Raw genomic sequence first — 286,257 nt, 5'->3', positions numbered from 1 at the left:
CCCTGCACCCCTGAAGCCCCCTTCACCCCACCCCACCCTGCACCTCTTCCCTAGTGCTCTCCCTCTTTAGGGGCGTGGCCCTGGACATCCGCCCCCCCCCCCCTCCACTTTTCAGCCAGACACTCCTCCACAGCCCATTCCCAGCCTTGTCCTTCCCCCATGGGCCTGCAGCCCACAAGCAATCTGTGGACCAGGGCAAGCCCCAAGCTCCGTCCTGGGGGGGGTGGGGGCAGGGAGTCACAGTGGCCCCCAGCACGCCCCTAACACTCCCGTAGTGTGCCAGGTCATGGGGAAGTGACTCTGCTATCAGGATGGCCTGGGGCCAGGCCTGGCTAGGTTGGGCTCTGGTGTCGTCCTGACTGGGCTGGGAGAGGGCCTGGAGCTCGGCCCAGAGGGAGCCGCACTGACAGAGGCCACCGGGGTCGCCATGTCCCACCCCATGTCCACCCATGGCAGGTAAGGAACTGGGCAAGCCGCCCAGTCTCTGTGCAACCAGGCTGTGGGGTGTCATGAGGCCAAAAACAAGTGACACAGACAGAGCATGCCGTTGGCACCCTGCTCAGAACAGAGAGTGAGGAAATGGGGGTGGGACTGGGGCACCTCCTCCCTCATCAGGGAGGCCAGTCAGCGGACATCCAGCCACAGGTGCCCGCCATGCCGTTTGCCCTGGGCAGAGACACATACAGACAGACACATACGCACATCACTTAATCACTTAACTTCCCGTTAGTCGTCGATTTGCTCGAGCGGGCGCCAGTAACGTCTCCATTTGTCCCTGTCGCGTGCTAGTGTAGCCCAATGGCATCTCTTCGCTCCGGGAACATGGAGGGCCTCAAACCGATCGTTCATGACCTTGACAAAGAAGTCTGACCATCTGGTAGGTGGGCGGCCACGCGGTCTCTTGACATCCCGTGGAATCCAATCAGTAACAGCTCTAGTCCAACGGTCGTCTTTAAATCTCATTACGTGACCAGCCCATCTGATTTTCGACACCTTGGCAAATGAGACAGCGTCCCTGATCCTTGATCGTCGACGGATGTCAGAACTCCGGATTCGTTCTCTCATTTGAGTGAAACGTGATATTCCAAGCATAGCTCTTTCTATTCTTCTTTGGGAGACCTGAATGGCGTTCTCATCTTGTTTGCGTAGGGCCCAGGTCTCTGAGGCATATGTTAATGCAGGAAGAACAGTGGAATCAAAGAGATGTGCCCGGAGCTGGAGGTTCTTCGTCCTCTTAGCTATTTCTTTGACGTTCTTGAAGGCGTTCCAAGCCGCTCTCTTCCTCCTGCGCAGCTCGGGTGCCAGGTCATTTCTCATGTTGACCTCTCGACCTAGGTACACATAGCTGTTGCATTCGGAGATGGTCGTTCCATTGAGAGCGAATGGGGCGTCAGGAACAAGGCTGTTTCTCATAAACATTGTCTTCATAAGATTCAGCTGTAGTCCTACCTTTCCACACTCACGGTCAAAGTCGGCCAGCATTTGTGCCGCTTGGCTGATGTTTGGTGTTATTAAAACAATGTCATCAGCAAAGCGGAGGTGGTGTAGTTGCCGACCATCTATCTTCACTCCCATTCCTTCCCATTCCAGTCGTCGCATGATGTTCTCGAGGGTGGCACTGAAGAGTTTTGGTGAAATGGTATCACCCTGCCGCACCCCTCTCTTGACATCAACGATCACTTCTTTGTAGAATGGTGAGATCCTGGTAGTGAATCCGCAATACAGCTCACGGAGGATCCTGATGTATTGGGCTTGAATGCCCTGATTGGCTAGGGCTTCAATGACCGCTTCCGTCTCAACAGAATCAAAGGCCTTCTTTAAATCAATGTAACATTAAGCAGAGCGGCATCTTGAACTCCCGAGAAACCTCAATGAGTTTGGTTATCGTGTGGATATGGTCGATGGTGCTGAATCCTTTGTGGAACCCTGCTTGCTCACATGGTTGTCCTTCATCTAGTGTTCTGCCAATCCTATTCAGGATGACTCGAGTGAACAACTTGTAGATGACAGACAATAGGCAGATCGGGCAATAGTTGCCAATGTCATGGATGTCTCCCTTCTTGAACAGTAGTACGGTCCTGCTGGTTTTCCATTGAGATGGAACCTTGCATTCAGACAGGTAGCGAGTGAAGAGCCGAGCCAGTGTATTGATGAGTACTGACGGCAGGTTCTTCAGGTGTTCAGGTCTGACCTTGTCTGGGCCGGGTGCTGTTTGCTTCTTTACTGACGAAATGGCGTGTCGGATTTCGGAAGGGAGAACGTTGGGAACGACATACCCATCCTGTGGAATTTGGTATGTCGGCAAGTGGACATGGCTATCGAAGAGATTTGAGTAGAAGTCATGGATAATCTTCTCCATTGCCGTTCTGGAGGATGTGATGGATCCATCAGGACGTCGGAGGGCAGTCATCTTGGTCTTATAGTTGGCGAAGGACAGGCGGGCCTTACGAATACTTTTCCCGGCTTCTGCCGCATCTACCAGTACTTCTGCTCTTCTCTCTTTGAGGTCTTCCTTGATCGCATCTCTGCACTGCTTTGCAAGCTCGGACGTTAGCTTGCGGTTGCCTGAGGCATGCGCCAAACCACGCTGGCGAATTAGCTCAAGAGTTTTCGAAGATAGGCGACTTTTTGTGGCTATCTCTCTCTTGGCGTTCCTCGCACATTCATGGAGGTGCTGAACCAGTCGATCGTATTCCTCGTCAATGTTGTCAACAATGGCATCTTCCCATGTTGCCGCAATAGTACCAAAGAATTCCCAGTTGGTGGTCGTTCTGGGAGTATATGTGCGTATGGAAGTATGGACACTACTTCCATACGCACATATACACGCACAAACACACACAGGCACACATACACACATATACACATCACTGTCACTGTCCTCCCGTTATTCATCGACTTGCTCGAGCAGGCCCAGTAACATTGGGAGACTTGTTACTGTGTTTGGCATATCGAATACGTCTTGGGTAGCTTGTCAGGCTCTGCCGTGCAGGTGAGATACTCTCGGTAGTTTGCTAGGCTCTCCTAGAGGGGCAGAAGAATCAAACTCAGGTTGACATGTTGGCTGCGTACAAGGCAAATGCCCTACCCCGCTGTGCTATAGCTCCAGCCCAAACACTGTCCTCCTGTTGTTCGTCAATTTGCTTGAGCGGGCCCAGTAATGTCTCCATTTTGAGACTTCTTGTTACTGTGTTTGGCATATCGAATATGTCACAGATAGCTTGCCAGGCTTTGCCGTGCAGGCGAGATACTCTCAGTAGCTTGCCTGGCTCTCCGAGAGGGGCGGAGGAATCGAACCTGGCTCAGCTGGGCTGGCTGTGCACAAGGCAAATGCCCTACCACTGTGCTATCGCTCCAGCTCAACATATGTACACATATACAAACATATATACACATACAGACACATACACACATACACATGCACAAACACACACAGACACACATACAAATATACACACATACAGACACATGTACCCATATACATGCACAGACACACAGACAGACAGACACATACAAACATATACACACATAGAGACACAGACACACATTCACATGCACAGACACAGAAACAGACACACATACAAACATACACACATACAGACACAGAAACACATTTACACACACAAACAGACACAGACACATACAGACACAGGCAAACATTCAGACACATACACACAGGCACATGTACACCCACAAATACTCACACACATGCAAATACAACACATACGAAAACATGCACAGACACACATGCAAATACAACACATACGAAAACATGCACAGACACACATGCAAACATATACACACATAAAAGCATGCAAACACATTATATATATATACAAAATATCAAATATACACGCTCCCCGTGATGTATTCGATATGCCAAAAACAGTAACAGCAAGTCTCACTTTGGAGACGTTACCTGGTGTCCGCTCGAGCAAATCGATGAACAATGGGAGGACAGTGCTACAGTGCTACATATATGTACCATACTAAGAACATCCATGTGCAAATGCACGATGGACAAAGACATGCACGTAAATACATACATACATAGACACATTTACATACACCTCCATACTCTCTGTGTTAATTTGTTCTTCCTTCCCCTCTGAGATTGAAAGGAAGTTTCATGAAGGAAGTTTTCAGTGAAGCTACTGGCACTGGCAGCAAAGCGCCTGGCCCATCATCAGCACCATTAAGGACCAACGTGGCCTTCCCGCTTCGGGGCACAGAGAAGGCAAAGCAGTTCCCTCCAGAAACGCGAGAGCGCCTGGGCAGAGGTCTCACACGTGGACACCAGGGGGCAGCAGAGGATCAAGTCACTGCCAGGACGCAGAGGATCAAGTCACTGCCCGGACGCCTGGCCCGGGAGCTGCGAATCCTCTCTGCTCTCCTGGGGCACCGGGAACCCTTAATCCCCGCCCTCCACTCCCAGGCTGCCAGGGCGCCCCTCACAGACACGTTCACACACATTGTCACGGCTCCCTGGGCCTTGACCGGGTCACACGAGTGTGGACAGACTGTCATTTCCCCAGAGCTCAGTCTCTGGACAAATACAGTCCTGCCTCCAGCTCAAGTCATTCGGGCAAACAGGCGTTTGCTCTGCCTGCTGACAGCAGGAGGCCTGTACCAGGGGTTTCCGGCTGAGACAGGCTGGGTGGACAGGCCAGGAAGAGATGACCAGGTGAGCAGGCAGATTCGAGAGCTCTCTGGGGGCACAGGTACAAAGGTCCTGAGGCAGGAAAGCACCCGTGACGCCATCCTGGGGGAGAAAGGGACTCAAGTACTCAGAAAGATCCAAGCCCCCATCCCTGGCCTTCACTTTGCGTCCCCCTCCCCTGGTGTCCTGGCTGCCAAGCCTCATCTCAGTGTGGGCCCGGGTATGGCACCAGCCTGAGCCCAGAGGCCCCGCAGAGCCACTTGGTAGCAGAATGGGTGAGAGACTTGGGTTCAGGGGTCCAGGCGGAGACCATGACCGAGTGGCCCTGTGGATGAGGCTGACCAGCGCCCCTGTGTGGAGCAATGAGGCGGCCCTTCCTCCATCAAGACTCGGTGGGCCTCGGTCAAGGGGGCCACTGGGGCTTAGGGATAGCACATTGGCTGGGGGTCCGGGGAAGGGAGGGGATATCTGAGTCTTATCTGGGACGAGATCACCTGAATGGATAAGGCTGATTCTGAAACCCCAAATAGCTCCGAAACCCAGAGGCTTAAAGCCACAGGCAGCCAAGTCAAGGGCCTGCCCCAGCTCCAGGTGCCGGTGGAGCCCCCCAGCCTCCTGGGCTCTGGAAGAGGAAGCGATCCAACCGTGAGAGCAGCACTCATGTCCCACCCCCCATCCTGGTGCTTGGGAAGAAACACGGGGAGGAAGGAGCCCCTCCATGGATAGTTCCAGAAAGCTGCACCTGGGCTGGGACCCTCCTGTCAAGAACCACTAAGAGGAGAAAGGACGAGGAGGGATGGAGGTCAGCGCTGTCCAGCTCTGTCCTGACAGGTCAGGCCCCCTGGTGGTCCATGGACCAGCTGTGATGACTCCCCCTGGGAGGTTATTAGAAATACAGACCTGAGAACTGGCTTCCAGGAAAGTCTCGGGGCCCGGGGGCCTGCCAACACCTGGAAGGGGCTGGCCTGAGCTTCTGATTCTCTCCAGCATTAGACTTTCTAGGTGAGAATTTGGTTTAAATAGGTTTATTTCCCAGGTGTGACCTTTTTAGAAAAGTAGGTTCTTTTTAGTGTTGCTTTTGGTTATTTTGTTTTTGTTCTTGTTTTCTTTTTGGGTCACACCCGGCTTTGCACAGGGGTTACTCCTGGCTTATGCACTCAGGAGTTACTCCTGACGGTGCTCAGGGGACCATAAGGGATGCCGGGAATCGAACCGGGTCAGCTGCGTGCAAGGCAAATGCCCTACCCACTGTGCTTTCGCTCCAGCCCATTTTTGGTTTGGAGATTCACACCCAGTGATGCTCAGGGTTTTCTCCTGGCTCTGCACTCAAGAATCACTCTAGGTAGTGCTCGGGGAACTACATGGGATGCTGGCGATCAAACCCGGGTTGGCCACGTGCAGGGCAAGTGCCCTACTAGCTGTGCTAGGATTCTGGCCCCAGAATTCGGTTCTAACTCCTATATGAGGATGGGATGAAGGTGATGGTGATGAGAATGGTGATGATACTGACAGTAAGTACAGGGATGGTGGTGGTGGAGATAATGTGAGATGACAATATCAACATCCTGTTACTTACAACTGCCATTTCTAAGACAAAAAAGAGCTTAGACACGAACCCTGTTTCTAAATGGTGGCATATGACAGAGGAAAAGACCAGGGGCCAGTGGGATTGACCAGAAACTCCACCCTCGGCATTGCCCTGTGCTGGACCTTCTCCCCAAAGTTCCTCAACTGAGAGAGACTGGGACAGAGCCACAAGGGGTGGAGGCGGGAGGCAGGGGGGTGAGCCTTGAAATTTCCTCAGCCTTGGGCCTTATCTTCAGGGTGCATGCCAGATTCTCTGCATTTCACAACATGCCGGTGTTTTGTCTCAACACGTGAAACTTTTGAGTTGTCACGAGAATCTTCCTGCCGTATAAAGCCATGGCCTTGTGCCTCCCTGCCACAGACCCAGGAGACAGGGGTCTGTGGAATTTGCAAGGGGGCAGTTCAAGGTCACTGGAACAGCTGCCTGAGGCCCCTTCCACAATCCCTGAGCCCCGCCCACAATCCCTGAGCCCCGCCCATAATCCCTGAGGCCCCGCCCACCGTCCCATAGGCTCTGCCCACAATCCCGGAGGCCCCGCCCACAATTCCTGAGGCCCTTCCCACAGCCCATGAGGCTCCACCCACAGTCCATGAAGCTCCGCCCACATCCCCAGAATCCCCTCCCACATCCCCCGAAGGCCTGCCCGTAAGCTTTGAGGTCCCACCCATAACCCTGCAACCCCACCCACTGCAGCAGGATGTGCTAGGGAATCTCTGATAACTCCAAGACCACTGTGGGACCAGACGATTTCCGTCTGCACAGCCCTGTCTGAGTCCAGTGCTTTAGGTGTCCCTCCCAGTCAGTCCCAGCCGACAGGTGAAAAACCCTGGAGAAGGAGAAAAGTAAAGCCGCTCCCCGAGAAAGACACGTGGCATGGACCAAGAGTTCTGACTCGGAGAGCCTAGTCCTCTTCCGGTCCTGCCCTTCACATCCCTGCCCCTCCCCAGTCCAGGCGAAGGGACCGCAGGGCTGCCAGGGGAAGGCAGAAGCCCCTTCCTTCCTGACCGGCAGCCACAGAATCAGGAAGCAAAGGCAAGTTTCTGCAGGGTGGGGGGCAGCTGTTGGGAAGCAAGGAGGGTCTCAGCAGCCTGCAAGCTTCAGCACGGATCTTCCTAGGTCTGCAGGGCCTCCCGGGGCTGGGAGTGGCACATAGCTCCAAGCTAGGGGTTGGCACTCACACGGGTCAGGCCTTACCAGCAGGAAGGGTCCTTTTATTAATAGGGGTCACCCCCAGCAGAGAAGCTTGCACTGTTGGGGTTCTCACATACTGGATGCTGTACCACTCCAACCGTCTCCCTAACCCCAAAGGATGCTTGCTCACAGTTGAGCTGCCTGAGGGAGCAGGGGCCCGGTCAGGGGACTGTCCAGGCCAAGGCTAGATGGCCTCTGTCCTCTGCGGCCCCTTCCAACAGGCAGCTGCCGCCAGCTTCAGGCCTTTGACCTTCTTCTCGGGCTAGCTTCACGGTGAGGGATGGGGCAGAGTATCCAAGGCAGATGGACCTAGGGAGTATTTTGCCTAGTGGAAAGAGACGGAGCAAAAACACCATATGATTTCACTCACACGTAGAGTGAGAAAGCAAACAGACGAACAGAATCAGACTATCGGCCAAGGAGTGCTTACTGCCATCTTTCTCCGGATAATTGTTGCACCTGTTTTTGCTTTGCTTCGTTTTATTTATTTTTTTAGTAACATGAGCAGGAGTTTTGGGTTTTTTTTTTTTTAAGCCTCACATAATGATCACAAGATGCTCTCCTTGCACAATGAAGTTGTAGAATCTGTGACAATGATGCAGTGAACTCTGGCAGGAGGGAAGGGATTAGGGAGAGTTGGGAAGCAGGGACAGTCATGTGCTGAAGGAGGGAGCGAGTTGCTCCGTGGTGAGAGCAAGTAGACAAACGCTGATTCTTGGTGCACACGAAGGACTGTAATCATCCCAAAGTCACACAGTGTGACTTCAAGGAGAACAGAGAAGGGCACTGTGGGCCCCCCAGGGGGACAGAATGCCCACGCAAGACTGTGACCGCCATTAGGAAGCTCATTCTGTGGCAAAGGCTGCCCTGGTGCCCCTGCTGAGCGGGGGAGCTGTTTCACCCTAAGGCCCCACTTTTGCAAGAGGCGGCCTAGGACTGCCCACCGGCACAGCATGAACTTGGCCTGGAGGGGTCTTGCACTGATGCACCTCTCCGAGGTACCACTTCTGGGCAGCGTCCAGGGACATGGAGAGAACGCAGATGTAGTCCCTTCCCCAACCCCAGGGCCTGAGGAGCAAACTCGCAAATTGTGGGATGTGCTAAGAACTGTGAGGGAGAAAAAACTGCCTCCGGTGTGATGAATAAAGGTTTCTCAAAGGGGGTCAAGGTACAGGGGTGTGGGAGCAGGTTCTAGATAGAAAGAAGAAGAGGAAAGGCAAAGAGGAAGAGGCGCCCGTGTTCCTCCTTCCCCTATGAGTGACCACACCATGGCCCCTTGACCTTGGAGTCTTCATAGCAGAGCCAGACTCTTTCCCCTCCTTCACACATGGACATGATCAGGAGACTAGCTTGGGCTGGTAGAAGACCTGAGCCAGGCAGAAGCTTGAGAACATTGCAGGGGTCCACCTTTCCCCTGCGCTCCTGCTTTTATTCCAAGGCTGCCAGAGAGCTGGGAGAGCCAAGGCCAGCCCCCCCCCCAAAAAAAAAATCACCCTGAGAGGCCGCCAGTCAAGATCATTAGGACCACCTGCCCCACTCACACCTGTCCCAAGGTGTATGAATGGGCCCAACCAAGATCAAATGGGTTCCAGGGCCAGGGCAATAGCACAGTGGGTAGGGCATCACCCTTGCAAGTGGCCGACCCGGGTTCGATTCCCAGCATCCCATATGATCCCCTGAGCACTGCCAGGGGTAACCCTGTGCATTGCTGGGTGTGACTCAGAAAGCAAAAAATATATATATATATCAAATGGATTCCACCCGGGTCAGCAGAATTATAATCCACTGATGCCTAAGGAATCATAAAAGACTGTTTATGAGTTTGAATATGGCATGGTTTAGTAATCGGCAATATTTTTCTTTGATCCATTGATTTTGGAGCGATAGCACAGCGGGTACGGCATTTACCTTGCAAGCGGCCATTATGGCCGACCCAAGTTCGATTCGTCCGCCCCTCTCGGAGAGCCCAGAAAGCTACCAAGAGGATCTCACCCGCACGGCAGAGCCTGGCAAGCTACCTGTGAGGTACTCGATATGCCAAACACAGTAACAACAAGTCTCACGATGGAGATGTTACTGGGACCGCTGGAGCAAATAGATGAACAACGAACAACGGGAGGACCGTGATATTCCGTGATATTCCATTGATTTTGGGTTTGGGGCTATGCTTCGCTGTACTCAGGACTTTACTCCTGGCTCTGAGCTCAAGGATCACTCCTGATGGGGCACAGGGGGCCATATGGGGGCTCGGGGATCTAACTAGGGTCAGCTCAATGCACCTCACCCACCCACCGTCCTATCTCTTCAATTCCTTAACCAGTAGTACTTAACAAAAACAGAGAAGCATTCTGGTCCACAGAAATAGCACTTGCTAAGGCTGCACAGCAAGAATCAACCCCAATCAGGGCTGGAGCAATAGCACAGCGGGTAGGGCGTTTGCCTTGCACACGGCCAACCCAAGCTCAATTCGCAGCATCGCATATGGTCCCCCGAGCACCGCCAGGAGTAATTCCTGAGTGCATGAGCCAGGAGTAACCCCTGTACATCGCTGGGTGTGATAAATAAAAATCAACCTCAATCTTGTACAGATCCTTTTAAAGACTAAAGGAGGAGGAAGAAGCTCCTAACTAAATGTTCAAGGTCATGAATCTTATAATACCCAAACAAAGAGATAATACAAAAAAAAAAACACCCCACATGTTTAAAGGCCAGGAGGGAGGAATGTGCTGCAGAATAGGGCATTATCTCTCACGTCTATGAGCGTGCATCTGTTGGGGCTGGGAGAAGGCTCCAGAGACAGGGTCTCAGCAGGAGAGAGGTCGGGGGTCTGGGCCCCAGCAGTGCTCACTCACACCCAACACCGCTGGCTCCTACTTCTAAAAGCATCTATCCGCTGGTGGGAACTGACTCTGGTGAAGGCCAACTCCCAGCTCTGAAGTGCATGAGGCTGCCCCCGGCCCAGGAAACACAGCAGACCCCAGGGCAGCTCCTGGCTGAGGCTCACGGGCTGCCTAGCAGCCTGAGGATGCCGGGGAACCTTCCAGGCTGAGGATGTAAAGCCTCTGTCCTCTGCGGTTCCCCCAGGAAGGGAGGCGGCCAAACATGAACAGAGAAACGAGGGTCCTTTAAATGTTGACAAATTGATTCCAACACTGTCTAAAACTGACCCAGGACATCTATGCCCGGAATGCAAAATCTGTTTTACATTTGAGAGAAGCAAAGCGGCTGGAGTGATAGTACAGCGGGTAGAATGCTTGCCTTGCACGCAGCTGGCCTGGGTTCAATTCCCAGCACCCCCTCTGATTCCCCCAAGCCCTGCCAGGAGTGATCCCTGAGTGCAGAGCCAGGAGTCAGCCCCAAGAACCGTCAGATGTGCCCCTCCCCAAAATAAAAGCAACACATATATATTTTTTTGATACTGACAGAACAAAGGAGAAAAAGCCATAGGAGTGTCTGACTTGGTTCAGAAACTGACTAAGCCAACCTCAGCAAACTGGAAGTAGAAGGGAATTATTTCTTTCGATAAGGAAGATTTATGGAAAGCCTAGGACTAGCAGCAGGTTTCAGGGTAAAGATTAACGACATTCTCCCTGAAACTGCACCTGTCCGGATGCCCACTCTGATTTAGATGTCCCTTCTGATCCAGCATTGCCCGGGGATTATTAATCATTCAAGAAGCAAGAGAGAAAGAAAGTACAGGTGTCTGAGGGGTGGCATAGTGGTGAAAAGCACCTGCCTTGCAAGCGTGAGAGCCAGAGTTTGATCCCCAGGACTGAGCACAAGTACCAAGCAAGCTGGTGGCGACTCTGCTATCAGGACCCTTGGTGAGTCAGTTAGTGACTTCTGATACACAGACAGTGTATCTGGGGGTGGGGGTGTAGCCCAAGGGATGGAACTGGATCAGGCCCATGTTCCCCCAACTCCGTGTGCTCCCCACTAAGGACAGATTTAACAAAGTATGCAATACCTATATGTGCACCCCCATAAATCACTGATACAGAGGCTAAGGGAGCCCCAAAGAAATGGAGGGTTCCACCCTACACTTTAATAATCTCCATCAAATTAGACTTGCTTAGTGGGCACAGTGTGATTCCAATCAGAATCCCTACGGAGCTGGAGTGACATAGAGCGGTGAGGGCATTTGCCTTGCACGTGGCCATCCTGGGGTCAATCCCCAGCACCCCATACGAGCCCCACCTAGGAAAGAGCCCTGAAGTGCAGAGCCGGGGTGAGCCTTGGTGTAGCCCCCAAAAGAAAAAAATATTCCCACAGCTATGGTGTTTTTAAAATTGGCCAGATGATGATCAAAATGCATATGGAAAAGGAAAGGAAGAATCTAGAAGAACCAAAATCAAAATCACATTGAAGGATAATAGAGTTAGTTGAACGACTCAAGTGTCTCTCTGTGTCTTTATATGTCTCTCTGTGTCTCTGTGTCTCTCTCTCTGTCTCTGTCTCTGTCTCTGTCTCTCTCTCTCTCTCTCTCTCTCTCTCTCTCTCTCTCTCTCTCTCTGCTTTTGGGCCACACCCAGAGATGCTCAGGGATCCTGGCTCTACACTCAGAAATTACTCCTGGCGGTGCTTGGGGGACCCTATGGGATACCAGAGATCAAACCCAGGTCTGGCACATGCAAGTGTACTATGTCTTCCACCCCTCAAGTCTCTTTTTCTGTTTGTTTAGGAGCCGTACCAGTGGTATTCAGGGCTCTGTGCTCAGGAATCACTCCTGGTGGGCTCAGGGAACCATGCGGGGCGGGTATCAAACCCAAGTCAGCTGCATACAAGGCAAGCATCTTACCCATTACATTATCCCTCCGGCCCGGCCCCTCAAGGCTACTCTTAAAACCATGTCCCAGGGGCGGGGCGGGGGGGGGGGGGAATCACGCCCTGTGTGTGGAATTCTGCATCCACTGCCTCTGGCTGAGCACAGAGTGGTCACATGTGGGTTTCTCCTGGAAAGTGGCAAAAAGCAAAGAAGAGTGAAAGGTGAGAGGTGCATGCCCGGGGCCATGACCTTGGCCGCTGAGAGCTGGGGGCTGAGCAGGGAGTTTCCTCGCCTCCTGGACCGGCTCTCCACCAGACACCCACCGCAGGGATCCGGCAAGTGGCCCGTGGGGAGGAGGAAGCCGGAGAGGGAAACTCAAGAAACAAGCCATCTGCCGCTGGGAGCAGCTGACGCCCTAAATGCCGGCCTCCAGGAAACTGCCCCCCTCCTGCCGACACACACACACACACACACACACACACACACACACGCACACACACGCACGCACACGCACACATGCACGCACACACACACACACATGCACATGCACACACACATACATGCACATGCACACACACACACACACACACACACACACACACACACACACACCCTAGGGTCTCCAGGGGGACAGCAGCAAGGCGGGGCGGGGAGTGGGAGGGGGCCCCTGGAGCCAGAGGCAATCAGCGCAGCAGCCACGGCTGCGGTGGTTCCCAATCTGGTCATTAGTGGGCAGCTGAGGGAGCCGTGCTGTCTCCCCTCTGTTTACTTGGCTCCATGGAGGGCTGGAAATTTGATCCCCGTGGGGACCGGCCCCGGCACCTCTGCCCTGAGCCTGACAGCAGTGGAGGCCTGGAGGACATCCTGTGATCTAGGGAAACCGTGACCCAGGGAGCACCGAGAGAGGACGGAGGGGAAAGAGAGGGGCCCTCGCTGGAGCGGGGCTCAGGCTAGGGCAGGCCAGGGCGCAGTGCTCTCCAGGGGGACGTTCCTTCCAGCAAAGGATTCACTCGTAGTGGACACTTTGGGGGGAACCGAGGCTCCACGAGAGGGCGAGGAATCGAGGTCACATCCGGAGCCGGGCCCACGGCACTAACCACCCAACCATCTTGCCCCCAGACATCAGCCCCAGCTGGCAGGCGCTCCTTAGAGATCCTGGAGTTGGGGGACACATGTCCCCACCGGCCACATCCCCTTCCTGCAGAAAGCCCTCACCTCATGGAGGTTCTCACCCACACTGCCCTGCGCAGCTCTGACTGCAAACTGGTTTCCCAACCATAGGAATTCCTCCAGGAACCCATCGAAGAGAGGAGGTCATGGCTGCGGGGGTCCTGGCGGCTGTCCAATACCTCTGCCACCTTAGCACCTCCCCTGGTACCGGGGGGGGGGGGGGGGGAAGAATGCGACAAGACCCCGCTCAAGCCTCAGCACAGGTGGATGTGACCCCCGGGTGGGTGGTGCCTGCGGGGGCCCTGAGCCCGCCCCAGGCGGGAGCTGAGTTGGCTAATACTGTTTGTTTTTCACCCGCCAAGGGCCTGGCACCCAGGAAGGCTCGTGAGTGGTCCGTCGGGGATCTGAACTTTGACTTTTGTTTTCCTTCTGCTGTTTCTCTCTCTTGCAGCAATGTCCTACAAGTTTCTGGGGAATCAGAGCACGTGCCGAGATCTGGGGCCAGCACCAGGAGCGGGTCGGAGACTAACAACACGGCTGTTGATCTGAAACCCTCCCTCTGCCCCGCTTCCCGTTCCTGTCCCGTTGGGTGCCTTTCACTAGGCCCTGTTAAAGCTGTTTACAGCTCCGGCTGAGCCCTGGTGCTGGCCGCTGCTCTCCAATCCGGATAGTGTGGCGATCCGAGTCTGTCTGTCGGAGCAGCTGTTCTTTCTCTTGCTGGGGGGGCGGGAGGGGGGGGGACCCTGAGCCCAAAGCAGGAAGACAGCGCCCACCCCCCACCCCCTCCCCCTGGGCCGGGAATGTCCCTGCTACCTTCCCCACCGGAAACTGCTCCCAGTTGTTGCTTTCCTTTGCTTTGATGCAACACTGGCTTCTTGGGCCAGTCACTCAGTCACCAGCCCTTTTAGGGGAATATTCCTGAGTCTTCCCAGCTGGGCGAATTCCAAAGAGCTGGAGTCACTCACAGGACCCCGACTCCACTCCCCCACCATGACCGCCAGCCACCACCAGCCACCGCCGCCTGGCCAGGACCCCCTTGCCATATGGATGGAGGAGGATGGAGGATGGCATTAGTGGGTAGCATCACAGGTTCTTCACTTCGGGTCCCAGCCCCTGTGACTGGCCCTGTGGGGCTCCCCATGTACTCAGCTCCTGTGGCACTGCCCCCCACCCTGAACAACCCCAGAGAGGAGGAAAGTGGGGCCTACTACGGAAAGAACAGCCGGGACTCAGGGCTCACACAGCCCCCAAAGTCCCTGCCGATGTCTTTCTAAGGTTCTGGGTCATGAGCCCATAGGGGAGATAGTTCCTTGGTGGGATGTCTGGCAGGTGGTCAGCAACAGCACACTGTCGGGGAGGGGGGGGAGAGAAAGGGAGAGGAAGAGAGAGGAAGAGGGAGAGAGGGAGCGGGAGAGAGGAAGAGAGAGAGAAAGGGAGAGGGAAAGAGAGAAGGAGAGGGAGAGAAAGAGTGAGGGAGAGAGGGGGAAAGGGGGAGACAGAGAGGGAGGGGGTGAGGAGGGCGAGAGGGAGAGGGAGAGTGAAAGGGAGAGAGAGGGAGAGGAGAGGGAGAGGGGGAGAGAGAGGGAGAGGAGAGGGAGAGGGGGAGAGAGGGTGCACAGCAGAACCACAGGCCAATGGCGGGGCGGGGGCAGTCCTTTTCATCAAGCATCTGCTGAGATTGGATGCCTCATCATTCCTCTTCATTCAGCTTCTCCCCAAAAGGCAGGTGGGTGCAACTGTGAGCCAATCCCATCCGTGGTTTCCCGATCAGCAGCAGTAAAGGTAACTACCTAGGACCCCCCCCTTAGCCCCGAGGTCATCGATCCCGCCTCTCCTTAAGGAGCCTATCTCCCTGACTTCTGACTATTCAAACTTTCCTTTTCATAGAACTTTCTGCAGTGCCTTTTTAGTTCCTAGATTGGACGCTGCCTGGTGCTCGAGTTGCTCCCTAAAGCCTAAAGCGCTTTGCAGTGGACTTTGTTGGAGTGGGGGTATTTTGTATCACGTACACACAGAGAGGCACACACAGGCAGACATGCATACACACACACACACACACACACACACCTCTGTATGTGTTCAAGGTGGCGTGACTCTTGGATCTGGGCCTTCCAAGCCACCCCAGCCTGGAAACTCACCATCAGCTCCCACCGACCTAACGACAGAGCCCGGAGCTGGCACAGAGGCCGGGATGAACCTAGAGCGAGGAGCAGTCAGTGCTCCTAGCTCAGATACCGACAGTGAGTGGAGAGCGCTCGTCATTTGTCAAGACATCTCACCCCACCCTGGGACCACCACAGGGGCAGCCTAGAGGGGCAGAAGGAGCAGGGCCAGGGTTCCGGAAGATGCTCTGGAAACATCTTTAAGGGAAGCCCCATTGTTGCTCCCATTTCACAGATGGCAAAGCCAACACTTCAATGGATACTTGACAAGGCCCTCAGTAGAAAGGGCAGGGCTGGGGTTTGGGCTGGCGTGAGGCTGCTGGCCGCCCCCACTCGCTGGGCCCCCAATGGGAACCCTCAGGAAGGCTTGGCAGGGTGCATTCATTTTCCCCTGGTGCCCACTCTCCTCAGAGTGGATGCTGCAGAGGACAGGGGCTATCCAACTTCGGGCTCTTGGAAGGGCTGGTCATGGCCCCTGCGAAGGGCGCTGAGGAGCTGGGAGGCGTTCCCGGGGTCCTTAGGGTGCACCAAGCACTGTCCCGCCCCCCACGACCACCACTGAGCCCAGCAAGGAGTGATCCCTGAGCACAGAGCCAGGTGTCGCCCCCAAACAATAAATAAAGTCACATCAGCTGCTCTCCTCGGCCCTCCCACACAGAGAATCTGTGAAAATCCTGTCCTTTCCAGAGATTTCTCCTGGGCGGATATTGAAGAGCCTCAGGTCAGCTCTTCTGGCCCACGTCAGCTCAGGGAACCCCTTCTGTGACTTTCCTCCTGTCTTCCCTGGAGAGGTTTCTCCTGAAGCTTTTTCCAGGTCCCAGGGTCCCCTGCCCACCTCCCTCCTACAAAAAGTCTCTCCTAAGAATTTGTAGCTGAAGGAGGTCCACCGCTTGCATCCAAAAGTCAAACATGGTTGCAGCGGGTTTTGCAGGAAGGAAGAAGCAGGGGGTGGGTTTGGGGGTGGGTGTTGGGTCCAGCAGTGCTCAGGGCTTGTTCCTGGCTCTGCACTCAGGGATCACTCCTGGCAGACTCAGAGACCCCTGTGGAGAGGAGGATCAAACCCAAGTCAGCTGCATGTAAATGTCCTACCCATTGTACTATCTCTCTGGCCCCAAAAGGAAAGGCTTTATTGCAGCCCAATGTGTCAATCTGTCTTGTTCTTTTTTGGGGGGGGGGGGAAGAGGGGTCATACCCGGTGATGCTCAGGGGTTACTCCTGACTCTGCACTCAGGGATTATCCTGACGGTGCTCAGGGGACCATATGGGACGCTGAAAATCAAACCCAACTCAGCCGCATGCAAGGCAAACGCCCTACCCGCTGTGCTATCACTCCAGTCTGGCTTGTTCTTGAAAGACAGGCGGTGGGTTTCAGAACAAACAGGATTGGGGTACTGAGGAGAAACAGGCTCGGGATAAAGGGAATGAGGACATCTTCTCTGCATTTCCTCCTAAAACAACATAGTCCATAACAGACCTCAGGTTCTTGCTTTGAAGGAAAATCATGGCGAGCAAATCCATGGCAGGGGAGGAGAGGCAGGGCGGTGGGAGCCAGCTTCTGCCTCATTTTCCTTCCCGTGAAAAAAGTTGAAACATTTTTTCAAAACTTGCTCCTATAAAGCAGTTCCTGCAAGACTGAGCGTGAACGAGTTGACAATATGTTGATGCTTTGTCTCACCAACTTGCCAGTGCCAGGGAGCCCTGCTTCTTGGAGGCACAGTTCCAAAATCTCAAACAGAAATAAGAAATCTTCTTTCTCTGTTTTATTTGTTTGTTTGCCTGTTTTTGTTGTTGTTGTTGTTGTTTTTGCCTTTTGGGTCACACTTTGTGATGCTCAGGGATTATTCCTGGCGGTGCTTGGGAGACCATATGGGATGTTGGGGAGTGAACTTGGGTCAGCTGCATGCAAGAAAAATGCCCTACTCACTGTACTATTATTTCGGCCCCAAATTCCTGTGATTTTTTTTCTTTTCTTTTTGGGTCACACCCAGTGATGCTCAGGAGTTTTTCCTGGCTCTGCACTCAGGAATTACTCTTGGCAGTACTCAGGAAACCACATAGGATGAAACCTTCCTTCTCTGAAGTTTTGTATTACACTGTGTTGTACTCCCGTTGCTCATTGATTTGCTCGAGCAGGCCCAGTAAGATCTCTATTGTGAGACTTCTTGTTACTATGTTTGGCATATTGAATACTCTCAGTAGCTTGCCAGGCTCTCTGAGAGGGACGGAGGAATCGAACCAGGCTCAGCCGGGCTGGCTGTGTGCAAGGCAAACGCTCTACCGCTGTGCTACGTTTGCATTAAGTTTTGTATTAAGTTTTGTATTAAGTCTCCACTTAAGTCTTCCCTGCCATTTTCTGGCAAATCCCCTCCTCAATGACCCAGCTCAGCCCTCCAGACCACAGCTGCTGTCCAAATATGGAGCCTGAGACCTCAGCTTCTCCTGACCCCGGGCTGCAACCCATGGGGGAAGGACAGGACCTCCCACTGGACAGACCTGGCTCTGCCTCGCTCAGCACCAGCACCTACAACAGGGCAGCATGCGCTGTAGATAGTTGTTGTAACAAATCAATGTGGTTTAGAGGGAGATGACTGGTTAGAGTATCTCTGAGCATATTCAAAACAGAGTAACAACTCGAGTGGTCTCGAAGAGCCCATTAAAATTATATTACAGTCATCTACAATGGAATTTACAGGCCTCTAAAATCACAAATTAAAAGCATCTTCATGCCGTCCATCATTAGTCATTAGGGTAATGCAAATCCAAAAAACCACAGTGAGGGGCTGGAGCAATAGCACAGCGGGTAGAGTGTTTGCCTTGCACGCGGCCGACCCAGGTTCTATTCCCAGCATCCCATATGGTCCCCTGAGCACTGCCAGGAGTAATTCTTGAGTGCAGAACCAGGAGTAACCCCTGTGCATTGCCGGGTCTAACCCAAAAAAGCAAAAAAACACAGTGAGATACCACTTCACTTGCCTGAGGAAGGCCCCGATTTTTACAAAAGGAAGGAGGAAAACAGGCAGTGTGGGTGTGAAGCTGGAGAACTTGAATCCCACCCGCACTCCATTGCTGATGGGCACATAAAAGGGGGTGTCCTCGGAGGAAGTCTGGGACCCTGCAGTGCACTGCACCCCCTCCTGTAAGCAATTGTTTTCTCCTGAATGCAAAGAGAAGGTGATCTGGAAGGAGCAGAGAAGCCAGGATTCGGGGGAACAGATTCTTGCTATCTAAGCCCCATATGCAAGCAGCCCTTTCTCACACCTGCGCGTCTGCAGCTCCTACCTGGCCTGCCACACATGGCTCTGTGACCACCTTTGCCCTGGCCACATGCATGCTTGCCTCAAGAATAGACAGTCTTGGGGCTGGAGCGATAGCACAGCGGGTAGGGTGTTTGCCTTGCAAATGACCAATGCCGATTCGATTCCCAGCATCCCAAGCACCGCCAGGAGTAATTTCCAATGCAGAGCCAGGAGTAACCCCTGTGCATCGTCGGGTGTGACCCCCCACCCCAAAAAACAAAGAATAGCCAATCTTAAAGACGCCCACTGGCTGAAAATTGTTTGGCATAAAGAAATAAGGAGGCTCCTTATCCCTCACCTCTGGAGAAGGGAAAAAGGCTGGAGATTAGATTCAGTCAATGGTGGCCCCGGATTTAATCCCTCACTCCTCAGCAGCTGGTGGACGGAAGGGACAGCAGCTGGAAAGAAGGGTGCAGGGGTGAGGTGAGGGGGCCCAGGGGAGAGTGGGTGCAGCTCAGATCCTAGATCCAAGAAGCCCGGGTGAGAACCGAGTCGCTGTAGAAGCCTGAACAAGCCCTGGCCATCAGGGCCTCCACGTCCCCACCTGTAAACACAGATGATCACGGTGCTAACACTATGGGCTCCATGACCAGAAGCACAGAGAGCAGCATTCATTAAAAAAGAAATCTGGAATCTACTATAAAGTTTAACACTATCGAAATATAACTACCTGGGTGATAACCAACAAAAAATAAGGAAGAGAAATTTGGAATCCTCAAAAACCCATCTCGCCAACATTAACACATCGTCAAGACAATTTGATATTTGTCATCTGAAATGCCAACTACGTGTGATCTGAGTATTGGAAAGACCGGGCTGAGGGCCTGGGGGAGAACAGGCCAGTGTGGGGGTGAGAATTATCTCTGCTCCCAAGGGGCTTCTTCCGCTCCGTGTTCAAGGGAGCCCCACGTTTAAATCACTCAACATTCCAGGGACTGGAACATAATAGTTAGCAGGCATGGTCTTTACCTTGTATACGGCCAACCTGCTTTCGATCCCCAGCACTCCATCTGGTTACCCGAACTCCATCAGGAGTGACCCCTGAGTGCAGAGCCAGGATTAAGCCCTGGGCACCACCAGGCATGACCCCCAAAAAGAAAAAAAATCCAGAAGAGGGCCCAAGGAGTCCCCAGTTCTCTAGATCTTACAGACTTTGAAACATCTGCAAGTTTGAAGTTCTTCAGACTTCTAAAGACCCTAAAAGTGCTCACCTTGCTAAGATTCTCAAAGGCTTCAATGCTCCAAATTCTAAAAACAACCAACCTCTGCGTGAATGTGGGAGCCTGCCAGTAGAGCCCCAGGTACCAACATCTCCTCCTCCACCTCCATCAAAGCCGCATCCTCCCCGGGCCCGGCTGGGGTTCTCTGGGCTCAGATGAATTCCTTCCCTTGTCCCCCTGTTCCCTCCCTGTGGCACATAGAGCCCCCAAACCTTCTCTGGGGAACAAGCCCTGTCTGAAGCCTCGTACCCGAATCCCACCTCCTTCCTCACTCAAAGCTCCCCAGTGCAGTGCAGGGACAGAGGATGCAGTCGGGGTGTTGGCAGGGTCATTTTTTTTTTAAGTAAAACGGATTTTATTTGGAGGTTTTGAAGGGGAGGTGGGAGAGAGAGAGAGAGAGAGAGAGAGAGAGAATCAAGAGCAAGACTCAAGAGAGAGTGCAGGCTTCCCCAAAGGCAGAGAAAGCCCCTACACGCATCCCAGCACTAGACAGGAAAGCATGAAAGTCCACATCTCAAGAGGAGGAGAGATGCGGGCAATGCACGTGCTCAGGCACCGCATGCATGTGCTTGGCCATGCGAGGAGAAGCCTGGAGACTCCAGTTGGGTGCGGGTGGGGGCGGGGAGGGGCGCCTGCTTTGAGCCCACCGTGGGCTCTGTCTCAGCCTGTGCCCTGGCTGGCTGTCTCCCGCTTAGCGCCTGTTACACCCTGAGCGGGGCCCTCCTCTCCATCCTGCACCGCCCCCCAAGTGCCTGGTTCCGGAGTCCCGCCCCAGGGACAGTCCCCTCTGCACCTGTGGTGGAAGGGAAATGACTCTGGGAGGAGAATACGGATGGGATCCGGCGCTCCTGGCTACGCACTCGGGAGCTGTCCCCCAGCCCGGTCCCTCTCAGTCGTGGGAATGGGCCCTTCTCTCAGTCCTCCCACCCACACAATGGCCCCCACCCCAGGAACCCGAGTGACGCCCCGGCGACAGCAGCACAGGAGGGGCGGTGTTGAGGTTCAGGGTCTGCGAGCCAGAAACTGGGTTTTAACACAGACACCAATTGTGGGCCCGGGCTGCGCCCTCACTGGCTCCATTCACGAAAGTGGTATTTTTAGCCCGGAATCAGCCGCCTGCAGCTCCCCGGGGGGTGCTCAGCCTATGTGTCACGTCTGAGTGACGTTGGACACGAGCCTCTACGTTGGGAAGGCTCTGGACAGGGTGCAGCCACGCTCCCGGCCCCGGGGGCGGAGAGGGTGTAAGGAGCATATGCTGGTCCCAGGGCTCCTGTGGGGTGGGGGGGAGGGGGGCTACTTCCACTGCCCCCATTCTCCAGAGCAGGAGACCAAGGCCGATTTCAGCCTGCCCCCGCCAGGCTCCCGTTCCCAGCCCAGGGCTGACCTCTCTGAATGAGTCAGGGTGTGTTGGCTTCCCACCCACTTCCAGGCCTCCGAGTAAGCCACTCAGGCTCTGGACGTGACACTTGCTGTGGCACTGAGAGCTCTCCCCTCTACCCCGAGGAGCACCGGGCTCTGCTCGGTCCCCCGGCTGGGCAAGCCCATCTTGGAGCCCCTTCCCTTGGGGTTTTCAAACCAGGAATTTGTGAAGGCGCCTGGTGGCTCCCTGCAGGAAGGCTCCGGGGCTGAAGCTCTCACAGTGGGACTAATGAACAGCCCCCCAGCCCCGCCCAGCCCGAGCAGGCAGCGGGAAAGATGCCCTGGGCTTCACAGACAGGGAGACAGGACAGGCACCACCAACCTCGGGCCAGCTCGCCACATGCCCTCCAAGGACCTGAGATGGTCTCTGCCCTCACCGGGGGTCCTTCTGCCTTCATCCAGGTCCATCAGTCCTTACCCAGGACCCATCTCTGTCCTCACTCAGGGTGCATCTTGCCCTCACCCAGGGTCCGTCTCTGTCCTTACCCGGGGTCCATCTCTGTACTGACCCATCTGGTTTCTGTGTCCTCACCCACCTCAGGGTTTCAAATGTGCAGAGCAGTTGAGAGGTTTCCTCAGGAGTCTCCTACCTGATGTTCTACGACTTGATGGGGTCCAAACCCTTTCCCCAGGGAGTTGGGGTTCTTTGTTACACTCCTTCCACCACTACTGTGATCTGATCACCACCATCACCACTACCACCACCACTACCACCACCATCATCACCACCATCACCATCATCACCACCATCACCATCATCACAACCACCACCTTCACCACCACCATCACCACCACCACTATTACCACCATCACCACCACCACCTTCACCACCACCATCACCATCACCACCATTACCACCATCACCACCACCACCTTCACCACCACCATCACCACCACCACCATTACCACCATCACCACCACCACCTTCACCACCACCATCACCACCATCACCATTACCACCATCACCACCACTATCATCACCACCACCATCACCATCATCACCACCACCACCACCACCATCACCACCACCACCATCACCACCATCATCATCATCACCACCACCACCACCATCACCATCATCACCACCACCATCACCATCACCATCACCACCACCACCATCACCACCATCACCATCACCATCACCACCACCACCATCACCACCACCACCATCATCACCACCACCATCACCATCACCATCATCACCACCACCATCACCATCACCACCACCACCACCACCATCACCATCACCATCACCACCACCACCATCATCACCACCACCATCACCATCACCATCACCACCACCACCACCACCATCACCACCACCATCACCATCACCATCACCACCACCACCATCACCACCACCATCACCATCACCACCACCACCATCATCACCACCACCACCACCATCAGCATCATCATCACCACCATCACCATCATCACCACCACCATCACCACCACCATCACTACCACCACCACCACCACCATCACCACCACCACCATCACCACCACCATCACCATCACCACCACCACCACCACCATCATCACCACCACCACCATCACCATCATCATCACCACCATCACCACCACCGTCACCACCACCACCACCACCACCATCACCACCACCATCATCATCATCACCACCATCACCATCATCACCACCATCGCCACCACCGTCACCACCACCACCACCATCACCATCACTGTCAGCACCATCCCCACCTCCACCACCCCCCACCAGCCACCATCGACACACACAGTGGCTCCACAGGCCAGTGTCCGGGACTATGCTAGGCTTGCCCATCACCCCTGACAGTGACTCTCGAGAGTGGTCTCCCACGTGCCCTGTCAGCAGGGTATCTCCCACCATAGGTGACTTTTGCCAGTTCCACATCCCCTTCGCAAATTTACTGTCCTGAGCATCTAATTGACCCAAGTCAAATCAAGTGGCTGGTGAGCTGGCTCAGCCCCCTGGGCGTGGGAGGGGCCAGCAACTCCAAGATCAGGGTGTGGAGGAGGAGGAAGGTTGGGGGGTGGGGGGGTGGGCTTCTCTAAGTCAGAAACCAAACCACCGGCAACAGAAATGTGTATCTGCCTATTCCTCGTCTGTCCAGAAAGCTATTGGAGGCATGTAGAACTGAGCTTGCAATCAGAAAGAGAAAAAGCTTCCCAACTTCCAAATCAAAGTCAGAAGGCATGACCTTGAACTGACGGGAATCTTACTCATTCTTCCCAGCTGGCTCCCTGGGTTAGGCGCTCTTCACGAGCCCTCCCTGGTCTGCCACTAGAGGGCGTCGTGGTCACGGCGGGAAGAAGTCTTTGTTGACTGTGGCTTAGAAGAAATCTTTAAAAATCTAAAAATAAAAGCAAAGCAGCCCTTTAAAAAGCAAATGCAGGCTTTAGCATCTCAGGGAGCATCACTCGGGGCCGGCACAGCCACCACAGGGCTGCAATCATGGAGGCTCAGGAATGAGAGCCTCCCTCAGCCCTCAGAGACAGGTAACAGGTGGCGCATGCAGTCGGGTCATGAAAAACTCCCCGTGGGTGTTTTGGTGGTTTTTGCACAGAACTTTCTCCTGGCTCTGAGCTCAGGGATCACTACTGGCATGGCTTAGGGGACTGTATGGGATGTCAGATGAGCTGCATGGAAGACAAGTTGCCTTATCTGTTGTACTGCCTCTCTGTCCCTGAAAGGGAGAGAGAGAGAGAGAGAGAGAGAGAGAGAGAGAGAGAGAGAGAGAGAGAGAGAGAGAGAGAGAGAGAAGGAAAGGAAGGAAGGAAGGAAGGAAGGAAGGAAGGAAGGAAGAGAAAGAAGAGAGAAAGAAGAAAAGAAGGGAGGGAGAGAAGGAAGGAGAGGAAAAGAAACAGAAAGAAAGAAAGAAAGAGAGAGAGAAAGAAAGGGAGAAGGGAATAAGGGAGGGAGAGAGAGAAGGAAAGAAGAGGAAAGAAAAGCAAAGAAACAAACAAAGAGAAAGAAAGAAAGAAAGAAAGAAAGAAAGAAAGAAAGAGAACTGGGGTTTGCCGTTTTTAAGAGAAGCCAACCTCCTCTGGAAAATGCATTCTTGTGGAATAATGCAGTTATAAATGAGGTCTGCTCTACGAGCGTTTACAAGCCAAGCCAACAAAAATAACAAACTGCACAATGTTGAAACCGCACTCGGTAAGTAGCAGCTGGGGCTGCACCATTGCAAAAACTGAGTGTTTTCACAGTGACTTCAGCTGGATGGAGACCCGGCCCGGGGTCCCTGCCAGGAGCTGGAGAGCGAGTCATTTTCAAGAGTGGATTCCAGCCCTGCTGCCCCAAGTGGCTGTGTGCGCGTGGGGGACACCATCCGCCAGAGCCACGCTGTGTCCAGCCTTGAGGCCCGTAGGGGACATGCTGGGTCTGTGGGTCCGTGGATCCTAGTTTGAGTACTTCCAAATCATCTGGAAGTTTCTAAACACCTTAGGATACCGGGGATGGAGTGGGAGGCATCCGCCTTTGCAAGCTGTGGTAGATGAGAATCTGAAACCTATGGTCCATGAACCACACACTGAGCTACTCTGCCCTCTGCTGCCCCCTCCCCCCCGCCCAGACACAGGTAGGGAAACTGAGGCCTGGGGTGTAAAAGAGCCATGGTGAGCCGTCCCACAGCCAGCCAGAAGCTGAGCTGGCCCCTGGCCTGTCCAGGCTTCTCTCCTCCAAATTCCTCCTGCCCACAGACCGCCTCCCGGGGCCTCGAACATTCCAAGGAACCTTGTAACAGGAAAGGAAATGTCAGCCGTGACTGTTCCGATGTTCGAGCCCCAGTGGTGACGGCCGGGTGTGCCAGACACAGCCGTCAAGGCCAGACTCCGCGAGCCCGCTTCTTTCTCCAGATGGGGCCGGGGCTGGGATCCCAAAGGCTGGTCTTTATTTGTATTTCCCCCCAAATTACAGCAGAGGTTTGGCTCCCAAAAAAACAGTTTCATGAAGGAGTGTTCCCAGCCCGGAGGAGATCCCGGACCCTGGCCAGCTCCCCGCGCCAGCCCCCGCCACCCCCCTCCAGGCTGGCCTCACCAGTAAGGGGTGCCACGTGGCTCTGGGCCCTCGGGGTGCCATGGGGCTGGGCCTCCAGGACCCCGCTCTGTCACCAGGGGGCACTCAGGGGTGGCCAGGGGGTTAGAGAGGAGAAGCGTCGCTTTCTGCCAGGAGGATGAAACGAGTCTTCCCCAGTATCCTCTTGCCCCCCTGCCGAATCTGAGACGCAGGGTGACCGACTCTCCCTCTCCCAGGTCCCGCGACTATGGCCACCAGGGAAGTTTCACAATAGCTGGGTGCCTCTTGGGTTGTCATGACCCAGAGGGTGCCCCTGGGGACCCTCCTCTAGAGGGACAGAGGCCATGGGTGTGTCTAAGCACCCTCTGGGGCCTTGGACACCGCCACCCACCTCACCAAGCGTTTAGCAGATCTGAGGCTGAGTCTCTGAGACACGGACAAGTGGCCCCAGGGGCTGATGGTTTGGGGGTGAAGGCGGGTCTCTCCTCTGAATGCCGGGACCTCAGGCAAGGCTCTGGGGGTCTGGGAGCCCCATCCTTGGAGGCCTGAAGGCCCAAGATTATGATCCATGCCATGCACACAGCACTGTGACTGCCAGAGGGGAGGGCTCTGCCCAGCACTGGCCCCCACCCCGCACCCCAAGGCCTGACCTGGGCTGGGGGCCCTCAGCGGCTCTCTCGAGCCCCTCCCAGAAATGCAATATCTGCACCCCTTGCTCCACCCAGAACGGAAAAACCATTATCTGCACATGACCTCACCTTGCAAAACTGCAGGACGAGCTGCCAAGCCGAGCTCCAGGGCAAGGCGGGAGGGAAGGGCCCCAAGCGTGCCAACCCCTCCCCCCCATGGAGCTGTGCCAATTCCCTCAGGGCAACCCTGGGCAGGATGCTCCCCCCTTCAGCCCCGGTCCCTCCCCATGCCGGGAGAGGCGGAATGGGAGTTGGGGGAGCGCACCAGGAACTGTCCTCAGTGATGGCGTTGGGATCCCCAGGTCTCCCCCATGGGGCTGCAGGTGCACAAGGAAAACCCCACCCTCCCCACACCAGCCCCGGCCCTGGGAGGGAGGCGGATGCAAGGCAAGGCAAACTGCCCACCCGCTGGCCAGAGCCACACACGGGACTGGACCCCGGTGACATGGACGCCCTCACAAGCTGGTGCTCCTCCCGCAGGGCTGCCCACCAGCCCCGTCCGGCTCTGGACCTCGTGCTTGGGATCACCCGGAGGAGTAGATGTGCCAATGTGCCAAGGGGGGGGGGGGGCTAAGAATAATCCGGAATCTGGAGTCCGTGGGTCTCTGAAGACTGGAGGAGCTGGGCGGAGGCTCGGTCTCTCCTTCTGGGCACCAAGAAGCACAGCTGGCAGAGCTAGGACTCAACAGTCCTAGCTGGGGAGCAGGTGAGGACAAGTTGAGGGCGGGGCCTCCTGTGGGTGTGGGGGGGCGCTGGGTTTAGGGGACTGCACTCGCTCCCCCAGGCCCCCTGAAGGTCAGAGCTGCTGATGAACCAACCCTGTTGTTGTGTTCTTGGGGAAAGAGGGATGAGGGAGAAGGCAGCTCAGCCCGGGATTCTGAGGAAGTCCCCCGACTCTCCCAGGGTCTGGGCACTGCCTACCGCTGAGAGGCAGTGTGGGCCAATGGTGAGCGTTCGGCAGCCCCTAGTTCAGGATTCAGCTCTTGATCCAACCTTCTCCAAGCTGGGCTGAACTTGGACATCATTTTCCTCTAGGTAGGGGCTTGGGGGGCACAGGGGCTGCTCATTTGGGGAAGGGGGTTAGTCACTGCCTTCTTTCTGCCTTCCTGCCCTCCCAGGAGGTCAGCCAACCTCATCCAAGCTGGAAATCAAAGGGCTAGGAGGGGGAGGAGCAGAGAGAAGGCAGGGAGTGACTCTGTACCTGCAGCTTCCTGGGCGTCTGCATCCCCTCCTCCCTCGGGGCTCTACACCCCAACCACACTGCAGCCAAGAGACGCTTTACTCATAGCTGCCAAGACCGAGAGGCAAATCCAAGCTCCCTCCATGGTGAATGAGCCAATGAATGGCGGCGTAGTGCTGGGGCCAGAGAGGTGGTACAGTGGGCAGGGCGCTGGCCTTGCATGAGGCGGTCCTGGGCTTGATTCTCAGCACCCCATTTGGTACCCGAGCCCCTCCAAGAGTAATCCGTGACCACGGAACCAGGAGTAAGCCAGGAGCATCACCAGGTGTGACCCAAAAAAAAGAGAGAGAGAAAGAGAGAGAAAAGCAGGTTTAGCAGGATGGGGCCAGGGCCTGAACTGAGGCAGAGAAAAATGGGGATCAGTGCTGGCCTGGGGGGGCTGGGGTGGGGAATAAGGCCTTGAGGAGTCAAAGCCAGAGATGGCAGATCTGCCACGGGCCAGGGCACAGCTGCGTCTTAGGGATGCTGGGGTGGGGAGCAGGTGGGGGCGGGCAGGGGGAAGGGTCAGTGGAGTGTGGTTCCAGAAAGCTCCAAGCACACGTGCTGCATGGTCCCTGGGCGTGTCTGCTCCTGAGAGCCCCTTCTCATCTTCAGGGGTCCCCACCCACCTCTGCATTCCCACAGCTGCCTCCTCATATCCTTGGGGCCCCTGGGTCTGAGCACCCCCCCCAATCACCTGCTCTCCACGGGGTCTGTCCCGGGTCCCCCCCAGCAATCTCCGGCCTGCTGGGGGACAGTGGGCCGTCCTCCTCTTTCCTTGCATCCGTCTCCTTCCTCCCTGTCGATCAGAGCATCATCGAGGCCACTCGGCAGCCCTGTCGCAGAGAGAGCAGAGACCTGGGGGAGCTTCCTGCAGGCGGGAAGGTCAAGGGCCAGGCAGGAGCCAGCAGGGCAGAACGGGCAGCAGCCAGACCCGGCCCTGCCCATTCCCCTCCAAGACTTGGGCTGGAGAGAGGGGAGCCAGTATACCTGGGGGTCAGGTTAGAAGACTCACCTCCTCCCCCTGTGAGGGGCTCCCCACCAACCCTTAGCTTCAGCTGGGCCACTCTTCGGCCGGGCACCTTACCTGTTCCCCTGAGACCATCTGGACCAGCATCCGGATCCCTGTCTCCACTGCTCCCAGCATCCTCCAGGCCCCTCACAGAGTCCAGTGTCCTCCTCCAGGCCTTGCTGGGGAGGGTTCCTCCCACCTCTTTCCTTTTGTGGGGATGTGGATGGGTGGGAGGATTATTGGCAGGCAGTGCTCAGGGGGGCCTGAGACCACCCCCAGCCATCCTCAGCCAACTGGCCCCATAGTTTCTGACTCAGGTTCTGTGATAGGGTGCTCTTAGGCCTGGCGGTGTCGGGGACCACCAGAACCCCACCTTGGGGAGCAAACTCGGGCTCCTGCACCTGCGAAGCAAGCACCCTCGACGTTGAGCTTATTCCCTGCTCCATCCTCATCTCAATGCAGGCTCCTCCAGGAAGCCCTTCTACTCCCCAAATCAGGACCTGGCTCTCTCAGCTCTGGGCAACCAGGGGGTTCTTTCAGGGTGGATCTTGGTGCCTCAGGGCCCCCCAGAACTTGATTAGGAGCCAGAGAAGAGAGGTGCCCGGAAGAGAATCCAGACGCACCCACCACTTGCCATCTTGCCCTCCTTGGCCCAGGGTTTTGGGAGAGACCCAGAACCCGCAGCCCGGATGGCTGGGTGGGGTAGGGGGGCAGGGGGGCTGTTCCACGGAGGCCCTAGGGAGCAGTTCCAGGTTGGTGAGGCAGCTGCGGCTGGGACTGACCCCGGCCTTGACCCGCTTCCCAGATCTGTTTGTGTCCCTTCCCCGGGCAAAGGCTGTGGGGACCTCCAGAGCCACAGCTGCTTTTCATTGCCTCCAGGCGCAAAAAAAATGGCCCAGGCCTATTTTTAGAGAGACAGGGACAAGAAGAGTATTTTCTTCCTGACCCAAAAGGAGGGCTTGGCCTGGCTGCAGGGTCCCATCTGCTCTCCAGGGTGGAGCTGGCAGACGGTTCTCTGCAGGACGCTCCTCACCGTGTGCCCTCTGAGCTCAGGGACTCCACAGCGCCTGGGGCGGCCTGGCAGGAGGCCCGTCTCCCTCCTGACACACGCCAGCACACTCCACTGTAGCCCGCGTGTACACACACGATTGCACGCACACAGGCACACACGCATGCATGCACACTTGTGCGCACACACACGCACACACGCACTCACACACACGCATGCACACACACATGCAGTACATGGTTAAGTGCGAGGTTCAGGGGGGACTTGTTGCCCACCTAGAGGGAGGTGACTGAATGATAGCATGAAGCAGGACTCCACATCCTGGACCCCAACCCCCTGGGGATACAACGCACCCCTGAGCAGCCCAGACCCTTGGGACCGGCGCACTGTTGTGGGTATCAGGCTGCAGACACCAGGCAGATGCCGCTGTCTCTGATCTCAGAGATTTGGGTTGAACTGTGTATTCTCGGGTGAGAGCTGTGCAGTGCACCTGCATTTGCTGGCGAGTGTGCATGTTGGGTGTAGTCTCCCAGGGATATGAGTCAGGAGGTGTGTGCACTCGACGGTGTTTGTGTGGTGTATGGAGATGTAGGTGCATGTATGTGGTATGGTGTGGGTGCAGTATGTAATGTAGAGGGAGTGTGTGTGTGTTACCGTTGAAGTGGGTCTGTGCATAGCTGGTGGTGGTGTGTGTGTGGTGGTGTGTTACAACTGGAGTTGGATTGTGTGTGTGGTATGTGTGTTACATCTGGAATGTGTGTGTGGTGTGTGTGTTACAGCTGAAGTGTGTGTGTGTGTAGTGTGTGTTATAGCTGGAGTGTGTGTGTAGTGTGTGTTTTAGCTGAAGTGTGTATGTTATAGCTGGAGTGTGCGGTGTGTGTGTTATAGCTGGAGTGTGTGTGTGGTATAGGTGTATGTGTTATAGCTGGAGTGTGTTACAGTTGTAGTGTGTGTGTGTGTGTTGTGTGTTACAGCTTGAGTGTGTGTGTGGTAGTGTGTGTTACAGGTGGTGCGTGTGTGTGTGTGTGTGTGCATGTGTGTGTGCGTGCAGTGTTGTAGTTTGTGAGCATTGGCCACCCTGTGGGCACTGTCTTCAGGCAGAGACCTGTCTGGGCTCTGTGTCGGGGTCGGGTGTCGCTGCTTCCCTGGCACCTAGGTGGCACCTTTTGACACTTCCCAGGGCAACTGGTCAAAGAACTGACCTGCAGAGGAGATAAAGGCCACAGGGGGCCTTTCCTCAGACTCCCCACCCCTGCCACATGTCAGAGTTGGTGGCCCCCTGCCCTACGACCTCCAGCCCCAAGAGGCACTGGGTTCGGGGGTCACTGGCACACTTAGGGAGCCACCCCCCCCCCCCTGCAAGTTCTGAGTGTGAGGACATGACTACAGTGGAAATGGGACCAGTCCCAGTTTAGAGGCCTGTGCTCTCCAGAGCCTCACCCCTTCCCCCACCGCCCCTCAGGCTCAGTTGCCCGTAATCACGGGGAAAACAGGCTCTGAGGGAGTCAGAGGTGAGGGCAGGCTCCCTGCAGCCTCGGCGAGAGTCCCTAGAGTCAAAGTGTCCGGACTTTTCCGGCAGGTTGCTGGGGTGTAACTCAGTGGAAAAGTGCTGCACCCTCACTGCAGAGACCCAGCCCCTCCAGGATCAGAGGCCGAACAGGAGGACAGGGACAGGATGGGACAGGAGGGCCCAATTCCCTGCCTGTGCAAGCAGCTCAACCAGGCACCTTCTTACGAACCCCTCCATCCTCAGGCTAGAGCCCACCCCGATTTCTTGGACACAAACAGCCTGGCCTGGGCCTCGGGATGTGTGTTGAAAGAACATCTTCCCAGGTAGAAAGATCCAGATCCCAGACCTTCCTAGCCTGGGGGGGGGGGGGGGCGGGTCTCAGTCAAATCCTTCTCCTTCCCTGAGCCTCAGTTTCCTTTTCTGTAAAGTGAGGTTCGGGGCAGAGGCTTCCGGCTACGGCTGAGACCCCCGTGTGCAGGGCCATGAAGGGTCTAAAGCAGCCTGACCAGATGGACCACAGGGCAGAGGGAAGCGGGGGTCCAGTGAGCATCTCCTAGACAGGAGGGGCAGTGTCAACATGGCACCTGGTGGCCATGCCCATGGCCAGGCCTGGCATCCCCTCCCACAAGCCCTAAGGTCCTGTCCACCATGCGCTGGACACCAGGACTCCCTAGGCACCTACCTCCCCCTCTTAGGGACCTCTGGCTGCTCTAGCCCCTCCTGGCTCTGGCCTCCTCCATCTGATTATTCTAGCCCGTCCAGTCAGCACCCAGACTCTCTCCTGCACTCCTCACACCAGCTAGGGCAAGCTGGCCCACCCTGGGGGGTTGCTGGGTATAGCTATCTCCAGGGCCTGTATAGAAACTGCTCAGCAAGACATAGTCCAGAGACAAGGTTCCCCAAGGGCCCTTTGCTTTGCCCAGCTGAACGTCATTGCCCTTCTCTGGCTTCACCGCCTCCAGGGAGCCCTCTATGATGTCAACACCCCTTCAGATCTGTGGAGGTGATTTCTTCCCAATGGGTGGTCTGGTGTTCCCCAGTCCTCTGTCCATTGCTGCCCTATCTGGACAAGAGAACTGCAGCCCCCACCCACTGCCTGAAATAGCCTCTGTAGATTCAGGCTGGGCTTATGTCCTCCTGCCCATTCATCCTCTAACTCTCAGCTCCGATGAACTGCTGGTCTCTGCCCGGCCCATGCCCACCTTATCCCAGAAGCCATGCAGAGCGACTTCAGGGGACCCGAGCTCTGGCGCGGCACGGGGAGTCTGGTGCCAGGCGTGAGACTTGTCTGCAATCAAAGGCTGCCAACACCCAGACCCTCTCTCCTTTCGAGTGCCTGAGGAAAGGACTGACTTCTAGGAATGTTCTGGAAACTTCCCCCTAATTCCATGTTGTGATGAAAAAAAAAAACCTGGTGGGAGCTCCCGGAGTGCCCAGGGGAACCTCATCTTCGGCAAAAAGCGGCTGCTGTCATTCTAGCCATCTTTCCGAACTCAGCCATGTCCCCGAGGCGCCCTCACAGATAATCCGGGCTGGTCACTCCCACTCTGGAAATGCGTCAGGGCTTGGCCTGGCCTCACTCGGAGGTGCTCACGTACATGAGGAGACAGTTGGGCAAGATCGTCTAACCGCAGTCCAACTTAGAAAGAGGACTCGGGGCTTTGGAGATAGTACAATGGTGAGGGCACTGCCAAGTTCCATTCCCGGGAGCACGTAGTACTCCAAGCACTTCCAGGTGTGACCTGGGGTACCCCAGCCCTGTGGGGGCAGCGGGTGGATGTCCCTGGCATCACAGGACCTGAGCAGCATCACAGACTTCAACCACTGACCTGGTTGGCTCCAGGGTCTCCAGAGCACTGCTTGGAAGGACTCCCCCTTTTTCTTCCCCCCCAAAAGGTAAAAGCTGAAGAGCTCACACAGAGTCCGAGTTGTGAGTGGAGTGCAGTGTTCCGTGGGCCCTTGGCTTGCCCTGAGGATTGTGAGATGACTCAGCATCACGAGAGAATCTGGGGCCTGGGAGAGGAAAAAGTCAAAATCCTGGGGCTGGAGTAATAGCACAGCAGGTAGGGCATTTGCCTTGCACGCAGCTGTCCCTGTTAGATCCTCGGCATCCCGTAGGGTCTCCCGAGCCCATCAGGAGTGATCCCTGAACAAAGAGCCAAGAGTATGCCCCAGGCACCGCTGGTGTGACCCCAAGCCCAAAATAAATAAACAAAAAATTATTTTTTATTTTATTAATTACCATTATTATTTTTTTATTGAATCACCGTGAGATATAGTTATAAGCTTTCATGTTTGAGATTCAGTCATACAATGATCAAACACCCATCCTACCAGTGCACATTTCCACCACCAATCTCCCCTGTATATCCCCCCTTTTCCAACCCCCCCCTCCTCCATGGCAGACAATTTCCCCCATACTCTTTGGGGCTGTAGCACTGTAGCACTGTCCTCCCAGTGTTCATCGATTTGCTTGAGCGGGCCCAGTAACAGCTCCACTGTGAGAGTGAAGCTCCACTCCATTTTGTTTGGCATATCGAATACATCACGGTAGCTTGCCAGGCTTTGCCGTGCGGGTGAGATACTCTTGGTAGCTTGCCGGGCTCTCCGAGAGGGGTGGAGGAATTGAACTCGGGTCGGCCATGTTGGCTGCATGCAAGGCAAACGCCTTACCCGCTGTACTATGGAATGAACAAAATATTTAAAAAAATAAAAATCCAATTGGGGGTGGAGGGTGGGGATTAGAGAAACAGCCCAGAGAGCTGGGACGCATGTGAGGCCCTGAGTTTGATTCCCTGACACAGGGTATCTCACTCCCAGCACCACCAGGCATCAGTCACTGACCTCTGGGGCCTAAATGCCATGGGGTGTGGTCCTCGAGGTCCCCATACACTGCTGGGCGGCGCCTGTAAAAAGATTCATACCTTGAAGGTGCATTTGAGGCCGAATGCAGTCCATGCCACACCTCATGCCATACCTCAAGAAGTCAGAGCATCTTCAGACAAACCAGAGTGAGTGGGAGCCCTTAGCCCCACTGGCTGGCCAGGTAACTGCCCCCAAGGTCTTGCCTTTTCCATTTGTGTGATAGCTTCTGTGGCACAGGGACAGCAGGGTTGATGCTGATGCTTTGAGGTCCAGGGATATGTTCACTCCTCTGTGATGCTTGGCCCTAGCCTGTAGGGGGTGGCCTGGAGCGTGGCAGCAGTTGGGTAGTGGAGGTCGGCTGCTGGGGCTGGGTCCCTTGGGGTGGGGAAGGTCCTCACCAGCCCCCCCTCTCTAGGGAGCCCCGAGTGAAACAGCCTGGAGCGGAGTCCGGTGGGTGGCATGGTTATGGGGGTCTCATGTTATGCTCCCATCTGGGAGAAGCAACCGTGTGATCTGGATGGTGGCTGGTGTCGAGATTATCTGGCACCAGCAGGAGGTGGCTTATGCGTGTGACCCCGGAGACTGGGGGATACGGGCAGAGGATCTCCGTTCCTGGGTCCCCCGTGTTGAGCCCAGAGTCCAAGGTCACAGTCCAAGTCCAAGGTTACCAAAGCCTCACCGCCACCAAACTCTGAGCCCCTTCAGCACGGCCCTCGGTATTTCTAGGACCCCCTCTTCCCCACCCCTCTCTGCCCCCACTGCTGGGTAATCTCGGCCCTGTCACCCCAGGCCAGGGGGGTGTCACGGTCTGTTCCTTCGTTTCCTCCGCCATCCCTGGATTTGTGAGAGCGTTCAGCACTCATGCTCCCTCTGGCTCATCTCGCTCGCCCTCCGGCTCCATCCCCGACCCAGGGAACTGCACGTTCTCTTGTCTTCTCTTACAAGCTGCATCATCTCCTTCGGTCTTGGTGGCCCGAGCTGCCCCCAGGCTCCGTGGCTTGTTTGACGCAAGTAAGAAGGCAGTTATGGCACAGCGTGTGGGGGACGAGGCAAGGAGGGACTGGGGGCATCAGCTGGAACGGGCAGCCGCGCAGGAGGAGGAAATGCAGGTAGGGACAAGGACAGACAGGAGTGCGTGCGGCTCGAGAAGGCCACGTGTGCAAGCTGAGGAGACCGTCCTCTGGAAGACGGCCCCCTGAGCCTGAACTTCCGGCACTGTGCCCGAGGCCCCCTGATCCCTGAGTGTGGACCTGTCTCCGCTTTGGATGAGGGTCCCCTGCATCTCTGATTTGCTCAGCCCTTGGAGCCTTGAGCCCACCACACCCTCAGAGGATGGGAGAGCATTCCTGGGGAAATACCCTCTAGGGGACAATCGTGTCCCCATGCTCATCCTCACCAAGAGGTGCGTCCCCACCCCTTGGGTTCTCGGATTTGCCTCTTCATGGCCCCATTTAACAAATGGGTAAACCAGGGCGCAGGAGGCACATTTAAAACATCATCCTCAGCCCAAGCATGAGGATCTTCGGGAGGCTGGGCCAGAAGGTCCCACGCTCCTGAAAGGGACTCAGAGTCGCTGAGGGCGCACCCCACAACACCTCTGGCTTGTGGGTGAACAAGTCTCTGCGTCTCTACACTGGGGACTCCACTTTCCACCTGCTCAAGCGGGAGACAGAGTGGGCAGGGCCAGGCTCTGGGCCTCCGAAGGACGCTGAGAATTGGTGATGAGGACACTGGTCTGGAATCCCAGCCGCCTGCACCTGGCCCGCAGGAAGCCGGACAAAAGGCCCCACACAGAGGCTTTTCCTGCTGTGTGTGTGTGTGTGTGTGTGTGTGTGTGTGTGTGTGTGTGTGTGGTGGGGGGATGGGAACAGGCAAGTCTGCCTTGGAATGAGGAGGCCCAGTACCCCCTACACACACACACACACACACACACACACACACACACACACACACACTCACTCCTGGGGGCCTCAGGGTTCAATGGCCCATTGTTTTTCCTCCAGGCCCCAAACCCTTGCCAGGTCTGCCCGGAACCAGCTGCTAAAAATAGCCCCAGCAGAGTTGGGGTCCAGCTGCTTATCTCTCTCACTGCAGGGGTCAGGGGCTGCCCCCCTTCCCGTCCACTGCTCTGGATGAAGGCCAGTTGGGCCGCATCCCAGATTACCGAGTTCGGCCTCGAACCCGCACAAACATTTCATGGAAAGCGGGGGCCCGGCTGGCGCTCCCCAAGGGCAGACATTCAGAGCTCGAGGAGTGGAGGGTGCTGGGTAGACCGGGGAGGGGGTGAGGCTCAGAGACACAGGCCGCATGGGTCAGGGGCAAGGCCAGGGAAAGGCTCCCGGCATCCAGGCCAGCGGGAGTGAAGGCAAGAGGCAGAGAGGTTCAGTGGCCCCGGTGGTCACCCCGAGCCCGGGCACAGCCCACTTCTCCTCTAACTCTCCTCCTGAAGACTTTGGCCAGATGGGCTTCCGAGAAGCCGGTGTTCTCTGGGGCCCCTCGGAGGGTCTCCAGGGTCTGCCTGTGGGCTGGACCCGCCAGAGCCTCCCGCTGCTGGATCTGGGTTGCTGGGGCCTGAGCTGGATGCCAGGGGGCACCTGAGGCAGCTCTACTCCAGGGCGGCCGCTGACAGAGAAGGGGCCACTCCAGGGGAGAGTCTACTGAACACGGCACAGGGAGACTCAGAGGATGCCCAGATGCCTGGGGGATGCTGAGACCCCAGAAGGTGCTGGGATGTTCCAGAGAATGCTGGGACCCCCAGAGGATACTGGGACACTCCAGAGAAGGCTGGGACCCCCAAAGGAAACTGGATGCCCCAGAGAAGGCTGGGACCCCCAAAGGATACTGGATGCCCCAGGGAAGGCTGGGACCCCCAGAGGATTCTGGGACACCCACAGAGGACACTGGGACCCCCAGAGAATACTGGGGCCTGGGGAATTATGAGACCCCAGACGTTGCTGGAACACACAAGGAATGCAGGAGTGGGAGAAACCCCCAGAGGATGCTGGGACTCCCACAGGGGATGCTGGCACCCTCAGGGAGGGTGCTGGGACCTCTGGAGGATGCGGGGACATTTAGGGGTAACCAGCGGGTGCCCAGCACACCCAGAGGAGCACCCCTCCCCCGAGCTGGGATGTCAGACAGGGTTCCCAGAGGCTGCAGCTCCCCCATCTGAGGCTAAAAGGGAGGAAGGAGAGACCAGGGAAAAGGAGGCAGGAAGGTGTCCCCAGAAGGCAGCAGCTTGTGCAAAGGGTACAAGGGAGCCCAGCTGGGTGAGGCAAGGCCAGAGCAGAGGTGAGGGTGGGGGTGCATGAGGGTGGAGAGGTCTCTGGGGGCAAGATTCTATCCTTCTCTGACTGGCCCGTGGTCACTGAAGAGAGGCTGGGAACAGAACCGGGACCTGAGGTGTGCCTGTCTGGGGGAGAGTCACAGGGACATGCCAGCACTGCATCACAAACCACCATCCCCAGCAGGACCCCCGGCACAAGCATGCAGACAGCCAGGTGTGCAGCCCAGAATCTGAAACAGCACAGAGAGGGGAGGGGAGGGGAGGGGAGGAGAGGGGAGAGGGGAGGGGAGGGGAGGGGAGGGGAGGGGAGGGGAGATGATGGGGGGAGGGAAGTAGAGATGAGAGGAGGGGAGCGGAGGGGAATGGGAGGGGAGGGTGGAGGAGAGGAGGGGAGAGGGAAGGGGAGGGGAGGGAAAGGGCAGGGAGAGAGGTGAGGAGAGGGAAGGGGCAGGGGGAGGGGGAGAGAGAAGGGAGGGGAGGGGAGGGAGGGGAGGAGAGGGGAGGGGAGAGGATTGGGGTGGAAGGGAGGTGATGGGGAGGAGGGGGGATTGGCAGCTGCAAACTGCTGAGGGGCACGTCCAGTTACCCAGGGACTGTTCCCACTTCGAAGCTTGGTGTTCAGGGGCTGTACTGGGCTGTGCTGGCCTCTGCCCACAAAAGATGCACTCCAGCCATTGGCCTGGCTCTCTGGCCCTAAATCCTGTTTAGGTCCCCTGGGTAGGAATCAGAGAAGGACAGTGTTTTGTGTAAGGAAGACCCTGCGTGCTTCTCAGGTCCCACGAGAAGCTGTGCTTAAATGCAGGTGACTGTAGCTCTCGTGGGCGGGCAGCGAAGGCGCCCCATGGTGTCCAGAAGGCCCAGGCGGCAATGAGCCACAGGTGCCTGCAGCGGGGTTCCCAAGAAATCTGTCGGCGCTCCCTGTGCCCGTTCTCCACCGTCCCAGCCTTCACGGCATGCCTTGTGATGTTGCAGTACCACCGTTGAGGGTAGAAGGCGCCCCCACCCTTGGATGAGAGGCAATGCCATGGGAGTAACCCGTTGGGGCCAACAGGGTATTCACAGGTAAGTGTCAAGCAGGCTCAAGTGACACCTACCTGAAAGGAAAGTGGGCACCATTCTACACAGCTGAGCACCGTTCTTTCCACACGGTGTCTTTCGGAAAATAAATGAGGAGGGGACCCACGTCCCATTAATTTAGGAAGCCACCATCACTGTATACACAAAGACAGTACAAAGAGAGAGAAAGGAAAATGCGCGTATGATGTGAAAATTCTTAACAGAACATAATTTCAAAGAATGAAATATTTAACTGGTAGGAAAGACACCAAGAGATACCAAGTCTCTATAAATTGGAATATAGCGAACAGAATTCATCAAGTGGTCGGAAAGTTATACAGCATTACCAAATGCAGTTTATTCCAGGGACGCAAGGCACGTTCACTACTTGAAAATCAACCAATGCTCCAAGCCGCATGGCAGCAGCGGAGCCAGACAGTCCTTCCCGGGCTCCCTGTCCACTCCTGATGTTGGATGTCACACCCACAACCCACCCCTGGGCGCTGTCTTGATGTACCAACAGCCCGGGCCCAGAAATTCCCAGTTGAATTCCAAAATGGATTAGCTCCCTACAGAGATGTCTCTGGAGCCCAACCATTTGCAGTCTAGAATTTCAGAAGTCCATGGCCACGTAAGCAGCCATGCAACCTCTCATGATATGCAAAATGAGCAGTGGAAAATAAATGATCTGGCGTCTGCCCCTGGAAGGCAGGCTTGAATGTGGTGGGAAAATTCGAGCAAAATATACTGCCCCGAAGTAGAGAGAGAGTTTCTGAGAAATTGTCGGCCACAGAAGCAGGGTTAGGACTGGGATGGGGGTGGGGGTGGGGGATAATGGGGATATTGGTGGTGGAGTGTTTGCACTGGTAGAGAGATGGGGGTTCGATCATTGTATGGCTGAATCATAAACATGAAAGCTTCGTAACTGTATCTCATGGTGGTTCAATTAAAAAGAAGAAAAGGAAAATCAAGTGATGTATTCTCTGCCTCATCACGGTCTAAAGAAAAAAAAAGTCATATCACTCTGTCACTGTCACTGTCAGTGTTCTCCCATTGTTCATCGATTTGCTCAAGCGGGCCCATTAACGTCTCCACTTTTTTTTTTGACACTTGCTGTTACTGTGTTTGGCATATTGAATTCGTCACAGGTACATCATCACTCAAAAAAAAAAAACCCACACACAACAAAATTCAACACCCATGACTGATGAATGCTCAGAAAAATAAGAATATGGTAACTTCCTATAAAATACAAATGTGAATATAAATAAACATCCTATGGAAAGAGAATAACTCTCCAAGTGAAATGACTTGTACAGCTAAGCAAATAAATGGTGTCTGCAGAGTGAAGAGCTAACGTTCTTCCTGGCGAAGGATGGAAACTTAGTCAGGGAAGTAAGTAGCTGACAATCAAAAAGGAAAAAGCAGAACTATCCCCATTTGCCTATGAAGTTATTGTTTATGTAGAAATGTATAGGATAACATTGGTCTGTCCTTTCTACCTTGCCACAGGGAGTTTAGGCTTATTGGGTCGCACCCATTCACAGTGCTCCTGAGGCACTCCCATTTCTCTGTTTATCTGTAACCTCTTTCTTTGTGCTCTGCTTCCCCAATCAGTCAACTGCCTTTATCTCCTAATAAGACTCTGCTAACTTATAAATATTGCCTTTCTCTTCTCCTTATGTCCTTTGCATCGCTAATTCAAAACAATGTCCTTTTTGTATAGACACAGGAAGATAGTTGATGCTATGCTTTTGTAATTGACTCTGAATAATATTTACTCCGGGGCATCTGTTTTCTCAATTTAAGCCTCAGTTGCCCTTATTTCCTAGAATCCCAAAATCAGGGTCCCAACGAGGGGTTGGATGTACCCAGGGCAAACTGTGTGCCACCCTGGCATCAAAATGGGCCAGGCCAAAGCACCGTAATACTTAACTATAAGTTAAGAGCATGGTCATGGACAAATTCTGTCATGATCCAAAATGTAACAACTAGATTAGGACCCTGCTAGGGTTAGGAAAGACTAATCTGGCCTGAGCACTGTAGTCTGAGATCTATAGCGAGATGCCCCCAGGAGAGCCATCCTTTAAGCTTAATGTGTCTCTCACTGTGTCCATACAAAATGATTAAGATTAAGATTATTAAGAAGTAAAATTACGATGAATGTTTAAATGATTATTGGACTAAGGAAAGGAGAAAAGCCCTTAGGTGGTATTTCACCCTTGAGCCAATGGATCTCGGGATCTCTGGGCTGCAGATGGGCTGCAGGCAATCAGGAAGGGTTTTGATATGTTGATTGTGCTACGGAACCTAGGTGTGGTTGCTACCCACAATGCTAGGAGGTTGGGAGAGACTAGAGAGAGACCAAGGGGCAAGGGAGCCAGGAGGAGACAGGAATGAGGGGCTTAGTGAGACTGCCACAGCCGTGTGGGGATAATGAAATAAATGGCAACCGGTCACCAAACAGCCTGTCCTACGTTTCCTCCTTCATCGGCCCATGGCATCGACTGTTCTGGGTGGGGAAGCGGCCCGAGACCACCAAACACAGGTGGCTAAAGAGAGCCACGGGGATTCTCATTCGTTTAGTGATTACACAGAAATGAAATGCAAGATATCTTTAAAAGCAAAACAGAAAACTTCCGAGCTCCATTAGGTGACTTAAGAAGGCCCATAAGCTAAAAGATCAATAAATATACTATTATATTTCTGTGTGCTGGCAGTCAATAAATGCAAGTTGAAATTAAAAGGATATTATCACTTGTAATCGATGTTCTTTAAGAAAGAAAAACTGGGCTGAGGAAATAGCTCAAAGAATTGGGGTACATGAGAGAACCCCAGGTTTGAGCCCTTTGCACCACCTGGTCCTCTGAGTACTGAACCCCCACCACATCTAACAAAACCAATGCAAGACTTAGATGCTGAAAAATACGAAATGTTGATAAAAAGCAAATATCTAAGTATATAGGCAACACGGGGTTCAAAGAATGAATATTCAACTGGTATGAAAGATACCAGGTCTCCATCAATTGAAATACAGTTTTGATTTGTTTTGATTTTAGGGCCACACCCAGTGTGTTTAGGGCTCACTCCTAATGCTGCACTCAGGGATCACTCCTGGCAGGCTCAGGGGGACTGTATGGGATGCTGGGCATCAAACTTGAGTTGGCCACGTGCGACGCAAGCACCCTACCTACTGTACTATCACTCCAGCCTCCTAGAATGCAAAATAGCTACAAAGATCACAGAAACTGCTTTTTGTAGATAGTCAAGTTTATCCTAAATAACGTGAGATTCAAAGGAACTACAATAACTGAAACACTTGAGGACTGGAGAGAGAGCGCAGTGGGTAAGGTGCTTATCTTTCATGTAGCAAACCCTGATTTGGATCTTCAGCATCACCTATGGTCCCCTGAACATGACCAGGGGTCACTCCTGAGCAGAGAGCCAGGAATAGCCCTTGAGCACTGCAGGGTGTGTCCAAATAATCTACTATCATTATTAAGAATAATAAAAAAATCTGAAAAATACAATAAGTGAAACTATCTGACTTCAAGATTAATTATATTGATACGTGAATTATATTGTTATGTCAAGATCAGGTGACATTGGTGAAGGGACAGAAACATTGACTAGGAAAAAGAATCTGAGATCTTGGTCTGAAGAACTGACCTTACCAGGTCAGGGGCTTGGGTGGGGTGAGGGGGGACCCTGGGACAATGGTGGGGAAAGTGGGCAGTGTGGTAGAGGGTGTGGGGTTGGAGTGTGGTGTGCGTGAAACCCTGCCATTAAGGATGCTATGAACTGAGAAACTAAATATAAATCCTCGAAAGAGAGCATAAAACGATACGCCAAAGCCACGCCTCCAGACCCCAGGCTGCTTCATTCAGGGCAACCTGGAAGGGGGTGGGTGAATGCCCTCCAAGCCCCAAGGGACCCAGCTCTGGCAGCCGAAAACCTCCAGAACCCAAGCACCGCCATACTCACAGCCGCTCTCCATAGGCTTGGGCCGAGCCCCACCCATGAGAAAATCTATTCCTGGACATCTCATACTTTATACCACTAATAAACCAAGAGTAGGACACCACATTTGATGGGATTTGAAGTGGAAGGCAACCAATTTTAGGTAATGATCAAGATCACGATCATCCTATTGTTCGTGGATTGCCTTGAGCAGGCACCAGTAACATCTCCTTCGTCCTAGCCCTGAGATTTTAAAAAGTGCCATTTTCAAGGCTCTTTCAGAGTTAGGAGAATGAGACCCGTCATTGTCACTGGTATTTGGCATATTGGGTACGCCACATAGTCTCTGGGTCTTGGCCATTGATGGGATCACATGGAAGGGGGTGGGGGGTCAGTTGGTGGGTGTGACCCCTGCCTACTGGAAGATGGAGGATCTGGGTGGAAGATGCTCAGCCCCGATCTGAGCAGGCTTGGAAATCTCATCCCCAGGGACCCGCTTGCCTTTGTTCCTCTGCCAGTGCCTTCATGCGTGCGAAGAGTGGTCTCAGCATGGTTGTGGCTGGTTCTGGAGGTCTTCGGCTGCTGGGGCTCTGCTCGGGGCGGGAAGGGAAACTCAACCTGCCCCCACACCAAGGGACCCTGGTGAGGACAGCCAGGCATGGGGGCAGGGGACTCTTAGGTAGACATATATTTATACTGATAGAAATATAAGCACACAAGACTCAACCTTTAACAACATGTTACTAATCTCTTATAGAAGAGTTTAATGGTTCCTGGGTGAAAAACAACAATCTTCACACACTTTCCTCTAAGAAAACTTTTTTTGTCTTATTTTTAGTGGATTATTCATAACAAACAATACAAAATAGATTATTTCGTTTCTGCTTTGGGGGCAGGGTTTGGGGTTCGGGATGGAAATATGGTGGCGGGAAGGTGGAATGGTGGTGGGCTTGGTGTCTGAATAGTAAATGTAATCAAATATTGTGAACAACTTTATAAAAGTAAAATTAAAAAATTTAAAGAATATTGCTGAACCATCATCTTACTATCGAAAACATTAAAAATTAAAGAAAAAGAAACACGGACCAGAACAGAACAAAATAGAAAAGCTTTCAACACACCTGAATATGTATGACCAGTTGATTCTTGGCACAAATGCAAAAGCAATTCAATGATACCATTTTACACATACTACGATGAGATCAATAAAAAACGAAATTGTCCTGGAGAGATAGTAGGCCACTTGCCTGGCACACGACCAGCCAGGGCTGGCTCAATCTCCAGCATTCCGTATGGTTCCCTGAGCACCACCAGGGGTGTGAGAGTGATCCCTGAGCACAGAGTCAGGAGTAAGCCCTGGACACTGCCAGGTGTGGCTCAAAAACAAACACAAAAAAATGGAAACTATAAAAAGTGGAGGGAGGGGCTGGAGCAATAGCACAGCCGGTAGGGCATTTGCCTTGCACTCAGCCAACCCAGGTTCGATTCCCAGCACCCCATATGGTCCCCTGAGCACCGCCAGGGGTAATCCCTGAGCACAGAGCCAGGAGTAACCCCTGTGCATTGCCGGGTGTGACCCAAAAAGCAAGAACAAAAAAAAAGTGGTGGGAAAGCTATGGAGAATAGGAAAACCTCTCTCTGTGAAATGTGAAATTATGCAGTTTGGAAGCTTCTCAAGTGGTTCAGCACAGAGATTGTTTGTTTTTTTTTTTTTTTGTAATTCATGTAATTCATGTATTCTTTTTTTTTTTAATTTTTTCCCATTATTTTTTTTTTTACAGTTGTAGATTTATAATTGTTTGTGCTTGGGTTTCGATTATACAATGATCAGACACCCTTCCCTCCACCAGTGCCCATTTTCCACCACCATGGATAATATCCCCCACCCCCATCCCCCCATCCCCCCTGTCTCTGTGGCAGGGCAATCCCCTGTGTTCTCTCTCTCCTTTTGGGTGTTGTGGTCTGCAAAAGAGTCATTGAGTGGCAAACATGTTCAGTCCATAGTCTACTTTCGACATGCATCTCCCCTCCTGGGAGGATCCTCCAATCAGCACAGAGTTTTTTCATGACTCAGTCGTCCCACACAATATAGCCCAGAGAATTAAAAACATGTGTCTGTCCACAAAAAAAAATGTGTACCTAAATGTTCACAAGAAGTCAGAGAGTTGATGGGCGCCAATGTCCATCACCTGATGAAGGGTTAAATAAAAATGCGGTCTACTGTATTCTGTTTGAGAATGGAACTCTAGACGAGAACACATCGGTCAAGGAAAAGGAACCAAGCGCTGATTCATGAGTCCACATGACGGACCTTGAAACCACTGTGCTAAGTGAGGAAAGCCACAAAAAGCACCTAATACTTGAATCCATTTATCTGAAATTCCAGAAGAGACAGACCCATCAGGATAGAACACAGATTAGTGGTTCGAGGTCTAGGGTGGGGAGCTGAAAGGGAAGGACCCCTCAGAAGTATGAAGATTGTTTTTGTTTTTCCTCCCAAGGGATGATGAAAACTATCTAGTATTGATGATGGTGACTGTTTACAATGCTAAATAATCTACTGAAAAACCACTGAAGTTGTAGACTTGACACAGACGAGTTTAGGAGATGTGATTCCATCTCTGCAGTGTTATTAAATAAGCAGCAAAATGAAGAGGAGTCTTCTTAACAAAGGACGCCAAAGAAAATGGGTACGCTAAGGCAAAAACGAGCAAAAAGACTCAAACCACATTTCATATCTTTCAGAAGAATCAGTCGAATGGATCACTGGCTTGGTATAAAACTCTAAAGCCTTTAAATTTATTTATTTTTGCTTGGGAGGCCACACCTGGTGATGCTCGGGGCTTAATCCTGGCTCTGCACTCGGGAATTATTCCTGGTGGGCTGGAGTGGAGCATATGGGGTGCTGGGGATCAGACCCCGGTTGGCTGCGTGCCAGGCGAGTACCCTCTTCACTGTACTATCACTCCAGCCACTCTAAAACTCTTTGAAAAAATCTCCAGATATTTCCTTTGTAAAGGGTGATTCATCAAACATAAAAATGATAAAGTTTTGATCCAAGTTTATTTAGTTTTTTATTTTGTTTGGTGGCTACACCTTTGGTGCTGAAAGCTGATTTTTTATTTATTTATTTATTTATTTATTTATTTATTTATTGCTTTTTGGGTCACACCCGGCGATGCACAGGGGTTACTCCTGGTTCTGCACTCAGGAATTACCCCAACCAAGCAGTGCTCAGGAGACCATATGCGATGCTGGGAATAGAACCCAGGTCGGCTGCATGTAAGACAAACACCCTACCCGCTGTGCTATTGCTCCAGCCCCTGAAGGCTGATTTTTAGCTCTGTTCTCAGGGATACCTCCTGGTGGGGTCTGGGGGACCACATGTGGGTGCCAGGAATCAAATAAATCAAACTAGGTTCGAATGAGAGCAAGACAAGCACCATAATCCCTCTCCCTCTCCTCTGTCTCTCCCCTCTCTCCCTCTCCTCTCTCTCCCTCTTTCTCTCCTCTCTCTTCTCTCTCCTCTCTCTGTCTCCCTCTGTCCTCTCTTGTCTCTCTCCTCTCTTGTCTCTCATCTCTCCTCTCCTTTCTTCTCCTTCTCTCCTCTCTCCTCTCTTTCTGTCTCTCCTCTCTCCTTCTCTCTCCTTTCCTCTCTCCTTTTTCTCTCCTCTCTCTCTCTCTCTCTCCCTCTCTCTCTCCCCCCATGAAAAAATATTTTGCTCTGCAAAAGGCAAGTTAGGGAGAGAGAGAGAGAGAGAGAGAGAGAGAGAGAGAGAGAGAGAGAAGCAACCAACTGAGAAAAGTTGTCTAGAAATCTGGCAAAGGGTTCATACATAAAACATACATAGAAAGTGTTTCTAATTCCACAGTTGTGTCCTAATGTTATTGTTATTCTTAGCATCTCCGAGACAAACTCAGGGTTTCCTCCTGGCTCTGTGCACAAGGATCCCTCCTGGCCGTGGCTGGGGGACCCTTAGATGATGCCAGGAATTGAATCAAGTCCAGCCACGTGCAAACAGCCCTGCCTTGTGCCATCTTCCCACCCAGGACCTCACAGTCTAAAAGCAGACAGTGTCCTTAGAAAATGGGCAGAAGACGTGAAGAGACACTTAACAAAGAGGACACACAGATGGCAAATAAGTGCATGGCAAGATTTCCAATATTGCCAGCCATCAGGGAAAGCAAGCCGGGAGCTGGAGGAAACATTCCCACGTAGATTTAGAACAGCAAAAGTCCAGCTGGCGGACAGAGTCAAACGCTGGCGCTGGTGCTGGGAAACGCACTCACTCGCGGTCACGCTGCTCTGGAAGGTAGCTTGGTGGTTTCTTCCAAGTCAAACCTGTACTTACTCCACAATCCCAGCGACTGTTCTTCTGGCTGTTTCCTACCGGAGAAATGCAAACGTGTGTCCACACACCACACTCCCTGGCTCAGTGGTGCATGGAAGTGATTTTGCTGTCACACCGCAAGTCAGAACCGACCCAGACGTCCTGGATCAAGCCGACGTTTGTGGGGTCACCACTGACACCCTCCTCGGCAATAAACAGGGCTGAATTATCAGCGTGACCTATGCAAGCCTCCTGGGGGATTTGGCAGTGCAGGGAGGAGAGGTGGAGAAGGCGGGAGAGAGTCTCAGAGGCCACGGGCTGTGGGTTCCGTTGATAGAGCGTTTTTCGGAAGGACTGCGAAATGCGATGGGAGCAATCCGTGGCAGCTGGTGTTGGGGCCAGCGGGGCTGGGGCCGGATCTAAGGCTAATGGAGAGTCCATCGGGGAGCCCTGTGTTGGGGGAGATAGGTCCACATCTGCAGCCGCTACACCATGACAGAAGGATGCAGAGCTGTTGCCCGTGTGCTTCCCACGCCCCATGCTGGCTCTGACGGTGGTCCTGAGTTCCCTAAATGTCACTACTTGGGGGAAACTCAGGAAGGCTCGTGGGTCTTCCCTGAAACTTTCTGGAAATAGAGAAAATTGTTGTTTTATTTCGATTGTTTTGTTTTAAAATTTTACTCTTCGCATTTTTTTTTTCTGGCAGGGCTGGAGTGAATAGCACAGTAGGTAGGGCGTTTGCTTTGCACTCGGCCGACCCGATTCGATTTCCAGAATCCCATATGGTTCCCGGAGCACCGCCAGGAGTAATTCCTGAGTGCTGAGCCAGGATTAACCCCTGTGCACTGCCGGGCATGACCCAAAAAGTAAAAAAAAAAAAAAAATTTTTTTTTTTAATTTAATCACTGTGAGAAAGACCTTTACAAAGCTGGTCATGATTAGGTTTCAGTTCTACAGTGTTCCAACACCCATTCCTTCACCAGGGTACGTTTCCCAGCACCAGTGTCCTCAGGTTCCCTCCCACCCCCCATTCCCCAGCCTGTCTCTATGGAAGGTCTTTGCCTCTCTCTCTCTCTCTCTCTCTGTCTCTCTTCTCTCTCTCCTCTCTCTTTCTCTCTATTCTCTCTCCTCTCCTCTCTCTCCCCTGTCTCCTTCTCTCTCTCCCTCTCTCCCTCTCTTCTCTCCTCTCTCTCCCTCTCTCATCCTCTCTTCTGTCTCTCTCCTCTCTTGCTCTTCTTGGTCTTCTCTCCTCTCTCCCTGTCTCTCCTCCCTCTTCTCTCCTCTTTCTCCTCTCTCTCCTCTTCTCTCCTCTCTTTCTCTCTCTCTCTCCCAATTTTACATTTTTTAAAATAAAACAAAACACTCACCGAAATGCCTTCACTTAGTTTGGGAACCTCCCCAGGGTGAGCCCCCAGGGTGGATGGGGTGGGGGTCTCATGGAGCATATTTGAGCCCCTTCCAGGGTAGGAGCCAAATGCAGTGCACCTCCCCCAAGCCACCACTCAGCTCCCTGGCCCTGTAGGAGGGTCAGGAATCGACGTGGCATGGCTGTCTGAGCATGGAGCCCAGCATGACAACCACCAATGTGTATACGCATGCGCCTCATTCCCCTTCAAGGCCCTAAGAGAAGAGATGACCTTGGCAGACACTCGGATGCCCCCATCCCCTTCCCAGCAGGTGCCCTTTGCATCTGTTACTCACAGTGAAAGGGGCGCTCATTTTATCTGGCCGTATGACTCTCAATTAAGATGACACTTCTAGCCTCTCTTGTAATGAGGTGTGGACACGTGTCTAAGTGCTGACCCATGGGAGGTAAGGGAAAGTGTCAGAGGACACGAATCTTCTCTAATATGCACCTTTTGTCCCATGTTCATCCCCTTTGCCTTCCCACACATGAAATACAGAAGTGATGGTTGGAGCTCCAGCAGCCATCTTGGAAACAGGTGGATGCTACAATTTTTGGAGGTCCAGGGCACACCCAACTGTGCTTCGAGCTATACCTGACGCTGTGTTCCGGGATCACTCCTGGCAGTGCCGGGATTTGCACCAGGATTGTAGTGGCTATAGCTGCAAGTGCTTCACCGTTGTCCTCGTTCTCAGGTCAGAGAGGAAGTAACATTTTTGAGGATGACCAAGCAACCAAAAATAAGCTTCCTGGTGATCCCAGAGATGCCTGAATTACTCTGGGCTACTTACATCTGAGTTTCCTGTAAGTGGAAGAGATAAACATTTATAATCTTGCCTTTTTTTTTCATGACACAAACATGCATTCATTTTATTCACAAAACAACTTGGTTTCCTGAAACAATAAAAACAGTATGTTCATCAGCAGGAAGTTGGCCATGACCTGGCACCCACCCCCGCTGGCAGGGGACTTCACAGAGACTGCCTTTACTCTGTCACCATCAGCAAGGCCAGGGAAAAAGGGGCTTATTTTCTCTAAGGGAAGTAGCCAGGGTCAGAAATACTGAGACGAGAGCTTCCCGGATCTCGATGGAGAAATGAACAGAGTTTCCAGTTTTGTAAAATCTTCCCTATTGGGATGGGGCAGACCCATCCTGGGGGAGTGGGTACCTTATGAGCAACCTGGGTCTAGGGGTACGGAGGCACTGCTTCCTCCCCTCTGGCCCCCCTGGGCGGCTCAGAGGGGGTTCTCATACCTGTTCTCTGGACTTCACAGTAGAACTCAATCTTGGTACAGTCGCTCTTACCCAGACTACCATGAGCTAATGCAGTGCAACCAACTGCTCTGAGATCTTTAATAAGCAACTATTAAGCTCTTACTGTGTGCCAAGGAGATCAGTGCTGGGGGAACAGTGAGCAGTCTTCCGAGTTGAGAGGAAGAGACAGCGATGAATACACATGTTTCCGGAAGCTCCAGTCCCTAACAAGTGCCATAAAAGGAAAATACAAAGGCCTTTGCAAGCAGACGACAGGGACTTCCCTCTAGCCAGGGCTACCGGGAAGTCTTCCTGGAAGAACTGGCATCTCAACCCAGTTCCGACTGGAGGAGAGGGTTTGGGCAAGGGAATAAGTCTGATGCTTTACATAGGTCCCGGAGCGAGTCTGTGCTCACTGGATTCGAATCTCAATGGCTTCTTGTTGCTGTGTCACTTTGTACAATAGCTCAGTGACTCTTCTCTCATCTGAGAAATAGATTTAGTTGACACAACACTGACCTAGCACTTACGACGTGCCAGGCACAGTTCCTAGTACTTTCTTGAGCTCTTTTCGTTGTTGTTGTTGTTGGGTCACACCCGGTGTTGCACAGGGGTTACTCCTGCTTCTGCACTCAGGAATTACTCCTGGCAGTGCTCAGGGGACCGTATGGGATGCTGGGAATAGAACCCGGGTTGGCTGCATGCAAGGCAAACGCCCTACCCGCTGTGCTATGGCTCCAGCCCCTCTTTTCTTTCTTATAGCAACCTGTGGCACAGGAACTATGCCCCTCTCCATGCACGGGTGAGTAAACTGAGTCCCAGGAAGGAAGACAACTTGCCCCAGGTCACACAGCTACCTGCAGGCTGAGTGTTACTCCCCACCCCCCACCCCCACAACACCACCAAGCTTTGTCTTTATCCCTAACCCTCCCCCCACCCCCAGTGCCCTTCTAACCCTTAGCCCGGTGGGTTCCCAGGGAGTTGGGGGGAGGTCCCCCTACCCTCCTGCCCAGCACAGCCCTGCCAGATGTGCTGCAGCTGCTGCTGCTGCCTCCCAGTCCCACCACAACACAGGGGCCTGGGGCCCCTCTGAAGCTCAGTGTCCCTTAGTCAGGGGTGGGGTTGGGGAGGGGCCCGGACACGGGGGTGGATCAGACAGGCTATCAAGGACAGGGGGCTGGGGTGGGGAGCAGCTCAAAGGACCAGGTGGGGGGCTGGAGCGATAGCAAAGCGGGTAGGGCATTTGCCTTGCACGTAGCCAACCCGGGTTCGATTCCCAGCATCCCATATGGTCCCCTGAGCACTGCCAGGAGTAATTCCTGAGTGCATGAGCCAGGAGTAACCCCTGAGCATCGCTGGGTGTGACCCAAAAATCAAAAAAAAAAAAACAAACAAAACCAAAGAACCAGGTGGTCATGGGGAAGGGAGATGGGGGTGGGGAGTCTGGAGGGGAGCAATGAAACTGGACTGCAGGGGGCTGACTTGGTAAGAGACCCAGGGCGGGGCGCTCCCCATCACCCCACCCCCCCACCCCACCCCAAGAACATTAGAAAGGGCCAGGAGAGAGAGTGCAGCGGGTAGGGCCTTTGTGGCCTCTCTGGGTTCAATCCCTGACATTCCCTAGGGTCCCCAGAGCCCATCAGAAATGATCCCTGAGCACAGAGCCAGGAGTAAGTGCTGAGCACCGCCAGGTGTGGCCCCAAAATTAAAAAAATTAAGAACTTTATTTTTTTTAACTTTAATTTTATTTTTTTTTTTTTGCTTTCTGGGTCTCACCCGACAATGCACAGGGGTTACTCCTGGCTCTGCACTCAGGAATCACTCCTGGCGGTGCTCAGAGCTGGGATGCTAGGAATCAAACCCGGGTTGGCCGCGTGCAAGGCGAATACCCTACCTGCTGTGCTGTTGCTCCAGCCCCTCCCCCCCACAATTAAGAACTTTAATCTGCAGGCAACCTCAGGAGATGCCAAGCCCCCTATGGCGGACGCAAGCCCAAAGAGAGATTCTAGCCCTGGACAGCGAGGCCCTCCCTGTCCATGGCCAGGCCACGGGGCCCAGAGGGAGTGGCATGGAAGGGGACTGACCCGTCCCTAGGCTCGCTGAGGTCAGCATGACAGGCACGTGCCAAACCCCCTCCCACTGGCACCTGACAGCAGGGCACTGCCCTGCCCTCTCCTGTCCCTCTTCGCGTGTTATCTGCCCACTGGCCAGGCCAGGCTATTTCTGACTCACTCCCAGGGACAGGCTGGCTCTGTCCCCCAGCAAGGCTGATCGTGGACAGACAAGGCTCTGGGGCCTGAGCCTCCAGGCTGTGGTTGGGTGCAGCTGGGGTCTGGCTCCAGAGAACAGCCACCGTCCCTGCCCCGAGGGGGACAGACACATCCAGACTCAGCCTTTCCCAGACACTACCTGGCTGGGACATCACCACTCAGCATGGGCGTCTGTCTTAGATTTGTCAAGTCTCTTGAAAGCTGAAACCAAAGGCGATTGTGTGGTTCCCTGAGCCTGAGAGCCTGAGAGCCCGATGCCAGGATCTGGCGCCCTTCCTTCCCACCTCAGTCTTCCCATCTGTGGAATGGGCCTGCTTGTATCAGGTAGAGCCTCCCCCCACCCCCGGGGTCTATGCCATGAGAGCCACCACAAACACTGGCCAGGTGGGAATTGCAGCTGAGGAGCGGGCGAGACGCTGACGGACGGGCCAGGTGCCGCCCCAGCCCCTGCTCCAGCTGCTCCTCATTGCCAAGGCCGGCCGCTCGGAAGTCAGAGGCCCGGGGCATGAGTCATGGAAAGCAGACGGAGCGGGAATGGGGATTCCAGCTGCCTGACTGGATGCTTCTGGAGTTTGGTTTCCATGGCAACTTAGGAGCGGGCCGGTGCCTCGCCCAAGGGAAGCTGAATCCCAAAACCTCAAGGAGAGGGGAGGGCATGGCCGTGAACCACGGCCCTGGGGAAGCCAGGGTAGCTGCTACTCGGAAGCCCACTCGGGCAGAGCCCCATGCGTGATGTCCTCAGGTGCCCCAGCGGTCAGGCCCCCAACTTCCCAGGCCTGGCTGGTATCTGAAGGCCCCAAATTGGGGGCACCATCCTAGTCCCCCTGCTTTGCAGTGTCCCGAGAGTGGGAAGGACGATCCAATGGAAAGCCACCCAGGCCCACGGGCAGTGCCAAGGTCCTGGGGCTCGGCGGGAGAGCCAGGCCCAGAAGGGGTAAGGGACTGGCTGCCAGATCTGGTCCTAGGCATTGTAGGTGATGGGGAGAAGAGCGGAGACAGGCCACTGTCCTTGAGGATCACCTCTCAGGTACATGGACCTGGAGCTCCGCACGTATCCCTCCCACCCTCCACAGCCCAGAGCAGCCGGCACCCGTGTGCGTGCGGGTGGGAGGGTCAGCCATGGCCCTGGCTTGGCCAGGGTCCACTCCCTGGGAAGTACGGCTCAGACCAGGATTCCTCTAAACCACAGATCTCACCCCGTCCTGCCCCTTCCTTCTCTCCTGAGCCCCCTGGCTCCCCCGAACCAACCATCGCTGTGGCATCTGATAGGAACCTGGGCGGGTCAGGAAGCAGACTCAGAGGGCGGGAGTGCACTCTCCAACTCTGCACGGCCCCCCGAGCACCCCCAGGAGTGGCCACCCCAAATCCAACAACCAGAAAGGAGTCACCTAGAAATCTCGGGATGAGGTGGGACAGAGAAATGGGGGGAACTGGCTGAAGGTGACGCGGCTAGTCCAGCCGGAGTCAGTGACCCCTGGCCCCAGCTGCCCTGCCTCGCAGTTTAGTTTCTCCCTGACCTCCCACTGCTCAGGAGGCTGGGGGCAGGTGATGGAGAGAAGAGGACCCGCTGACCCACGTCTGGCCACGCCAACCACCCACACCACCCCCAGGCCTGAGTCAGGGCGCACACACTGGATCGAGAACAAGTAACACAGGACTTTTATTTGCCCCAGAACTGGGCTTCTGTGTGGTCAGAGAGGGGGGTCACGCTTTCCCAGAGCGACTCCCCCCTGGAGGGACCCCCTCCCCCAGGGAGGCTGGATTTCTGGGTGAGGTCAGTCCCGAAGGCCCCGCACCCGCAGCGCCGAAACCCACCGGTGAGGCACCCCCGTCCCTTTGGGGGGGGGGCTGCCCCGGCTGGGTCGGCTGGTGCTCACGAGGCGGCCGTTAAAATATTGCACTTGGAGATTCGGAGAGTTGATGAGGCAAAGGTTTTCCTAGGCCAGGCCGCTGTGCCAAGCATCCCACTACTATTTAAATAAATAAAAACCCGGGCGGGGGGACGGGGGAAGGGGGAAGGGGGGCCCAGGCTGTGAGCCCCCGGCAGCGAGGCAGCGACTTCCTGGGAGAACCCCCGAGTCCCGTCCCCCGGCTTGCTCCCCTGCCGCGGCTGTCTTAGTCGTCCTGGTCCTCCTGGTCGCTGTCACCAGTTCTAGAAGGAACCTGGTCAATGCAGAGTGGGTCTCGGGATCCTGCTGGGCTGGGAGCCCTGGGGTCCCCTCGTACCGGGGCAGCGGGGACCCAGCCAGCGCCCGTGCCTTGACTCCTCCAGCGGGCGGCCGCCCGAGCCTCTCTTGGGTCCAGGCCTGGAATCCAGAGATCTGTCCGTCTGTCTGTCTGCAGCCTCTGAGGAGGAAGAGGCTGGCCGGTCCCCACTCCGTCCCTCCATCCTTGGTCAGGGCAGGGGGCCCGGGTCGCCTGGTGTGCACACTGAGCTGCGCTGGGCCGGGGCGCCCCCTAAAGCGGGGGGCTCAGCTTCTTCTGGTTAATGAGGTCCAGGTAGAGGTCGGAGCGGAGGAAGCGCGGGTACGAGTCCTTCTCCATGAGCCCGAAGATGCGCTTCTGCGCCAGGTCGAAGCAGTTGCGTGTGACACACTGCAGGTTGTCCTTGGTGTGCTCCCGGGTGTACGAGTCCAGGTTTACCTGCAGAGGGTAGCAGGGGAGCACACATCAGGGCCACATGCACGTGAGGGGGGGTGCAGGGGGAGGTCCCTGGGAGGGCTGTGAAGCCGGGCACCTGTATCACACCAGGAAGTGTGCATTAAATGCAGAGATCCCCCAGGGTGAAGCCAGGTGGGAACTGGCATCCACTCATTGCGGGGGAGGGTGCGAACTTTCCAGCGTGTTCCCTGGGGGTCTCAGCCAGGGGGCCGCTACATGTGGCCCTGCCCAGGTGGTCCTGTGGCACCATGGCGGGCCACAGATAAGGGCCTTAACCCCGGCACGCTCTCTCCTGCCCCTCATTCGATGGATAAAAGCAATCCCCACACCTCGCGGGCAGCCTTCCTGACAGGCCCTTTCACACAAAAGAGCTACAAAAAAAAAAAAAAAAGAGCTACCATGTGTCTGGCATAGAGCCTACATAAAAACCAACCAACTGCCCTTCCTTCCTTCGCTTCCTTCTTTCCTTTCCTTTTCCTTCCTTCCTCCTCCCTCCCTTCCCTCCTCCCTTTCTTTTTTCCCTCCTTTCCACCCTATCCACTTCCTTCCTTCCGTCCCTCCCTCCCTCCTTCTTAATTTCTAAACAATTTTTAAATTGATTTTATTTATTATTGACTCACCGTGAGATAGTTACAACGTTTTCAAGATTGAATTTCGTCATACAATGCTCGAACGAACACCCATCCCTCCACCCGTGAGCATTTTCCACCACCAATGTGCCCAGTATCCCTCCCGCCACCCCCATCCCATCCTGCCCCCTGCCTCCATGACAGGCACCTTCCTCCTTACTCTCTACTTTTGGGCATCATGGTTCAGAACACAGATACTGAGAGGCCTTTGTGCTGGGTCCTTTATCTACTTTCAGCATCCATCTCCCATCCTGAGCGATCCCTCCAACCATCACTGACTCAGTGGCCCCTTCTCCATCCCCTTTGCCTTCTCCCCAGCATATGAAGCCGGGTTCCCTTCCGTCCTTTTTTAGGAGGAGGGTTTTGGGGTCACAATGGGCAATGCTCAGGGTTTCTCCTGGCTCTGTGCTCAGGGACCAGGGACGGAGCCAGGGACGGAACCTGTCCCTGCTGCCATCCAAGGCTCTCTTCCAGCCCGTCAGACCTCTGGTTGTTTCCTCTCCACCCTGGGTGGCAGTTCAGGCTTCTGCCCTCCCCGAGCTCCTCTCAGAAGCACGAAGCATCTTGCATGGCCGCCTGGGGGTGGGGGTGGGTGGGGTGAGGGGACCCCCTACCTCCTTGCAGGCCTGGATGGCTATGTACTCCGCGAAGATCTTCTTGGCCTTGGCTGCCATCTTGGACTGCGACTTGACCTTCTTGAAGTCCTCGCAGGCCAGCCAGAACTCCAGGTTCTCCTCGCTAAACTCGGTGCGTAGGAAGGTCTGGAACACGGCTAAGCCGTCTGCAGGGAGAAGCCCCCACTGGGTGAGCAGCCGCTCCTCCTGCTGGTGGGGGACCCTCCCACCCCAAGCCTTGGACTTTTCCCACCAGCAGAGGCGGGGAGCTTCCTAGTTCCCTGAAACAGGGAACACAGGGACAGAATGCCAACCCTGCCCCAACGGCCTGTGTTTGTGTTTTTTGGGGGGGAGGGGGTGCGCCTGACCACATCTCCCTGCAGGAACCTCAGTTTTGTCCACCGGGAGCCCTTTGGGTACAGAGGGGCAGGTTTGAGGCCTGGGTACGTGGAAATGTTTGCTGTTATTCTGGGACTATGGGTCTGGGCAGGTCCCAGCGGCCTGCGCGGGCAGTGCCAGTTCCCGCGGGCAGGGAGGGGTTGGCAGCTCTCGGGCCCAGGAGAGCCGGGAGAGGCGGGCAGGCCAGAGCAGGAGCGGAGAGGGCAGGGCGGTCGGCAGACAGCGCGGTCCCGGGGCCCCACTTACACTTGTGAAGCAGGAGCTTCTCCAAGGACTCGCCCCACTTGAGGGCCTCCTCCGAGGTGGGCCTGGGGGATGGAGAAAGGGGCTCAGTGAGGACTCGCCAGGTTGCTGGGGGAGGGACGGCGGGGGGGGGGGGGTGTGGGGGGAGCGGGAAACGGACACAGGAGGTGGGCTGTTAGCTGGCCCAGGCAGCAGAGTCACCCTTTTCTCAGAACCCCAGTCCCCACCCTCTGTCCCGGCCCTGCAGCTGTGCCCAAGTCTCCCGACCCGATGAAACCCGCCCAACTCTGAGCGCTCCCCGGGGCGGGAGGGCCCGCGCTGTGAGTTTGGGGCGCGCGCCCCGGGCACTCAGCACCTACTTGAGCGACTTCATCACTTTGTCCGCCTTGGCGGCGGGCTGCGCCCCGGGAGACTCGTTGCGCCGCCGGAAGATGCCCAGTTTGTTCTTCATGTCCTTGGCCCTGCAGGGGCAGAAGCAGAGAAAGGGTCGGCGTGGGGGGGTGCCGGACCGGGCGCTCGCAGGCACGCGCGCGCGCGCTCCGGGCGCGGGCACCTACTCCTTCATCGTGTGCCGCCGCTGCAGGCTGCCGTGGCGGGGCAGGTACATGCCGCGGAGCATCTCCGGAGGGCCGGGGTGGGGGATGCAGGCGCGCCCGTGCCCGGCTCCGGCCCGAGCGCACGCACGCACGACTGCTCACTCGCGCGCTCGCAGGGCTCCCGGGGCTGCCGACCGACTGCGCTCGCCGCCCGGCTCGGACGGGAGGAGCCAGGAAGTGGGCGGGCCCGCGGGGCTGGGGCGAGAGGCGGGGGGCTCGGTCCCCGCCCACCCCGAGCGGCAGCCCGTGAAAGGGGCAAGTGTCTGCGGGCCGGCCCCGCGCCAGCGCCCGCGAGCCCCGCCCGGCCTCCCGGTTCCCATGGCAGCGCCCGGGAGGAGGAGAAACAAGGCAGCAAAACTGCCCGGCTCGGCCCGCCCGCCCGCCCTGAGGGCCGGCGGGACCCGCTATTTTTAGCCCAGAAACCCATTTTTAGCCCGGCCGCTCGGCCCGCCCCGCCGCGCACGGAGCTGCAGCGCCCAAGGGGTTAAACGCCCGCCCCTCTCTCCGGGCGACTCCCCCCAGCTTCCCGCGCCGGCTCCGGACGCACCCCCTGTGCCTTTGGCTGGGTGACCCTAAGCTTGAGTGCAGTTTCACCAACTGCCAAGCATCTCACTGGGGCGTCCCAAGGCCCTGAAATCATTGTTGCCTTGTTTAAAAAAGACATTATTATCACCATCACTTTATGGCTGGTGGGGCCATACCTAGGGGCGCGCAGGGGCTACATTCTTATTCCTAGTTGGGGGTGGGGGGTGGCCCTCTAGAATGCAAAATATGCACCCGTCCTTTGGAGCAATTTCCCCGCCTCAGCAGCACGGGATTTGTAAAGAAATCTTTTTTTTTTTTGTTCTTGTTTGGTTTTGTATTTAAAAGCTTTGGTTACCGGTGGCTGGAACGAAGCTGAAATTTTTTAACGTATCCATCGCCCCCCATCACAAACCAAAACAAACACCGCACTGAGAAATATGCGTGGCTCAACCTTCCCTTGTGTTTTTTTGAAGTCTGTACTTCCGGACTGATTTTTGAGTTTCCAGCTGTGCAGCGCTCTGAACTCCCTGCGGCCCCCCTCCCCCCCTCCATTCCCCACCTCCTGTAATTAAGGGCAGGGGAAGGCTGCAAATGAGGTTCTGGATTGGACCTCCTGGAGTTCGAATCCCACCTCCGGCACTAAGCAGCTCTGTGTTCTAGGCTGTCCCTGAGCCTCCCTAAAGCCAAACTTTCTCTCACCAACAGGGATAATCCAGTGTGCAGGGGGAGCTTCTGGGAAGCGTAGACAAAGGTGGGAAGGGAAACAAGTAGGGTGGGATTAGAAAGAGAATGCTCCCCCTGCCTCCTGCCCCACCCCACCCCCTGGAAAAATCCAGGTGTGTGGAGTATCGGGAGAACTCGCCAGGGACCCGCGCCCAGGATGTGTGGAAGATAATCCTTGCCCACACCCTGCTCTTCCCTGGCCCCGCGGGCTGTCTCACCCCCTGGCAGGCCTTCCATTCAGTGCAAAGTGCTCACTAGCCCCTACTGAAGAGGAAGCAGACTTTTCACCTTTCCGGATAGGCAGCATCCTTCTGAAGGAGACCCCAGCCCCCAGCCTCCCTGCCCTGCACTCCCTTTCCTTAGATCAAGTTGCCCCTGAGTCTGGTCTTTGCTTCTGAGTGTCCAAACAGAGCTGGGAGCCTGGGCTTCAAACACGGCTTTCTTTCTGGGGCACCTGCCATGCGGTGCCCCAGCTCTAGGGCCACTGTGCAGGGGATACTGAGGGACAGAGCAGGGTGGGCAGGGTGGGGGGTATTGGTGCAGGATTGAGGTCCAGCCTGTGCACGGCCTCTCTCCGCTAGGGCTCTGGGTGGACGCTGAGTCCAACCGTTCTCTACTGCCCACCTAGGCTCAAAGTGTGTGTGTGTGTGTGTGTGTGTGTGTTGTGTGTGTGTGTGTGTGTTAAAGAGAGCTCCTTCAGAAGACTTCATGCAAGCTTGAAAATGACAAGCTCTGGAGAGCAGAGAGATGGCTCAGAGCACATGTTTGTACACGGGATGCCTGAGTTCAATCCCCAGCACCACATCACATGGTCTCCTGACACCTGTGGGAGCAGCCCCCAGTCACTGCCAGGTGACCTCCCACCCCCGAAAAGATGGCAGCAGTCTCTGAAGAAAAAAGAGGGGAGAGAGACAGAGATAGACAGACTAGATACAGACAGCCTAGATATTAGAGAAACAAATGATGGATCTCTAGAGAGTCACATAGGAAACCACACGGAGGCAGACGATAAATACAGAGATGCAGACACAGAGAAACAGGCAGAAGGAGATGCAACACACAAATAACAGAAATCGGCAATCAGCCTGCCAGGTTTCAGATCCCAGCTCAACCATTTACTTGCTAGGTGATCTTCAATGAGTAAACTTTTTCTGCCTCAGCTTAATTCATTGTTGGGGGGGGAGAGAGGGTGTACAGATTTAAAAAGTAGAGGGTCTGGGTCTGGAGGAGATAGTGCAGTGGGTAGGGTGCTATCCTTGCATGTGGCTGACCCAGGTCTGATCCCCTTACCCCCATATGGTCCTCTGAGTACCACCAGGAGTGGTCCCCAAGTGCAGAGAAAGGAGTAAGCCCTGAGCACTGTCGGGTGTGGACCAGAAAAAAAAAAGAAAACAGAAAGAAAGAAAGAAAGAAAGAAAGAAAGAAAGAAAGAAAGGGACATATATGTATATATATGTGTGTGCACACATACACATAAAATGAACCTAGGACAGTGCCTACACAAGTATGAGTTGTATGTGTGGTGTGTGTGTGTGTGTGTGTGTGTGTGTGTGAGACTATCCAGGCGTGAAGGACCCTCAATAAAACTCGTAAGTCTGAACCTCAGGTGTTCAAAGGGCAGCACCTGCTTGGACAGGAGGCCAAGTTGGTGGGCCGGCTGCTCCAGCATGCCTTTCCCCACCCTGCCCCATCCCTGGGAGCTCCAAGGACTTCAGTCTAGACCCGGGGTCTGTGCAAAGGACTATTTCTGTCTGTTTCACCTTCCCTAGAAAGTGTGATTGCTCCTGGCCACAGAGTGAGAGAAACCAACCCGAGCTGCAAGAAACTGGAGAGAGCAGAGGAACTGGGACAAGAAAGAGTTTCTAGGATGGTGGAGCCCAGCCAAGGTCAGGGCCAACTAGTCTGCTAAGGCATCTGGAAGGACTTCCCCCCAGGAACTGGGCCAGGAAAAAACTGGACGTGTCAAGCGGACTCGCCGTGGGCCAGCAGCGCCCTCTCCTGGCAATGCCGGAGACGACAGGCGTTGCAAAGCTCACCTAGTGGGAAGGGGAAGGGTTGTGCCCTGTGGCTTACAGGTACCTGCTCTGTGCGGCTGCTGCGGAGGGCAGCAGTGCTGGCTGGCCCCAGGCCCCCCACCCCAGCCTGAGTGCACGGCTGAGTCCCACCCTCCTGTTGTTCACTGGTGTCTGCAGAGGGCAGGAAGGGGGTGCCCCTTCTCTCCACCCTCCCATGGGAGGCCAGGCAAGCCCAGGAGTGGAGCGGGAGGGCGGGGAACTTTCCCAACGTACAGGTTTTTGCTCTTTCTCTTCCGCGAGACTTCATCGTCGTCCCCAACCGTGTCAGGTCCGCTCATCTGTGGAGAAAAGACAGGGGCGCTGATGGGGGAGGTGTCCGGAGATGGCTACACGTGTCTGGGATCCGGGAGCCGTCCTGCACCCCTCTGCTGGGAATGCCTGTTGTGTTTGGTGCAGCTGGCCTGGGAGCAACCTACCCTGGGGCTGTTCTCTGGCATGTGGTGAGGAGCAGGGCTCAGTGCACCAGTTACATTGTAGCACCAGACACAGCTGCCACCTCCACCTGGCTCCTCCCTGAGCCTCAGTGTCTGGGCTTCAAACTCAAGGTCAGACAGCTGAGCTGGTTCTTTCCAGATTATGGGGTTCAACGTGTACCTGGGCCGGCCTACGGTGTGTAAAGTGCCTGGGAACACCCCCCCCCCCAAGCTCCCAGGGGCTCCAGGGAACCTCTGGGCAATGGTCAAAGCCCGCCCTCCAACATCAAGACCTACAGGGGTTACTGAGGGAGAAGGGTAGGTTCCCTCCTGCATGCCATGTGGTACTCCGAGCACTGAGCTAGGAGTAGTCCCCCATGCCACTGCCTCCAGGAGACACACGGGACCCAGCAGTGCTCCCCTCACGCACCCCCCCCCCCCCCGCCCCAGCAAACCAGGGGTCAGTGAGTCAGCAGAGCAGAGCAGCTGGCCATGGACACGGCTGCCAGAGAAAGGACAGAAGCCCACCAGGCATGGCTACACTCTGACTCCTCACGAGCCCTAGTCTAGGCAGCCTCTCTTTTGTACAGCAAAGAAAATGGGCTAAGCCTCAATGCTCAGGAGCTCAAAGCTCAATGCTCGGGAAGAGAAAGGCGGCCTTATTCCAGATGCAGCCAGCAGGGGGAGCTACTAGCTTCAGTGATGTACCCACGGGTGGGTCTGCGGATGCACAGATACATGGATGGATGCATGGAAGGATGCATGGATAGATGGAAGGATGGATGCATGGATGGATGGAAGAAAGGATGAGTGGAAGGATGGATGGAAGGAAGGAAGGATGGAAGGATGGAAGAAAGGAAAGAAGGAAGGAAGGAAGGAAGGAAGGAAGGAAGGAAGGAAGGAAGGAAGGATAAATGAATCCAGTCAGGCAGGTAAGTGGCAGGCAGGTGGATAGGTGGGTGGGTTAGTGGGAAGATGGATGGGTGGACAAGTGCACAGATGAATGGGTCAGTGGGTGGCTGGACAGATGGATGGATGGATGTGGGTTATTGGGTAACCCAGATAGCTTGTGGATAGGAGAATGGATGGAGGGAGGGAGGGATGGAGGGACAGAGAAAAGGACAGGAGATAAATAATACTGTATGAAACTTAAATTGCCAGGGAGACCCAATTGTTTAACCCTAACCACAAACTCCCTCATTAGTCATGGCAGTAAGCCAGGCCATGAGGGGAGCGGACGCTCAGAGACACTTCAGTGGCAGCTGGGGTGGGCCTGTCCGGGTTCCAGGCAGGGCTTCTGCAACAGAGGCTGCAGCTCTCCCAGGTGAGGCTGTTCTGGCCATTTCCTGACTGTGCTGCCCCCTCCCTAGGGCTTTGCAAACGTGACATACCACCAGGATGGGGGGGGGGGGGAGGGAGGGAGACCATCTAGTCCCTCAGCCTCTTTAAGTTGTGCCACAAGCTTGGACGGTGGATAGGGTATTCTCCAGGGTCAAGTCCTGGGGTGCTGGGGCCCAATTCTGACCCATTCAGTTTCCGGGGGGCTTCCCAAGCTCACCACGCAGCCAGCACTATCTCCCCCCTTGCCCCCGCATCACACACAGCCTGGGGTCACGGCAGCCTGTGCCCCCACCCGTGGGAAAGGGCCGAGCACACCCGGCTTCCTCCCATTCTGACCTCAGCTTCCGCGCTTTATCGGACCCACACAATGGGCCCGGGGACCACTCCTGCACCCGCCACCCAGCTCGCCACCCCGGCCTGTGTGCTGCTGAGAAACGATTTCTTCCTTCCACCAATGGGGGGTGGAGGGGGGAGTCCTCGTCGGCCTGACGGAGGGGGCTGGCAGATGGACTTGACCCCCTGAGGCTTCTCTCTGCCTTTCCTGCTGCAAGGCCCCTCCGCCCCCCTGGGGCGCCATCTCTGTACCCCAGTGACCCTCACTGCAGAAGGCAGGGGGGAAGGAACCACCCCCTTCCCTCATGCTCTGCGGGAATCCCAGGGGCCCACCCAGCCCCCACGAAGCTTCCTCCAGGGCCCGAGAGCTCACTGCCGCTGAAGTCATAATTATCCTTCTTAGTGTAATTATAACTGTAATCACAGCCATGGCTGAGCATGGGGCTGGGGCTGCTGGGATGTAGAGCCTGGCCGGGCCCTAGTGGTAGCTCTGAAGGTCTCGGTTCCTCTGCAAAATGAAGTGGATCTGGACATGGGTCTCCCGGGGTGGTGGGGAGGGGTCATGCGGTCCAGTGAGATCGGGTGGGGCGAGGGTCCTTCCCTGTCGGCTGGGAGCTACGCTCCATGGAACTTGCTCTTCCCAACACTGTGGACGGCTGTTGACTGTGACTTCTGCCGGCTGAGGACAGAGCCCCTGAGCAGGGTCGGTGACAAGCCTGGGCTGGAAGTGGGGAATCTGAGGCCCAGGGATGGACTGGGGGACCTCTCTACCCTGCTTCTCCCAGTTGGTTCTGATCACACGGCCAGGCCCCGCTGCCCGCTGAAGGCCCCGTGGGAAAAGTGCAAACACCGTATCTGCACTCAGCACAGCTGGGTTTGAGCAAGCCGAGATCAATCCTCTTTAGGGTTTTTTTTTTAGAGTGGGGGGTGGAGGGTGGGGGTTTTTATTGGGGGCAGCAGGAGTGGTTAGGGGGGTTTGGTGCATACTCAGGGATACTGAGGGCTCTTCCTGGCTCTGTGCTCAGCAGTGACCCCTGGTGGTGTTTGGGGGACCGTATGCAGAGCCGAGGGTTTGAGTGGGCACATGCTGGAGCGATAGCACAGCGGGTAGGGCGTTTGCCTTACAAGTGGCCAACATGGCCGACCCAAGTTCGATTCCTCCGCCCCTCTCGGAGAGCCCGGCAAGCTACCGAGAGTATTCGATATGCCAGACACAGTAACAACAAAGTCTCCAATGGAGACGTTACTGGGCCCGCTCGAGCAAATCGACAATCAACGGGAGGGCCTTTACCTTTATGCAAGGCAAGGTCCTTCCTTCCTGTCTTGGTTCTCTGACCCTCATCTTCAGGGTTTTGTTTGTTTGTTTGATTTTACAATAGGGAATGGGAAGGCGATGCCGCACCCTGAACTGGAAGGCATCCGGGGCACCCTCTGTCTAACCTGAGGGCCTGGGCCCACACCCTGCCAGAGGAGGGGGCCGGAAGTGTGGCCAGGAGCTCTAAGCAGGTGAGGAGGGAGTGCAGTCCCGGAGCATGTCCCATGTCCTGCATCATGTTCACTGACTTGCAGGGCAGGACAGACGTGGCCTGCCCTCCCCCTGTCCTGCCATGGTACCCAGGGACTGGCGCAGCAGAGGGCACTGAGGCAGCTCAGCTCTGGGGGGGGGAGGGAGCACGCAGGAACCCTGAGCGTCCTCTCTGGCCTGTGGAAGGGGACGTGGCCGGCAGTCGGCATCTCGGGGCGTGAGGCATGCCTGCTCTGTGTGGACCCGTATAGGGAGCGTCACCCCCTTGGCAGCCCTGGGTCTCCTTTGCCCGGCCCGAGACTCATATTCAGAGGCACAGGGGTTCTGGCTGCTGTCAGGTCTGGCCTCTGCACCACCCATGGAGACATGGCATTGTCTGGTCTACTCACACGGGCTCGACCCAGGCTGTGGGCGCAGCGGGCAGCAGATGCAAGACCTGAACCTGGTTCCACCCCCAGCACCACCCCTATGGCTGAGCACATGGGAGCCTGGCTGCCCTGAAACTACCAGGGGGCACCATGTGTGCATGTGTATGTTGTGCATGTGTGTGCGTGTGTGTGCATGTGTGTGCATGTGTATGTGTGCATGCATGCACGTGTACACATGTGCGCGCATGTGTATATGCATGTGTATGCGTACTTGTGTATGTGTGCATGTGCGTACATATATGCGTGCATGTATATATACATGTGTGTGCGCGCGCATGTGTGCGTGTGTACATATGTGCGTGCATGTGTGCGTGTGTATGTGGGCATGTGTGCGTGTGTGTACATATGTGCGTGCGTGTGTATATGCATGTGTGTGTGTGCGCGCGTGTGCGTGTATGTGCGTCAGAACACCCAGTCAAGGGTGCAAGTCCCGGGACACTGCAACCACAGCCACAAAAGGCGGGGAAGGTGCTGAGGGCACCTGTGAATGTTGGGGTGCCATTTTCTGCTCACGCTATTCTCTTCTCCCCTCCTCCCCCCACTTTCACTCCACAACACTTCCTCCACCTCCCTCTCCTCCTCCTCTACCTCTCTTCCTTCCCCATCTCCTCCCCCACTTCCTCCTTTTCCTGCCCCTCCCCCATCCCCTCCTTCCCCATCTATTTATACCTCCCCCTCCTCCAGTCCCCTCCCTCTTCTCCCCACCCCCCACCCTCCCCCAGCCCTGGGTCCCTGGTCTGGAGTCACCACCCATGGGGGCAGATGTGCCAGGCACTGCCCCAACACCTTCCCCTAGGGGGCGCTCTTCCCTTTACCCATAGATCCAGAGGGGGGGTCCTGCCCACTGTGGGAGAAGCTGGAGGCCCCCCCACCCCAGGAGGCAAGAACAAGCCCCTCTGGGGGCCCCGTGACAAAGGTGGGTCTCCCTGCTGCTGGATGGTGGGTGCAGGAAATGAATGAGCAGAGGCACGAAGAGCAGAAGGTGCATGGAGGGGGCCTCCGTGAGGGGACGACACTCAGGAGCCTGGGGCTCCCGGGGTGTGCTGGTGTCTGGGAGGAGGGTCCTGCACCCCACAGGAGCAGCGAGCGGGGCTCTGGGGACTGGGCTGGCAGCTGAGGGTCTCTGGGTACATACCATGGGGGTCAGAGAGGGGGCTCAGGGACAGGATGGAGCAGGGGGATCCCTGCTGAGGAACCGGGGTCAGAAAGGGCAAGGTCACAGGGGTCAGAGCGATAGTGCAGTGGGGAGGGCACTTGCCTTACACGTGGCTGACCCGGGTTCAGTTCCCAGATCCCTATCTGGTCCCCTGAGCACTGCCAAGAGTGACTCTTGAGCTCGTAGTCAGGAGTAAGCCCTGAGCACTGCTGAGTGTGCCCCCAACCCCTCCCCCCAAAAGAAGCCATTGGTCACGGCCCCAAAGCGTTCCGTACCCTCTGCAGGGCTGGCCTGGCCTGAGGGAGCCTCTGGGCCCTGTAAAAGCTGCCCCGCTCCTGACTGTGGGCAGGGGGAGCATCGCAGCCCTAGAGGGGGTCCTTTAAACAGAAGATCTGACGGTTCAGCTCACTCTGGGCCTTGAAATCTCTACAGCCATCACATGTTCCCAGGGGGCTCAGAACCAAGTGTGAACCAGACACTCACAGATGGAGTGGGGGGAGTGGGATGGCGGGGGTGGTGGGGTGGGGGCGGGGAAGGTCCGTTCCAATTCCTCTGAGGCTCTAGTCCTGCTTCCAGGGACTCCACTTACAGCCCTCTCTGGGGGCTTCTCAGCTTGCACTCTGCCGGGGGTCAGGTCTGCTTGATTGCCAATGGCTGAGAAGTTACAGAGGGGCCTGGGGTCCCCACCCTCGCCGGTTAAACATGCTGGGGCCCTGCTAGAGAGCCCTGCTGGGGGGAGGGGGTGCACAGAGGCAGGCAGTTCCTCTCTGCTCTGCAGACAGCTGGGTCCAGGCTCAGAGGAGCGGGACTCACCCAAGGCCATGAAACCAACAAGGAGCCCAGAGCCCCAGCCGGAGCCACTGATGGACTTCAAGCCCATTAAAGTCCAACCATGGTCCCCCCTCCCCCAATAATTAATCCCCTCCTCTGGCTCAAGCCAGCCTCCCTCATTGCTGGAGCTTTGGGGGGGGGGATTGCGGGGGACGAACACAGCACAGGTCTGGCATACGGCAGGGGCGCCATAAACTCGTCTTCGTCTATTTATAAACATCTGCGAGAGGCTAGTGGCCTGGTGGTTAAGCGCTCCAGGCCCCGGGCCAGGTTCTGGTTCAGATGTTTATAAACGACGCGGCCGGGTGCAAGTGACCTGACCTCTCGGGGCCTGGGCTGAAGGGCACCAGAGCCGCCTTCGCCTCCTGGGGCTGTTCTGGGAGCCGCCACTCGCGCCCACTGGTCAGAGTGGGGCGGGAAGATGCTTCGAGGGGCTGATGCAGGCTGAATCGGGGGAGGCCTGGACCCAGCTTTCACTGCAACTCGCTTTGGGGCTGTAATCTCAGATCTTTTCGGGGGGGCGGGGGGGAGGGTACAGAGTGTGTGTGTGGGGGAGCTCCCAATCAGTCCCTGGGAAGGGCGGGGGGGGGGGGGGGGTGAGGCAAAGGCCTCTCCCCCTGATGCTCAGCCAACCAGGTTAGATGGTTCAATGGTCAGTGGCGGTGCTGGGGGTCTCCAGAGCAACTCTGCATGGGGGGGGGAGGGGAAGGGGAATGCCAGGGAGAACAACTGGTACCCGGATATAATGTAGGTTCTGGCATGTGCCCCAATTCTCGAACTATCTCTGCCGCCCCGGAGCTGGCATCTGTATGTTGCAAGCACAAAGCCACACCCGCTCTACATTGCAGGTGTGACAGTCCCCGGGGCGCAGGAAGAGCACAAAGTCCAGGGCCTGTCACGGGCGGGTGTGAGTTGCGCGGTGGCCTTCCTGGTGTTTCCTGGCCTCGGTGTCAGCCTCTGGGCAGGGGCAGGAGGTGGCCTGGAAGCCTCGGAGAAGTGCGGGGGGTGGGGGGGGGCGGGACCGGGTACCCCTCCTTCCTCCTCCCGCCCCCCAGGCAGCCCCCTCCCTTACCTTCCGGTGCCCCGTGAAGAAGAGCGAGAGGTGGTGCATGGAGCCGCCGTTGCGGCCCAGCTCCTTCTTGAGCGTGCCGGGCGAGGGCATGGTCCAGGCGGGCGCGGCGCCCTCGCCGTCCGAGCAGTGCAGCGTGGTGTCCGAGGAGAAGCAGGGCCCGCGCGCGTCCTGCAGCAGGCTGCCCTCGCTGTGCGTGCGGCGCCGCAGCGAGCTCTGCACGCGCAGGCACAGGCCGTCCGCGGCGCCCGCGCCCGTCTCGATCATGCTGCTGCGCTTGGCCTCGGCGCGCTCCCCGTAGTTGTCGTCGCTCGTGTCCTCCTCGTCCTCCTCCTCCTCGTCGTCCTCCTGGCCCTCCTCGTCCCCTTCCTCCTCCTCCTCCTCCTCGGCGCCCGAGCTGCCGCCGCCCTCCGCCCCCGCCTGGCTGTAGGCGCAATCCAGCCGGACCTCCGGGATCACGAACTTGTGCTTGCAGACCCCGGGAGGGTCCCCCGACGACGACGACGACGGAGCGGCTGCTGCGGGGTCCCCGGGACTCGGGGGCTCCTTGGCCTGGCTGGGTGGGGACAGGTCCGGAGCGGGGGCATCCGCGGGAGCAGGGAGGGCTTGGCTGGGAGGAGGGGGCTCGGGACCCGTGGCAAGGTCCCGGGAGGAAGGGGTGTCGTCTGGGGCGGAAGGGGCCTCCTGGAGGCTGGGTGCGGGGTCAGGGGCCCCGGCGCCCTCCTCGGGGGCAGGCAGGTCTGTGCCAGCAGCCGGTGCATCTGGGCCTGGACGTTCCTGGCCTGAGGACTCCTTGTCAGGTGCGGGGGCTGGTTCTGGAGGAGGCACCGGAGCCGGTTCCTTGCTGGGTGGGGGCTCCTCGGCCACCTTCCCTTCTGCCAACGACATCTCCCTCTTCTCATTCGCCTCTGACTCAAACATCTGCGGAGCGAGAGAGAAAACGATCAATGTTCCAAAGAGCATGGAGTGAGAGGCCAGGCCCCCTGTATATGGGGGGGCACAAGACAGGGGGGCTGAACCCCCAGCTCCATCCCTGGCACCCAGGTGCCAGACGGAAGCAGGGGACCCCCTTGGGCTTCACTCTAGACCCATCCCCCCTTTTCCCCTCACACTTGAACCTTCTGTGGGTCCTTCGGGGAGGAGGGTAAGTGGGTCACTGCTGTGTGCTGGCTCTTAGGGTGCAGTGAGGCTGCATGGGGTGGGGTGGGGGGCGGGGAACACTGGCACTTCCCACCAGTTCTCCCGAATGGAAGGGTCTGGTCTCTGCAGTGCAGAGGGAAACCAGGAGGAAAGAGCGAGAAGCAGCTGCGCCCTTTTGCAAGCCCACACCAAACCCGATCCCTAGGGACAGCAGGGATCTGGTCCCGAGCAGAGACTTGACTGAAGGGTCTTCAACCAAAGTTCTCTCGAGTTCCTTCAAGTGCTTCCCACAAGAGCCCACTCCAGAGAGCGATAGCACAGCGGGGAGGGCGCTTGCCTTGCACGCAGCCAAGCCAGGTTGGATATCCAGCATCCCATATGGCCTCCCGAGCCTGCCAGGAGCCATTCCTGAGTGCAGAGCCAGGAGTAAGCCCAGAGCACAGCCAGGGTGTGGCCAGAACAGAGGATAAGAACCCGCTCCGAATGGTGTGGCATCTTTTTTGGAAATGGATGAACCAGAATGGAATGAGAACTTCAGCCTATAGACCCGCATCCGACTGACGGGGCTGCAGTCACAGATGCACGGGCTTCCCGGGGCTTGCTCCAGGCCCTGGGCTGGACCTACACCTCCCGACTCTGGCCAGCCATGAGCACCCAACGGCCAGCGCCTTCCCCAGATGTGAGCCCCGTGTGAACAAAAAACAAGTGAACCCTGTGGGTGGAGGAACCTCAGGAGTTCCACACAAAAGGAAAGAAATCCTGACATTTGCTGGCTGACACAACAGCACCCAGAGCCCCCTGGCTTCCTGCTGGGCAACCACTACAGGAGAAGCACCCCGGAGGATGTCAGTCATGCTTCGATCCCCTGGGACCCCCTCCAGGGCTGGAGAGACCATATACGGGTAGGCTGTTTGCCGTGCATGTGGCCAACCCAGGTTCAATCCCCAACACAACCAGGAGTGAGCCCTGAGCACTGAGCCAGGAGTGAGCCCTGAGCACAGAGCCAGGAGTGAGCCCTGAGCACCACAGGGAGTGACCCCAAATTACTCCCATCCTACACACACACACACACACACACACACACACACACACACACACTCAAAAGATTAGGAGCTGCCACTATGTGGAAAACAGGTCTAATGGCTAGGCTGGGCTGAGCCCATCTGACCGTCCAGGCCTTGAAACGCTGCCACTGAAACTATTCTGAGCCCAGCTTTCCTGCACGAAGGGCTGGAACCAGGACTCAGAATTAATGACAGAGACACCAAATGTGCCCAGGAACTTAGCCCTTGAAGAAGGAATCACACCTGGGCTGACACTTGCTCTCTCTGAGTTTTGGGGTCACTCACACTCGCAGAGCAGAGGTTAAGAGCTCCTGTTATCAGGGCTGGGGAGATGGCTCAGTGGGCTGAGACACGTGGTGGCTGCAAGCTCAAGGACTGGGATTTGAACTCTGCCATTGCAAGCCCCTTGGCCCCAATACTGTCAACCCCCAGTGGTGCCACGTCACTGGACCCTGAGCATTGGACCTCCCAGCCTGGCTGAATACTACCCGGGTAGTATTCCCTAAAGATCCCCATCCCAAATAATATAACATATTTCCCCAAATCACTTTTTCAAAGGGTTCCTGCTATAAGGCCCGTGGCAGTCTCTTGGAGGCAGAGTGCAGCCTCTGGGCGGGCGATGGAAGGACGTGTGCCCGGAGCCGGCATGACTGCTCAGTGTTGCATGTGGCCGACCCGGGTTCGATTCCTCCATCACTGTTGGAAAGCCTGGAAAGCTACTGAGAGTATCTCGCCCACACGGCAGAGCCTGGCAAGCTCCCCATGGCATATTCGATATGCCAAAAACAGTAACAACAAGTCTCACAATGGAGACGTTACTGGTGCCCACTCAAACAAATCGATGAACAATGGGAGGATAGTGCTACAGTGCTACAGTCTTGCACACACACACACACACATTTACGAACACAAATACACTGCCACACACATACACACATACTCTTGAATACACACACTCCTTTACAAACACACATACCCTCTCTTACACATATATATTCTTGCACACACACACACATACACTCATTCACACACCAGCCCTCTGGGCTCCTGGGGCCCACCTTCAAGTCCTCCCGCCCCACTAGGCCAGACTTCCACCTTCCTGAGTCCAGGAAAGACAGTGGGAGGCAGTGGCCCTGGTGCCCAGCAAACAGTGGCTCTGAGAGTAGGGGCCAGGCCTGGGTTCTCCTTTCCTGGGGGTGGAGGTAGGGGTGGGCTGGCCCCACCCACAGGAGTGGGGGCAGCTGCCTGAGCCCAGAACCCCCAGGAAAAGAGCCGCCATGGACCCAGAACCAGAAATGCAAGTCAGGCTGTCCAGATCTGTGCGGTTCCAAAGTAAACAGAGGTGGGGACAGAGTCGTCCAGAGAGTGCCCAGCTCACAAGGCCTCCAGGGCCCTGCGCCCACACTCCCCGTGGGCACTTTGGTGGCCATGCCACCATCCCTGTCACTTTCAGCTGGACACTCTGGGTGGCCTGCCAAGTCCTCCCCACCCAGAAGGGAGCCATAACCCCACCTCACTTTCCCAGGGCACGAGGACCACCCTTAGGGTCCCCCCATAGGCCAGGAGGAGCACTAGGGAAAATGGGACTATTACTGTCTAGTCTTGGGCAGGGCATCAGGTGTGGTGCTTCAGCAGGGCTTGGAGGGCTCCGGGGGTTACTCCTGGCAACGCTCACGGGGCTATTCAATGCTCAGGCCCGACCATGTGCTGCTGCCCAGTCCAGAGACCAGCAGGGCCTCTCCTGGCGGTGCTGGGGGCCCAGACGGGTTGGTACTCACGACTGCAGGGTGCCTACACCAGCCTGTGGAGCTCTCTCCTACCCACTAAGTCTAATTTTCTGTTGTTTTTGGTCTACTCTGTCCAGAGCTTACTCCCAATTCTGTGCTCAGGCATCACCCCTGGTGGTGATGGGGAACCTGATGGGAACCAGGATGGGAGAAAGAAGCAGCTGCCACAAGGCAAGTGCTTCTTGACCCTCCAGCCCCTCTGGTCTAAGATGAGTCCAGGGCAGCTTCCAGGACTGGCCACTGGCTCTGTCGGAACTCAATTTCTCTGGGCACAGGATCTCTCCCTGGGCAGGACGGGGGTGCTGACAGGGACCCTCTCCTGGGCCAGCACACGTAGCACACACATTTGCCAACAAGAGTAGAGGCTCGTGAGTTCACACTGGGCTCTTCCACGGATCCAGCCAGTGTCCTAAGAAAACTGGGTGTGGGGGCACCTTGGGGTGCTCAGGCCCTCCAGCAAATGCCGGGAACCAGGGCCAGTGAGAGGAAGGCAGCGAGGGAGAGGGTCCCGGTGCCGGGGAGGTCAAGGAGCACGCATGTCACGGAATAGAAGCCGGATTGGGGTGGCCCCATGAGCACGGCCAGGGTCTATGCCGAGAGCCGCCTGAGTGAAAACTTTCTGGAGTCGGGGGTGGGAAGGGGGTGGGGAGACAGTACAGAAGGCGAGGTTTTCACCTGGGCTGCGGCTGCTTCGGCCACATCCCTGGCTCGAAGGCCCAGTAGACGGTCCCCTGAGCAGCGCCAGGGGTCATTCCTGAGCAGAGTCAGGAGCAGCACCCTGAGCTCTGCCGGGTGTGGCCACAAACAGAAACAAACAAATAAAATAAAAATAATGCTCTGGGGAGGCTGGAGCCATAGCACAGCAGGGAGGGCGTTTGCCTTGCACGCGGCCGACCTGGGTTCGATTCCCAGCATCCCATATGGACACCCGAGCACCGCCAGGAGAAATTCCTGAGTATAGAGCCAGGAGTAACCCCTGTGCATTGCTGGGTGTGACCCAAAAAGAAAAAAAAAGGTTCTGGGTCATACAAGCAGGATGTGGGGGTATGCGCACATGTGGAGCTCCGGCCAGGCCCCTACAAGACAGCAGAGAATAAGGCAGATACAACTCCTGGCCCCCCACCCTCACCCCCACCCTGACATCCTCCTTGCCTGCTGCTGAGCAGAAACCAGAGTTTGGACTCGCTGTCCCGACTGAGTGCATCAGCGCAGGAAGAGCCGGAACCCTTGGCCACAGGCCTTTGCGATAGGCTGGGGCACCCCCATCCAGCCAGGGACACCCGTCCGCTCACCCGGGGCCCTTGCGGTGAGAGGCTGGCAGTTGCCACCCTGCTGCCCGCACCGCGCTGGCAAGACCCTTCCCATCCATCACTTCTCGGGCCCGGCTGAAGCAGGGTTAATTCTGCCTATGCCTGGCCTGCTGGAAACAGACAGGAAATGAACCAGGCCCTCTAAATGGAACCGCTGATCAGGAGCTAATCAAATCCTCTCCCTACTCCAATCCTTGGAGCTCGGAACAGGGCTGGGAGGTGGGGGGGGGGGGGGCAGCGGCAGGGAAGGGCCCTCCCTCTGGAGCAGACTTCTCCTCACGCTGCCTGTGTCTCCTGAGCCCCGGCTGGCCGCCCCCCTGCTGGGGAAACTGCGATGCCCGCGGGTGGTTTGGTGGCACGCAGCAGCGGGTGCAGGTCTATGATCCCACAGGCAACCTGCAGGCATTCCTCTCTGGGATGACTCATCACGTCCCCCCCCCCCCCCCGCACCCAAAAAAAACGCCAGTCTCCACATCTGCCCCTGAAAACCACTTCCTGCCCTGATGATGGGGGGGGCATTGGGGGGAGGTGGTCAGAGCTCATGTGAGCTGGGGGTTGGCCCCAGCCAGCAAGAGCCCGCCCCCTCCCCCAAGTCTAGCATCCAGCTACTGACCTGGGCTGATAGGAGCCCTCCTTCCCTCTCCTCTGCCAGGAAACAGGGTGAAGACATGCCCCAACCAACCGGCCCCCTTCCAGAGAACTAAGTAGGCTGAGTGTGTGGAAGCATGAGAGAGTGCGCCTTCAGGGAACTGGAGAAAGGGCGAGGCTGGTGATGGGGGGACACGGGGCGAGGGAGGGAGGGGGTCCTGAGCAGTGCTCAGGGATGGGGCAGGCACCCCAGCAATACCCAGCCCCCTGTGGCCTCTGCCACTGACACTCATTAAGACCACGAGGGAGGCCACGACCCCTTACAGCAGCGAGAGCTCTGAAGACTGACGCCCTCGTCACACATAGGCCCGGGGCCTGACCCTCTGTGCCTCAGTTTCCCTGCCATCTATGGGGTGTGTCACGCTTCCCAGTGTGGGGGTTTGGGTGCTCTGCCACATTAAACACCCTCGGGCCTTGGCCATCTCTTCAGGATCCACCCCCAGCCTCCAAGCTGATCAGATGACCCCTTGGTTCCATCCCGGGCCTGTTGGCCAGGGACCCTCAGGTCTCCCTCACATACCCCCATACTCCCCGGGTGAGCACTGGCCCCTGGCCGCCCTGCCAGCTGCTGTCTGGGGATCAAGTCTCCATTCCCTGGGGCCGGATTCACCCGGAGATCCCAGGATCCTCAGGCCCCCGAGGCTCGTTCCTGCCCTGTCCCTGTCCAGTGGCGCTGACCGGCTGGCCGGGAAACCTGACAACTGAGTCAACGGCCCAGGGAGGCTGTGATGAACCAAACTGGGGAGGGGGGCAGGAGGACATGTGAAGGCACGTTCACTCTCCGTGTGCAAGGGCCACACGGCAGGTTGCTGGGGGCCATGGAGGGGCTCTCCGGGAGAAAGAGGCACATAGTAAGGTCTGGAGGCAGGGAGGGCATGGGGAGCTCCGGGGGACAGAGGGCATCCACGAGGCTGCCACCCAGACATCGAGACAGTCTCCTTCCGGGACCCCCGCAAACCACGTATCCCAGCCCAACACGAGCCTCTCCCAGCCTTCTGCACCCAGGAGGCCTCTGCCCACGGCTCATACCAAGAATCTGGGTCTCCTTCTCACTTCCTCTTCCTGCCTCCCCCACTCCCCACCCCAGGCCAATCACGGAACCCTCCAGATCATAAAATCTCCTCCGGAATCTTTCCACTGGGGGAGGTGAGGCTGGGCGGGGATGGGGAGTATGTGGGAAGTCTCCGAACTTTCCTCTCTATTCCCCAAACTGCTCTAAAACGTGAATTTGTTGTTTTGTTTTGATTTAAAAAAAAAAAAAAGGAAAAATAAACTCTTCACATCTTCTCCATCTTCCCTCCATCGCCTCCCTCCTGCCTCCTGAGTCCCATGGGGACTCAGACTGGCCCCCTGGACCCCCAGCATCCTCCACGCTGGCCCTGTCAAGTTCTCCTAAAGCCCAAAGGACTCTCGTGCTCCTCTGCAGAAAACCTCAGGGGACGGCAAAGCCCACACTCCTTCACGCCTCAGCCCTCCGGTCCTTCAGAGAATGAACGAGCCTCGGGCGACCCGGACGGTGCCACCGGCTCAGAGACGCATTAGTTCCTGTGGCCCATTGCTTGGCAGTGCGCTGTGAAACCCCGGGGCTTACTGACACCTATACTCAAATCTCCCTCCTCTGCAGATCCAGGTCTGAAAAGCATCCCCCTCTGGATGGTTCTCAGCAAAGGTGCACTTAGGGTTGTGTGTTTTGTATGTGTGTGTGTGTGTGTGTGTGTGTGTGTGTGTGTGTGTTGAGGGCAGGAGTGGGTGGGGGTGGGGGGTTGCGGGCTGCACACCTGGCAGTGTTCAGGGATCACCTCTGGCTCTTGGGGATCATATGCAGTGCTATGTGGCGTCCGTCGGATTGAAACGGGGTTGGTCACCCGCAAGAAGAATGCTTCACCCTCTGTACTGTGTCTTTCGAGCCTAATTTTTGGTTTTCTGGAAGTTCTTTTGTTTGTTTCAAACCTTGGAACCATCTGTGCAACTCTTAAAAAAAAATAGAAATCTACTTCTAGACCCTGGGGCTGGAGCGATGATAGCACAGCGGGTAGGGTGTTTGCCATGCATGCTGCCGACCTGAGCTCAATTCCTCCGTCCCACTTGGAGAGCCCGGCAAGCTACCGAGAGTATCTCGCCCGCATGGCAGAGCCTGGCAAGCTACCCGTGGTGTATTCGATATGCTCAAAACAGTAACAACAAGTCTCACTTTGTGTTCCTGGAGCGAGCAGACGCCACTGGGCTACACTAGCATGCGACAGGGATGAATGGAGACATTACTGGTGCCCGCTCAAGCAAACTGATGAACAACTTAACGACAGTGCGACAACAGTGCTACAGTGCTACCTCTAGGCTCCAAGTCAGATGGAGGAGGCTTTCTGGGCGGAGGGCCCAGGTGTCTTGCCCGATCCCCCACAGGTTGGGAGTTCTGGGGAGCAGCTCCAGTTAGCAGACAAGAAGACTGAGGCCCAGCGGAGGGAGCTGAGAGAACCTACAGCCAGCCCGCAGAACCAGAACCGGGGCTTGAATCCAGAGCAGAGCCTGCAGGCACATGAACAGGTCCTGGAGAAGAGGTCAACTGGCCACCACCCAGGAAGGGCCGACCCCCACTGGCAGGGGAGAGCAGAAAATGTGCAGACTCGAGATTTACACTCCTGAAAGGGCCCCACGGTTTTGTAGAGGCACAGGAAACCCCACTGGGGGGCGCTGGGGTGAGGCAGAAGGAAGCAGCCCCTCAGGAAGGGGGGGGGTGTGTCAGCCACCTGGACATGACCCTGTGCGCAGCTGACTGGCCGGGCCCTGCTGGGCCCCCCTGGCCTGTCCTGCGTGTCCCCATCATTCCTTGTCCCCTTCCTTGGGCCTCATAGTCAACATTTTCATTTGGGCTCCGGGTGTCTCCCAAGCAGTGCTCAGCGGGTGTGGGGACCGCTCCCAGAGGCACCAGGGCCAGCAGAACTAGCGGCCACCTGGGCCATCCAGGGGGTGGCAGAAATTGACCACAGCCCTCCCTCCACCCCCACCCCCACCCCCTGCCTGCCAGGCCTGTGGCGGTGGCCCCTCGGAGCTGTCCCCTCGCCCAGACACTGCTTTACTGCAGGCAGGCGTTGCTTTTTCACCCGAGGGTAGAGGACCAGGTGACTAAAGGACGGTCACCTGTGGGCTCCCCACTCACCCTCTCCCCCCCACCCCACACCTTGTTCTCTGCCTGCCCCCAGTAAGCCCAGGGGCTCCTATTCCCCACTAGGGCCGCTAAGTACTGCCCGGGGCCCAGGCCTCAGCCCTCCTGCCAGTGTCCAGCAGGACTGCGTGTCTTGGACTTGCTGAGCCACCGGCCAGGGGCTGTGCAGGGCTGCCAGGACACAGACTCCGGCCTGTGTGAGGTGGGCAAGGTGGGCACCAGCCAGGATGACCCCCACCCCCAACCCAAAGGAGGAGGGAGACTCAAGGGGAGGTGGGGGCCAGCACTCTGGGAGAATGGCTGGAGCAGGGGAACTGGCCGGGCCTGGGGCGGCAGAGCAGGGAGAGGGGAAGAGAAGCTGCTAGTGGGTGACACCCAGTGCCCATGGGCACTCCCCTCTCACCTCCGGTGCCCGCTGAGGTCCGATTCACGGACCTGCATCTGCAAGCAAGCAAACCCACTGAGGTCCAAGCTCTAGAGTGCTCTGAAGCGCTTCTGCCTCTTCCCTCCCCTCAAAAGTCCCTTTCCCGAGCATCACCCATGGCTGGTCCTTCCTCACCTGGTCGGGGAGCAGCGGGGAACGGAAGTCCATGCACCCAGTGGCCCTGTCCCGTGCAGCCTTCCTCCAGGACCCCCGCAGGGCAGGAGCTCGTGACTGTAAGGGGGGACCTTGGCTCTACACTAGGTTGATCGGAGGATACAGCTTTGCCCAGCCAAGAAAAGCTCCTCCCCTCCTCCTTCCCCTCCTCCTCCATCTCTTCCTCCCCTACCTCCTCCTTCTCCTCCTCCCTTTTTCCTCCCCCTCCTCTCTTCCCCCTCCTCCTCTTCCCCATCTCTTCCCACTCCTCCTCCCCCACCTTCTCCCTCTCCCTCACCTCCTGACCCTCCTCTCCTCCCCCTCCCCTTTCCCCTTCCCGACCAGTAATTTCAGCCCTGGAGAGCAGAGAGCATGCTTAGAGCTGGGAGATGCAAGCACGGCAGCAGCAAGAACAACTTGGGTTCCAGGCATGGCTCTGCCTCACCCCATGTCTGTGGGAAGCCCTCAGGACCAGGACGCCATGCACTTACTTGGTCCATACGATGGCACAGAGGTGGTATGAAAACCCCAGCCCACCTGAGAGGGACGCCACATGGGCAGAGAAGATAGGAGCCCTGTCCTCTCAGAAACTGCGCCCACCCTTCCCGGGCATCACACTAGGATCCTTCCAGCTGCCCCAGAGGGGGGGCCTGGTCAGCTGTCCTTCTGGGGATGCTGGCAGTGAGTGAGAGGGACCCTGGAGACCAAGACCAAAGGCCCTGGACACAGGGGGAAGCCAAGACTATGCTGGCTTCCCTCGCTCCAACAGTCCAGCTCAGCCTGCAGCCTGGGCCACACACCAGCAGGGGCGTCCAGCCGGCGGAGCTGGGAGGGGTCAAAACTCAAGATCCAAGTCCTGATCAGGTATCCTTGGGGGCCAATCCAGGGCAAGAGAGGAAGGAAGCACCCCCTTTTCCAGAGAGCCCCTGGGATGAGCTGTCTGTCCCAGCTCAGGAAATGCTGAGCAGGGGAGGAAGACAGGAGAGGGAGGACATGTCTTTGTGTGTGTGTGTGGGGGGGGGGGGGGTGTGGCTTGCTGGGGTGCAAATCTGGCCAGTGCTCTTGGCAACCGGCCCAAGATCACCCAGGAAGGTCAGGGCCCATGGCTGCCTCCCCAAAGCTGACTTCTGAGTGTCCTCCCTGGAGTGGACATCACAACAGCATCTTTTCCAAACTCCTGTGTGTGTGTGTGTGTGTGTTGGGGCAGGGGGGCCGCTGTGTCTTATCTCCCTCTCACACTGGACCCCCTGGGCCCCTCTTCACCACCCCTTTCCTCCTCTCTCCCTCCCAGCCAGCCAGAGTTTTCTGCAGTTCCTCAAACACGCTGGACCACAGGACCACCAAAGGTTTGCTCCCTCCGCGTCCTGCCCAGAGCTCACCCTGTGCCTCCCGTGCACTCCTACTTCTCCTTCAAAACCCCACTCATCCATTGCCCTTGGTGTCTGGCAAAGCTGATACTTCATGGCCCTCCAGTGAGAGCCTGTGGTCTTTTAAGTAAGGAGGTTATTTACCTCGACCACAAAGGAGAACAGCCTTCCACAGACACTGTCCATTAAAGTCCACTCCAGGGGGTTTGACTGGATTTTGATATTTCAAATTTGGGAGCCGCATCTAGTGGTGTTTGGGATTTGCTCCTGGGCTCTGCACTCGGATCACTCCTGGCAGAGTTCCAGGAGAGAAACTGGGGTGGGGGAATCAAACCCGGGTCAACTGTGTGCAAGGCAACTGTACTATGGCTCCAGCCCTTCCAGAAGGGTTTTAGAGCAAGATAGGAAACCTGAAACAACAAAAACTTCCAGAATACGACATGAGCGATGAGCGCCACAGTCCTGTAATAGGCAAGAAACGGGTCTTATCTCTGGAAATCAGTACGGAGGTTTCTCAAGAGGCTAAAAATAGACTTGCCACAATCCAGCAATTCCACTCCCAGGTTTCTCTCCAAAGAACACAAAAACACGCATTGAAAAGGATGCAGGTACCCGTGTTCATCACAGCACTGTTTATAATAGCCAAGGTCTGGAAAAAAACCAAGTGGTCCATGATGAATGAGCCAAGAAAGAAGGCGAAGGCTCACACACCACCTCTGCGGGGATAACTCAGCCCTCAGAAAAGATGCAACCCGGGTATCTGCAATAAACATGGGTAGGGAGAACTGGAGGGGGTCAGGCAACATGAAAAGAAGTCAGAAGGAGGAGCAGAAAGACCGGAAGATCTCACTCAGACATGGGAAACAAAGATGCAAAAGCCAGAGATCGACCAGGCCCACGCACAGCTGACCCTCATGTTCTGACCATAGATTGCGAAGAGGAGTTGAAGGAGGGGGGAGAGGGCATGAAGGATGAAGGGGGTCCCCTAGAGGGGAGTGGCGGGAGGCAGCAGCGTTTGGGTGATGATGTGGGGGGAACTTACTCTCCAAGGGGTATGCAAAAGCGTTGGTGAAACACAGTTGCATGATGCTAACCAAGCTCCCCCCCACCAACCCTCCCTTCCATTAAGAGAAAGAAAAAGAGGATTCAGGAAGTGCTGATAGAGACAGACAGGGAGACAGAGGCAAAGAGACAGCAGCCTGCATTCAATTGCATGAAATTAAGAACTTCCCTTCTTCAAAAGATAACCCTGAAAAAGGCACCCTGCTGAGTGGGAGGAGAGAGGGTGATGTGTCTATTCAACAGAGAAAGAATATCCGGGAACTGTGGAAGCTGTGGAAGCGCCTCCAAATCAATAAGGAGAGACAGACATTCCACCAGGGATCCGGGCACGCCACCGCTGAGGTTATCAACTCCCAGGCAAGGTGCTGAAAGTCTTTAGTCATCAAGGAAATGCAAGTGGAAACCCTGGCCAGCTCCCCCAGCCCTGGGCACCCATCACGTTGGCGAGGCGTTCATGCAACAGGCCCCCTCTGGCATCGGGAGGGCGGGCTGGTGTTGCACTTTGCAAAATTATATGATGGCATCTCCTCCCGCTAATTATACCCAACTCTGTGACTCAGCACTTGCACGCTGGAGGTGTTGGCCCAACAGAAAAGTGGGGAGCATCCAAAGAAGAGAGCAGGATGCAGAGTTGGGGTGTCCACTCCCCACACGACACCCCACGGGCACGCATGCGGACCCATGGAAGGAAACTTCCCAGAGGCCTGGTGGGTCTCACCATGGAGATGGAAGATTGCAGAGACAAAAAGAGGGGCTGGAGGGTTGGATCCCCTCGGCAGAGTCGGGGAGGGAAGGCGTGCATCTGTGCCAGGTCTGACCCTAGGGGCACTGCATGCTCACGCCCCCGGCACCCACGCCACAAGGATGGCACCCCTCGAACCAGGCAATGCTCCTCGCTCATCTCCAAGGGAACTCAGGAGAGGCTAGGCTGGGTGGCAGTGGCAGAAAATGGGTGCTGAGAAGACGCCTGGGGGTTCTAGAAGATTCTGTTTCTTGCCCTGAAGGGTTCATTTGGTAAAGCAACATCCTTGGCCTCTGTGCTTTCCTGGGAGCACACAATGCTTCCATGGGGAAGGCTACTGAACCGACCAACCACAACCCGGATCGGGCCCTTCCCTGCGCCTCCCCTGTACTGGTGAAAGTGTGTCTTCCTGTGGCATCCTAGACAGTACCATGCCCCCCACCCCAGTCGTCCACACCACAGGAAGCTGTTGCACCCTCTCTGCCGTTGAGAGGGAGCAGGCGCGGGGCTGGCAGTGCTCAGGGCTCCTCAATGCCGAATGCCCACGCCTGGGGCCCGCGGAGGGGGAGTAAGTGTTGGGAGAGCAGGGGCACAAGGGCAGCTTCAATGTCTTGCCTCAGGCCCCCGACTACCAGTGAGAGAGCCTGCCCTCAGTCCAGAGCCCAGACAGACCCTCCCAGGTCCGACAGGGCCACACACAGAGCTCCACAAATACCACTGCCACGGCTAGATAGGCACGGTGGTTGCTCAGAGGCACCGAACCAAGGACTAAGCGACCAGACGCAGGTTGGACCTGGAGCCTCCCTAGGGCTGCCCCTGTCTGAGTCTTCCCATCCACGCTGTGCCATCCTCAGTTGGAAGGACCCAGCTGGGCACGGGGGCACTGAGGACATTTCTCAGACCTGTGACGGGGGCCAGGGAGTGGGGGTGGGGGCAGGAGAGCCTGGACCCCACTTTGGGGAGAGCATCTGAGCTGCTGTGGTTACAACCTAGACTTCGGGAGTAGACGGTCGCCTCCCCCTCCTTCCCACTCCCTCAACCTCCCCCGCTGGCCACAGCTTGTTTTCAAGTCCCCTCCCACCCCCCCACTTTCCCAAGTCGGGACTCACTGTCACAGTCTTTGTCATCAGCGGAAGCCTGAGCCACGGGCTTCCGGTGCCAGACACGGCCCGAGGCTGGCAGGCAGATGAGCGAAGCTTGGGCTAGCTCGGCAGAGAACACACCTGGCCACTCTCCACGCATCTGGGCTGAAGAACAGGGCCCGTGGGCAGGAGAAGAAGGAAAGCTAGGACACTAGCCGCCGGGCCAGGAAGGTCTCGTCATGCAAGCGTCTGGGGCCCCCTCGGCCCATCCCCACCTCCCACCCTGCCACACCCAGATCCGGATCCCGGCCTTGGCTGGGCAGGGCCAGGTGGCTGCTCCCCAAGGGCCGCGCCTGGCTGCAGCGGCTCAGAGCTTAGTGGGCTGAGCCAGAGCGCAGAGTGTTTATCCCTGGGAGGAAGGATGGTTTTCCCTGAGCACTGACATCTTGGAAACAGCCCGGCTCCACAAACAACAACAAACCTCCCAGCCGCGGCCTGGGCTCCAGCTTGCGGAAGGTTTCCAAACGGAAGTGCCCGAGAACCAGGCTGGGGGGCTGCAACCCATTCCACCAACTGCTGACCTTGACCAAAGCCTTCCCCCCCGCCCCACGCCACCCAGAGCCCAGCAAGAGGAGAGGTGGGTAGAGGCCAGAGGACCAAAAGGCTGGTGGCAGGGGCCTGGCGATGCCTCGGTTCCATTCCCGGCAGTTGCCAGTGGGGCAAGCGTCAGGCGGGGTACGAAAATGCAATTGCCCAAGACCACGTAGGGAGCCGCCACTCCTGGTGGCTCACCAGTTGGCCACACCAGAGCTTTTTCTGCAGACACTCAGCTTCTGCCAGACAGAGCGCCAGGCTGTAGCTGGGGAACTCGGGGTCTCGGGGATAGCAGTGCCTCCCTGGGGCTCCAGAACCCACAAGGACCACGCTGAAACAAAAAAAAACCCAGGAACTGAGTTATTTGGGTTGGTGCAACCAGGCAAGAGTTGAGCCCAGGAATCAGAGACCTGGATTCCTGAATCAGAGAGTCTCTGCACTGAAGCTGCGGCCAGGGACCCTCGGGCCAAGCCCTCCTTTCGTGCCTCAGAGCTGGACCTCCCCAGTAGACCTATGGACTTCGCCAGCTCTCACCAGGACCTGGAGAGATGCAACAGAAAATAACTCTAAGGGCTCCCAGGAAACTCACTGGACACAGGCAGCTTCTGGGGGATCCACAGATGGAGACTCACCTACCCCCCCCCCCCAACACCTCCAGACCAGCCCCCTCTGAGTCCTGCATTCAAACCCACCAGGCTGCCCCTTCCCTATTTCTCCTGGTCCAGGACAACTCCACAGATCTACCCAGCCCAGCCTGAGTCCCAGGGCGGTGCTCCCAAGCGATCCCACCAAAAGTCTCCAGCCTTCCTTGGCTCCTGCACATCCCAAACCACACGCCTCCTCTGCCCCTGGCAACCACCTGACGCGTGAAGACGAGGGTCCCTCACCAAAGGGACTTTGTGTTCCCCTGCTTTCAAAGGGGTGGTTCCTGCCTTCCACCCGGCAGAGCCCAGAGACGGCAGGAGAAACGCTCATGGGCAGGGATACTTGTTGTCAGGGAAATTCCATCCAGGACCTTTCTTGCCAAGCCCCCCAGGAACCAAGGATGAAGACACTCCCCTCACCCGACAGCATGGGACCTAGAGCCGCCTCACGGCGCCACCACTGACAGAACCCAAGTTAGCTCTGGCCCTTGGCAGGGGGAACGATAGTGGAGGGAAGAGGTGGGCCCGCTGAGGGCACCCCCTGGACCCGACGGAGCTGACATCAGCTCCTGACCGTCAGAAGCCCCTTTCAGCTATTCCTGGTTCAAAGCCCCCCAAGGTGCTGTGCCTCGGTGATCTCCTTCCTCACCCAGCCCGCTTCCCCCAGCTCCATCAGCTGCCAGGCTGGGACTGGAGCAAGCCAAGGTGGAACTTGGCTCCCTGAAGGGCCGGCCCGAGGCTAAGCGGTGCCACGCGCTAGGGCTGGGGCAGTGGGGAGGTGCCCTGGGCCGGGGCGGGGGCCTCCGGGGGCCCACGGTGGAAACTGTGACTCGAGCTACAGGGCCCTGGCTGAGATCCCGCGGGCATTGGTCGGGCCAACTCTGCCGCTCCTTCCTTGGCAGGACGGGGACCCACTCCGGCCACCTCCAGGGAAGCATAAGGAGGTGGAGGGCAGCCGTACCGCCCGGAGGAGGCCTGTGGCCCGGTGAGAGGAGGCCAGTTTGCAGGGCAGGGCCTGGTGGCATCTCAGACCGGGCGTGCCAGATGAGAGCTGAGTTTCCAAACTCAAAGGAGGGGGTGATGGCAGCCGGCTTCCTGGGCACCCCGCTTCATGCTGCTCCTGACCCAACCTGAGGCTGCTGGGGACAGAGAGAGCCATTTCCTCTTGGGGACCCAGCCTCTTCCACAAGGTACTGGAGGAAGGGATGAGGGGTCCCTGCCAATGCACAGGGGCCGGCTCTGGGGTGAAGGAGCCCCTGATAAGCCCCTCATGGTTTTGGCACAAGCAAAGTGTAGGAGCTTGCTCCAGGGACAATGAGTACCTCACCCCACCCCTGGCTAACTTTTGTTTGCAGTGGACATTTGTACAGAAACCCCAGAGACCAGAGACATCCCAGGAGACCAACCCTGCTGGGCCACTGCCTTCCCTGAGGAGGAAACTAGCCAAGAGCTAGCCTGCCTGTGGCGGGGTGTGCAGGCGGCATCCCTGGCCCAAGGGACCCAGCCCGCTGCTTGAGCACGCCCTCCTGAAGCACCCCAAGCAGCCTGAGGGGCGTCCTGACTTGGGGTCACCCAACATTCCATTCTCCCCAGAGAGAGAGAGAGAGAGAGCGCAAGAAACGTGCATCGGGGCCAGTTTAGAAGTGAAAGCAGCACCCAGTGGAGAGACACGTCCCCATGTCCCTGGTCCTAGGGCCACCACCCCTGACAGGGGTGCACGTGCGTGTACACACAACACACCCGCACGCACACTCCCCCAGACACACACACACACACACGCACTCACACTCACAAAGCCCTCTTGGGAAGCTGAACACAAATGGTTTGATCGCAACATGCCCATCAATGGCTGCCCTGGGGAAGAAACAATAGAAGCAGAGGGGCACGGGGCGTCCGGACGAGACCCCTGCCCACCACCCACCGCCTGCGCCCATGCCCAGTCACCCGGGAACCTACCCAGCTCTCTCCAGCAGGGACCCAGGCGACTCCCGCGGCCGCTCCTGCCCGCCTGCCCGCCGCCCGCCCGCCTGCCCGGGTCTCCGCCTGGCTCCTCCTGCAGGCGGGCGGGCAGGGCGGCGGGCAGGCGGCTGTGTCAAGCTCTGCCTTCCCCAGACAGAGCTCCTTTGTGTCAGCAGAGCTATTTATGGACTTACCCAAGTTCCCCAGGGCAGTGATACCTGCTGGGAAAGGCAGAGCCCCAGGACCAGCTCCCACCTCCCATATCTAGGTAGCAATTTTTCCCCCAAAGCCCTTGCATCACCTCCCCCTTCCTTGTCCCCCCACCCCTCCCCCCTCCCCCTCCCCCTCCTCCTCCTCCTCCTCCTCCTCCTCCTCCTCCTCCTCCTCCTCCAGCGCCCTTCCCAAGCACACACCCTGTCCAGCCGGCCGCCAGCACTCCCGAGAGAAGCTGGGTTTCTCGCTTCCATCCAGCAGAAAACTCTGATTTCGCCCACCGCTTTCATCCGAGGAGTCCGGGAAGAGAGAGGTACGGGCCAGCCGCTCCTTCAGCCGGAGAGGAGGCTCGGAGCCCGCCGTGGGGCCCCACACTTCCACTTGCCCGCCCAGGCTCCCTGACCGCCTGGTCCCTGGAGGGAGGGGCGTCCATGGCTCCCCGCGGCACCCCCCGGCGCTTGGATCAGGTGCCCGCTGCACCCCACATACATCGTCGGCATCCCCAGCCGGGGCAGTGCGAAGCCACTGGCCATCTCTCCCCCTGCCCCTCCCCCCCGCGGGCCCCAGCCAATCACCGCGGCTTCCCTGTCACACCCCCACCCCCTCAGGCTCTCAGCCCAGTGGGCGGCTGCAATTGAACCCAGGGTCCCCAGTCAGCAGGCTGGTTCCCCGCTAGGGGCCCCGCCCCACCCCTAGGAGCCTGAGCCGGAATAGCGGAATAGCGGCAGTAGAGCCCTCCCAGCAGACCCAGGCCAAACAGTGGGACATGGCTAGGGGGTGGGGGGAGGGGGGAGCGGGTGGTATTTAGCTCCTCAGTGTGCAAACTGAGGGGGCGGAGATGGCCAGGAGCTGGGGGCTTCCTTTCCACAATGCAATTGCTGTGGCGCACGCTACATTGCACTGAGACTTAGGCTCACAGGTGAAGGAGGGGACTCTGGGCACAGAGGGAGAGGCAAAAGGTAGGGGGACGAGTGGGAAGGTCCTAGTTGTTTTTGTTTGTCCCCCCCCCCCCCCCCCGTCTGTGTGTGTGTGTGTGTGTGTGTGTGTGTGTGTGTGTGTGTGTGTGTGGCCACACCCAGTGAGTGATGCTCAGGGCTTACTCCCGGCTCTGAACTCAGAGAATCGAACCTGGGTTGGCCATGGGTTAGGCTAGAGCCCCACCGGCTCTATTATCAATCACTCAGTCCCTGCCTGATTGTTTTTTGGGTTTTGTTTTGGCGGCTACTACCTGGCGAATCTTAGGGGCTACTCCCAGCTCTGTGCTCCAGGAGTTTCTCCTGGTGGCACCCAGAGGCTGTGCAGAGCTGGCAGTGGCTCCTACACTCCCCGCACGCACCCGGCCTGCTGACCCATCTCTCAGGGCCCAAAGCCCCCAAATCTAGTTCCAGCTCCCCACGGAGCAAGCCCTGGGTCTCCTCTGTGTCTCGGTCTCCTCCTCAGTGGGACAGGGCTGCCACCCGACAGCTTGCCCTCCGGGAGGAAGAATAAAGCAGCATGGATTCTGTGTGAGCACTGTTCTGGGAGCTTGGCCTGCCTTCTGGTAACTTTTTTTTTTCTTTTTGGGTCACACCCGGAGATAACAGGGGGGTTATTCCTGGCTTTGCACTCAGGAATTACTCCTGGCGGTGCTCCGGGGACCATATGGGATACTGGGAATTGAACCCCGGTCGGCTGTGTACAAGGCAAACACCTTACCTGCTGTGCTATCACTCTAGCCCCCTAGCATGTAACCCCTGACCTTTACCCTTGTGAGGGGAGGACGATGACCTCCACACACAAACTCCTCTGGATGAGAAGGCACAGAACGGCAGAGGAAGTGGCCATCGGTCATACCGGCGTAGGGTGGTGGGTCTCGGATGGAAGTACTGTCCTCCTACCCAGCCCGAGCCCTGCCTGCATCCCGTGTCCCACTTTCTGTCCCCAGATCATCCTCACAGAGGTGGAGTGTATGTGTGTGTGTGTGTGTGTGTGTGTGTGTGTGTGTGTGTGTGATCTCCACAAAGCACCCAGTCAGTGCCTAAGGTCCAGGGTGGTTGTCCGACCCACAGCCAGTTCCAATCTGAGCGCACTGCCCTTGGGGATGACCAGCACCTGACTGTGGGTGAGTGGAGTCCCCTCCCGTACTCCCGCTGCCCCTGCCTGGGCTGAGTGCACCCACGTACCCCAATCTCTCACTCGCCACTCCTGTTTGCCTCCGGCCTGTGAGCACCAAGTGGGTGCAGGTGCCAGGCCATACCTCACGCCAGGCCCAGGCAGAGGCCCGCATCAGAGCAGGGAGGGGACTCTGTCCTCGAAGCCAGGGCAGAGCCAGAGCTGGTCTAGCAGGAACCTTCCAGAAGGGAAGGCACTTGGGCTGGGAATGCTGGTGTGGGGAGTGAGATTTCTGAGGGGGGCCGGAGAGATGGCACAGTGAGTAAGGTACCTGCCTAGTACACGACCAGTCACTCGAGGTGACATCTCAGTAAGTGCAGGTTCCATCCCCGGAACTCCAGGTGGTCTCCGGGCCCTGCCAGGAGTGATCCTTGAGCACAGAGCCAGGAGAAAGCCCTGAGCACCACCAGGGGTGGCCCAAAAACAAACAAATGAAAAGACACATGAGGGGTCAAGCCCGAACCTGGGGCTCCCGCCAGGAGCAGAATTCTGGCTGGTGTCCAAAAGCAGCTACGGGGCATGGTCTGTGCTCAGCCCTCGGGCACGCAGTAAGGGACACACAGATGTGGGTCCTGCACTGCCCTAAAAGTGGACAGTCCAGGGAGAGGGATGGACACAGCCACACTAGTTAGCATAGGGCTGGGGTGTGGGGGTGGGATGGGAATCTCTGCAGAGGAGCCCTGAAGCCCTGCAGGAGGGAGGTGGGGTGGGGGCGTCATGGGAATTTCTACAGAGGTGCAGGGAGCTGCAGAAGCAGGTGGGACAGCCCAGCAGCCAGGCCCACAGCCAGGATTCTGGAATCTTCCCAGGTGGCTCTACGACACAGTCCTGTGTATACCCAGGCTGCTTCCAAGACCCCAGTACAAGCTCTGACCCCAGATGTAAGCCTATCTGCTGTCCCCCTTGGGGAGACCCCTTGGGGAGCTCAAGCCTCGATCCCTGCCAAGGGCCCTGAAATGAGCTTCCCCATCCGGACTTCTGAGCCAAAGTCTACTGGGAATTGCTTCTAGGGTGGGGGTCAAAGCCGGGTGCTGGCGGAGGCCGGGGAGAGGTGTGAGCCCATGGTTCCCAGCTCAGAACAAATGAAGGCCACCTCCTTGTCCCCACTGGTAGCTGCTGGGCGGCCACTACCCACACTGCCTCCCACCAAAAGACAAGGCAGTTCCAATCTTGAAGCTGGACACATGGGCCACAGGGTAGCCCCTGGTCTAAGAGATCCAGGACAGCACACGCCATCCCAGGATAGTATACATCACCCGGACTGTATACACACCCCAGGACTATATTCACTAACCCAGGATAGTATACACCACCCAGACTCTATACATCAACCCAGGACTGACTACACCACCCCAGGATAGTATATACCACCCAGACTGTATACATCACCCCAGGACTATATACACCAACCCAGGACTGTATACACCATCTGGACTGTACACACCACCCCAAGACTATATACACCACCTCAGATTGTATACATACCCCAGAACTGTATGCACCACTCCAGGACTGGATACACCACCCAGGACAGTATACACTGCCTCAGGACTGCACACACCAACCTAGGACTTCACACAGCACCCCAGGACTGTATACATCACCCCAGGGCTGTGTACACCACCCCAGGACTATGTACATCACCTCAGGACTGTATACACCACCCAGGACTACACACAGGCCCAGGACCATGTTCGCTGCCTGCTTGGTCAGGTGGGGGCCATGTTTCGTGCCTTCCGTCTCTGGGTCTCTCAATGCTGGTTTCGGATGCTCCATGGACTCAGAGTAGAAAGGGCCCTCTCTACTCACGAACACTGCCACAAATCTATATTCCTGACGTCTTAAAATTTCAGAGGATAGAAGGGGTATCTTTGAAGCTGTGCTCAGGAACAGGGTGGGGGAGAGTTTCTCCCATGCAGGAGGCTGGGGGCCATTTCTGGCCATACTCAGCCAAGTCAGTCAGCTGTTTCACTGCTTGGACCCTGGGGTATGGCACCACACCAGCACTGCAGTGCTGGGGAAGCCAGGCCACCCCGAGGGGTACTTGGGGTCCTCTAGGTCTACACCAGCAGCTCTGGAGGCTGGGACTGGGGGCAGGGGGTGGGGGGGGGATGTATGAGACACGGGGGCCTTGAACTGGGTCCTGCACTTGCTCTGATCCGGCCACTGTGCCCTGTCCCTGCCCATCTTCCAGAGCAGTAACCAACGTCTCCCTCCCCCGAGCTGGTGTCTGTGCCGACAACTAAGGGCAGGGAGCTGCCTGCTCCCAGGGCAAGGCTGCAAGCGGGGCCTGGCCCGCAGCTCGAGTCACCAAGCTGGGGACACGCTTTCTGTACTGCTGGCTCTGTGTGGGACCCAGCTCTTCCCAGTGGCACTGTCTTGCTCTCTCAGGTGGTGAATAGGGTGGAGCAGAGGAGGGATTCTCAGTCATACTCACAGGAAGCCCCACTGGGCCCCAGATCCAGCTCTGCAGAGGGGCTAGAGGGGCACCTGGAGCCCGGTCCGCTCTCCCCTTTAAGTCCGTCCTGGGCGCCTCCAAGTTCGCTCACTAGCGAAACAGGTTTGGAGGGAGCTGGAGATACAGGAAGAGGAGAAGGCACTGGCCTTGCATTCAATCGATCTGGATTTGATCCCTGGCACCCCATATGGTCCCCCAAGGAACCACCAGGAGTCATTCCTGAGCACAGAGCCAGGAGTAAGCCCCGAGCAGCACCACCATGAGGGGCCCAACCCACCCTCCCAAAAGAAGGGGTCTGGTCAATAGGATTTGGAAAGAGCACAGGCTTTGAGTCCAAAGATGCTGAGTTGAGTTGCTGGGCAAGTCATTTTGCTTTTTTGGAGAGGAAGGTCAAACCTAAAGGTGGGCGGGGGGTGGAGGGGGGATGCAGAGCACATAGTACTGGGGAGCAAACCTGGGGTCCCACATGCTAAGCATGGGCTCCAGCCCTTTCACTTTCAGCCATCTCCCAATCCCCTTTATTTAGAATTTTTTTTCTTTCTGGGTCACACCTAGCGATGCACAGGGGTTACTCCTGGCAGTGCTCAGGGGACCATATGGGATGCTGGGAATCGAACGCAGGTCAGCTACCTGCAAGGCAAATGTCCTACCCACTGTGCTATCACTCCAGCTGCCCTATTTAGTTTTTGTTTTCTTTTTGGGTCACACCCGGCCATGCACAGGGGTTACTCCTGGCAGTGCTCAGGGGACCATATGGGATACTGGGAATCGAACACAGGTCAGCTACCTGCCAGGCAAATGTCCTACCCACTGTGCTATCGCTCCAGCTGCCCTATTTAGTTTTTTTTTCTTTTTGGGTCACACCCGGCCATGCACAGGGGTTACTCCTGGTTCTGCACTCAGAAATTACTCCCGGTAGTTCTCAGGGGACCATATGGGATGCTGGGAATCGAACCCGAGTTGGCTGTGTTTAAGGCAAACATTCTACCCGATGTGCTATCACTCCAGCCCCGAGCCCTATTTAGTTTTTATTGAGGAGCTACTACTAGAAGTTCTCAGGGGCCCAGGGCCACTGTGGGGCTCCATCTGGTGGTGCTCAAGGAAACCACATGGTCCCAGGGTGGGCCTCAGGGTCTCACACATGCTGGTCGGCTGGTCAGCCCAGGACAAACCATTTGAATGTCTCTGAGTCTTGTTTCCTTGGCTATAAAACGCAGCTATCAGCCATCTGGCTCAGTGGGCACTGCAGGGTCTCCGGGAGAGGCTGGCCAATGACAAGGGCTCAAGGGGCCAGAATGTGCGGATGGTGTTGTGACTGTCGATCATGGTGCTGGCTGGGTGGTGGAGGTGTTTTATTGTTGGTGATTTGCTGTGTTGCTGGTGGTGGTGTTGATTGGGTGGTGGTCGTGGTGTTTAGTTGTTGGTAAGTGGCAGCTTGGTGGTGGTGGTAGCTTGGTGGTTGGTGGTGGTGTTTTGGTAGTGGTGGTGGTGGTAGTAGTTTGGTAGTTTTGATGTTGTTGTTGGTTGTAGTTTGGTGGTTTTGGTGTTGTTGGCAATGTTTTGTTGGTGGTGGTGGCGGCCGTTTGGTGGTTTGGGCGGTGGTGTTGTTTTGATGTTGCTGGAGGTGTTTTGTTGGTTGGTGGTCGTTTGATGGTAAAAACAGGCAGGCTGGTACCAAGACTTCCCTCCGCATGGACCCTGAATCTTTCCTGATGTCTTCTGCCTCTGCATCGGCAGTGTCGGGTAGCAAGAATGTTTCCTGGTCTTGGGGGGGGGGGGGAAGTTGTGGGGGGCTGGAGGCTGTGGTGACTCCTCTCAGTAAAAAGCTGTCCAGGGGAGAGGAAAGGGACTTAGAGGGCTGAAGCACATGCTTGGCATGAGGGAACCCCAGATTTGATCCCCAGCACCACAGGGTACCCTGAGCACCCAGCCCCTGAGCATGCAGAGTATGGCCTGAAAACAAACAAAAGCAAATGAAAAATCAGCTTGAGGGGGGATCAGGAGGTAGTAGGATGGTTAGGGCATGCACCTAGCATGCACCAGACCTGGGTTCGATTTCTGGCAGCACAGGGTCTTCCAGGCACCACTGGATATGTCTCTGGAGGCCCCAAGCACTGCTAGGATGGCCAGGCTGATCCCCGGCACCACGTGGCCCAAACAGCACCGACAGTCTCGGGCCCAAGTCTTGAACTCCTTGCCTGAGTTGACCAAGAATTGCCCAGTAGGGTCTCCCCCTAGTCCACCTGCAGCAAGAGGCAGGCGTCCCGGCGCCCACTGGCTGGCCCTGCCCGCTCTCAGCGACATCCATCCCTGTGACTTCAGTCGCCTCGACCTGACCTTGAGCAGATGCAGCAGTCCAGGTCAGCCAAGAGCCACGATCGCCTCCTTCCCCTGAGGTTCCAGGCTTCAGGAGCAATCCTCGACCCACTGGGTTTGGGCCAGCCCCGGGGTCAGGATGTGTCCTGACAGCCCAAATTCCTGGGAAGTGCTCGGCACAGTGACAGACTCAGCAATGTGCTGGCCAGCCCGTGACCCTGGTGGCGAGATGCAGCTCCTCCCCGTGCACTCCAGCCCCACCAACTTCACCCCCTGCTTGGGCTGTTGGGCCCGAGTCCAGGCCCTCCAAAGAGCAGGTCCACTGGGAAGGGCTAGACGGAAATGCTGGATGTACTGCATTTGTCTCTGAGACGCAGGCGCCAGGCCAAGCCTCTCCCGGGCCTCAGATTTCCTGTCTTTAAAATGGGTGTCCATGGAGATCAAGCAGTGCTCAAAGTGGGGTTGGCTGTGTGGACCTGATCCCCCCAGCTGCTTGTTACTGGTGTGTAAGGACCTAACTTTGGAGACTGAGGGCAGGAGAACTGGCACAGGGCTTCAGGGGCCTGCCTTGGCACGTGGCCATGCCCAGTTTGATTACGTGATTTCATGTTTTCCCGAGCACCATCAGGAGAGATCCCTGAGCGCAGAGTCAGGGATGATCCCTGAGTACTTCCAGGTGTGGACCAACACCCCCACCCCACCCCTCCACCCCTGGGGAGACTTGCCTAGCCCCTTGACATTGTCCTGACCTCCACGAGCAAGAGCAGAGGGGTCCCAGGGCAGGACACAGCCTGGCTCTGGATTGCCAGGCAAGCATGCGAGAGGACGTTTCACAAACAGAGAAGTCTTTTTCCAAGGTGGCTTAAGAAGCCCTGGCCTCACAGTGCCTGTTCTCTCACCCACCCCTAGAGCCGAGTACAGCCCCCTGAGCACTGCCCAGTGGCAATCCCTGAGAAAAGAGTCAGGAACAATCCTGGAGCACCTCTGGATGTGGCCCCAAGGTTAAAAAACAAGCAGTCTAGAGTATGGGTGGGCTGAAGTCAGTACAATGCATAAAGGTGCTTGTTTGCCTTGCACACCGCTGACCCAGGTTTTATCCCCGGTGTTTTATCCCCAGTCCCCTGAGCCCTGCCAAGAGTGACCACTAGCACAGACGCAGGAATAACCCCTGAGAACCATGGAGGTTTGTGCCCCAAAACAGAGGAAGAAAGAGGAGGAGGAGGAGGAGGAGGAGGAGGAGAAGGAAAAGAAGGAGGAGGAGGAGGAGAAAGAGAAGGAGAAAGAGGAGGAGGAGAAGGAGAAGAAAGAGGAGGAGAAGGAAGAAGAGGAGGAGGAGGAGGAGGAGGAGGAGGAGGAGGAGGAGGAGGAGGTTCAATTGCCAACACTGAAGCAAGGTGACAACGATCTCAGAGCTTGGCTCACTGGTCCTCTGCCAAACTACAGAATATTTACACCTGTAGAGGGACTTGTGGTCCTGTCACTAAACTGCGCCCTCCCCCCGCCACTGCTCCCCCCATCTGAACCACGCTCCTCAGTGGCCTTCTCTCTCACCTAGCTCACAGCCCCATCATAAAAATGTCCTGGTTCTCATCCTCCTCCCCATCTCCCGGGAGGGGTGGGCAGCTCACGGCTCCTCCAGGACACTGGAGGGAGTCTCCCCCACACCAACCACACCCCAAGCTCCGCCCTGGCGAGGGAAGGCTGGAGCTCTTGCACAGCCTAGGGGTCCTGGACACGGCCTCGACCTCCCCTTAGGTCAGGCCTCATCCCCTTCCTCAAGGCTCCCTCACTTCCGGCCTGGTCTTCTAGAATGAACCTTCCTGCATCTCCATCTCTGCCTCAGAAGATCTCCTGATGGCCCCGACCAGGTCCCCCAGAGAGGCACTTTTATGGGATCCTTTTCCCTTTAGATGTGGGGGGAGGTTGGATCACACCCTGTGGTGCTCAGGGGCTATTCCTGGTTCTGTGTCCGAGAGTGAGCCCTGGTGGGTATGCAGGGCCCGGGAGGAAACCAGAATGGCCTGAGCAAGTGCCTCACCTCCTGGACTGTCTCACCAGCCCTGGGCCTTAATGCTATCTATTCATTGTGTGTTGTTCCTACTTGGAAAGTGTCCCCCAGCTGTCCACCACTAGACCTTATTCACCAGACAATGAGCCCCGTGGGCTACAGCACGTTGGCTGATGAACGACCAGGTAGAAGACGGCTGGGGTTTTTCCCTTACCAGTGTCCATCTGCCCTTCTTGGCCAACTGAGGAACTGCCTGATCCTTTCCGCCCTCTCCAACCAGGTGATTCATATAGAACTGGCCCACCCCACAATCCTGGCAATCATTGTATTCCACCCAATTGTCCTCAAGGATGAGGATGGGCACCAGGGATCCAGGCCAGGCCTGTGGGTGAAATGGTTGAGAGCGTCAAACTATAAGACCCTAAGCCTGGGGCTTGGCGCAGGTGGCACTGCCAGCACTCAGGGAGAGGGTCCACATGTCTGCAGGTGGCTGCCGAGGAATTCTGCCTAAGCCAAGTCTTGCCTGCACAAAACGAATGTGAGTTGAGGTTTGTTCCTTGCAGCCGGGCAACTCTTGACTGTGTCACCAGGACTTAGCTCAGCCTTTGGCCTCCACTGGGTACTCGGAAACCACGTGTTAGTTCATGCTGTCATTCAAACCTGACTTCCAGCGGTGTCTGGGTTTGCTCTGTAGAGCCATCGTGATGCTTGTGTGAGCAGGGACTCCAGAAACAGAGGGACGAGCACAGGGAAGAGAAGCAATAGCTCCAGAGACAACTACAAGGCCCAAGGGGCTGTTGGAGAGGGACAGGACAGGAGGGGCTGGGGAGCCACTGTCACTCCCTCCTCTCTGGTCCTTACTCCCTCTGTTTCTCTCCCTTACTCTGTCCCCCCCCATAGCTGCTCCCTCCCTTGGGGTCAATGAGCCTCTTTTCACAGGGTCAGGGTAGGGTCATGGGTTGAATTGGACACACGGGAAGTAGCAGCCTGCAGAGACAGGCACCTGGGTTGAGACCCTGGCCCTTTGCCTGCTCCTGAGGGACCTTGAAGCATCTGCTCCCCCATCCTTTGTGTCTCCACCCACCCAGCACAGAAGGAGAGTGACAATAGCTCTGGGCAAAGAATGCAGCCAGAGGGAAGGCATGTCCAATTAAACACGCGCCATTACTCTCCACGGTGATATTATTTGGAATAGGAAAGGCAGGAAGGGAGAATGGGAGCGAGCAAAGAACCCATTTGAGAAAAATCAATGGACAATTGTCCTCCCCAACCCAAGGCAGACTTCTGAAGAAAAGGGCTCGCCTCCTCAGAGCCCTGGAAAACGGCCCACGGAGAACAGAGGGTGGGAACCATGAGTCACATCTTAAACCCCGAGCCAGCCCACTGCGCAGGGCACACAAGATGAGGCCCGGACGAGTGAGTACACGGAGCCCAGGTTCTCTGGGAAACGACTGTGAGCCTAGAAGTCTCCACTTGGGGGAAAAGGATGATTCACACCCAGGGCAAATATTGCCAGACTCACAAAGGCGCAGGACGCGTGCCACCCACAGACCCCATTCTGGAAAAAAATGACTCAAGACAGCTCTGCAGGAGGAAATGAAGCGAACTCATGCAATGGAGCAGGCTCGAGTACCACGAGTACAGCCCCTAAGAGATGGGCAACTAACTCCGAGAGACCCCAGGGCAAGAACAGCTGGAGAGGCTGGAGGTGATGGGAAGAAAGTGATTCTTCCAACACAACAGGGGCAAACCACAGCACCCAAAAGGAGAGAGAGAACAAAAGGGAATGCCTTGCCACAGAGGCAAGATGGGATGGGGGGGGGATGTTGGTGGGTGGGAGGGATACTGGGATCAGTGGTGGTGGAGAAGGGGCACACAATAGGGGCAAAGTTTAAAAATAGCACCCAGGGGGCCGGAGAGGGAGTAGGGAAGGGAAGGGACCGGCCTTGCACAACTGGACTGTGGCTGAGAAAAATGGTTTGAGCACCTTCTGCTGTGGCCCCTGATCACAGACCCAGGAGTGGCCCCTAAGCACCATTGTGTGGCCCAAAATAAATAAATAAATAAAAAGTTGTACCCATAGCAAGCAGCAGACCCCAACCCCACCCCCAGCACCGCCAGGAGTGACTGAGTGGTAAGCCAGGAGTACCCTCTGAGTAGGCCTGAGTGTAGCCCCAAAACGAAAGAAAGAAAGAAAGAAAGAAAGAAAGAAAGAAAGAAAGAAAGAAAGAAAGAAAGAAAGAAAGGGTACTAAAATCCTAGGTGATTTCAAGAAGCCCTGGGAAGCCTGGAAGAAAGCGAGGGGAAGCAAGGGGCAGGGTGCCCTGGTGAAGGGCGGTCGGAGGTGAGACCGATGATTACAGATCTGGTGGAATTCCTGACACTGAAATCCGTTTGTGAACAAGGTCACAATAAAATCACCAGCAGGCTAGAATTAGAGCGTCGCACTCGGCAGGAAATTTTCTCAGAAGAATAAGGGGGAGTCACCGTGGGATGGTGAATGCTACTAAAACATATTATCAAGCAATGGTAATTAAGCCCCAATCCGATGTAGGAAAAGATAGATTAATGAGGAAGACAGAAGTGCTCAAAAACCCGCCCACGTTATGTGTGACAATTTGGTTGAAGGGAGAAAAGGAAGGATGAATCAAAATAGAGGTTAGGAGAAACTGGTTCATGTACGGGGGTGGGGGGCGAGGGGGTGGGGAGAGGGATGGGATTAATCTGAGCTTCACAGGGAAAGTTCCAGTTGAAGAAGCTTACCATACCAGGCACACGCTTAATTGCAGGCGAGTTAAAAACAGGAATGCGTCAATAAAGAGATAAAGTTACTTGAGTAAAATATTAGAGAGATCTCCATTATAATCTTGAAGTGGAAAAGGTCTTAAGAACAATAGGCCTCTCCCCCACCCCCCAAGACAACTTAATTATGAAATCCTTTGATTACAAAAGAAAGGGAACTTACGAATAATAAAAATACTATAAATGCAGTTAAAAGACATACTGGGGAAAAAAATATCTCAGCCCACATAGTAAGCAAATGGTTAATAAAATAAGTATGTAAGGGATTCTTAGAAATAAATTAGCTCCAGGAGAAAACTGGGCAAATGATACAACTTGATGAGCCAAAGAAGAAATACAAACGACTGACTAATAAACATAAAACGAAGCCAAACTCACTAATAATTAAATAACTGCACGCTACAGTGAAATAGGATTTTTTTTTTTAATTTCTTGGGCCACAAGGTTTAAAAGAGCAGGAAAATGCTCTAGGAGGGAGAGGTCCTCTTTCTCTCACTGTACCTCGGGGCTGGAGAGTTGGATGGGGGTTAAGGGGCTTTTTCTGCATGAGGCCAGTCCCCTCCCTCCCCACCCCCCCCACACTGAAGATGCAGTGCACTGAGCCCCACCAGAATGAGCACATGGGCAGAAGAAATGAAACAAGAATGAATTTGTTCCCTCTGTTCCTTTGCTTTCTCGTCTCTAAAATGTGGGTAATAACAATAGTGTTGACTAGAACAAGTTTAAAGAGAGGAAAGCATTTGCAGAATACTTGGCAGTGAGTCTCTCTCTGTCTCTCTCTCTCTCTCACTCTCTCTCTCGCTCTCTCTCACCCTCTCTCACCTTCTTACAAAACAAACGCAGCAAGATGTAACAGAGGAACAGCTCAAAGGGCTGGAGTGCACGCACGGTTTCCACCCATCTCCTGCACGGTGCAGTCTCTTGAGCTCCACGGGGGAAGAGCCCTGAGCACCAAGCTGGGACTAGGCCCCAAGCACCACCTGGGGTGGCTTAAAATTTTTTTTTAAAAAGATGTAGGGGTCAGAGGAACAGTACAGTGGGTGGGGTGTTTGCCTCACATGTAGCCAAGTTGGGTTGGATCCTCAACACCCCAACTGCTCCACCAACCCCCACCAGGAGTGATCCCTGAGTACAGAGATGGGAGTGAACCCTGAGTACAGCTGGGTGGGGCCCCAAAACCAAAAAAAAAAAGATGTAATATACAGGATGTTCTTAGGATGTCTATTATGTCTATTGCAACATTACTCAAAATATCAAAACACTACAAACAACCTAGTCACATATCAGGAAGCAGTTAAGTAAACTACTGCCCCATTGGCTACTGATAGGAAGGAGAACATTAGGCCCTGAAAACATTTATATATTAAATTTTCAAAGATGAGTTATAAAAAACTTGTGTATGCTAGAATAGTAATAACATAAAACACCAAGAATGGTTTCAGATATGCTTGGAAATATATGCTTGGGAAAGATAATTTAGAGTTGTGGCTATTGAAGGAAAAAGGGCTTGTGAAAAGGGGCATTCTTTCATTTTATTCAGTTTGGTAGTGCTTAGGATTCTTTGTACAAGTTTTGCATAAGTGTATTATTAGAGAGCAGATATGTTAAATAAACTCCAACTAGCAATATGAATAAAAACTTTTGATTTCTTCAAACAAATTTAACAGAAAACGTCTAAGGCCTATAAGAAAATATTTTCAAAACTTTTTTTGGGGGGAGGGTCATACCCAGTGATGCTCAGGGGTTACTCCTGGCTCTGCACTAAGGAATTACTCCTGGTGGTGCTTGGGGCCATATGGGATGCCGGGGATTGACCACCAGTCAGCCGTATGCAAGGCAAACACCCTACCCGCTGTACTATTCCTCTGACCCCCCATATTTTCAAAACTTTAAGAGCTAACATTCTGTCTAGTTGGGAAGATGGTAATATATAGACTTCAATATTCCCTTTTGATATTTCTTAATATGATTCTAATCAAATCCCAATGATTCAGAAGTGAACAAGGAGGAAGTGTGGATTAAACAGAATTATGCTGATTTCATTTAAATGTATAAATATTATGGGGCTGGAGCGATAGCACAGCGGATAGGGTGTTTGCCTTGCACGCAGCCGACCCGGGTTCGATTCCCAGCATCCTATATGGTCCCCCGAGCACCGCCAGGAGTAATTCCTGAGTGCATGAGCCAGGAATAAGCCCGGTGCATCGCCGGGTGTGACCCCAAAAGCAAAAAAAAATGTATAAATATCATGAGACTAGATTCCCCCCCCCGCAAAAAAAAAGATAAGTACTTAAAAGTTTTGGAAGAAGAGGGTTCCTATGTTTCCTTAACCCAAGGCACACGCATTTGAGCAAATAACTAAGAACCTTGTATTCTTCCTCAGGGTCTCTATCAAGTAAATTTCAGAGTCTAAAATATTAAAAGTTCGGAAATAAAACCGTAAAGATCAGAAGAGGAAGTCTTATGTTATCCTGGGATGAATACAGAACAAAAAAAAGTTCAAAAAAAATCACTGTCACTGTCACTTTCCTCCTGTTGTTCATCAATTTGCTCGAGCGGGCCCAGTAACATTGTTTGGCATATCAAATATGTCACGGGTAGCTTGCCAGACTTTGCCGTGTGGGCGAGATACTCTTGGTAACTTGCTGGGCTCTCTGAGAGGGGCGGAGGAAATAAAATCACACGTGTGTATAAGTCATCCCAAAACATACGACTCAAAACCACCTCAAGATACTGTTTCATGTAGGAACAGGAGGGCTATAATTTTTTAAGTGGGGGGAAATAGCAAGCGTTGGAAAGGATGTGGAGAAATTGGAATCCTCTACTCTCCTGGTAGGAACGGAAAGAATGGCGTGGAAACTTGGGGGAATGGCTGAGCAGTTCCTCCAGAAATTAAACACAGAGTTACCATTTGGCCTAGTACTTCCACTACAGCTTCTACACCAAGAGAAATGAAAACATCTGCCCACACAGGGTTCAGTATGTGACTCCCATGGCGAGCACAAGGTGGGCCAGTCTGAAGCTTGGAGTCTCATCCTTAGCATCACATGCGCCCCCACCCCCAGACCACCACATCTCTGGGTGTGGCTCTTGGGACCCCTGAGTACTGCCAAGAAAGGCCTTATTTAAAAAATAAACAGAGGCCGGAGAGATAGTACTGTGGGTAGGGCTTTTGCTTTGCACATAGCCAAGCTGGGTTGATCCCCAACACTTCAGAGGGTCTCTACCAAATCCTGCCAGGAGTGATTCCTGAGAGCAGAGCCAGGAATAATACCTGAGTAACGCTGGGTATGGCCCCCAAACAAAAAAGCAAAAAACAAAAACCAAAAAACAAAAAAAAAAAAAAAAAAGAAAAAGAAAAACACAGGCCCACAAGAAAACTTGCCCAAAAAGCATTGCGGCAGCATTAGCCTACATGTGGGAATTAATCAAGTGTTAATCCATGCTTTGGGTCAACAAAGCATGGTTTATCCATACAATGGAATAGTCTTCAGTCACAGAGAGGACTCACATACTGGTTCAGGGGAAGCCCTGGCATGAACCCTGAAAACAATAGGCTAACTGGTATCAGATACCCCCAAAAGCCAGGTAGTACAGAATTCCAGTGACATAAAATTTCCTAAACGGGCACATCTACAGAGGCAGAGAGTAGATGAGTCGTAGATGAGTGGTTGCTTTGGTCTGACGGAGGTGGGAGAATTAGGTAATACCTAAAAGGTATGGTTTCAGGTCCTGGTGATTTGTGCAATCCAAGACTAGTATCTCAATAAAGCTGCTCCCCCGTTTAAAGACACAAATACATACAAATCAAAACAGCGGTCACTTACAGGAAACATTAATCCACCCTTATTATATAAAGAGCTCTTTTAAATTGATAGATAACCTAGAAACAGACCAACAGAAAAATGGACAAAGGAGTCGCAGGGTTTACTCACAATGGAGGCAGTGTGACTAAAAGGCATGGTGGTTAGTGTTCAGCTTCCAGGATATACAACGAAATGAACTATTGGAAAGCTTTTGCCACAAAGTCTTGGCAAGAGGGTGGGGCAAGAGGTGTTCTCACACCCAGACTGTTTCCGTGTACTCAGATCCTCGGGTTCCCCAGAAAAAAGGACTTTGAGTGTTATAAAGGAAAAGGCAGGGGCAAAGTCAGGCAGAATAGCCAGTGGAAAGTAGAAACGTTCAGGGCTGGAGATATGCTAGTACAGAGGGTAAGGTGCTCAGCGCCTGGCATGCAGCCAAGCCTGGTTTGATCATCAACACTGCATGTGCTGCCCCTGCCAGGGGTGACCCTTGAGCACAAGAGCCAGGAGTAAGCTCTGAGCACCACCAAGTACACTCAAAACTACACCCCTTCCCCACACCCAACACATAATCTTCATACTCTAGTGATAGTACGGGAGGCAAGGCACTTCCTTGCATGCAGCTGCAGGGACACAACCCTGGTTCAAATCCCTGGTCTCTGAGCACAGAGCCAGAAGTAAGCTTTGAGTATAGAGCCAGGAGTGGGATGGATGTGGTCCAAGAGGAAAGGAGGGAGGGAGGGAGGGAGGGAGGGAGTGAAGGAGGGAGGAAGGTAGGGAAGGAGGGAGAGAGGGAGGGAGAAGGAAGGGACCGAGGGAGGGAGGGAGGGAAAGAGGGAAGGAGGGAAGGAGGGAGGAAAGAAGAAAGGAAGAGAGGGAGGGAGGGAAAGAGGGAGGAAAGAAGAAAGGAAGAGAGGGAGGGAGGGAGGGAAAGAGGGAGGGAGGGAAGGATGGAGGAAGGGAGGAAGAAGTAAGAGAGGGAGGGAGGAAAGAAGGAAGGAAGGAAGGAAGGAAGGGAGGGAGGGAGGGAGGGAGGGAGGGAGGGAGGGAGAGAGGGAGGGAAGGAGGAGAGGGGAGGGAGAGATGAAGGGAGGGAGGGAGGAAGAGAGGGAAGGGAAGGGAAGGGAAGGGAAGGGAAGGAATGGAAAAGGGAAAGGGAAAGGGAAAGGGAAAGGGAAAGGGAAAGGGAAAGGAAGGCCCGGGAAGGCAAGGCAAGGGGTGGGACTTATGGCCTGTCTAACTGTTCTGGAGAATAAACTGACACTGAGTAGCCAGCACGTAGCTTGAGAGATGACCACCACGGGTCCGAGCATTCTGCTCCCAGGAATTTCCGCTCACATGGTACTCTCGTACTTGTTGAATGAGTCAAGCACAGACACTAGCTGAGGGGGACACCTGCAAGGATTTTGATCTCAGGTGTTTGTGACAATGAAATCCTGGAAGCAACTGAAACAGCGAACTACTGGAGAGGACACACACAGGCCTCTATGATCCACACTGTGAAATGCACCACAGGCGTGAACACGCTGCCACAGAAGCATGTTTGGGGCAGAGGGAACTCGGAGACACACCCTTGCCAAACAGAGAGGCAAACCAGAAAACCCTGCACAGCAGTAACCCCGAGCTGCAATGAAGACATACGTGTGCACAGACAAATGTCTAGCGGGACACACCCAAAAATGTTAACAAGAGACAAGCCTGGGTGTGAGGGCTGAAGGGGGAACTGAATTTCCTTCTGTATCTGCTTGTAGGCAAGATTCATAATGAACCCGAATGATGTTTGCAAAAATACCAACCAAAGTGAATCAAATCTTAAAAAGTTTCCGCTGCCGGGATGGCCCCACAAGCCCCAGGAATGGGGCTCAGAGCATCCCCCATCAGTGTCTGTCGAATCTGAGTTCCCACGGATTCCAGGCAGCCCAGAGGGGCTCTGGGCCCCGACTATCTGCTTCACTCCTCACAGGCATCCCGTCAGATGATCCTGTCTCACTCGTCAGATGCTGCAAGGAAGCCCCCAGACAGCGTGGAAGACCCACCACGGGGAGACCCCTCCACCACCCCCTGCCTCTACCCGGCTGCTCCTGCTTGTTCCGGGGGAAGGTGGGCCTTGGATCTGAGCCCCTGAGCCTGCTACCCTGCAGCCCGCCAGTGGGCTGGCCCTGGTCCACTGTCCCCGTGCGCCATCCAGGGAGCGACAGCAGGACAAGTCCGGCCAGGGCAGGGATGGCGGCCAGTGGAAGGCGTGGTGCGAGGAGGCCAGCTGGCCAAGGTCGGACTCCTGGCCTGCGAGGCGACACTCAGGAAGCCTGACCACATCCGGGCCCAGGAGTTCCCAGGCCCTGGGCCCGCTCCCGGGCTGAGACAGCAGCAGGAAAGAGAACAGCTGGGCCCTTCGGACCGGCCCTTCCTCTCCCCTCTCGGGTCTCCTCTGCCTGAGGAGGGGGTGTCGGCCGCAGGGCCCTCCCCCTTCTGGCTTCTCTGACTCCCTCACAGTGGGCCTGACAGGAAGAGGAAGGGGGTGAGGCGTCCAGAGCGGCTCCGGAAAGAGCCCCGTCCTCTTCCCCTCGTGCCCTGCCCACTGCTATTTTTGGAGCTGAGACCACAGGGCGCCGCGCCACCTTCCCGCCTCTCCCCGGAGCTCCAGGTAAAAGAGTGGCCCATTCACGGCGGCGCTCCGGCCAGCGCACCCCAGGAATTTGTAGACCAGCCAGCCAACCCGGCAAACCTCTCCCCACCCCATCCACAGGCCCCTTGCTTGCTCACTGCTCCCATTAATTGCCCCCCCCCCCCTCGCCAGGGGTGGCGATTAATTTTTTTGCTGGTGAGGGAAAGGACAAGAATGTCTCAAAGGCCCCCATCCCTATCCCCTCAGCCTCCCCCAAAGTCTCTCAAAAGAAGACTGGACTCAGGGTCCCAGCACCCAACGATGTCCACCTCCACATTCTGGCCCTGCGTTCCTGACCAATTGGCCCATTGTCGGTTGATCTCATGGCAGAGAGGGAGGCATTCTAGGTCCACTTCAGAGTCACAATCAAAATGCTTCTATGAGAGGGGCTGGAGCAATAGCACAGCAGGGAGGGTGTTTGCTTGCACGTGGTCAACCCGGGTTCGATTCCCAGCATCCCACATGGTCCCCTAAGCATTGCCACGGATAATTCCCGAGTGCAGAGCCAGGAGTTACCCTTGTGCATTTCCGGGTGTGACCCAAAAAGCAAAAAAAAAAAGAAGAAGAAGTTTCTATGAGAAGCTCAAAGGGACGCCAAGCCGCTGAATTGTCCCACGTGGACAGCTCTGGGGTGGTGGTGGTGTGCGGGGGGGAGAACTCTGGGCCTTCCCAGAATGGGGGTGGGCCCAGCAGCCCCACCCACACCAACATCCTCCAGCATATAAACAGCCCAGCTCCACCACGCCACAACTAATCTTGAAGCGATGCCAAGCTTCTGAATCATCCCAGCTCCATATGTGGCTGCGTGACACTTCCAAATTTCACAGTATTGACAGCTCAGTAGGAACACAGCAAATTTGATAAGAAGGTTGCATAGAAAGCCCACAAAGCTCCGTGAATGAAAATAATAACACAGGAGGCTTCGCTAGCACCAAGCCCCTCATTAAACCCGCAGACATCGTCTTTAATAGCACCACTGTGAGATATAACAAATTTCGCAAATTTTCTTCTATTTTTTTTTTGGATAATTTCATTTGCCATTTTGTGGTAACAAACAATATAAAGTAAATTATTTTGTGCCTGCTCAGGGGACAAGCTTAGGGGGTGGGTGGGAAATGCCAGCATGAGCAACCGAAATAATGAGCAGAACAACCACATGTCCTGACACCAGAGCTAACACGGGCAACCTCGGAGAGCCAGCACGCGTGTAGATCCTCAGAGAGCCAGCATGCGTGTGGAACCTCAGGGAGCCAGCACACGTGTGTAGCCCAGCGCTAACATGGGCAACTTCAGAGAGCCATCACGCGTGTGGAGCCTCAGAGAGCCAGCACGCGTGTGCAATCTCAGGGAGCAAGTTCCACATGTACCACCCTGTCCATCCCAACAACAACCCCCACACCAAGGGAACGATTAATGCAAGAGCAATTTTATGTTTTCGTGTGTGTTGTAACAAGCAATACCTTAAAAAAAAAGTCTGATCGAACTGGTGACTGAGTTAGCACCACATTTCCTGATTCTGAATATGTGTTGCTTCCAACTGAGAGGTGATTATAGATCTCAGGATGGATCTCCCCACCGGACGCCGGGCTATCAAGAGCGCTCAGCTCCTCCTACTGGACTAGCCTCCTTCACCCTTCACGTTTCCACAGTGAACTGAACCCAAATGAACCCCCACGGACACGGATAAGACTCTGTTTTAGAAAAGATACTTGGAAGTGGGCTGTTGCGGAAAACAACTTCCATGAAGATGGCCGAGAGGAGTGGGAGGGTCTCGGCAGAGTGTGAGAGTCCCCCTGACCCCCAAGGTTGCCACACACCCCAAGCTTGAAATCACCAGCGTGGGAGAGGCTAGGAACCGTTGGTGCCCACAGACATGGGAAGCTCAAACAGGGCCCTGGGAACAGGAAGGAAGGAGGACAGGGAGGGTGGGAGCTAGAGAACCCCTGGGGTGAGGGTCACCGTGGAGAGCTGGAAGGCAGCATGTTGGGTGGGAGGTGGGAGGATTATGCGTCTAACTGGGTGTCCATAATGATGACCGCTTCCTGCAGGCCAGGTCCTGAGTCTGTGAGGAACAGGATCCTGCACAAAACTACATGTAAGTACAAGTACGTGCAAGTACGTGCTCTCTCTCTCTCTCTCTCTCTCTCTCTCTCTCTCTCTCTCTCTCTCACACACACACACTCCTCTCCTCTCTTTCCTCTCTCTCTCTCTCTCTCTCTCTTGCTCTGTTTCTTTTTGATTTTAGTGAACTGTCTCTTCTCTCTCCCTTCACCCTGCTTTATCCTGTCATTAGAGTCCTGAGGCTTTGAAAACGACTGGAAAATCAGCTAAATTCAATTCAACCAATCTCCGTGTGGGGGGCACTCACATTGCAATGTAGCATATGTGCAATTCCTTTATTTTACTCTACAGAGTTAATGCACCCTCGCAGTCTGCCCTCTCTCCTCTCTCTTTCTCTCTCCTCTCTCTCCTCATATTCCTTAAATAAAACTATTTACTTCTCCCCCCGCCAAATCATCATAAATGCAACTCCTTCATGTCTCTTATAAAGCAGCAAATCATCAGAGATGAAATCATTTGACCCAAGTCACATAACAAGTTATCATATGACTGAAACCCAATCATGAACAACTTTGTAACTGTGTATTTCACTGGGATTCAGCAGAAAAACAAAACAAAACAGCAAAACCGCAACAAGCTACCAGCAAAAGTTACAAGTTGCACCAAGAGCTTCAGAATCCCTCCCTGACTTTCTGGAAGGGGGACTTGGTGGGAAAAGAGCCTCACCTCAGACTTACGGGAGGAAAGAATACCAGGAGGTCATGGTCCCACGGTGGTCTTGGGGGGAACGAGCCATGAGACTGGCCCAGGAGCCGCTTAGCAAACCAACTGCGGCTTCTGCTCCAGCCTCACCTCACTGCAGAAATAGCTGAGCTCAGGGGCGATAGTGCAAAGGGCCTGCCTTGCATGGGGTTCGATCCCTGGCACCACATATCTCTAAGCCCCACCTGGAGTGACCCCTGAGCACCGCACTGAGCCATGAGCACTGCTGGGTATAACCCCTTCCCAGCAAAAAAAAAAAAAAAAAAATGGCTGAGCCTAGAGAGTCAGGGGCTTGATTTCTAACCCTGCTTCCAAAACAGCCTCGTCCCACCATCCGGGGTTGTTTCCCCTCAACCTTCTGTTATTCTCGAGTCTCAGTCTCCTCATCTAGTTTCTTGATGACAGAAAGCTGAAGCATCTGAACCATGACCCAGCTCCGCTGCACAGCTCAGCGCCCACCAAGGGCAAGACAGCCACAGCACCAGAAATAAAGACCACGAGCCCGCCAGGGACTCCCCAGGAGGTGCTCCCCGGCCTGCAGGGGCGCTGGGCCAGCAGTATGGGTATGAAGAAACAGCACCGGCTCCAGAAGTAGGCCTGAGAGAGGGGCCTCCGAGAGGACCTGGAAAGAGGGGAGGGGGTCTGCCTTTGGTGGGGAGAGCAGAGAAGGGCAGGCTAGAGCAGGCAGGAGGAGCTGCCCAGCGTGGCAGGGCACAGGGGGTTGAGGAAAAGAAGTAACTGGGGGCACAGGGTTATAGGACCAAAGAGCAACCAGGGATCAGAAGGTCCGGCTGAGACCCGCCCCCATCACGTAAGTTCCCAGCGAAGGCGGGGTTGTAGGAGTCGCCCCACTCCTGAAATTTTCCTGAAACAGGAACACTTTCCACGCCTCTCCCTCGCCCCTAGGACACCCCCCCCCATTGCCGGAAAACAGCAGACAGTCATTCAGAGCAGGTGTCCTGCAGCACCCAGACACCATCGGCTGCGGGAGAGTCGCTAACTCCCTTGACTCGGGTCTTGGACCCTGAGTAGCATTGAAGGAGAACCGGTGTGTCACAGGGAGGGGGACGCTGGGGAGGCAGCGGTGAGGGCAGGAGACAATGTAGGTCAGGAGCTTGGCACGGTGTCAGGCTGGCTCGCAGCACAAGTGCTCACCAAATTACCCGGTAGGATGACGCCGTCTTTAAACGAAAGCCCTGGGAACAATGTGGAGGGCTGGAGGGTGATGGCCCTATTCGGAGAATGGCTGGATGGTGCATCCGGTCAAAACCAGGAGAGGGGGCAAGGTCAGGCTGTCCTCCTAGGAAGCTAAAAAAAGGAGCCGCAAGCCGGCTGGGAGCGAGAGCGAGAAGAAGAAGACCCAGGCGGTGGGCCTTCCGTGGCCCGCGAAGATGGAAGGATGGGGACAGGGTGGAAAGGGAGCACCTCGGACTTGTGGAATTTTTTTTTTTTCCAGGGAAGAGGCAGGTGAGAGCTGAAATCTAACGCAAGGCCTTTGGAGTTGCTGAGGTTTGAGACTTGAAAGCAGGCAAGAAGCCAAGTTGGGGGCCTAGACTGGAGTGGACGCTGCCCCAGCTGGGCCTGGGGGGCAAGGGCCTCCCGATGTGGCACTCAGATAGGTGCTAGCCCCATCCTGCAGTTCGGCCCATCTCTGCCACACTGACACTGCAGGGCCCTCGACACCGAGTCTACCAGTCCCTGTGAATACCCGGCTCCAAATTGGAAGGCGGAAACCACTGTCCCCCACATCGCTCTTCATACCACACTCTTCCCCATCCCACCCCCCACTCCCCCATGCGTGAAGTGACTGGTTCTTTTCAGGTGGTCAGGGCTCAGGAATAGGACTCCTGCAAGTTGATTCTCCCGTGTGCGGGTCATTTGGCATCTTGTCATATTTCTCCTGGAGGCATCTCCTCCAGAGCAGGGATTTGCAACCTGTCTACACCTGCGGCCCGGCACCTGTTATGAATGATGGTCCACAAACCAGCAATATCGCCAAGGCAGCAGACTTAGTGCTTTTACACGTGTCTACACCTGCGGCCCAGGACAGGTCCACACAGCTCAGACAAGGCCACCAGCAGTGTGAGACTGGCCTGCACCGTCAATTTATTTGCTCAAAGCTTAGTTCCTTGCATCTGGAAAGCAAAGCCTCTAGGAGGCCTCAGGGAGAAATGCCTGGGCACCCCAACTCTCCTCCCCTAAAGCCCAGGGCCTCACTGTGGGGAACCCCTCTGCATGTGAAACGCCCACCCCCTCACTTGGCAGAAGTCTCTCAGCAGGTTGTGGTGGGTGATAGACAAAGACCGAGGTGGCGGGAGGGGAGACTTGGAAACAAGGCAAGAAACAATGACCAGAGATACATAAATAAATGCCATCATTATTTCCAACAGGTCCCCAAGCTGCCAAGAGCCGGCTGAGACCCGGGCCACAGTGCTTCCAGAAGACAACCCCTCCCCCCAACCCCAGGCTTCCAAAGGCTCTGAGCGTGAGTCCTCAGAAAATGGGCAGAGGGGGTCAGAGGGCGCGGGGCGCGCAGAAGGCGTAGGGCTGAAGGGTCACTTTGTGCCCCATCGTGCACAGATGGCCTTTGCAACAATGCGTGGCTGTGCTCCCGTTCTCCTGGCTCCTCTCGGCCGAGACACCACGGCCGGACAATCGGCCCCCAGTCAGGAAAGAACCATTGTCTGAGCTTCTCCGCCTGATGTATGCGCTGGGAGGGGCTCTCCGCTTCCTGCGATTATGACTCTGCGGGGCAGTTTCAAGAGCGTGTCCATCATCCTGGACGGCGGGCCGGGCCGGGACACAGATGAGCAGCCCTCGGTCATCATCCATCTTCTCCAGACCGTGAATTCCACTGAATTGTTCCATCGGTTGGCGGGGCTGAGGCACAGGACCGGGGCACTGAGGTTCATCCCCATTCCCGACGGGTGGGGGCCGCTGAGCTGGTGGGAACGGTCTAGGAGGAAGGGACCCGCCCCACGGCGGCGGCGGCACGGGGATATGTTGGGAGTGGTCAGCAAAGTGCACAGAGGGGGGCTCAACAGCCAAGGAGACGGGTTCCGCCTTCCCACGTGTGTTCTCCAAAGCCTCGCCTTCTCCTGGAGTCCTCAGGCAGGGGGACGAAAGCCAAGTGTGGGGGCTGGTCTGAGTGACTGCACGTCTGAGTCCTGGCTGGCAGGTTCTGGGCTGGTGTGGACCTGGTGCCTATGGAGTTTGTTCCCTGCTGCGGGGAGGGGGGCCACACCCGTCCCATTGCCTGTGGCAGCCTCGTGTTAGAGCCTTCAGAAGCAGCGGGGGAAGCGGGAGGTGAGGACCAGGAGCCCGAACTCACCCGCTAACGCAGTGGGACACAGGACCCTTCTCTGGAGCCTGCAAGATCCCACTCAAGGGGATCCACATTCATCACTCCAGCCGCCTGGGGACTGTCTGGTCTAGGTTCCCCTCTTCCTCCAGGCATGGTTCCCAAAACCTAATGGCCCCCTTTGCAGGAAAAATAAATAAATCACTCAGCATCTGCCCAATCCCCACACCTGGAAATCTGGAAATCTACCTTCTTTAATGGAATGAATAGGAAGCATCCTACCTAATTGCTCCTAAGGCTACTTCCCTATCATTCCAGTGCTTCCACGGGACGTGGGGTAGCAGCACCCACTTTGGAGAAGATTGCTCTCAGTATGGCCACTTAGAAAAGGTGGGGAACCACCACACCTGGTTCCAGCTAGGGTGTGGCTGGCTGGGAGGAGGCTGCGATCTCCTCATGTCCCTGGGCTGGGGGTGGGCGGGGGGCTTGGAGGCGGGGAGGGACAGAGAGTTCCTGAACTATAGGTGATGGGCAGAAAACAAATAGGGCCCATATCCTGGGGGCTGCTGTGTTCTGGCCTCCCATGGGAGGGAGGGAGGGAGGGAGCGACGGAGGGAGGGAGAGAGGGAGGGACTGCATCTGGCATACCAGGGACACTGGGGGGGGGGGGGTGCTTGCTCACCACAGCCAGGCTAACCGGCTGTTTCCTCCAGCTCCCAGAGACGGCCCCACTGTCCAGCCCTGGGGATGCAGAGACCAGGAATGGTCTGAGGTGTATCCCGGGGTCTGGTGTTTACACACCTGGGTCCCTGAGACCTCTCCCCTGGAGAAGTGAAGGGACCCCCCTAATCAGCTCTTCACACACACAAGATCCCTTGCTTGGGCTCTCAGATGGACAATGACTCTGACACTCGGATTCCGTCCCCAAAGACCTGCCATGGCTGCCCACAGACTCAGAATAAAATCTGGAACTGTCCCCACATCCCCGCGGGGCTCCGGTTCCCCTGGCCTGCCCCCCCGCCCCCGTGGGCCTGGTCTGGGTTCCTCCACACACCTGCCTCTTCCCCCGGGCTGCCCATCTGCTGGGAGGGAAACTGCCAGAGCCCCATCTGGGCCCAAGGGCCTCGGTTTCCAAGTTATGCCTTCAGGCCCCACCACATGAGGCCACCTAAGTTAATATTCCTGGCCAGCGCTTGCTCTTCTCTCCCAGCACACGAATTTCTCCTGGGTGCTGGTGCGGGCACGAGTGTGCCCTTGTGTGTGAGCGGGTATGGATGCATGGAGGATTGTTGCTGGTTTCCATCCAAGGCCCACGTCTCTCCCAGGACTGGCATCTTGAGAGCAGTGACCGCATCTGTTGTGTTCCTCTGAGACCCCAGCCCCAGCTCCTAGCTCAGAGCTTGGCACAAATGTAGGTGCCCACACACACACACACACACACACCATGGCAGGTGTGAGGAATATCCATGGCAGGGGTGAGAAAATGAAGGACTGAGTATGGTGGGGGAAAAAGAGTGAGTGGGGAGACGTCTCTGGTGGTGAAGGTCCCTGGTCCAGTTCTCCACTGGGCCCACCTCTGCCCGCTGCACAGGCACCGCGATTGCCATGCGAAAGCCAGGGGTGCTTCTGTCTCCTTCCTCCTGGGGCGTGAGCTTCTGAGACTTGTCCATGTGGGACTCTCGGACACCAGCTGCTCTTGCCCTCGGGCCCCTCGGACCCTGGGGGCTCCGTCCAATGCCAGTCCTCTTGCAACTCCAGGTGGGGGGCCGTGCCCTTCAGAGGCCCCCCAGGCCCACCATCTTGGTCCTTAGTGGGGGGGTCCGGTTGAGGTGAGGTCACTGTGTGGTAGGGGATGCCCCACAAGGGTTAAGTTGCCAGAAGCAGAGTCCCGCCCTCGGGCTTGCTCAGCCAATCAGAGTCTGTCCTGATGAGGTAAAGCTTCTCTCCAGGGTGGCATTGGCGGAGGTGGACAGCCCCATCTCCTGCTGGAGAGAGCCGTAAGGGTGGAGTTTCTGTGGAACCAGACAGAACTGGAATTAGCTCGCTGTGCACTTGGGGCCCTGCCCCTGCTCCTTCCTTCATTTCCTAGTAGGGGGGCTCACGCAGGGTCTGGCCTCTCCGGGACCAGGTGGCCAGAGCCTCGGCATCGCGGGGCAGGCCTGGGGGGCCTGGGCAAGGGAGGTCCCTGCGTGGGTCCGGGGACGAGGCTGGTGGCTAGCAGGAAGTGACCGGAGAAGCCACTGCCATGTGTGGCCAGGGTGGCCGCCGGCAGCTGCGTGCCCAGGCGGGTGATTACGGGTGGATCTTCCTGCGGAGACTTTACGTGGCGCCAGCAAAAGCACCCTGTGGGCTCTTCTTCCAAGATCCGGCTCTGCAGGGTGCCTCAAGAGTTCAAGGCTCCCCGGGACCCTGGGTGCGAGGGCTAGCGAAGCAGAAGCCACTCCCCGAGCTGTGTGTTATTGTGGTTTTTCACCTGCCGGCCTCTGTCTCCGCCGGGGACAGCGTGGGTACAGTCCCCTCTGTGCGTCCCCAACGGAATCCCAGGGCGAGCCTGAGAATGGAGAGCACATGGTGGGCCGGCCCCCTGCAGAAGCCACCCATCCTCGTAGTCTGCCCTGCACTGGGTACTGGAAAGGGCTGTGGGGGGTGGCACTGAGCACTGGGACCCTGGAGCATGGCTCTTAGAAACTGCCTGCATGGCCCCTGCTGCCAAGCGGCCAAGGTCCCATCTGTTCCATTAACGGAGAATTCCACAGGGACCAGGGCTCCGCCTACCCCCCTTGCAGTGACCCCAAAGCACCTTGGCTGGTGTCAGATAAAGCAGACGAGTCCCACGTATCTTTGATCACGCAAACCCAACAGGACACCTGTCCCCTCAGCTTAGAACTCAAAGCCACAGGTAGGACCACCTGCAGGGCCTTCCAGCCGAGAAGCAGCAGTGCACGAAAGGGGTTGGTCAAAGTCGGGGGGGGGGGGGCAGAAGGAAGGTCGGGGTGCCCGAGAGACAGGGTTCAGGCGGGGAGAGGGGGAGGAAGCAGGGAGCTAGAGTGGGTCCTGATGTCCACAGAGAGGGGTCCGCACAGCCACAGCAGTGTAGGAACATGGCCAGAGGCTGGCCGGCCACAGAGCCCCAGACAGGGCACACAGCCTCCTGGGGTGTCCCCGGGCACAGCTGAGACACCCCCCTCCATGGTCACTTGTAGGCCACGGGCTCCTCAGAGGCAGCGTCTGAGCCTGGTTGGCCCTGCTCCATCCACACAAGGGGGACAGCCCAGCCCCCAGAGGAAGCCCATGTCACAGATCCTCGAGGGACATGGAACGCTCAGGGTGAGGACGGGCAGAACCAGGCGCTCTGCTTGTAGGGCTTCTGGTGTGTGGGGGGGTCACAAAGAGCCCCCCCCCCGAGCATTGTGCAGTGGGGTCGTTGAGGCGCTTCCCAAGGCCATGCCACATCAGGGGCCCCGTCTCTCCAGGGTTTGTTTTTGTGGGGGCCAGGATTGAATCACACCCAGAAGTGCTCAGGGTTGACTCCTGTTCTGTGCTCAGGAATGCAGCAGCGCTGAGGTGTGGACCATGTGCAAGGCAAGCACCTGACCACCTGTGCTATCTCTCTGGCCCATTCTCTGTCTCTTAAAACCTCTCGTCCTTCTCAGCAAGCTTCTCCTTTCAGGAACCCCCCAATGCGGGGGGCCCCGCCAGACCACTCTCTGGCCCGCGGAGATGGCCCTAGGATCCGTAGGTGCAGGGAAGGACTGACCGAATAAACACAAGACACAAGAGACATGATGTAGAGAAAACAGGACAGAGCAGACAGGACAGCAGACAGGGTAGGATAGGACAGAACAGAACAGAATTTTATTCAGGGCAGCAGGGGCTTAAATACCCATCAGTACAGGAAAAGCACAATGCAGTTACACAAAAAGGGTCGTGCCCATATGTGGTTAGGAAAGTTACAGAGTCTATAAGTTTGACATACCATGCATTACAAAGTTTATACCAAGTTAATCATTGTCAGTTACAGCCATGACAGATGTTTTCTCAGGATAACCATACAAAGCACAGGCTTTACCTGCTGAGGGTCACGTAGGTCAGGATAGCCATACCTAGCACAGGCACGTAGGCCCTTGGTCAGTTAAAGGGCCAGCTTCCCACACCCCAACACCCCTGTCCCCATACAGTCTTACAAAGCTAGGCCTCCTTCTTTTTTTTTTTCCTTTTTGGGTCACACCCGGAAATCAATGCACAGGGGTTACTCCTGGCTCATGCACTCAGGAATTACTCCTGGCGGTGCTCGGGGGACCTTATAGGATGCTGGGAATCGAACCCGGGTCAGCCGCATGCAAGGCAAATGTCCTACCCACTGTGTTATCACTCCAGTCCCCAGAGATGGGCCTCCCTGAAGAAACCTTATTCCAAGGAATCAGACTAGTGGGGGAAGGAATCCAGGAGAAGAACAGTGGGTCGAGGGGCCTGGCCATCAGAGTGGCCTGGGCAAGGGTCTCACAGAGCATCACAGAGAGGACAGTGAGAAGCCAAGAATAGAGGCAGCAGGCCATGCCAGCAAGCAGTACTAGAGGGGCTGAAAACACCAGAGGCCACATCTGCGCTCTGTCCCGGGGGAAACTGAGGCCCAGCTGGTGAGGGGAAGGAGGTGCATATGCCCCTCAGAGGCATATGCCATGCCTGGGGGGAAGCTGACCTGGAGGTTGCTAAAGCCTTCTTGGAAGGGGGGGGGGGGTCAGGGGGGGCAGAGGGGGCCACCACTATCTCACTGTCTCAGGGTGCATTCTGTAAGTGACTAGGACTAAGTGGCCAAGATCCTCTAGGTGTGTATATGAGGAGAGGGAATGGGGGGTGGGGGGATATGGTTAAGCCCTGAGACCCTACTCCAAGGATCCTGCACTTTGCCCCTCTAGGAGGGTGGAGCGTTCTCAGGAGAGGGGAGGGGGTTAAGTCAGAGCAGAAACCTCCCTTCTTCACTCGGTTTCTTTATTCAAGCCTGGCTTTGAGGGTTTGGGCTGTAAAAGGCTTGTATGGGCTCTGTCCAGGTGCCACACATCTGGGTGACCCCAAGCCCTGGCCCCACACCCTGAGACCCAGCTGGGTGGCCGCAGAGCCCCCCACCAAGGAAGGAGGAGACACTTATTCGCCAAGGCATGAGGAAGCTATTCCCACATGTAAAAGACTTCTCTCTCTCTCTCTCTCTCTCTCTCTCTCTCTCTCTCTCTCTCTCTCTCTCTTTCTCTCTCCATGATTCCCCCAATTCGACAAGGCTGAGAGACCCAAGTTCAGCCATGGGGACCACCCAGGACGGAGATGACCAGGTCTCAGAGTGGGGCCCAGTCGGGGCCTAAGGGGCAAGGGGCCGCCCTCCATCTTCTGGGGGTCTCGGCCTGGATGCCCACCCGTAAGTGGGGGCAGCACAGTCCCCTCACACGGCCAGCGGAAACTGAGCCCCTGCTCTATACCAGGCCCCACGTCAACTTCATTAGCGCCGTGGCAGCCTGGAAGGGAAGAAACTGTGCCCATAGGTGGGACAGCCCCAGCACCAACAAGTAGGGGCGCCCACTGCAGGTCCATGGCCCCCTTCCACAGCAGACAGGGATTTGGGGCCCCCTCCATCAGTGCTGCCCTGTCCCAGACTGGTATATAAAGACCCTTCGGTGTAAAAAGCCTCAGAACTGCCTGTCCCACTCCCAGCCCTCCGAGGACCTTTCCCCTGGCAGGAAGCTGAGCTTAGTGAGCTCTGACCTCTGACCTCTTGCTCCCTCTCATTCTCTCTCTCCACCACCTCCTGCCGCCGCCAACTGGACCAAACCCCCAGATGGCCAGGCCACACCACTGGCCAGAGCAAAAGGGGGACACATGGATGGGTGCCTGGGCACTGCCACTGTACTCCAGCTCCTGATACATCACCCCTGTACCACCCCTGGGCACTGGGTCAGCTGGTGGTGGTGAGGGGGGCAGTCCCCAATCAGTCACAGCCGGGAGACGCCTCCCAATTCTCCCAGTCACTGGACTCCAACATCCCAGCCAACTTGGCCCCATCTGGCTGTGAGATTTGCATCGACTCTAGCACCTTCTGCTAGGCCTGCCAAAGACGGAGGCCAGGACCGGAGGGGCCTGCACGATTTGGCCCTGCCAAGCCCCCGACCCCTGCGCCCACCAGCACCAATGAACCCGACTCAACAGACCCAGTGCCGCGCCAGACCAGCCAAAAGAGCTCAGCGGCCAGTTCCAAGTTCTCCGCACAGGTTGGTCCCGTGTTGCAGTCAGAGGCTGGGGAGGGGTGGGGGGAGCCAGGTCGCGAGGGCTGCGGCCGCTGGCCAGACCCTTACCTTGCTCTGCAGGGGCGCGGCCAGCTGTTGCTGCTTGGCGATGTTCTCTGCCAGGCACCAGCACACCCTCTTCTTCTGCTCCCGTGAGTGCGCCTCCAACGTGAATAAGCACTCCGCCTTCTGACGTCAGGGCAGAGGGAGAGAGGCCGGTCAGCGCTGTGCCCTGCTCTGGGGGCTCCCGGGTCCCAGCCCATCACGGCACTCTCGAGGGGGTGCACGAGGGTGAGGCTGTCACCCGCCACCGCTGCTGCTGCCACCGCCCCCGGGAGGGGAGGGTCCACTAAAAGCCACAAATGCATGCTAATCCCTGGTGGCATCGAGGCAGCTGGAGGGGCGGGAAAGCCGGCCCGGGGGACCAGATGGCCAGCCGAGCTCCGTGTCCAGGGCTGGCGGGGAGGTGAGCAGGGCAGAGAGCCCCGGGATAGGAAAGATGAGGTCACCTCCAAGAAGGCAGCACAGAGCTGCAGTTGGGGTGGGGTGGGGGGGTACGGGGAACCCGAGGGCCTGGGTCTCTGGCCGCCTCTGATGTTTTGCACAGCCAACCCCCCCCCCCCCCCCACCCCAGACACACACACACACACACCACTACCGTGCTGCATCTGACCACAAGGCCACGGTCAGATGCGGGGTTGGAGGGACCCTCCTATGGGAGGGACCTACAAGCAACTCAAGACCCTTTGCCAGGCCTTTGGTGGGAAGTCCTGCTGCTCTCGCCAGCCAGACTGACCAAGTCCCCTTTGCGTCTGCTCTCGTGCCAATCCTTTATTTGTGGCAGGAAGTGTGGTCTCTCAGAAGGTGCTGGGGAAGACTAGGCCCCCAGCCGGCGATTCTCAGCCAGCTAGGCAGGATGTTCAGTGCATGGGCCTGGGACACAATGTGAATCTCCAGCACCCCGCCACCCCCCCCACCCCACCAGCTGTGCTTGTGGCCACCCCTGGCAGCGCTGGGGCAGGGGTGGGGTGGGGTGGGGTGGGGAGGGTGGGCCTCCAGAGCCACAGCTGGTGGTGCTCAGGGAGACCACGTGGCACCAAGAACCAAACCCAGGTTTGGCACCAGCTAGGCATGCACCCTAACCACTGCACTACCTCCCGCCCCCTCTGGTTCAGTTTCAGTGACACGTCATCCTTGTTGGGGACTGCCGTCTCTCTGGACTCGCCACCTCAGCTAGAAACTTCTAGAAACGCCTTTCTCATTGGCACCCCAAGCTGAGCTCAGCCAGCAGTGGCCTGGCTAAGCCAGGGCTCCCTGGAGGGAATAGGGGGGCGGGGGAATGTGGTCAAATCCAAGCGCAGATCACCAGGAGCTGCAGGCACCCAAGGAGACACCCTAGAGCAACCAGAGGTACAGGCACAGTGGGGAAGGGGTGCCAAACAGATGCCCTATGCTGGCCAGCATCCACCTCCTGGACTCAGCCACTGGGGCCTGCGAGTGCCTCCCGATTCTGCTGGAATCTGATCCTGTCCCCCAGAGCTGCAACAGGATGAACTCAGCCCAGGGCGGTGGGGGCGGTGGGAGGGGGTGTCAGGAGCAGACGCCAGAGGGCTGGGACCTGGAGGAAGACCACGGATCCCGCCAGGCCGCCCTCATCCAGCGCTGGGGCAGGCCTGGTCAGCATCCCAGCTGTGAGCCTTCCCAGCCGCTGACCTTGGGAGATGGGTCAAACAGGAGGGCAGGCATAGCCGTGGCCCCTCGGGGCAAAGGAGGCCTAGCCGGGCTCCCCAGGAGGCTGCTGCCCTTACCAAGGGTTCCAGCTAGATGCCAGGGGCCCCGTGCTGGGTCCCAGGGGTGGGAGAAGTCAGAGAGACCCGAGCTCCTCCTTGGGGCAGGCTTCCCATTCTGTCTTTGTTTGGGGGGGGGGCTTCCCAGGGCTACAGACTTCTCAACGGTCTCCCCAGGCCAGCAAGGGCCTTCGAGCTGTGAAGGCTGAGCCACAGGCAGGCAGCAAGGAAAAGGCTCGGGAGAAATTGTTCCCTGGGGTGCCAGGGTGAAGGTGCCAGCTGTGCTCACCAACTGACGTGAGCCTAGAGACCCCCTGCCCATGGGCGGTGGGGACAGGTAATCCTGCCCAAGCAGGCACCCAAGCCCAGAGAGCTAAGAGCCACCAGGAGGGGATCCCAGCCCCCCGCCCCAAGCACTGCTTGAGTGGTCTGCCAGCCCACCCACCCCAAAGAAATTGCTCCCTGCAGAAGAGCAGATCAAAGGCTTTGGGCTGGGTGAGGGGTGGGTGGGGAGCTGACATCACTTGGGGATATTTTCCACCCCAGGGATCCTTGGGGTGCCACCCCTCTGGGCCCAGCCTACTCCCCTGTGGCATTCCCAGGGTGCCGGCCACTTCTGTTCTGCACGGAATCTTCCAGAAATCATCAGTACAAACATCAGCGGGAGACGGAAGAAGGCCATGCCCAGGCCTAATGGTGTGGGTGTGGGTAGGGGGGATCCTGCAACTCCCACTTAGTACAGGCTTGTCCCCTTCCCAGAACCCCAGCCACCGCGGGGATGGGGACGCCTAGCCGCAGACCTCAGAACTCCCCAGGGGGACCATGCAGGAGCAGGCCTGAGTGCCCTCTGCCCCTGGTCGCTGCCCCTGCCAGGACGGGCTGTGGCACTGATTCAGGCCATCCTTCCGGGGGTGTTGGGTGGGGGCCCCTCGCCCACCTCTACTACAAACCCCTCCTACCCTGGGCCCCCTTCCTGCTGTGAAGCGGTGGGGGGCGGGGAGGGAAGTCTTCCTTTTATGTCATTATCTACTTGGAAAAGCACTTCCCCAGCCACGTCCTGATCCCTCTTGGATCTGTTCATTCTCTCCCCTTCCAAGAAGAGGTGAGAGGGTGGAGGCCGCTTTGCCGTTTTTTATGGAAAAGAAAAGTCACCCTCAGTGAGCCACAGAGAGGGGACTCAAGGGGAGGGTGAGAAAAACCACCTGCACAGACTCCCCCCCCAGACCTGGGAGGTCCCCCCCAGACCTGGGAGGCCCCACCCCCAGACCCTGGGAGGCCCTACCCCCAGACCTGGGCATAGCCTTCCTTGTGGGGGCCATTGGCAGGCCAGCAAAGCCCTAGCACGTCAGAAAAGGAACTGCAGGGACAGCTCAGGGAACTGATGGGCACACCCAGAGTTCGATAGGGAGGGGGCGGGAACATTATGGACCTGGCCCCCAACCCCTACCCCCCACCCCCACCCCACACACACCAAGCAGCACCAGGTATGCTCCTACTGTCCCCGAGCCTTGTTGGCCTTGAGCTGAACTGCAGTGACCCATCTCAGTAAGACCCTCATCATCTGCCCCAAGTCCCCTGAGTGCTGGGCCAGCCTCCTGTCCCCCCCCCCAAAAAAAGGAAAACTCCCACACAGGCAAAACCAAACCAAACCCAGAGAGCCTCAGTGCTGGCTGGCGGGTTACAGGGTTCGGGGAAGCTTTCTGCCCAGCTCTGCCCAGCATGTGCCCCTCGGCCTCCTCAGAAAAGCAGCAGGGGCTCCCCATGCCACATGGGCGGCAGGATCCTGAGACCCCCCCCCCCCATCCCACGGTGTCCTGTGGCTGTTTCCCAGCCCTGGAAAGTTCTGTGTGCAGCTAAGAGGGTCTCTGTCCTCCTGACAGCCACAGGCCGAGCCCTGCCCGCCGTGGCTCACCCTGGGTCCTAGGCTCCGGGAAGTCCTGTTTCTGCATCGGCCTGGCCACAGCATCAGTAGCCCTCAGCAGTTGTGTATAGGGCTGGGGCGTGGCCTCCCGTGGTCGGGCGTGTGTAGGAGGGCACCGCAGGGCCCCAGGAGTTAAGCCCGGGCTGGGCCAGTGCACAGGGACTGCTGTCTGAGATGGGTCAACACCTGGGGAGATCTTTGCTCCCCAAACTCTCTCAAGAGGAGTTTCACAGGCTGGATCAGCAAGGGGGAGAGAGAGAGAAACAAGAGAGAGAGAGAGAGAGACAGAGAGAGACAGAGGATGAGAGAAAGAGGGAGAGGGAGGAGAGGAGAGAGAAGGAGATAAAGGGAGAGAGAGGGGGAGAGAGAAGAGAGAGTAGGGAGAAGGAGAGAAGGAGAGAGAGCCAGTGCCCACCTGGGCAGTGGACAGGCCATCTGCCTCCATCTGCCTGGATCAGTGCTTCCCCCTCGAGTCCCCCAGCACCCCCCACCCAACCCCACGCCTTCCCCTATTTCACTGGCCCTGCCTGTGAACCATCTCTCCTCATCCACTTGGGACCCAATGGAACCACTTTAGCGCTGGGCCCAGCGCTGGTGCCCTCCAGGCCGGATACCCAGACCGAGTGGGCCGGTCGCCCCACAGGGTGCCCTGCTGTGCTCTGGTCAGCTCCCTGGCTCGGCTTGGCCGGGCACACAGCACCCCCGCCCCCAGGTGCCCCAGCACAGACCTGTGAAACCTGAGCCTCCCGCTCCCCCTGGAAAACCCAGCTCCCCTCCCCGCCCATCCCATCAGGCCCTGCTCCTGAATTAACGTCATCTTTGGAAACACGGGGGTTGGGGATGGGGGGGGGGGCGGGGATAAATGAGACCCGTCTGTTGGGGCTTGGCAAAGGTTTTCCTTGTAACCCAGTTCTCCGGATGTGACTTTGGGGGGTGTAAGGGGGGGAGGAGGAGAGAAGCAGCCACTGCTGTCCCTCCAGATGAGTAAACTCAGACAGAGAGAGAGAGAGAGAGAGAGAGAGAGAGAGAGAGAGAGAGAGAGAGAGAGAGAGATGTAGGGTGGGCGGGCGCTGAGAGTCCAAGCAGGACTCCCCCCGGAACCCGGGTATCTGCTGACGCCCAAGAGCCCTCTTAGCTTTCCCTCCGGGGGATCGATCCCACCAGGGCGCAGTGTCTAATGGAGAGTAAATGACTCTGAAAGCTCTATCGTCTCCCCGCTCCGTCCCCTCCAAACGCCGCCATGAAGCCGGCTCCCAGCTCAGCTGCCCCCCTCAGAGCCCCTGCCAAGCACGAGCCCAGCACTAAGTGTCTGGGCACAGTTCTTGCCGACTTTCACCCATCTCCCCGTGACAACATCCCGGCCAGGGCACTCACAGAGACCAGCAGGGCTGGGCTGGCCACCAAGGGGCCTTGGGGGGTAATCAGACAGGTCAAAGCCAGCTCCGATGCATATCCAGGGCTGACTTTCTCCCCACACCCCCTCCAAAAACACCAAAGAGAAAAGGCAGCTGAGCTAGCTAGAGAAAGGACCACCAAGTAAAGGATGCTTGGAGGACTCGCTCAGGATGGGAGATGTGTGCTGAAAGCAGACTATGGATCGAGCATGATGGCCACTTAGTACCGGTATTGCAAACCATAACACCCAAAAGGAGAGAGAGAGAGAGAGAGAGAGAGAGAGAGAGAGAGAGAGAGAGAGAGAGAGAGAGAGAGAGAAAGAGAGAAAAAAGGAGAGAGAGAGAGAGAGAGAGAGAGAGAGAGAGAGAGAGAGAGAGAGAGAGAGAATGTGCCTGCCACAGAGATGGGGAGGAGGGGTGGCGGGGGGAGGGGGAGGATGGGGGCAGGGTGGTGGTGGTGGATACTGGGATCATTTGGTGGTGGAGAATGGGCACTGGTGGAGGGATGGGTGCTCGATCATTGTATGACTGAAATGTAATCATGAACATCTGTAAGTCTGTAACTGTATCTCACGATGGTTCATAAAAAAAATTAAACAACAACAACAACAACAAAAAGACCCCAAAGCCAGATTCTTAGATTAGTGGCGTTGGCTTCCAAGTCCGAGGAGTCCAGAGTTCCCTTTGCCTGTCTCTCCCTTCCCCCCTGACACCTCAGTTCCCCGAAGCAGCTTCCTTTGGGGTTATGGCTAGTCACCTGGAGGCACTCAGGGTGCTGCTACAGACCAGGCGTGACCCTTGGGCCTGTTCTGGGTCTCTGCCTCCTCGTGTTCCTGGAGGGGACAGCTCCCCAGCCCTTTCCTTGCTGCTGCCCTCATTGCTCAGCCTTCTCTACTGCCCCCTCCGAAGACCCTTCCCAGGCTGGGGTGATTGGCGGCTCTGAAGCCAGTCGTGAGCTGCAGCCTGTTCAGTGGCTTCGCAGGGACTGAGGGGCACCAGGCTGGAAGAACAAAGACTCCGAGGCGTCAAGGACAGTTTAAGACATGCCCATCAGGGCTTCCCTACTGGGGTACATCAGAGTTACTGCCTCCAGGCTGACTGTGTTTTCTGGGTGCTGTGGAACGCCTGCTCGATTCGCCTCTCTGGCCCTGCCCTCTTTTTTTTTTAGGGGGGGGGCACTTGCCTTTGAGGCAACACAGGAAAACTGCTGGCCATGGTCCTGGTGAAGTCATGAGCCTGGGGTCCACAGGGTCCCCTGGCCTCTGAGTTAGGCCTGCCTGAGGCTGGAAAGCCGGCAGGTCCCCGCTGCCCCTCCTCACAGATCCAAGAGACAGACCGTCCACAGGTGGAGCAGACAGCAGATTTTGCCTGTGGGGGGCCTGGGTGTAAGCCCCAGTGCCACATGGTCTCCCTGAACTCCATAAGGGGGAACCCCCAAGCACAGGGCTGGGAGCATGGGAGTAGCCTCTGTGCACCCCAAAACAAACACCAGCCCAAGAGAAAAGAGCAAACTGCGAGAGAAAGCATTGCCTGGCCGTGGGACCCTGCTGCCTCATGAAGCCCCTCGCCCGGCCCCAACAGGAAGAAAAGCCGCAGCCCCCCATTCACCCGCTGGATCAATGGTCCATCGCGCCTCGCAGGGCCAAGCACGTCCCTGCTCCCCGGAAGCCAGCAAGCAGAAGTGCCTGGCGCCAGGAAAAACAAACTCAGCTTGGCAGACAACTGGCCTGGCCTTCAAGGATCTGGAGCAAGATTCCAGACCTAGCTGGTGGGGGGTGGGGGGACACCCAAGGCAGAAGGGGGCCGTGCCCTCCGGCTCCTCCCCACCCGCCTCCCAGATTCTCCTGTGAAAGCCCCAAAGGGCTAGCTACATCCTGTGGCCAGAAGCCATGGACTGATATTAGAAAAGTGGGGAGCGACCCCCACCCCCCCGGGCCTCTGGGCCATTCTGGGCAGCCAGGGTCCCTAGTTCAGCTCTGACCGGGTCATGGCCCTTCAGAACCCTCGACCGTCCCCAGAAGTTCCGTCTCGCCAGCTGTCTTCTCCCTCACGGGGTCTGTCTACCCCAGGAGACTCGGGGGACCACCTGCCCCTCTTCTAGGCAGGAACGGAAGACCGCTTTTCAATTGCAAAGGATAACCCCGGTCCCCCAAGACAGGCCCCAGGATTTTGGGGCGAGAGCGCCTGAAGCAGAAGGCAGGAGTGGGTGTAATGAATGCCTGGGGCAGAGCGCACCCCCGCCCGTCTTAGCAGAGACCCCAGGCTGGGAGCAGTGCATGCACTGAACAAGGAGCAGAAATTAGATGGCTCCATGGAGCTCCACTTTTCATGCCCCAGGACCCCTCCCCCTCCTCCCCCTGCCTCCCCGTCCCCTTGGATGAAACCATTGATTTAATGGTGTTTTATCTACCCAATTGCATCCAGCAATAAGTGGTTTGCCTAATTGCTCAGCGAAGGCAAAGTGCTGTCCATCAGAGCCTCCACTTGAACCGGAACACACGGGGCTGCTCCCTGCTTCAGACACAGACGCCCAGGCTTCCTTGCTTCCTTGAGCACCACTTTCTGGGGCGGGCCCAGAGGACACTAGCACCAGGGGTTCTGGAACAGGGACTAGAATGCTTGAGGGGCTCAGGACTCGGGGGGCGGGGGGGGGGGGGGGGGGGAGGTGTGTTCCTAGAAGATGAGGAGCAAGGAGGCAGGAACCAGAAGCAGGACAGGGAGCCGGGAGCCGGCTTGGCAGATGAAACACATGTTTTGCAAGCGTGGGCTTGTGACTTTGTGATCCCCAATGCTGCCCACAGGAGCCAAGAGCCGTTCTCCATCGCTCTGCTGTTTGGGCCTGCCAGTGCCACTCTCTGAGCATCCCACAAGCAACCTCCAGCTGCAGCACACCCAGGTGTGTGTGGGGGTCCCTCTCCCCCGACAAGGGTGCAATCACACACACACAAAGCAAGCACTACTGCCAGAAAGGCAAGGTGCAAATATTGTAGCCAGGCATGCAACCCTGAGTGGGTGTGTGTATGTGTGTGCGAGTGTGTGTGTGTGTGTGTGTGTGTACGCACACGTCAATGACTTCTGGGAAGCTCGACAACCAGAATGTGCATTACCACTGCCACTCAGGGAGGGCAGACCCCAGCGAGCACCGCGGCTGAGTACATACTTTGCATGACCCTGTCATTGCAATAACCATACCAGCTATGGGAAGGCAGAGTGGGGGGAGGAGGGGTCTAAAAAAATAGGGGTGCACCCTATATGGTTCCCTGAGCCTTGCCAGGAGTCAGCCCCGAGCACAGAACCAGGAGTCAGCCCTGAGCACTGCCAGGTTCTGGCTCCAACATACAACAAACCAATAGATAGAACCTGGGAACTCTCTAGAAAAGAGCTGGCCAAAGAAGAGGGGTAATGTGGGGCTGACAGGCAATGCCCCCACCAGACACACAGCCCCCCTTAGCCCCTCAGGGTGTGTGCATGGCCCACTGTCCTTCTTTAAGAGGGAGAGTCAGGCCTGGCCCCCACCCAAACCCCAGTGAGCTGGTATGGCAGCAGAGCGCAGCCCCAGAGCCTTGTCTCCGCCTGGCCTCTGATGCCCGGCCTTAGGACTCACCTCCGCCAGGTACAGCACACAGAACTTCAGGTCCTCGGAGGAGCCTGGTGGGAACAGAGGGGAGTTAGGGTGAGTCCCCCCCGAGCTGCCTACTCCCGCAGTCCTCCAGCCCAGCCCACAGTACTGCCCCGAGGTGCCTGTGTGTGGGACTTCCTGGAAAAAGAGGAAGAGAAACGTAGGCGCCCAGGCAGGACCACTAATAACTAACCAGGTTGAGTCACTGCCAGCAGGAGATGCCGCCCCAAGGAGCACGGTGGCCTCCCTGTGGGAGGAGGGGGGGTCAGGAGCAGTCTCGAAGCCCCCAGCAGCCCTGTCAGCCTGCCGGGGGGTCTCCCCTTCCCGTGCTCCCTGAACACCTGTCCTCTGGGACCCCGAGGGGACACCCAGAAAACCAGGTTTCTCTTCCTTCCCTGCCCACCGGTTCCAGATTCAACAAGAAGCCACTTAATCCCTGGGTGGGTGGGTGAGAGGGGGCGCAGGGGTTCTGTTTCCCACCAGGGAATGAAGGTAGTGGGGGGTGGGGAGAATCCAAGACCACCTGGCCCAGGTCCACCCTTGGCTGAGTTTCCGCAGTGTCCACTCAGCTCTGGCCTGGAAGCCTCAACTCAGCCACTGCCGGTTTCTGTGCCCAGGATGAGCTATGGAAGCTCAGGGGGCAAAAGGTGACCCCCCCTCCCCCACACCCAGAATCAGAAGTTTGAACCCCCGATGGAGGAAGGGACTCAGGGGGTGGGAGGGGTGTTATTTAGGCAGTGCCCAGGGAGAAAGTCGGAAGCAGCCAGCCCCCTCTTCCAGGACACTCCCTGGACCCCAGAACCTGGCAGCACCTCCCCTCCCGACACCCCTCCCCCTTCCCCCTATCAGGCTGGATCTAACTTTGTGTATTTCCAACAAGCCCCCTGCCCAGGCTGGGGAGAGCAGACAGGCCCCAGGGGTCTGAGCAAATGCTTCAGGGCAGGTAGGAGTCAGAGAGAAAGCACAGTGGGAGGCCGCTTATCCTGCACTCAGCCATCCTGGTTAGATCCTCAGCATCCCATATGGTCCCCTGAGTGAGCCCTGCCAGGAGTAATCACTGAGCACAGAGCCAGGAGCAGGTCCTGAGCACCACTGAGTGTGACCAAACAAATACCCAGACAGGGACCGTGTATAGGAGGGTCAGCAGGACCAGGAGCCGGGCACTGTGCCGGGGAGTCCCAGCCCCTCAGAAGGGGCCACTGGGAAAAAGCAGAGACCCTGGGTGGTGGCTGGGCAGCTTGAGCCAGGGAGGAAGGGGACGCAGCCTGATTCTGTCCCCCAAAACAAGTTCACAGCCTCCGGGGGCTCCTAACCTTCACCCCCACCCCACGCCCACCCCATCAGCCCTCGGGCTCCTCGAGGAAGCCGGCCCCAGGGAGGTCCCCCAATACACCGCTGCCCCCAAGAAGGTGTCAGAGAATCCAGAACCGGTCTCAACGCCAAGCTGGGTGGAAACGGAGAAAGTGTGCTGAGTCAAGGGATCGTAAGAGGAGAGAGGAGCTGGAGCGATAGCACAGTTGGGTACAGTGCTTGCCTTGCACACGGCCGACCCAGGTTCAATCCCTGACATCCCATATGGTCATCCAAGTAGGGCCAGGAGTGAGTCCTGAGCACCACCACCTGTGCTCCCGTAAACTCCCCCCGCAAAGAAAGAAAGAAAAGAAAAAGGAGAGAGTGAAGACCTGGGGTGGGGGGCTGGAGCAATAGCACAGCGAGTAGGGTATTTGCCTTGCACATGGCTGACCCGGGTTCAATTCTGAGCATCCCATATGGTTCCCTGAGCACCACCAGGAGTACTCCCTGAGTGTAGAGCCAGGAGTAACCCCTGTGCATCACCAGGTGTGACCCCCCCTTCAAGAAAAGGAAAAAGAAAAATACCTAGGGTGGGCCAGGCCCCTTGGAGTAAATTCTGAGCCGCTCCCTAAAGCAAAAAAAAAAAAAAAAAAACCGTATTCCTGGGGCCAGTGCTGCCAGCCAGAGCCAGATAAAAATACCCTGATGGTGAGAGAGTACAGAGGTTAAGGTGCTTGTCCGAAATGCTGCTGAACCTGGTTTGATCCTCAACACCCCATGGGGCCCCTAGAGCACTACCTAGAGCGATCCCTGAGCACTGCCACAAATAAACCCCGAGTGGATGTGGCACCCAAGCAAATGTCCTCTGCTTCTCCCCATCCAGAAATGGGGGGCGGGGGTGGGGGTGTCCTCGCAGCCCAGCTCTGCCTACACGGAGGGTGAAGACTGGGGCTGGTTTTTGCTTGTTTGTTTGTTTGTTTGTTTGTTTTCATAACCAAGCAGGGCTGATCCTCGACTTCGCTGCAGCAGCCTGCCCTCGGGGTCTGGGAGAAAGGCTGGGGTCAGGGTCGATGAGGGGGCTTCGAGGACCCCAGTGGAGGGAGAGGAAGGACTGGGAGGAAGGGGGCGTGCCTGCCCGCGGGGGCCTTGTCCGATTTCCTGGTCTGTAAAGCCACCCCCCAACACCCCCCAACACTCCTTCTCCTCCCCTCCCCTCACCCCTGCCCCCTGCAAGCCCCTTCCTAAAAGCCTGGTGTGGTTGTCCCTCGAGGAAGGACAGAATGGGGGCAGAGCTCAGCAGGACCACCCGCCTTGGGAGCCAAGGGGGCTGGGCAGGAACAGCAGCTGCAGTGTCCCAGACAAGCCCCCGCCCCCCACCGCCTCCCAGAAGCCCTCGGGAGTGTTTTGCAAGAGCGGGAGGGAAAGGACAGTGAGACGTGCCCACGCAGGCCCCCCCGGCCCACAGCATTAGGACTTCCATGTTGAACCAGTCCCTGGTTCCTTCCTGTTGGACTCCCTGGCCCCACCCAGCAGGAATGTGTGGGCTGGGCAGGGGGATCCCCAGTCCGGGGCATTACCACCCCCGATAGCTGGGTGAGGCCCAGAGGGGATTTTCCATCCCAGGTGTGAGATCTCCCCCGCGACTTCCCCCCATTCTCCACCACAAGAGGTGGCCCTGAGAGCCCACACTGGGGCCCCAGGAAGGGACGCAGGCTCGCTCAAGGCTGGCACTGGGGACCTCCAGAGCCTGGGCTCAGCCCTCCCTGGCCTCCCCCCACCCTGTATATCTCTCCCCATCTTCCTCCACTACACGCCCCACCTCTTCTGACTCCTCCAACACCCCCCACCCACGTCCACCCCAGTAGCCTAGAGCCGGGCGAGCTCGGAGGGTGAGCCCCAACACATCCACGTCCCCGTCAAACTTGGGCACCCCGCTGCCCCTGGGGGAACTGAGAGCCCCAGCTGGACATTTCCAGGCCATCCCCCAGCAGGCCAGGAAGACACACAGAGGGCGGGAGCCGGCCAGGCAGAAACAAAGAGCCGTGGAGACCGTGGGCAGGAAGAGGCCACAATGGGGCCAGCAGGCAGGCCGAGCCGTCTTGAGGGTTGGTCAGTTGGCCAGCTCTCAGCGCGTTCCCATCACTCTGCCGTTCAGCACTGCTGGAGACTGGGGGTGCCGGGCAGTGGGAGGGCCTCAGCCGCCCCAGGAAGGAACCCCACCCCCACCCTCAGTCCCGGGGTCAGTCACCTCCGGTGGGGGCAGGGGAGGCTGTTCCCAGGGCCCCTGGGGTCCTACGGGTCTCTCAGCCACAACCCCAGGCCTCAGGCCACGCCCACAGATCTTCCAGAACCCAGGAGAGAATGGAGGTCACCTGCCTCCAACCTTAGGCCTGAGCCTGGGGCTCTGCACAGGGATACTGCAGCCGAGGCCAGGCGGGCACCCCGCAGGGTGGAGGCTGCACCCCAGGGCCCTGTTCAGCTTCTTAGGAAACAGCCCTGAGAGGGGGCTGAGGGGCTTGGGAGGGAACTCGGAAGGTTCCTCATCCTTGTTTCTCCATCAGCTCAGCAGCCAAGGGAAGCTCAAGTCCCCGCCCCACCAGGAGCCAAATGGAGCCCAGGCCTCAACCTCCCAGCTGCTACCCCTGGTTCTCCAGGTCCTCCTCCAACCCTCCTCTCTCCCACCCAGCCCGTCCCCCCATCTTTCTCTCTTAGCAGGCGGGTAAGCAAACTAGCGATCTGGGCTTGCAGCCCAAATGACAAGCGTGACAGACAGAGAAAGGGCCTTATAATCATGCAGCACACAGTAGCCCACACTGCCCCCCAGACTTCTCAAAGCTGCCCAGGTCCTAGATGGTCTCAACTGGCAGTGGGAGAGAGGGAGGGATTGCCCAGCGTGAGTGTACATATGTGTGACCATGTACATACATGTGTGTGAGTATATGTGTGCATGCATGTGTCTACATGTCCGTGAGTGTGTGCACACATGTATGTATGGCTGTGGGCATACACATGTCTGAGTGTGTGAGTTGTGTGCATGCATGTCTGTGAATGTATGAGTATATATGCATGTGTGCACATGTGTGTGAGTGTGTGCATACACTTGTGAGAGTGTGTGAATGAGTATGTACATGCATGACTGTGTATACACTTGTCTGAGTGTGTGTGAGTTGTGTAAGTTACATGTTTGGGTGTGCACATGTGGGTATGTGCATGTGTGCATGTGTGCACACATGCCTGAGTGTGTGGGTGTGTGCATATATGTCTGAGTATGTGTGCATGACTGTGTATACATATGTTTAAGTGTGTACACATGCGAGTTTTGTGCATACATGTGTGGGTGTGTACATACATGTATGTGCGTGTACATATGTGAGTATTGCATACATGTGTATGAATACGTATATGAGTGTGTGTATGACTGTGTACACACATGTCTAAGTGTGAATTATGTCCACACACATGTGTGTGAGTCTGCATGCATGTGTGTAAATGTGCATGTGTACATGAGCACATGTGTGTATATACTAGTATGTTCACATGTGAGTGTGCCTATGTATGAGTATGCTGTAAGCATGTGTGAGTGTGTCTGAGTGAGTGTGTCTGGGTGAGTGTGCTGTATGAATGAGTGTGAGTGTGCTTATGAGTGTGTGAATGAGTGTGCTGTGTGAGTATGCTGTGTGTGCCTGTGAGTGTGTGAATGAGTATGTATGAATGAGTGTGCGTGTGTGTGATTGAGTGTACTGAGTGTGAATGTCTGTGCTGTGGGCTGTATGTGCCTGTGAGTGTGTGTGAATGAGTGTCTGTGAGTGTGTATGAGTGTGTGAATGAGTGTTTGTGAATAAGTGTGCTGTGTGTGTCTGTGAGTGTGTGTGAATGAGTGTGCTGTGTGTGCCTGTGTGTGAATGAGTGTTTGTGAATGAGTGTGTGTGTGATTGAGTGTGCTCTGTGTGAATGACTGTGCTGTATGCTGTGTGTGCTGTGTGTATGAGTATGTCTGTTTGTGAGTGTGTGGATGAGTGTGCTGTGTGTGTCTGTGAGTGTGTGTGAATAACTGTGTGTGAATGAGTGTGTCTGTGAGTGTATGAATGAGTGTGCTGTGTGTGCCTGTGTTTGTGAATGAGTGTGCTGTGTGTGTGTCTGTGAGTGTGAATGAGTGTGTGTGAATGTGTGTGAATGAGTGTGTCTGTGAGTGTGTGTGAATGAGTGTGCTATGTGTTCCTGTGAGTGTGTGTGTAGGGGCGGGCATGCAGGGGTTGGCAGGGTTGGACTGGGCAGCAGGAAAGAGGAGGGAGGGCATGGTCCCAGAAGCTCTCACCTGGCCCCTCCCGTGGGTGTGTGTGTTGGGGCCGAGGGTCCCTGGGAGGTCAGGGTTGGCGCTGAACCCCTGAGGGGCCCACACCTCGCCCGTGACCGAGGCAGATGGCACGGGGAAACATGCCCTGGGCTGGTGAGGGCAGGAGAGGCAGCAACCGAGGAGTGTGCTGACTTTCTGCGGCGGCTCGCGTGGAGGTTCCCACACTGCCGGGGTTCTCAGGAGGAAGAACGGGGAGAGAGGGGGCCACTGGGCTCGAGGCTCGGCCTTGCCCACTGGCAGGAAGTTGCCCAGAGCAAATGCGTCAAAACAGAATTCTTAGGCTGGGCACTGCTTTCCTCCCGCCGGGCCCCCTTGCTCAAACAGGTCTGTTGTTGTTTTCGTTCATCTGGGAGAGGAAACCGGGCCCCTTGCAGCCGAAGCCGGAGACCGCAGGCGCCAAACCAAACCTCTGGGCAGCTTCCCAGCCCCCTGAGCTCCCCGGCTCAGTGGAAAGTTTGCCGGGTAGAGGCACAACTTCACACTCCCACATGCTCGGGGCGCCAGCCACGGGGGACCCCGGGCAGCCGCATCCCAGGCCCTAGCTGGGAGCTGCAGAGGGGCGCGCGCGAGAGGGAGATGGGCATCCCTGTGTCCTGGACGTGTGGGTGGAGGGTGGTCACCGACGACCTGGTGCAGGCCAGCACCCCTCCAGGGCACATAAGTCACCATGGCTGCCACAATTCTATTAGTCTCCCGGGTACCCCACAAACAGGTGGGCTCAGAACTGCAGAACGGCTTGCCCCGGACAGAGAGGGTGGGGCCAAGATTCTGACACAGGCCTCTCCCCACCCGAGCCCACCCCACTGCCCCCCCGAAAGAGGGCTGGAGAGAAGACTTGCAGCAGAATATGGGGGGTCTGGAGAGAGCCACAGAACATCAGGATGCCACAGAGCACTGGAGTGTCCAGCCTAGGGCAGCAGGCAGTGTCCAGGGTCCTCGCGGGGCTGGGCAAGCAGCCTATGTGAGGCCCTGGGTGGGATCACCAGCACCCTCCCCGCAACCCACTACACAAACACACACACACACACACACACACGCTCAATCAGCCTCTGGGCCCAGGGGCAACTGCACAGAGCTGGACCCCCCTGGGCACACAGCCACCCTGGGGGTGGCCCAGGTCCGATGCTCACTCACCTTCCTGCAGCTTCACGCTCTGCAGGTACAGGGGGTTTCTCAGCACGTTGCAGAGTCCTGGCTCGTCCTCCTTGGTGAAGAGCAGCAGGTCCGAGTAGGCAAACAGGGTTACCTGCAGTGTTGGAGAGCAAACACACATGCGTGGAGACTCACACACATGGAGGCATGCACACACACACACACACACACACAAACACACACACACACACACACATTCACACACTCAGGAACTGGCAGCTCTGGGTTCCCGGCTGCTCAGCCGGCATTGGATGCCCCTGGCCTGAGCCTTTCCCCAGGTCAGACAGGGATGTTGGTGGTCCCGGGGAAAAGCCTTCATCACATTCCCAAGGACACATCCAGGCCAGACTCCGGAGTCCTTCTCCAAGCTCCTGACTGCTGCCTTTGCACTCCTCAGAGCAGGAAAACATAAGCAGAACCTAAATGCCACTCAGATCCGCCCTCCTCCCCCACAGGGCCCCCCAGACTTGGACCTGGAGGTACAGGAAGAATCCCCTTTGCCAGAGTCCTGAAGCCCCATGCCCCAGCAGTCATGGTGGCTGGGTAAGTGGGTTCAGTTCCCTGCACACCGCTGGCACTGACCAGGGTCCTCACTCGCCTGGGCAAAGAGAAGCGAGTCCTATAGAAGCGGGTTTCCCTGTAGTCTCCTGGGACGTGCTACGGAGGCTGAGGAGAAAAACACTCTACCTGGCAGGTGTTATTACCAAATTCCTGACGGGTCCCCTTCCATCGCATTGAAATAAATGAACGTGCAACTTGGCTCCCTCCCCCCACAAAAGGAGCCAGTCACTTACGCTCCAACACAGACGTGCACATAACATTTATCGTTTTTATGCACTCGCTGCTCCAAAAATAAAGGGGAAATCTATTTTTAAACATTATAGGTAAACCAACAGTCATGCTCAGCATATTTCTAAATGTTCCGAAATCCACTTGATCCTCTTAATGCCACTGCAGATTATGCTGTCCTTTGTTGCATAAATCCTACCATGGCCTTCGGTCCAAAGCAATAAAATCCAATTTTAGATTCTCCCCCAAGAAAACAGATGATGCATTCTGTGAACTTCCCTTTGAGGCGTCAAAGCCTGGCACATGATCTCTTCCAAAGAAATCAGCCAGAGGAGATTGGCAGGTGCCAGCACTGGCCTTGTGTGCATTGGATGAAAGCTGAAGCCGATGCGGGAACGTGGGCCAGGTGGTGCTTGGACTGTGTCCACCCCCCAACTCCACCTCTGAGCTCTCTGACAGAATCTTAAAGCAAACGAAGCACAGGGACTCCCATCCAGAGAGGAACTAGAGACTAAAGCCCTCTGCATCCCGAAAGCCGGTTGCTGTGCCACTCTTCGAAAGATCGGACAAGGGAATGTGAGCCGAACTGAAAATCAATTATCCATCATGAGCCCAAATAGTGCCAAGTGCAAAGTACCTCAGATGTACTGCGGTTTTGTGAATCATGGCTGTGTTCTTCCCTGTAATTGCACCTGGTTTTCTTTTTTAATGTCTGAGACAGTACACTCTTCACTCTAAAGGGTGGGGTTTTTACTTCCTGCCTTCCTAAACATTCTTTATTTTGGGTTGGAAAATTTGTTGCTTTTGTAATTTCAAAATATGCGTTCTAGAGGCCAGAGGCAAAATAACTGGGGATAAGGCACTTGACTTGCCTAACATGAAACTGATCAAGGTTTTGATCCCTGGCATATGATTTTCAGAGCACCACCAGGAGTGATCCCTGAGCACAGAACCAGGAATGATCCTTGAGTATAGAGCCAGGAGTGATCCCTGAGCACCACCAGGAGTGATCCCTGAGCACAGAACCAGGAGTGATCCCTTAGTATAGAGCTAGGAGTGATCCCTTAGTTTAGAGCTAGGAGTGATCCCCGAGCACCACCAGGAGTGACCCCTGAGCACAGAACCAAGAATGATCCTTGATTATAGAGTCAAGACTGATCCCTGAGCACCACCAGGAGTGATCCATGAGCACAGAACCAGGAATGATCACTGAGTACAGAGCCAGGAATGATCCCTGAGCACAGCTGTGTCTGGCCCAAAAGACAGATAAAGACTTAAAAAGATGAGCAGAGGAGACAACCATCACAAAGTGAAGGGAGGCAGGGCAAAGGGTCCCTGAGTCTAGAAGATCTGGGTGGAGAGGAGGAACGACTCTCAAGTCTGTGCAGGGAAAGGAGAAGGCGAACCCCATGGGGCGCACACTTCGACTCGCCACTCGAGGCAAGAGTGTTGCCTACAGCCACCTCCAGACACCCTGACAGGTACAACCTGTGGCGGAAAGGCTGGGGGGGGGGGGCTGAAAAAGTCCCAACTGACCGGACCCCCAAGAGAACTAGGTAGACAGCAAGCAGGGCAGGGCCCTGGCAAGGTGAGCAAAGCTCCCGGCTCTGCTCTGGCCCTGGTCCCCAGAGCTGAGGACCTGGTCTAGACGGGAAGCGATTACGGCCTCAATAAAGAATTTCCCCCAAAGGTCAGGTCAGGGAAAAGGCAGATTGCCACAGAGCAGGAGGCTGGGCAGAAGGGCAAGCGTGCCAGGCGGGGGCCAGCTGGGTCCTCGCCTGCTCACCAGCAGAGCCCACATCTGCCCACAGAAGGGAAACGCCCAACCCCAGGGCCTGCCACCCGCCACAGCTGGTCCTGGGGAACACCTGCTGCTGGCCCACACTTGCTCCTGGGGCACATCTGTTTCCCCAGGGGTCAAGGCTAAGGGAGCACTTGTAACAGGAGGGCCACTCTCCCAAGGAGCCCAAGGCAAGCCTCCAGCTGGGAATCCTGCCCCAAGGCAGGGCCCTAGTTAATGGTCAGTTCTAAGAAACTGTGAGTGGAGTCCCAAGGCCCACACTGCCAGAGCTTTGAGCATGGGGCCTGGCACCACCTGGTACCACGTGTGGATGCTCAGGAGTGCAGGTGAAGACACGTGGGGGGCTGATCCAGCATGCAAATCTCCATATATATATGGGGCTGGAGCGATAGCACAGTGGTAGGACATTTGCCTTGCACGCAGTCAACATGGCCGACCCGAGTTTGATTCCTCCGCCCCTCTCGGAGAGCCCGGCAAGCTACCGAGAATATTTCGCCCGCATGGCAGAGCCTGGCAAGCCCCCCGTGACATATTCAATATGCCAAACACAGTAACAACAAAGTCTCCAATGGAGACGTTACTGGGCCCGCTCGAGCAAATACATATATATATAATTTTTTTTTTTGTATTATATACTTTGGTCACATCCAGCGGTGCTCAGGGATGACTCCTGGTTCTGTACTCGGGAAATCACTCCAGGCAGTGCTCAGGGGAGCATTTTGGATGCTGGGAATTGAACCCAAGACAAGCGTCCTACCCACTGTATGATGGCCCCAGCCTTCCTGGTGCATTCTGGAAGCTTGTGGCATCAGGGACAGCAAGTCCCCATGTGGGACTGGACCAGCCCGAGCATGCTCAGGCCAGGCACCAGCAGGGGAACGTTCCCAGCATCAGAAGTCCTGTTGAGGGGCTGAAGAGGGAATACAGTGGGCAGGGCATTGGCCTTGCATGCAGCCAGCCTGGGCATCCCATATGGTCCCCCAAGCACCACCAGGAGTAATGCCTGAGCTCAGAGCCAGAAGTAAACCCTGAGCACTGCTGGGGTGGCCCCCCCACACAAAAAAAAGATTCTTGTTGAGCTTCCGGGAGCACTTTTCTACCATTTCATACTCGCCAGCAGTGAAGCCATTGTCTGGAGGTGCCACCTCGACAGACATGAGAAGAAACTGGTCTCCCACCATGACCAGAGTCTCAGGGAAGCCAGAGACAGAGCGCTCTTAGGGTCCGACCAGACCCCCGGACTCTACCAGCTCTTGGGTCGGGGTTGTTCATTAGTTCTGGGACTGGTGTCTTTTGTTACTTGTTTGTTTTCATTTCTGAGCCACACCCAGTGGTGCTCGGGGTTCACTCCTGGCTGAGCTCAGGCTCGGGGGACCCTATGGGGTGCCAGAGATGGAACCTGGGTCAGCCATGTGCGAGGCAAGTGCCCTACACACTGTCTTGTCCCTCTGGCCTCAAACTGCTGTTTATTTTTTGCCCTGACAACTACAGCAGACGTACTTACTCCCTATTGCACATCCGGGGGTGGCGGGGGGACGGGGAACTGAATTTATTTGACTTTTTCCAGATCATTCTTTTGCTCTTCAAAAGCTGTAAGAATTCACCGGGTGAAGATTGTGGGGACAGACTATAACTTGCAAAGACTCTGGCACACGGTGGGTTGTGTGTTTGCAAACAGCCTGGAGCCTGGGAAGCCCCCCTGAGTCAGGGACCCTGGAGAACCCAGGGGTATGGGTCAACTCACGGGCGCCTCAGTTTCCTCATCTACAGGGGAGCTTCCGGAGCTCTCTGGAATCAGGTACGTGGAGCGCATGTGGGTGAGGTGATCCCCACTCAGCGGGGAGCAGGGAGTGGACAGGGAATGGGAATGGACAGGGGCAGCTGTGTGTATTTCTGGGGACTCCATTTCCAAATGCCTTCTGAATTCTGGGACCACACCTCACCTTCTGATCCAACACAGATTCACCAAGCACAGCACCCTGTGACATCTTGCCCCTAAAACTCAAATCCCGCTAAAACACACACACACACACACTTCAGTAGACAAGCTGAGGCTCCTAAGAAAGTTCCCAAAGAAGAGGTCCTGGGACGCACAGGTGATGCCACAAGACAGGGGAACACATGCTGGTCTCCCCAGAGTTGTCCAGAAAGGGGCGAACTTTTGGAAGACATGGCTTCTAGTTTCAGAAATAAATACGGGCAGTGCACTGCAGAATGTTCCAGAAAGGTGATTTTTAATGGGGCACTTGCGGCCTCTGATTACCCTGTCTTTGTTGCTTCCACCAGATGCATACACACACACACACGCACGGTCATACTCATGTGCACACACTCTCACAATCACATACTCTTACAGCCACACAATCATACAGCCATATACTCTCACACACATACATACACACTCTCTCAGACTCACACACTCACTCTCACATACACACACTCTCGCACACATACCCTCACACGCTCAGAGACAGACACGTTTATACAGTCTAACACACACAGTCTCTCACACATACACACACATACACTCACACACTCTCACACTCACACACACACATATACACAAACACACTCAAAGTTCAGAGGAGAACACTGAGGAAGCAGGAGTTTCCTCATCTTTCCACACCCCTGAGTTGCTCCCTCCAGCCATGTCCTGCTACCAGCTGCGAGTGGGGCACGACCTCCAGAAAGCCGCCTGCCCTCCGCCAAGACCCGGGCAGAGAGTCAGGGCCCAGGGCTCACCTTCCCCTTCCCACACGGATTCAGCTTGCTGGAAGCTGGCTGGCTCGGGGAAATATGTGGGTAAATGATTCTGCTTATCCCCCAGAGATAAGCAGAGTGAGTGCCCAGGGAAAATCACAGACTCAGTCCCCTGCCACAGACTGGCATCGTGTGGGGGTCCGCGGAGGGGGTTTTTCAGACATTCTAGACATCAAAGACTGAAAACGGGCTGGAGCAATAGTACAGCAGGCAGGGCGTTTGCCTTGCACGCGGAAGACCCAGGTTCGATTCCCAGCATCCCAGATGGTCCCCCGAGCACTGCCAGGGGTAATTCCTGAGTGCATGAGCCAAGAGTAACCCCTGGGCAGCGCCGGGTGTGACCCCAAAAGCATAAAAACAAAGACTGAAAACAGTTTAGGTGGGGGAGGGGTAGCTCCCCCTCTCCCCAGTGCTGAAAACGGACTAGCGAGGAATGCTGGCAGGGAGGGTGTGGGTTTGAGGGCTGGAAGGCTCTCGGGTCACTCGGTCCGGCCAGGAGCTGGAACAACTGTGAGGAGGAAATCGACCCCCTTGGGGGAGTCCCGGCCCCCCCGCTCACCTCAGCAGCCTTGTTCCTCCCCTCATACAGCAGCAGCTCTTCCGACAGCAACAGGGTCCGCGCCGGGTTGCAGAGGTCCAAGGGCTGGAACCACAGGGTCTGCTCAGGACCGACCGTCCTCCCCACCCCAAGCACCCGCTCAGCCCCTCACCCACTGAGGGAAACGGAAGGGGGACGCTCCGAGCCCGTGTGAGACGGCAGCTGCCACCTTCCGCTGCCCCGCCCCCTCATGCGGTGACACCCGGACAGGAAGTCCAACCACAGACTAGGCCTCTCCCCTTTCCCCTGTGCCCCCCACCCCCACCTCTGCAGGAGGGGGGGTCCTGGGTGCCCCAGACCCTAGCCCTCCCCCCACCCCCCGGTCTGTCCTGGGCCTGCCTCATGGGAAAGTCCCTGCAGTCAGACCTGGCCTGCCGAGGGGCCTTGGGAGGGAGGCTCGAGCCCCTTCAAGGCCGGGCCCAGCCCTGTCCACACTCGACACAGGTTTGGACCAACGGTGCCCAGAAGCCTCTGGGAGGTGCACCCAGCTCTCTCATGCCACCCCCATCACCCTGGCCCAGAGAAAGGCCCTGAGTGTTGACTCGCCCAGCAGAGCTGACCCAAGGTGGGTACGGGAGACTCGAAACCCCAGACCCCCCGAGGAGGGTCTCCCTTGAAGGGGGCTCAGAGATGGCGGAACTCAGAGGTATTTCTAGGGACCCGACACCAGCAAGGGGCTGGAGGGAAGGTAGCAAGATGAAGGTCAACTCCACGCAAGCACCAGATGGAGCTGACGAAGCACGGGAGGCTGGAACAGCGGTGGCCCCCAGGACAGGGGTGGGGTGAAGCCCCCCAACAGCGAACCCAAGGAGGCCAGGCAAAGCCAGTAGAAATTACAGAACAGGTTGATCCTCAAGCCCAGCTAGTGAGGCCACGGGGTGAGGAGGAGGAGGGTGTTACCGAGAGAAGAGAATATGCGAGGGGCCTTGCCGGGGGTGGGGACTGGCCAGTCTCGCCATCTCGGCGGGCATGCCCTGTTGAAAGGTTTGTTAAAGGGCACATGGCCGGCCAGAGAGACAGTACAGGAGGTAGGGTGCCCGCTTCCCATGTGGCCCACCCGGGTTTAATCCCCTGCACCCCATAAGGTCCCCCGAGCCCTGCCGAGAGAGATCCCTGAGCACAGAGCCAGGAGGAAGCCCTAAGCACTGCCAGGTATGGCCCCTCACTGTAGTACTGTCCTCTGTTGTTCATCGATTTGCTCAAGCGGGCCCAGTAATGTCTCCATTGTGAGACCTGTTGTTACTGTTTTTGGCATATCGAATATGCCACGGGTAGCTAGCTTGCCAGGCTTTGCCGTGCGGGCGAGATTCTCTCGGTAGCTTGCTGGGCTCTCTCTGAGAGGGGTGGAAGAATCGAACTTGGGTCGGCTGGGTTGGCTGCTTGCAAGGCAAATGCCCTACCCACTGTGTTATCACTCCAGCCCATGGCCTCTTAAACAAAAATAAAATGCCATGGAAGCTTTAGGCCCAGGTGGTGGGTGTGTTTGGCCACAGAAGGGCTTTGCGACTTCTTTCAGACCTTTTGGGTAAATATTTCTACAAATAAGAATTGATCCCCGGGCTGGAGTGATAGCACAACCGGTAGGGCGTTTGCCTTGCACAAGGCCGACCTGAGTTCGATTCCCATCATCCCATATGGTCCCCCAAGCACCACCAGGAGAAATTCCTGAGTGTATGAGCCAAGAGTAACCCCTGTGCATTGCCAGATGTAACCCAAAAAGAAAAAAAAAATTATCCCTGTGGAAGCCAAGACATTGGAAGGAAGGGGAAGGGCAGGCCAGGCTGAGGGGGGTTCCCTTGGGAAGCAGCTGCCATGCTCTGAGAGTGAGTTCTCAGATCCCCGGTGGGGGCCAGGGCTGGGGTGGGCTGGGTGTCCGGGTACACAGCACAAGGCAGGCAGGGGCTGCAGATTTGTGGCTGTGGGATCACCGTGCCGTGCAGGAGAGGCTGAGCCAGCTCTCAGGCAAAGACTTTTCCATTTGCCTAAGGAGCTTTCAGAATGTTTACGCTCCGGGAGTGGGTTCTTTCAGTTCGAGGAAGTCCTCCCAAGGAGAATGATCCTGAGACTCTATTCACACGTGGGGATTTTCATTACAGGCCTATTTTAGTGACAGCAGGCAGAGTCGACAGAACCTAAAGGTCTAAACAAAGACCTGGGCTGGAAAAAGAAAAAAAAAAAGAGGCCACGGCCACAGACTACGCAGCACGGAGCTCGTGACGCGGGGAGAGTGCGAGCTGCCATGTGTGTTTAGAGAGCCCTGGGGTGCTAAGTGGGCGGCAGAGCTAGTTGCTCAGATGTGCGCGGGCACAACGGAAAGAGACCTGAAGGGTCACGTCAGCCAGCCGTGTCAGAAGGGAGGAGGGAGAGAGAAGGGCGGGTGAGACGCACTCTGGGCTCCCGCAGGGGCACGCCTGCCCCTATTTGCTCAGGCCACAGCTCCCGTTGGCCATTTTCAAACACAAACCACCAGATGGGCCCCAGGAAGCTGAGGCTTGGCCAACAGCCCCGGGAGACTCCGGCGAGCAGTGCCAGTGTGTCCGGCCTGACCCCAGGAGAAAGGAGAAGTGAGGAGGGGGACTGAGGGGACCCCGCACCCACCCCCGCCTCACGCTGGCCTTTCCTGCTGCTCCTCCCGAAGCGTCTGTCCCCTCAGAACCAGACTCAGACTCCTGAGCACCTGGAGGGGCGTCTTTTCCCCCATGGGGCCTCCCTGCATCCCGCTGTGGACGGTTCTCTCCCTTCTCCCCCAAGGGTCCCCACGGCGCGCGTCTCACCTGGACGAAGATGGGGAACACCAGGACCTTGGGGGCCAGGGTGACGTAGGTGCCATAGCTGGAGTGTGGTGCATGCGGCCGCAGGGCTGAGCAGTTCTGGTAGTTGCCTTGGCCCTTCATGGTCTGCACCGTCTTCATCAGCCGGGACTTCTTGCCCAGGCCCGTGGAGGACTTGCCTTTGCTGGGACTCCCCGACTCTGCGCAGTGGAGATGGGGGTGCCGTGAGGTATTGCCTGACCTCAAGGGAGCCCTCCCATGAAGAAGGGGGGCTCTTGAGTGAGGTGCAGGGAAAACCCTCCCATTCACAGGAGGCCCCTGGGCCTGGAAGCCACTCCAGGCCTGAGACGCAGCCGGGGTACCCCCAAGGACCACGGAGCCCCTGTCTGGTGACCCAGCTAGACCTCTCAGCTTGGCCTCAAAGCAAAGAAATCAGAAAACGTGGCCCCTAAGACATCGTAAGGTCTGACCATCAGACCTGCCTGGACCATCGGTGGGAGCAGAGCGCAGGGCCCCCCACTGTCTCCCTCCGCACCTGCCCAGCCCAGGCTGCCCACCCAGACCTAGGACTGGGGCCAGGGGCAGCAGAGACGGACTTGTTCTCTTCACCCCACCAAAGCATACACCCCCATCTGGAAACAGCCACCACAGCTGCTCCTGTGTTGGGTCAAAGCCCCCCGCCCGCCTGGAATCAGGTGGCAGTGCCTGAGCCCAGCCATGTTCACCAGCCTGTGCCCCCCACTGTGGCTTCCTATCCCGAGGGTCTTGATTTCAACTGGCACCAAGCCATGCTATGTGTGTGTGTGTACGTGTGTGAGTGTGTGTGTAAATATGTGTATGTGTACGTGTGTTCATGTGTCTGTACACTCCTGTGCTTATTATGTATATGTGTGTCTGTGTGAGTATGCATGTGTGTATGTGTGTCTGTGTGCGTGTACATCTGTGTGCACACGTATGTATATGTGTATGTGTGTGCATGTGTCTATGCATACATGCATGTACTTTTTACATATATATGCATGTCTGTGTGAGTATGCATGTACATGTGTGTGTGTGTGTGTGTGTGTGTGTGTGTGTGTGTGTGTGTGTTGTAAGACCCCAAAGAATACCCCTCCCCAAAAAGTCCTGAGCACAAGGCCTGGAAGCTTCTGCTTTCTTGATTCCTGTGTTGTTCCACGTGTTGTAAAGCTAGTTCATCAGGTGCTCCCAGGGTCTCTGAGAGCCCAAGGTCTTATGGCAACCCCAGCAAGGCCACCACCTCCCGAATCCTGCTCCTCAGAAGCGAGAGGCGGAGAAAGAGAGGCGAGACCCCAAGGCTGCAAGAACAGGGCCCTTGGGTGCCGCATCGCTGTCCTACTGACCCCTTGGCAGAGAGCAAGAGAGTCAGGGAGCTGTGGGGCCAGTGAGACCCGCGGAGGTAAGGTGCCCACCAGACATGCAGCCCGACTGTGGCCAGCCCCAGCACTATGGATGCAAGCCCTGAGCATGCTGGGTGTGGCCCAAACAAAAGCAGAGACAAAGGCGGGGGTCTGGGGCCCCAGTAGGAAGGAGGCCAAGCTCAGAGCAGCTGGACTCTGCCATGCCCGGGCTCCCCTTCCATGTGGGGAATGTTCTAGCCCCTTGGCCAGCACAGCCCGGAACTTCTCTGCTGCTGCAGCCCCTGGGTCTCGGCAATGGGGGTGAGGGGGCGGGAGGTGGCTGGACCCCAGCGACATCTCGGGGAAGCTCCCCACCCACATGAGGGCCACAGCCCAGCCTGGGAGGAAGCCCCAAGCCAGCTCTGAAGGTCTCACACTTGCTTCCTCCGCCCACCTGCCCTTTGTCCTGTGCAGAGCAAGAGAAAAAGCTGACACCTGACCCCCAGCAAGTGGTCACTGACCCCGTGGCATCTTGGGGCCATACTCAGAGCATAAGGGTCATGATTGACTGCTTCCTGCCTCTCTGGGACTGCTGAGCGGGGAGTCAGCAGGGGTTGCAGGAAGTGGGTGAAGGGAGTGGATTCAAGGAAGAAGTTGCCAGGCGCTCATCTGCCCAGCCCATGCAGCAGCCCCAGCCTGGGGGATGCACAGTCTGGTTTGAGCGGGGCGGGGGGGTGTCACCCCCAAACTGCAGCCTTGGCTTCCTCCCACAACAGACCGCCACCCTGAGCAGGTCCCTCCCCATTGGAGCTGCGTTCTCAGCCCAGAGGGGCTACCACAAATGCTACCTCGCACCCCCTGGACGGAGGGAGGCACCTCGTGAGAGCCTGGGGGCTTATTAGACACCCCAAACCCACGACTCAGCTGCGCCTTACGTCTGTGGTGCCCTCTGACCTCACTGTGAATGGGGTCACCGGGGCACCCTGAAACTTACCTCACTACCCGCAGGGAGGTGAAACCACACAGGATGGTAAGTGGGCGACCGAGGCAAACTAGACCAAAAGTGGTGCCGCAGAGAGAGTGCAGCGGGCGGGTGCTTGCCTTGAGGCAACCCTCCTGGGTTCGAGCCCCAGTACCTCTCCGGGTCCCTCGAACCCCGCCAGGAGTGACCCCTGAGCACAGAGCCAGGAGTTAGCCCTGAGAACTGCGAGGTGTGGCCCCCAAACGAACAAAGAAACAGAAAAAAATAGACCAAAATCAGAGAAGTGCCCAGTTTGCTAGGTCCCATGCTGCCCAGCCTGGACCCTCCCGGGCACTGTTTCTGCCGGTCCTTGCCCAGCACCGGGGATGAGTGGGCTTGTCTCCTGCCACCACCCAGTGGTCCCAGGACCCCTCGCTTTCAGCAGGAAAGCTGGGCTTGGCCCTGGGCACACCAGGTCCCTGGGGCCCAGGGAGCTGGGGGTGACTCACCCAGGCAGTCACACCCTCATGCCCCCGCTCCACACACCCCTGGACGTGGGGTGACCAGTCCCTGGGGCTCTCTGAAGCCCATTTCTGAAAATTCTTTTTCCGAATGATCCAGAATTGCCACCCAGATACTGAGCTTCAGTGAAGGAACAAAACAAAAAAACCTACCTCAGTTACCCACCTGCTCCCTCCTTCTATCTCTGGCCCCAACCTCCTCCTCCCCGATCACCCCATTTTTTTTTTGCTCCAACACCTGCCCCACTGACCAAACACAGTAATTACTCAGCTTTGTCCAGCTTCCAGGGTGAACCCACGCCCGGGCAGCCACCCCGCCCCGGCAGTGGTGACTCAGAGCACCCCTCCAGCCGCAGACAATGCCCAGGGCACCAGTGCCCCCAGGGACTCTGCCAAACCCAGGTCAGCGGGCTCCACAGGCTCCATTGAAGTCAGGGTCACTCCACACTCCCTCCTGAGAGGAGGCGGGGCAGCCTGCCTGAGGCAGAGACGGGAGCTGGCACCTCGGGGTGTCAAATGGGTGCTCCGCCAGCCGCCATACCCTGAATCCCACCCCTTCCTTGGAACCCCAGGTCTGGATGCTCTAAAGGTTAGATGCTCGGTGTAGAGCTGATGCACCCTTGGACCCTGGCATAAAGGAAGCAAGGTCAAGTTCTCCAAAGGATGCCTTCCAAACGTTCCCGCTGTGACTCAGACTGCCACCCCCCTCCCTGTCCCCTCAAGTTCCCTGGCGACTGCGTTCTCAGAGGGGGTGCAGAAGGTGGGACAGGCTCAGAGGCCTTGCTGGGCCCCAGAGGGGACACACTACCCGCTGAGGCTAGCCTTGAGAGACACCCAAGCCATTCTCCTCCAGGTCGCCCGCTGCATCTCCTGCTGTTCCTCGCGCTGTCCCTGCCGTTCAGAAGCCACCACCTGGCAGACATGTGTCCACCCCACTGAGGTCTGAAGGCTTTTTAAAAATGGGGGAGGGAAGTATTCAACCAGGAAGAAGAGTCGGGGCTGAAAGGTCGTGAAACGTTCATATCAAACCCTAGTGGCCAGACTTCTGTTAACCTCAGTGTCAAAAGTTTTAATAATATATATTACATATAATACAATATGTAACGAAATATAGTGATAATATATGATATAGTATGTAATATATCATATATTATAGAGCCCGGCAAGCTACCGAGGATATCTCGCCCGCACAGCAAAAGCCTGGCAAGCTACCCTTGACGTATTCGATATACCAAACACAGTAACAAGTCTCACAATGGAGACATTACTGGGCCCGCTCGAGCAAATGGATGAACAACGGGAGGGAAGTGACAGTGATATTTTAATATATTTATATTATATATTATATATATATATAAATTGTAAAGTGTGTCTCATAAAGGCAGGCACATGGGTGGGCAGGAAGGAGGATATTTGTGGAGGGACTTGGACATTGGTGAGGGGACTGGTTTGAAAACATTGCATTCCTGCAACCCAATAATGAATCCTTTTAAATTCAAGGTGTTACCATCAATGTCCTCCCATTGTTCATCGATTTGCTTGAGCAGGCACCAGTAATGTCACACAACAAATCGTGAGATTTGTTGTTACTGTTTTTGGCATATCGAATACGTCACAGGGTACTTGCCAGGCTTTGCCGTGAAGGCGAGATACTCTCAGTAGCTTGCTGTGCTCTCCGAGAGGGGCGAAGGAATCAAACCTGGGTCAGCCACATGCAAGGCAAATACCCTACCCTCTGTGCTATGGCTCCAGCCCAAATTCAAGGTGACTGAAATGGCTTCCTCACTAGTGGGAAATAGTATTTTCCTGACAGGCCAAACCCAGTGACCACAAGGCCCAGCTCCCTGAGAGACAGAGGCACCCCCTCCCCCCAAGCACCCTGAGGCCTGTGCTAAGCACACTGGGCTTTCCTCAGGGGCACAGCGGGTCGCAGATGGGTGCGGGGCTGGGAAAAACCACTTCCAGGAAGAAAGTCAAAAGCTGCAGAAAGATAGGCAGGACTCATGCAGGCCCCAAGCAGCACCCCTAGACACCCACCGGACTGGCGTCTGAGTCAGACAGCTGCCGGGGCTACAGGGAATGCCCACAGCTCTCTGCCTCTGGAAAAAGAGTGTAAACTGAGCCCAGCCTCCACTCCCTGGGGTCCAAACCCAGGTCTGGGACTCAAGAACCCAGAGAGAAGTCTCTGTCCCAAGGCTCCGCACCCCAGGGGCCGCTCAGGGTTTGGGCACCTCCACAGCTGCACTCCAGGGTCTTCTGTCTGATATGCCCAGAAGTGGGAGCGATCTCCCCCTTTCTACAGAGGAAGAAACTGATGGGTACACCCTGTGCCAAGTCCCAGAGCTGGAATTCTGCCTGAGACCTGGCAGTGCCCATCCATGCCACCCCTCCCTGCCATGAGACCTGACCCCTAATGGCGGCTTGGTCACCGTGGACAAGTCCCCTTCAAAGGCCAAGGGGTGTGGGACAACCAGTCATCTATACGGCTCTGGAGAGATGCCCTAGCTGCCTTCAGACATCAGGCCCCAAGCAGGGAGTCCCCGGGTGGGTGTCAGGGTACTGGCATCTGAAGCGAGGCCTCTCCAACCTCACTGTCCCTCTGGGATGCCAGGGCACAGGGAGCCACAGACTCACCTTCGGGGATGGTGTCTTCCTGGTACACGGGCCTCAGCAACTGCAAGGGCAAGACAGGGCTCAGCTTCAGGTGCTCAGTGCTCAGGACCACCAGAGACGCTGCATCCCACCCCAAGGAAGGGCCCCTGAGAACATGAGCTGTCCTGCTGGGAGGGGCCTTGGAGGGAACACAGAGCTGAGAACCCTGCCGAGCTCCGGAGCAGAGAAAGGCTCCTGTGTGGTTAAATCTCACCCCGGGGCCGAGCCCGCACTTCTCGTAGGGTGGCTTGCTCCACAGCACCCCAAGCTAGTACCAGCCATAAAGGAGCAGTTAGGGAGCCAGGGAGACCCGGGCAGAGCCACTGCGGTGGGAACCTCCAGAGGAGGAAAGAGCACGGGACATTTCTCAGACTCTGCCTTCCCAAACCACCTCCTGGGACTGCTGTGCAGGGTCACACACGTGGCCATCCCTTGTGACACCACACACGCTGTCGTCCCCCAAGGGCACACACTCCATCATCCACATGCCATCATAGACTCCATCACCCATGCACAGCATCACATGTTCCATCATCCCTGTCCCATCACGCACACCATCATCCCCCAGGACTTCACACACTCATCACCTCCTAAGCCATTACACACTCCATCTTCCTCATGCTTCCTACATTCCACCATCTCTGCATGCCATCATACTCCGTCACCCCATATGCCATCATGCCCTCCACCCCCCCCACATGATATCATGGCCTCCATCACCCCACATGCCATCATGTACTTTATCACTCCACATGACATCATGGACTCCATCATCCCACATGCCGTCACACACTCCATCACTCCATAGGCCATCATACTCCATCATCCCATGTGGCATCACAGACTCCTCACCTTACATGCCAATCAATGACTTTATCACCCTACATGCCATCACGCACTCCATCACCCCACAGGACATCACGGACTCCATCACCCCACATGCCATTACGCACTCTGTCAACCCACATGCCATCCATGTCTGTGTTCACCTGTATATCAAGTGCTCCCTGCCTCCATGGCAGCCCATCCACTGTGGAAAACACAGACAGCAGAAAGCTCTTCCCCTCCTGGGCTGAACACTTACTCCTCATCCCTGAACCTCACCTGGTCCTGAGGCTATGAGGGCCCATCCTCTCTCTGCCCAGGGCAGTTGTGCAGAGGCTGACCCCAGCCCCATCTCCCTGCCCTTCCTTGCCCCAGACCAGTCATCCGTACCTGGCTCCCAGGGTTCAGCGGGGCCAGGATGATGTAGTTGGGGTCGGCAGGGGCGGTGGCCCGGGACAGTGCAGGCAGGGTGTGCTGGCCGCCACGCTTGGCCACCTCGGTGTAGCGCTCCCAGCCGCCCAGAAGCAGCCCGTCGGAGCTGTCGCACACCAGGTGGCAGCTGTGGCGCTGCTCGGGCCGGGCTGGGGGCCCGTGGGCACAGTTCTTCTCGCGCTTGTTGGGGGGTGACTGCAGGTCATGTGAGGACTTGCAGGAGGCCCGCCGCAGGACCCCGCCATCTGGCCCCGGCTTGACCTGGGGCACCATGCGCCACACCAGCAGGATGATCTCCCCGGGGCAGCTCCTGGAAGATGGGGGGGGGGTGTCACTTAGAGAAAGGTGAGTCTGGGGGAGCCCCAAACCAGCCAGGAATAGGGTCTACTGGAGCAGGGGGGAGAGAGGAGGAGGAGAATGTTCGGGAAAGGAGGGGCAGAGAGGCCAGGCCTAGAGAGGGGTCCCCAATCTCAACCCTAATGGTCAGCAGCGGCTGAGAAGGACACAGAGGCCAAGGTCAGATTAGAAGAATTGAGACCTAAACCTGACGTCTGTCACGAGCAACATACAAGGCAGAGTCAGAACCCACCCGCAGGCAGACCCTCATCTGTCATTCTAGAGCAGAGCTGATGGCTCTCCCCGGGGACCAAGATTTAGGGCACACATACACACACACACACATTTTAATTTTTTGTTTTTTCTTTTCCTGGGCCAAACCCAGCTGTGCTCAGGGATCCCTCCTGGGCGGTGCTGAGGGGACCATAGGTGCCAGGAATTGAACCTGGCAAATGCCTTAACTCCGGTCCTAGATCTGCAGGCCACACATGGGCATTTTAAAGCATCATCAGTTGTGTGGGTCAGAAAGCTGACTCCAGGGGGCTGGAGTGATAGGACAGTGGGCAGGGCGTTTGCCTTGCACGCGGCTGACCCAGGTTTGATTCCCAGCATCCCATATGGTTCCCTGAGCACCACCAGGAGGAATTTCTGAGTGCAGAGCCAGGAGTAACCCCTGTACATCACCGGGTGTGACCCCAAAAAAGAAAAGAGGAGGAGGAGGAGGAGGAGGAGGAGGAGGAGGAGGAGGAGGAGGAGGAGAGCTGACTTCGGGACCAGGGGCATGCCTAGAACCTGAGTCTGATCCCTGGCACTGCATAGGCCTTGGACTACCATCGGGGGTGGTCAGCATGGCCCCCAGCAGCACTGAGCCCGATGGTTTGAAGCACCGACCTGGTGGGTGAAGTGCCTTGGGGAGTGGCCCCTAATCTCCTCTGAGCACTGCTTGAGTGGCCGCCAAACAAACAGATTACAAGGAATCGGGTGATGGAGACGCTTGTGGCACCTTTGCCTCCTGTTTGAAACACCCACTTTGCCGAGGAGCTGGCGGGAATGACTCGCTCCAAGCCCCAGGCCTGCAGGAGAGCCACTCACAGTCCCCTCGGGTCCTCTCCCGGCTCTGCGCCACGACCTGCCATTTCCAGATGCTGAGAGAACCACTCACGGAGGAGCACAGGGAGAGACATGGGGGTGCCACCGTCTGGAGTCCCACCACAGAGCCCCTTACCGAATCTCGTGCGCCAGCTCCACACACTTCCAGTGTTCCACATGCCTCTCATTCAGCTGCAGCACGGTGTCCAGCTGCTGTAGGCCTGCCCGCTCGGCCGGGCCTCCTGGGGGGACCGAGAAAAAAGTCCCCAAAGGTCCGTGACCCTCTCAAGGGAGACCCCGGGTTCTCTGCTTCCTCAGTGACCTGCCTTCTCTGCTTCCTTATCCACAGAGCGGGAGGCCCAAGAGGTGACTGTGAGGGACTGTGAAGAGAGACCCCTCCTCGCCCAACCCTCCCCTCCCTCCCTCTGTGCCCCTTACCACCCCCAGGCCAGCCCGTCCTTGTGGCCCGGCTCACACACGTCCTACAGGCCTTCAACACCATTCCCAAGTGCCAGCCCCAAGCTGGCATGAGCACCCAGAGCCTGAGCCCGGGCATCTTCTGTTAGGGTGCACTAGACTTTGGGGGAAACAAAAAAGAAATGATTCTCTGCAAGTGTTCATCTGACACCCAGCTGTCTACCTGTTGGATCCCCAACATCACACAGGGTCCCCAAGTACCAATGGAATCCCCAGCACTGCCATGTGTGACCTAACCCTCCCCAGTATGCACACGCATGTGCGCACGTGCGCACACATACACACACACACACACACACGCATACACAGTCTGTGCTTATCAGGTTCAGAATCAAAGAAAATGCCACTTCAGGGCTCCTGGGCGGCCCTCATTTTCCCATGTTGCCATGACTGGAAATAGATATTTCACTCCTGGTTGAAGTCATTGGGAAACAAAATAATAAAACTCCATTTTTCTTCTGATAAAATTTTTTTGTTGTTGTTTAAAGGGTCTATTTTCATCAACCACTGTTTCATCTGTGGCTGTTCGAAAATATTATTCTGCTCACATTGAAAAGCCAGGAGTACTCATCTCCCATTTGGGGAGACAACTTTGCAGTTCCAAAGTCTTGTTTGCTGAGTCCAGGTGGGTGGGAAGAATGGGATGTCAGGGGTGGGGGAGTGCCCCTTGGGACACGCACTTACCAGAATCCACGGCCTGGACCCGGACAGGGGAGTCACAGCAGATGGTGAAGCCGAAGCCGTCCTTGCCTCTCGGGATGGCGATCTAGAAGAGGGTCCTGCCTAGTGAGGCCCAGCAGCAAGGCCTGGCTGCCCCCAGGCCCTGCCCAGGGCACCCATTCATCCCAGCCTCTGCCCAGGCTCCTTCAGCATCTTAGGCGTCTGAAGCCTGGCTCGGCCGCGGAAGAGCAGGGGAGCTTGGGTAAACCTTAGAGGGCTTGAGAGGGCAAGTAAGAGCTTCATCCCGGCAGACCTGGCCTTTTCCAAAGGGCCCCCGTTTCCCCATACAGGGTTCCCACCTTGCCTGTGTCCACTGCCCACTCTGGCCCTTCCTTCTTTCACCCGGGGGCTCACGGCTCATTGGTCAGGGCTGGGAAGGTGGCATACAGGAGGCCTAGAGGCCCTGCCCGGTGGTGACAGGAGAGAGCAGGGTCCATGCACACTCAGGCCAAGGGACACGTGCAGTGGACAGGCTCCCAGATTGGGGTGTGGGGGGCACGGAAGGGCTGACCATGAAGCAGCCCCTGGCCCTGCTGTGCCTACCCAGGCCCAGACCTCTCCTTTTAGAAGCCCCCACCAAGAACCTGCCTCCCGAGGCTCTTGGCAAGAAGCACCACGTGTGCCCAGAGGTGGACTGCTGGCTCTTACGTGCAGGAGGTCTGGGCTGGATCCAGGGAACCACACGGTCCTCCCCCCACCCCGGGCCCCCAAGGAACACTAGGAACAACCCCCAAGCCACAAGCTGGGAGTAGCCGCTGAGAATGACCAGACCTGGCCCACCTCCCATCTTTTCCCCAAAATAAAGCATGCAGCCGCAGAGCGTCTCCTTGCAGGCCCTGCTCTGACTCCGTGGAGGTGCTAAGGCTTGAGATCTAATCTCAGCCCTTAGAGCTGCACCAGGCTGCCCTGGGTTGATCCAGTGCAAAGCCGGACCCGGCGTGCACCAGGGAAAGAAACGTGAGACCAGAGAGGGGAAAGGCACCTCCAGGGTGGGTGCCGGAGGGCAGGGCAGGAACCTGGGAGTGTGGAGCCAATGAGGGTGACGGGCAGTGGGCAGGGGGCAGCAACCTCAGGCAGGGTCATAGCATGGTGCCCTCAGCTCAGTGAAGCCCTGAAGTCCTCGGGCGGGGAGCAGGGGACCCGCCTGACCCTTGCAAATGTACTGCCTAGAGCAGGTGGATGTGAGGCTTCGTTGTGTATGTGGGGGAGGGTGGGGAGTGTTAGGGAGACATGGCCCAGGATAGACTGGAAAGAAACTCACTGAGCCAGCCTGGAAGGCCAAGGGCAGCCACGGCTACCTGGTCTCCTCTTGTTAAAGGCCACCTCGCTTTACAGGGCCAGTACCTGGCTTGGAGTCCACCTGCTTGTGGTCCCAAAGGTCAGCAGGCCTGAGGAAGGCGGGGTGGGGAGGTGGGCAGGCAGGTGCCGGGGACAGCCCCCCGAGGCTCCCCTCGCCACCAGCCCTGGGCCTGAATTCAAAGCTGAGTTTGTCAAACAGGAAACCTGACAGACAAGGGGAAGGGGGAGGGGGCAGGAAAATGCCCCGTTCCCATAAGAATTCTGGGAAAACACACGGCTAAGACAGGAAGAGAGAAAAAAAAAGGAAAGAAAGAAAAACAAACCGGGAGTGAGTACGGGAAGGCCAGGGGAGACGGCGGGAGATGGATTCCCCACGTGCCACCTTGCAAACCCCCGCTCCAGCCCAGCAGAAGCTGAGATTCCCCTGTTTCACCCCCCGCCGCCCCCCCCACACACACCCCGGCGCCCAGGCCCTCACCGCCTCCGGCCCCCCAGGGGTGCCAGCTCTGGACACAGGTCTCCAGTACCACTAGGAGGACCAAGTGCTGAGAATCTGGGGTTTGACCCGCACCCCGAATCAAACTGGAGTTGAAGGTGCAGCTGCCCGTAGAATATTTGCTCCCCTCATCCAGGCTGGACTTCCATGGGTACACGCCCTCCCTTTCCGGGGCACCAATCTCAGAACCCAGCCTGAGAGCCAGGCACCCACTGGGGCCTGGCAGGAAGGCAGAGGAGGGGTGTCAGGAGACAGGGGGCTGCCAGGGGGTCGTGGGTGGGCTCTGTCCTGAGGACCCTAGGAGTGTCCTTCCCTGGGGTGCTTCTGGATCTTTCCCGTGCCAAGCCCCCTCCTGCTGCCCTGTCTTCGTCTGACCCCCCTCCCCCCATCGGGACTCAGTGTTTTTTTTTGTTTTGTTTTTTTTAATCCCCCATCCCCTTCGTTTACCAGAAACACCTCTTCTGCATGCGGACCTGGCCTGCTGGGCACTTGGTCTCACCCCAACTCACAACACAGACCAGGCTGGGTCAGGGGTACACAGAGGCTCTGGGAGGAAAAGCGTCACTTTCAAGAAAGGGCCTGGGCCGGGTTGGCTCCAGATCTATCGGGGCCAGAGCCCAGAGCCCCTGGCTCGCTGGGCCAGAGCCCGGGGGGAACTGAGGCTCCTCCCATGTGCCAGGAAGGGTTCTAGGGAGGACTGTGGGGATCTCCCTGTCCATTGGGGGCCCGGCAGCTGGTCACTGAAGCTCACGGAGGGCTTGTTCTCTGCTTGGCACATCCAGGGCTTGCTCCCAGCCTGGGCACGCCCACGGCACCCTCCTTGACCCTCTGCCTTTCTTAGGGGGCAGGAGGTGACCACTCAGGCAGTGCTCAGGAGGTCCTGGGAGGGCCCACTGGAGAGTCTCCGCCAAATGGGCCGCTGGTTCAGCAAAAGAACCCTACGGGGCAGTGCTGCTGGGTCTCTGCAGTGCGGGGAATGCCCCTGCCAGCCGGCGGCACTGCACCCAGCCATGCTCAGGAACCAGGTGTTGCCAGGAATCGAACCCAGGTCCTGCTAGGCATGTTCCTTAACCGCCATCTACTCTCCCACCTGCCCAGCCTCTACTTCTTTTTATTTTTTTTTTTAAACCAAGAAATACCCACCACAGAGTTTCAGGAGCTAACGGACCACCACCCAGTGTGTCCCACAAGCTGGAGATGAACACCACCGGGGAAAGTGGGGGAGACCCCGGGACTCTCTCAAGGCACCCAGGCGGCTGTGTGTGGGGGGAAGTGCCCCCTGCCTCTCTTGCACCTGCGTGCACAGCCAATCCACGCAAACACAACTGCACAAACCAACGTGCACACGCATCACCGGGAGGACTCTGGTGCCTTCTCACGAGTGGGGAAGGTCCAGGGAAATACCAAGTCAGCGGCAAATACAGAGACAAATAGCCTGGCGGCTGGAGCCACCACTGCCTCCGCCGCCAGATGCAGATCGCCGGTTCTGCTGTTGTTATTGTTTGGTTTGGGGTCACACCCCATCCTGCTCAGGGGCAACACCCAGCTGGTGGAGCTCGGGGGACCACGCAGTGTTGGGGTTCAAACCCAGGGCTCCGGCATGCAGAGCATATATATATATTCAGCCCTGTGGGCTAACACTCTAGCCACCCCCACCCCCATCCCCGCCACCCCAGCTCCACCAAGTATTTTTGTTTTCTCTCCTTACTCCACACTCCCCCGTAAAGAAAACTCAGAAAATGAATCAGATGGACCCTCACCGAGACGGCCACTACCCGGCCATGGAAGGCAGAACCAGCCAGCGTGGACCGACCGCTCAGCCCCCAGCCCTTGCCCTCTCTCCCACTCCATGGGGAGCAAGAGGAGGCAAGGGAGGAGAGCCCCCACCCAGTCCCCTCACCCCCAGGCCCCCCCACCTACCCACCTGGCGGTAGCGGCGCTCCGCACACACCTTGCAGAGCCCATTGAAGCTGTTCATGGCTGCGGGTGCTGCCTCGCTCGCTGCCCCATGAAAACCCAGCTCTCCCCCGAGCCGCGGGGGCCGCACTGCGCCCCGCCAGCCTGGCATGACGGCCCTGGGAAGCGGCCCGCAGAAGAATAGCAGGAAACCACCTCTCACCTCCCCAGGCCTGTCTGTGCCGCGTGCCTCTGCCCGATAAGCCGAAGGCTTCCTGAAACCTCCGAGTGACAAGGAAGGGGGAGAGTTTTATATTAAAATTCCTGTCAACTCGTTAGTATTCCCTGAGCCCTGAGGGGAGAGGGCGCCTTTGTCCACCCCCCATCCCCCCACCCCCCTGCATTCTCCCGCCAGGGTCCCCTTTGTCATTCCAGTGTTCTCACCAACACTCCAGATTGGAGGGAACCCAGGCAGAAAACACACACACACACACACACACACACACACACACACACACACACACGGCTGTTCTGGAACAACACAACAGTCAGGCCCCATGCCTTGGGCGCCCAGCGACACTCTGACCCAGCTGAGAGAACCCTGGGGTGACCTGGCGGGGGCCCATTCCTGAAACAGCAAACATTTGGAGGGGCCTGAAAGATAGCACAGTGGGGAAGGCACTTGCACTCAGCAAACCTGGGTTCAATCCCTGGCACCAAAAGGGTTCCCCTTGAGCACTGCTGGGAGTAAGCTCTAAGTACTATTGGGTGTTTCCCAAATCTCTCTCTCTCTCACATACACACACACACACACACACACACACACACACACCCATCTCCCTATTTTGGGGGGTTGGGGGGGAGTCTGCCTGCCGTAAGGAAGCTACTTTCAAGTCAGTTTTCTGGGGCTGCAGAGACGACTCAAAGGGCTGGGGGAGCACTTTGCGAGAGGACGCCTGGCACTGCCTGGCACCAAGTCTGGCTGAGAGAGACCCTGAGCCCAGACTGAGAGTAGCCCCTGTTGGGTGTGGCCAAAAGAACAAGGCCCCAAACCGGAAGCCAGTGTCCTCATGCATTCAGGACTAAAGGAAGGTAAGTAAGAAAGGCCCCCCAGGAGAAGGGGCGATTGGGAGGACTCTGCCTCCTGGCGTCGCCCCTGAAACTGCTGGACTAACCCAAAGAGAAGTGGAGTGGACGGGCTGGACCACAGCCCCCATTCTATTCCCTGTCTGGCAAGCCCAACTTGCTGCAGGACCTACTTACCCCCTCTCCGGGAAGCCCACCCACCTACTGCCTCTCTTCTTGTGTCTTAGGGGACTCCTCTGTGATGCTGAGGGGTCACGAGAGAACCAGGGGTCGGACTTGGAGCCCTCCCCCACACATGGGGCACAAGCTTGGCTCTCGAACCCAGCTCCCTGCCTCCCACTTACCTTCTTATACATATATTTTTTGGTTTGGGAACCACACCCAGTGGTGTTGTTCAGGGATCACTCCTATGGGTGCCCAGGAGAACTTAAGGCGTGGGTGCCTGGGATTAAGCCTGAGTCAGCCATGTGCCAGGCAAGCGCCCAACTGACTGTACTATTGGTCTGACCCATTTCTTGATGCCAGAGTGTCCCTTGGTCTAGCCAGGACAGAGAATGGGCAGCCCCAGTTTCTGACTCTCCCAGTAGGGCAGAGCTGAAATGGGGATTGCCCCCTCTGCCCCAGCTGAGCCCCAATGCTTGCTCCCCACTTCTCTGGGTCCTGGGGAGCCCAGGAAGGACAGAGTTCCCTCAGAACAGCACCCCCGGGCCTCAGGAACCTCGCACACACTGTCTCTGAAGGCCTCAAGCTCCCGTTCAAGCAAGGACAATTCTCCAAACAGCGACTTCGCGCCAGTGCCTCCCAACGCAGTAGCGGCCAGTTTGGGTCCCGGCTGAGTTCACCCAGTGAGGGGAATGAGGTGCCCGGCCTCGCTGGCCACAGCTCCAGGGCTGGCCAATATGGTGCCTCTAATAGCCGGAGGCTGGACCTCTGGAGGGCAGGGACTGGCGGGTTCTGGATTCGATGTCCGCCTAGGGAGATGCTCCATTGGCCATGAATGAGGGGGTCGGCGGGGGGGGGGGGGGCGTGGAAAGGAGCAGAGAAAAACAGACGGGACATGTCTGCTGGGTTCAGGGACACGTCCAGGAAAGCCACGACTGGGGAAACATCCACAGGCCCGCCGTGCTTGGCTGAGGCCTCCCTCCACCCTGTGTGTCCCTCATCTGTATGCTGGGGACTCAGGACCACCTCCGAGGGGGCAGGAGCAGGGGAACCCCTGGTCTAGCTCTCCCTGTCTCCGCTGCAGGAGACAAACCTGGGCCCTGTCTGGCCCCGCACAGACCCGAGGAAACTGGGGGGCAGGTGTCCATAGTGCAGGGGCGCAAGGGGGACATCACAGCTCAGGCTCCTCCTGATGTCAGGCCTGGCAGGTTCACAGCAGGGGGACACGTGGCCACAGTGGTCTGGGAATCTCCAGCAACCCACAGTTAGTGAGATTCGGATCATCCCGTTTCCAGGGCCCAGAGCCCAGCTCTCTCTCTGTTTGTTGTTGTTGTTGTTTTGATTTTTTGCTTTTAGGGTTACACCCGGCGATGCTCAGGGGTTACTCCTGGCTCTGCACTCAGAAATTCCTCCTGGCGGTGCTCAGGGGACCATGTGGGATGCTGGGAACCGAACCTGGGCCAGCCATGTGCAAGGCAAACGCCTTCCCCGCTGTGCTATCGGTCCAGCTCCACCCAGCTCTCTCTTACCCCTGCCCCCTAGCCTGAGTGTCCCTAGAAAATAGCAAAAACTCACCCCTGAGAAATGCACCATTGGGGCCAGAGAGGTAGGACAGGGGCGAGACCCTGGCTGCGCATGTTGCCAACCTGGGCCCCATCTCCCCCACCACAGGTGCATCCCTGAATCCCTTAAGGGTGACCTGAGCACCCACGAGGGACAGCCCAGGGCACTTCCGGCCTGGCCCTGGTGGCCCCCAGCACCGCTAGGCCTGAGCAGCTCCACCCCCCCCCCCCCCCGCCCCCGGTCCCCCCAAGCACTGAAGCGCCAGGTTCAGGCACCAGAAGATGACCCTGTATCAGCTCCCAAATGCTGCCCTGAGTAGGGGTCCCTGAGGCCAGGAGTGGGCAGGGGGCTGGAGCAATGCTGGGGCCCGCCTGGCTGTCCCCACCTACCTGGATTCGCTCCCCATTCTCCACATCCTCACCTCCAGGTATTTGCAGGGGGGGACCTGCGAAGGGACAGAGCAGAGGCAAGATGCTTTTGCAACATCCGAGGTGGCCCAGAGGACCACAGGCCGTGGAAGCCAGGTCACCCCCAACCTGCGATGCGGGTGCCCAGGGCTCAGGCCTGGAGAGGGGGTAGCTCCTGTGCAGGGACAGGACACGCAGAGGCAGCGAGCCCCAGTCCGGGGCCTCGGGACACACGTGTTCCGCCTGCAGAGCACAGCAGCCAGGGGTCACAGGCAGACTGCAGGGAAGGGGCTGGGGGGATCCCACCGGGCCCAGCAGGAAGGTGTGGGAGCCATGCCCACCGCCCCCTCCCGGGAAGAGCAACCAGGGACAGCCGGGCCCAAGGCATGGAGGTGGGACCCAACCCAAGGTGACCTGCAGCCCAGCAGGGCTCAGGCACCATCCCGGGGCTGTGGAACAGTGATCACAGGGGCGATGCTCAGAGCAGGGGCCACATAGCTGGCAGGGCCGAGGCAGGGGGCACACACCTCCCCCGGGGGGCCGCAGTCGCCGCCGGGCCACCTTCAGGTGCTTGGTCCGACCCAGGTGCTGGCCGAGCAGGTAGTACCAGCCATTGATCTCCTGTGCCGAGACAAGGTGGACACACTCAGACCAAAGGGCCGGCACCAGCACCCCTTCCCCACAAAGGACAGCAGCTGAATGGCCTCTGCTACAGGCACACAGCAGAGTGTGCGAGGCACGGGAGGATGCTTCCGATTCCAGGAAGGCCCCGCCCCGGGATGCTCCCGTCTGGGCAGGTTCTCTTCTTCCTAAAGAACTGCCATCTCCCTGCAGGCTGCTCCTCCAGTGGCCTGTGCACGGAGCCCAACAGAGGGTAACAGAACAGCGGGGAGGGACGGGGGAGAGGGACGAAGAGAGGGACGGAGAGGTCAGAAAGGTGGCATGGGGCCACCCCAAGGTGCCACGCGGTCCCCTCCTGGGAGCACTCTTCCAGGTTCGAGGAAGCCCAGGTGACATGGGAGCCTCATGCAGGCTTGGGGCTGCTCCACCCCTTACTGCCCCAGACTTCACTTCCGGGACCTGGAGCCTGGAGCCAGATGGGCAAGTCCTGGGAACAGACCTGGGGGATGTCCCAGAAAGGACACCCAAGGGGAGCTCACGGCCCCCTAGCCAAAAGCCTCTGAGGGCAGGTGAGGTGCTGAGTAGAGCAGGGCACCACTGGACCTTCGGACGCTGGACTCTCTGTATCCCCACGACCCTGCCCAGCCTGCAGGAGGACTTGGACAATCCCTGGGCACCTGCTGAGCCGGAAACTGGGGCTGGTACACAGCAGCCTGGGCTGCCTCCTCCAGGCAGCCCAGGAAAGCTTCAAGTCAGTGTCCCCCATGGCAGATACCTAGAGTCGGGAGGGCATGGAGACCCTGACACTGCGATAGGGTGTCATACCAGCGCAGATCCCAGAAGGTCACGCCACTGGGCATGCATAGAGCAGTGCCTCAGGAGGGGCATGGTTTTGGCGGGGGGGGGGGGGGGGGGGACACCATTTGAGGGCAACACCATTTCAGAGGAGCACTGTTTCAGGGGGACATCATTTCTGGGGAACACTGTTTCAGGGGGACATCATTTCTGGGGGACACTTTCAGGAAGACACTTTTTCAGGAGGACATCACTTCAGGGGGACATCATTTCTGGGGAACACTGTTTCAGGGGGACACCACTTCTGGGGAGCACCATGTCACAGACCAAAGCCCCACATGGGAGCTGTCAGGCGAAGGACACCCCCTACCCCAGCCCTGCCTGAAGCTTCCAGGGACCCTACCTACCTTGTGTGAGGTGAGGAGTGACTTCACCCCGAAGCTCATGCAGCCAACGAGTCCAGTCCGTCTGGGGAACAGGAGGCCAAGAACAAGAGTGAGAGCTGTACTGCGTGGGGGCTCCGGGGGTGGGGGTGGCCAAGCCCTGCCCTCCGCTGCCCTTCATGCTTTTGAGCACTGTGACCTGGAGCCTCTGATCTCACCCTCCCAGCCTCTGTCCCTCCACCGTCTAAAGCCCAGCACGGGCCGGTCAGTGATGGCTATTCATCAAACAACAAGGCAGCCGGGGAACCATCGTGAATCCTGGAGGGGTATCTCTCTCTCAAGTGCCCCGTGGATGAGGGACTGGGCCGTGGAAGGCAGAACCGCAAAGGTCAAGACAGCTGAAGGGAGGGAGGTATCCCTCCAGGGATGAGCGTCCCAGGAGGCAGTCCTAAATTGGCCCAAGCAAGTGAAACGGCAATAGCAAGGGGTGCACTCCAGCACCCCCACGAGAGCCGGTCCAAATGTCAGCCCCAGTGGCTCAGGGGCACCCTGCACATGAGAGGTGCCCTGGAGAATCCCTGGCCGTGCCTACCCAGCCCTCTGTAAATACAGACAGCTGCCAGTGAGCCACCTGATGGTCTGAGGCCAAACAAAGTGGGCTGCTTGCAGATAGCCAAGGCAAGTGAGGGCTATCAAGGCCGAAAACCCGGGCACTGATCCTCACACCTGTGTGCCCAGGGCTGGCAGGTGGCACAGTGGATAAGGCCGTGCAAGCAGCTGCTCCTGATTCGAATCTCTGTCCACCGAGAACTGCCGGAGATTGCTCCTGAGCACAGAGCCAGGAAGAGCCTCTGAGCATTGCCAGGGGTGGCCCCACCACAACAAACCCTGGCACACCCAGAGCTGGGGGGTAGGGGGGGCCCAGAGCGGGAGAGAGCTGCATCCATAAGGTTCCAGTCTACTCCTTATGAATGCACCCCAGTAGTGCTCGAGAGTCCCCCCAAAAATAAGGCAGTATTGCATCATCTCTCCTGCCGTGCCCACTCTGCACCCAGCCTGCTCTCGCCACAACCGATTTTTTCTGGCCCGGGCTCCTTCTGCTCAAACCCTCATCCCCTCGCTCAGACTCCTTGCTCCACTCCTCCACTTACTCAAAGCCCATGGAGGACGCTCCCGTGATGTGACCCTGTGGAAGGCACCCACCTCCCCAGCACCAAAATCAAATCTCCCTGCTGGAGAGCGAGCGCTCAGCTGCCACTCCAGAACAGCCTTGTTAAGACCCTGCCGGCGTCCTTGCTGCCAATTTCATTTCGCTTGTCAGCACCTGCCAGGGCCATGCCAGCCAGTCTCCAAGTGCCCGCACCACCCGGCTGGGGGCCTTTTCTCCACTCCCTGGCTATGCCTCTCGCTCACTCCATCATCACGCGCGCGATGCTTAAGAGTGGCCATAAAAGCCATCTCTTCCTGTTTCTTCTGTAAGTGGAGCATTCATTCCCGGTGCTGGGAGAATGCTAAATGGTTAACAGCCTCCAAGGAGCTTTGCTTCCTGCTAAGGCGCCTGCAATGAGTTGGTGATCGTTGAGGCAGAGAAAATCGCCCTGATTCAGGCCCATAAGCAGGAGCCTCTCGCTAAGTGTTCTTCAATTAGCTACTTCTTATGCCTGCTCTTTGAAAACTCTCTGGAGGAAGCAGACACGAGTACCTGGCAGTCTACCCATCTGCTTATTAACTTGGGAGTGAGCATTCACCCTGGAGACCACCTGGAATGTCTCTGGATGCAAAAAATTCAGGGAGCCGGCCCTGGTTACTTTTGAAAGCTGAGCCCAGAGCCCTGCCCTCGGAGAAGGCTTGACAAATGGGTGAATCCATCATGCCCGTGGTTGGCAGGCACTGGGCAAAGAGCCGCAGTATTAAGGAAGCAAGACAAACACGCAAGAATTTAAACAGCAGTTCAAGACAGCAATTCAAGGGATGCGGCTGGGTGGGTGATTGACAGATGGACAGCTCTGGCAGCAAGAGCTGGAAGGTCAGGAGGTGAGAGAAGAGTTGAGGGCTGAGACGCCTGATGAGGTAAGACAGAGAGAATAAGAGGAACAGCATTTTACACAGAGAGAACAGCCAGTTCAAAGGCTCAGAGGTATGACTTCATAGAATGCTTACAGGACTTGGAGTGGTCCTTTATTTTACAGTGGGGGCCACCCTTAGCAGCGCTTGGCCTAGCGATGTTCAGAGACTCCCCCTTAGCAGTGCTTAGGAGTCTGTGCCACGGCAAGAATCTTACTCAGGAACCAAAGTGATAGGACAGCAAGAAGGCTGTTTGCCTTGCACATGGCCAACCCGGATTCAATCCCAGACATCTCATCTGATCCCTCAAGCACCGCCTGGAGTAACTGCTGAGTGCAGGGCCAGGGGTAAGCCCTACGTACTGCTGGGTGTGGCCTCCAGACAAAAAACAAACAAAAAAGAACCTAACCCAGAGCCTCCCTGGGCCTGTGCCCCAGCACTGGACCCACATTCTCAGCTCTGAGTCTGCCAAGCCTGAGGTAGGAGACCCTCTGTGGACTAAAAGGGCGATCTTTTGAGGGAATGTACTTGATTTCTCTCTTTCTCTCTCAAGGGCCTTAAATAATTTCTGTGATCAACTTCTGCTCAGTTTGGGAGCCAGGGGTTATTGGGGTCACACCCAGCATGGCTCAGGGCTTGCTCCTGACTGCGCTCTGGGATCACTTTTGGTGGCACTCAGGTATTCAGTGATGGGGACAGAACCAGGATTGCCCTGAACTCCCATTCTCTTCTCTCTCTCTCTCTCTCTCTCTCTCTCTCTCTCTGCCCTCAATTTATTTTTAATCTGAAAGCTGATTTGAAACACAGACACTTCTTCCATGCTTCCTCTTTCCTTAGGGTTGGTTCCCATGCCTGTTTGTAAACTTTTAAATGTCACAGCACAAGGCCTGGCTCTGAGGTCCCGGATGAAACAGAGTGACAGATACTAAGCGTGCCCAGGACAGCATGTGACGCACGGCAATGAGCCAAGGCTCCAGAAAAGTCAGCCAGTGTCCTTAGCGTGAGAGGCCTTGGTCTTCAGACACACGCGTGAGTGTGTCAGAGCATACGTTCTGACTTGGCACCCAGCTTTACCATTTGCCCCAGGATTGTTCTCTGGGCTCCTGTTCTGAAAACACTAATGCTCAGTAATAGAAGCTGAAGTTTGGCTGTCACCAATTTTGTACTGTCACGCAGAATTTCTGAAGAGTTCGTCGTCAATAAAAGTTGCCACCACTTGACCAGTGGCGGGGAGGCCCCCAAGGATGGCTCGGGGGTTCTGAGGGCCTTTCCCGGCTATGTGAGGCCCAGCTGTGCAAGTCTGACCCATGCTCAGGGCCGACAGTGCTCAGAGGGCCACCAGAGCCATCCTGAGGGTGCTCAGGGGCCAAGCAGAGCTAGGGATCAAGTACAGATCTCGTGCATGCCAGAATTGGGCTCCAGTCCTTACAACTATCTGCCTAGATTGTTTGATCTGTTTTGTTTAGTTCTTTGTCACCAAGCAGTACTTGGAAACCCAGGAGGTGTGGGAGGGGGGTTGTGAGCAGTGGTTGGTGCTGATCATACCTGGTGATTCTCAGTCAACTTCGCTGGACAGTGAATGCTAAAGCCGGAGGATGAGATGCTGGTCAGGCCCACCAGTGCCAGGGACCACCAGGGCCACACCTAGTGATGGTGGGGATGGAGGCCATGAGGAGTTGGGGGTCAAACCAGGGTCAGATGCATGCAAGGCTGGTATCCAAAGCCTACCACAATCTCCTCGGGCCTTCTTGTTAATTTTATTTGTTTTGTTTTTGTTTGGAGACCACAATTGTCAGTGCTTAGGTTGACCCCTAGCTCAGTGTTCAGGGGTCACTCCTGGCAAGCTTGGAGGACCATATGGGATACCAGGGACTGAATCCCGGTTGGCTGAATGTAAGGCAAACATTCTACCCACTGTTACTATAGATCCAGCTCCTTACTGCTAATTTTTAAGCAAGATAATGGTATGTGATTCTATCTTCTCAAAACCATTCTTTAGAGATAGAGAGAGATGAGACAAAGTTTGGAGGTTTACTTTAAAGTAACCCACAAGTTGGGGGCAGAGAGATAGTACAACAGATAGGGCACGTATCTTGCACTGGGCTGACCCAGTGATGTTTGATCTCCAGCGCCCTATATGGTCCTCCAAGTCCCACTAGGAGCGATCCCTGAACTCAGAGCCAGGAGTAAGTCCTGAATACCACCAGGTATGGTCTAACAAAACCAAATAAAATAAATCAACTTAAATAGAGTCATTCACAGTGGCCAGGGAGAAAGCTCTAAGGGCTGATCACATGCTCCATCTGCGTGCTGGTGCCCTGGTTTTGATCCCCGGCACTGCAAAGCCTTTCCCCCATCCCCCACCTCCCGCCAACAAGCGTCCCTCCCACACACACACCTCCAGCCAGGATCTCATAAAACTGGAAAGCTACCAGAGATCTTAAAAGTGAGGACAGGGGCTGGAGCGATAGATAGCACAGCGGTTAGGGCGTTTGCCTTGCACGCAGCTGACTTGAGTTTAATTCCCAGCATCCCATATGGTCCCCTGAGCACCACCAGGAGTAATTCCTGAGTGCAGAGCCAGGAGTCACCCCTGTGCATAGCTGGGTATGACCCAAAAAGAAAAAAAAAAGGTGAGGACAATGAGACCCAGCATGGAACGGGACTCTTTGCTGGAGCCTAGAGTCAGTCAGAGCTGGCAGACCGGGGCTTGTAAGGACAGGTTCTCAGCAGTGCCCCCTGGGATGGAGCTGGCGCCACCCAGTCCTTCCCCCAACTTCATTGCTTCCCCACGCAAGTTCACTGGCTATCTGGGGAAGAAGCAGCGGAATTCACCAAACAGTTCTCTGTCTCCAAGTGCCCAAATTTCACCAGATGATTTCTTTTTGCAGGGGGAGGGGTGTTGGTGAGGTGGGCCACAGCCGGTGGTTACTCAGAGGTTATTCCTGCTTCTGTATTCAGGGATCACTCCTAGCTCCTGGTAGGTTGGGGAGACCCTGTGGGATTCTAGGAATTGAACCCAGATTGGCTCCATGCAAGGCGGGCACCTTACCTGTTGTTGCTATTTCTCTGGCAACCCCTCCAGATGGTTTCTATAAAACCACACAACTGATGTCATGGGATGGAGCCAAGAAGCCCCACCTCCCAAAGGGCATGTTCTTGCAGTCACTGAGCATCTGTATGGGCCCAGGCAAGTGCAAGGGTTGTGGCAGAGGGCACATGAATCTGGCCCCAGGCTGCCTTGCTTTTGCTGCTTCCTGGCTGTGTTATCTTGGATAAGCTACCTTAACCTCTCTGTTTCCTCCATTTCTACCCCTGTAAAAGGGCAAATGAAAGGCCAGAGACATAGTACTGGGGTTAAGGAGTTTGCCTTGCACACAGGGTTTGATCCCTGCACTAAATACAGTCCCCCTCCCCCACTCCCCACCTCCTCAAGCATAGCGTCGGGAGTGTTCCCTGAGCACAGAACCAGGAGTGAGCCCTGAGCACTGCAGGGTGGGGCCTCAAAACAAAACAAAACAAAAAGGCGAAAGACAACATAAATTAACGCCTGAGACAGGGCTGCCTCTGACTGAGTCCGACTGCACTTAGATCATGTCTGCACAGAGTAAATGCTTCCTCCACAAAATGGGAGCTGTGTCGTCACCACAGGCAAGAGCTTTGATTTCATCCTCTCTGGAGAGAGGGACCATAACTCCTCCATCCCTGGGTTGTTATGAAGATTAAATGAGATAATGCAAGAAAAGTGCTTGGCACGAAGAAGAGCCCGATAATGCTAGTTTCCTTCCTTTGCCCTCTTTGCCTGTCATTTGGACCAGCCGAAGCACAATTGGATTTGTGAGTGTTCTGCCGGGCCCAAGTTTCCTGCCCGACTCCACCGACCTCCCCCAGCTCCGAGGCCTCCCAGGAGTCAGCCTGGCTCGCTCCATCCTCTGGCGCCAGCCCACTGTCCTGCCACTGAGCCTGTCTCCAAGTAGGCCTGCACTGCCGGCTCCTTCCAGGACCCGTTGGAGCCCCGTGTCCCTCTCAAGTCTCGGACTGGGACTGTGCCCCGAGTTCAGCTGTGTTTGGTTTCAGAAGGGCTCTCACTTTCCCAAAATAGGCAACAAGAGAGGCAGTTGCCTGGCAGGGCGCTGACTCACTTTCCCCGGACCCACTTTCTTTTCTCGAATGCGCTAAGTGGCACCCCTGCAGCTCTCTGGCCTGTCTCTGGGTGCCAGTGGAGAGTCCAACCCCCATGCCGAGAGGGGCACAGCCTGGCAGCTGCTCCCCGCCCTCCCCCACTCACCCCAACTCCTGCCCCTCACTTCCTCAGGACAGTTTTCTGGGTCCTGGGTCTTGGTCTTGCTCCCCGCCTAGGTGTTTGTGGCCCCTATGTTGACTCTCCCTGCTGGGCTGCAGGTCAGCCAGGAAATCCCTCCCCCAGAGCACTCACTTGCCCACCACCAGCTGCAGGTTCTGCTACCCCCAGAATCCCCCACCAGCATGTCCAGGCTAGTTTGCTAGGGACACTCTCTGTGACCCAGGAGTGGACCTTGGCTCTGTTCTCACAGTCAGGCGGGGTCCAGTTCCTAAACATGATTTGTTTCCTCTCCTCTCTCTCTCCTGAGCCCTCCCGCTTACAGATCACATGGGATCTCTGGGGGGCCGGGGAGGTGGTACAGGGGTGAGGGCACATTGCAGAAAGCAGGCACCCGACCCAGATTTGAGCCATGCTCCCCTAAGTCGTATTAGGTGCTGCCCCAGAGGCCCCGAGCACCACCGGGATAGCCCCGGTGGTCTCCGGCACCAGGACCCGGGCATCACCACATCCTCAGACCCTCAGTAACTTTCCCAAAATATGCAACGAGCTGGGCGTCCGAGATTGGCTGAGAGCCACTGAACCGCCCACTTTATTGGCCGAGAATCACCGACCCACTGCCTGATTGGTCGGGAATCACCGACCGCCGTCTTGATTGGCCAGGAATCACTGAACCGCTCACCTGATTGGCTGAGAATCACCGACCGGCATCCTGATTGGCCGAGAGTCATTGAGTGGTCCTGGGGCCCTCCCTGAGCACAGCTGCTGTTTCCCCCCAACCGAAGAAAGACACTCTTGCCTCCTTCACAACCTTCCACCCTCTGGGACGAGGGGTCCTGACTCCACACGCCCCCTCCAGCATCTCCCCCCCACCACTCCCAAAGGCTGAGCGGTGTGTGTGCCGGGTGGGCCCTGAGACCCGAGCACGGGAGACCCCCGCTGAACCCCTCAGAGCCCCAGCTGGGAACCTGCGCGCCCCACACGCCTGTGTCCCCGCCGGGACTGAGAAAAGTTCCACGCGAGGAAAGAAACCCCGGGTGGGGGTCAGCAGGAGAGCTTTTGCCTGGCATGCGTGGGCCTTGGGTTCGATTCCTGATACCACCATACCAAGGGGCATGGAAGGGAACAAATCTATTGCCTCATCTGCCTCGGTTAATACCACCCTCTTCCTTCCTCTTTTGTTTTCCTTTTGGGGTCACACCCAGCGATGCTCAGGGGTGACTCCTGCTCTGCACTCAGGAATTACTCCTGGGGGTCCTTGGGGGACCATATGCTGGGGAGCGAACTTGGATCGGTGCGTGCAAGGCAAACACCCGACCCGCTGTCCTAGCACTCCGGCCCCATCCTTCCTCTTATTGCCAGCCCAGTCTCTTCCTCTTTCTGGGGGTGCTGGGGTCATCGTGGTTGCCGGTTGTAACCTCGTGTGTCACGGTGGGGAGAGGGGCACCTTCTGTTTTGTTCACATAAAGAAGGCGGAGTTCCGGGGCAGGGGTGAGGTGCTGAGGACTTTTCTTTCTGCAAAGGGGGCAGCAGGCCACAGGAGTTTGGGGACCTTCGCTGACCACCCTTATCTTGTGTGCATTTGCCCTGTGGCATACCTCTGCTCTCATGCCCTCTGCCCATTTAGATGGCATAGCGGGAGGCTGCCAGGGCTCCTACGTGGCTGATACACCCTTGCTCAGTTCTGCTCTCCTCTCCCGGCCTCTGAAACAAACTCCCCTGACTTGTGTGGGAGGGAGGGCAGGGTAACCTCTGGGGAACCTTCATGATCCCAGCTCCCACGGCAAAGTGGCAACCTAGAAATGGCAACTAAGTGGAAAAAAAATGGACAAATGCTAATGGGCTTAAAGCACCATCTGCACCTTCCTTTTTGTTTGGTTTGGTTTTGCTTGCGGGGGCCACACCCAAGCAGTGCACAGGAGTGACTCCTGGCTCTGTGCTGGCAAGGGGGGGAGGGGAGGCACTCCCTGGAGTACTGGGGGAGGGGGGAGGGGAGAACCAAAGAGTGCCAGGCTCCAACCCAGGCCCCCTATCGGCACAGTATGTGCTCAGCCCGCTGAGCTGTCATCCCTCCAGCCCCATAAGCCTCTTCCCAGGAAAATAGCTGTCAAAGGTAAATAAATATTCTAATACGAGACAACGCGTTCTTGATGAAGGTTGAGTAATCCAAGCCGTGCCGCTTAGGGTGTGAGGGCGCACGGGGTTCCTGTGCTCTCTTACATAGGCTGGGGCTGAGCTAGCGAGGAGAGCTGCCTTTCACTGACTGAGCCACCATCTGCCTCTGGGACAGCTCGACAGGTGCCCCCCGGCCACAGGACCTCCCCCAGAACTCTCGCCAGTGGCCGCTCCTGCTGCTCCCAGTGGACCCTGGGCCTTTCCTGAGCTGCCCACTCTCACCCCAGACCCAGACCCTCCCCAACACTGCCTCGGCCTCCCTGTGCCCGGAGTGTGCTGGCCCCTGACTCACGTCCTCTAACCAGCATCATCTTAGCAGCTCGAGTCCAACACTATGGGGCACAGAGCCCCTGATTCTATCGCCCTGCTCTGTGTTTCCCCTCATCCCACTGTGCCAGGCAGCACCTGGGGTCCCAGGAGGGAAGGGCCTGTGCCTGTGTAGGTGGGTACTCCCCCCCCCCCCCAACACACACACACACCAACATCGGAGTCTGAGCAAGTGCTCCTTGGAAACCGGTCCTAAACTGGGTTTAAGCTAGTGAGAAGAGCTGCCTTTCATTGACTGGCCACCTTCCGTGCAGGAGGCAGCTTCTAAGCAGTTGTGTGGTCACTGATGCTCATTTGGCTGTCAAGTCCTCCTGGCAGAGTGGGCAGAGTGAGGGACTGCTGGCGGCCATGTACGAACCTGGAGCCGGGAGTGGGCTCCCTCCCTGCTGAACTCTCGCTCACCTGGATTCATCTGCCCCACTGCACACAGCAACCAGCAGGCGCTTCTGCTCGTCTTCCTCCTGCACGGGGCTGCAAAGCAAACCTGAGGGTGAGGGAGGCCGAAGGGCCAAGCTGTGGGACAGACCCACGGCAGCCGCCTTTGCAGAATATGCAGGTAACCTACGGGGCCAACCACCAGAAATTGATGGAGCAAAGCAGAGCCCAGATCGTGTGGGAGGAGAGTCCTGACTCACACCATCATGTATAACAGCTCTGCTGGCCACGAAGCCATGGAGGTTACAACAGAATGTCACAGAATGAGTCCCTTCTGCGTACACACACACACACACACACACACACACACACACACACACACACTAATGTTCCTAAAGAAAATCAAACAAGGAGCATTGGTGAGCGATAGACCCGGGACTGAGAGCATGGGGGGGGGGGGGGGCATGTCCCTGTACCTTTTGCTTAATATTTTCTATTTTTCTACAATAAGCAAAATTACCTTGCCTAGTGAAGACAAAAGAAAAACATCACTAAGAGAAAAATACAAAATGTTCAATATCTTCCTATGGGTCCCAGATCAGGAGTGTGGGGAAGGAAAAAAAAGATAGCATAGAGCTGAAAGTAGACTATAGACCGAACATGATTGTCACCCATTGCCTCTTTTGCAAACCACAACACCCAATAAGGGAGAGAGAGAACAAAAGGGAATGCCCTGCCACAGAGGCAGGGTGGGATGGGGGGATGGGGGGTGGGAGGGACACTGGGATCCGTGGTGGTGGGAAATGGGCACAGGTGGAGGGATGGGTATTTGATCATTGTATAATTGAAACCCAAGCACAAAAATTTATAAGTCTACAACTGTACCTTATGATGTCTCACTAATAAATAAAAAAAAAAGAAGAGAGAGAGAACAAGGGGGAATGCCCTGCCACAAGTGGTAGGGTGGGATGGGGGGGTGGGGGGGTGGGAGGGATGCTGGGACCCGTGGTGGTGGAGGATGGGCGCTGGTGGAGGGATGGGTATTCGATCACTGTATAACTGAAACCCAAGCACAAAAATTTTTAAGTCTATAACTGTACCTCATGGTGTTTCACTAATAATAATAATAATAAAATAAGATAGCATAGAGGGTCCAAGAGGGAGTACGTTGGGTAGGTAGCTTTACTTTGCACATGTCTGGCCTGGGTTTGATCTCTGGCACCCCATATGGTCCCCAAAGCACCTCCAGGAATCATCCCTGAGTGCAGAGCCAGGAACAAGCCCTGAGCACTGCCAGGAGTGGCCCAAAAACCAAAACCAAAAATAAACAACAACAAAGCAAACAACCCCAGTTGATGTGCTTCCCTCTGAGGTGAGGACTATTCTGAGTTAGCCCCGTTTTACAAATAAGAAGACTGAGGCTTTTAGAGCTTAGCAAGTTTTTAAAAGAGGACAGAACGGAAGGCAAAAACATCCTTGGGGGATGGAGCGCTAGCACAGCGGGTAGGGTTTTTGCCTTGCAGGCGGCCGACCCAGGTTTAATTCCCAGCATCCTATATGGTTCCCTGAGTACCACCAGGGGTAATTCCTGAGTGCATAAGCCAGGAGTAACCCCTGAGCATCGCTGGGTGTGACCTAAAAAGAAAACAAACAAAAAAAATATCCTTGGGCTTTTAAAAATCCTTCTTCGAAAGGAGAACACTTGGCCCAAAGCACAGAGGGTAAATCGCTGGGCACTGATCGTGTGAGTGGACGATGGAGGGGCACGTTCTCGAGGGACCTCACTGCCAGGCTGGGGACTCAGGATAGCCAGGACACCAGTGAGTGAGGGAACAAACACCTCCACGGAAGTCACTCTGCTCAGCTGAGAGCTGGCACCAAGAACCACCACAGCAAAACCCCTGGCCGCGTTGGGAGAGCCTGGCTGCCAGGGACTCTTACAAGAAGAAGTGCTCGTGGAAGGCTGGGTTTCTGCAGTCGGTCACCGTCTGCGTCTTCTGACATCGGAGCTGGGGATCCTCGGGGATCAAAGAAATCTGGAGGGAACAGAGCAGGTGTTGGCTGACCCCATCAGCAGACTCTGCTGCTTTCTGAATTTAAGGCTTCCCAGGTCAGCGTCTGTAGTGGCGGCCTCTGACAGCCATGGGCACAGAAGGAGCCACCCAGGCCAGCCAGGAGCAGGGAGGGGACCCCAGGCTGGGGCCTCAGCATGGGGCGGGGCCGGGAGAGCTGTCACAGGCCCAGTTAGAGATGGGCAGTTTCTCTCTCCTGAGCTCCTAGCAGTGGCTCTGGGCTGGGTTTCCCCAGACTCAAGGGCTTCCTCTGCCCAGCTCCCAAGGCCATGCTTGCCCTCTGCCAGGTCACTCCTTGCTTGCGTCTGATTTCCTGTCCCCACTCTGATCTGTCACAGGCTCCAAAAGTGTGCAGTGGTCACTCTGGGGGATGCTGGCCTGCAGTAGATGTCATTGGACAGGACCTGTCCCTGGAAGGAGCTTCCTCTGGACACTCCCTTTACTCTAGCCCCCCCAAATCCAGCCATCCTGCTTCCAGTTTTGCATAAGGAGAGGAGCGAAGACGTTGCTTTCTTTGTGGGGGTGGCGTTGGGGGGAAGGGTTTATCACACCCCAGCAATGCTCAGGAGTGATCCCTGCCCGATCCTTGATGGTGCTTGAGGGACCAGATGCAGCGCTAGGGATTGAACCAGGGCTGGCTGCATGCAAGGCTTTACCCCCATACTATCTCTCCAGCTCCAGGCTGTGGCTCTTCAGGAGAAGGTTTGGAATTATCTGTGAATCTCCACCCTCCATACTCTCATGGGTGCCTGAGGAGGAAGCTAAGATCACATATCACATACCAGCTCTTGGGACAAGGGAGCAAGCTCAGAGATTAGCTGATCCTGGCTCAACCCCATGGACTTCTGGGGGGGCTCTGAGGGTCCCTGAATGGCCGACGGTTCCCAGCCCTTCAAGGTCCGAGCAGCAGCCCACCCTCCCACCCAAGCGCTGAGCCGTCCGTCCACTCTGGTTGGCTGAATTTCACCAGGACTGGGCCCTGATCCCCCTGAGCACTATTTTGGAGTCACCCCCAGCTCCAGCTCCCCTTCCCCCGGCAAGCAGATTTCAACTCTTATAGGAAGCCCTTGCAACCAAGGGACCCTTCCTAGCCCAGCACCATAACACTGGGTCTCAATGCATGCCTAATGACCATATAAGGGCCTGGTGACTGCCACCTCCCAGAAGGTGCTGGCACCTTGGGACTCAGTCCAGTGACTGGGCCCACAACCTCTACCCACCTGCAGACCATCACATACCTTCACGTAGGAGTCGCAGACGCCAGGTGCTTTGCTCATCAGGCCTTTGCCTTCCATGACTAGAGCGAGACGGAAATGGCAGAGTGGGTGGGTGGGTCCCTCTGCAGGTCTTGGCCGCATAATAATATTGGGCGGTTCTCCCTCGCTGGTCTCTCTGTCTCTCACACACAGGCAGCACCCTCCCGGCAGAATGACGTGGGCATCTGGACCCTCACTTAACTGGGGGGCCTCCCACATATGCTCAGGAGCACTGGAAGCCCCTGTGGTGAGTTTCAGGGGGTCACGAGGGTCTGAGGAAGTGGTACAGCTCAGGCCCTGTGGTGCCAGGGATCCCTGGGACAACCGACTGCTCAGACCCTCCAGGGTTGCACCCAGAGATGCTCTGAGAACCAGGTGGTACCAGGGATCAAACCTTGGTGGGGCTCATGCTAGGCGCACACTCTAGCCACTGGACTATCTCCCAGCCCCCCTCACTTAATATTTAGTGGTGTAAATGAGTCTGGGGTGGAGCGAAGATGGGGAGAGACAGTAAATTCCCCCCAAAATCCCAGATGCACAGGAGTGACAGGGCTGGAGAAACTGTCACCCTGCCAACCCCCTGCACACAGCCTCTTCGGGTGGGGCGCCGGGCTGAGAGCGCCCCCTGCTGTGCTGTGTTGGCAGACAGGCCACAGAAGGCAAAAAACTGGGGCTCCAAGGCAGACACACAAGAAGCAGGAACACAACCCTACTTCTCACTGGCCAAAGAAGCTGCAGCAAGTGACATCCCCTTCCTGAGAGACACGATCTAACGTTTCTTGGTGGGTTACAAATGATAAGAACATTCACATGTCACATGGTAGTTATGGTAACTCAATAAGAGAATGTGAGGGGCACAGCAGGTAGGGCATTTGCCTTGTATACGACTGACCCGGGTTCGATTCCCAGCATCCCATATGGTCCCCCGAGCACCGCCAGGAATAATTCCTGAGTGCATGAGCCAGGAGTAACCCCTGTGCATTGCCCGGTGTGACCCAAAAAGCAAAAAAGGAAAAAAGAAAAGAAAAGAAAATGTGATGGTTGAAGAGACAGGGAAGGGAGGGAGGGAGGGAGGGAGGGAGGGAGGGAAAAGAAAGACTGAAGTACTCAGCAGAGAGTCTACAGAATAAGCAAGCTTGGCTAAGGGAAGGAGTAATTGCGGCACAGGAGAGGTGGGTGCAGGAAGGCCCTGTCTCTTTGCTGTCTTCCTTTCTGTTGAGTTGAGGGTGCCCTGGGGTGTCTCTAGGACAGTTCTCTACTCCTTGCTCCTCTCGGGGCCTAAGGCATGAGGGGGGAGTGGAGCTGACCAGGACAGGACGCGGGGCCTGAGCCTGGGGTGAGGCCAAAGCAAACTGGCAAGACAAATGCAGGAGCGGAGGCCAAGAAGAACTTTGCAAAAACTGTTTGCACAGCTGGAGGCTGGCTCGGCGGCAGAGAACACCCTTCAGCCTGCACTGCTTGGGAACTTCACCTTAGAACTCCCAAGGCCAGGACAGCCGTGGGGCGATGCCCGGGGCCTGCTGGTCTCCTCTTCCCACTCTCCTAGTGACCTGCGTGCACCATTCCCCTGGCGGGGTGTGGTCCTGGAGGACAGGTAGGAGCCTGATGAACCCCTGGGATTATCTGTCCCCTCCCCCACCCCCGGTGACACAGCCTCTCTTCCTGCACCCCCACCCTGTACTGCTGGTGAAGATATGTCCTGAGCAGACCAGAGTGATGCGGGCTGTTTGGGACAAAGAAGAGAAAGTAACATATCCCAGCCAGGTGGCACAGGGGTGATTTTTAGAAGGTGGAGCAGGGAATGAGGCGAAACGAGCCTTAAAGTCCTGAGTCTTGATGGTGATTACGGCAGGCATGATTCTTGTAAAAAAAATCAGAGTGCGGCAGAAAGATTGCATTCATCTGGGGAACATAAAGCAACAAAATGGGAGACTAACACCCAGGAGTGGCTGAGATTAGTACCAGGAGTTTTGCTCCATGACTTGGAGGCCAGTCACACGTGCTAGGGGAAAAGGAAGCTCAGATAGAGAAGAGAGCACCGAATAAAGGGTGTTGTGAGGATCCTCCCAGGGTGGGAGAAGCATGCTGAAAGTAGACTATAGACCAAACATGATTGCCACTCAATGCCTCTCTTGCAAAACACAGGACCCAAAAGAAGAGAGAGAGAACAAGGGGGAATGCCCTGCCACAGAGGCAGGGTGGGCTGGCGGGGATGGGGGGTGGGAGGGATGCTGGGACCCGCGGTGGTGGAGGATGGGCGCTGGTGGAGCGATGGGTACTTGATCATTGTATAACTGAAACCCAAGCAACTGTACCTCATGGTGTTTCACTAATAAAAAAAAATCAGAGTGCGGGAGAACTATTTTCTAAAAGGAACTCAGAAGTAACTATAGGCTCTATACATGCACATATAGGCTATAATATGCATTATGCATGAATGTCATCTCAATAAATAAAGGGGAGAGGGACCCAGGTTTTTCTTAGATTTAAGGGGCTGTGGCACAAAGGCCCAGAGACATGAGCAAGCATGTGGCATTCAAGGAAGTGTGCACAGGATGGGAAGATAAGGGCACGCAGGGGGCGGCAGTATACTGGGACCATAGCAGAAGCTTTGTAACTCAATGGAAGGCGGCCAGGTTGCTCGATGGACAGATGCAGCACCAATGCCCCGGTGGCACACAGGACCTCCTACCAGGCCCCTGCTCAGTGCCAGACCCCCCACCTTTGCTGTGCCCAGTCGAGGCAGATGGACATTCAAGTATATCTTGCTTTCTGACACTCAGGTCTCTGCACTGATGGCTCCCCCTCTAAGGGATACTGTGCCTTGCCTGCTCCCTTCAGCCAAGCTCATATCTCCTTCAAGGTGTGCGTGAGCACCAGCCTGCTTGATATGTCTTCCCTGCTATTGGTGACACCTAGACAGAGCTAGGTGCTGCTCTTAATGTCCCAGGCCCTAGTCCAGAACCAATGCCCAATTCCTATGGAGGCATTTATGGCTATCTATCTGACTTGATCAACACTTATTTGAAGGTTGCCACATGCTGGGCACTGACTTGGATAGTGCACTAGCGTTAATGCATGTAATTCTTACAATCATCCATAAAGTAGGCACTGTCATTTGACCTAGGAGAAAACTGAGCTGCTTAAATTTTCTCAGCAAGTATATTACTAGAGCCAGAATTCAGCTCTAGAATCATTCTAAAGTTTCTGAACACCACCACAATATTCTGCCAGAGATGGATGGATGGATGGATGGATGGATGGATGGATGGATAGATGGATGGATATGGGTGGGTGGGTCATGAATGGATGGGTTGGTAGGTGGGTGGACAGTTGGATGGAAGATGGATAGATGAGGAGATAGATGGGTGGATGGGTAGATGATGGATGGATAGATGGATGCGTGGGTAGATTGGTGGATGATATATGAATGGATGGATGGATGCATGGATGGATGTGTAGATGAATGAGTGGGTGGCTGGGTGAATGGACTTATGGGTGGGTGGATAGATGGATGGGTGGGCATTTGGATGAGTGGTGGGTAGGTGGATGACAGATGGTGGATGGTTAGATAGATCATTGGATGGATGATGATAGATATGTGGACGGTTGAATAGGTCATTGCATGGATGAATAGTTGGATTGGCAGGTGGATGGGTGGATGATGGGTGGATAGATGGGTGGATGGTTTCCTGGATAGATATAGGTGGGTGGATGGGTAAACAATAAATGAATGGATGGATGGATAAATGGATGGATTCATGGGTGATCTGTGGATGATGAATGTTAAAAGATCATGAAGAAGGAAGAAGGAATAAAAAGAGTGGGAAAATAGGGAAACTCTTCCATGGCCCTAGTCCCTGGGGACCAAGGTTGGTGCAGAAGTTCCTAAGGCAGGAGCAGTTCCAAGCTGCAGGGAGAAGGCATACTGCATACACTCCATCTGCATCGGAGCAGATCCAGGGTCTCTAGAAAGAACCTTAAGTAAACCCCCACTTTTTCCCATGGATATTATGCAGGGCACTATTCAAAGATGAATAGAATAGCAGCCCCGTCCCATGTTAACACTGTCCCTGGTTCCAGTCTTTTGCTGGCCGACCAGGAATTCAGTTATACTCACTGTGAAGTAGCAGCACCCGGTCCTGGGCTTCGATGGACAGTTTCAGCTGACCTAGAAAGACAACCAGAGGGAACTTCATCTCTGGGTAGGGAGGAAAGTGGAGGAGGCCGGTGACAGAAATGCTTCTTAGCCTTGCGAAGCAACTCAAAGTTCTGTGCAGTCTCTGAGGTGAAGGAGGTTCACAAGTCCCTAAGTTCCAAGGAAGCCCCGGCCACCACCAGGCCCAGACCTCTGGAACCTTAGCAGCATGGGATTAGACAGTGTCCCTGCCCTGCTAAAGGCCCAGTGCACAACCAACAAAATCCGGCTCCTGCAGCTGCCAGAGAAGCAGGGCCTCTTCACAACTGATCTCTCAGAGAAGCCAGAGAGACGCCTGCAGTTGATTGTCACAGCTCCAAAGCTCCTGAAGTGTGCAGCCAACATATGCAGCTGCACAGAATCTCCAAATGTCACAGAACTGACAGCCGAGCAGAAATACAGAAAATTAGATGGGAAAACTGGGTGGAAGCACACTAAGCTCACTAAGTAGCACTGTAGCACTGTCCTCCCTTTGTTCATTGATTTGCTCGAGTGGGCACCAATAACCTCTCCATTGTGAGACCTTTTGTTACTGTGTTTGGCATATCGAATACGCCACGGGGAGCTTGCCAGGCTCTGCCATGCGGGCGGGACACTCTCGGTAGCTTCCCAGGCTTTCCTAGAGGGACAGAGGAATCGAATCTGGGTTGGCCGTGTGCAAGGCAGATGCCCTAACTGCTGTGCTATCGCTCCAGCCCAAGCTCAATACGTAAGAACAATAATACAGAAGGTACAACGGGCTCCTAAAGCTCAGTAAATCCTCAGGCCATGACTTTAGCAACATGATGATGAGATTTGTGTTGTAACAAGCAATAAAAAGTAAATAATTTTGTGCCTGCTAAGGAAACAGGCTTGGAGGGCTTGGCAGGGGGGTCGAGGCGGGGGGAACTAGAGACATTGATTGAGAGAAGGGCATATTGGTGATGGGACAGGTGTTGGGATACTGAATACCTAAAACAACTGCATTGTGAACAACTTTGTAAATTGGAGAATGAAGGGTCCATACTCCTTGGTCAGGAGTATGGGGAGGGTGAGGGTCAGCCAAAACCCTCCAGTTTGGGAGGTCCCAGCTAGCTCTGAGGAGGCAGAAAACCATACAAGGATGCAGGATCAATGAGTTGGGGCAAGTGAGAGAGAGAAAGAGAGAGAGAGAGAGAGAGAGAGAGAGAGAGAGAGAGAGAGAGAGAGAGATCAGCTGGGGCAGAGGGATCCTTCAACATCAATGCTACCTTCTTCACAGAATCCTGACACCCCAAAGAAAAGGGGAGTTTTCCCATGACATTGGATTACTAGCTTTCTGCTTAACGTAGGCTCCAAAAACTAGCATCATCAGGAGCATTTGGGAGTTAGAAACTCTGAGTCTTGGGTGTCCCCCAACTCCAGGTCTACTAAATCCAAATCTGTGATTGAAAATTATTACCAGGGATCAGCCTTGATTTCTGGGTGGTAGGCCCTGTCCCTGAGCCCATTTAGAAGCTTGGAAGGAGCCCTCTTCAGCCAGACACAGTGCAGAGGTCACAAGGGAATGACAGATAAATGTGACTCCAGAATATTTGGCAAACGTCTGTTGCAACGAAAGACATCATAAACCAAATTAAGAGACAACACAATAGATAATTAACCAAAGGACACTGAACTAGAAAGTCAGAGAAGACAAAATGGGAAATCAACATAAAAAAGTGCTTAACCCCACAAAGATCTGGGGCATGAAAATGAAAATGCCAATAAAAGAGCATTTCCCACGAGTCTGGCAGACACAAGCCAGACAGACAGCAGCAACTGCTAGTCAAGATGCAGAGCAGTTGCTCTCAGGCCCTGATGGAGGGAATTTCTATAAATACCATTAAAATGAAAATGGCCACATTCTGGAGAGATTGTACAGTGGATAAAGCACCTGCTTTGCATGCGGCCTAGGCAGGTTTAAGTTCCGGTACCACATAATTGTCCCGGGAGCCTTACCAGGGATGAAAGCTGAGCAATGTTGAGTGCTCTCTCTCTCTTTCTCTCTCTCTCTCTCTCTCTCTCTCTCTCTCTCTCTCTCTCTCTCTCTCTCACACACACACACACACACACACCAAAAGGTGTAATTCTACTTCCAGGTAAGTATCTTGGACAAAAACTCACCACCTGCATGCAGTTTTGCTTAAACCAAGAGGAGGCCAGAAATGACAGAAACTGCCCTCGCTGGAAACTGGGAATGAACTAGGGCTGTGGAGGAGCACCCCCATAGACAGTTGCAAGGTTGGGGGGAGCTCTGTGTGTCCCTGCCTGGGAACAAGGCAGAGAGCCATGTTTCCTTGGAGAAAGCCAACTGCAGAACAACACACAGGGCATCTATTTGTCTGTGTCTGGGGATATGTGTCAGTATGTGCATGTTCTGGAAGGAGGTGGGTTCAAACCAGTGCACCTTACCCCCTCCAGGGAAGAGCAGGAGATGAGGGAAGGAAGTCCAGAGGCATTTCATTCATTCCATCAGAATGGATGCTTTGACAACATAAATGCAACCGAGGTCTACATCATGTCCCTCACTGCGAATCAAATCATGAGGAATCTAGGACGGAAAGAGGAGAGAGGAGGCAAGAGCAGGGAGAGGGCTGGGAAGGAAGAGAGAAAGGAGGAAAGGAGGAGGGGAGGATGTGAAGGCCATTCAAGTGTCAGGACTGGAAAGTGGTGAAGAATGAGGGACCAGGGGCTGGAGTGATAGTACAGTGGGGAGGGTGAACGCAGCTGACCTGGGTTCAATTTCCAGCTCCCCATATGATCCCCCCAAAATCACCAAGAGTGATTCCTGAACAGATCCAGGAGTAATCCTTGAGCATAGCCAGTGTGTCCCCATCCCCCCCTTTGGGGGGGGCAGAAGTGGCATGTGTGGGGTCAGAGAGATAGTACAACATGTAGGACATTTGTCTTGCAAGTGACCAACACAGGTTCTACCCCCAAGAGTCTCCTGAGCACTGCCACAAGTGAACCCTGAGAGCAGAGACAGGAATTAGCCCTGAACACCACTGTGTTCTCTCCCCCACTCCATCTCCTCCCAAAACCCACCCAAAACAAAAGACTCTGAGCTGGCAAAGTACTGGAAGGATGTACAGTGTTTCCTGATAAAACATAAAACAAAGGTGGGGACATTGGTGGTGGGAAATGTATACCAGTGAAGGGAAAGGGATTGAGGGATTGGAACATTGTATGATTGAAAACCAGTCATGAACAACCTTGTAACTGTGGATCTCATGGTGATTCAGTTTTAAAAATTTAATCTGTTTTTTAAAAAAATCTAATCAGGGGCTGGAGCAATAGCACAGCGAGTAGGGTGTTTGCTTTGCACACGGCTGACCCGGGTTTGATTCCCAGCATCCTATATGGTCCCCTGAGCACCATCAGGAGTAATTCCTGAGTGCAGAGCCAGGAGTAACCCCTGTGCATCACCACGTGTGACCCAAAAAGCAAAAAAAAAAAAATCTAATTTTTTTTTAATATAACAGAGAATAAAAATGTCATTTCAAGGGCCCTGGGAGATGCTCAGTGGTAAGAGGCCAACTCTGATATATGTCAGGACCCAAGTTCAACTCCCATCACTCCATGGCCCGCTGAGCACTGCTAGGTTTATCCAGCAGACCCACAAGACCAGAGTGGCCTGGCTGGTTCCCAGCACTGCAGGATCCAAGCAGAGCTGCATCTGGGGCTCAGTCTGGGTGGCTGAGTATCATGGAGAATAGTCCTTGGGCCCCCTGAGCACTGCACGGGAGCCCCCCAAATATATGTACATATATACATATGTATACATGACTAGGAACTCCCTGATATTTGGAAATTAAGATAATTGTTTTTAAATCCCCATGGATTCCAGAAGAAATGAGGAAGAAAAATAGAAAGTCTTTGCAACTGAATGAAGAAAACAATGATGCCATAGCAAGTCTCTGGTTATCATGAGTGCTCGTTCTCTCTCTCTCTCTCTCTCTCCTCTTTTGTTGCTTTTCAAGCCACACCTGGTGGTGGTCAGAGCTTACTCCTGATTCTGTGCTCAGGGAACTCCCTCACCCCATCTCCTCCCCAAACTCACCCAAAACAAAAGACTCTGAGCTGGCAAAGTATTGGAAAGATGCAGAGTGTTTCCTGACAAAACATAAAACAAAGGTGGGGACATTGGTGATGGGAAATGTATACCATTGACGGTGCTCAGGGATCACTCCAGGCAGTACTTGAGGAACCATATGGGGTGCTGGGGATCAAACCCGGTTGGCCATGAGCAAGGCAAGTGCCCTCCTCACCGTACTATCTCTCCAGCCCTGAGATGTTCCATTTCTAAGCTATACGTGCATAACGCAGGTCTTTGTTTGATGCTAAATCACTGACCTTACGTCATGGGGTATAGTGGGTGGGGGTGAGGGGGCTGCTTTTCTGCATGTGTGTTCTGATTCTTATTTAAAAGGTTATGGGGGGAAAAAAACACCAACGGCAAAGTTGGATAAGACACTAAAGGGGTCTCAGTAGACTCAGAGAGTTGAGAAATTTCTCAAAGCTCCCAAGCAGACAGATGGAAGAATAGTTGAACCGATTGACAAACGTGGAGGCTCAGAGACCCAGTGACTGGCTCCTGAGAGCAGCCCTCCGGACGTCCTGGTCACCGCAGGGCAGCCATTGGCCCCCCATCCAGGGCCTGGCTCCTCGGGTCCACACGCCCAGCAGCTGGCTGGCATCTGCTGCCCAGTTTCGTGCTGTCTGCAGAAAACAGAGCTTTTGTTTGCCCCATCTCCTCGGCTCCTAATGAGAGACAGAAAGGAGGCGAGATGGGCCCCCGCTGCAACCAGACTGCCACAACAAACAAAAACAGAGCAGAGGCCCAGCAAAATAAAGACATTCCTGAGCCCGCTGCCTCCAGAGCAAGGCCTCCCGACTTCCTTCTGCAAACCAGATTCCAGGAGCTTCTCCGGGGCCCCCGCCACTCCCCGCGGCTGCACCGCACGGGGTCATCTGAGGACAGTGATTCTAAAGTCACCGGGCTGGTATCTCTCAGAGTCCACAGCTACCTGCTGCCCTCAGACCCTGTCCAGCCTGCCTGTCGCCTCCTGGCCCAGAAACCCAGGGGTAAAATCACCCTGAATCACTCACTAACCACATGCACATCTCGAGCAAACACCCCAAATGCCCAGGCTGGTTGCTGCTCGCAAATTAGTCCATCATCTTCCTTCAAGCTGTTCATCAGAGAAGATGCTCTGTCAACCAAGGGCGTGAACTTGGGCTCTATCCACAATATAAAACATTAGACTTAAAAAAGCACAGAGAGGGGCCAGAGAAGCCCAGCACCTAAGGTGCTTGCATGGCATGGGGCCACCCTCTTTGAACCCCACATAAGGTCTCTCGAGCCCCACTGGGAGTGACCCCCCGAGCACAGAGCCAGGAGTAAGTCCTGAGAATCGCCGGATGTGATCCCATACCAAATAACTAACTAAATAAATAAAATAAAAAACACACGGAAACCCAGAGAACACGGACTAGCCAAAACAATCTTTAAAATGAGGTACAAAACAGAGGGAGTCAGTCACACTTCCCAGCCTCCAGTGGGGTCGGCAGCCATTGGCAGAAGGATAAACCACACTCCAAGGAAGAGAACTGAGAGCCCAGAGGTGAAGCCGTGTGGGAATGGTCAATCCCATGATCCACAAGGGCACCAGCACCATCCACTGGCCACTCCCAGGCATTTCCACGAATGATGAGGGGGCAGCTAGAAGGCCACACGCACAAGAATGAAGTTGGCCTTTCACCCCACTTCTTAGAGAAATGAACTCCAAGAGTATCAGAGGCCTAAGTGTCTCCATCAGCCACAGCCATGGTACAGCAGGGAGAGCCCTGACCTTGCACTAGCTGTCATTCAAGGCTCAATCCCTGGCACCATGGATAGCTTTCCCCAAGCCTTGCCAGGAGTGATCTCTGAGCACAGAGCCAGGAGCAAGCCCTCGGTTGCCCTCCAGCAAAAAAGGCGGGGGAGGGAGAAAGAAAAATAAAACATAGGGGTAAATCTCTATCATCTTGGATTTGGCTGGGGCCGGAGAGATGGTAAAGGGGTTGAGACACCGGCTTCACATACAGAAGAAATTGGTTCCATCCCCAGCACCACATGGTCCCCCAAGCAAGGCCAGCTGCAGTCCTGAAGGACACTGAACATCACCATGTGTGATCCTGAGCATGGCAGGGTGGCCCCTAGAATCCCCTTCCCCATAGGCCTGAGCAGCACCTCATCCTCTGTCCATGCACTGAACTGCCTGGGTCCAGCTGTGAATTGCCAAAAGGGGCACCCAGACCCCCTGACACCACTTGGCAGGCCAAAAAATATATATTTTTTAGTTGTCCATGTCAAAACCAAAAGAACTAGCAAAAAAGATAAGATTAGATTTCATCAACATTTAAAATATTTGAACTTCAAAGAGCAGGAAAGTAAATCTCTATAAAACCCAGAGACAAAGATTTATAATCCAGAGGTTATAAAATTTCTCTTTGGATCTTGTCTGGAGTTGCAGCAAGATGGGCGAGGAAACAGATCAAAAGCCCCATTATAGAAACAGAACATATTTTCATATATTATCACATATCTGATAAGGAAAGAGCAGAATATATAAAGAAGACTTACAACTCCTTAATAAAATGATAAATGGCTGTTTTAAAATGGAGAAAATATCTGAACTAAATTGTCTCCAAAGAGTAGATACAAGGGTCAGAGTGACAGCACAGTGGGAAGGCCATGGCATTTGCCTTACATGTGGCTGACCCGGGTTCTATCCCGAGCACCCAAGCCCACCAGAAGCGATCCCTGAGTGCAGAACCAGAAGTAAGTCCTGAGCACTGCCATGTGTGAACCAAAAACTGAAACAAGCCAAAAGGGATATATTTGGGGGCAGAATGATACAGTACAGCAAGTAAGGTAATTGCTTTGCACTCGGCCATCTGGGGCTCCCGAGTCCACCAGGAGTGATCCCTAAGTGCAGAGCCAGGAGTAAGCCCTGAGCATAGACAGATGTGGCTCAAAACAACAAGCAAAAACAGAAAAGAGGTACATAAAAGTCAATAAAATTATATTCAATATCATTGGTTATCTGGGAAATACAAATCTAAACCATAACCAGATATCACCTCACACCCCCAGAATTGCTATGATAAAAAAAAAAGTCTGACTCAGTTACCTGGAAAAAACAAACCCTGACATCCGTCTAACGCCAGGCACAAAAGTCAGATCAAAGTGGATTAAAGACCTCAATATCAGACCTGAATCCACAAGGTACATAGAAGAAACTGTAGGCAGAACCTTTCATGACATTGAAGCTAAAAGCATCTTTAAGGATGAAACACCACTGACCAAGCAAGTGGAAACAAACATGAACAAATGGAACTATATTAAACTAAGAAGCTTCTGCACCTCAAAGGAAATAGTGATCAAAATACAGAGAGAATGTCACATTGCGAGCTGAAAGTAGACTATAGAACAAACACGATGGCCACTCAATACCTCTATTACAAACTACAACACCCTAAAGGAAAGAGTGAGAAAAAGGGAATGCCCTGCCACAGAGGCGGGATGGGGGGGATGGGGGGGGGAGGGCTACTGGGATCATTGGTGGTGAAGAATGGGCACTGGGACTCAATCACCATATAACTGAAACCCAAGCACGAAAGTTTGTAAGTCTACTGTACCTCATGGTGTTTCACTAATCAAAAAAAAAATACAGAGAGAGCCCATGGAATGGGAAAGAATATTTACCCAATACCTAGCTGATAAGGGGTTAATATCCAGGATATACAAGACATTAGTAGAATTGTACAAAACAAGAAAACCTCCCACCCCATCAAAAAATGGGGAGAAGAAATGAGCGGAAGTTTCCTCAAAAAAGAAGCACAAATGGCTAAAAGGCATGTGAAAAAACTGCTCTATGCTGCTAATCATCAGGTAAATGCAAATCAAAACAACAATGAGATATCATCTCACAGCACAGAGGCTGGCACACATGAAAAAGCACAAGAACAACCAGTGCTGGTGTAGATGTGGGGAGAAAGGACTCTCTTTCATTGTTGGTGGGAATGCCAACTGGTCCAGCCTTTTGGGAAAACAATAATGGGCACTCCTGGCACCAGATTATCTCAGCATTGGCCACCATCCAAATCACACGGCTGCTTCTCCCGAAAGGGAACATAACACAAGGCCTCCATAACCATGCCACCGGACTCCACGCCAGGCTGCTTCACACGGGGCACCCCGAAGAGGGGTGGATGAGAGCGCTCCCTGCCCCAAGGGACCCAGCTCCTGCAGCCAAAAGCCTCCACAACCCAACCGCCACCACGCTCAAGGCCACTCCCCACATGCTCCTGCCGAGCCTCACGTATGAGTAAACATATTCCTGGACCATGCGGCCACAAAAGCAGCCACGTGACACATCAGAAAACACTCCCTACCCTCTCTCCATAATTACCACACCATATTCGATGGGGTTCAGACAGTAGGCAACAAATCATAGAGGGAAATGTATATATGCATAGATACATATTTTCAGACATATATACAAAAGCTCACATCACCCAAACTTTGACAACATGTTAGTGATATCTTATACAATGTCTTGATGGCTCCTGCCAAAATAGAACAATCTTCACACTGTTTCGTATATGAACACTTTTTTGTAAGCATGTTCTGCAGTTCTTCATAACAGACAATACGAAATATATTATTTTGGTTGTGTTTTGGGACAGGGATTGGAGTTTGGGATGGAAACATCCCAAAATTGGTGGTGGGAAGGTGTAATGGTGCTGGTAATGGTGGTAGAATTGGTGTTTGAATATTAAATGTAATCAAACATTGTGAACTAACTTATAAAATTAAAAAATTAAAAAAAAGTAATGTGAAGTTCATGCCCAATTCAATCAGCTTAATCAATGGCTGAATAAATAGCAGTGTTCCTACATTATAAAATAAAACACAATATGGGCATTCCTTTAAAAACTAGAAATTGAGCTTCCATATGACCCAGCAATACCACTTCTGGGAATATATCCCAAGAGTGCAAAAAAGCATAGTAGAAATGACATCTGCACCTGTATATTCATTGCAGCACTGTTCACAAGAGCCAGAATCTGGAAACAACCTAAGTGTCCAAGAACAGACAACTAGTCAAAGGAACTTTGGTACATCTACACAATGGAATACTATGCAGCAGTTAGGAAAGATGAAGTCAGAATATTTGCTTGTAAATGGGTGGACATGGAGAGTATCATGCTAAGTGAAGTGAGTCAGAAATAGAGGGACAGACATAGAAAAATGACTGCACTCATTTGTGGAATATAAAATAGCATAATATGAGACTGACACACAAGGACAGTAGAGACAGGGCCAGGAAGATTGCTCCATGGTTGGCAACCTGCCTCGTGAGTTGGGGGAGAAGGCAGCTGGGATAAAGAAGGGATCACTAAGCCAATCATGGTTGGAGGGATAGTTTCGGATGGGAAATGTATGCTGAAAGTAGATAAAGGACCAAACGTGATAGCCTCTCAGTATCTGTATTGCAAACCATAATGCCCAAAAGTGGAGAGAGAGTATGGGGGAAATTGTCTGCCATGGAGGAGGAGGAGTGGGGGGGGGGAGGTGAGTTGTGGTGGTGGCGGTGGTGGGGTATACTGGGGACATTGGTGGTGGAAAATGTGCACTGATGGAAAGATGGGTGTTTGATCATTGTATGACTAAACTCAAATATGAAAGTTTTGTAACTGTATCTCACAGTGATTCATAAATTAAAAAATTTAAAAAGAAGTAGTATCAAAAAAAAAGTCCGACTATGGCAAGAACTGGTGAGGTTGCTAAAGCAATCAAAACCCTCTGACCTTTCTGTGCCACATAAAAAATGCACACCTGCTTTGAAAGAGCTTGGCAGTTCCTCAAACAATTAAACATATTGTAGTTATTGCCTGATTCAGAAAATGTGCTTCTATGTGTATACCCAATAGAACTGGAAAACATTTGTCTACACAAAAAACCTGTATGTATATGCTAATAACAAGCACTGTTCATAATAGTGAATAGATCATTAATGTGGTATAGCCAAAGAAGGGAATACTATTCAGGGAGAAAAAAAAATGTAGGGTTGATGCAAGCTACAGTTTGAACGAACAATGAACACATGATGCTAGGATCTAGAGAGATAATACAGACAGTAGATCACTTGCTTTGCACATGGCTGACCCAGGTTCAATCCCCAACACTCCATATGGTTCCCTGAGTTTTCCAGGAGTGATCCCTGAGCACAGAGCCAGGAGTAAGTCCTGGCCACTGCTGGTGAGGTCCAAAAAAAAAAAAAAGAAAAGAAAAAGACGATGAAACCATTCACAGAAAAGCACAGTGTATGTGATTCTGTTTATATGAAATATTCAGAACTGGCATATCCAAAGAAACAGACTCTTTAGGACTAAAAAAAAAAGGGACAAGGCATGGGAATTAGGGTGTAAATAAGGAATATATTGTGTCTTTTTGAAAGTAATTTTTTTAAATGCCCTAAAATTAAAAGTAATGAGGCTAGAGAAAAAGTACAGAGGGTAAGGCACTTGGCTTGCATGCCACCCACTCAGGTTTGATCCCCAACACCTGATATAGTCCCCTAACCACCAGAAGTGAGCCCTAAGTGCAGAGCTGGAAGCCTGAGCACAGCCAGGGGTGACACCCCCCCCCCAACAAATACTTCAAAATTAAAGAAAACTAATAATAGATACCAACTCTGCACTGCACTGCACTGTCCTTCCGTTTTTTCATCGATTTGCTTGAGTGGGCACCAGTAACGTCTCACAACAAATTGTGAGACTGGTTGTTACTGTTTTTGGCATATCAAATATGTCACGGGGAGCTTGCCAGACTTTGCCATGCGGGTGGGATACTCTCAGTAGCTTTCCAGGCTCTCTGGGAGGGGTGGAGGAATCAAACCCAGGTCGGCTGTGTGCAAGGCAAATGCCCTACCCACTGTGCTATCACTCCAGCCCTAAATAGACAAAAGCCCATTTAGCTGTATACTTTTATTAATGTATGTAAACTATATCTCAGTGAAGCTCTTTTTTAGTGTGCTAACAACTATACAGTACACCTATCATGGTTTCTTCAAATGCTATCACTAATAAAGAATCACCAAGGCCCAGTGAGCAATTTCCCTCCCAGGGAGTGAGACCACCTCCTCCCTTAAGAGCCCTTAGGTATCCCACTAATATGACTTGAATGTATTTTTATAGGGGGCAGGAGGTTGGAGCCCAGAACACAAGCAGCCACACGCTACCTAAATCACACGGTCCTCTCCCTAGAGGGAATTCAGCTCAAAAACAACTTGGTGTCTCTAAGCTTACAGAGATACCACTCTCCCCTTGAAGCATTTGTGCTCAGGAAATTACTAGCTAGGCAGCATCTTCATCTGGTCTGTCCAGGGCGAGCCCACAGCTGGAGGGTTGGGAGCCCAGGGCAACTGGATACTCTAGCAAGGTCTGTGAAGCAAAAGGAACACAGCGAAGGTCTGCAGAGTCGGGGGTAGTCAGCCAGTCCCCCAGACAGATAGTGCCTATTGTCTCAGACCCAGCCGAGCAACATAATACGTCTGGGACTTCTTAAAGTTATGGATTGTGAGGGTCAGAGAGATGGCATAGGAGGGAAGGCACTTGCTTTGCATGTGTCTGCATCAGCCATGACCCGGGTTCAATACCGACAACACATGTGTGATCCCCAGAGCATTGCCAGGGGTCACTCCTGAGCACAGAACCTGGAATAGACCTTGAGTACCACAGGACAGGGCAGGAGAAGAGAGAGGCCAGAGTAGTAGTACAATGGGTAGGGTGTTTGCCTTGTAAGCAGCCAACTTGGGTTCAATCCCTGACATCCCATATGATCTGAGCACTTGAGCCAGGAGTAACCCCTGAGTATCGCCAGGTGTGTCCCAAAACAAATTAAAAAACACAAACAAAAAAAGAAAAGAAGGGAAAAAAAGAAGCAAACAAGAAGAAGAGGAGCAACAAAAAGTTTGATCACCAGCTGCCAGTTTTAGCACTCTGGGAGGAGGGCCAGGAATCTGTCTTGGATTGGCTCCCCCGGTGCCTCTGTTCACTGACCCCACGGGTAGCCATGGATCAGAACCTTTTTCATGACCAGACCATTCAGGGAGCAAAGAAAATCCTCAGCCCAAAAAACAGGGGCAGCCCTTGTCAGAAAACAGTTACTGCAGCAAAGAAGGAGCCTTCTCTGGCATCAGGAGAGAACGGCACTCACAGAGCATGAGCTCCATCCTCCAGATTATAGCCCCACCCTGTACACTCAGGGTGCCGTCACTGACGCCCACCTGCCCCAGCCTGGGGCATGGCCAGGCCTGGTTTCCACGCCCCTCCTCCCCAGATCTGCCCTGGAGATTAGCAATATGGCTCAGTGGGGGAGTGTCTGGTCCCCGGCACCTCTGAGCGCAACAAGGCATGCAGTTCCGCCAGCACTGGAACAAGTGTGTGACTCCCTCCCAGGAGCTGTGGTCACAACAAGCACCAACCCCTTGGTTTTCACTGATCCCCACCTCCACCTCCACCAACACCACGGCAAAAAAGTGTGGATTGAGAGCAAGAAAGCAGTCACATCACACCAGGTTGGAACGAAAAAGGTTACAGAACTGTTCATACAACATGATCTCAACACACGGCCTCCCCTCCCCAAACACACACACAAAGTGAGGGAGGGTGTAATCTCAACAGGAAACGACAGTCTTGAAGAATAATATTAAAGCCAATTTTTACTTTGGTCTGTTTGTTTTTTTTTAATTTAATTCTTTTTTTTTTTTTTTTTTTTTTTGCTTTTTGGGTCACATCCAGCAATGCTCAAGAGCACAGGAGCTACTCCTGGCTCTGCACTCAGGATTTACTCCTACTCAGGGGATCAGATGGACCATACGGGATGCTAGAGATCAAACCCAGATCAGCGGCATGCAAGGCAAATGCCCTCCCCTCTCTACTACCGGTCAGACCCCTATTTTGCTCTTTTAAGAAAGTTGTCAACCACAAACACATCTTTCCGTGGCAGTAAGAAGGAAAAGCAATAAAATATATATTCACTTTTGTTTGGGGCAGGGGGGAGGGTTCGGGAGCCATACCTAGCAGTGCTGGAGGGACCATAGGTGGTACAGGTTAATTGCAAGCACCTTAAACCCTGGCTCTCCACATATTCACTTTGTCACTGGGGCACAGCTAATGTCACAAGGCCTCACTATTCCAACTCCAACAACTTGGCACTTCAGAGAAATGTCCCTTATTCACAGAGTCCACATCCCCTGGGGTGAGCAGGGCTGGGTGGCTTGAGTGGGACGATGCAGGTCATAGCCTACTGCACAGAGCATGCATGCATGAGCCCTGGGAAGTGCTGGCCACATGCTGGCCAGTTAATGGCACTCACTACTGTCCCCACCAGTGAGCTCTACAATGTCATACCACAGGCTGATACACCCCCCCCCCCCCCCGCCCCTGGCCCCAGAGAACAACGCAGTAGGTCATGGAGGGCCAGGGGCATGCAGAACCAAGCCTGAGGACAGCTGGGTCAAAACTCAGGGGAGCCCTTACCTCCTTGGGGGCTCTGGCTTTGAAACCTGAGCAAAGTCCAGTTTTGGGCAGTAGTGGCCGCCCCACACCACCCCTCCAAAGCCCCCCATCAAGAATCGTGTATGAGGCTAGAGCAACAGGACAGCAGGGTAGGACACTTGCCTTCCACCCGGGGCCCATCCCCAGCACCCCAGAGGGGCCCCCATCAGGAGTGATCCACCAAAGATGGATCAACAAAGCAGCTTCACACAGGTTCAAGTAACGCCCCCTCCAAGTACCACCCCAAGCCCCCACCAGGAGTGACCCCTGGGCCAGAAGGCAGGAGGCAGCTCTGAGCACCACTGGATGTGATCCCCAAATAAAAAATAATGTTCAAAACATGCGGGTTAGACATGCCATCTCTGGATGAAAAGGCTGGAGCTCTGGGGCCAACTCTAGCCCTGGTCATCCTGGAGGCCATCCTGGATGCATCTTAAGTCTCTGCAGCGGAAATGTCAGCAGAGCTGGCAAGGACACATGGCTCTGAGGAGCTGCGCAGGGCTCTGCTCCAGGACCCAACCGGGACCTTTCTCAGGCTGACTTGGGCTAGCCAAGACTAAAGGGGCAGTGACTGTCCAGCTGGCCCTGGGGGGAGCCCAGGTCTGCTCTGGGGGAGGGCTTGGGAACCTCCCTCTACTGCTTTCCGTCTCCAGCCCCTGGGCAGCCCTGCCACCCTCCAGAGAATCCTTCTCCTGCAGGGAAGAATCTCCCCCTCGCTGCTGCCCAAAGCGGCTTCACACAGGTTCAAGTAACGCCCCCTCCAAGTACCAGCACCTGAAGGAAAACCCCCAATGCTAAGGTGCCCAACAAGACAGCAGGCGAGAGAGGACAGGGGAGACCAGCGACCCCGTGCCATGTCACAGCACACAGCACACGGTCACCCAGCACAGCGCTAAGAGTAAGCACCTCCACTCAGTGTGGTCCCAACCCCTCCACACAGGACCCCCAAATAACGTGCAACCAAATTGATTTAACCCCGAGCTGCCCGCTCATGGGAAACTCAGGGACACGATCCAGGTTTGACGAGTACAGCCAAGGAAGGCGAAATCCACAGCGCCAGGTCCCACTAGGTGCCCGGGGAGGTCGTGGGGTTTGCCAGGCGGGGTCCTGCGCCCATCCTGGGCAGCCACCGGAGGAAGAAGAGGCTGGAGAGGAGAAAGGGCTGGGGGCAGCTCCCCCGCACCCCGGGGCCGGCCGGCGGGGTGGGCAAGCACTTACCGAAGGTGGTGAGATAGAAGGACAGGCCAGGGTGGGCGCGCCGGCTGCCCAGGGAGACGCGGTGCAGAGTGCGCTCCATGGCCCGCGCGGATCCCCGTAACCCGACGCGCCTGTGTTGCTCCCAGTAACCGGGGCAGCAGGTTCTCCCGCCGGCCCGCGCCCGGGTCTGGTTGGCCGCGCCGGGCCGAGCGGGAGGCCGGGCTGCGCGTTTGAACGCGGCGGGCGCGCAGGGCCCTGATTGGCCCGCGCGCGTTTGAATGGGGCGCTGTCCACCTGACCAGTCGCCCCTTCCCCACCGGCCCGGGGGCCAGTCCACCCCCACCCGCACCCCCGTCCCACCGGGCCCCAGGCTCCAGGACTGCCCCTGGCAGGCGTGCCCGCCCGCCCGCCTCCCCCAGGCCGGCAATTAGCCCCGGCCCTAGCCGGCTTTGAAGCGCAGACCTGTAATCACTGGACCCCAGCGAGCAAGCGCCGGGAAGCCACCGCCCGGCCCAGCGCAGTGGAGTTGGGAGATGCGGTCTCTGTTCCCTCTCCTCCGCGCCTGCTCGCATCCCCTTCCCCTTCCCGGCCCGCTCCTGGTCCCTGCCAGGGCATCCTCTGGGTAAGAGCAGACAGGCACCGATTCCCACCAACCTACCGGAGTGCCTCCTCCCACCCCCACCCTGGGCACAGGAGAACGGCCCCCCAGCCCCCGACCAAGTCACAGCGAGTGACAGAGTAACAGGTGTGTCCCATCTGCAGAACTGATGGAGGAGGTCGAGCTGGGAAGAGGGCCCGTCCAGCCTGCCTTGTCTGCAAACACCCACGAGCTCCTCCTGGAAGCCGCCTCACACCCAGGCATCTGTTCTGGAATCCCTGACTGTTTGGGGGGGGGAGGGGGGGTAGCAAAGCTGCCGCTCTTCTGCAAGTCGGAAAACAGGGACGGAGTTGCCAACTGGGTCTGTGGCTCAGCCAGCAGCTCAGGACTAAGTTGGTGGGGTGCAGTTGTCCAGAGACGGATGGAGATAAATCAAGAGTCATGCCATCATGACCAGCAATAAATCAAAAGCTCTGGCTAAGAGGGTACAGGGGACTTGTCCAAGGCGCTCGGAGCCAGGAAAAAGCAGAACTAAAATCTGATGGCATTTCTCTCTACGCCCTTCTCTTCTCCCATGGCCTCACATCTGCCCTGTGGCCAAAGGACATATGCCCTATGGCACAGGGACGACACCACCTTTCAAGGAGAGGTAAGGAAATCAGATGCCACCGAGTAGCTGGTTACCGGCAGAGAACAGAAAATTGGATGGTCTTGAGCCAGTGAGTGAGGGGTGCGCAGAGATGGCTCTGTGGCTGAAGCACTCACCTGGTAAGTGTGGGTATCGAGTTTGGTCCCTGGTGCCGCCCATAGGCCCCAGACTGATCCTGGCAGCTCTGCTATCTGTAAATCCTGGCTCTGACTCTGGAAGCGATTTCCAGCCAGGTGTGTCTGAGCACCACAAAGAAAAGGGGCGACCCCCATGAGCACCTTAACTAAAGAGAGGGGAGTCGGGAGTCAATGCCCTGAAAGCTCAGGTGTGAGCACTGTGGTGACCCCCAGTGAGCACCACAACCAAATGTGCAAACACCACACCCAAGCGTGGGTGTGGAACCTCAGTGACCACCAGCACATCAGAGGGAAGGGATGGGGTGGAGGGATGGGTAGATGGTAGATAGATGAATAGACCCATAGATAGAACCAGCAAACTAAAGGTCCAGTGCAAATTCATCCCCCCAAGGCCGGTGGCTGGTTTGGATCCTGGCACTTTGTGAAGCCCCAAGCAGGGTCAGGGTGGCTCCCTTGGCTCTCTCCCACTCACCTGCACCCTGGACCAAGAGGAGCCATGTCTGCCTCCTGCCTGGGAGGGAAGTCTGAGTCCAGGCGTCCCTTCTGCCACTGCATCTGGCCAAAGACAGGCAGCCTCCGGCTCAAGCGCCAGGATGCAGACAAGGCGTGGAGGTGGGCCGGTGAGAGGACAGGGGCCTGTAGGGTTGGGTGTGGCCTGATCATGCCCTCCCACAAGGGGGCTCCATGCTTGCCCACTGGGAGCTAGAAAGCAGGGCCTTCCAGACACAGGGTAATGGCAGGGTTGCAAATAGAGACATTTAAGGGATGTGTCCCCTGGTTTGGCCCCTTCCCAGCTCTCCAGAGCTTGCACTGGAGGGAATCTCTCAGCTCTAGATGCTGGAGTCCACAGAGGCCCACAGGGTAGGTGGGAGCTAGCAGGAGGGCTGGGTAGAGCTGCAAAGGCCAGTGAGACCCCGGAGATAAGGCAGGGGGCCTCCCATAAACTCACCCCACTGCTTTGCTGGTTTCCTTCAGACTCCTGCCCCAGATAGGTGGGCAGCAACTCGTCAACCCACCATGTAAGCCCTCCATGGGGCCCTACCTCCACCCCCAGGACTATAACTCAGTCGAAACTGGATGGTCCCTTCTCGTAAAGGGGCAGGTTGCTATTTTTTTCAAGAGAGGAAGACTCAAATGGAAGCCAGAACAATGGCATGGACCCCTCTGTCAAACGGAGTACCCAGAATGGGTCACAGCTCCGGGCCTGCTGCCCTGAGAAGGGAGGGTAGTTAATAAGGACCAAGCCTGGCTTTCTGACAAACCTCATATCTCAGCAACACACACACATACACATACACACACACACCACTTATACAAAAATAACACACCATGCACAATACACACCACTTTGCACATATACTTCACTGTCACTGTGACTGTACTCCCATTGCTCATCGATTTGATCAAGTGGGCACCAGTAACATCTCACAACAAATTGTGCTGTTTGTTGTTTCTGTTTTTGGCATATTGGATACATCACGGGGAGCTTGCCAGGCTCTGCCGTGCAGGCAAGATACTCTCGTAGCTTGCCGGGCTCTCTGAGAGGGGCGAAGGAATCGAACCCGCATGCAAGGCAGACGCCCTACCCTCTGTGCTATCGCTCCAGCCCACACACATATATACATTATAAAGTAAGTGTGTGTTACTGTATCACACACACACTACATACGTAATTCACATTATCTTTATAAGCACTCATGCACTCACTGTCCATGCATCCTATGTACACACATGCACAGGCACTTTGTGAAGCCCCAAGCAGGGCACGTGGACCTGTGCCCATTGACACACAGATTGAGACAGGCATTTTCAAGACTGACGTGATCTCTAGAGAACAAGGACTTCTGGGTTTGAAGAAAAGAGACAAGGGGTTCCTGTGGGTACATTTCATAGTGACTATCCAAGACTCTATTCCTAGAAGATATCATCTGGCCCAGAAGCCAAGGAAAAAAATCGCTATCCCTCAAAGAAATTTTTGAAAAAAAATAATATATGGACTTGGATGACCCAATGTTAAGTGGCATTATGATAATATATCCCCATGCACTGAAGAGAGAGTAAGTGAAGTTTGATCCCTGGCACCACCAAGAGTGATTGATCCCTGAGTACAGAGCCAGGAGGAGTAAGTCCTGAGCACTGCCAAAAAATAGTACAGCAGTGTTTGTCTTACACGCGGCTGACCTAGGTTCAATCTCCAGCATCCCTCATGGTCCCTCCAGCACTGCCAGTTCTGGACCAGTTCCTCAGTGCAGAATCAGGAGTAGCCACTGAGCATTGCTGGGTATGACCCAAAAAAGAAAAAAAAAGTCTTTTTTTTTAACTGAAGATTTATTTCAAAAAGAAGAAAAACATGCTACTTCAGAAGAAAACTTCAAAGAAAAAAGTAAAATTCAAGTTGGTTTTGTTCGTTTGTTTTTTTTTTTTTAAATAGGCTTTAACAATAGAGGAGACAGTTTAAGTGATGGGATCCATTTCAGCATAGGGTCTTTCTACTCCTTCCTTCCACCACAAGATACCAGAGCACCGCTCACTCCCACCCATCACCCTCCACCTTGTACCCCAACCCACCTCACACTGCCAGACCTATGGTTCAGCCAGCAATGCTGGACCAATTTCTAGGATTGTCCTCATCCCCACCCCCGACTGTGAGGGGAGGCCCCATTAAAACAGAAAATAGACTGGCAACAATAGAACCAAAGTCTGGTCCCCTAAAAAAAATAAAATAGAACTTTATTTTCTCAAACAAAGGAAACTATAAATAAACAAGTTTAGCAAAGCATAAGGTAGCCAAGATACAGAGGTTTTATTTTTGTGTTTTTATTTTTTTTGTGTGGGGATTTGGACCACAACCCCAGCAGTACTCAGGGCTTACTCCTGGCTTGGCACTCAGAGATCACTCCTGGCATGGCTGGAGGACTGTATGGGTGCTGGGGATCGAACCCTGGTGTGCAAGGCAAGCACCCTGCTCACTGAGCTCTCTCTCCAGGCACACTTTTGTTTTGTGTCTTTTTTTTTTAAACTTATTTTATTTTATTTTTGCTTTTTGGGTCACACCCGGTGATGCACAGGGGTTACTCCTGGCTCATGCAGTCAGGAATTACTCCTGGCGGTGCTCAGGGGACCATATGGGATGCTGGGAATCGAACCCGGGTCAGCCGCGTGCAAGGCAAACACCCTGCCCACTGTGCTATTTCTCCAGCCCCTGTTTTGTGTCCTTTTTTTTACATGAGAAAAACCATTGCAACTTATTTTATAAATTTGAAATAAGGACACCGATATTAATTAATTATTATTACTATAATCCATACGAGTTTAAAGTTGTTAATAGCTCCCCTACCATAGATTATACACGGAAATCAAAACTCTACCCCACAGAATTCAAGAAGATCCAGATGTTTTAGATGCCAGTTCTGTAAGACCTTCAAAGAAATGGCAATACTTCTGTACTTTGAATGGTTTCAGAGCTGGAACAAAATATTTCCCAGTGCCAGGTCTAAACAGATAAAATTAACTTTGGGGAAAGATAAAAGCTAGATCAGATTAGTTAGAACTGTAGACCAAAGGCGAAGGGTGCATTAAGGGTGGAGTGGCCAGGAGTTAGGTTGATTCTGACGAGTGGTCCCCAAACATCACCTCATACAGCCCTGGAGGCCCCCAGCACCACAGGGGTGACCCAGCTATAACCAACAATACACGGCCTGAGCAGCCTTGTGTTCTCGGGCCTTTGCTCTGACCCTCTGTACAGCTGGCGGAGAATCTCCCCTGGGGCCCTAAACTTCCTGACATGCTCAGGAGGCCCCCAAAACAAATCAATGAGGGTAAGAATAAAGGAAATGGAAAACCAATAGTGAGAAGATCTATGGTAATCCCAGTTTGCCTCTTCCTTCATTCTATTTGTTTATCTTTATTTATTTATTTATTTATTTTGGTTTTGTGGGGCCACACCCAGAAGTACTCAGGGATTACTCCCAGCCTGGTTCTGTGCTAAGGGGTCACTTCTAGTGAGGTTTGGGGATACAGAGGGTGCCAGGGGTTGAAGCCGGTTGGTCGGATGCAAGACAAGCACCTTGCCTGCTGCACGGTCTTTCCAGCCCTTATTCCATTATTTCGAGAAAAAAACAAAACTAAACTAAAAACATCAAAAATTTAAGATTTTTTTCAATTATTTTTAATATCAGTAATTTACTCAAAAACTTCAAAGAATATCACAGTCGCCAAATAATATTTATGTTCGCCCTATAACTAGCCTGAAACTTCTGATCGTTTAATCTGACTTATGTATATAAATGCAAAAACCCTCCCAAAAAGTTCAGCAAGTCAAATCCTATTATATATTCAGGTCAGGTGATATTTATTACAAGAATGCAAAGATGATTCAAATGTAATGACTGTGTAAGTGAGGGACTGGCAGATACAGAAAACTATGTAGGATTTTATACTGGGCACCATCTCTATACAGCAAATGAACACAGATTAAACTTTGTACTTTTAAGTAGTTAGAAAATATTTTTTTAGATTTTTCTACAGTCATAAAAAATTAAAATAGGAAGCTGGAGAGATAGTACGATGGGTAGAGTGCTTGCCTTACACGGGACTGACTTAGCTTGATCCTCAACACCCCATATGGTACCCTGAGCCCTGCCAGGAGTGGTCCCTGAGCACAGAGTCAGGGGTAAGTCCTGAGGACAGACAGACGTGGCCAAACAAATTAATATGTGCTTAATTAAAATGATTTATTAAGGGGCTGGGCTGATGGTACAGTGAGTAAGGCATTTGCCTTGCTTGCCTTGGACAACCCGGGTTCCATCCCCAGCATCCTGTAGGGTCCCCTGAGCCTACCAGGAGTGATTCTTGAGTACAGGACCACGAGTAACCCCCGAGCATTGCCCAACATGACCAAAAACAAGAACAGGGAGGGCAGGGAGAAAGAAGAAGAAGAAGAAAAAGAGATAGCATGGGGGTTAAGGTCCTTGCCTTGCATTCCAGTGACCCTAATTTGAATCCCTGCCACCACATGTGGTCCCTGAGCATCACCAAAAGTGACTCCTGACCATAGAGACAGAAATAGCCCCTGAGCAATTCCAGATGTGACCCGCCTTATCCTGACAAAAATAAATAAAATTTTTACTAAAATATTTTTAATATAATGTCACTTTTATAAATTTGGGGGAGTTGTGAAAAATAGTACAGGGGAGAAAGCCCTTGCATGTGGCCGACTCTAGGTCAATCCCTGGCACCACAGACAGTTTTGCCAGGAGCCTCCAGAATTGCTTCCTGAGTACCCACAGCTATGGCCCCTGAAAAAAAATAATAAATAAAATGCGTTTTAGGTATGAATAAATATTTGACAAATATATGTGTATGCATAAAGAAGCTTGATTTTTGGGGGGTCACACCTGGCGATTACACAGGGGTTACTCCTGGCTCTGCACTCAGGAGTTACTCCTGGCGGTGCTCAGAGAACCATATGGGATGCTGGGAATCAACCCGGGTTGGCCGTGTGAAAGGCGTGAAACGCCCTACCCGCTGTGCTATCTCTCCAGCCCCAAAGAAGCGTGTTTTTTTTTTAATCTCTTTTTTTTGAGCCTCTCTAATAGTGCTCAAGTGACCCCCAGGGCCACTCCCACCAATAACCCACTCAATCAGGCCAATGGGTTTCATGGTCTGGCTCAAACCCAGCAGTGCTGAGGGCTGCCACAACCACACTAGACTTTTTCAGAGCAAAGGGTCAAACTCAAGCATGCCTTCCTGGTCACTGAGCCATCTACTTGGCTCCTTAAATGTCTCACAAATCAGCAGGGAAAATGTAAATGGTGGAGGGATGGGTGTTGGAACACTGTATAACTGAAACCTAATTATGAAGATCTTTGTAAGGATCTATCTCACAGTGATTCAATAAAAAAATTCTTTAAATTAAAAATAAAAATAAAATAAATTTTTAAAAAATAATAAAATTGAAGTTTTTACGATATTTTTAAAAAGAGAAGAAAAATGCAAATGTCCCGCAGAACACAAGTGGCCAGTGCATGAAAGGAAATTCAATTGATGTGTAAAATATGAGTAACCAACAAAATAGAAAAGAGTAAAATCATCTAGTTCCACCATTTGCCTACAGGAAATTCAAGAGCTGAAACTTAGGGCTGGAGAGATTGTGCAAGGGGTAAGGTTCTTGCCTTGCACACAGCCAACCCAGGTTCAGTCCCTGGTACTCTATATTATGGTTCCCTCAAGCCGCATCAGGAGTGATACCTGAGTGCAGAGCAAGAAGTAAGCCCTGAGCACCACTGGTTGGGCCTGCTCTGCCCCACCCCCGACACCACGCTAATTAAAAATAATAACAATAAAAAATTGGTATATATAGATGAAACGACTAAGGTTCAGTGTGGTCTCCTGAAGTTACAAACACAGCAAACAGAAGGAGAGATAACATGAAGGGCTTGAGGGCAGGCAAGAGCTAGAGCCTGGATTCAAGCTTCAATGCCATGTAATCTCCTACCACTGCTGGGAGTGATTCCTGGGCACCTCTGGGTATAACCACCCCTCCAAAAAAAAGAAAAGAAAGTAACAAACAGTGAAGAAATAAGAATTCAGTGAAAGAACTACTCTAGAAAGTCATCTTTAAAGTAATCCTGGGCTCAGAGTGACCCAGTGAAAAACCAGCAGGAGAAAGTTGACAAGTCCAATTTGAGTTAGCTAAGGCTGGGTTCTTACACCGGGGAGTAAGGTTGCTAGCCTTGCATGGGGGCCAACCATGGTTTGATCCTCAACACCCCCAACACCACATAAGGTATCCCAGTGTACAGTCAGGGCTCATTCCTGAGAAGAGAGCTAGGAATAGACCCTGAGTACCTACAAGTGTCGCCCACCCCCCAAAAGAAAGGTTGGGTTACTCTCCAAGAGTGGGTGTTAAGCCACCACCACATTTACCAGACAGAAGTCAAGGAAAAACACCAGGCTAGAAAATAGAGATTTAGAAATTCCTAGTGAAGTCAGGAGTATGCAAGAGAGCCAGGCTTGGTGTGTGTGTGTGTGTGTGTGTGTGTGTGTGTGTGTGTGTGTGTGTGTGTGTGTCCAGAAACAGAGGCACAAGAAAAGCAGGCAGAGGAAAGGAAGGCTGGGAAGCTAGAAAGGGAGGAGGAATGCCGGGGAGAGCATCGGGAAGATCGTGCCAGAGAGAATAACAGCGCCGGAGACTGTGAGAGGTCAAGGGGGGTTAACTGAGAGTGTCCGCTGGCTTTAGCAACAAGGCCATCATTGTTGATCTTCCATCTCAAAATAAAATGCTGCAGGGCAACTGCTCCACATGAATGAAAATGTACCAAAATTCACTCAGAAAGGAAAGACACCCTGGGCTGTAAGCCAGAGGATATTCTTGGGTCAGGTTGCTTTTTCTTGTTTGTTTGTTTTTCCCTCATCCTAAATTTAACCAGCTGGAATGCTTCGCTAAGTGGTATTTTATTCACCCTTCACATGCAGGGTCTGCCTTGTAAAAGCATGTCTGCCATTCATCTTCAAGAAGGCCCAGGAACCGGAGAGAGAGTACAGTGGGTAGGGCATTTGGGTGTCCTGGGTTCAGTCCCCAGGACCCCATATAGTCTCCTGAGCCCCACCAGGAGTGATCCCTGACCTCAGAGCCAGCATTACCCCTGAGCACAGTTGGGTATTCCCTCGACCACCATTACCACCACTAAAAACTAGGGCACAGTCCTTTTGGGTGAATATCTCTGGTTCCATCTACCACAGGAGCGGGTTCTGGTGCTGGGAATATCACAGAGAATCTTTAATTTACCCCGGCTGAAGATGCTTTGGGGACCAAATCCACAAGCAGGGAGGCAAGTGGGAATCAAGTGGAAAAGGTAAGATTTCAAGGTGTCATTTCAGAGTTAGAAGAAACCAAAGCTTTCACTGGCAAAGGAATATGAAAGAGCAAGCTGAGGTCAAGCCAGGACTTGCCCAGAGACCAAAAAGAAAAGTCTCTGTGGTGATGTTAGGAGCCCCTTTTGCCTCCCATAATGTAGCCTCCTTCCCAGACTTGGGACAGCCAGCTGGACTTGGTGCAGTCACAGGCACCAGAAGCTCTCAAAAAAGGTTTTCAAACTTAAAGAATAATGCAGATTCCTGCAGGGCTGGAGTGGTAGTACAATGGGAAGGGTGCTTGCCTTGCACGTGGCCAACCCAGGTTCAAACCCCAGTATCCCATTGGCTCCCCTGAGTACCACCAAGAGTGATACCTGAATACAGAGTAAGGATTAACTCCTGAGCATCTCTGAGTGTGGCCCAAATCAACAAACAAAAAAACACAGACTTCTGCATCTAGCCCAGATGAGTGGTAACAACTGGATCCTCCCTCTCACTTTAAGCAAATCAAAGACTGGAACAAACATAGGAAACAATAGTTTTCAAGATGTTGAACAGCAGCAAGTGAAGGACAGTAATCACAGCAGAAGTTTGACAGAGTGAAATGACTCCCCAGCTGATGAAAGGCCTAGAGCAGCATTTCTCAATGGGGGGCCATTTGGCTCCCTAAGGATCCCCAGATTTTACAAGGGTGCCACAGCAGAAAATTACATAAATGAGGGGAGGGGCAGGGGGCAGAGCATGAGACTAGGGGCCAATCAGAAGGATGCAGGGTTGGAAGGCACAGGAAGGAAACAAGGTTAGAAGGAGGTCACAGTCAGAAAAAGGTGGAGAAATACTGGCCTAGAGCGTTTTCAGAAGGGAGAGGGAACCCAGGCCAAGTTGAGTTGAGGAGCCCAGAAGCAAGGCAGTCAGAGTTCAGGACCGAACGTTAGAGGGAAGAGCTGCCCCCAAAGTCCAACTGTCAGCTAGGCGTTGATGAGTGCAGGAGTGTGAAAAAAGTATTCAGAGGTGAGAAAAAGAGCCAGCGCCAAGAACTGGAGGGAATTCTCCTTAAAGCTCACACAGGGACAAGAACCGTTCTGACATTCATCAGCCACAGTGGACAGGCCTCGAAGTTCAGGGACTTTGGGTAGGTCAGTACTCAGAAGATGCTTTGCTTCTCTTGTAGGGAATAACTTGCCCTAGACTATAAAGGAGACTCTGGTCCCAAATGAAAAATCTGAGGCCAAAGAGGTAGTGCAAGAGGTTAGGCACTTGCCTTGCATCCAGTAGCAGCTGCTACAACCCTCGTTTGAATCCCTGGGACCACATATAGTCTCCTGAGCACCCTCAGGGGTTATTCCTGAGCACAAAGTCAGGAATTAGCCACTGAGCACTGATGATGATGGCCTCAGCTCCCCAATAGACAAAAGGATCAAATATTTCCAAAGGGCTTGAAAGACAGTACGATAAGGAAGGATCTTGCCTTACACCTAGATGGCTCAGGTTTGATCCCCAGCACTCCATAAGTCCCCTGATTCCTTTTTCTTTTTTGGCTTTTTGGGTCACACCTGGCGATGCACAGGGGTCACTCCTGGCTCTGAACTCAGGAATTACTCCTGGCAGTGCTCAGGGGACCATATGGGATGCTGGGAATCGAACCCGGGTTGGCTGCATGCAAAGCAAACGCCCTACCCGCTGTGCTATTGTTCCAGCCCAGTCCCCTGATTCCTGAGGGAAGAGCTAGGAGTGAACCCTATGCACAGCTGGGTGTGTTCCCCTCCAAAAAATAAAGAAAACTATGAAAGCAATAAAAAAATACTTATACTGGTACACACAGAGACAACAAGGAATAGTATTGGAATTCTTATTAGAAATATGTACCAAAGATTGTGAGACAATATCTTTAAAGTATTGAAAGGGGGGGAAAAACATCAGCCTAGAAGTCCTTACCAGCCAAAACATCTCTAAAAGAATGAAGGTAAAGAGAAATGTTTTCTCGGATTTACAAACAGGGAATGAATTATTATTTTTAAGAAACTGGCACTACAGGAAATTTAAAGTTTTCAGGCAGAAGGAAACCGATTCCCTGCGTATCTACCTAAAGTAATGAAGAAAACATCCGAAATGGTAACCACTAGATAACTCTAAGATTATAATAACTATAACTATTTGTCTTGTTATTAAATCTCCTTATAAGAACAAGTGCTTCATTTTTGGAGTATAACAACATACATGAAGCTGACACCTAAGGATAGTAGATACATGAGATAGGTAGTTTGCTCCATAGGTTGGAAGCCTGCCTCATGAGCAAAGGGACAAGGCAGCTGGAATAGAGAAAAGATCACTAAGAAAATGATGGCTTGAGGAACTGGTTGGGATGGGAGATGTGTACAGAAAGTAGATAAAGGACCAAACATGATAAAATCTCAGTGTCTGTATTGCAAACCATAATGCCCAACAGTAGAGAGAGAGCATGGGGAATATTGTCTGCCATGGAGGCAGGGGGAGGGTGGGAAAGGGGGGATATACCAGGGATATTGGTGGTAGGGAATGTGCACTGGTGGAGAAATGGGTGTTTGATCATTGTGTGATTGTAACCCAAACACGAAAACTTGTAACTATCTCATGGTGATTCAAGAAAATTAAAAAAAAAAAAGTGCTGGAAAGATAGGACTGATGTTAGGGTGCACATCTTGTATGTGGCTGACCCAGGTTTGATCTTTGAGATGCCTGGGCTCCCCTGAGCCCCACCAAGCGTGCTTCATGAGCACAGAGCCAGGAGTAAGTCCTAAGCACTGCCAGGTGTGACCCCAAAAACAAAACAAAACAAAACAAAAACAATAAATCAATAAAATAAAAAAAAACTAGGAACCAGGGACCAGGGGGATATCTCAAAGACGAGAGCACATGTTCTGCATGCGGGAGACCTGGACTCAATCCCCAGCATGGAATGGTCTCCTGAGCACCACTGGGAGCAACCCCCAACACTGCCGGGTGTGGTCCAGAAATCAAAAAGGAAAAGAAAAAGAAACCACCAACTAAACCCCTGAGCTCCCTGCATCCGAGAATAAATTGCTTTATGTTGCCTTGTCTAAATTCTGATGAGGTAATTGCAAGCAGCAAACTCCAGGGAAGCTATTAGCAAGTTAGCATTTGCAGTCATGTGGGAACATGGATTCTACTTATAGGAGAAAATAACATGAATGCGTTTAGGATGAAATGCGACCACCACAGCTGAGATCTGTGGCTCAGCTGGACGTGCCACTCAAGCTCCACTGTCAGGCTGATGTCAAGCCAAGCCTATTTCCGGACCAGGGTGGCATGAGGGGAGTTTCTTTCCAGCGGACAGGGCAGTATGTAGCCCATCAGCCTGGGGAGAAACACAAAGACCAACATCCCGACCGTCAGAAATCCCAAACAGCCTGCAGGAAAACTCCCTGGGATGGAGATTGCACATCCAGCCGGAGTTTACTGATGCTGTCCCTCTAGAGCTGCATGCCTCCCTTTCCTTCTCTGCCTCCATAACACCCTACTGCAACTCTTCCGAGGTCACCATTGGCAAACTCATGTTCTCAGTCTTATCCACATCTGGCCTGGGGTTTCCGCCCCCTCTTTCGCTGATCTTCCTTTTTTGGGGGGGTGGGGTCACACCCAGCGAGGCACATGGGTTACTCCTGGCTCATGCACTCAAGAATTACTCCTGGGGGTGCTCGGGGGACCATATGGGATGCTGGGAATCGAACCCGGGTCAGCCACATGCAAGGCAAACGCCCTACCTGCTGTGCTATCGCTCGAGCCCCCTGTTCTTCCATTTTTTTTGTATGGTTCTTCCTGCCTTTGACCAAAAGTGTGTTGAGAGCAGAGAGCCAGAACAGCGGGCAAGGCACTTGCCTTGCAAATGGCTGACTCTGTTTTTCCCTGGGGCGTTGCATAGGGTTCCCCAAGTACCACCAGAAGTGATCACTGAGCCCCTCAGCACAGAGCCAGGAATAAGTCCTGAGCATGGCTGGATAAGGCCCAAAACACACCCTAAAAAGACAACAAACAAAAAAATACTGTTCTCTTTAGACGTTTTCTCAATTCTGCTATACCCCTTTCCAGGACCTCATTTTCCTCACTGTTCTTGTGAGATTTCTTCCAAACATCTCTTCAAGTCCAGACGTGGGTCTCTCTCTCTCTCTCTCTCTCTCTCTCTCTCTCACTCTCTCTCTCTCTTTCTCTCTCTCTCTCACACACACACATACACACACACACAGAAACTCCATTCTCATTTCACTGGCCTCTCCCTCACCACTATCCTAGACTATGGCCCAATTTTCTATTCCTAAACGTTTTTATTGGGGCCTCCCCAGGGGTCTTGGGCTGCCTGGGGGTCACACTCAGAGTGCCATGTGGTGCTGGGGATCAAACTTAGGGCCTCAAACAAGACATGGGCAGCACCCCATCGAGCCAGCTACCCTGGTCCCTGTTCTCAGCTAGACTGTGTGCAGTTAAATACAGGGACGAGATGTGTCTTCTCAGTGACACCTACTGCCCAGTCCTGTGTGATACATTTCTATTGTTTTCTTTTTGTGCCTCACCCAACTGTACTCAGGGCTTACTCCTGGCTCTGTGCTCAGGGCTCACACTTAGCAGGCTCGGGGGACCAAATGGGGTGCCAGGGATGGAACCTGGATCAGTTGCATGCATGGCAATTGCCTTTCTCACTGTCCTATCTCTCTAGGTCCTGGCACATATTTTAAAGAATTAAATCTTGAGCCAGGGGTATGGCTTAAAGGATGGGATGTTTTACATGCAGGATCCCAGGGTTCGATCCCCGACACCCCAGGATATTCCCCAAGCACTGCTTTAAGTGACCTCCAAGCACCAACAGATGTGGCCAAACAAACCAAAAACAATAAAACAAAACAAAAATCCCTAAAACTTGTCTTAGACTTTAGGTCTAAAATCAGAATATATGGCCTTTCCCCCTCTACAGAAACACATGTTCTTTCTCTTCTTTCTTTCTTTCTTTCTTTCTTTCTTTCTTTCTTTCTTTCTTTCTTTCTTTCTTTCTTTCTTTCTTTTTCCTTCCCTTCCTTCCTTCCTTCCTTCCTTCCTTCCTTCCTTCCTTCCTTCCTTCCTTCCTTCCTTTCTCTCTCTCCCTTTCACTCTCCCTCCTTCTCCCTTCTCTCTCTCCCTCTCTCTCCCTCCCTCCCTCTCACTCTGTCTCTGTCTCTGTCTCTCTGTCTCTCTCTCTCTCCTCACAGAGTGGGAGATAGTACAGTGATAAGGCATTTGCCTTGCAGATGCCGAACAATTGATTCCAGGCACCTCCCATATGGTTCCCTGAGCCTGGCCAGGAGTGATCCCTGAGCACAGAATCAGAAGGAAACCCTAGGCACCATTGGCTGTGACTCCTAAGCCCACAAAACTATTTTACTTCACTAAGAAAAAAAAAAAGATAATAATTAAGATCAGCATATAGGGCAGAGATGGCAAACGGCCAAAATTATCCTCAAACCAGCTCTTAGTCACCCATAAAATATGCGTGGTTTTATAAATTCAAAGGGGAACAGAGCAAACATACTTTCTCATCTGGCTCTCCCCCGGGGGTGTATTTTCCCTGAGTGACAGCGCTGGGACAGCCCACCCCCGTGGCTTTCAGTTCTGTCACTCCCTCCCCCTGTGCCTCCTTCCCGCCCCACACAGTGCCTGGATTCCCAGAGTGCACCGCTCCTGCAGCCATAGCTCCTACGGAGCAGTCCACCTTGGAAATTCTTTCTGCTTAAATGTGTTCTTCCTTCGATCCTCGTCATTTCTGATGCTGGCGAAGCCTTGTGCCATCAGGGTGGGCCTCCCTTTCCTCACCCTTTTGTGCCCGTTTCCAGGTTCTTACTAATCTGTCTCCTGCACGGTGCTTTTGTTCCTGTTCTTACTGCCACCAACAGAATGCAGACCCTCACTGCACACCATCCTACCATCCTTGACTTTGGTGCTGGCCCACTGACCAGTCTCGCTGGCCTGGCTGGTCTTCTCCAACCCTCGTTTCACAGCCAATAGTTGATTTTTTTTTTCTTTTTGGGTCACACCTGACGAAGCACAGGGGTTACTCCTGGCTCTGCACTCAGGGATTACTCCTGGCAGTGCTCGGATGACCATACGAAATGCTTAGAATCAACCCAGGTCGTCTGCGTGCAAGGAAAACTCCCTACCCACTATGCTACCGCTCCACCCCAGTTGAGTTTTTTCTAAAGCCCTAAGTTAGCCCCATCACTTCCCTGTTCAAAAGTCACCAATGGGTCCTCCCCAGTGACATTAGAGCTCGCTCTCTAGTCGACCTCCAAAGGCCTGACCCACGATCACAGGCCATGTCCAGTCCTGCCCTTGAAGTTCTGGTCCTGTCATGCCTCATTTTCACCCTTTATTTTTTGGTCGGGGGTGGGGGTGGGTAATGAACCACACCTGGTGGTGCTCCCTCAGGAGTTTTTCCTGGTTCTGCACTCAGGTATTACTCTTGGCAGTGCCCAGGGGACTATATGGGACGTTGGGGATGGAACCTGGGTCAGCTGCATACAAGGCAAGCGCCTTACCTGCTGTGCTGTCACTTTGTCCCCAATGACCCTTTTTTTTTCTGTCACTTTCTCACCAACTCCAAGGGCATCTCCGCTGATATCTCAAGTTGTCACAACCCACTCAGCCTCAGATGGCAGCATTCAAAGTGGCCCCCACCCATCCCTCCTTCTAGATTTTTTGTTGTATGACTCAGCTCACATTTCTGGGAGGTATATACTCTTGTTTTTTTTTGTGTGTGTGTGGGGGGGGGGAGGGGTGGGGCACGCCCAGCCAAGCTCAGAGGCTACTCTTGGCTCAATGTTTGGGGTCACTTCCACAGTGCTTGGGGTGGGGGCAGAGTGTGTGGGGGGGTGACCATGTGGTGCAGGGGATGGCACCTGAGCCCCTGCATGCAAAGTGCGTGCTCAGCCTATTGAACCATCTCCCCAGTCCCTAAATCTATGCTAAAGGAAGGAGGTGCCTCATAAATGATTTTTATTTGGTTTTTATTTTTAGGTTTTTTTTTTTTTCTATTTTTAGATTTTTGGGTCATGCCTGGCAGTGCACTTGGAGTCACTCCTGCTGGTGCTGGGCAACTGCATTCAATGCCAGGGATTGAACCAGGGTTGACCACATGCAAAATGAGTTGCCTTAACCCTGGTACTATTTCTCCTATCCTAGTCACAGATGTTTTTTGTTGATTTGCTCATTCACACATATGTATATGCCAGGTACTCAACTATGTGGTGATTTTTAAAAAAAATTTATTAGTGAAACACCATGAGGTACAGTTGTAGACTTACAAATTTTTGTGCTTGGGTTTCAGTTATACAATGATCCAGTACCCATCCCTCCACCAGTGCCCATTCTCCATCATTTACATTTTTTTTTTTAGTTTTTGCCAGTGAAACACCATGAGGTACAGTTGTAGATTTACAAATTTTTGTGCTTGGGTTTCAATTATACAATGATCAAACACCCATCCCTCCACCAGTGCCCATTTTCCACCACCACGGGTCCCAGTATCCCTCCCACCCCCCAACCCCCCCCATCCCACCCTGCCTCTGTGGCAGGGTATTCCCTTTTGTTCTCTCTCTCCTTTTGGGTGTTGTGATTTGCAAAAGAAAAGAGGCACTGAGTGGCAATCATGTTTGGTCTATAGTCTACTTTCAGCATGCATCTCCCATCCTGGGAGGACCCTCCCAACACCCTTTATTTGGTGCTCTCTTCTCTATCTGAGCTCCCTTTTCCCCTAGAATGTGTGGCTGGCCTCCAAGCCATGGAGCAAAACTCCTGGTACTAATCTCGGCCACTCTTGGGTGTTAGTCTCCTGTTTTGTTACTTTATGTTCCCCAGATGAATGCAATCTTTCTATGTCTATCCCTCTCTTTCTGACTCATTTCGCTTAACAGGATACTTTCCATGTAGCATATGTGGTGATTTCTTTTTAGGGGGAAGCGGTATCTTCCTATTGGTGTTTGGAAGTCCAGGGGCCTGGGACTGGGGGCCTGACAGTTTGGTGCTCAAGCCTATGATGTGGTGCTGCCTGGGCCCTTCAGTGCGGGGAGCCACCAAGTCTACAACAGCAGTGTTTGGGTGGGGAATGTGGTATCAGGATTCAGACTTGGGGCTTAATACATGCAAGGCTTGGGTTCCAGTCCTTTGCACTACACCCTCCACTCAGCCATGCTTGAAAGTTCTGTGAACTTCCCAGAACTCAGTGTGGCAGGAAGGTGGCAAGCTGTGAAGCTGAGATGACAGGAGAGGGAAAGTGAAAGTGATCACCAGAAAGTGGTCAGAAAAACTTGCCCAAGGTGAGCGATGTGCAAGCCGAGTGCTAAAACGGAAGTAGCAAAGAACCAGGAAGGTGGGGGAAGGGAGTGTGTGTGTGTGTGTGTGTGTGTGTGTGTGTGTGTGCGCGCGCGCATACACACACACTAAATTAAATTAAAAACCTAGAATTGTATAAGTTGAAGGGAAAATAAGAGGAATGAGAGGCCTAAGGTAAGAGCGGAGGGGCCTAATTAGAAGTAATAAATTCGGAGATCCAAGAGATAGCAAGAGATAGTTATAGGGGTTAACACACCTTTTGCACACAGCCATGCCCCCCCCCCCCCCCCGCCAACCCCATCTCCTTTTCAACCCCAGTGCTGTATAGGGTTCCCTAAGTGAAAAGCAAAAAGTGACCCCTGAGTACTGTTGGTGTGAGTCCCCTCCCACAAAAAAAGGGCAAAAATTATTCCTCCTGTGCATAGAGCAAGAGGCAAGAGGGATAGGGAACGAGTGAGCAGGACTCAGCCTGGGGAACATGAAACAAGGGAGGCTGGTCCTGATCCTGAGGGCAGGGAGAGTGCTCCGTTTGACTGGTTTTGGGGTCTCCCAAGCAGGATTCAGGTACCCTGGACCACTCCCTGTGATAGGTAGTTCAGTGTTCAGCCTGGCAAACAATGCTGTTTGGACCACCAAGGCAATCCCAGGGGTGCTCAAGGGGCGTGAGGCGTGGGATGCAAATTGCCTGGTACTTGCCCCTGAAGCTGGGCTATCTCCCCAGGCGCTCAGGAAAGAGCACAATTGGACAGCATATGGGTCTGACAGGATAATGGGGGTAGCAGGGAAAGCTGGCTCTGCTCAGTGCGTCAGGTGAAAGGCAACAGAGGCCTGGGCCAGGCAGGAACATAAAGAACACGGAGAAGAGAAAGATCTGGATGCTCTTGCTCCTTCAACTTACTGACTATCAAAACTCAGACCGAGAGAGGAAAAGGTCAGTGTTTGTCACTCAGCCTCAGCCATAGCACATATAAGCTCTATTAGTATTGGTAGCACAAGGACTAGAGAGACAGCAGAGTGGGCTTGCCTGGCATCCGGCTGACCTGGGTTTGATATCTGGCACCCCATATGATGCCCCAAGCTCAGCAGGCATGATCTCTGAGCATACGCCAGAAATAATCCCTGAGCATCACCAGGCGTGGTGTGAGTGAGGTTTGTGTGTGTGTGTGTGTGTGTGTGTGTGCGCGCGCGCGCACGCAGAATGAATGAATAAGAAGTAAACAATTAGACCAGTGAATGAGAGGCAGAGAAGAATAAATTTATTTAGGGATCCCTTCTAATATCAATCCATCCTTAGAAGTAATATAGACTCAAGGAGGGGGGTAATCCAAATTTACAGGTTTATACCCTTCCTTGATTTTTAATAAAGGTAAGGTGAGGTCAGAGCAGGCTACAAGCAGAAAGCAAGCACAGGCCTTTCAGGGGTTCTTGGGGCTTTTGCCATTCCAGATGCTCTTTCCCAGTGATTCTTCTCCACAGACACCTTTCCCAGGTCATCCATAGCTTCCAACCCCCCCCTAATCTCAGGCATTTTGGTTTATTCCAGAACTTTCCATACTCTTGAAATGATTCTTTGGGTGACCATCTAAATTGTTCAAAGACTGATTCCCTGGTTTGTCGAGGGCCCACTGAGCACCAACTTCACGGTGGGACTGTAACCTGAGGCTGTCCTCACGCTAACAGACATAGCCCCCCACCCCCAGTCCCCTGGAGTTTTTAAACTGCCATCACCTGGGGCCAGAGAGGGAGGAAGAGTCTTCCCTTACATGTGGTCGACCCCACTGCTATTTCCCAGAATCTCACACGGTCTCCTGAGCTCTGCCAGGAGTGGTCCCTGAGCACAAAGCCAGAAGCAGGCCCTGAGCAGCACTGGGTGTGGTCCCAAACCATCCCCTCTCTTCAAACAAAATGGATCACATTTACAAGTACAGAAATGGGTTTTTCTCTGCCTACTCAAAGAAGTCTCTGGCTGTGCCCTTTGGCTTCAGAGATCTCCAGGGGCCTCCTGGCTGAAGAGTGTCATTTTCCTAATGTCATACTACCATCTAGTGGTGCCAGGCAACTTTACACATAGATCCAGGAAATTTTGTTTCTACTCCTGAACTGTCTGCCATCTTTTCACATTTTCCATTATCTATGAAGACTAAAGAGGACCTCTTAAGGACTGATACTCTAACATATAAAAGAGACCAAATTCTTTTTTCAAGAAGTATAACAGCAGGGTAAAATAATTTCTTACCTTCTCCAATACCTTAATGCCAACTGAAATCCTAAAACGTCCTTTCCAGGTTCATCTGGGCTTGCCTGTCCAATCTTTAAACCCCAGTGGCTCATCTTTTCTTTAGTTAGCAATAAATTAATTTTTTAAAAGGCCTAGTTTGGGGCTGGAGTGATTGCACAGTGGATAGGGTGTTTGCCTTGCACGCAGCCGACCCAGGTTTGATTCCTAGCATCCCATATGGTTCCCCAAGCTCTGCCAGGAGTAATTCCTGAATGCATGAGCCAGGAGTAACCCCTGTGCAACGCTGGGTGTGACCCAAAAATAAAAAAAATAATAAAAAGGCCCAGCTCTCATGGATGAAACCCTGACTCCTTTCCACCAAAGGGGCATTTGTATAATCCAAAAGAAATACTGAGGAAAAGCCTGTAACCCCAGAGGTGAAAACCAACACCGAAGAAAGAGAGAAAAAGAACAACACCACCTGACCCCCCAGCTGAGAGGCTGGGAGGCTGGCAAGGCATCCTCCATACCACAAGTTTCTGCCTTTGTCTCAGCACCGGGCAGCCAGGCCTTGGCTTATGGAGACAGCCAGAGAGGCCTAAGTGCCCAGCTGGATTGTTAAATGAAAACAAAACAAGTGTGCTGGTCATTATCTGTTGGCCTGGTAACCTCTCATCCTTAACAGTCGCTGAAACTGCCCTCCATACTGGCCCCTGCAAATGCCCTTTCCCTCCCAGCTGCAAGCAACATTCTCAAGCCCAGATAAGTTCAGCAATTTGGGGTGTTTTTGTTTTTGTTTGTTTTCTTGGGTTGGTTTGTTTTGCTTTGAAGTTATACCAGGTAGTGAGCAGGGCTTTCTCCCGGCTCTGTGCTAGCAGTCACTCCTGAAATGTTCAGGGGACCATATGGGGTGCTCAAACCCAGGTCATCCAGGTGCAGAACCAGAGTCTCACCTGCCAGACTGAATAAAGCTCGAGCTGGACTCCAGATGACCCTCCCAATTCTCCATTTTAGATGGAGAGTCAGACTTTCAATTTAGGGGTTCACTTGGACAGAGCAGCCACAGTTGAACGGCCCCTAGCTGACCTTTACCTTGGCATGTGACAGAGGAGAAGGAAACAAAGGAGCCTGATTTTCTGAGCTTCCCACCAACTGGTGGCCAATGGAAATTCCCTCCCTCATCTCCTAACTACCTCCAAAGCCAAGCTTGTTGGGGAAAACTCAATCCTCGTGCCGCACAGACAGGGATTCTGCAAGCCTCTCCAGGACCGGATGCACCTTCTCTCCCCAGAGCCCTGCACCCCAATGTAGGACCCTTCACTGCCCATGAGCTCCCCAGACAGCACAAGCCCACAGGCACCCTGTTCCCCACCACTCAGAGATGGATTTGACTCTCAGCCCAGCGATCGCAGTCAGAGCACAGGAGGCAGCTCAGAGCACTGGTCCTAGCTGTGCATGGGGCAGGGAGGACAGGGGCACTCAGCAGGGGGCATAGCGGGCAGGGGGTGATGTGGGGAGTTGGGATCCCTTGTAGTCAGGCTGTAGGACTCCCTTAGGGCACATGGCTAGGCTAGAGGCCAAAGGTACATGTGTGTGCACTGAAAGGATTTCCAGAACAGGTTGAGAGCCATACGAGAGAAGCGTCCACCTTCCCAATGCCAAGGCCAGCTAGGATGGACTATGTCTCAGAGTGAGGGGCGGGAACAGGGACTGAGGAGGGGCTTATGGTGGGGAGGGGGTCATGGAAGAGCCCTCTGTGGGCTCTGAAGGGGACGTCTCTATGCAATAGACGGAATTCTGGTCCGAGGCTGACCGGGCCAGGGTCTCAAAGGCCTCATAGATTTTCTGCCAGGCTGGGAGGGAGCAGAGAGAGGACAGAGATAGGACAGGGAGAGCGTGCATGAGCCAGGAGTAACCCCTGTGCATTGCTGGCTGTGACTCAAGGAAAAGGAAAAGGAAAGGAAAGGCCCTCCCGTTGATCGTGGATTTGCTCGAGCGGGCCCAGTAACGTCTCCATTGGAGACTTTGTTGTTACTGTGTTTGGCTCAAGAAGAAAAAAAAAAAAAGAAAGAAAGAGAGAGAGAGAGGTAGGGTGAGTGAGGGGCGGTGTGGACAGTGGCCTGAACACCCCCTGAGCCGAATGCTCTGGACTCTGACACCAGCAGCCAGGTCAAACCTGGGGGAGCTCAGAGACGACTCCCAGAGGCTGCAGGACAAGTCTGGGAATCTGGGGGCGTGATTTGGGAATGAGAAAGTCCCGGACTGAGCTATGGGGAGACTGAAAGGGTCAGTGCCTGGACAGACGCGCTTCCCTCGGAATACGTTCTTGGCCCACCCTGGGGCCACAGAGTTCCAAGCCTCCATCATGGGTAGGGGCAGTGCCCAAGGGACAGAGGCTGGTGCAGCCTTCCTTGTGAGGTCAGCTTCCCTCTGGGTGGGGGCGGGGCCCCTGGGAGCGCTGGAATTCTCGCTGGCCAATGGGGTTGCAGATCCGAGGCCACGCCCACGAGCCCCGCCCTAACAGTTGAGGGCACCCTCTGGCAGAGACCCTTAAGCTAGAAGAGGCCATAAGCCCCTTACCCACGTTTACTTTTCTCTACCAGATAGCTGGAAATGGGCAAAGCCCGACAGATGGTCAGAGTGTTGGGATGGCCTTCCCCTGCAGCCCAAGGTCCTGGGATGGCCCCGCAGTGGTCAGAGCGTGAGGCCCAGAGGCCAAGGATGAAGACCCCAGCCCACTTCCAGCCCAGGTCTGCAGCCAGTCCCGTCCCCAGTAGCCTTGGCTATCAGGTTCTCCCCAGGACTCTGGGATGGGGACCCCCCAGATGCCCCCTCTCCAGAACCTCTCCCCTCCTCCTGCCACAGGAAAGACCCAGGGGCCTGGACACTGGTCGTCCCAGCTCAGGAAACAATGTGGGTGGGAGCTCAGCAGGGGAGGAAAATCCAACAAGTGCTCAGGAGCTGCCTCTGAGGTGCCGGGGTTCAAGGCACGATCCCTGGGTGCAGAGACCCCTGGCCTGACCATTGCCAACACGCCCTCCCTCATGTTTTGGACAGAGAAAAGCGTTAAAAGAAGAATTCTAAAACATCAAATATATTAAAACATTCGGAAGACCGCATGGCAGGTCACACTTGACTGGGTGAGTGACTGGGGTCTCTGGGGCATGGGATCAGGGGTTCAAGCCTGTGACATGTGGGGACGGGGATGTCGGGAAGGGATGGCCTAGATGCCCATGGCCGGGGCCTTGTGACAGGGACTTGTGATATTGAGAGATGGGCAGGAGCTGAGCTGGAGAGTCTCACAGTCCTGCTCCTCACTGTCCTCCTCTGTGGACAGCAGGTGGAGATTCGGGCCCCCCAGAATGTTCTGGGCATGGAAATGCAGAGAGCTCTAGGGCCCGGGCCATGAAACCCTCACTTATGTCCTGTCCCTTTCCAGCTCTGCCAGGAGGTCTCAAGTGAGTCCAAGCCAGGGAATAAGCGACTTTGTCAGGGACCCTGAGCAGCTGAGGCCATGAGAAATGAGCAGCCCCCGGAGAGGAGCAGGAGGAGCCCCAAGGCGAGGACTGTGGACCATGCAGTTAGAGTGGGGCTGAGGCTCCGGGGAGCTAGACCATTGGCTTCCTCTCAGGGGCATTGGCCCCTGGGTGCCCGTGGCTCAGCCATCTGGGTGTTGCCACACAACAAACCGGCTAAAGATGGGGGCCAGGAAGTTCCAGCAAGAACCGGTGAGCTGAGAGAACAACTGCAGATGCCCGTTTGGGCTGAGGGACTGAGAAGGGGTCACAGGGGCAGGGGCAGTGCCTCCTGCAGTCTGAGGGTTCCAGGGGTTGGTCTGAGCCAGGTTAGGCTTGAGCTGTGTCTCACAAACAGGGGAAAGGGATTTAGGCAACATTTTTCCGCGACCTGTCCCCATACTTGGAGACCAGGAGCAGCTGGCCGAGCAACCAGACTTTCCTGAGCCTGTGCAGGGATCTCCTGGCCGGCTGCTCCACTCCAGCTTAGGCCTTTCTTGGAGAGCGGGGGAGAGATATTTCAGCCCTCTGGGCCTTGACTTTCCTGACTGTGTAACAGGTTGGTGAGACTCACTGGGAGGCAAAGAGCCAGCCCTCGGTGATGGAAGGGCAGGCTAGGACACCACCCTCTGAGGAACTGCAGTGGGTCCTAGGAGGTGGGAGGCTGTGGGGTAGGATTAAGGACTCAAAGCAGGGTGAGGCCCCATGATTAGGTCCTGGGATAGACACTCCTGGGGGCGTTGCAGGGGACAGGTCACCCCAGTACTGCCTGGCAAGGTCCGGGGAGTGAGGGTCTGAGCCCTGTAGCTCCTGGCTGGGGTCTGCTCAGCCCACCTGCCTGTCCTCACATCTCTGACCTGCTCACAGATGCAGCTGCTGGATGAGAAGGTGCAAGGCCTGTGGCCTCACTGGGACCCTTCTCCTGCTTCTTCGAGCAGCACACAGCTATGACCCAACAGCCCCTGGAGGCCCTCCATCACCTGGACTCCAAGTGGAGCTGCTGCACCCGCAGCTGCTGCAGCAGAAGCAGTTCATGGAGCAGCTGCAGCTGGCGCAATCCACACAGGACGCCCAGCTGAGGGACACCCAGGTGAGAGGGGGGCCAGGGCTGCCAGCACAGGAAGGCAGCAACCGGCTCCCTCCCTGCTCCTCACCTCCTGCCTTCACCTCTAGGGGCTGCTCAGTCAGACTCAACAAGGAGAAACAGCAGCTCCAGGCCCTGCTGCACTCGCAAGGGGCCCTGGAAAGGGTAAGTGGCTTGAAGGAGAAGACCCTTTGGGGGTCAGGAGGTGTGCAACTGGGGAGGCGGAAATGGGGACACTGTCTCAGACCTCTCCACCCACCTCCATTGGCTGAGACACTCTGGCTGCCCCACAGGCAGACCAGTGTCAAAGGAAGCCGACAGAAGCGAAACTTGTGGAACAGCGTGCAACCAGGTGAAGTGTGCAGCTGGAGGATCAAGGAGGAGGCGGTGGAGAAGGTGCCGGAGTGAGAGAGGAGTGTGGAACTCGACATCGTGGTCAAAAAAGAAGAGTGCAGACGATCTGGGGGATTAGGAGAGTGGACATTGACATTGTCGTCAAGGAAGAAAGAAGTGGAAGACCTTCTGAGCTGGAGCGATAGCACAGCAGGTAGGGCGTTTGCCTTGCACACGGCCGACCCACGTTCGATTCCCAGCTCTCTGTATCAACCCCTGAGCATCACCAGGAGTGATTCCTGAGTGCAAAGACAGGAATAACCAGTGAGCATCACCAGATGTGATCCAAAAAAAAAAAAAAAAGAACAACCTTCTGGGGGATAAGGAAAGTGGTGGAATGTGATTGTCATGGAAAAAAAAAATGGAAAACCTTTGGGCTGGAGTGATAGCAGAGTGAGTAGGGCATTTGCCTTGCACTCAGCATCCAATATGAAGCACTGAACACCGCCAGTTTTGATTCCTGAGTGCAAAACAGGAATAAACCCCTGAGCATCCCCAGATGTGACCATTCCCCCGAAAAAAAAGATGAAGACCTTCTGGGGGATTAGGAGAGTGGATCTGGACATTGTCGTCAAGGAAGTAAAAAGTGGAAGAACTTCAGAACTGGAGAAATAGCACAGCGGGTAGGCCATTTGGCTTGCACACAGCCGACCACGTTCGATTCCCAGCATACTATATGGAACCCTGAGCACCTCCAGGAGTGATTCCTGAGAACAAAACCAGGAATAACCAGTGAGCATCACCAGATGTGAATCACAAAAGCAAAAAATAAATAAATAAAAAATAATGACGACCTTCTGGGGGATAAAGAAAGAGAGTGGAACTTGACATTGTCATCAAGGAAGAAAAAAGTAGAAGACTTCCGGGGCTGGAGTGATAGCAGCGAGTAGGGCATTTGCCTTGCATGTGGCCAAACCACATTTGATTCCCAGCATACCATATGGTGAGCACCGCCAGTAGTGATTTCTGACTGCAAAACCAGGAATAACCCCTGAGCATCCCCAGATGTGACCCCTCCCCCCCAAAAAGTTGAAACCTTGAAGACTTTCTGGGGAATTAGGAGAGTGGAACTTGACATTGTGGTCAAGGAAGAAAAGAGTGGAAAACCTTCGGGAATGGAGTGAGAGCACAGCGGGTAGTGTGTTTGCCTTGCACTCAACGGACCCAGGTTGGATACCCAACATCCAATATGAACCCCTGAGTACCGCCTAGAGTGATTTGTGAGTGCAAAGCCAGGAATAAGCCCCGAGCTTCCCCAGATATGACCTAAAAAAATTTTGACGACCTTCTGGGGGATTAGGAGAGTGGAACTTGAGATTGTCATCAAGGAAGAAAGAAGTGGAATAACTTCGGAGCTGAAGCAATAGCACAGAAGGTAGTGCCTTTGCCTTGTATGGGGCCAACCCACTTTCAATTCCCAGCATATCATATGGCGCCCTGAGCACTTTGAGGAGTGATTTCTGAGTGCAAAACCAGGAATAACCCCTGAACAGTTCCAGATGTGACCCAAAAAGTAAAAAAAAAAAAAGTTGAAGACCTTCTGGGGGATTAGGAGAGTGGAACTTGACATTGTCATCAATGAAGAAAAAAGTGAAAGACCTTCTGGGATGTAGCGATAGCACAGCAGGTAGGGAGTTTGCCTTGCACACGACCGACCCACGTTCGATTCCCAGCATTCTGTATGAATCCCAGAGCACTGCCAGGAGAGTTTCCTGAGTGCAAACCCAGGAATAACCAGTGAGCATCGCCAGATGTGACCCCAAAAGCAAAACAATAACAAAAACAAAAACAAACAATGGAAGACCTTCTGGGGGACAAGGAGAGTGGTGGAACGTGACATTGTCATCATGGAAGAAAAAAATGGAAAACCTTTGGATTGGAGTGATACCAGAGCAAGTAGGGCATTTGCCTTCCACTCAGCTGACCTAGGTTGGATTCCCAGCATCCCATATGAACCACTGAGCTCTGCCAGTTTTGATTTCTGAGTGCAAAGCCACGAATAAATCCCTGAGCATCCCCAGATGTGACCCCCCCACCAAAAAAATCTGAAGGCGTTCTGAGGGATTAGGAGAGTAGATCTTGACATTGTCGTCAAGGAAGAAAAAAGTGGAAGAACTTCAGAACTGGAGAAATAGCACAACGGGTATAGCATTTGGCTTGCATGCAGCCTGCCACATTTGATTCCCAGCATACCATATGGAACCCTGAGCACCACCAGGAGTGATTCCTGAGTAGTACAAAACCAGGAATAACCAGTGAACATCGCCAGATCACCCAAAAAGCAAAAAGCAAAAAACAAAACAAAACAAAACAAAAAACAAAAAACCAAGGACAATCTTCTGGGGGATAAGGAGAGTGGAACTTGACATTGTCATCAAGGAAGGAAAAAGTGGAAGAACTTCAGAGCTGGAGCAATAGCACAGCAGGTAGGGCATTTGGCTTGCACACAGCCGACCACGTTCAATTCCCAGCATACTATATGGAACCCTGAGCACCTCCAGGAGTGATTTCTGAGTACAAAACCAGGAATAACCAGTGAGCATTCCCAGATGTGAACCACAAAAGCAAAAAAAAAAAAAGAAAGAAAGAAAGAAAGAAAGAAAAAGAAAGAACAAGGACCTTCTGGGGGGAAGAAAGAGAGTGAAACTTGACATTATCGTCAAGGAAGAAAAAAGTAGAAGACTTTTGGGACTGGAGTGATAGCAGCGAGTAGGGCATTTGCCTTGCATGCAGCCAAACCACGTTCAACTCTCAGCATACCATATGGTACCCTGAGCACTGCCCTGAGTGATTTCTGACTGCAAAGCCAGGAATAACTCCTGAGCATCCCCAGGTGTGACCCCCCTCCCCCCAAAATTGAAGGCCTTCTGAGGGATTAGGAGAGTGGAACTTGACATTGTGGTCAAGGGAGAAAAGAGCGGAAAACCTCCGGGGTTGGAGCGAGAGCACAGCGGGTAGGACGTTTGCCTTGCATTCAACTGACGCAGGTTGAATTCCCAACATCCCGTATGAACCCCTGAGTCATGCCAAGAGTGATTTCTGAGTGCAAGGCCAGGAATAACCCCTGAGCTTCCCCAGCTATGACCCGCCCTGCCCCCCCCGCAAAGTTGAAGTCCTATTGGGAAATTACAAGAGTGGAACTTAACATTGTGGTCAAGGAAGAAAAAAGTGGAAGAACTTCGGAATGGAGCAATAGCACAGAGGCTAGTGTCTTTGCCTTGCATGGGGCGAACCCACGTTTAATTCTCAGCGTGTCATATGCCCCCTGAGCACCACCAGGAGTCATTTCTGAGTGCAAATCCAGGAATAACCCCTGAGCATTCCCAGATGTAACCAAAAAGTTAAAAAAAAAAAAAAGATCTTCTGGGGCATTAGGAGAGTGGAACTTGACATTGTCATCAAGGAAGAAAATAGTGGCAGACCTAGGGCCTGGAGCAATAGCACAGAGGGTAGGACATGAGCCTTGCACTCAACTGACCCAGGTTCGATTCCCAGCATCCCATGTGTTTCCCTGAGCACCGCCAAGAGAGATTTCTCAGTGCAAAGCCAGGAATAACCAGTAAGTATTCCCAGATGTGACCCCAAAAGAAAAAAAAAAAGGTGAAGACCTTCTGGGGTATAAGGAGAGTGGAACTTGACTTTGTCATCAAGAAAAAGTGCAAGACCTTCAGGGCTGGAGGCTGAAGTGATAGTGTGTGGGGCATTTGCCTTGCATGCGGCAAAACCAACTTTGATTTCCAGTATCCCATATTGCCCACCGATGACAGCCATGAGTGACTCTTGAGTGTGAAGCCAGGAGTAATCCCTGAAAATCACCGAATGTGGCCCAAAATGAAAAAAAAAAGGTGAAGACCTTCTGGGGAATTAGGAGAGTAGAACTTGACGTTGTCATCAAGGAAGATAAAAATAAAAGACCTTCCAGGCTGGAGCAATACCACAGTGGGTAGGGCATTTGCCTTGTGATCAGATGATCCAAGTTCAATTTCAGCATCCCATATGTACCCCTGAGCACAGCCAGGAATTATTCCTTGGTGAAAAGCCAGGAATAACCAGTGAGCATCGCCAGATGTGACCCAAAAAGGAAAAAATATATATATATATATGGAAGATCTTCTGGGAGATAAGGAGAATGGAACTTGACATTGTCGTCAAGGAAGAAAAGAGTGAAAGAACTTCCGGGCTGGAGCAAAAGCACAGCACAGAGGGTAGGGCGTTTGCCTTGTATGGGGCCGACCCACGTTCAATTCCCAGCATATCTTATGGCCCCCTGAGTACTTCAATGAGTGATTTCTGAGTACAAAGCCAGGAATAACTCCCGAGCATTCCCAGATGTGAACCAAAAAGTAAAAAAAAAAAAAGAAGTTGAAGACCTTCTAGGGGATTAGAAGAGGGAACTTGACATTGTCATCAAGGAAGAAAAAAGTGGAAGAACTTCAGAGCTGAAGCCATAGCACAGAGGGTAGGGCCTTTGCCTTGCACAGGGCCAATCCACGTTCAATGCCCAGCATATCATATGGCGCCCTGAGCACTTCGAGGAGTGATTTCTGAATGCAAAGCCAGGAATAACCCGGAACATTCCCAAATGTAATCCAAAGAGTAAAAAAAAAAAAAAGGAAGATCTTCTGGGGGATTAGGAGAGTGGAACTTGATATTGTCATCAAGGAAGAAAATAGTGAAAGACTTAGGGATTAGAGGGTAGCAAATAGGGCATTTGCCTTACAGTCAGCTGACTCGGTTCGATTCCCAGCATCCCATATTACCCCCTGAGCACTGCCAGGAGTGATTCCTGAGTGCAAAGCTAGGAATAACCAGTAAGCATCGCCAGATGTGATCCAAAAAGGGGGGGAAAAAGGAAGACCTTCTGGGGGATAAGGAGAGTGGAACTTGACTTTGTCATCAAGGAAGAAAAAGTGCAAGACCTTCGGGGCTGAAGGCTGGAGTGATAGCACAGTGCATGAGGCAATTGCCTTGCATGTGGCCAAACCAACTTCGATTCCCAGTATCCCATATCATCCACTGATGACAGCCATGAGTGATTCTTGAGTGTGAAGCGAGGAAAAATCCCTAAAAATCACCAAAAAGCAAAAAAAAAAAATCATCTGGGGGATTAGGAGAGTGGAACTTGACATTGTCATCAAGGAAGATTAAAAACAAATATAAGACCTTCCACACTGGAGCAATACCACAGTGGGTAGGGCATTTGCCTTGTGCTCAGATGACCCAGGTTCAATTCCCAGCATCTCATATTCACCTTTTGAGCACAGCCAGGAATTATTCCGGGGGGTGCAAAGCCAGGAATAACCAGTGAGCATCCCCAGATGTGACCCAAAAAGGAAAAAAAAATATATATGAAAGGTCTTCTGGGGGATAAGGAGAGTGGAACTTGACATTGTCGTCAAGCAAGAAAAAACTGAAAGAATTTCCGGGCTGGAGTGATAGCAGAGTGGGTAGGGCATTTGCCTTGCACGCAGCAGACCAAGGTGTGATTCCCAGCATCCTATATGGTCCTCTGAGCATCGCCCGGATGATTTCTGAATGAAAAGCCAGGAATAACCCCCAGATGTAAGTCAAAAAGTTAAAAAAAAAAGCATAAAACCTTCTAGGGAATAAGGAAAGTGGATCTTGACACTGTTGTCAAGGAAGAAAAAAACTGGAAGATCTTCAAGGCTGGAGAGATAGCACAGCAGGTAGGGAATTTGCCTAAAAAGAAAAAAAAATGTTGAAGACCTTTTCAGGGATAAGGAGTGTGGAACGTTACATTTTCATCAGGAAGATAAAAGTGGAAGACCTTCAGACTGGAGCAATAGCACAGAGGGTAGGGCATTTGTCTTGCATGTGGAGCACTCCAGCGGTGATTCCAGAGTGCAAAGCCAGTAATAACCCTTGAGCATCACCAGATGTGACCCAAAAAGCAAAAAGAAAAAAATTTGAAGACATTTTGGGGAATAGGAGAGTGCAATTTGACATTGTCATCAAGGAAGAAAAAAGAGGAAGACCTTCTCGGGGATCTGGGAGTGGACCTTGACATTGTCATCAAGGAGGAAGTGGTGGAGGATGAGCTGGTGGAGTGTAGAGGAGTGTGGGACTGGAGGCCATGGTCAAGACAGAAGACAGGGACCATGAAGTACGTGAAGATCAAGACAGACTCTCCTGTGCCTGTGTGTGTGGAACAAGAGGCCGCAGACCTTGGACCCAGGCCGCAGACTGAGCCTCCACATCCAGAGCTTCAGCACAGGTTCGGCTGGAACCTTATTCCCCACTGTTATCTTTTTTCTGCTGTCTGATGGACACTCTCCTCTCCAAATCCAATTCATCTAGCCCCAATGCTGTCCTTCCCACCCCCCTACTTCCTGCTTTCCTCATTTCATCCTCCTCCTTCTCTGCTCTTACTTCCACCCTCCTCTTGCCACTCTCACCTGCCACCAACGAGGCATCAGGTATGTTGGGAGCAGAGATATCCCTCACCTGAAAAACACAAGATCAGGGGGGCTGAAAGATCAACCACAACAAGACACAAGGGATCAGGAGGCAGACATATCCCCCAACACTATGAACAGAAATATGGGGGTCAGACATGCCACAACAACTAGGCATCAGGGATCAAGGGGACAGAAATATCCCCAATAGGTAGCAGGGATGTGAGGAACACACCTGAAGACAAGGGATCATGGGGACAGAAATGCCCCACACCACTAGGTACCAGGTATTAGGGGGACAAATACCTCCTAGACCGGGCACCAGGTATCATGGGTACAAATGACCATCCTTAGGTACCAAGGATTGGGGGGCAGAAATGTCACCCCTTTAACACTTGGAATTGGGGGAAAATTGTCCCCTCATCAGTAGGCACCAGGAATGGGGGCAGAAATGTTCCTCCCCCACAAATAGACACCAGGTATACAGGGCAGAAATGTCCCCCCATCAGGGACTAGGAATCGGGGTCAGAAATGTCTCCCCTACCACAGGCACTATGGATCGGGAGGCAGAAATGTCCCCCTCACTAGGCATAAGCCATCACAGGGTAGAAATGCCCCCACATTAGATACCAGGATTGGGGGCAGAAATGTCCTCACAAAAAGTAGACACCAAGGATCAGAGGGCAGAAATGTCCCCCAATTAGGCACAAAAAATCAGGAGCCCAAAATTTCCCCCCAATCATTAGATACCAGGTACCTGAGGCAGAAATATCCCACAAACTAGGTACCAGGGATCAGGGGGCAGAAATGTCCCCCCCACCATCATTAGTCACAAGGAGTCAGGGGATAGAACGTTGACCCTCAGCATGAGGCACCAGGGACAAGGTGGACAGAAATATTCTGCCCATTAGACACCAAAAATCAGAGGCAGTAGTGTCCCCCCAGGACAAGGCAACAGGTATCGGGGGCAGAAATGTCCCCCATATTAGGCAAAAGGAATCACGGGGCAGAAATGTCTGCCACATCACTAGGCACCAGGGATCGGGGGGCAGTAATGTTCCTGTACCACTAGGCAAGAGGGATTTGTGGCAGAAATGTCCCCCCCAAGGATATGAGGATTCGGGGGCAAAAATGTACCACCCCAGTAGGCACCAGTGAATGGATGGCAGGAAAGAAATGTCCCCCCAATAAGCACAAGATATTCTGGGGGCAGAAATTCCCCCCCACTAACCTTAGGGACCAGGATGGGGGGAAGAAATGTCCACACACAGGAAGTCACCCGCGATTGGTGGTAGAAATGTCTCCCCCACAATTAGGTACCAGGTATTGGGGGCCAGAAATGTTCACCCACCAGTAGGCACCAGAGAGCATGGGACAGAAATGTCCCTCATTATGCATCAGAATTGGGGGACAAACATATCCTACCACTAGGCACCAGGGATAGGGACCAGAAATGAACCCCCTTATTAGGCACCATGAATATTGGGGCAAAAATATCCCCACTACAAGGCACCAGGAATTTAGGGGACAGAAATGTCCCCCTACCAGTAGGCACCAGAGAGCAGGGGACAGATATGTCCCCCATTAAGCATCAGCAATCGGGGGCAAAAATGTCCACCCCACCTCTAGTCAACAGATTGGGGGCAGAATGTCCCCCTCTTTGGCCACAGGAATCAGGGGGAAAAATGTCCCCCCCACCTCTATAACCAGGGATTTGGAAAAAATGTCTGCCCACCACTAGTCACCAGTGACCGGAGGGCAGAAATGTCCCCCCAAAAGCACAAGGAATGGGGGGCTGAAATGTCCCCTATTAGTCACCAGAATTGGAGGGCAGAAATGTCCCCCTGAAGTCTAAGCACCAGAATCTGGGGCATAAATTAAATGCCCCCACCAGTAGGCACCAGGGATCAAGAGGCAGAAAAGTCCCACCACCATTGTGCACCAGGGACCCGTGGGCAGAAATATCCCCCCCTCCCCATATTAGGCACCAGGAATGTAGAGCTGAAATATCACTTAGACCACTAGTTACTAGAGACAAGGTAGAAATGTCCCTCACATCACTAGGCACCTGGGATCGGGGGCAGGAATGTACCCCCAATTAGGCACCAGGGATGGGTGGCAGAAATGCCTCCACCACCAGTAGTTGCCATGGATCAGGGGGCAGAAATGTCGCCCCCATTAGATAACAGGAATCAGAGGGCAGAAACGTCCCACCTAGCACTAGGCATCAGAGAGCGGGGCCAGAGATATCCCCTGTAGCACCAGGCAGCAGAGGGCAGGAGGCAGAAATATCCCCAATTTTGCATCAGGAATCGGGGGACAGTAATGACCCCCACCACTAGGCACCGGGGGTCAGGGGCCAAAATGTCCCCCTATTAGGCACCAGGAATTGGGGGGCAGAAATGCCCCCCCAAAAACACAAGGAATCAGGAGGCAAAAATATCCTACTATTAGACATCAGAAACCGGGGGGCATAAATTTCTACCCCAGCACTAGGCACAAGGGATCGTGGGACAGAAATGTCCCCGCATAACTAGCCACCAGGGATCGGGCACAGAAATGTCCCCCCAACCACTAGGCAACAGGAATCAGGGGGCAGAAAGGTCCCCCTCATTAGGACCAGTAATCAGGGGGCAATAAAAGTCCCCCCAATCATTAGGCACTAGGGATCCGAGGGGTAGAAATGTCCACCCACCAGTAGAAACCAGAAAACGGAGCAGAAATGTCGCCATTATGCATCAGGTATGGGGGGGCAAAAATGTCCCCCACACCACTAGGCACCAGGGACTGGGTGGCAGAAATGTCCCCCCTGCCACTAGGCACCAGAGATTGGGGGCAGAAATGTGCCCCTCACACACCAAGAGGCACTAGAGATCAGGTAGCAGAAATGTTGCCCCATTGGGAAATAAGTATTGGGGGCAGAAATGTCTGCCCCATATGGCACCAGGAAATGTGTGGCAAAAATTTCTCACCAATTAGGCACCAGAAATTGGGGGACAGAAGTATTACCCCCCACCACTAAGCACCAGGGATCGGGGAGCAGAAATGTCCACCAGAGAGGGGGGCAGAATTCTCCTCCATTATACATCAGGAATCTGGCACAAAAATATCCCCACCACCACTAGGCACCAGGGATCGGGGAGCAGAAATGTACACCCATTACGTACCAGGAGAAGGGGGACAGAATTGCCACGAGGCACCAGGGATCAGGGAGCAAAAATGTCCCTCTATTAGGTATGAGAAATGGGGGTCAGAAATGTCCTCCCATGAAGTACGAGAGATTGGGGGGCTAAATGTCCCCCACACCACTAGGCACCAGAGATCGGGGGGGGCAGAAATATACCCCCTTATGGGCACCAGAGATCAGGGGTCAGAAATGTCCCTCCCACCACTAAGCATCAGGGATCAGAAGGCCGAAATGTCCTCCCCACTAGGCATCAGGGATAGGGGGGCAGAAATGTCCCCAACTACTAGGCACCAGTGATTGGGGGGCAGAAATGTACACCCATTACGTACCAGGAGATGGGGGGGCAGAAATGTCCCTCCCTCCCAACCCACTAGGCACCAGGGATCAGGGAGCAGTAATGTTCCTCTATTTGGTACAAGCAACAGGGGGCAGAAATATCGCCCCGAAAAGTACAAGGAATCACTCATACAGAATAGAGGGAGATTTCTGCCCTAGATTACTGGTACCTAAAAGCAGGAACATATCTGTCCCATGATTCCCGGTGCCTAATAGGGGGGGACATATCTGCCCTCTGATACCTGATGCCTAGTGGTTTAGCAGACATTTCTGCCCCTATCCCTGATGCCTAGTTGTTGGGGGGGATGGGGAAATCATTTCTGCCCCCTGATCTCTGGTGCCCAATAGGGGGGACATTTCTGCCCCTTGATCTTTCATACTTCGTGGTGTGGGGGCATTTCTGCCCCCTGATTCCTGGTACCTAAATGCGGGAACATATCTACCCCCTGATTCCTGGTGTCTAATAAGGGGGACATATTTGGCCCCTGATCTCTGATGCCTAGTGGTGTGGGGGACATTTCTGGCCCTGATCCGTGGTATTTAATAGGGGGACATTCTGCCACCTGTTTCTCGTACCAAATATAGGGACATTTCTGCTCCCTGATCCCTGTTGCATAGTGGTTGGGGGGACATTTCTGCCCCCCGATCCCTGGAGCCCTGTGGTGTGGGGGATATTACTGCTCCCCTGTCTCCTGGTACCTAATGGGGGGACAATTCTGACCCCGATCACTGGTCGTAGTGGTCGGGGAGACATTTCTGCCCCCAATTCCTGGTGCCTAACTGGGGACACATCTGGCCCCTATTCCTTGTGCCTAATGGGGGAACATTTCTGTTCTGATTCTTGGTGACTAATAGGGGGAACACATCTAGCCCCGATTCATGGTGCCAGTGGTGGGTTGGGAAATTCATTCCCTATGATCCCTGGTGCCTATAGGTGGCAGTACATTTCTGTTCTCGATTTCTGATGCTTAGTGGTTGGGGGGATATTTCTGCTCCTGAACCGCTGGTGCCTAATCGGGGGAGATTACTGTCCCCCAATTTCTTGCATCTAATTGGGGGACATATTTCTGCTTCCCAATCCCTGGTATCTAGTGGTGTGGGGGACATTTTTGACCCGATTCCTGATGCATATGGGGGACATTTCTGCCCTCTGATCTCTGGTGCTTACTGGTGGGGGGACATTTCTACCTCCAGATTCCTGGTGCCTAATGGGGGGGAACATTTCTGCCCTCCGACACCATGTGCCTAAAAGAAGGAACAATCTGCCCCCCAATTTCTCGTACCTCATGGTGGGGGAAACATTTCTCCCCCCTGATTCCTGGTGCCTATTGGGGGAACATTTCTACTCCCCGAATCCTGGTGCCAAAAAAGAAGGGACATTTCTGGTCCCTGGCCCCAGGTGTCTAGTGTAGGGGGGGACATTTCTCCTCCCCAATACCTGGTACTTAATAGGGGGATATTTATGCCCCCTGTTTCTTGTACCCAATAGAGGGAGATTTCTGCTCTCTTATCCCTGGTACCTAGTGGTTGGGGGGACATTTCTGCCCCCGATCCTGGTGTCCAAAAGCGGGCACATATCAGCCCCATGATTCCTGGTGCCTAATAGGAGGGACTTATCTGGCCCCTGATTCCTGCTGCCTAGTGGTGGGCAGGACATTTCTGCCCGCGATCTCTAGTGCCTAGTGGGGGGGGGGGGGGTAGGGGGACTTCTACCCCCCGATTCCTGATACCTAGTGGTGAAGGGGACATTTCTGCCCCCAATTCCTAGTGCCTAGTGCTGTGGGGGACCTTTCTGCCCCCTGATACTTGGTGCTTAATAGGGGACATTTCTGCCGCCCGTTTCTTGTAACTAATAGAGGGAGATTTCTGCTCCTATATCCCTTGTTCTTAGTGGTGGTGGTGGGGGGGCATTTCTGCCCTCCGATATCTTGTGCCTAAAAGTGGGGGACATTTCTGCCCCCCAATTTCTTATACCTCCTGGTGAGGAGGACATTTCTCTCCCCGATTTCAGATGCCTAATGGGGGAACATTTATGCTCCCTGAATCCTGGAGCCAAAAAGGAGGGACATTTCTGCCTCCTGATCCCATGTACTTAATGGAGGGATATTTCTGCCCCCCGTTTCTCATACCTAATCGAGGGAGATTTCTGCCTCCTGATCCTTGGTGCCTAGTTGTTGGGGGGAAATTTCTGCCACCCAATCCCTGTTGCCTAAAAGACATATTTGCTCCCAGATTCCTGGTGCTAATAGGGAGGGCATATCTGCCCCCTGATTCCTGGTGCCTAGTGGTTGAGGGGACATTTCTGCCCCCATCCATGGTGTCTGGTCCTGGGAAGGACATTTCTGCCCCCAATTCCTGGTTCTTAGTGGTGAGGTGAACATATGTGACCCCAAATTCCTGATGCCTTGTGGTGGTGGGGGGGATTTCTGCCCCTCATGCCTGTGGCCTAGCAGTGTGGGGGACATTTCTGCCCCCTGAAACACCATTGCTTAATAGGGAACATTTCTGCCACCTGTTTCTTGCACCTAATGGAGATTTCTGTTGCCTTATCCCTGGAGCCCAGTGTGTGTGTGTGGGGGGGAATTTCTACCCCACAATCACTCTTACTTCATGGTGGGGGGGACATTACTGGCCCCTGATTTGTGGTGCCTCATGAGGACTTTTCTGTACCCCGATTCTTGGTGTCTAATGGGGGGGACATTTCAGTCCTGATCCCTGGTGCCTAATGGGGGGGACACATCTCCCTGATTCCTGGTGCCAAAAAGGAGGGACATTTTTGGGCCCTGAATCCTGGTGCTTCATGCTGGGGCGGGAACATTTTTGTCCTCCAATCCCTGGTGCCTAGTGGGGGGGGGGGACATTTGTATCCCCTGATTCCTTGTGCCTAATTGGGGAACAGTACTGCCCCCGATTTATTGTGCCTAATTGGGAGGCACATTTCTACTTCCCAATCCGGGGTATTTAGTGGTGTGGGGGACATATTTTCCCCAATTCCTGATGCATATGGGGGACATTTCTGCCCCCTGTTGTCTGGTGCCTACTGGTGGGGGGACATTTCTACCTCCAGATTCCAGGTAGCTTATGGGGAGGCATTTCTGCCCTCCGATAACTTGTGCCTAAAAGGGGAGACATTTCTGTCCCCTGATTTCTCGTACTTCAAGTTGGGGAGGACATTTCTGTCCCGATTTAGGTGCCTAATGAGGGGACATTTCTGCACCCTAATCCCTGGTGCCAAAAGGAGGGACATTTTTGCCCCATGATCTTTCTTACCTTGTGGTGGTGGGAGGGGACATTTCTCCCTCCTGATTCCTGTTGCCTAAATGGTGCATTTCTGCTCCCCGATCCCAGTGCCAAAAAAGAGGGACATTCTGGCTCCTGATCCAAGGTGTCTCGTGCTGGGGGGGGGACTTTTCTGCCCCCAAATCCCTGATCCTTAATAGGAGGACATTTCTGTCCCCCGTTTCTCATACCTAATAGAGGAAGATTTCTGCTCCCTGATCCCTGGTGCCTAGTGGTTGGGGGGACATTTCTGCTGCTGATCCCTGGTGCTGAGTGGTGGTGGTGGGGGGGAACATTTCTGTCCCCCAATTCCTGGTGCCTAAAAGCAGGGACATATCTGCCCCGTGATTCCTGGTGCCTATTGGTTGGATGGACATTTCTGCTGCCACCTCTGCTGCAGTCGTGGTTGGGGCATTTCTGCCCCCGATGCCTGGTGCCTAGTGGCACCAGCACAAGAGACCTGGGATCAGAAAGTAGATCACAAGTAGTGTCACAAGACACTAGGAGTCAGGGATCTTGGGGGCAGAAATTTTTCCCCCACCACTAGTCACCAGGTATAGGTTGCAGAAATATACCCCCAACCATTAGGCATCAGGGATCAGAAAGTAGAAATCTCCCTCTAGAGAAACGGGGGGCAGAAATGTCCTCTTATTAAGTACCATGGATCAGGGGGCAGAAATGTCTCCCCCAGCATAAGACACCTGGGATCAGGGGCCAGAAATGTTCCTCCATTTTGGCACCAGGATTCGGGGAGCAGAAATGTTCCTCCATTAGGCACCTGGAATTGGGGGGGAAGAAATGTTCCCTCACCATGTGGTACAAAAAATCGGGGGGCAGAAATGTCCCCCCATTAGGCACCAGGAATCTGGAGGTACAAATGCCCCCGCGTCAGTAGGCACTAGAGAGTGGGGGACAAAAATGTCCCCCATATGCATCCAGAATCGGGGGCAAAACTGTCCCCCAGATCACTAGATACCAGGGATTGGGAAGCAGAAATGTTCCACCCCCAATTAGGCACAAGTAATCGAGGGGCAGTAATGTGCCCCAATTAGGCATAAGGAATCGGGGGGCGTAAATGTCCCCTCCAAGCACAAGGCACCAGAGACTAGGGGCCAGAAAAGTCCCTCCTTTTTGGCACCAGAAATCAGGGTGCAGAAATGTCCCCCAATTAGGCACCAGGAATGGGGAGGCAGAAATATCTTCCCGCCACAAGATACTAGAGATCGGGGGACAGCAATGTGTCTCCTATTAGACACCAGCGATCGGAGTGCAGAATGTCCCCCATTAGGCACCAGGATCGGGGGCAGAAATGTCCCCCCAACTACTAGGCACCAGGGATCAGGGAGCAGAAATCTCCCTCTATTCGGTATGAAAAACGGGGGGCAGAAATGTCCCCTTTTAAGTACCAAGGATCGGGGTGCAGAAATGTTCTGACCAGCACGAGGCACCTGGGATCAGGAGCCAGAAATATCCCTCCTTTATGGGACCAGGATTTGGGGATCACAAATGTTCCCTCATTAAGGCACCAGGAATCGGGGGGAGAAATGTCCCTCCTACCATGAGGTACAAGAAATCCGGGGCAGAAATGTCCCCCTTTTTAGGCACAGGTATCAATGGGCAGAAATCCCCCCTCCCCATTAGGCACCAGGAATGATACCAGGGATTAGGAAGCATAGGTGTACTCCACAATTAGGCACAAAAAAGGGGGGGCATTAATGTCCCCCAATTAGGCACAAGGACTCGGGGGCCGAAATGTGTCCCCACCACTAGGCAACAGGGATCGGAAACAAAAATGTCCCCCCCCAGCATGAAGCAACAGGGATCAGGGCCCAGAAATTCCCTCCTTTTTGGCACCAGTAATCGGGGAGCAGAAATGTCCCTCATTAGGCACCAGGTATTGGGGGCCAGTAATGTGCCCCCCAACAATGTATGAGAGATCGGGGGGCAGAAGTGTCCCCCCATTAGGAACCAGAGATCGGGGGTCAAAAATATCCCTCCCACCTCTAGGCATCAGGGAGAGGGGGGCAGAAATGTCCCCCCCACCACTAGGAACCAGGGATTGGGTGGCAGAAATGTCCCCCCAACCACTAAGCAACAGTTATCAGGGGACAGAATTGCCTTCCCCAAAACCCACTAGGCACCTGGGATCAGGGGGCAGACATGTCACCCCTATAAGGCACTAGGAATCATGGAACAGATATGTCCCTGCTATTAGAAATCGGGGGGCAGAAATGTCCCCTCTCACCACTAGGCACCAGGGATCGGGCGGGCAGAAATTCCCCCCCCCACAACTGGCAACATGAATTGGGGGGCAAATCTGTCCCCCCTTTTAGGTACCAAGAATCAGGAGACAAAAATGTCCCTCCTTTAAGCACCAGTTATCGGGATCAGATGTGTCCACCCCCATTAGGCACCAGGAATTGGGGGGCATAAATGTCCCCCTCCACTTCTAGGCACCAGGGACCGGGAGCAGAAATGTCCTGCAACCACTAGGCATCAGGGATCAGGGAGTAGAAATCACCCTCTATTAGGTATGAGATATGGAAGGTAGAAATGTCCCCCTATTAAGTGCCAGGAATCAGTGGCAGAAATGTCCCCCCATAAGGAGGCACCCGGGAATGGGGGCCAGAAATGTCCCCCCTACCACTAGGCGCCAGGAATGGGGGCAGAAAAGTCCCCTCAATGATTAGGCAACAGGAATTGGGGGCAGAAATGCCCCCTCCACTGGCACCATGAATTGGGGGGCAAATATGCCCCCCATTACACATGAGGAATCAGGGGACAGAAGTGTCCCTCCTTTAGGCACCAGTAATCGGGGGGCAGATGTGTCCCCCCATTAGGCACCTGGAATTAAGGTCAGAAATGTGCCTCCCCCCACCACTAGGAACCAGGGATCGGGGGCAGAAATCTTTCCCTATTAGGTACGAGAAACGAGGGCAGAAATGTCCCCCTATTAAGTACTAAAGATCGGGGAACAGAAACATTCCCCCCGCCCCCCCCAGCACGAGACACCTGGGGTCAGGGGCCAGAAATGTCCCTCCTTTTTGGCACCAGTATTCTGGGAGCACAAATGTTCCCCCATTAGGAACCAATAATCGGGGGGAGAAATGTCCCTCCCACCATAAGGTACGAGAATTTGGGGGGGGCAGTCATGTCCCCCATTAGGCACAAGGCATCTGGGGCAGAAGTGTCCCCCCAAAATTATGCTCTAGGAATTGGGGGACAAAAATGTCCTCCCCAGCACGAGACACCTGGGGTCAGGGCCCAGAAATGTCCCTCCTTTTTTGAACCAGGAATCAGTGAGCAGAAATGTTGCCCCATTAGGCACCATGAATGGGTGGCAGAAATGTCCCCCCTATTAGGCACTAGCAATTGGGGTGGAGAAATGATCCCCCTTTTTGGCACCAGATACGGGGCAGAAATATTCCCCATTAAGCACCAGGAATCAGCGGGCAGAAATGTCCCACTCACCACTAGGAACCAGAGATTGGGGGAGCAGCAATGTCCCCCCCCACACTAGGCACCAGGAATCGGGGGGCAGAAATTCCCCTCCCCCACTGCCACCATGAGTCGGGGGACAAATCTGTCCCACCTATTAGGCACCAGAAATCAGGGGACAGAAATGTTCCCCCCTTAAGGTACCAGTAATTGGGGGAAAGATTTATTCCCCTGCTAGGCACCAGGAATTGGGAGGCAAAAATGTCCCCCTATTTAGTATCAGGGATTGGGGGGCAGAAATGTCCCTATATTAGATATGAGAAACAGAATGTTCTCGTATCGAGTACCAGGATCAGGAAGCAGAAATGTCCCCCACACCCCTTGGCACCCGGGATTGGAGGGCAGAAATGCTACCACCACCAGTAGGGACGAGGGAACTGGAAATCTCTTCCCAATCACTAGGCACCAGAGACTGGGGCCAGAAATGTTCCTCCCACCACTAGGCTTCAGGGATGGGGGGGGGGGGCAGAAATGTCCCCCACCCACCACTATGCACCAGGGATAAGGGAGAAGGAATCTACCTTTATTAGGTACAAGAAATGGGCGGAGAAATGTCCCCTATTAAGAACCAGGTATTCGTGGGGCAGAAATGTCCCCCACATGACTAGGTATCAGGAATCGGGGGGCAGAAATGTCCCCCCAAGCACGAGGTACCAGGGATCAAAGACCAGAATTGTCCCTCCTTTTTGATACCAGGATTCAGGGAACAGAAATGTCCTTCCATTAGGCACCAGGAATGGGTAGGCAGAAATGTCCTCCCCAAGAGGGGATACAAGAGATCGGGGGGCAGAAATGTCCCCCCTATTAGACATGAGTTATCGGGGTGCAGAAATGTCCCCCCTTTTGGCACCAGGTATCAGGCAATAATGTCCCCCAGTAGGCACCAGGAATCAGAGAGCAGAAATGTCCTCCCCACCACTAGGCATCAGGGATTGGGGGACAGAAATGTTCCCCCCTACCAATATGTTTCAGGAATCGGGGGGGAAGAAATGTCCCCCTCACCACAGGGCACCAGTAATCGAGGAGCAGAAATGTCCCCCCCACCACTAGGCACCAGGGATGGGGGCAGAAAAATCCTCTCAACCACTAGAAACCAGATGTCAGGGGGCAGTAAGTCGCCACTTTTAGGCACCAGGGATCAGGGGGGCAGAAATTTCCCCACCAACACTGGCACAGCAAATCAGGGGGCTAATCTGTCCCCCCTGTTAGGCACCAGGAATCAGGGTACAGAAATGTCCCCCCTTTAGGCACCAGTAACTGGGGGGCAGGTGTGTCCCCCCATTAGGCACCAGGAATTGGGGGGCAGAAATGTCCCCCCTGTTAGGCACCAGGAATCAGGGTGCAGAAATGTCGCCTACACCACTAGGCACCATGGATCGGGGGACAGAAGTTTCCCCCCACCACCTGCGCCATGTATCAAGGGGGCAGAAATGCCCCCCCCATTTGGCTCCAGGATTCAGGGAATAGAAATGTCCCCCAATTAGGCATCAGGAATCGGGGGGCAGAAATGAACCCCCTAATGCTAGGCACCAGTGATGGGGAGAGAAATGTCCCCCCATTAAGTACCAGGAGACAGGGAAGAAATATCCCCCACACCTCTACACTCCAGGGATCAGGGGGGGCAGAATTGTTCCCCCATTAGGTACCAGGAGACATGGGGCAGAACTGTCAACCACACCACTAGGCACCAGCAATTGGGGGCAGAAATGTCCCCCCTACCACTAGGCACCAGGGTAAGGGAGCAGAAATGTCCCTCTATTAGGTACGACAAATGGGGGAAAGAAATGTTCCCCTATTAAATTCCAGGGATCAGATGGGCAGAAATGTCCCCCACATCGATAGGCACCACGGATAGGGGGCAGAAATGTCCCCCCCCCCGGGCACTATGTACTAGGGATCTTGGGGCAGAAATGTCTCCCTGACCACTAGGCACCAGGAATTGGAGGGCAGAAATGTCCTACCATTATGTACCAGGAAATGGGGGCAGAAATATCCCCCACACCACTAGGCACCAGGGATTGGGAGAGCCAGAAATTTACCCCCCATCACTAGGTACCAGGGACCGGGGATAGAAATGTCCCCCCAATCATTAGGCACCAGGGATCAGGGGGCAGAAATGTCCCCCTCATTAGGGACCAGTAATCGAGGGGCAATAAATGTCCCCCCAATCGTTAGGCACCAGGGACCTGGGGGGTAGTAATGTCCCCACACCAGTAGAAACCAGAGAACGGGGGGCAGAAATGTCCCCCATTATGCATCAGGTATCGGTGGGCAAAAATGTCCCCCACACCACTAGGCACCAGGGATCGGGGGCAGAAATGCTCCACCACCACCACCAAGAGGCACCAGAGATCGGGGGACAGAAATGTCTGCCCAATTAGGCACCAGGAAATGGAGGGCTGATGTGTCCCCTCCATTAGGTACCAGGAATCAGGGAGAAGAAATGTCCCAACCACCACTAGGCACCAGGGATCGGGGGCAGAAATGTCCCCCCAACCACAAGGCACCAGGGATCAGAGAGGAGAAACCTCCCTCTATTAGGTACAAGAAATGGGGGCCAGAAATGTCCTCCTATTAGGTACCAGGGATCAGGGGGCAGAAATATCCCTCCTTTATGGGCACCAGGAATCTGGGAGCAGAAATGTTCCCACATTAGGCACCAGGAATCGAGCAAGACAAATATTCCCCCCACCATGAGGTATGAAAGATCATTGGGCAGCAATGTCCCTCCTATTAAGCACCAGGGAACGGGATGCAGAAATGTCACCCACAGCACTAGGCACCAGGGATCAGAGGGCAGAAATGTCCACCCTCTTTGGCACCAGGAATTGGGGGGCATAAATGTCCCCCTATTAGGCACCTGGATCAGAGGGCAGAAATGTTCTCCCCAGCATGGAGTACGAGAAATCGGGGGGCAGAAATGTCTCCCATTTTTGGCACAAGGGATCGGAGGGCAGAAATGTCTCCCCCTACCTGCATTAGGCACCAGGAATCTGGAGGTAGTAATGTCCCCCAACCAATAGGCACTAGAAAGCAGGGTACAGAAATGTCCCCCATATGCATCAGGAATAGGGGGGCAAAAATGTCCCCCCAGACCACTATATGCAGGGATTGGGAAGCAGAAATGAATCCCCCAAACAGGCACAAGAAATCGGTGAGCAGTAAAGGTAAAGGTAAAAGGTAAAGGCCCTCCCGTTGATCGTCGATTTGCTCGAGCGGGCCCAGTAACGTCTCCATTGGAGATTTTGTTGTTACTGTGTCTGGCATATTGAATACTCTCGGTAGCTTGCCGGGCTCCCCGAGAGGGGCGGAGGAATCGAACTCGGGTCGGCCATGTTGGCCGCTTGTAAGGCGAACGCCCTACCCGCTGTGCTATCGCTCCTGTCCCCAAATTAGGCACAGGGAGTCGGGGGCAGAAATGTCCCCCCACCACTAGGCACCAGGGATTGGGGGACTTGGAGGCCAGTCACATGTGCTAGGGGAAAAGGAAGATCAGATAGAGAAGGGAGCACCAAATAAAGGGTGTTGGGAGGATCCTCCCAGGATGGGAGAAGCATGCTGAAAGGAAACTATAGACCAAACATGATTGCCACTCAATGCCTCTCTTGCAACCACAGGACCCAAAAGGAGAGAGAGAGAACAAAAGGGAATGCCCTGCCACAGAGGCAGGGTGGGATGGAGGGCGGGGGGTTGGAGGGATGCTTGGGACCCGTGGTGGTGGAAGATGGGCACTGGTGGAGGGATGGTTATTGATCGTTGTATAACTGAAACCCAAGTACAAAAATTTGTAAGGCTATAAATGTACCTCATGGTATTTCACTAATGAAAAAAAAAAAACAAAGTCCCCCCCCAAGCATGAAGCACCAGAGATCGGGGCCCAGAAATGTTTCTTTTTGGCACCAGAAATCGGGGAGCAGAAATGTCCCCCATCAGGCACCAGGAATGGGGAGGCAGAAATGTCCCTCCTTATGGGCACCAGAGATCGGGGGTCAGAAATGTCCCTCCCACCACTAGGCATAAGGGATCAGAAGGCCGAAATGTTCTCCGCACTAGGTATCAGGGATAGGGGGGCAGAAATGTCCCCCGACCACTAGGCACCAGTGATCGGGGGGCAGAAATGTACACCCATTACGTAACAAGAGGCGGGGGGGGGCAGAAATGTCCCTTCCCCCCACTAGGCACCAGGGATCAGGGAGCAGTAATGTCCTTCTATTAGATACGAGCAACAGGGAGCAGAAATGTCGCCCCGATAAGTACCAGGAATCGGGGGCAGAAATGTCCCCCACACGACTTGGCACCAGGCATCGGGGGCAGAAATGCCCCCCCCCCGCACTGCACCAGGGATGGGAGCAGAAATGTCCCCCCAACCACTAGGCAGCAGGAATAAGGGGGCAGATATGTCCGCCCTATTAAACACCAGGAATATTGGGGCTGGAGCAATAGCACAACAGGTAGGGTGTTTGCCTTGCACGCAGCCGACCCAGGTTCGATTCCCAGCATCCCATATGTCTCCCAAGCACTGCCAGGAGTAATTCCTGAGTGCATGAGCCAGGAGTAACCCCTGTGCATTGCCGGGTGTGACCCAAAAAGCAATAAATAAATAAATAAAAATAAACACCAGGAATAGAGACTGAAATGTCCCCCGATTAGGCACCAGGAATCAGGGGGCAGATATGTCCCCCCCCCATGAGGCACCAGGAATCATGGGGAAGATATGTCCCTGCTTTTAGGCACAAGAAATGGGAGGCAGAAATGTCCCCCCACGACTAGGCACCAGGAATTGGGAGACAGAAATCCCCTCCCCCCCCCCCCCACCATGACTGGCACCATGAATGGGGGCAAATCAGTCCACCTATTAGGCACCAGAAATCAGAGACTAGGCACTAGGCACCAGGGATCAGAGGGCAGAAATGTCCACCCTCTTTGACACCAGGAATCGGGGGGCAGAAATGTCTCCTCATTAGTCACCTGAATCGGGACAGAAATGTCCTCCTCAACATGAAATATGAGAAATCAGGGGAAAGAAATATCCCCCCTTTTAGGCACAAGGGATCGGAGGGCAGAAATATCCCCTCATTAGGCACCTGAAATGGGGCAGAAATGTCCTCCCCACCATGAACTATGAGAAATCAGGGACAGAAATATCTCCCCTTTTAGGCACAAGGGATAGGAGGGCAGAAATGTCCCCCCACCAGTAGGCACCAGAAAGCAGGGAGCAGAAATGTCCCCCATATGCATCAGGAATCGGGGAAAATATGTCCCCCACACCACTAAATACCTTGGATTGGGAAGTAGAAATGTGCCCCCCCCCCCCAGTAGGCACAATAAATCAGGGGCAGAAATGTACAGTCCACCACTAGGCACCAGGAATTGGGGGACAAAAATGTACCCACCCAGAATGAAGCACCAGGATTTAGCGCCCAGAAATGTCCCTCCTTTTTGGCACCAGGAATTGGAGAGATGTGTCACCCCCATCCAGGCACCAGGAATCAGGACTGAAATGACCCCCAATTAGACACCAGGAATTGGGGGACAGAAAAGTCCCCATAAGAAACCAAGAATTGGGGGCCAGCAATGTCCCCCCCACCATGAGGTAAGAGAGATTGGGGGGCAGAAATGTCCCCCTGACCACTAGGCATCAGTGATCGGGTCAGAAATATCCCATTACATAACAGGAGACGGGGAGCAGAAGTGTCCCCCACAACACTAATCACCAGGGACCAGGGGGCAGAAATGTCCCCCACAACACGAGCCACCATGTATTGGAGGCCAGAAATGTCCCTACCACCACTAGGTACCAGAAATCGGGGACAAACTTCCCCTCCCCCCCAGCAAGAGACACTAGGAATCAGAGGCCAAAATGTTACTCCTTTTTGTCACCAGGAATCGGGGAGGAGAAACGTCCCCCCACCACAATGTATGAAACATCGAGGGGCAGAAATGTCTTCCCAATTAGGCAACAGAAATCGGGGGCAGAAATGCCCCTGTCACCACTAGGTAACAGGGATTAGGAGGCAGAAATGTCCCCCAGACCCCTAGGCACCAGTGATCAGGGTCAGAATTGTCCCCCCATTAGGTACCAGGAGGCAGAGAGCAGTAATATCACCCATAGCACTGAACACCAGGGATTGGAAGACCGATATGTCCCCCTAACCACTATGCACCAGGGGTCAGGGAACAGAAATGCCCCTATATTGGTTACGAGAAACAGGAGACAGAATATCCCACTCTCAAGTACCAGAATCGGGGGGCTGAAATGTCCCCCACGACCCATGGAACCAGAGATTGGGGGGCACAAATGTCCCCCACACCACTTGGTTCCAGGGATAAGATAGCAAAATCTCTCTCTATTAGATGCAAGAAACAGGTGGCAGAAATGTCCTTTATTAAGCAATGGTGTATCGGGGGGCAGAAATGTCCCCCACACCACTAGGCCACAGGCGTAGGGGGCAGAAATGTCCCCCGCACTACTAGGCATCAGGAATTGGGGGTGACAAATATTCACCCCACCACTAAGAACCAGGGATCGGGGGCAGAATTTTTCCTCCTTTTTGGCACCAGGATTCAGGGAGAAGAAATGTTCCTCCATTAGACTACTGGAATCGGGGGAGAAATGTTCCCCCACAATGAGGTACGAGAAACCGGGGAACAGAAATGTTCCCCCTTTTAGGCACAAGATATCAATGGGCAGAAATGTCCCCTTCATTAGGCACAGAAATCTGGAGGTAGAAATGTCCCCCCATCAGTAGGCACCAGAGAGCGGGGGACAACAATGTCCCCCATATGCATCTGGAATTGGGGGCAAAAATGTCCCCCACACCACTAGATACCAGAGATTGGAAGAAGAAATGTCCCCCCCAATTAGGCACAAGTAATCGGGGTGCAGTAATGTCTCCCAATTAGGCACAAGGAATAGGGGGCAGAAATGTCCCCTCCCCACACCACTAGGCTCTAGAGATCGGAGCACAAAAATGCCCCCTCCCCCCCAGCATGGAGCACCACGGATCAGGACCCAGAAATGTCCCTCCTTTCTGGGACCAGGAATCCAGGAGCAAAAATGTCCTCCATTAGGCACCTGGAATCGGTGGCCAGTAATGTCTCCCCACCACGAGGTATGAGAGATTGGCAAGCAGAAATGTCCCCCCTATTGGGAACCAGAAATCAGGGGTCAGAAATGTCCCCCCCACCACGAGGCATCAGGAATCGGGGGTCAGAATGTCCCCAAAAGCACGAGGCACCAGGGATCAGGGGCCAGAAATGTTCCTCATTTTTGGCACTTGTAATCAGGAAGCAGAAATGTTGCCCCATTAGGTACTTGGAATGGGCGGCAGAAATGTCCTCCCCACTACTAGGCATCAGGAATCAGGTGGGCAGAAATTTCCCGCCCACCACTGACACCATGAATAGAGGGACAAATCTGTCCCCCTATTAGGCACCAGGAATCAGGGGACAGAAATGTCCCACCTTTAGGCACCAGTAATTGGGGGGGGAATATGTGACCCCCCATTAGGCACCAGGAATTGGGGTCAGAAATGTGCCCCCCCACCACTGCACCAGGGATCGAGGGCAGAAATGTCCCTCTATTACGTACGAGAAACAAGGGAAATGTCCCCCTATTATGTTCCAAGGATCGGGGGACTGAAATGTCCCCCCAGCAAGAGACACCTGGGATCAGGGGCCCAAAATGTCCCTCCTTTTTGGTACCAGTATTCGGGGAGCACAAATGATCTCTCATTAGGAAACAATAATCGGGGGGAGAAATGTCCCCCCCACCATGAGGTAAGAGCATTTGGGGGGCAGTAATGTCCTCAATTAGGCACAAGGAATCAGGGGTAGAAATGTCCCCCCCAAATTATGCACCAGGAATTGGGGGACAAAAATGTCCTCCCCAGCATGAATCACCAGGGATCGGGGCCCAGAAAATGTCCATCCATTTTTGCACCAGGAATCAGGGAGCAGAAATGTCGTCCCATAAAGCACCATGAATGGGTGGCAGAAATGTCCTCCCCTCCATGAGGTGCCTAGTAGTGGGGGGGACATTTCTGCCCCCGATCACTGATGCCTAGTGGTAGGGAGGACATTTCTGTCTGCTGATTCCTGGTGCCTAATGGGGGACATTTCTGCCCCCATTACCTGGTGCCAAAAAGGGGGGGCATTTTTGCCCCGATCTCTGGAGGCCAGTGGTGGGGGGAACATTTCTGGCCCCCGGTTTCTCGTTCCTAATTTGGGAGACATTTCTGCTTCCCAATCCCTGGTATCTAGTGGTGTGGGGACATTTTGGCCCCTTGATTCCGGATGCATATGGGGGACATTTCTGTCCCCCACTCTCTGGTGCCTACCTGTCAGGGGACATTTCTAACTACAGATTCCTGGGGCCTAATGGGGGAGACATTTCTGCCCTCTGAAACCTTGTGCCTATAAGGGGGAACATTTCTGCCCCCTAATTTCTCGTACCTCCTGGTGGGGAGGACATTTCACCCCTGATTCCAGGTGCCTAATGGGGGAACATTTGTGCTCCCCGAATCCAGGTGCTAAAAAGAAGGGACATTTCTGGCCCCTGATCCCAGGAGTCTCGTGCTGGGAGGGGACATTTCTCCCCCAAATCCCTCGTATTTAATGGGGGGGACATTCCTGCCCCCCGTTTCTCATACCTAATAGAAGGAGATTGATCCCTGTTCCTAATTTTGGGGGGATATTTCTGGCCCCGATCCCTGGTGCCTAGTGCTGTGGGGGACATTTCTGCCCCCTGTCTCCTGGTATGTAATGGGGGGACATTTCTTCCTCCAGATCCCTGGTGCATAGTGCTGGGGGGTGACATTTCTGCCCCCCAATTACGGGTGCCTAGAGGGGGAACTTTTCTGACCACTGATTCCTAGTGCCTAATAGGGGGGACAGATTTGCCCCCCCAATACATGGTGCTAGTGATAGGGGGGAAATTTCTGCCCCCCGACCCCGGTGCCTAGTGGGGGGAACATTTCTGCCCCCTGATTCCTAATAGCGGGGACATATCAGTCCCATGATTCCTGGTGCCTAATAGGGGGGACATGTCTGCCCCCTGATCCCAGGTGCCTAGTGGGATTTGGGGAAGGCATTTCTGCCCCATGTTACCTGTTGCCTAGTGATCGGGGGGACATATCTGCCACCCAATCTGCCCCCCTCTCCCTGATGCCTAGTGTTGGGAGGGATATGTCTGACCCCTGATCTCTGGTGCCTAATAAGGGGGACACTTCTGCCCCCCAATCTCTCATACATCGTTGGGGGGGATATTACTGGCCCCCTGGTCCCTGTGCCTAGTGGTGGAGGGGACATTTCTGCCCCCGATTCCTGGTTCCTAAAAGAGGGGACATATCTGCCCCATGATTCCTGGTGCCTAATAGGGGGGACATATCTGCCCCCTGAACCCTGGTGCCAAGTGGTGGGTGGGGACATTTCTGTCCCCCAATTCCTGGTGCCTAAAAGCAGGGACATATCTGCCCCATGATTTCTGGTGCCTAATAGGGGGGACATATCTGGCCTCTGATCCCTGGTGCCTAGTGGTTGGGGGAACATTTCTGCCCCCATTTCTGGGGCCTAGTGGTGTGGGGGACATTTCTGCCCCCCAATACTTGGGCTATGTAGGGGCATTTCTGCCACCCATTTCTTGTACCTAAGAGAGGGAGATTTCTGCTCTCTTATCCCTGGATCCTAGTGGTGTGGGGAACATTTCTTCCCCCCGATCCTGGTACTTGATAGGGGGACATTCTGCCCCTTGTTTCTGGTACCTAATATAGGGACATTTCTGTTTCCTGATCCCTAGTGCCTAGCGGTTGGGGGACATATCAGTCCCCTGATCCCTGGTGTCCAGTGGTGTGGGTGATATATATTACTGATCCCATTTCTCCTGGTACCTAAATGGGGGTTCAATTCTGATCCCCGTTCAGTGGTACCTAGTAGTCTGGGGGACATTTTTGCCTCCTGATCCCTGGAGCCTACTGGTGACAGGGGCACGTCTGCCCCCGATTCCTGGTGCCTAATGGGGGGACACATTTGGCCTCTTATTCCTAGTCCCTAATGGGGGGACATTTCTGTCCCCTGATTCCTGGTGCCAAAAAGGGGGGTCCTTTCTGCCCCCACATACCTGGTGCCTAGCACTTTAGGGAACATTTCTGCCCCCTGATTCCTGGTGCCTAATAGGGGAGAGATTTCTGATACCTGATGATTCATATATCGTGGTTCGGGGACATTTCTGCTCCCCAATTCTTGGTGCCAAAAAGGTGCAATATTTTGGCCCCTGATTCTTGGTGTCTCTTGCTGGGGGGCATTTCTGCCCGACTGATTCCTGGTGCCTAGGGGTGATAATATTTTTGGCCTCTGATCCCTGGTGGCTCATGCTGGGGGGACATTTCTGCCCCCCCCCCGATCTCTGGTATTAATAGGGGGACATTTCTGCCCCATTTCTCTTACCTAACAGAGGAAGATTTCTGCTCTGTCATCTCTGGTGCCTTAGTGGTTGGGGGGACATTTCAGTCCCGATTCCTAGTGCCTAATGGGGGAACATCTGCCCCCCGATTCCTGGTGCCTAAAGGGGGGACATTTCAGTCCCGATTCCTGGTGCAGTGTAGTGGGGACATTTCTGCCCCCAATACCTGGTACTTATTGGGGCGACATTACTGCTTCCTGATCCCTGGTGCCTAGTGTGTGTGTGTGTGTGTGTGTGTGAGAGAGACCCCAGATCCCTGTTGCCTAGTGGTGTGGGGAACATTTATGTCCCCCATCTTCTGGTATGTAATGGGTGTACATTTCTGTCCCCGGTCACTGGTGCCTAGTTTTTGGGGAGATTTCTGCCCCCAGGTCCCTGTTGCCTAGTGGTGTTGGGGACATTTATGCCCCCCGTCTCCTGGTACGTAATGGGTGTGCATTTCTGCCCCCCTATCCCTGATGCCTAGTGGAGAGGAGATTTCGGCTTCCAATCTCTGATGCCTAGTGGTGGGAGGGACATTTCTGACCCCCCAACCATTAGACACCAGGGATAAGGAAGCAGAAATGTCCCTCTATTAGGTACGAGAAACAGGGGGCACCTTGTCCCACTATCAAGTACCAGGATCGGGGGACAGAAATGTCCCCCACACCCCATGTGACCAGAGATTGGGGAGCAGAAATGCCCCTCACCAGTAGGCATGCAGGATCAGGGTGCATAATTGTCTTCCCAATCACTAAGCACAAGAGATTGGGGAGCAGATATGTCCCCCCCCCCCCCGCACCACTGGGCTCCAGGGAGAAGATAGCAGAAGTCTCCCTCTATTAGGTGCAAGAAACAGGTGGCAGAAATGTCCCCTATTAAGCAATGGGGTATAGGGGGCCAGAAATGTCCCCCACACCACTAAGCCACAGGCATCAGGCAGAAATATCTCCCCACCACTAGGCATCAGGAATTGGGGGTCAGATATGTTCACCCCACCACTAATCACCAGGGATCAGGGACAGAAAAGTCCCCCCCCACCTCTAGGCACCAGGGATGGGGACAGATATGTCCCCTCAACCACTAGGCACCAGGATTCAGGGGACAGATATGTCCCCTTTTTTATGAACCAGGAATCAGGGACCAAATATATCCACTCTTTTAGGCACCAGGAATCAGGGGGCAGAAATGTCCCCTCCACCACTAGGCACAGGGACCGGGGGGGCAGAAATATCCCCCTACCACTGGCAACATGAGTCAGGGGGCAAATCTGTCCTCCTTATTAGGCACCAGGAACCTGGGTACAGAAATGTCCCCCCTTTAGCACCAGGTATTGGGGGCAGAAATGTTCCCCCAACAACTAGGGACTAGGGATCAGAGAGTAGAAATCTCTCTCTATTAGGAATGAGAAATTTGGGGCAGAAATATCCCCCTATTAAGTACCAGGGATCGGGGGACTAGAAACTCCCCCCCTCCTGCACGAGACACCTGGGATCAGGGGCCAGAAATGTCTCTCCTTTTTGGCACCAGGAATCGGGGAGCAGAAATTTTCCCTATTAGGCACTAGGAATCAGGAGACAGAAATGTCCCCCCTTTAGGCACCAGTAATCAGGCGGCAGATGTGTCTCACATCATGCACCAGGACTGTGGGGCAGAAATGTCCCCCCCACTACTAGGCCCCAGGATCGGGGGCAGAAATGTCCCCCCAAACACTAGGCACCAGGGATTGGGGGACAAAAATGCCCCCCCCAACATGAAGCACCAGGGATCAGGGCCCAGAAATGTTTCTCCTTTTTAGCACCAGGAATGTTTCTCCTTTTTAGCACCAGGAATCGGGGAGCAGAAATGTCCCCCATTAGGCACCAGGAATGGGGAGTCAGAAATGTCCTCCCCACCACAAGGTATGAGAGATCAGGGGGGCAGAAATGTCCCCCCTTATGGGCACCAGTGATTGGGGTCAGAAATGTCCCTCCCACCACTAGGCATCAGGGATCAGAAGGCCGAAATGTCCTCCTCACTAGGCATCAGGGATAGGGGGGCAGAAATGTACACCCATTACGTACCAGGAGACGGGGGGGGGGCATAAATGTCACCCACACCACTAGGCAACAGGGACCTGGGGGCAGAAATGTTCCCACACACACACCCACTAGGCACCAGGGATCAGGAAGCAATAATGTCCCTCTATTAGGTGGAGCAACAGGGGGCAGAAATGTCCCCCACAGGACTAGGCACCAGGCATCGTGGGCAGAAATGTCCCACCGCACCACTGCAAAAGGGATGGAGGCAGAAATGTCCCCCTAACCACTAGGCATCAGGAATAAGGGGGCAGATATGTCCCCTGTATTAGGCACCAGGAATTGGGACTGAAATGTTCCCCCTACCACTAGGAACAAGGGCTCGGGGGGCAGAAATGTCCCCCCCCAACCACTAAGGCACCAGAGATGAGGGAGCAGAAATCTCCCTCTGTTAGATACGAGAAATTGAGGCAGAAATGTCCCCCTACTAATACCAGGGATCGGGGGGCAGAAATGTCCCCCCCAGCATGAACCGCCAGGGATCAGAGGCCAGAAATGTCATCACCACTAGGCACAAGGAATCGGGGGTGGGGGTGGTGGGAAGAAACGCCCCGTTCCAGGAGAGACACCAGGAATCAGGGGCCAAAATATTGCACCTTTTAGGCACCAGGAATCGGGGAGCAGAAATGTCCCTGAACCACAATTTATGAATCATCGGGGAGCAGAAATATCTCCCCTATTAGGCACCAGGAATCAGGGGGCAGAAATGTCCCCTACAGCACTAGGCACCAGTGTTGGGGGGGCAGAAATATCCCCCTCTTTTGGCATCAGTAATCGGGGGACAGAAATGTCCCCCCAGTTGGGACCAGAAATTGGGGGCAGACATGCCCCCGTCACCACCACTAGGCAAGAGGGATCAGGATGCAAAAATGTTCCCCAGACTACTAGGTACCAGTGATCTGGGATCAGAATTGTCCCCCCCATTATGTACCAGGAGACAGGAGGTTAGTAATATCACTCATACCACTGGGCACCAGAGATCCAGGGGACTGATATGTCCCCAAACCGCGAGGCACTAGGGATCAGGAAACAGAAATGTCCCTATATTAGGTACAAGAAACAGGGGGCAGAATGTCCCCCTATCACGTACCAGGATCGGGGGGCAGAAATATCCCCCACACCACTAGGCTCCAGGGATAAGAGAGCAGAAATCTCCCTCTATTAGGTACAAGAAACGGGTGGCAGAAATTCCCCTATTAAGACCAGGTATCGAGGGGCAGAAATGTCCCCCACACCACTAGGCACCAGAAATGAGGACAGAAATCTCTCTTCAACCACTAGGCACCAGGAATCATGGGACAGATATTTCCCTGCTTTTAGGAATCAGGAATTGGGGGACAGAAATGTCCCCTCCACCGCTAGGCACCAGGGATCAGCAGCAGAAATATCCCTCTATTAGGTATGAAAACCAGGGGGTAGAAATGTCCCCCTATTATGGATCAGGGATTGGGGGGCAGAAAAGTCCCCCCCCCAGCACGAAACACCTGGGATCAGGAGCCAGAATGTCCCTCTTTCTTGGCACCAGAATTCGGGGAGCAGAAATGTCCCCCAATTAGGCACCAGGAATGGGGAGGCAGAAATATTCGCCCGCCACAAGATACTAGAGATCGGGGGACAGCAATGTCTCTCCTATTAGACGCCAGTGATCAGAGTGCAGAAATGTCCCCCATTAGGCACCAGGATCGGGGGCAGAAATGTCCCCCCAACTACTAGGCACCAGGGATCAGGGAGCAGAAATCTCCCTCTATTCGGTATGAGAAACGGGGGGCAGAAATGTCCCCTTTTAAGTACCAAGGATCGGGGGGCAGAAATGTTCTGACCAGCACGAGGCACCTGGGATCAGGGGCCAGAAATGTCCCTTCGTTTTGGCACCAGGATTTGGGGATCACAAATGTTCCCTCATTAAGGCACCAGGAATCGGGGGGAGAAATGTCCCCCCTACCATGAGGTGCGAGAAATCTGGGGCAGAAATGTCCCCCGTTTTAGGCACAGGTATCAATGGGCAGAAATCCCCCCTCCCCATTAGGCACCAGGAATCTATAGGTAGAAATGTCCCCCCACCGGTAGGCAACAGAGATAGGGAAGCAGAAATATCCCCCATACGCATCAGGATCAGGGGGCAAAAAAGGTCCCCCACATCACTAGATACCAGGGATTAGGAAGCATAGATGTACTCCACAATTAGGCACAAAAATGGGGGGCATTAATGTCCCCCAATTAGGCACAAGGACTCGGGGGGCAGAAATGTGTCCCCACCACTAGGCAACAGGGATCGGGAGACAAAAATGTCGCCCCCAGCATGAAGCACCAGGGATCAGGGCCCAGAAATTCCCTCCTTTTTGGTACCAGTAATCGGGGGCCAGTAATGTCCCCCCAACGATGTATGAGATATTGGGGGGAGGCAGAAGTGTCCCCCCATTAGGCACCAGAGATCGGGGGTCAAAAATATCCCTCCCACCTCTAGGCATCAGGGAGAGGGGGGCAGAAATGTTCCCCCAACTACTAAGCAACAGTTATCAGGGGACAGAATTGCCTTCCCCAAAACCCACTAGGCACCTGGGATCAGGGGGCAGACATATCACCCCTATTAGGCACCAGGAATCATGGGACAGATATGTCCCCGCTATTAGGAATCAGGGGCAGAAATGTCCCACCTATTAGGCACCAGAGATCGGGGGTCAAAAATATCCCTCCCACCACTAGGCACCAGGGATCGGGGGGCAGAAATTCTCCCCCCCACAACTGGCAACATGAATTGGGGGGCAAATCTGTCTCCCCTTTTAGGTACCAAGAATCAGGGGACAAAAATGTCCCCCCTTTAAGCACCAGTTATCAAGATCGGATGTGTCCGCCCCCATTAGGCACCAGGAATTTGGGGGCATAAATGTCCCCATCCACTTCTAGGCACCAGGGACCGGGGGCAGAAATGTCCCGCAACCACTAGGCATCAGGGATCAGGGAGTAGAAATCACCCTCTATTAGAAAAAAGAAACAGGGGGCAAAAATGTCCTTCTATTTAGTATCAGGGATCGGGGGGCAGAAATGTCCCCCCCACCATAGGCACCAGCTTTTGGGGTGGTAGAAATGTCCCCCCCACCATTAGGCACCAGGGATGGATGTAGAAATGTCACCTGAACCACTAGGTACCAGGAATCATGGGGCAGATATGTCCCTGCTTTTAGGCACCAGGAATTGGGGGAAAGAAATGTCCCCCTCAACACTAGGCACCAGGGATCGGGGGCAGAAATGTCCCTATATTAGATATGAGAAACAGAATGTTCCCATATCGAGTACCAGGATCAGGAAACAGAAATGTCCCCCATACCCCTTGGAACCCGGGACTGGGGGGCAGAAATGCCACCACCACCAGTAGGCACGAGGAAACTGGGCACAGAAATCTCTTCCCAATCACTAGGCACCAGAGACTGGGGCCAGAAATGTCCCTCCCACCACTAGGCTTCAGGGATCAGGGAGCAGAAATGTCCCCCACCCAGCACAAGGCACCAGGGAGAAGGGAGAAGAAATGTCCCTTTATTAGGTACAAGAAATGGGCAGCAGAAATGTTCCCTATGAAGCACCAGGTATCAGGGGGGCAGAAATGTCCCAAACACCACTAGGCATCAGGAATCATGGGACAGAAATTCCCCGCCCCCCCCCCCCCCAACTAAGCACCAGGGATCAGGTGTCAGAAATGAACTCCAGACCACTAGACAATAGGAATCAAAGCACAGAAATGTCCCCCCAAGTACAAGATACCAGGGAGCAGGGGCCATAAATGTACCTCCTTCTTGGTACCAGGAATTGGTGAGCAGAAATGTTCCCCTATTAGGCACCTGGAATGGGTGCAGAAATCCTCCCCATCATGAGGTACGAGAGATCGGCGGGGGGCAGAAATGTCCTTCCTGTCAGGCACCAGTGATCAGGGTGCAGATATGTCCCCCCTTTTTGGCACCAAGTACCAGGTGTAGAAATGTCTCCCATTAGGCACCAGGAATCAGCGGGCAGAAATGTCCTCCCCATCACTAGGCATCAGGGATCAGAGGCCAGAAATATCCCCCTGACCACTAGGCAACAGGGATCGGAGGGGGCAGAAACTTCCCCCCACACCACTGTAACCATGAATCAGGGGACAAATCTGTCCCCCCTATTAGGCACCAGGAATCAGTGAACAGAAATGTCCCCCCTTTAGGCACCAGTAATCAGGGGGCAGATGTGTTCCTTGATTAGGCACCAGGAATTGGGGGGCAGAAATGTCCCCCCTCCCTTAGGCATCAGGAATCTGGAGCAGAAATGTTCCCCCAGCCACTAGGCACCACAGATCAGGGAACAGAAATCACCCTCTATTAGGGGCAGAAATGTTCCCCTTATTAAGTACCAGGGATCAGGGACAGAAATGTCCCCCACTCTCCCACCACCACTAGGCACCAGGGATCAGGGAGCAGAAATCTCCCTCTGCTATGTACAAGAAACGGGCAGCAGAAATATCCCCTATTAAGCACCAGGTATTCGTGGGGCAGAAATGTCCCCCACACCACTAGGTATCAGGAATCGGGGGGCAAAAATGTCCCCCCAAGCACGAGGAACCAGGGATCAAAGACCAGAATTGTCCCTCCTTTTTGGCACCAGGAATCAGGGAACAGAAATGTCCCTCCATTAGGCACCAGGAATGGGTAGGCAGAAATGTCCTCCCCAAGAGGGGATACAAGAGATCGGGGGCAGAAATGTCCCCCCTTTTGGCACCAGGTATCGGGCAATAATGTCCCCCAGTAGGCACCAGGAATCAGAGAGCAGAAATGTTCTCCCCACCACTAGGCACTACCAATATGTTTCAGGAATCGGGGGGAAGAAATGTCCCACTCAACACAGGGCACCAGTAATCGAGGAGCAGAAATGTCCTCCTCCCAAGGGCACCAGGGGATGGGGGCAGAAAAATCCCCTCAGTGACTAGGCACTAGAAATCAGGGGGCAGCAAGTCACCGCTTTTAGGCACCAGGGATTGAGGGGGGGGCAGAAATTTCCCCACAAATACTGGCACAGCAAATCGGGGGGCAAATCTGTCTCCCCTATTAGGCACCAGGAATCAGGGTACAGAAATGTCCCTCCTTTAGGCACCAGTAACTGGGGGGCAGATGTGTCCCCGCATTAGGCACCAGGAATTGGGGGGCAGAAATGTCCCTCCTTTTTGGCATCAGGATTTGGGGATCACAAATGTTCCCCCATTAGGGCACCAGTAACCGGGGCGGAGAAATGTCCCCACCACTATGAGGTACGAGAAATCAGGGGGCAGAAATATCTCCCTTTTTAGCACAGATATTAATGGGCAGAAATGCCCCCACCCATCAAGCACCAGGAATCTGGGGGTAGAAATGTCCCCCCATCAGTAGGCACCAGATATCAGGGGGCAGAATTGTCCCCTATATGCATCAGAAATCGGGGGGAAAAATATCCCCCACACCACTAGACCAGGGATTGGGAAGCAGAAATATGTTGACCCATTAAGCACAAGGAATCAAGGGGGGGGAGCAGAAATCACTCCCCAATTAAACACAAGAAATTGGGGGGCAGTAATCTCCACCCCATTAGGCACCAGCAATTCAGGAGCAGAAATATCTCCCCAACCATTAATCACCAGAAAACGGGAACAGAAATGTACTCCCACATATATGTACCAGGTATCAGGGGGCAGAAATTTCCCCCCCACAACTGTCACCTGAATTGGGGGCAGATGTGTCCCCCCCATTAGTCACCAAGAATCTGGATAGAAATGTCCCCCCATTAGGCATCAGGAATCGGGGGCAGAAATGTTCCCCCGACAACTACGCACCAATAATGGGGGGCAGAATTGTCTCCCCATTAGGTACCAGGAGATGGGAGGGCAGTAATATTCCCCATACCACTGGGTACCAGGGATTGAGGGGCAGAAATGTTCCCCCAACCACCAGGCAGCAGTAATCAGGGACAGATATGCCCCCCCCCTATAAGACACTAGGAATCGTGGGGCAGAAATGTCCCCCCTGTTAGGCACCAGGAATCGGGGCGCAGAAATGTTGCCTACACCACTAGGCACCATGGATCAGGGGACAGAAATTTCCCCCCACCACTTGCGCCATGTATCAAGGGGGCAGATGTGCCCCCCCATTTGGCTCCAGGATTCAGGGGATAGAAATGTCCCCCAATTAGGCATCAGGAATCGGGGGGCAGAAATGAACCCCTAACACTAGGCACCAGTGATAGGGGGAGAAATGTCCCCCCATTAAGTACCAGGAGACGGGGAAGAAATGTCCCCTACACCTCTACACTCCAGGGATGGGGGGGGGGTAAGAAATGTTCCCCCATTAGGTACCAGGAGACATGGGGCAGAAATGTCCCCCTATTAAGGACCAGGGATTGGGGGGCAGAAAAGCCCCCTCGCCCCAGCACGAAACACCTGGGATCATGGACCAGACTGTTCCTCTTTTTTGGCACCTGAATTCGGGGAGCAGAAATGTGCCCATTAGGCACCAGGAATCGGGAGGGTGAAATGTCCCCCAGACCACTAGGCACCAGTGATCAGGGTCAGAATTGTCCCCCCATTAGGTACCAGGAGACGGGGAGCAGTAATATCACCCATAGCACTGAACACCAGTGATTGAGGGGCGGATATGTCCCCCCAATCAATATGCACCAGGGGTCAGGGAACAGAAATGTCCCTATATTGGTTACGAGAAACGGGACAGAATATCCCACTCTCAAGTACCAGAATCGGGGGGCTGAAATGTCCCCCACGACCCATGGCACCAGAGATTGGGGGGCACAAATGTCCCCCACACCACTTGGCTCCAGGGATAAGATAGCAAAATCTTCCTCTATTAGATGCAAGAAACAGGTGGCAGAAATGTCCCTTATTAAGCAATGGTGTATCGGGGGGCAGAAATGTCCCCACAACACTAGGCCACAGGCATCGGGGGCAGAAATGTCCCCTGTACCACTAGTCATCAGGAATTGGGGGTGAGAAATGTTCACCCCACCACTAAGAACCAGGGATTGGGGGCTGAATTGTTCCTCCTTTTTGGCACCAGGATTCAGGGAGAAGAAATGTTCCTCCATTAGACACCTGGAATTGGGGGGAGAAATGTTCCCCCATCATGAGGTATGAGAAATCGGGGGGCAGAAATGTTCCCCCTTTTAGGCACAAGGTATCAATGGGCAGAAATGTACCCCCCATTAGGCACCAGAAATTTGGAGGTAGAAATGTCCCCCCATCAGTAGGCACCAGAGAGCTGGGGAAAAAAATGTCCCCCATATGCATCCGGAATTTGGGGCAAAAATGTCCCCCACACCACTAGATACCAGAGATTGGAAGCAGAAATGTCCCCCCCAATTAGGCACAAGTAATCGGGGTGCAGTAATGTCCCCCAATTAGGCACAAGGAATGGGAGGCAGAAATGTACCCCCCCACACTAGGCTCCAGAGATCGGGGCACAAAAATGTCCCCCCCAGCATGAAGCACCACGGATCAGGGCCCAGAAATGTCCCTCCTTTCTGGAACCAGGAATCCAGGAGCAGAAATGTACCCCATTAGGCGCGAGGAATCGGGGCCAGTAATGTCTCCCCACCACGAGGTATGAGAGATTGGCAGGCAGAAACGTCCCACCTATTGGGAACGAGAGATCGGGGGTCAGAAATGTCCCCCCAGCATGAGGCATCAGGAATTGGGGGTCAGAATGTCCCCAAAAGCCCAAGGCACCAGGGATCAGGGGCCAGAAATGTTCCTCATTTTTGGGACTTGTTATCAGGGAGCAGAAATGATGCCCCATTAGGCACTTGGAATGGGCGGCAGAAATGTCCTCCCCACTACTAGGCATCAGGAATCGGGTGGGCAGAAATTTCCCACCCACCACTGATACCATGAATAGGGGGATAAACCTGTCCCCCGTATTAGGCACCAGGAATCAGGGGACAGAAATGTCCCCCCTTTAGGCACCAGTAATCGGGGGGCAGATGTGTCCCCCCATTAGCCACCAGGAATTGGGGTCAGCAATATGGCCCCCTACCACTAGGCACCAGGGACCGGGGACAGAAATCTCCCTCTATTATGTACGAGAAACAAGGGTCAGAAATGTCCCCATATTATGTACCAAGGATTGGGGACTGAAATGTTCACCCAGCAAGAGACACCTGCGATCAGAGTCCTGAAATGTCCCTCCTTTTTGGCACCAGTATTCTGGAAGCACAAATGTTCCCCCATTAGGAACCAATAATCGGGGGAAGAACTGTCCCCCCACCATGAGGTACGAGAATTTGGGGGGCAGTAATGTCCCCAATTAGGCACAAGGAATCAGGGGCAGAAATGTCCCCCCCCAAATTATGCACCAGGAATTAGGGGACAAAAATATTCTCCCCAGCATGAATCACCAGGGATCAGGGCCCAGAAAACGTCCCTCCTTTTTTGCACCAGGAATCGGGGAGCAGAAATGTCACCCCATAAGGCACCATGAATGGGTGGCAGTAATGTCCTCCGATTCATGAGGTGCCTAGTAGTGGGGGGGACATTTCTGCCCCCGATCACTGATGCCTAGTGGTAGGGAGGACATTTCTGCCCGCTGATTCCTGGTTCATAATGGGGGACATTTCTGCCCCTGTTACCTGGTGCCAAAAAGGGGGGACATTTTTTGCCTCGATCTCTGGAGGCTAGTGGTGGGGGGAACATTTATGCCCCCCGGTTTCTCGTGCCTAATTGGGGAGACATTTCTGCTTCCCAATCCCTCGTATCTAGTGGTGTGGGGACATTTTGGCCCCTTGATTTCGGATGCATATGGGGGACATTTCTGTCGCCCGCTCTCTGGTGCCTATCGGTGGGGGGATATTTTTAACTACAGATTCCTGGTGCCTAATGGGGGAGACATTTCTGCCCTCAGAAATGTTGTGCCTATAAGGGGGGGACATTTCTGCCCCCTAATTTCTCGTACCTCCTGGTGGGGAGGACATTTCACCCCCAATTCCAGGTGCCTAATGGGGGAATATTTGTGCTCCCTGAACCCAGGTGCTAAAAAGACGGGACATTTCTGGCCCCTGATCTCAGGTGTCTCATGCTAGGATGGGACATTTCTCCCCCCAATCCCTCATATTTAATGGGGGGACATTCTGGCCCCCATTTCTCATACCTAATAGAGGGAGATTGATCCCTGTTGCCTAATTTTTGGGGAATATTTCTGGCCCCGATCCCTGGTGCCTAATGCTTTGGGGGACATTTCTGCCCCCTGTCTCCTGGTATGTAATTGGGGGACATTTCTGCTCCCCAATTCCTGGTGCCTAGTTTTCAGGGGGCATTTCTTCCTCCAGATCCCGGGCCATAGTGCTGGGAGGACATTTCTAACCCCCTTTTAATGGTGTCTAAAGGGGGGACTTTACTTTACACTGATTCCTGGTGCCTAATAGGGGGGACAGATTTGACCCCCAATTCATGGTGCCAGTGGTGGAGGGGAAATTTCTGCCCCCCGATCCCTGGTGCCTAGTGTGAGGGGGACATTTCTGCCCCCCTGATTCCTAATAGCGGGGACATATCAGTTCTATGATTCCTGGTGCCTAATAGGGGGGACATGTCTGACCCCTGATCCCAGGTGTCTAGTGGGTTTTTGGGAAGGCATTTCTGCCCCCTGTTGCCTAGTGGTCGGGGGGACATGTCTGCCACCCAATCTGCCTCCCTCTCCCTGATGCCTAGTGTTGGGAGGGATATGTCTGACCCCTGATCTCTGGTGCCTAATTGGGGGGACACTTCTGCCTCCCAATCTCTCATACATCGTTGGGGGGGGGGATATTACTGGCCCCTGATTCCTGGTGCCTAATGAGAGACATTTCTGCTCCCTGATTACCGATGCCAAAAAGGAGGGACATTTCTGGGCTCTGATTCCTGGTGCCTCTTAGAGGGGAAAGATTTGCCCCCTGATTCATGTTGCCAGTGTGAGGGGGGGAATTTCTGCCCCCTGGTCCCTGTGCTTAGTGGTGGAGGGGACATGTCTGCCCCCGATTTCTGGTGCCTAAAAGAGGGGACATATGTGCCCCATGATTCCTGGTGCCTAATAGGAGGGACATATCTGCCCCCTGAACCCTGGTGCTGAGTGGTGGGGGGGACATTTCTGTCCCCCAATTCCTGGTACCTAAAAGCAGGGACATATCTGCCCCCTGATTCCTAGTGCCTAATAGAGGGTACATATCTGGCCCTGATCCCTGGTGCCTAGTGATTGGGGGGACATTTCTGCCCCCACATACTGGGGGGAAATGTCCCCCCGATACCTGGGCTTTATAGGGGCATTTCTTCCTCCCGTTTCTTGTACCTAAGAGAGGGAGATTTCTGCTCTCTTATCTCTGGTGCCTAGTGGTGTGGGGGACATTTCTGCTCCCGAATCCTGGTACTTGATAGGGGGACATTCTGACCCTGTTTCTTGTACATAATATAGGGACATTTCTGTTTCCTGATCCCTAGTGCCTAGTGGTTGTGGGACATATCAGTCCCTTGATCCCTGGTATCCAGTGATCTGGGTGATATTACGGATCCCCTTTCTCCTGGTACCTAAATGGGGGTTCAATTCTGATCCACGATCACTGGTACCTAGTAGTCTGGGGGACATTTTTGCCTCCTGATCCCTGGTGCCTATTGGTGACAGGAGTATGTCTGCCCCTGATTCATGGTGCCTAATGGGGGGACACATTTGGCCTTTGATTCCTGGTCCCTAATGGGGGGACATTTCTGTCCCCCGATTCCTGGTGCCAAAATGGGGGACATTTCTGCCCCCCATCCCTGGTGCCTAGCACTGTAGGGGACATTTCTTCCCCCTGATCCCTGGTGCCTAATAGGGGAGACATTTCTGATACCCAATGGTTCGGGGACATTTCTGCTTCCTGATTCCTGGTGCCAAAAAGGTGCATTATTTTGGCCCCTGATTCCCGGTGTCTCTTGTTGCTGAAGGTATTTCTGCTCCCCGATTCCTGGTGCCTAGTGGTGATGATATTTTTGGCACCTGATCCCTGGTGGCTCATGCTGGGGGGACATTTATGCCCCCCTATCTCTGGTATTAATAGGGGGACATTTCTCGTACCTAACAGAGGGAGATTTCTGCTCCGTCATCTCTGGTGCCTTAGTGGTTGGGGGACATTTCAGGCCTGATTCCTGGTGCCTAATGGGGGAACATCGGCCCCCCGATTCCTGGTGCCTAATGGGGGGGCATTTCAGTCCCGATTCCTGGTGCGGTGTAGGGGGGACATTTCTGCCCCTGATGCCTGGTTCTTATTGGGACAACATTTCTGCTCCCTGTTGCTTGTACCTAATAGAGGGAGATTACCGCTTCCTGATCTCTGGTGCCTAGTGGGTGTGTGTGTGTGGGGGGACATTTCTGCCCCTAGATCCCTGTTGCCTAGTGGTGTGGGGGACATTTATGTCCCCCGTCTCCTGGTATGTAATGGGTGTGCATTTCTGTCCCTGGATCACTGGTGCCCAGTTGTTGGGGGACATTTCTGCCCCCAGGTACCTGTTGCCTAGTGGTGTTGGGGACATTTATGCCCCCTGTCTCTTGGTACTTAATGGGTGTACATTTCTGCCCCCCTGTCCCTGATGCCTAGTGGTGGGAGGGAGATTTCTGACCCCCCAACCATTAGGCACCAGTGATCAGGAAGCAGAAATATCCCTCTATTAGGTACGAGAAACAGGGGCACCTTGTCCCACTATCAAGTACCAGGATTGGGGGACAGAAATGTCTCCCACACTCCATGTTATCAGAGATTGGGGGGCAGAAATGCCCCTCACCAGTAGGTATGCAGGATTGGGGTGCAGAATTGTCTTCCCAATCACTAGGCACCAGAGATTGGGGAGCAGATATGTCCCCCTCCCCCCACTGGGCTCCAGGGATAAGATAGCAGAAATCTCCCTCTATTAGGTGAAAGAAACGAGTGGCAGAAATGTTATCCTATTAAGTAATGAAGTATGGGGGGGCAGAAATGTCCCCCACACCACTAGGCCACAGGCCTCGGGCAGAAATGTCACCCTACCACTAGGCATCAGGAATTGGTGGTCAGATATGTTCACCCCACCACTAATCACCAGGGGTCGGGGCAGAAATGTCCCCCCCCCCACCTCTAGGCACCAGGGATGGGGACAGAAATGTCCCCTCAACCACTAGGAACCAGGAATCAGGGGACAGATATGTCCCCTTTTTTATGAACCAGGAATCAGGGACCAAATATGTCCCCTCTTTTAGGCACCAGGAATCAGGGGGCAGAAATGTCCCCTCCACCACTAGGTACAGGGACCAGGGGGCAGAAATATACCCCCTATCACTGCCAACATGAGTCAGGGGGCAAATCTGTCCCCCTTATTAGGCACCAGGAATCTGGGTACAGAAATGTCCCCCCTTTAGCACCAGGTATTGGGGGCAGAAATGTCCCCCCAACAACTAGGGACTAGGGATCAGAGAGTAGAAATCTCTCTCTATTAGGAATGAGAAATTTGGGGCAGAAATATCCCCCTATTAAGTACCAGGGATCGGGGGACTAGAAACTCCCCCCCTCCTGCACGAGACACCTGGGATCAGGGGCCAGAAATGTCTCTCCTTTTTGGCATCAGGAATCGGGGAGCAGAAATATTCCCCCATTAGGCACCAGGAATTGGGGGGGACAGAAATGTCCCTCCCCAACATGAAGTATGAGAAATCAGGGGGCAGATTGTCCCCCCTTTTAGGCACAAGGTGTTGGAGGCCAGAATTGTCCCCCCCCCATTAGGCACCAGGAATCTGGAGGTAGATTTGTCCCCCCACCAGTAGGCACCGGAGATCAGGGGGCAGAAATGTCCTCCATATGCACCAGGAATGGGCGGTAAAAATGTTCCCCACTAGATACCAGGGATTGGGAAGCAGAACTATATTCACCAATTAGGCACAAGGAATGGGGGGCAGAAATGTCCCCCCAAAGAGACACAAAAAATCGGGGGGCAGTAATCTTCTCCCATTAGGCACCAGCGATTCGGGGGCAGAAATATCTCCCCAGCCACTAAGCACCAGAAATCGGGGACAGAAATGTACCCCCACATATAGGCACCAGGGATCAGGGGGCAGAAATTTCCCCCCCACCACTGTCACCTGAATAGGGGGACAGATGTATCCCCCTTATTATTCACCAAGAATCAGGACAGAAATGACCCCCATTAGGCACCAGGAATCGGGGGCAGAAATGTCCCCCACACCACTAGGCATTAGAGATCGGGGGACAAATATGTGCTCCCTATTAGACACCAGGAATCAGGAGGCAGATATGTTCCTGCTTTTAGGGACCAGGAATCGGGGGGCAAAAGTGTCCATACACCACGAAATATAAAAGATCGGGAGTCAGAAATGTCCCCCCCCCACAACTAGGCAACAGGGACAGGGGCAGAAATGTCCCTCATATAAGGCACCAGGAATCATGGGGCAGATATGTTCTCCCATCAGTAGGCACCATAGAGTGGGGGACAAAAATGTCCCCCATATGCATCTGGAATCGGGGGCAAAAATGTCCCCCATACCACTATATACCAGGGATTGGGAAGCAGAAATGTCCCCCCCAAATACACAAAAGAAATTGGGGGACAGTAATGTCCCCCAATTAGGCACAAGGAATTGGGGGGAAATGTCTCCCCAAGCACGAGGCACGAGAGAGTAGGGGCCAGAAAAGTCCCTCTTTTTTGGCATCAGGAATCAGGGAGCAGAAATGTTCCCCCATTAGGCACCAGGAATGGGGAGGCAGAAATATTCTCCCACCACGAGGTACTAGAGATTAGGGGACAGCAATGTCTCTCCTATTAGACACCAGTGATCGGGGACAGAAATGTCCCCCATTAGGCAGCAGGATTCAGCAGGATTCAGGATCGGGGGGCAGAATTTCTCTACCACCAAGGGCACCATGATCAGGGGGCATATCTGTCCCCCCAATTGGGCACCAGGAATCAGGGGACAGAAATGTCCCCCTTTAGGCACCAGAATCCTGCTCCCCACCACTAGGCACCAGTGATCGGGGGTCAGAATTGTCCCCCCATTAGGTACCAGGAGATGGGGGACAGTAATATCACCCACATCACTGGGCACCAGGGATCAGGGAGGGGCAATATGTTCCCCCAACCACTAGGCACCAGGGATTAGGGAGCAGAAATATCCCTATATCAGGTTCAAGAAATGGGTCAGAATGTCCCCCTATCAAGTACCAGGATCAGGGGGCAGAAATGTCCCCCACACCCCTGAGTACCAGGGATTGAGGGGCAAAAATGCCCCCCAAAGTAGGCATGAGTAGGGATCCTGGTGTAGAAATGTCTTCCCTGCCACCAGGCACCAGAGAGCAGAGATGTCCCCCCAACCACTAGGCACCAGGGATAAGGGAGCAGAAATCTCCCTCTGTTAGGTACTAGAAACGGGCAGCAGAAATGTCCCCTATTAAGCACCAGGTACTGGGTGCAGAAATCTCCCACACACCAATAGGCACCAGGCATCAGGAGCAGAAATGTCCCCCCCCCCAAAAACTAGGCATCAGGAGTTGGAGGGCAGAAATATCCCCCCCCCCACCACCACCACCACTAAGAACCAGGGATAAGGAGCAGAAATATCCGTCTATTAGTTACAAGAAAGGATTGGCAGAAAGGTCCTCTATTAAGCACCAGGTATCAGGGGGCAGAAAGGTCCCCCACACCACTAGGCACCAAGCATTGGTGGCAGAAATGTCCCCTCTACCACTAGGTATCAGGAATCAAGGGGCAGAAATATCCCCGCCCCCCCACAACTAGGCACTAGGGATCAGGTAGCAGAAATGTTCTGCCCACCACTAGGCAGCAGAAATCGGGGGGCAGAATTTCTCTACCACCAAGGGCACCATGATCAGGGGGCATATCTGTCCCCCCAATTGGGCACCAGGAATCAGGGGACAGAAATGTCCCCCTTTAGGCACCAGGAATTGGGGGGACAGAAATGTCCCCCCCCACTAGGCACTGGGATCAGGGGCAGAAATGTCCACCCCATCACTAGGCACCAGGGATCGGGGGGTAGAAATATTCCCCCAACCACTAGGCACCAGGAATCAGGGAGCAAAAATCTCCCTCTAGTAGGTATGAGAAAAAGGGGGGCAGTTGTTCCCCTATTAAATTCCAGGGATCGGGGGTAGAAATGTTTTCCCATTAGGCACCAGATATCAGGGGAGAGAAATGTCCCTCCCACCATGAGGTACGAGAAATCATGGGACAGAAATGTCCCCCCTTTTAGGCACAAGATATCTGAGGGCACAAATGTCCCCTCTATTAGGCACCAGGAATCTGGAGGTAGAAATGTCTCCCACACCACTAGATACCAGGGATTGGGAAGTTGAAATACCCCCCCCCCCCCATTAGGAACAAGTAATCGGGAGCAGTAATGTCCCACAATTAGGCACCAGGAATGGATAGGCAGAAATGTCCCCCCTATTAGACACAAGGTATCAATGGGCAGAAATGTCCCCCCCCATTAGGCACCAGGATCTGTAGGTAGAAATGTCTCCCCACCGGTAAGCAACAGAGTTCAGGGGGCAGAAATGTCCCCCATAAGCATCAGGATCAGGGGGCAGAAATGTCCCCCACATCACTAGATACCAGGGATTAGGAAGCATAAATATACTCCACAATTAGGCACAAAAAATGGGGGGCAGTAATGTCCTCCAATTAGGCACAAGGAATTGGGGGGCAGAAATGTGCCCCACAAGGCACCAGGAATTAGCAGGCAGAAATGTCCCTCGCACTACTAGGCATCAGGGATCAGGGGCAGAAATGTCGCCCTACTACTAGGCACCAGGGATCAGGGAGTAGAAATTTACCCCCCACCACTGACACCACGAATAGGGGACAAATCTGTCCCCTCTGTTAGGACCAGGAATCAGGGGACAGAAAAGACTCCCCTTTAGGCACCACTAATCGAGGGCAGATGTCTCCCATCACTAGGCACCAGGGATCAGAAAGCAGAAATTACCTTCTATTAGGTACAAAAAACGGGGGGCAGAAATGTCCCCCTATTTAGTACCAGGGATCAGGAGGCAGAAATGCCCCACCCACCACTAGGCACCAGGGATGAAGGCAGAAATGTTCCCTCAGTCACTATGCAAAAAGATTTAGTGGATATGTCCCCCTATTGGGCACCAGGAATCATGGGGCAGATATGTCCCCACTTTTAGGCGCCAGGAATCGGGGGGCAGAAATTTCCCCCATACCACTCGGCATCAAGGATCAGAGAGAGAGAAATTACCCACCCACCAGTGGCACCATGAATCGGGGGCAAATCTGTCCCACTATTAGGTACCAAGAATCAGGGGACAGAAATGTCCGCACTTTAGGCACCAGTTATGGGGGTCATATGTGTCCCCCCATTAGGCACCAGGTATTGGGGGGCATAAATGTCCCTCTCCACTGCTAGGCACCAGGGGTCAGGGGCAGAAATGTCCCCCCAACCACTGGGCATCAAGGATCAGGGAGTAGAAATCAGCCTCTATTCTGTATGAGACACGGGAGGTAGAAATATCCCCCATTAGGCACCAGGAATCAGGGGACAGAAATGTCCGTTTTAGGCACCAGTACTTGGGGAGCAGATGTGTTTCCGCATTAGGCACCAGGAATTGGGGTCAGAAATGTGCCCCCCACCACTAGGCATCAGGGATCAGGGAGCAGAAATCTCCCTCTATTAGGTATGAGAAACGGGGGCAGAAATGTCCCCCTATTAAGTGCCAAGGATCGGGGGACAGAAATATCCCCCACAGCAAGAGACACTGGAATTAGGGGCCAGAAATGTCCCTCCTTTTGGCACCAGTATTCAGGGAGCACAAATGTTACCCCCTTAGGAACCAATAATTGGGGGGAGAAATGTCCCCCCCCCCCCCCAACCATGAGGTATGAGAATTCAGTCAGCAGTAATGTCCCCAATTAGGCACAAGGAATCAGGGGCAGAAATGTCCCCCCCACCATTAGGCTCCAGGATTTGGGGGATGAAAATGTCCTCCCCAGCATAAATCACCAGGGATCAGGGCCCAGAAATATCCTTCCTTTTTTGCACCAGGAATTGGGGAGCAGAAATATCGCCCCATTAGAAACCATGAATGGGCCGCAGAAATGTCCTCCCTTCCATTAGGTATGAGAGATCTGGGGGAGCAGAAATGTCCCCCCTATTAGGCACCAGCGATAGGGTTGCAGAACCATCCCCCCATTTTGGCACCAGGTATCAGGGGTAGAAATATCCCCCATTAAGCACCAGGAATCAGCGGGAAGAAATGTCCTCCCCACCACTGGCACCTTGAATCGGGGACAAATCTGTCCCTCCATTGGGCACAAGGAATCAGGGGAGAGAAATGTCCCCCCTTTAGGCACCAGTAATTGTGGGGCAAACTTTCCCCCCACTAGGCACCAGGAATTGGGGAGTGAAAATGTCCCTCCCAAACTAGGCACCAGAGGCAGGGGGCAGAAATATACCCCCAACTTCTAGGCAGCAGGGATCATGGATCAGAAATCACCCTCTATTAGGTACGAGAAACAGGGGACAGAAATGTCCCCCTATTTAGTACCAGGGATCGAGGGCAGAAATGTCCCTTCCACCACTAGGCACCAGGGATCGGGAGGCAGAAATGTCCCCTCGAGCATGAGATACCAGGGATCAAAGGCCAGAAATGTTCCTCCTTTTTGGCACCAGGAATCAGGGAACAGAAATGTCCCCCGATTACGCACCAGCAATGGGTAGGCAGAAATGTCCTCCCCAAGAGGGGATACAAGAGATCAGGGGGCAGAAATGTCCCCCCTAGTAGACACAAGTGATAGGGGTGCAGAAATGTACCCCCCTTTTGGCACCAAGTATCAGGGGTAATAACGTCCCCCAGTAGGCACCAGGATTAGAGGGCAGAAATGTCCTCCCCACCACTAGGCATCTGAGATTGGGGGGCAGAAATGTTCCCCCCACTAAGAGGCACCAGGGATTGGAGGGCAGAAATGTCCCCACTACTACTAGGTACTAGGAATCGGGGACAAAAGTCCCCCCCAGCAAGAGACACCAGGAACCAGGGGCCAAAATGTTCCTCCTTTTTGTCACCAGGAATCGGGGAGCAGAAATGTCCCCACCACAATGTATGAAGCATTGGGGGGCAGAAATGTCTTCCCAATTAGGTACCAGGGATGGGGGGCAGAAATGTTGCTCCACCATGAGGTATGAGAAATCAGGGGCAGAAATGTCCCCCCCTTTTAGGCACAGGTATCAATGGGCAGAAATGACCCCCCCCCAATTAGGCACCAGGAATCTGGAAGTAGAAATGTCCCACCATCAGTAGGCAACAGAGAGCGGGGGACAAAAATGTCCCCCATATGCATTCGGAATTGGGGGCAAAAATGTCCCCCAAACCACGAGATACCAGGTATTGGGAAGCAGAAATGTCCCCCCTCAATTAGGCACAAGGAATCAGGGGGCAGAAATGTCCCCCCAAGCACCAGGCACCAGAGACTAGGGGCCAGAAAAGTCCCTCCTTTTTGGCACCAGAAATCAAGGAGCAGAAATGTCCCCCAATTAGGCACCAGGAATGGGGAGAGAGAAATATCCTCCCACCACGATGTGCTAGAGATTGGAGGGCAGCAATGTTTCCTATTAGACACCAGGGATCAGGGGGCAGAAATGTCCTCCCCACCACTAGGCACCAGTAATCAGGAGTTAGAATTGTCCCCCCATTAGATACCAGGACCGGGGGACCAGTAATATCACCCACATCTCTGGGCCGATATGTTCCCCCAACCACTAGGCACCAGGGATTGAGGAGCAGAAATGTCCCTATATTAGTTTCGAGAAATGGGGCAGAATGTTCCCCTATCAAGTACCAGGATCAGGGGGCAGAAATGTCCCCCACACCCCTGGGCACCAAGGATTGAGGGGCAAAAATGCCCTCCCAAATTAAGGTAAAGGTAAAGGTAAAGGCCCTCCTGTTGATCATGGATTTGCTCGAGCGGGCCCAGTAACGTCTCCAATGGAGACTTTGTTGTTACTGTGTTTGGCATATCGAATATGTCACGGGGAGCCCCCCAAAGTAGTCTTAATTAATCGGGGCATAGAAATGTCTTCCCTATCACCAGGCTCCAGAGACTTGGGGCAGAAATGTCCCCCTCACCACTAGGCACCATGGATAAGGGAGCAGAAATCTCCCTCTATTAGGTACAAGAAACGGGTGGCAGAAATGTCCCCTATTAAGCACCAGGTATTGGGGGGCAGAAATGTCCCCACCACCACCAGGCATCTGGGATGGAGCCAGAAATGTCCCCTCCACCACTAGGTATCAGGAATCGGGGGCAGAAATGTCCCCCTCACCACTGGGCACCAGGGATCGGGGGGGCTGATATGTTCCCCCAACCACTAGGCACCAGGGATTAGGGAGCAGAAATGTCCCTATATTAGGTTCAAGAAACGGGGCAGAAAGTCCCCCTATCAAGTACCAGGATCAGGGGGCAGAAATGTCCCCCATAGTAGGCACGAGGGATCAGGGTGTAGAAATGTTTCTCCTATCACCAGGCACCAGAGACTTGGGGGCAGAAATGTCCCTCCCACAACTAGGCTTCAGGGATCAGGGGGCAGAAATGTCCCCACCACCACTAGATATCAGGGATAAGGGAGCATAAATCTCCCTCTAGTATGTACAAGAAATGGGCGGCAGAAATGTCCTCTATTAAGCACCAGGTATCGAGGGCAAAAATGTCCCCCACACCAATAGATAATAGATACCAGGCATCAGGAGCAGAAATGACTCCCCAACATTGGTATCAGGAATCGGGGGAAGAAATGTTCCCCCCACACACCACAAAGCACCAGGGATAAGGGAGCAGAAATCTCCCTCTATTAGGTACAAGAAACGGGCGGCAGAAATGTCCCCTATTAAGCACCAGGTAGCGGGGGCAGAAATGTCCCCCACACCACTAGGCACCAGGCATCGGGAGCAGAAATGTCCCCTTCAGTACTAGGTATCAGGAGTCGGGGGGCAGAAATGTCCTGCCCACCACTAGGCAGCAGGTATCAGGGGCCAGATAAGTCCCCCCTATTAGGCACCAGGAATCATGGGGCTGATATGTCCCCGCTTTTAGACACCAGAAATCAGGGGAGCTAAATTGTCCCCCCCAAACTAGGCATTAGGGATTGGGGGGCAGAAATTTCCCCGCCATCACTGGCAACATGAATCAGGGGACATATCTGCCCACCCAGTTAGGCACCAGCAAACGGGGGACAGAAATGTCCCCCTTTAGGCACCAGTAATCGGGGGGCATAAAAGTCCCCCCATTAGGCCCAGGAATTGGAGGGACAGAAATGCTCCCCCACTAGGCACTTCAGATCAGGGCAAAAATGTCCCCCCCATCACAAGGAACCAGGGATCAGGTGGCAGAAGTCTCCCTTTAGTAGTTATAGAGAAAAATGGGGGGCAAATGTCCCCCCATTAAGTACCAGGGATCGGTGGGGGGCAGAAATGTTTTGCCATTAGGCACCATATTTCAGGGGAGAGAATTTTCCCTCCCACCATGAGGTACGAGAAATCGTGGGGCACAAATCTGTCCCCCATATTAGAGACCCCTCTATTAGCAGCAGGAATCTGGAGGTAGAAATGTCTCCCACACCACTAGATAATAGGGATTGGGAAGCAGAAATGCGCCCCCATTAGGCACAATTAATAGGGGGCAGTAATGACCCCCCATTAAGCACCAGGAATGGGTAGGCAGAAATATCCTCCCCACTACGAGGTTTGAGAGATCGGGGGACAAAAATGTCCCCCCTATTAGGCACCAGTGATCGGGGTGCTGAAATGCCCCCTCTTTATGAAAGCAGGTATTGGGGGCAGAAATGTCCCCCATTAGGCACCAGGAATCAGCGGGCAGAAATGTCCTCCCCACCACTAGGCATCATGGATTGGGGGGCAGAAATGTCCCCCCACAACTAGTCACCAGGGATCAGGGTAGAAATGTTCCCCCTACAATGAGACAACAGGGAAGGGGGCAGAAATGTCCCCTCAACCAAGAGGCACCAGAATCTGTGGGCAGATATGTCCCCCCTATTAGGCACCAGGAATCATGGGGAGATATGTCCCCACTTTTAGGCACCAGGAATCGGAGGGCAGAAATTTCCCCCCCCAACACTAGGCCCCAGGGATTGGGTGGGCAGAAATTTGGCCCCCACCACTGGCCCATGAAACAGGGGACAAATCTATCCTCCCATTAGGCACCAGGAATCAGGGGAGAGAAATGTCCCCTCTTTAGGCACCTGTAGTCAGGGGGCAGAAATGTCTCCCCCCAGCATTATGCACCAGGGATCTGGAGGCAGAAATGTTCCCTGCTTACATACCAGGAGACGGGGGGCAGAAATGTCCCCCACAGCACTAGGCACCAGGGATCGGGGCCAGAAATATCCCCCCAAAATTAGGCACCAGGTATCAGGGAGTAGAAATGTTCCTCTATTAGGTATGAGAAACGGAGGGCAGAAATGTCCCTCCATTAAGTACCAGGGATCAGAGGGCAGAAATGTTCCTTCTTTTTAGCACCTGGATTTGGGGTACACAACTGTTCCCCCATTAGGCACCTGGAATCGGGGGGCGAAATGTCCTCCCCACCAGGAGGTAAAGAAATTGGGGGGCAGAAATGTCCCACCTTTTAGGCACAAGGTATTGGAGGGCAGAAATGTCCCCCCCCCTTAGGAACTCGGAATCTGAAGGTAGAAATGTCCCCCCCAATACTAGGCACCAGGGATCAGGGGGCAGAAATTTCCCACCCACCACTGACACCATGAATAGGGGGACAAATCTGTCCCTCTCTATTAGAACCAGGAATCAGGGGGCAGAAAAGTCCCCCTTTTAGTCACCAGTAACCGAGGGGCAGATGTGTCCCACCACTAGGCACCAGGGATCAGGGAACAGAAATTACCTTCTATTAGGTAAGAAAAACAGGGGGCAGAAATGTCCCCCTATTTAGTACCAGGGATCGCGAGGCAGAAATGTCCTCCCCCCACTACTAGGCACCAGGGATGAGGGCAGAAATGTTCTCTCAACCACTATGCAAAAAGAATTAGTAGATATGTCCCCCTATTAGGCAACAGGAATCATGGGGCAGATATGTCCCCACTTTTAGGCACAAGGAATCAGGGGAGCAGAAATTCCCCCCTCCACTAGACATCAGGGAGTGGGGAGAAGAAAAATCCCACCCACCACTGGCACCATGAATTGGGGGCAAATCTGTCCCCCTTATTAGGTACCAAGAATCAGGGGATAGAAATGTCCCCACATTAGCCACCAGTTATAGGGGTCAGATGTGTCCCCCCATTAGGCACCAGGTATTAGGGGGCATAAATGTCCCTCTCCACTACTAGGCACCAGGGATATGGGGCAGAAATGTCCTCCCCACAAATAGGCACAGAGATTCAGGGGCAGAAATGTTTCCCCCACCACTTGGCACCAGGAATGGGGGCAGAAATGTCCCCTCAACAATTAGGCAACAGGAATCGGGGGCAGATATGCACCCACTTTTAGGATCCAGGAATCAGGGTAGAGGAAATGTCCCTCCTTTAGGCACCAGTAATTAGGGGTGCAGATGTATCCCTTCATTAGGCACCAGGAATTGGGGTCAGAAATGTGCCCCCACCACCACCACTAGGCACCAAAGATCAGGGAGCAGAAATCTTCCTCTATTAGGTATGAGAAACGGGGGGCAGAAATGTCCCCCTATTAAGTACCAAGGATCGGGGAACAGAAACATTCTCCACCCAAGCACAAGAAACCTGGGGTCAGGGGCCAGAAATGTCCCTCCATTTTGGCACCAGTATTCAGGGAGCAGAAATGTTCCCCCATTAGGAACCAATAATCGGGGGGAGAAATGTCCCCGGTCGGCAGTAATGTCCCCAATTAGACACAAGGAATCAGGGGCAGAAATGTCCTCCCACCGTTAGGCTTCAGGAATTGGGGGACAAAAATGTCAACCCCAGCATGAATCACCAGGGATCAGGGCCCAGAAATGTCCCTCCTTTTTTGCACCAGGAATTGGGGAGCAGAAATGTAGCCCCATAAGGCACCATGAATGGGTGGCAGAAACGTCCTCCCCTCCATGAGGTATGAGAGATCTGGGTGGCAGAAATGCCCCCCTATTAGGCACCAGCGATCAAGGTACAGAAATGTCCCCCCTTTTTGGCAACAGTTACCAGGGGCAGAAATGTCCCCCATTAAGCACCAGGAGTCAGCGGGCAGAAATGTCCCACTCATCACTACGCACCAGATATCGGGGAAGCAGAAATGTCCCATCCACACTAGGCACCAACAATCGGGTTGCAGAAATGTCCCCCCTTTTAGTCACCAGGTATCAGGGGCAAAAATATCTCCCATTAAGCACCAGGAATCAGCGGGCATAAATGTCACCCCCACCACTGGCACCATGAATCGGGGGACAAATCTGTCCCCCCTACTGGGCACAAGAAATCAGGGGACAGAAATGTCCCCCTTTTAGGCACCAGTAATTGGGGGGTAAATTTTCCCCCCACTAGGCACCAGGAATTGGGGAGTGAAAATGTCCCCCTAAACTAGGCACCAGGGATAGGGGGCAGAAATGTCCCCCCAACTTCTAGGCACCAGGGATCACGGATCAGAAATCACCCTCTATTAGGTACGAGAAACAGTGGACAGAAATGTCCCCCTATTTAGTACCAGGGATCGAGGGGGCAGAAATGTCCCCTCCACCACTAGGCACTAGGGATCGGGAGGCAAAAATGTCCCCTCAAGCACGAGGCACCAGGGATCAAAGGCCAGAAATGTCCCTCCTTTTTGGCCCCAGGAATCAGGGAACAGAAATGTCCCTCCATTAGGCACCAGGAATGGGTAGGCAGAAATGTCCTCCCCACAAGGTACAAGAGATTGGGGGGCAGAAATGTCCCCCTATTAGGCATGAGTGATCAGGATGCAGAAATGTCCCCCCTTTTTGGCACCAGGTATCAGGGACAATAATGGCCCCCAGTAAGCTCCAGAATCAGAGGGCAATAATGTCCTCCCCAATACTAGGCATCAGGGATTGGAGGGCAGAAATGCCCCCCACCACTTGGCCCCAGGAATTGGGGTGCGGAAATCTCCCTCTATTAGGTATGAGAAACGGGGGGCAGACATGTCCCCCCAACCACTAGTCACCAGGGATCAGAGAGCAGTAATGTCCCTCTATCAAGAATGAGAAAGGGGTGGCATAAATGTCCCCCTATTTAGTACCAGGAATCAGCGGGCAGAAATGTCCCCCACACCACTAGGCACCAGGGATCGGGGGAACAGAAATTTCCCTACCACCACTCACACCATGAATCCGGTGCAGAACTGTCTCCCCTATTAGGCATCAGGAATCAGGGGACAGAAATGTCTCCCCATTAGGTACCAGGAATCGGGGGACAGAAATGTCCCCTCAATAAGCACTAGCTATCAGGAGGTAGAAATGAACCCCCCACCTGGAGGCACCAGTGTTGAGGTGGAGAAATGTCCCCACATTACGTACCAAGAGACGGGGCAGAAATGTCCCCCACACCTCTACTCACCAGGGATCAGGAGGGTGAAATGTCTCCCCCTTAGGTACCAGGAGACACGGGGCTGATATGTCACCCACACCACTAGGCACCAGCAATCGGGGGGCAGAAATGTCCCCCTAACCACTAGGCACCAGGGATAGGGGGCAGAAATGTCCCCCCCCATTCTCTAAGCACCAGGGATCAGAGGGCAGAAATGTTCCCCTCCCCCCCCCCAACACTATGCAGTGGGGATCTTGGGGCAGAAATGTCTCCCGTTTGAATTTCTCATTAGGACTCAAACCTCAGTTCCAATAGCTTCCAAAACAAAGGTTTGAGCTGGGCACTCCCCCCGCCCCCCGCCCCCCGCCCCGTGCATCCCGCCCTGCGTGTGCACTCCTATTTCTGGGAAAGGCACCCCTAAAGCTGATGGGGCTGGAACCCAGAGCAGCCACTGTTGGGCGCTCTTTGGGCTGTTTGTGGGACTCATGAATTGGTGGCAGAGAAGAGCGGAAGCAGGAAGCTGGCTAGCTCCCATGACAGTCACTGTCCTATTTCCATGATTGTTTCAATAAACGCATCCCTCCCAGGCTTGTGTGGGTTTGTGGCGGAGGGGGCGGTGGGAAGGCTACCCAGGGAAGGGCAGAAGTTTCTGAACAGTGGGGAGCCTCTGCCATGGGGTCTTCCGGGACTTCGGGGAATGGTGTTGGACATGGAAAGAGCCTGTCACTTGCACGCCCCTGGGTGCCGCCTGTCCCGTGACCCCAGTCATTCCATTCTCAGGATTAGAGGCCTTCAAACAGAATCATCCTCAGGAGGGGGCCAGGGTGCTCGTACCCCAGAACCCTGCCTAACACTGCAGCACCTCCATGGCCTGCCCCCCATCCTCGTGCCAGACTCAGAGACAGGGCAGGAAGCATGCCCAGGACAGGGGTCAGGGACTGGCAGGCAAAGCCTCAGGAGGAAGCACCATCCGTTTCAGGGAACTTCCAGGAATGGGGTCGGTCATGGCCCTTGCTGCCACTCACATACCCAACAGCACTCAGAACAGGCAAAGACAGGTCCTTCGTTGACCCTGGGACTCCCAGGGCTAGCTCTGTCCTCAACTTGTGTTCTGGGCCCGGGGTCGCCCGTTCAGTCTCACGCTTCTGCACGCCTCACACATGAGCCTGAGTGGGAGAGAGCATAGCCTCTCGCAGCCTCCACTGGGGCTCTGGGCCAGACCTCACTGGCCTCTTGAGCTCTTTGTCTCTTCCCTGATCCTGTGGAACTGCAAGACTTGGTGAGAACCAAGTCCATCCTTCCCACTTACCAGCAACTCCATCCCCTGGCTGGGGCTTCTGGTTGACTCCCTTTCTACTGCAAGTGACTCTTCATCCAGGAGAAGACAGGACCCTGGAAAAAAGGAAAAAGGCCGTGAGGCCATCACAGTTCCCATGGTGAGCCTCTTCCCCTAGAACTAGGCTCAAGCCTATTGCAGATGTAGAGATTAAAGCTTTTCAAAGAAAAGGATTCTGCCAGGAAATAGAAGGGCCCTACCTGGTGAGGCTCAGGGGTTAGTTCCCTCACTCAGGTATCAGCCCTGGCAGTGCTCGGGGGACCATGTGGGATGCCAGGGATCCACCTGGATCGACCATGCACAGGGCAACTGCCCTACCCATTCTATTCTCTCCCAAGTACCCCTTCCCATTTCTGAACCACCTTCTAAACCTTCTTGAACGATCCCTAATCTTTCCATAGTGGCTTCTGAAAACCAACCCCTCCCCCGACACACACACAAAAAGAATGGTTTTATTATTCTTTCCCATCAGTTTTTCTCCTAAAAATATTCATTAACTGCTTTCTCAATCTCTCTCTTTCCTTTTTCTGGTTTTTGTTGGTTACTGAGGGCTTACTTCTGCTCTGTGTTCAAGGTTCACTTCTGGCAGTGCTCAGGGGACACTATGGGGTTCTGGGATTGACCCTAGGCCTGTTGCATGCAAGGCAATCACCCTACTCTGGGAGAGAGTTCACTTCACTTTCTAAATGAATGTCTTCCAAGCTGCCACAAGGGGTGGAATTAGCTAAAAAGAAAAACACATCAAGAAGATTCCTTGAAAACACTTCATTAATAGTGAAAAAACAAAAACACCAGTTCTGGGGACAGAGCAAGACAGCAGGTAGGTTGTTTGTTATGCCTTCGCCCAACCCAGGTTTGAATTCCGGCATCCCATACGGTCCCTTGAGCACCAGCAGGAGTAATTCGTGAGGGCACAGTGAGGAGTAATTCCTTAGCATCGTAGTGTGAAACTCAAAAAGCAAAAAAAAAAAAAAAAAAAAAAAAAAAAAAAATTAAAAGATTCTCCCATGTTCAAGGCTTCTGCAGCTTCTGTCTGGCACCACGTCACTACTGAGCAATCCTAGAAGCCGTGGGGACATCTGGAAAACACCAAGGGCTCGGCCTCCCCACCACACACTGATTTCTGCGGTCCTGAAATACTCTGGCTCTCAGCATTCTCAAAGCTTGGGTTTGGGGGTATGGTGCCAATAGCAGGTCAATCTGTACCTGGGAGGCGAGTGAATCAGCAGCTTGATTGTGCCTTCAGACTTCTAGATATCCCAAAATTGCTGCTGTGCCTTTGGCCAAAACCCTACAACTTGGGGCAAAGTTCACCAAGAAAGTAAATGGCAAAAGTTAGGTTTGTGGGGCTGGAGCGATAGCACAGAGGGTAAGGTGTTTGCCTTGCACGCGGCCGACCCAGGTTCGATTCCCAGCATCCCATATGGTCCGCTGAGCACTGCCAGGAGTAATTCCTGAGTGCAAAGCCAGGAGTAAACCCTGAGCATCGCCAGGTGTGACCCAAAAAAGAAAAAAAAAGTTAGGTTTGTGGGAGACACACCCACAAACCAACTCCAGCTCAGCTATATAATTGGATGCAAGACCTCTCTAGTTCCTTATCAAACTTTTTAATGGCCATGGTCCCAGAGACTCAGAAACAAATCTCAGAACAGAGCAGCTTATGGCAGAAATGCATCCAGTCCCCGCAGTATGTTACCGGCTCTGGGCCATCCCAGGGGGAAAAGGGTGATGTCCTTCTGCTTCCTCCCCCTTGGTGGCTTGGAGGCGGCCATCCTCCAGAAGCTATATAACACTCAGGGTTGGGCCTTCAGTGACAATATGCACAGGGCCTCATGGGATGGGGGTGGAGCCGGCTCTTTCTTCCCTGTCCCAACGAGACCCTGACTCAGGGTTCGCCAGCCACGAACAGCCTCTTTGGTTCCTGATCAAACAGCTTACTGGCCATGATCCTAGAGACTCAGAAATAAATATCAGAACCCAACGGCTTTTGGCAGAAATGTGTGTGGTCCCCACAGTAGGTTAACAAGGTGGTTAACAAGGTGGGAATATGTTCCGTGCCTTGGCCTGTGCCCCGTGTCGGCTCAGTGGCTGCCATCCTCCAGAGGTCACTGGACAGTCAGTTTTGGGCCAGCAGTGATGAGACACGCAGGGTCTCACTGGATGGGGGTAGAACCGGCCCTTTCTTCCCCTCCCCAATGAGACCCCAGGTCGCTGACAACAAAAGGCCTCTGTGACTCCTGATCAAGCTGCTTAATGGCCATTATCTCAGAGATTCAGGAACAAATCTCAAACCCAGCAGGTTTTGGCAGAAATCCCTCCAGATTTAATTGTTAAAATTTTAGAATTCAAAAATCGTGCGGCCACTACTCGCTGTGTGACATATGTTATTCATAATCAGCCATAGAAAACAAATTGTCTACGGTTGCCTTTTTGGCAGATCTGAGTGTTGGGGAAAGTCCCAAATAATAATGATGGGTCTCGTGTCAAAATATTGAATATAATCAAAATATAAAGAGAGTAATGTGGAAATCATATGCCCCACAGGTTGGGGGAGGGTGTGGAATGGAGAGTATACTGGGTTTTTGGTGGTGGAAAATGGGCATTGGTGAAGGGACGGGTGTTTCATCTTTGTATGACTAAGACTTAAACCCAAAAGCTTTATAACTATTCTCATGGTGATTCAATAAATAAATTTATGAAAATAAACTAAGGAGGAGTTTATGCCCAATTTAATCAGTCTAATCAATGACTGAATAAATAGTAATACTCCTACATTAAAAAAAAATAATAAGCCGAGGGTGACTTCCCATACACTCAAGAGAAGCACCGTTGACCTGAATGGAGAATAAAGATCAAACTCCCCGGCGGGATCTTCTTTACACATCTGGGCCTGCAACAGTCAGTAGAGAAACTGACTTGCCTTGCACACAGCTGACCTGTGTTCAAACCCTGGTTCCATTCCCATTATACAGCCCCTTAGGGTCACTAGCAGAAGTCACCCTTGAGCACAGGGCCTGGAGTAGCCCCTAGCCCACCAAGTGTGGCCTGTCTCCAAGGATGATGGTACAGAGGTGAGCACGTGCTTTGCATGCAGGAACCCTGGGTTTGATTCCTGGCACCCTGTGGGTCCAGAGTAGCACCTGTAGTGGACTCTGAGTTCTGCTAGATGTGACCTCCATACTGAGATCAATGCACTGTAGCACTGTCCTCCCATTGTTCATCGATTTGCTTGAGAGTTCACCACTAACATCTCCATTGTGAAACCTGTTGTTACTGTTTTTCGCATATTGAATATGCCACAGGGAGCTTGCCAGGTTCTACTGTGCGGGCTACATACTCTCAGTAGCTTTCCGGCTCTCTGAGAGGGATGGAGGAATCGAACCCAGGTCAGTCCCGTGAAGAGTAAACACCCTACCTGCTGTGCTATCATTACAACAGAGACTAATGGTGGGGGAGGGGGGACCCTAAGCCCAGTGAGCCTGAGCAGCGGAGCTCTGCCCGAGGCCAGTGTCGAGGTTGCAGCTCCTTCCAGAAGGATGCACGCTGCACACCTCAGTCTCCTACCAGGCCTGGCTCAGCCCCAAGAGTTGACAAGCCCCCTCCTCGAAGAGGGCCACTCCAGCCGAGCACTCAAAGCTGTTGCTCCCCGTGGGGTCGGGGAGAGAAGAGAAGGCGGTGGGAGTGGGGGCAAACTCTGGGCATGTCTACTGCTGCCCTGGGCCCGCAGCCCTGCCTCCAACTAACGTCAGGAGTAGGCGCCAGGGAGAGAATCCGGGTGGTCACATGCTGATTTCCACACAGCAGCCCACAGTGCTAGCCTGGGTGGGCCAGAATGATCTTCGGAGGCCAAGGGAGACTCTGTCCCGCCCCCTTCCTGCACTCAGGTAGGGAAATGTCTGGAGACGCAGAACTTGGACAGCCTCTACCTCAGGGCAAAAAGGGCCCTAAAAAGGGGACACAGGCACCTGAGGGGTTGGAGCGATAGCACAGCGGGTAGGGCCAAATGCCTTGTATCCAGCCAACCGGGTTCGATTCCCAGCATTCCATATGTGCCCCTCAGTACCGCCAGGAGTAATTCATGAGTGATTCCTGGGCATCACAAGGTATAAACCAAAAAGAAAAAAAAGTATATTATGAGTCTGAACTCCAAGTCTTTATTAAACTTCTCAGAGTGGTATCTTTAGGTAAAAAAAAAGAAAAGAAAAGAAATAAAGTTAGTAACCTTACCCACAGAAATGTTGGGCTTAATAGTCACAGGCTCTGACCATCTCAAGTTATGTCCATTTTCCCTGGGCCAGCTTGCAACCAAGCACTGAAAAAATTATCCCTCTTGTGCACAGAGCAAGAAAGGTAGGGAATGAGTCAGGAGGACTCAGCCTGGGAACATGAAACGAGGGAGGCTGGCTCTGATCCGGAGGGTGGGGCGAGTGCCCTGTTTGGTGGTTTTGGGGTCTCCCAAGCAGGGTTCAGGGACCCTGGACCACTGCCTGTGATAGCGGGCTAGGTAGTTCAATGTACAGCTGATCAGACAATGCTGTTTAGGCCACCAAGGCAATCCCAGGGGTGCTCAAGGGGCCCTGAGGCCTGGGATGCAAATTGCTTGGCAGGTGCCCCTGGGCTATCTCCACAGCTGCTCAAGAAAGAGCACAGTAGGGCAGCATGTGGGTCCCACAGGAGAATGGGGGTGGCAGGGAAAGCTGGCGTAGCTCAGTGCGTCAGGAAAAAGGCAACAGAGGCCTGGGCCAGGCAGGAGCAGAAAGAACACAGCAAAGAGAAAGATCTAGACGCTCTTGCTCCTTCAACTTAGTGGCTAACAGAATTCAAAGAGACCTGGAGAGGAAAAGGTCAGTGTCACTTGGCCTCAACCATGGCACATATAAACTCTTAGTCTTGGTAGTACAGGGGCCAGAGACAGCAGAGCCGGCTTGCCTGGCACCCAGTTGACCTGGGTTTGATATCTGGTACCCCATATGATGCCCCAAGCTCAGCAGGAGTGATCTCTGAGCATGCAGCCTGAAATAATCCCTGAACATTACCAGGTGTGGTGTGACTATGGGTCTCTGTGTGTGTATGTGTGTGTGCAGAATAAATGAATAAAAAAATAATTAGAGCAGTGAATGAGAGGCAGAGAAGAATAAATTATATTTAAAGACCCCTTCTAATATAAATCCATCCTTAGAAGTAATATACTCAAGAGGGCGGTAGAGAGTCCAAATTTACAGGTTGATACCCTCTCTTGATTTTTAACAGAGGCCAGGTGAGGTCAGAACAAACTACAGGCAGAAAGCAAGAACAGGGCTCTCAGGGGTTCTTCGGGCTTGTGCCATTTCAGATACTCTTTCCCAGTGACTCTTCTCCATGGTTACCTTGCCCAGGTCATCCAAAACTACCAACTTCCCCTAATCCCAGGCCTTTTGGCATGTTCCAGAACATTCCATACTCTCGGAATGATTCTTTCGGTGACCATCTAAATTGTTCAAAGACTGATTCCCTGGTTTGTTGAGGGCCCACTGAGCACCAACTGGACACTGGGTCTGTAATCTGAAATTGTCCTCACTAACAGACATATCCCCTCCCTCAGTCCCCTGGAGTCTTTAAACTGCCGTCACCTGGGGCCAGATAGGGAGGGATGGGTGTTTGATCATTGTGTGATTGGAACCCAAACATGAAAGCTTGTAACTATATCACTGATTCAATAAAAAAATAAAAAAGAGTCTGCCTTGCATGCAGTAGACCCCACTACTACTCCCCAGAATCTCACGTGGTTCCCTGAGTTCCGCCAGGAGTGGTCCCCGAGTGCAGAGCCAGGAGCAGGCCCTGAACAGCACTGGGTGTGGTCCCAAACCATCCCCTCTCTCCAAACAAATGGAAACACATTTGCAAGTACAAAAATGGGGTTTTCTCTGTCCAGTCTAAGAAGTCTCTGGCTGTGCACTTTGGCTTCAGAGATGTCCAGGGGCCTCCTGCTTGGAGTGTCATTTTCCTAATGTTATACTACCATCTAGTGGTGTCAGGCAACTTTACACATAGATCCAGGAAATATTGTGTTTCTATTCCAGGACTGTCTGACATCTCTTAACATTTTCCTTTATCTATGAAGAGGATCTCCTAAAGACTGATTCTCTAGCATATAACAAAGACTCGATACTTCTTTCAACAAGTATAAACAGGGAGGGATACTGGGAACATTGGTGGTGGAGAATGGGCACTAGTGGAAGGATGGGTACTCGATTACTGTATGCCTGAACGTAATCAAGAAAGTTTGTAAATCTGTAACTGTATCTCATGGTGATTCAATAAAAAAACTTTTTTTAGTATAAAGAGAAGGGCAAAATAGTTTCTTACCCTCTTCAGGTACCTTAATGGCAACTGAAATCCTAGAAAGTCTTTCCCAGGTTCGTCTGGGCGCGCATGTCCAACTAATCTTTAAACCCCACTGGCACACCTGTTCTTTAGTTAGCAATAAAGTGATTTTTCAAAAGTCCCAGCTGCCATGGATGAAATCCTGACTCCTATCCACCAAAAGGCCATTTGAATAATCTAAAAGAAATGCTGAGGAACAGCCTGTAACCCCGGAGGTCAAGATCAAGAAGGAAGGAGAGAAAAAGACACCCCCACCCCAGCTGAGAGGCTGGGAGTCTGCCCAGTCATCCTCCACCACCCCTTGGGTCTCTGCCTTTGTCTCAGCACTGGGTAGACAGGCCTTGGCTTATGGAGATAGCCGGGGAGGCCTGAGTGCCCAGCTGGATCATGAAATAAAAACAAAACACATATGCTGGTCATTATCTGTTGGCCTGGTAACCTCTCATCCTTAACAGTCGCTGAAATTGCCCTCCATACTGGACCCTGCAAATGCCCTTTCCCTCTCAGTTGAAAGCAAAATTCTCAAGCCCAGATATGTTCAGCAATTTGGGGGTGTTTTTGTTTTTTGTTTTTCTTGGATTGGTTTGTTTTGCTTTGGATTTACACCAGGTGGTGAGCAGGGCTTTCTCCCGGCTCTGTGCTGAGCGATCACTCCTGAAATGCTCAGAGGGCCATATGGGGTGCTCAAACCTAGGTCATCCAGGTGCAGAACCAGAGCTTCACCTGCCAGACTAAAGCTCCAGCCGGGCTCCAGATGGACTAGCCCTATTCTCCATTTTAGGAACAAAGCCAGACATCAAATTTAGGGGTTCGCTTGGACAGAGCACCTACAGCTAAATGGGCCTATCTGACCTAACCTTGGCCTGTGACAGAGGAGAAGGGACACAGGATCCTGGTTTCCTAAGCTCCCTACCATGCTGATGGCCAAAGGAAATTCCCTCCCTCATCTCCTAACTACCTCCAAAGCCAAGCTTGTTGGGGAAAACTCAATCCTCGTGTCCCACAGACAGGGATTCTGCAAGCTTCTCTAGGACCGGATGGACCTTCTCTCCCCAGAGCCCTGCACCCCAATGTAGGACCCTTCACTGCCCACAAACTTCCCAGACAGCACAAGCCCATAGTCACCCTCGTTCCCCCCCACTCAGAGATGGATTTGACTCTCAGCCCAGCGATCGCAGGAGGGAGAGCGGTCAGGGCGCAGGAGGCGGCTCAGAGCACTGGGCCTGGCTTGTGCGCGGGGCACTCAGCAAAGGTCATAGCGAGCAGGGGGCGATGTGGGCAGTTGGGGTCCCTTGTGGTCAGGCTGCAGGACTCCCTGAGGGTACATGGCTAGGCTAGAGGCCAAAGGTACATGTGTGTGCACTGAGAGGATTTCCAGAACAGGTCGAGAGCCATATGAGGGAAGCGTCCACCTTCCCAATGCCAAGGCCAGCTAGGATGGACTGAGTCTCAGAGGGAGGGGTGGGAACGGGGGCTGGGGAGGCGCTTGTGGTGGGGAGGGGGTCATGGAAGAGCCCTCCGTGGGCTCTGAAGGGGAAGTCTTTATGCAACAGAGGGAACTCTGGTCAGAGACTGCCCGGACCAGGGTCTTGAAGGTCTCATAGATTTTCTGCCAGGCTGGGAGGGAGCAGAGAGAGAACAGAGATAGGACAGGGAGAACGTGCATGAGCCAAGAGTAACCCCTGTGCATTGCAGGGTGTGGCCCAAAAAGCAGAGAGAGAGAGAGAGAGAGAGAGAGGGAGAGAGAGGGGGAGAGAGAGAGAGAGAGAGAGAGAGACAGGGTGAGTGAGGGGCGCTGTGGACAGTGGCCTGGACACCCCCTAAGCCCGGCGCTCTGGACTCTCACACCAGCAGCCAGGCCCAACCTGGGGGAGCTCAGAGGCGACTCCCAGCGGCTGCAGGACAAGCCTGGGAATCTGGGGGCATGATTTGGGAATGAGAAAGTCCTGGACTGAGCTATGGGGAGACTGAAAGTGTCAGTGCCTGGACAGACGCGCTTCCCTCGGAATACGTTCCCGGCCCACCCTGGGGCCACAGAGTTCCAAGCCTCCATCATGGGTAGGGGCAGTGCCCAAGGGACAGAGGCTGGTGCAGCCTTCCTTGTGAGGTCAGCTTCCCTCTGGGTGGGGGCGGGGCCCCTGGGAGCGCTGGAATTCTCGCTGGCCAATGGGGTTGCAGATCCGAGGCCACGCCCACGAGTCCCGCCCTAACAGTTGAGGGCACCCTCTGGCAGAGACCCTTAAGCTAGAAGAGGCCCCAAGCCCCTGATCCACATTTACTTTTCCTTAGGAGATAGCTGGAAATTGGCAGAGCCCGACAGAGGGTCAGAGTGCTGGGGTGGCTTTTCCCCGGCAGCCCACGGTCCTGCGATGGCCCCGCAGCGGTAAGAGCGTGAGGCCCAGAGGCCAAGGCTGAAGACCCTCACCCATTTCCAGCCCAGGTCTGCAGCCAGTCCCGTCCCCAGTAGCCTTGGCTACCAGGTTCTCCCCAGGAGTCTGGGATGGGGACCCCCCAGAGGCCCCCTCTCCAGGATCTGTCCCCTCCTCCTGCCACAGGAAAGACCCAGGGGCCTGGACACTGGTCGTCCCAGCTCAGGAAACAATGTGGGTGGGAGCTCAGCAGGGGAGGAAAATCCAACAAAGTGCTCAGGAGCTGCCTCTGAGGTGCCGGGGTTCAAGGCAGGATCCCTGGGTGCAGAGACCCCTCGCCTGACCATTGCCAACACGCCCTCCCTCATGTTTTGGACAGAGAAAAGCGTTGAGAGAAGAATTCTAAAACATCAACTATATTAAAACATTCGGAAGACCGCATGGCAGGTCACACTTGTCTAGGTGAGTGACTGGGGTCTCGGCGGCATCGGATCAGGGGTTCAAGCTTGTGACATGTGGGGAAGGGGTGGCCTAGATGCCCATGGCCGGGGCCTTGTGACGGGGCCTTGTGATATTGAGAGATGGGCGGGAGCTGAGCTGGAGAGTCTCACAGTCCTGCTCCTGAGTGTCCTCCTCTGTGGACAGCAGGTGAGTATCAGGGTCCCCCAGAATATTCTGGGCATGGAAATTCAGAGAGCTCAAGGGCCCCAAACATGGAACCCTCATTTATGTCCTGTCCCTTTCCAGCTCTGCGAGAAGGACTCAATGAGTCGAAACCAGGGAAGAAGCAACTTTGTCAGGGGCCTGGAGCAGCTGAGGCCATGAGAAATGAGCAGCCCCCCGAGACGAGCAGGAGGAGCCCCAAGGTCAGGGGCTGAGGACCATGAAGTTAGGGTGGGGCTGAAGGTCCACGTGGCTGGACTGTCGGCTTCCTCTCAGGGGCACCTGCCCCTGGGTGCCCTTGTTACAGCCACCTGGATGTCGCCACATGACAGAACAACTAAAGCTGGAGGCCAGGAAGTTCCAGGAAGAACAGGTGAGTCAGGAGAACAACTGTAGATGCCCGTGAGGGCAGAATGGATTGGGTGTGAGGGCCCCAGGGGTTGGTCTGAGCCAGGTTAGGCTAGAGCTGTGTCTCACAAAGAGGGGAAAGGGATTTGGGCACCATTCCCCCAAGACCTGTCCCCACGCTGGGAGACCAGGCGCAGCTGGCCGCTGGCCGAGCAACCAGACTTTCCTGAGCCTGTGCAGAGATCTCATGGCCGGCTGCTCCGCTCCGGCTTAGGCCTTTCTCAGAGAGCGGGGGAGAGATGTTTCAGCCCTCTGGGCCTTGACTTTCCTGACTGGGGAATAGGCTGGTGAGACTCACTGTGAGGCCAAGAGCTGACCTTGGGTGATGGAAGGGCAGGCTAGGACACCACCCTCTGAGGAGAAGCAGTGGGACCAGAGAGGTGGAGGCTGCAGGGTAGGATTAAGGGGATAAAACAAGGAGAGGCCCCATGATTAGGTCCTGGGAGAGACACCCAGTGGGGGCCTTGTAGGGGACAGGTCGCCCCAGGTGCTCCCTGCCATGGGCCAGGGAGTGAGGGTCTGAGCCCTGTAGCTCATCACTCGGCTCTGGTTAGCCCACCACCTATCCTCACAGCTCTGACCTACTCAAAGATGCAACTGCAGGATGAGATGGTGAGGGCTGTGGCCTCACTGGGACCTTTCTCCTGCTTCAAACAGCACACAGCTATGACACAACAGCCCCTGGAGGCCCTCCGTCACCTGGGCTCCAAGGTGGAACTGCTGCACCCACAGCTGCTACAGCAGAAGCAGTTCATGGAGCAGCTGCAGCTGGCGCAATCCACACAGGAGGCCCAGCTGAGGGACACCCAGGTGAGGGAGGGGCCAGGGCTGCCAGGACAGGAAGGCAGCAACTGGCTCCCTCCCTGCTCCTCACCTCCTGCCTTCACCTCTAGGGGCTGCTCAGTCAGACTCAGAAGGAGAAACAGCAGCTCCAGGCCCTGCTGCACTCACAAGGTGCCCTGGAAAGGGTAAGTGGCAGGAAGGAGAAGACCCTTTGGGGGTCAGGAGGTGTGCAACCGGGGGGTGGGGGGAACGGAGCCACTGTCCCAGACCTCTCCACCCACTTCCATTGGCTGAGACACTCTGTCTGCCCCACAGGCAACCCAGTGTCAAAGGAGGCTGACAGAAGCAAAAAGGGTGGAACTGTGCAACCAGGTCAAGTGTGCAGCTGAAGGATCAAGGAGGAGGCGGTGAGGAAGGCGCCGGAGTGAGAGAGGAGTGTGGAACTCGACATTGTGGTCAAGGAGGAAGAGTGGAGATGATCTGGGAGATTAGGAGAGTGGACCTTGACATTGTTGTCAAGGAAGAAAAAAGTGGAAGACCTTCTGGGCTGGAGCGATAGCACAGAGGGTAGGGCTTTTTCCTTGCACACGGCTGACCCACGTTCGATTCCCAGCTTTCTGTATCAACCCCTGAGCACCACCAGGAGTGATTCTTGAGTGCAAAATCACGTTCGATTCCCAGCATAGCATATGGAACCCTGAGCACCGCCAGGAGTGATTCCAGAGTACAAAGCCAGGAATAACCAGTGAGCATCGCCAGATGTGACCTAAAAAGAAAAAAAAAAAGAAAAGAAAAAGAACAACCTTCTGGGGGATAAGGAGAGTGGAACTTGACATTGTCGTCAAGGAAGAAAAAAGTAGAAGACTTTTGGGACTGGAGTGATAGCAGCAAGTAGGGCACTTGCCTTGCACGTGGCCAAACCACGTTCGATTCCCAGCATACCTTATGGTCCCCTAAGCACCGCTCTGAGTGATTTCTGACTGCAAAGCCAGGAATAATCCCTGAGCATCCCCAGGTGTGACCCCCCCCAAAAAAAAATGTTGAAGACTTGAAGACCTTCTAGGGGATTAGGAGAGTGGAACTTGACATTGTGGTCAAGGAAGAAAAGAGTGGAAACCTTCGGTGCTGAAGCGAGTGCACAGTGGGTAGGGCCTTTGCCTTGCACGGGGCTGACTCACATATCATTCCCAGCATAACATATGGCCACTGAACACCTCCAGGAGTGATTCCTGAGTAACAAATCCAGGAATAACCAGTGAGCATTGCCAGATGTCACCCAAAATGCAAAAAAAAAAAAAAAAAAAACCAAACAAACAAGGACAACCTTCTGGGAGATAAAGAGAGTGGAACTTGACATTGTCGTCAAGGAAGAAAAAAGTAGAAGACTTTCAGGACTGGAGTGATAGCAGCGAGTAGGGCATTTGCCTTGCACATGGCCAAACCATGTTTGATTTCCAGCATACCTGGTGGTGCCCAGAGCACCGCCCTGAGTGACTTCTGACTGCAAAGCCAGGAATAAACCCCTGAACATCCCCAGATGTGACACCCCCCCCCCCCCCAATCGGAAGACCTTCTGCGGGATTAGGACAGTAGATCTTGACATTGTGTTCAAGGAAGAAAAAAGTGGAAGAACATCAGAGCTGGAGCAATAGCACAACGGGTATACACAATGGGTATAGCATTTGGCTTGAACGAGGCCCACCACATTTGATTCCCAGCATACCATATGGAACCCTGAGCACCACCAAGAGTGATTTCTGAGTACAAACCCAGGAATAACCAGTGAGCATCGCAAGATCACCCAAAAAGCAAAAAGCAGAAAAAAAAAAAAACAAGGACGATCTTCTAGGGGATAAGGAGAGTAGAACTTGACATTGTCATCAAGGAAGAAAAAGTAGAAGAACTTAAGAGCTGGAGCAATAGCACAGCAGGTAGGGCATTTGGCTTGCACACAGCTGACCACGTTCAATTCCCAGCATACTATACGGAACCCTGAGCACCTCCAGGAGTGATTCCTGAGTACAAAACCAGGACTAACCTGTGAGCATCAACAGATGTGAACCAAGAAAGCAAAAAACAAAACAAAACAAAACAAAAATAACAAGGACGACCTTCTGGGGGATAAAGAAAGAGAGTGGAACTTGACATTGTCGTCAAGGAAGAAACAAGTAAAAGACTTTTGGGACTGGAGTGATAGCAGCGAGTAGGGCATTTGCCTTGTACGCTGCCAAACCACGTTCGATTCCCAGCATACCTTATGGTCCCCTAAGCACCGCTCTGAGTGATTTCTGACTGCAAAGCCAGGAATAACCCCGAGCATCCCCAGGTGTGACCCCCCCCCAAAAAATTGAAGACTTTGGGGGATTAGGAGAGTGGAACTTGACATTGTGGTCAAGGGAAAAAAGAGTGGAAAACCTCCGGGGTTGGAGTGAGAGCACAGCGGGTAGGACGTTTGCCTTGCATTCAACTGACCCAGGTAGAATTCCCAACATCCGTATGAATATATGAATGAACCGTATGAATGAACCCCTGAGTAATGCCAAGAGTGAATTCTGAGTGCAGAGCCAGGAATAACACCTGACCTTCCCCAGCTATGACCCGCCCCCCAAAAATGTTGAAGTCCTATGGGGGATTATGAGAGTGGAACTTGACATTGTGGTCAAGGAAGAAAAAAGTGGAAGAACTTCGGAATGGAGCAATAGCACAGAGGCTAGTGCGTTTGGCTTGCACGGGGCGAATCCACGTTTAAGTCTCAGCATATCATATGCCCCCTGAGCACCACCAGGAGTCATTTCTGAGTGAAGCCAGGAATAACCCCTGAGCATTCCCAGAGGTAACCAAAAAGTTTAAAAAAAAAGATCTTCTGGGGGATTAGGAGAGTGGAACTTGACATTGTCATCAAGGAAGAAAATAGTGGCAGACCTAGGGGCTGTAGCAATAGCACAACGGGTAGGACATGCGCCTTGCACTCAACTGACCCAGGTTCGGTTCCCAGCATCCCATATAGTCCCCTGAGCACTGCCAAGAGAGATTTCTCTGTGCAAAGCCAGGAATAACCAGTGAGTATTCCCAGATGTGACCCAAAAAGAAAAAAAAAAGGTGAAGACCTTCTGGGGGATAAGGAGAGTGGAACTTGACTGTCATCAAGGAAGAAAAAGTGTAAGACCTTTGGGGCTGGGGGCTGGAGAGATAGCACAGTGTGTGGGGCATTTGCCTTACATGCGGCCAATCCACCTTCGATTCCCAGTATCCCATATCGTCCACTGATGTCAGCCATGAGTGATTCTTGAGTGTGAAGCCAGGAGTAATCCCTGAAAATCACCGAATGTGGCCAAAAAGGGAAAAAAAAAGAAGGTGAAGACCTTCTGGGGGATTAGGAGAGTAGAACTTGACATTGTCATCAAGGAAGATAAAAATAAAAGACCTTCCATGCTGGACCAATACCACAGCGGGTAGGGCATTTTTCTTCTGCTCAGATGACTTAAGTTCAATTCCCAGCATCCCATATGCACCCCTGAGCATAGCCAGGAATTATTTCTGGGTGCAAAGCCAGGAATAATCAGTGAGCATCGCCAGATGTGACCCAAAAATGAATATATATATATATAATATATATAAAAGAACGCTATTCGGGTCTCTCAAAGAGGAATCAAAAGAGCTATGCTTGGAGTATCACTGTTCACTCAGATGAGAGATAGAATCTGGAGTTCCGATCTCTGTCAACGCTCAAGAATCAGGGACGCTGTCTCATTTGCCAAGGCATCAAAAATCAGATGTGCTGGACACGTAATGAGGTTTACAGATGACCACTGGACTAGGGCCATTACTGACTGGATTCCACGGGACGTCAAAAGATCACGTTGACGCCCACGTGCAAGATGGTCAGACTTCTTCATCAAGATCCTGAATGATCGGTTTGAGCCTCTGCATATTCCTATAAGGAGCAGATGCCACTGGGCTACACTAGCACGCAACATGGATGAATGGAGACGTTACTGGCACCTGCTCGAATAAATCGATGTGTAACGGGGTATCAAGTGATCAAGTGATATATATATACATATATATATGATCTTCTAGGGCATAAGGAGAGTGGAATTTGACATTGTCGTCAAGGAAGAAAAAAGTGAAAGAACTTCCGGGCTGGAGCAATAGCACAGCACAGAGGGTAGGGCATTTGCCTTGTATGGGGCTGACCCATGTTCAATTCCCAGCATATCATATGGCCCTCTGAGCACTTCAAGGAGTGATTTCTGAGTGCAAAGCCAGGAATAACCCCTGAGTATTCCCAGATGTGATCCAAAAAGTAAAAAAAAGAAACCAAAAAAACCAAAAAAAGTTGAAGACCTGGGGGATTAGGAGAGTGGAACTTGACATTGTCATCAAGGAAGAAAAAAAGTGCAAGAACTTCGGAGCTGAAGCAATAGCACAGAGGGTAGGGCCTTTCCCTTGCACTGGGCCAACCCACGTTCAATTCCCAGCATATCATATGGCGCACTGAGCACTTCGAGGAGTGATTTCTGAGTGCAAAGCCAGGAATAACTCCTGAGCATTCCCAGATGTGATCTGAAAAGTAAAAAACAAAAATTGAGACTTTCTGGGGTTTTAGGAGAGTGGATCATCGATTTGCTCGAGCGGGCCCAGTAACGTCTCCATTTGAGACTTTGTTGTTACTGGAACTTGACATTGTCATCGAGGAAGAAAATAGTGCAAGACTTAGGGGCTGGCAGTCAGCAGGTAGGGCATTTGCCTTACAGTCAGCTGAATCGATTCAATTCCCAGCATCCCATATGACCTCCTGAGCACTGCCAGGAGTGATTCCTGAGTACAAAGCCAGGAATAACGAGTAAGCATCGCCACATGTGATCCAAAAGGGGGGAGGGAAGGAAGACCTGGGGGATAAGGAGAGTGGAATTTGACTTTGTCATCAAGGAAGAAAAAGTACAAGACCTTCGGGGCTGGAGGCTGGAGTGATAACACAGTGTGTGGGGCAATTGCCTTGCATGTGGCCAAACCAACTTCGATTCTCAGTATCCCATATCATCCACTGATGACAGCTATGAGTTATTCTTGAGTGTGAAGCCAAGAATAATTCCTGAAAATAACCAAATGTGGCCCAAAAAGCAGAAAAAAAAAAGAAGATCTTCAGGGATATTAGGAGAGTGAACTTGACATTGTCATCAAGGAAGAAAATACTGAAAATACTGGCAGACCTAGGGGCTGGAGCAATAGCACAGCGGGAAGGACATGAGCCTTGCACTCAGCTGACTCAGGTTCGATTCCTGGCATCCCATATGGTCCCCTGAGCGCCGCCAAGAGAGATTCCTGAGTGCAAAGCCAGGAATAATCAGTGAGTATTCCCAGATGTGACTCAAAAAGAAAAAAAAATAGGTGAAGACCTCTGGGGCATTAAGACAGTGGAACCTGACATTGTCATCAAGGAAGAAAAAAGTGGAAGATCTTAAGGACTGGAGATATAGAACAGCAGTTAGTGCATTTGCCTTACACTCAGCTGACTCGGTTCGATTCCCAGCATCCCATATGACCCCTGAGCACTGCCAGGAGTGATTCCTGAGTGCAAGCCAGGAATAACCAGTAAGCATCGCCAGATGTGATTCAAAAAGGGAGGGAAAAAAAGGGAAGAACTTCTGGGGGATAAGGAGAGTGGAACTTGACATTTTTGTCACGGAAAAAAAAGTGAAAGAACTTCAGGGCTGGAGCGATAGCACAGTGGGTAGGGCATTTGCCTTGCGCGCGGCAGACCAAGGTGTGATTCCCAGCATCCTATATGGTTCCCTGGGCATCGCCCAGATGGTTTCTGAATGAAAAGCCAGGAATCACCCCAGAGCATCCCCAGATGTGAGCCAAAAAGTAAAAAAAAAAAAGCATAAGACCTTCGGGGGAATAAGGAGAGTGGACCTTCGGGGGAATAAGGAGAGTGGATCTTGACACCATCGTCATGGAAGAAAAAACTAGAAGACCTTCAAGGCTCGAGAGATAGCACAGCAGGTAGGGAATTTGCCTAAAAAGAAAAAAAAATGTTGAAGACCTTTTTGGGGATAAGGAGAGTGGAACATTACATTTTTATCAGGAAGATAAAAGTGGAAGACATTCAGGCTGGAGCAATAGCACAGAGGGTAGGGCATTTGTCTTGCACGCGGCCGATCCAGGTTCAATTCTCAACATCTCATATTGTTCCCTGAGCACCTCCAGCAGTGATTCCTGAGTGCAAAGCCAGGAATAACCCTTGAGCATCACCAGATGTGACCCAAAAAGAAAAAAGAAAAAATTCAAAGACATTTTGGGGAACTGGAAAATGCATTTTGACATTGTCATCAAGGAAGAAAAAAGAGGAAGGAAGAGCTTCTCAGGGATTAGGAGAGTGGAACTTGACATTGTCATCAAGGAGGAAGCGGTGGAGGATGAGCTGGTGGAGTGTAGAGGAGTGTGGGACTGGAGCCCATGGTCAAGACACAGGTGACAGGGACCATGAAGTACGTGAAGATCAAGACAGACTCTCCTGTGCCTGTGTGTGTGGAACAAGAGGCCGCAGACCTTGGATCCAGGCTGCAGACTCAGCCTCCACGTCCAGAGCTTCAGCACAGGTTCGGCTAGAACCTTATTCCCCACTGTTATCTTTTTTCTGCTGTCTGATGGACACTCTCCTCTCCAAATCCAATTCATCTAGCCCCAATGCTGTCCTTCCCACCCCCCTACTTCCTGCCTTCCTCATTTCATCCTCCTCCTTCCTTGCTCTTCCTTCCAGCCTCCTCTTGCCACTCTCACCTGCCACCAACCACGAGGAATCAGGTATGTTGGGAGAAGACAAGGCCCCCACCTGAAAATACGAGATCAGGGGGGCAGAAAGGTCAACCACAATAAGACAAAGGGGATCAGGAGGCAGAAATGTCCCCCAACACTTAGAACAGAGATGTGGGGGTCAGACATGCCACAACAACTAGGCATCAGGGATCAAGGGGAGAGAAATATCCCCCAATAGGGAGCAGGGATGTAAGGAACAGAA

General features: G+C 54.3%; 1 protein-coding gene and 1 non-coding gene across 4 annotated transcripts; one reads left to right on the top strand and one right to left on the bottom strand.

Annotated features, from left to right (window-relative positions):
- Nucleotides 1–52,989: 52,989 nt before the first annotated feature.
- Nucleotides 52,990–188,872, bottom strand: RGS3 (regulator of G protein signaling 3). 3 transcript variants are annotated; one of them, XM_056135385.1, is made up of 18 exons: nt 188,774–188,872; nt 173,867–173,917; nt 169,729–169,787; nt 168,360–168,454; nt 166,446–166,514; nt 157,202–157,262; nt 155,906–155,999; nt 155,361–155,416; nt 148,434–148,515; nt 147,409–147,514; nt 145,806–146,157; nt 144,573–144,612; nt 139,102–139,298; nt 136,289–136,372; nt 130,362–130,473; nt 123,566–123,609; nt 114,929–115,048; nt 109,646–110,602 (listed from the first exon to the last, which is right to left on the bottom strand). In XM_056135385.1, exons 1-18 carry the CDS (start codon nt 188,850–188,852, stop codon nt 110,495–110,497), a joined length of 1,809 nt encoding a protein of 602 aa, XP_055991360.1. In that variant the 5' UTR covers nt 188,853–188,872; the 3' UTR covers nt 109,646–110,494. The 3 variants fall into 3 exon arrangements, with proteins under 3 accessions (XP_055991358.1, XP_055991359.1, XP_055991360.1); XM_056135383.1 differs by lacking the exons at nt 109,646–110,602; nt 155,361–155,416; nt 155,906–155,999; ... (4 more) ...; nt 173,867–173,917; nt 188,774–188,872 and adding exons at nt 52,990–53,996; nt 55,258–55,424; nt 55,903–55,964; ... (2 more) ...; nt 66,918–67,835; nt 152,189–152,369; XM_056135384.1 differs by lacking the exons at nt 109,646–110,602; nt 114,929–115,048; nt 123,566–123,609; ... (13 more) ...; nt 173,867–173,917; nt 188,774–188,872 and adding exons at nt 52,990–53,996; nt 55,258–55,424; nt 55,903–55,964; nt 56,259–56,360; nt 56,457–56,604.
- Nucleotides 180,338–180,461, top strand: LOC130043132 (small nucleolar RNA SNORA26). Its single transcript, XR_008795323.1, has one exon. It is a non-coding gene; the product is annotated as a small nucleolar RNA SNORA26 (small nucleolar RNA).
- Nucleotides 188,873–286,257: the final 97,385 nt, after the last annotated feature.

Source organism: Sorex fumeus, unplaced genomic scaffold (assembly GCF_029834395.1).
Source record: "Sorex fumeus unplaced genomic scaffold, SorFum_2.1 ptg000111l, whole genome shotgun sequence".
Lineage (NCBI taxonomy): Eukaryota > Metazoa > Chordata > Mammalia > Eulipotyphla > Soricidae > Sorex > Sorex fumeus.
Note: the sequence above shows the minus strand (reverse complement) of the source record. Positions and strands in the feature narration are given on the sequence as shown.

Excerpts from the sequence above, each read along its gene's own strand:
- RGS3 (XM_056135383.1), bottom strand. The coding sequence starts at position 152,332 with ATGCCAGGCTGGCGGGGCGCAGTGCGGCCCCCGCGGCTCGGGGGAGAG. Across the intron at positions 144,613-145,805 it reads CGCTGAACCCTGGGAGCCAG|TTGCTGAGGCCCGTGTACCA; the intron begins GTACGGATGACT and ends TTGCCCTTGCAG. Across the intron at positions 55,965-56,258 it reads AAAGTGATGAAGTCGCTCAA|GCCCACCTCGGAGGAGGCCC; the intron begins GTAGGTGCTGAG and ends TCCATCCCCCAG.